General features: G+C 57.7%; 4 protein-coding genes across 5 annotated transcripts; 2 read left to right on the forward strand and 2 right to left on the reverse strand.

Moving 5' to 3' along the window:
- Positions 1-20,449: 20,449 nt before the first annotated feature.
- GLIS2 (GLIS family zinc finger 2) lies at positions 20,450-54,903 on the forward strand. The gene is made up of 7 exons (XM_073362786.2): positions 20,450-21,143; positions 45,009-45,290; positions 45,635-45,807; positions 46,374-46,550; positions 47,506-47,639; positions 48,349-48,467; positions 49,812-54,903. Exons 2-7 carry the CDS (start codon positions 45,116-45,118, stop codon positions 50,618-50,620), a joined length of 1,587 nt encoding a protein of 528 aa, XP_073218887.1. The 5' UTR covers positions 20,450-21,143; positions 45,009-45,115; the 3' UTR covers positions 50,621-54,903.
- Positions 54,904-57,557: 2,654 nt separating this feature from the next.
- PAM16 (presequence translocase associated motor 16) lies at positions 57,558-65,200 on the reverse strand. The gene is made up of 5 exons (XM_078854613.1): positions 64,748-65,200; positions 63,072-63,156; positions 62,291-62,427; positions 58,984-59,049; positions 57,558-57,715 (listed from the first exon to the last, which is right to left on the reverse strand). Exons 1-5 carry the CDS (start codon positions 65,183-65,185, stop codon positions 57,623-57,625), a joined length of 819 nt encoding a protein of 272 aa, XP_078710739.1. The 5' UTR covers positions 65,186-65,200; the 3' UTR covers positions 57,558-57,622.
- Positions 65,201-65,295: 95 nt separating this feature from the next.
- CORO7 (coronin 7) lies at positions 65,296-243,575 on the reverse strand. 2 transcript variants are annotated; one of them, XM_073362801.2, is made up of 28 exons: positions 243,428-243,575; positions 229,913-230,009; positions 228,717-228,791; positions 226,945-227,015; positions 225,984-226,167; positions 224,989-225,065; positions 211,460-211,510; positions 170,384-170,470; positions 168,454-168,536; positions 86,690-86,744; positions 86,170-86,227; positions 84,789-84,934; positions 82,248-82,343; positions 81,356-81,496; positions 80,202-80,310; positions 79,780-79,955; positions 79,040-79,148; positions 78,015-78,101; positions 77,424-77,566; positions 75,826-75,930; positions 75,425-75,510; positions 74,289-74,430; positions 73,181-73,270; positions 71,106-71,222; positions 70,803-70,938; positions 70,229-70,320; positions 68,820-68,906; positions 65,296-68,362 (listed from the first exon to the last, which is right to left on the reverse strand). In XM_073362801.2, the coding sequence occupies exons 1-28, from the start codon at positions 243,485-243,487 to the stop codon at positions 68,357-68,359; spliced, it is 2,766 nt and encodes a 921-aa protein (XP_073218902.2). In that variant the 5' UTR covers positions 243,488-243,575; the 3' UTR covers positions 65,296-68,356. The 2 variants fall into 2 exon arrangements, with proteins under 2 accessions (XP_073218902.2, XP_078710738.1); XM_078854612.1 differs by lacking the exon at positions 82,248-82,343.
- Positions 109,242-133,187, forward strand: VASN (vasorin). Its single transcript, XM_073362790.1, has 2 exons — positions 109,242-109,401; positions 130,509-133,187. The coding sequence occupies exon 2, from the start codon at positions 130,519-130,521 to the stop codon at positions 132,532-132,534; it is 2,016 nt and encodes a 671-aa protein (XP_073218891.1). The 5' UTR covers positions 109,242-109,401; positions 130,509-130,518; the 3' UTR covers positions 132,535-133,187.
- Positions 243,576-243,793: the final 218 nt, after the last annotated feature.

Raw genomic sequence — 243,793 nt, forward strand, 5'->3', positions numbered from 1 at the left:
AAGCAGAATAGAGGATCTGTATCCCCCTCCTGAGATGTGCGCCGAGCTGCAAACTCAGCTGAGGGAAGGAATCCACTTGCAGGACTCATCTCCACGGTGGATGGGAGGGGGAGAGCTTTACCATCCCACGATAGTCCGCCTGCTGTTGACGGACTTTTCCTGTTGGGTAGGACATGACACCTGCTGTTGGAGATCAGTCCCAGAGGCTCACAGTATAAGCACTCGGTAGGGGATACAGGTGTTTTGAGGGAGATTAATGCTGGCAGCGGCTCACAAGCATTCCATAAACATTAAACACACTCTCTGAATCTCATTCCCTGTTTTAACCATGCTAGCGCACCGGGGAGCCAGAGGGCTTCCAGCTCTGCATTTGTCAGTGTTCCCTTGATATGTGGGGACCTTGGCATGAGCTGGCACCTGGTCTGCCAGTGTCACAGGTGGCTGTCTAAAAGATCTGCTCTAGGAATTACTTTGGTGAAGTTGTGTGGCCTGTGTTCGACAGGAGACCAGACCGGATGAGCCCGGTTGTCCGTTCTGGCCTTGGAATCGAGGACTCCCTGGACTGTCAGTGTGAGAGGCACATGGGCGTGATTCTCTATTGCTGCACAGCTGGCCTGCAGCTTCCCAATGTGGCGCTCACACCCAGCAGCTCCCATTCTAGCCCCTTGTGGATTGATTCTGTGTCTTTGCTCTCATTCTATGTAGAGCAACAAAGAGCACTGGGGCTGCAGGCTCTGGGCACCCTGCAAAGTATGTAAAGTGACATCAAGTAGCAGCTTCCCACAGCTCACCCCTCTGAATACAAACAGCTCCCAACACCCGGGCCAATGCTACAGTCTCTGCCAGCTCCCCTTGACGAGCAGTGGAGACCGGACAGAGCCCACTAGCCCATGGCTGCTACCTGATTAAACACTGCCAGCTCCGGCAGTAAAACGCTCGGGTAAAATGCTGGCTAGCATGTCCGAAGCTGTCGTCTGGACTAGGCTCCCCTAGGCTACAATGTGGCCAGCCAGTCTAGCTTGAGACAAGTGAGCCTGCATCACCAGGGGCTCCTCAGCCAAGCTAGGCTACCTTGCCCATGCCAGTCCGAGTGAAAAATCACACCCTTTGTGCCTGTCAAGACAGGGCCTTGGACCCGACCAGCAGTTGCTCAGTGCCTAAATGGGAGCAGATGGGTACCTTGAAGTCAGTATGACCTAGTGAGTAGAGCACTGGCCTGGGACTCAGGAGACCTGGATTCTATTCCCAGCTCGTGCCTCAGTTTTCCTACCTGCATGCACAGGTGCAAACTTCTGCTCATGCCGGTGGGTGCTCGACCCCCCTCTGCCCCTCCTGGCCCTACCTCGACTCCACCCCTGCCCCACTACCATTCCAATGCCTTCCCCAAAGTCCCCGCCCCGACTCTGCCCCCTCCCTGCCCCTATTTCAACTCCTTCCCAAAATCCCTGCCCCAGCCCCGCCTCTTCCCTGCCTCCTCCCCTGAGCGTGCCACGTTCCTACTCCTCTCCCCTCCCTCCTGGAGCTTGCTATGCTACCAAACAGCTGTTTGGCACAGCAAGTGCTGGGAGGTAGGCGGAGAAGCAGGGATGCAGCGTGCTCAGGGGAGGAGGAGGTGAGGTGAGGTGGGGCGGGGCAGGGAGCTTGGCTGCCGGTGGGTGCAGAGCACCCACTAATTTTTCCCCATGGGTGCTCCAGCCCCGCAGCACCCACGGAGTCAGTGCCTATGTCTGCATGCACTTTGTAAAGTGCTTTGCAATCTCCTAATGGAAAGTGCCAGGTCTTCTTCTTCGTTTGAAAATCTGCCCTGGCTCTTTCGTCAGTCGCAGGCGACTTCCCATGTCCCGAAAGCCTGGGCTAGCACCCACCAGCCCCCACTCTCCCAAGCTGCCAGTAAATCCTGCTCTGTAACATACAGACTTGTAATGACCAAATCAGTTTCTGGAGCTACAGGGCCAATGTCTCTGATCCCGCAGGTCCATTTATGCCACTTCAGCAGCACAAACAGCTCCCAGGGGGACCCCAGGATTGGACCCATAGGATGTGGAGCCCTATGCCCAGCCCCGGCATAGGGGGAGTGGGACAGGAGGGAGGGGACTGAATGCTGCAGTGTACCAGCCCTTGTCTGCTTCCTGTGACTCATAGGGGGCCTGGGACAGCGCTCGGACCTGCTTTAACTCACCCTGAGGGACCTTGCTGGGCCTAGAGCCACCCCTCCTCTGCCCAACCGGTCCTGTGGCAAGAGCGGGAACAGCAGCCCCACAACGGGCCCTGGGGCCTAACCTGGGCTGAAGAGAGCAGGGGGGAACCACTGCAATGCAGTCCTGGCAACACCAGAGGGAGTGGCAAGGAGGCAGCGAGTGGAGAACCAAGGACACTAACGCCACTGAGGAACTGCCACAACAAGGAACCCAGCTGAACCCCACTTGTTTGCCCGGGTCAGCGGCAGGGCTTAACCTGCACCAGGGCTTGCCAGGGCTGAGCCCGGCCACCTCCGGGCCTGGCAGTTCAGAGCCCCGCCACACCTTTACCTAACTTTTTAACGCTTTACAGGTAGAGCAATTAGAGAACAGCTACTAAGTGGTATTTTATAGCTACTAGCTGGCTGGGTGTCCATAAAAGGGAGCTACTCCCCCCCCGTGCCGCTTAATTTATCACACGGCCCCCAAATCACAGATGGTGCTGGCCAGCCTGGTTCAGGTCAGGTCCACACTGGATGGGATTTCTTCCTGGAGGTTTAGGAAAACAGAGTTAATAAGACACATGCACCTTTAATTTTACTACTAATTACATGAAGAACTAAACAGTATTTTCCACATTGTAAGGACTACAATGACTTAGAATACAGGGACATTTTTACCTGGCTGATTCTGGGAAACCTTCCCGGGAGAGTGCATCAGCCACTTTGTTAGAGGCTCCTGAAACGTGTTGTATCTTAAAATCAAAGTCTTGAAGAGCTAAACTCCATTGAAGAAGTTTTTTGATAGTTTCTTTGACTGTGTGAAGCCACTTCAGTGCAGCCTGGCCAGTTTGCAGGTGGAAACGCCATCCCCAAATGTATGGGCGTAGCTTCTCCAGAGCATACACGATGGCGTAACATTCTTTTTCTGAGACTGACCAGTGGCTTTCCCTCTCAAAGTTTTTTGCTGAGAAACATGACAGGATGGAATTGTTGATCTGGTCCTTCCTGCTCCTACACCAAGCTCAGACGCATCTGTGGTTTTGACGAAAGGTTGGTCGAAATCCAGGGCCCTTAGTACAGGGTCGGACGTAAGGGCCACCTTAAGCTGGTTAAAGGTTTTCTGACACTTCTCAGTCCACTGAACTGAATTTGGCTGTTTTTTCCTGGTTAGGTCTGTCAGTGGGGTGGCAATTTGGCTGTAGTGTGGTACAAATCATCTGTAATACCTGGCCAAGCCCAAGAAGGATTAGACCTGCTTTGACTTAAGGACAGGCCAATTTTGATTACCATTTACTTTAGCCTGTAAGGGGTTGATAGTTCCTTGACTCACCTGGTGTCCAAGGTACGTTACCCTGTTTAGGCCTATTTGACATTTTTTGGCCTTAACGGTTAATCCTGCCTCCCTTATGCACTGGAAGACAACTTGGAGGTGTTCAAGGTGTTCTGCCCATGAATCTGAGAATATGGCCACATTGTCAAGGTAGGAGATTTCAAATTCCCCAAATCCAACCAGAAGGTTATCTACCAGTCTCTGGAAGGTCGCAGGTGCATTTCACAGTCTGAAAGGAAGGACATTAAATTCATACAGTCCTACATGGGTGATGAAGGCTGACCTTTCCTTGGCTGGGTCATCTAGCGGTACCTGCCAGTACCCCTTGGTTAAGTCTAAGGTGGAGATGAATTGGGCATGTCTCAGTTTTTCCAATAGCTCATCTGTGCATGGCATTGGATAGTTCTCTGGGCAAGTTACAGCCTTTAGCTTACGGTAGTCCACACAAAAGCAGATTTCCCCATCTGGTTTGGGAACCAGAACGACTGGAGAAGGCCCATACACCCATCTGTAACATGTCCTTGATCTCCCTTTCTATCGTAGTTTTGGCTTGAGGAGCCATCCAGTAGAGTTGGGCTCTAATTGGGCAAGCATCACCTGTGTCAATGGAGTGGTACGCCCGTTCTGTCTGTCCTGGGGTGGCTGAAAACATCAGCATGAAGCTGGTGCACAGCTCCTGGATTTGTTGTCACTGCTTACACCCAAGGGTCATGGAAAGGCTCACCTCTTCCATGCCACCATTGCTTTTCCCTTTGTAGTAGACACCTTCAGGCCACTCAGCATCATCTCCTCCTTGGGCTGTAAACTGACAAACCTTTTATTCCAGAGAATTAAAGGGCTTTAGAGAATTAATATGGTCTACTTCGGGTTTTTGGGTAGGGTCTGGGAATGTTATGAAGTAATTAACAGCTCCCAGGCGCTCTCGGACCATAAATGACTCCTCCCATGATGCTTCCATCGTATTGGCCTGGAGAGCCTTCAGGACCATGACTTGGTCACCTACTCTTAAGGAATGCTCTCTGGCATGTTTATCATACCAGGCCTTTTGCTCTTGTTGAGCATCTTGTAGGTTTTCTCAAGCAAGGGCTAGACAGTCTTTGAGGGTGTTTTGCAGGTTGATTACCAAGTCCAAAATGTTAGTTCCTGGAGAAGATGTAACCCCCTCCCACTGCTGCTTCACCAACTGTAATGGCCCCTTAACTTCATGGCCATAAAAAAGGGTAAAAACCCCAAACTGGGATGTGGTACAGCCCTGTAGGCAAAGAGCAACTGCTGCAACACTTGGTCCCAATCACTGGAGTGTTCATTCACGAATTTACGTATCATGGCTCCCAAAGTTCCATTAAGGCCACTAGGCCATTCGTTTGATGGTGGTAAGGGATGGCAGCCTAATGGTTTACTCCATGAGCTTTCCAAAGATGTTTCATGGTCCATGCCAGGAAGTTAGTTCCCAAATACGTAAGGATTTTGGAGGGCCAACCAACCCTGGCAAAAATGTCTGCCAATGCCTGGCTCACGCTTTTAGCCCTGGTGTTGCTTAGAGCTACTGCTTCCAGCCATTGGGTGGCAATATCCATGAAGGTCAGCTTTCCTTTGGGTGTCTTCTTAGGGAAAGGACTCGGAATATCCACAGCTACACACTGAAATGAAACCTCAATTATGGTGAGTGGCTGGAGAGGGGCCTTGACCTGGTCTTGGGGCTTTCCCACTCTCTGACACACCTCACAAGACCGGACATAGGTAGCAACGTCCTTGCCCATCCCCTCCCAGTGGAATGACTTTCCCAAACGGCCTTTTGTCCTATTCACCCCGGCATGGCCACTAGGATGATCATGGGCTAAGCTCAAGAGATTTTTCCTACACTTAGTTGGAACTACCAACTGTCTCTGAGGATGCCAGTCCTCCTTGTGCCCACCAGAAAGGGTTTCCTTGTATAAAAGTCCTCCTTCTACAACAAACCTGGACCTATTGGAAGAACTGAGAGGTGATGGGTTGCTCCATGCCGCAGTCCAAGCTCTTCTGAGGCTTTCATCCACTTCCTGCTCTACCTGGAACTGCTCCCTTGATGCTGGAGACATTCGTTCCTCGTTGGGTTGTGGACTTGGGCTTGGTCCCACTGGAACCTCTCTCTGCTTGTGCTCTAGGTTGTATTTCAGGCTCCGGTTGAGCTTTTTGCACCGGTTTAGCTGCTGCTGCAGGTGCAGGCTCTGTAGCACCCTTTGGTGCTGGCTCCCCTGACTCTGGTAGGGTTGCAAGCATGGGCTTTGGTGCTCACTGCTCTGTCCGTTCCGATCCTTGGGCTGGTTCTGGCTGGGTCCCAGGAACTGGATTTACAACCACTGTCATAGACTCTGGTCTGAGGTCTGGTTCTGCCACCTCTAGCTGGGTCCCCAGGCCTGTGGTATCAGGGGACACAGACTGGGGTCCTTGTAGGAGGCTCAGGAATGGAGTTAGGCAGTGGTGAGCTGGAGCCAGTTGTTAAATTTAGAAGCCCTTTTAGAACCAGTTGTCCCGCAAAGCCCTTTTAACAACTGACCAATAGTGGCGCCATAGGCACCAACTCCAGGGGTGCTCTGGGGCTGGAACACCCACGGGGAAAATTTGGTGGGTGCAGAGCATCCATTGGCAGCTCCCCTCCCCATCCCCAGCTCATCTCCGCTCTGCCTCCAGCCCTGAGTTACACACCGCCCCACTCTGCTTCTCCGCACACCCCTGCCGGGCTTCTCACGAATCAGCAAGCACCCCTTTCATTACAAAGTAAGCCCTGGTCAGCAGCCCACATGCGGCTCACAAGTCGCATGCTTACAACGGTTACCTGGGTCCGACATTGGATGACTGATAGAACAGGCCAAACACCTGTTTCCTCCAGAGTCCGCTTCCTCCTGTGCAATGCAGCCCTGGAGAGCTAAAAGATCATCCAGGCACTTTCACCTCTAGGGCATCGGTTCCAAGCCAGCACAGCCGGGGCTGAATGCTGTGCCAGCAGAGGCTGGGGGCAGCCCAGGTGAAGTGAGTTGGCACATCTCAGTCCAGTTTCTAGTGGACAATAGTGCACCTCTGGAAAACCCCTGCCACAGCTTGGACTAGCTTGCAGCACCAATAGAGAAGCCTCGCATTAAGTGACTGATCGTCCCGCTGAGAGAATCCCCTCAGGAAAGGGTATGAGACATGCAGTCACAGAGGGCAGGAAACCTTTTCAGGGCAGTGCCCGGTTCAGCAGATAAACAGAGGACATCACGCTCCAGCACTACCAAGCATGCACCATGCAACAGCATGACAGCCACACACAAATATTTGGGTTCGACCCCACAGGACACATGGGTCTAATTTAAATATCTGCAGGCTGGGAAACATCATTTGCATGTGTTCTCGAGATGGGCCTGACCCAAAACCCAAGATCCACCTACTCTTATACCCTTTTTCCATGTACCATGAGGGCTGCACAGTGGCGCTTAGCTATCCCTATAGTAAAACCGGTGCAGTTAGCAGTGTCTATAGTTAAGGTTGCCTCACATTTTCCATTATAAGACCCTAGTTTTTGTTGCTTATATGTTTGCCAAACTTTAACCATTTGGGCTGAAATTTCCCAGTCTCAGTGTCCACCTCAGGCTGATTTTACATTTCAGCTAAAATGGCTCAACCACTTCCAAGAACAAGATTAGGGGAAATACGTTTGTGACAACACACCCCATATTCTTCATAGAGATATTGTTAGGATATGACTATGGCATAACTAAGATATGTTTTATGCAAGATGAATCATGTGAGGTATCATTGGAAAGGTTATGATGTACTGACTATGATTATTCTATTTGTATGCATGTATCATTTTTGTATCTAAAGTTAGTAATATTGACTATTTAACAATTACAAGTGGGCTTACATCTGGGGAACGCCAACCAGACAGAATGAAATCAGTCTGGATGGCCCTTTAGGGAGAACAATAGGTCTTGGAAGATGCTAATCTCCCACCTTCCTGAGAAGCTTCCTGGGATGCTGCTTTGACGCTACAGGGTCATGTGATCATGTCACCTGATCCTGGACTCCATCTTGGTCTGCTAGTATTTTCCCACAAATAGTGGGTGGGGATCAAACTGGGAAACAAAGGATTCCTGCCATATATAAATCCTATTTAAGGCAGGGAAGTGAGTTAATTTAGGTTGGTTCTTCACTGAATCCCCGCCAAAGACGACTGCTGAAAACACCTTAGACTGATCTGGGGAAGAAAGGACTGAACCCTGGCTAGAAGTTGTCTGGCCCATGAAGGGAATATCTGGAGTTCTAAGTTGTAAGCAAGAGCAGTTTGTTTACAAGAATCTCTACAACCTGCTTAAAACAACATTTAGGGTGAGAAATTACTACTCGTAGCCAGTTTCTTTAGTGTATTAAGCTTAGTTTGCATGTTTGCTTTATTTGCTCAGTAATCTACTTTGATCTGTTTGCTATCCCTTATAATCACTTAAAATCTATCCTTTGTAGTTAATAAACTTGTTTTTGTTTTCTATAAACCAGTTTGTGCAATTCATAACTGGGGGGGGAGGGAAAGCTGTGCATATCTTCCTCCACATTGAGTGAGGGAGTAAATTTCATGAGCTTACATTGTACAGTTTTCTGTGCAGTGCAAGACAATACAAGTTTGTATTTACACTCCAGAGGGGCAATTCCTGAGCTGAGTCTTCCCACACAGAGCTGATCTCAGTGTCTGTGTCTTTCTGCAGCTAGGTGTGGCCCTAACCTGCGTGTGTGCTGGAGGAGGCTTGAGAGCTTGGCTCAGCAGGGCAGTGTAAGGGAACCCAAACTGGTAGAACTGGCAGGCTCAGTAGTACCCTAGTATATCAGGTGGCACCGGGGGGAGAATCCATCACAAGGTTGTTTTCCCATGTTAAAAAAAAACAAAAATAAACACACCCTTACAGTGGTTTTATTGAGAAACTCTAGTGCCTTCATGTTATGGAATATGGGGGGCTAGTGTTAGGGAGGTGCCTTTGGTTAAAAATTCCCCCAAATCTGGCCTTGTTATAAACAGCTGAAAAATCTCCATTCACGCATGCTGAGGTGGGACTTGTTAGAGGCCAGCAGCTACATTCCTCAATGGTTGTGGGTGCCCTGGGTATGCTCCCACCCCTCACAGCACTTAGTTCCAACATGCGCCATCTCTGCAGGGCGATTGAGCATGCCCCATCTCATGGATGCAGGGGCTGAGCAGAACTTGCCCTGCAATTGCTCCTCTTGGATGTCAGAGCTTCTCTTATGCTGGGCACTCGAGCTGAAAGCTTGGAGATTGTCTCAACTGTGCTCTCAGCACCCTCCCTGTGGCTGCTGGTGCCCAGGCAGAACGGAGAAGGAGGACTGGCCTGGCTAGAAAGCAAAGGGTTAAGGAACTGGAGACAGGCCAGGAGCAGAAGGTAGGGGACAAGAACAAGTGGGAGGCAAGGGGCAGGAGCTGAGGAGAGGACCAGGAGCAGAGGGAAGGGTTTGGGGGCAGGGGATTGGAGATAGGTGGGGGAGGATGGGTAGAAGTGTGTGTGGAGAAGTGTGGTTAGCAGCAGAGGGGACAGGAGCAGAAGAGAACAGGGAGAGGCTGGGGGATGAGGGCAACAGGGTTTGTAACCACTAGAGAACAGTCCCCTCCAGAACCTGGAATTGAACTCAACATGCCTTCTCTTCCTAGCAGAGAGCTGAGAAGCCCACTGGCAAAATGTGTGTCTCCATCGCTCTCTAGTGGCGGGCCCAAATAGTCAACTCAAGTTGTAGAGGTTGGTGCTGTAGATTTAAAGGTGACTTATGGGGCGGGATCAATATGGGTCTGCAGTTGGGGTTTTTCAATGTTTAAGGTGTTTTTTTTTTTAAATTAGGAAATTACATTGAAAACTACTTCAAATAATGTTAAGGTGGCAAAATCAGGTGCTCCAAAGATAGGAAATGCCAGAATTAAGGCTACCCATGCAACCTTAACTCTGCCCCTTTGTCCATGATACAAGTCTTTAATTACATGATCACAAAATGTCCATAATTACATGTCCATAGGACCCCCGTCTCATTCAGTGCACCCGACAGACCACTGGGGATGAGGCAGGGCTGGGCAGTGAAGAGGGCAATCCCCTGCCTCGTATTTTTTATAGAAGCTGGAAGGTGTGCAGTGAATGGTATCATGGTTTGTGCAGTTGAATGCTGCCCCAGAGAACTGGATTCCATCCCTGCCTGTGCCACAGTGTTCCTCTCTGATGCCAAGCAAAGCACTTAAGTATATTCACAGGTGACCATGGGGGTTTAATTTGCAGAAGTGCCGAATACTCACCACAGCCACTACAGTTGATGGGAGCTGGGCTTGGAACAGACCCAGGGCTATAAAATGTGAAGTGCTCTAAAAATCACACACACATCTCCAGTATCAGAGTAACAGCCGTGTTAGTCTGTATTCGCAAAAAGAAAAGGAGTACTTGTGGCACCTTAGAGACTAACCAATTTATTTGAGCATGAGCTTTCGTGAGCTACAGCTCACCAAAACTAGCTGATGCTATTGACGGTTGGCTCGAACCTCTGTGCCTCCATTCCCGCTGTGTAAAATGGGGGAAATACCGCCCCGGCTGCCCTAGGCACACAACCTCCCTGGGCAATTTAGTCCAGTGCTTAACCACCCTGACAGTTAGGAAGTTTTTCCTAATGTCCAACCTAAACCTCCCTTGCTGCAATTTAAGCCCATTGCTTCTTGTCCTAACCTCAGAGGTTAAGGAGAACCATTTTTCTCCCTCCTTCTTGTAACAACCTTTTATGTACTTGAAAACTTATGTCCCCTCTCAGTCTTCTCTTTTCCAGACTAAACAAATCCAATTTTTTCAATCTTCCCTCGTAGGTCATGTTTTCTAGACCTTTAATAATTTTTGTTTCTCTTCTCTGGGCTTTTACCAATTTGTCCGCATCTTTCCTGAAACGTGGCACCCAGAACTGGACACAACACTCCAGTTGAGGCCTAATTAGCATGGAGTAGAGCAGAAGAATTACTTCTCATGTCTTGCTTACAACACTCCTGCCAATAGATCCCAGAATGATGTTTGGTTTTTTGCAACAGTGTTACACTGTTCACTCCTATTTAGCTTGTGATCCACTATGACCCCCAGATCCCTTTCTGCAGTACTCCTGTGAGGTTGCACTCCATATGCTTTATGAAAATATGCTTGGAATGTGAATATAACTGGAATATGCTTTGTGCAAAAAGTCTCTTGTAATGTATCATTACAAAGCTTATAATCTACTGAGTGTGTTCATCCTATTTGTATGAATGTATTATTCTTGGATCTAAAGCCAGAAATATGAAGTATTACTCTGAAGTCCTATTGTAATTATGCAAAGTGTGGTCTATTAATGATGGTTTAGAATCTTGATGGCTCCCATTGACCAGGACAATTTGTTGTAAATGGCTCTGTTTACTTGTAAGCCTTCCTGTATACCTGGGTGCCAGCCAGTGAGTAATGAAGTCTCACAGGACATGTGAGCATGTCACAGGATACTTGAAACCATCTTAAAATGGTACTTTTCCATTTAGAAGGAAGGATGGAAACCCAGATCGAGATAAAAGATTTCCACCTTGTGCTAAAGATTTAAAAGGGGGTGGAACAGAACAAAGAGGGCTGCTGTCATGAGAAACCCCTAATTACCACCTAAGCTGGAACTAACAAGAACTGTACCGGGGAAAGGATTGGGCCCAGACTAAGGAATCTAATCTGTGAAAGAAGCTTATTGAAACATCTCTGAGTGTGATATTTATCTGTATTCAGTTTCTTAAATGTATTAGCTTAGACTTGTGTGTTTTGTTTTATTTTGCTTGGTAACTTACTTTGTTCTGTTATTACTTGAAACCACTTAAATCCTACTTTTTATACTGAATAAAATCAATTTTGTTTATTATTAAACCCAGAGTAAGTGATTCATATCTCAGGGAGCAACGCTTGTGAATCTCTCTCTATCAGTGTTATAGAGGGCAGCCAATTCATGAGTTTACCCTGTATAAGCTTTATACAGAGTAAAACAGATTTGGGGTTTGGATCCCATTGGTAATTGGCAAAAAGAAAAGGAGTACTTGTGTACTTCTTTTTGCGAATACAGACTAACACGGCTGTTACTCTGAAACCTGTCATTGGTAATTGGGTGTCTAGGTGCCGAAAATAAGTGACTTTCTAGCAGCTTTTGGTTAAAGTCTGCAGCTTTGGGGGTGTAGACCAGACCTGGGTCTGTGTTGCAGCAAACTAGCATGTCTGGCTCAACAAGGCAGGGTTCTGGAGTCCCCAGCTGGCAGTAGAAAACAGGCTCAAAGGTAATTCCAGTATGTCAGGTGACAGCCCCAAGAGGGCCTCTGTGACCGAACCCCTCGCAACTCCTTCCTAGGCAGTCATTACCCACTTTGTATGCGTGCCACTGATTGTTCCTTCCTAAGTGGAGTACTTTGTTTTTGTCCTTATTGAATTTCATCCTATTTACTTCAGGCCATTTCTCCAGATCATTTTGAATTTTAGTCCTGTCCTCCAAAGCACTTGTAACCCCTCCCAGCTTGGTATCGTCCACAAACTTTATAAGCATATTCTCTACACCATTATCTAAATAATTGATGAAGATATTGAACAGAACCAGACCAAGAACTGATCCCTGCAGGACCCCACTCATTATGCCCCTCCAGCTTGACTGCAAACCATTGACAACTACTCTGTGAATAGTTTTCCAACCAGTTATGCACCCACCTTATGGCAGCTCCAACTAGGTTGTATTTTGCTGGTTTGCTTATGAGGTCATGCAAGACAGTATCAAAAGTCTTACTAATGTCAAGTGTGACAGATCTCGGTCCTTGCCTCCGTGGGTCCCACATTTCCTGGCAGATTTCACTAGCCTCAGAAGCTCACTGCGACCCTCCACATAACCCTTCTTTCTCTAGGGACAAGGGCCACAGTCTACTGAGCCATTTTCATCATAAGACAGCAAGAGAGGTGAGAAGAAGTTATCCTTCCTTGCACAGTCTCGGTTGTCTCCCAGTCTCAGTGATTAATCAGGGAGCAAAGGTGGGGGGGGGGGAGCCCAGGCCCACCCTCTACTCCGGGCTCCAGCCCAGGGACCCTAATAGCATCAGCTATGGTAGCTGATCTTTTAGAAACATGACATGTACAATTCCCTGGGCTACTTCCCCCACAGCAGCCCTCACTTCCTCAAGCTCCACTTCACCCTTACCTCAGGGCCTCCTTCCTTGTGCCTGATATGGTGTGTACTACTCAGCCTTTCCAACAGTGCAACTTCCTCCCACAGCTTCTGCCACACACCCCCACCTGACTGGCTGGGAGGCTTTTAACTTGTTTCAGTCAGCCCCTGATTGGCTTCAGATGTCCCAATCAACCTAGCATTCTCCCTGTCTTCTGGAAAGTTCTTAATTAGCCCCAGGTGTCTTAATTAGAAGTGTGTGCAACAAGAGTGATGTAGTGGTGGGAGTCTGCTATAGACCACCGGACCAGGGGGATGAGGTGGATGAGGCTTTCTTCCGGCAGCTCATGGAAGCTACTAGATCGCATGCCCTGATTCTCATGGGTGACTTTAATTTTCCTGATATCTGCTGGGAGAGCAATACAGCGGTGCATAGACAATCCAGGAAGTTTTTGGAAAGCGTAGGGGACAATTTCCTGGCGCAAGTGCTAGAGGAGCCAACTAGGGGGGGTGCTTTTCTTGACCTGCTGCTCACAAACCGGGTAGAATTAGTGGGGGAAGCAAAAGTGGATGGGAATCTGGGAGGCAGTGACCATGAGTTGGTTGAGTTCAGGATCCTGACGCAGGGAAGAAAGGTAAGCAGCAGGATACGGACCCTGGACTTCAGGAAAGCAGACTTCGACTCCCTCAGGGAACGGATGGCCAGGATCCCCTGGGGGACTAACTTGAAGGGGAAAGGAGTCCAGGAGAGCTGGCTGTATTTCAAGGAATCCCTGTTGAGGTTACAGGGACAAACCATCCCAATGAGTCGAAAGAATAGTAAATATGGCAGGCGACCAGCTTGGCTTAATGGTGAAATCCTAGCGGATCTTAAACATAAAAAAGAAGCTTACAAGAAGTGGAAGGTTGGACATATGACCAGGGAAGAGTATAAAAATATTGCTCGGGCATGTAGGAATGTTATCAGGAGGGCCAAATCGCACCTGGAGCTGCAGCTAGCCAGAGATGTCAAGAGTAACAAGAAGGGTTTCTTCAGGTATGTTGGCAACAAGAAGAAAGCCAAGGAATGTGTGGGCCCCTTACTGAATGAGGGAGGCAACCTAGTGACAGAGGATGTGGAAAAAGCTAATGTACTCAATGCTTTTTTTGCCTCTGTCTTCACTAACAAGGTCAGCTCCCAGACTGCTGCGCTGGGCATCACAAAATGGGGAAGAGATGGCCAGCCCTCTGTGGAGAAAGAGGTGGTTAGGGACTATTTAGAAAAGCTGGACGTGCACAAGTCCATGGGGCCGGACGAGTTGCATCCGAGAGTGCTGAAGGAATTGGCGGCTGTGATTGCAGAGCCATTGGCCATTATCTTTGAAAACTCGTGGCGAACCGGGGAAGTCCTGGATGACTGGAAAAAGGCTAATGTAGTGCCAATCTTTAAAAAAGGAAAGAAGGAGGATCCTGGGAACTACAGGCCAGTCAGCCTCACCTCAGTCCCTGGAAAAATCATGGAGCAGGTCCTCAAAGAATCAATCCTGAAGCACTTGCATGAGAGGAAAGTGATCAGGAACAGCCAGCATGGATTCACCAAGGGAAGGTCATGCCTGACTAATCTAATCGCCTTTTATGATGAGATTACTGGTTCTGTGGATGAAGGGAAAGCAGTGGATGTATTGTATCTTGACTTTAGCAAAGCTTTTGACACGGTCTCCCACAGTATTCTTGTCAGCAAGTTAAGGAAGTATGGGCTGGATGAATGCACTATAAGGTGGGTAGAAAGCTGGCTAGATTGTCGGGCTCAACGGGTAGTGATCAATGGCTCCATATCTAGTTGGCAGCCGGTATCAAGTGGAGTACCCCAAGGGTCGGTCCTGGGGCCGGTTTTGTTCAATATCTTCATAAATGATCTGGAGGATGGTGTGGATTGCACTCTCAGCAAATTTGCGGATGATACTAAACTGGGAGGAGTGGCAGATACGCTGGAGGGGAGGGATAGGATACAGAAAGACCTAGACAAATTGGAGGATTGGGCCAAAAGAAATCTGATGAGGTTCAATAAGGATAAGTGCAGGGTCCTGCACTTAGGACGGAAGAACCCAATGCACAGCTACAGACTAGGGACCAAATGGCTAGGCAGCAGTTCTGCGAAAAAGGACCTAGGGGTGACAGTGGACGAGAAGCTGGATATGAGTCAGCAGTGTGCCCTTGTTGCCAAGAAGGCCAATGGCATTTTGGGATGTATAAGTAGGGGCATAGCGAGCAGATCGAGGGATGTGATCGTTCCCCTCTATTCGACATTGGTGAGGCCTCATCTGGAGTACTGTGTCCAGTTTTGGGCCCCACACTTCAAGAAGGATGTGGATAAATTGGAGAGAGTCCAGCGAAGGGCAACAAAAATGATTAGGGGACTGGAACACATGACTTATGAGGAGAGGCTGAGGGAGCTGGGATTGTTTAGCCTGCAGAAGAGAAGAATGAGGGGGGATTTGATAGCTGCTTTCAACTACCTGAAAGGGGGTTCCAAAGAGGATGGCTCTAGACTATTCTCAGTGGTAGCAGATGACAGAAGGAGTAATGGTCTCAAGTTGCAGTGGGGGAGGTTTAGATTGGATATTAGGAAAAACTTTTTCACTAAGAGGGTGGTGAAACACTGGAATGCGTTACCTAGGGAGGTGGTAGAATCTCCTTCCTTAGAGGTTTTTAAGGTCAGGCTTGACAAAGCCCTGGCTGGGATGATTTAACTGGGAATTGGTCCTGCTTTGAGCAGGGGGTTGGACTAGATGACCTTCTGGGGTCCCTTCCAACCCTGATATTCTATGAATTGACCTGGAGCAGCTTCCATTTCACTTAACCTGGTATCAGGGATTTGTTTAGCCTGGAGCTAATATATCTATCTCCCACTACTTTTCTATAGGCATACAGCCTTGCCCCATCACACAAGATATACCACATCTACCACTTCCCCCCCAGCCACAAGGCTTGTTACCCTGCCAAAGAAAGTTATTAGGTTGGTTTGACACAATTTGTCCTCAACAAATCCATGCTGACAGTTACTTATCTTATTATCTTCTAGGTGTTTGCAAATTGATTGCTTGATTCTTTGCTCCATTATCTTTCGTGGTACTAAAGATAAGCTGACTGTTCTGGAATTCCCCAGGTTGTCTTTATTCCTCTTTTTATAGTGGTATTTTCCAGTCCTCTGGAATCTCTCCTGTCTTCCATGAGTTTTTGAAGATGATTGTTAATGGCTCAGGTATCTGCTCAGTCAGCTCCTTGGGTATTCTAAGAGGCAGGGTTGTAGTGATATAATTAAAGGCTGTGTCATAATGCATATGGACAAGAGGGCAGAGTTAAGGTGGCACAGGCCACCTTAACTCTGGCATTTCCTAGCATTTGAGTGCTTGACTTTGCCACCTTAACTCTCTTTTTAGCATAGTGTTTGTGTAATTTTAGGCAACGTCATTGAATGTAAAAGGCTTGTGAGGGAAGGGGCTCATGAGGAAGTACTGGTGGATGGGAGCCAGGATTCCAGCCTCCGCTCCGCCACAGGCTATGCACAGGTCACTTTGCCTCTCTCTGTGCTTAATTTTCCCTAACTGTAAAATGTGGCAATCACAGTCACCTCAGAGGGCCGTGATGCTGTTTAACACACTGCTCGCATGTCCCTGCGTGGGAAGTGCAAGCTGTTTGTACAATTATGGTGGCACAATTGTGAGATACCTGACACCTTCCAGCAGATAGGAAAACATGGATGGGGATTGGAAAGAGGGGGAGATTGCTAGTGTGGGCCAATTCCATTGTTCTGGGGTGAAGCCTCCCCTGCGGGAGGCTAGCTTTCTACCCCACCTCTTCCACCCATGGCCCCACCCACACTTCCCCCCCACTCCACCACAAGCCTCCCCCCCCAGGCCCCACAATCTCCCAACTCAGCCCCCCCGCCACTGCTCGCCACATACCTGCTCACCCCCTAGCCGACCATAAGACCCTCTTCCCCTCCCCCCCCCCCAGAGACACAATGAGCCTCCGGGAGGAAGGGTGGAGTGGAGGGAGGACTCACCCGGCAGCAGCAGGGGCCCCAGGGAAGGGGCGGAGCAGGGAGGGGAAGGGGCAGGGCTACCACAGCTCAGGTATGTGGCAGCAGCTGCACCAGGGGAAGCCTCCCCTGGCCTATTACACCCACCGCCCATGGCCTGCTAGCTGTGTATTCTTGTGCAGTGTGGGCAGCCCTCCTGGGCTAGTGACGGGGGGTGGAATGACACACAGCCATTAGCTGTTCCCCAGAGTCCCAGCAGTTCTTGGGGGTTGGACTAGATGACCTTCTGGGGTCCCTTCCAACCCTGATATTCTATGATATTCTAGGATTCTTCCCTCCACCTCTGCCTCTCTGAGCACAACTCCAAATGCCCCAAGCTGATAAGGGCCAAGCTCTGCCTCTTGATCAATTTTTCCTCTTGAATATCCCCATGGTTTCTCTGCTTCAAAAAACACACAGCAAGGATGTTAACAGGCTGCTAACGCGGGCAGCATGCTCAATTCTCACCCCTTGTCCAGAGCTGCTGGGAAAACAAGGGACATTTGTGCACATGCCGTCATTGCACGGCCTCATGGGCGGAAGCCACATTTCAGCCCTCACTCAGCAGCACAGGTAACCTGTCACCAGGAGAGATGGGGCTTCAGGCCGGGTGAGGGGTTATGGATTTGAAAATGAGATTCAACTAACCCCTCGTGCAACGCCTCAGAGTCAGCCGCAGGAGTCCAGGATGGCTTGAGGCCCTGGCCGTGAGATCTTGGAATTTTTCACTCTAGCCTGGCTCCACTGACATTAACTCCTTGGTTACCTGTGGCCCATATGAAATGAGGAGCTGATCTCAGTGTATTTCCAATTCACAGATTCTAAGGGCAGAAGCACTGTGATTACCTACTCTGCCCTCCTGTAACACAGGCCAGAGACCTGCCCCCAAAATAATGAACTTGCCCCCTTCGCAGGCAGCAGCAGAGAAGGTGAGGACTGATAGAGCCACAGAAACTGAACTCCCCTGTCCCATCCGGCTGGTGAGCGGGACCAGGGCCTTTAGCAGCTTCAGCATTTTGTAAAGAACTCTGTTTTAAAGGGAGAACTTTGGAATGGGTTTTCCACAGACCCTGCTGTGCTCGCTCACCCATCCACTCTCCAAGGAAGCTTGGCTCTGGCATCCAGGGGTCAGCCAGCTTTCTGCTCCTACCCATCTTCTCCAGCACCTGCCCCACTTCCACCAATCACTGGGATAGGAGCTTGCTAACGGTCTGATCTGCTCTGCCAGGAGGTTCCTGCCCCCATTTCACAGCTGACCTCCCTTAGCCACAATCACAGGGTGTCAGGGGCTCATCTAGGACCAAAGCTCAGGGCTCGCCTGGCTCTTGCGGGTCACATGACCGCTCCCAAAGAGCCCTGTGAGCCAGGCAGTGACACAGTAACAGAGAGTGAGATGGATCTGGGGGTGCAATCCCCATGGCTTGGGACCCTCCACAGCAGCTAGGCAGGGAGAGGGGAGCAGCCCCCACTGGCCCCAGCAGAGGAAGCTGCTGATCTAAGAGGGCTTTTCCAACTCCTGTGCTTTCTGTAACACCCCCAAGCTGGGCTCAGCCCTGCTTTCTCCCCCCCCCAAGTCCCCCCCCCGGATCTTTAACCCCCAGTCTCACCCACCAGCCCCGTTCTCACGCCCCCAGGTCCGCGCTTTGAAGGGCGCGGCAGGGCAGTATTCCAGGGGGCCCCAGGGAAGCGGAGACGAGCCCCCCCCCCTCCAGGCCCGGGCAGGGAGCAGCCCGGGCGGCTGCCGCCCTTCAGGTTCCCGGCCCAGCAAGCCCGGGCTGCCCCACGGCCGCAGCGGGAAGTTTCCACTGGATCACGGCCGGGGAATCTGCCCCCGCCCTCCCCGCAGCGGGGCGGGGCGGGGCGCGCGCTCCAGCGCTCCCCCACCTCCTGCCTCCGGAAGCGGGGCGGCCCCCCTGGCTCCGGATCGCGGCCTCCGCCCGACGGAAATAGCCACAGGCCGCCCGCGGGTCACACAGCCGCCGCCGCCCTCCTGCGCGTCACGCCCGGCTGCCCTGACGTCAGGCCGCCCTGCTGACATCACACGCCGAAGGTGGCCCGGGCCGCGCTGCGCGATGGGCTCCCCGCTGTCCCTCGCCTTGCACCAGGGCAAGAGCCCCTGGCACCTGCCCCCGCTTTAAACCCCCTTGGCCGGGTCTCAGTGGCTACGCGAGGGGCCGGGGAGAATCGGGTTTATTGGCTACATTTGCTGTCTCAACCTACATCACTTCCCGTGGGGAAGGCCCGTGAAGGGGCGGCTCCCGGGAGCGAGGCCGTGCCTGGGGAGCAAAGCGGTGGCTGAATGTCGGTCTTTGGAGGTTAATGCTGATGCCTGTTTCTCTTGCGGGCACAGCTGTAACCTGAGCCCTCCCCCCTCTAACGAGGCGCCGCCACTGCTCCAGGTAGCCCCATAGTCCCTGCTTGTCCCGGCTGCCCCGGAGTGTCTGGAAATGCTCCAATCTCAAAACGTTGCGGAGCTTTCAGTTTGTAAAGAAGAAAGGGGACGAATCCTGGGTGTGCAAATCCCCCTCCTCTCTGCACGCCCCGTCTGCACTGGCTTCGGCTCTTGTTACAGCTCCTCCTGCAGCCCCTCTATGGGAGCCTTTGGCTGCCCCCTTCTGACCAGGCAGTTGGCAGAACTCCTTTCGGAATCGGGACTGGCTGCAGGGTCACTGGAGCAAGGTGAAGGGCTCCCAGCCAGCGCCCTAACGACCGTCCCCTGGTCTGCATGCACTGAAAGCCCATGCTGGCAATGGGGAGTGGGCACAGAGCCCAGGGATGCTGCCTGGCCTTGCACTACTACAGGGCACCAAGCCAACCTGTGCTCCCATAGAGTAGCCTCCCAGCTCTAGTCTGAACACACACACACCATTCACCCAGATGCTTTGGTCTCTCCTTCCTGTCTATGCCCAGGTAATTCACAGCAGCCTTATTTACTGCAAGGATTTTGTGCCCCCTCTCACGTGAGGACCTCCAACCACTTTGCAGGCCTTATTGGGATCCAGGCTGAGCCTGTCAGTTCCCCTTAAGGCACTCATTAATAGTATCAGTTTACCAATGGGAAACTGAGGCAAAGTGACCTGCCTGTGGCCACACAGCAAATCGGTGGCAGAGCTCAGAAGAGACTTCACCAGCCCTGGTGGAATCCCCAGACCTAGCCCCTTCTTCGCAGCCCCCTTAAGCCCCCCAGCAAAGAGAAACACCTTAGGGGAATGTAAAAGGGCACCAGAAATGAAAGTGCTGCTGTGGGACCTGCCTGCCCCCGCCCCCCTCCCCTGGGGCTTCCCACCCCTCTCCCTCTCTGATCCTTTCAGGCCTTGGCCGCAGGGCTGAGTGAGGGGACGGGCAAGGGATGTGTGTGAGACAGGAATGCAGGGCAGCCATCGTTTCCCAGCTGTCCCCCGCCCTGGGGTGCATTGCTCACAGCCCTGGGGCCCGGAGCAGCTCGCCTCGCCTCCCTGCAGCGGCCGGGCTGCAGCCTATGACCTTCCCTGCCCCTGGCGCGGCGGGGGAGCTGGATTCCTGCAGGGATTTCCTGGGGAATGTGGGGAGGTGGGTGGTGGCCCGGGGCTGGGACTGCATTGTGTGCGCCTCTCCCTCCCTCCCCCCCCCCCCTCCGACTGCGCTGTGTGCCTGCTTCTCCAGCCTGTCCTAGGGCTGCCCTCTAGCCAGGGGAGGAGCTGCTGGGGGGCATGCGCTCAGCTCCCAGGGTTTGGTTCAGCCTTGAAATGGAGAATTTGTCTGAAACTGATCAGCGCTGGTCAATTTCAGACAGCTCCGCAGGGCTGCAATAAATCACGCTGGGAAATAACATCCCCCTCCACACCCCCATCCATCCATCCATCCACCCACCCACCATCCCTTCCTCCCTCTCCTCTCCTCTCCTCTCTTTCCCTGAAACAGGCGATCACCTCTGAGCCGCAGCCTCTTCCTTTCAAACCACTCACTCCCGCCCCCCCCCCCAAAAAAAGCCGGAGGAGGAGAAGAGACGCTTCCACCTCCCCGCAGCCCTTGCTCGCTTTGCGCTGCAAGCCCCCTCCCCGCCTAGGAGCCTGCCGCCTGGAAGCAGAGACCAGCCCCTCCACCCTCCTTCCCCAGGTCGGAGAGACACAAATCCAGCGCTAGAAGCAGCGGCAAACATCGCTCTCCGGAGCTGCAGATGTGGCGGAGCAGGGAAAGCAGCTCTTTCTTCTTCCAGGCGAGCTCCCCATCTGCTTCGGCTCCCGGGGCCCCACGGAAACTTGTCCTCCCTGCTTCACCAATTTGCAGTCTGCTGTGAAAATCCCGGTACGATCCTCCGACACCCCCCTCCATCTCAACCCCCGCAGCAGGCAAGAGACTCACACAAAGCGGCGAGGAGCAGAGGCTTGTCCTCGCCCCCCCACCCAGTAGAAAAGGTAAGGGAATCCGCGTTACCTTCGGTGCACCGCGCTGTGATCTTTCCAACTCTTTGTCGTGCCGTTTGCTTGCTGGACAGAGAGGGGCTTGGCGGAGTCACTTTCTGTATAGGTTGCAAGAGACTGGTTGCAGATCTCCTCCGGATTTTCTGTTGGGGGGGGGGTCTCGGGGTTGATATGGCAGAGCTGATGCAGGGGGGAGCAGGTTGTCAATAACTAGTTTGTATGTTGATTCAGTAGGTGCCACTCACCTTGTGCTGTTGCGAGACCTACTATTCCCCCCCCCCGCCTTTATTTTAGATATAAAGCAGAAAACTTCAGCGTTAAAGTGTCCCCCCCGCCGACGCTGTTTGGAAACAGCCATCAGTTGCAGCAGGCTGCCTTTATCCGGGGAGGGGGGTATTCTGGATTGCAGGAGGAAGTTGTGTGTTATGGACATTCATTAAGTAGAAGTAAAGGCTTTGTACTAAAGGCAGGTTTGAAAGGAACACCCCCCCCCCACAACTACCAATAAACAAGTAACCCCCCCCCCCCTTCAATCTGGGTCTGGGTGCCCAGGGCTGCTGAGATTGGCGAGGGAGTCACCCTCCAGTGAACCTGCCCCTCTCTCTTCCTCTTGGAAGCAGAAAGGACATTTCTTTCTCTGCCTCTGCCAAGCACGTCAAGAGCCCTAGGAGAAAATGCAGGGCAGTGTGAATAAAATGGTGCTAACCAGAGGCTCCAGCCGGCCAGGGCACTTAGCTATATGACTTACATGACTCTCCAGACACCACTGGAAGGGAAAATAGCTATTGCAAAGAGAAGAGGGGCTCCCAGGTCCCTGCAGGGGCAGGCCGGGTTAGGGTGTCAAGAACTTGAGTCCTCAGCTGGACTGGTTTTGAGCCCTGCAGTTTTCTTATGTCTAAAGCGCTGCCAACGTGCGGGGTGCTGCCCAGCGAGAGTGGACCAGACCCCTGCCCCGCAGTGCTTACAGTCAAAGTAGGCCTGAATTTCACTTTGTTGGCTCCGGCAGTGAGTTTCTGGTGCCCGTGAGGGACCCTGTTCTGGAGAGGAAAATGAACGGGAAGCTGGGCTGGCACCGTCTGCCTGGCACCTGCTGGCACAGCAGGAATTCCCAGCGCACTTTGGGCTGAGGAGTGAAGGCTGCAGTGAACTGGCTCTGTCCCTCCAGCAGGTCCCTTTGGGGATGCATGCGTGTGTGAGAGCGCGGTGGCGTGGCTAACTCTGGTGGCTCGTGCTTGCCTGTTTTGCCCCCTCCAAGGAGAGATGGAATCCAAGGCTGCTGGGCTGCGAGCCCCTTGCTGTAGCACCTGCAGCTAGAGCGCAGTGCCAAAGCAGGCTGGTGGGTTTGCGCAGCCATGTGTGGTCTCTAGTGGCATGTCGAGCTCCGTGGAGCGGTTTGGGAATTCACACGCTGGCACCTCAGGAGGTGCAGGTGCCTAGATCCCATGGCCATGGATGTGTTGGAATATTGGAGCCCATCCCTGGCCGGCCAGGTGGTACACAGTGATCTCAGGCTGTGCACTTCTTTAGTCTCTCAAGCCAAGCAGGGTCTGCCCTGGCAACCATTGGGATGGGAGACATGGAAGGGAGAGAGGAGAAGAAGTGGGCTATGATGTTGCTGGTTCATTGATTAGGGGACACTCTTCCCTTTGAGCCAATATGGGCCCAATGCCCCATCTTGGTGCTAGGGGGCACTGTGTTGCCATCTGCTGGTCTTTCTGTTCCTGCTTGTTGTCAAATCCCACCTGGGGTAACTAAACCTCCCCTGGTGGTTTCATCTGGATACGATATTCTCTCCCATTCCCTGAATTAAACTGGAGTGTTGCTGTGCCCTGTTAAATGCCCCTCGAGAGGTGGTAGCATTTCAGTGGTGGGTGATGAGTGTTTGGAGTCTTAGGGAGGTAGCAGAAATGAGCGACTCCCTCTGCAAGACTCACTTGAGACTTGCCCTTCAAGCCAGGCTGAAATCCCTCTCCCAACACCTCAGTGCCGGACTGAGCACAAGGCTGCAGCACAGGACAGCTGACATTTCTGTAATGTTGCTGTGGTCAGGTCACGCTTCGATCGTGAGCCTTTGGGAAATCTCATGCTGGCACTAAAAACTCACAGTCCCCAGACCTCGAAGGTCACCCCCCAACTCCCCGCCACTGTGCCCAGCACCGCCCAGGAAAAAGATGTTGAGAATCAATGGCAACAGTTTCTAATGGGGGGGGAGGGAGGGGAGGAAAGGAGCTGGCCCGGGTATTGGGATGGCGATGAGGCAGCCGGGCTGGGGCTGGGGATGGCTGTGCAGTGGGAGCCAAGGAGGCAGCAGAGAGTCCCTTGGCTCAGCCAGTGCCCCTCCCCACACAGCCCCATACAGCTCTGCTCCTTGCCTGCCCAGCCCGGTGCCCCTCTGCACAGCCCGGATTTCTCCGCTCCAGCCCCCTACCCCATTCGGCTTCTAACATGGACGGATGTTGCCACCAGGTAACACCAATGGGATAACTTCCTATGATGAGAAATACAGATTTTTACAAAACCCTAGGGGATCCCCTCCCGCCCAGCCTTTGCTCACTGACAGCGGTGGTTGCTGAAGCAGGAGGGTGATTTAGGGACCTGGGTACTCATCCCAGCTCAGCTCTCAGCCCTTGGGCCGGTCACCTCGCCTGTGTGCCTTATTTCCCATGGTAGCTCGGTGCCTGGCCACCCAAACATAGCACGCTGCCTTCCAGCACCAACCCACACCCAGCCACAGCACGGCCAGGGCCTCGCCAGCACGCTCAACCGTACAGCCCGAACCACGGGCAGGCTCAGCGCTGTGCTTTCGTCTGTGGAGAGCGTGCATTCCTCAGGGTGGGGGTGCGATGGGGGGAGCAGGAGGCTGTACTGGGTGCTGGAGCTGAAAGAGGGTCTGTGGTGCAGCTGGTCGGGTGGGAGTGTGTTTGCCTAGCATGGCGTTTGGGTGGCCAGGCAGGAAGAGGAGGGTGACATGGGTGTTTGGGTGGCTTGGTGGGGGAGAGGAGGCTAGTGGGGGCATTTGGGTGGCCAGGTGGGGGAGGGGAGCTTGGTGGGGCCATTTGGGTGGAGGGGAGGCTGGCACAGGCGTTTGCATGGGTGGCAGGTGAATCACCAGAGGTTCCCACCCCCCCGCCTGAGGACCTGCCCCCCTTCTCCGCCAGAGCTCCCCCTCCCCGTGGCTACCAGCCCCCCCAGCCCTGGAGCACCGGGCAGGCAGTCCGCCCCCGCAAGCGCTCTAGTACAGGGCAGGCAGATGGTGCATGCCCCCCCCGCCCCCGGGCTTCCGAGCACAGGGGGGATGGGCGGTGTCCCACAGTCTCCAAGCACAGGGCGGATGGGTGGGCCGGCACATGGCCCCCCAAACAAGGGCACGCAGCCCCAGTGCCTCCAGCCCACCCCCCCAAGCCAGGGCCCCCCAGCGCAGGGCATCCCCAGCCACCCCAGGTCCTGGCCACCCTAACCCCAGCCCCAACCCGCTGCTTCCCTGAAGAGGAACAACCTGCCTGGGCTGGGGCCATTGGGGCCAAGCAGGGAAGGGCAAGCAGGGCTTTGGGGAGGAGCGTGGGTGTGGGCACAGCCTCCCCCAGCCTATGTGATGTGACACACATGGGCATTTGGGTGGCCATGTGGGGAAGGGGAGGGTGAATTGGGTGTTTGGGTGGCCGGGCCAGGGACGGGAGGTTGACATGGTCCATGAACGTTGGCTTTCCCGGGCGATGTCCTGACTCTTCCATGATTGCGTTGCCAGGAAATGCGCCCTAGCAACCTGAACTGCAGGTTCATGACACCTCGCGACGGGGAAGCCGCGTGGTGTGAGTGAGGGACCCCCTGACCGGGTTTGACTGGCATGAGGGCAGGCCAGGAGCTGTGTCAGGCCAGCCCCACTGAGTGCGGACAGGCTTGGCATGTGCTCCACGTCTGCATTGGGATTCTTGTCTCCCTCCATCAACAGGGCCCTGAGTTAGCAGGAGTCCAACTGAGCAGAGCCCAGGCAGAGAGAGAAATCAGCAGTAGGAAGTGCTTGTAACAGGGACCTGCAATCGCTTGTTTGTCCCTAGAACGATCACCCAGGTGTATTGGCCATGCAGAGCCGCAGGCAGGTGTAATTTGGAGGGTGAGGGGCGGGGGGCTCCATATCTGAGGGGGAAAAGGAGGAGACCTTTCTCTGGCAGATGGATTTGAGGAAGCTGGTGGTTCTCTGACTTGGCTCAGGAGCTTGGGGCATTAGAACAAGGGCTGGTGGAGCTGGGGCGGGTGGCAGGGGCAGGTGTGGAAGGCAGAAGGGCAGGATCTAGCGCCACAATGGGCGTGGGGTGGGGTGTCTGGGGCTGATCTCCAGGTGTTGCACGTTGAGAAATGTCAGCTAATAAATCTCCCTCCCCCAGGGGTCTGATATTCAACTTCTCCCTCCCCCTGGGGTCCACCAGCTTCAGCACCCAGAGCCTGGGAGGCGACTGAGTTGGGCCCCAGAGTTTGAACCCTGCCTGTGCTGGAATTGCTAGCGTGAGTTGCCTTTGAGAGCCCCCCTCCCCTGCAGAGCCTCTGTCAAGAGCAGGGCCCTACACTGTCTGGCTGGGGAGAAGGAGCTGCGCTATGAGTTGTTACCACTCCTAGTCCCGTGGCCTGAGGGTGCCAAGTGGCAGTTTGTCCATTGCCATGGTTCAACCCACGGCTGGTTTGCTTTGCTGCCCATGTACTGCAGCATGCTGAGCCCCTTCTCCGGTGGGTCACCTGCCTTCCCGGAGCCTGAGCCGGACCTGCCCACCTTAGAGTCCCTAACCCCTGTGCTGGGGTGAGAACAGCTCTGATCCTGCCCTCAGGCTGCCCCACTTGTGAACTGGACCCTGTCTGCAGCAGGTTCTCCCTCCTTGCGTCTTTCTACCTCCATTCCTCGCGCTCAGGGGAGCCAGAGCTCTCTGCATTTGACTCCTTTCCCAGGGGAAGAGCCACTGGGAAACAAACAGATGGAGCGGAGTGGGCTCTGTGAGCTCTCTGGCCCCATCTCTGCCCTGGGCTCCCTTCTACCCACAGCCCAAGGGAGCCCCCTTGCTCACCTACCCCAGGCGCAGGCTCTCTATCCCAAGACCCCGAGGTAGAGCCTCCCTGCACATCCTGGCTTGCTTGTATCCCCAGGTGCCTACCTTGCAAAGCCCGGGGAGACCCCAGCCTGTCCCATGACTGCGGGCCCATCCAGGGAGCCATGTGATGTGACTCAGCTGAGCGTGTGCTTTGCCACTCCTGGAACTGCCCGGAACTGTGCATTCATTCCCGGCAGGGGGGCAGTAACTGGCTGGCGGAGCCTTTCCCACACTGAAGCCTCAGCGCCGGACCTGTCCTCCGGCCCTCCCACGGTGCTTTGGGGCGGGGGAGGGGGGGAGAGGGGGCTGCCTGCAAAAGGCCTAGCCCCTGGCATTTCCCAGGGCAGGGAGCTAGCAGACAGACTGCTGCCCTCGTGAGGCCTCGGCAGACGGCCCCGGTGCCAAGGAGGCTGCGAGCTGCTAAAAGGCTCTCTTGTTTGAAAGGCTTATTTTGCAGCTCAGGCTGTGTCCTGCTCAGCAGCCAAGACGAGCCAATCTGGCTACTGCGTGCCGGGGCTGGGGCCATAGGGAGCAGCCACCCGGCCTCCCGATCAGACCGCCGGCTGCCAGCCTAGTGCCCGGCTGGCCCCCTAGGTAGGACACCCTGGTGGCTGAGGAGAGAAGGGCTCCCACTCTTCCCTCTGCGCAGGGCCTGTCTTGGGTTAGGAAGGGAAGAAGGGTCTGCAAGGCGTGTCCTGGAGGGGGAGGGGCATGAGAGGAGGTGACAGTCCCAGCGTGGGACCCATATAGCGCAGGAGTATTCACAGTAACCCACTGGATGGCAGTAGTGCCCATTGTGCCAGGCGCTTCCCAGTTAAAGACCGACCCTGCCCACCGAGCCAGTCAGACAGAGGAAGGGTTCTCACCCTACTGGCCAGGTGGGGAATTGAAGCCTGCTGAGACGAAGGGACTTGCTCAGAGTCCCCCAGGGAGCCTGTAGCACAGCTGGGAACAGGACACAGCTCTCCTGGGTTGCCGTCCAGCCATCCTCCCTCTGTACGTGCCAGGGACACTCTGCCCTTGGACTGGCCGCTGCGGGAGCCCCAGCTCCAGCCAGCCTGCAGATGCGAGGTGCACGCACTGGGAGCCAGGCCACCCCGGCGGCTGGCATCACTCTGAACAGCCCGGGGATGTGACGGGGACATTCCCCAACAGCGTTCAGATGCTTCCTTTCCCAGCACCGGCGAGATTCTCCCCAGTGTACTGGAAACACCTTGCACCTCCTGTTGCAGCCTCTCCCCTCCCCCAGCCACCCTGGAGAGGGTCTGGCCCATCCGTGGGCCAGCCAGAGCTGTTCTAACAGCATTGCAGGAGGGGTTCAGTGGGGTGGGACTCGACCGTGTCTGGCAACCCCTGATGAAACTCCTGTGGACACATGAGGAAAAGGAGGAGCAGGACGCTGTCAGGTTCAATAGCCGGCCACGCCACATTGACAGGCCCACATTTGCTTTTTCCAAGATGGTCAGGGAGGCAACCCCATGCTCTGAGTGTCCCTAAACCTTCCACTGCCAGAATCTGGGAGTGGATGACAGGGGATGGATCACGTGATAATTGCCCTGTTTTGTTCACTCCCTCAGAAGCACCTGGCACCAGCCACTGTAAGAAGAGAGGGTACTGGGCTGGATGGACCACTGGTCGGACCCCTGTATGGCCGTTCTTACCTTCTTGTGGTCAACCCTCTCCCTTGGTCGTAATTCTCCTGCTCCCCTGTCACCCAGTCTTCCCAGGAAAGCCGAGGGGATAAGGCCTGACTTTCTAATGGAAAAAACAAACAGCAACCCAACTGACCCTTTTAGGCTGCTGCTCCCCAACAGAAAGACTGGCCTGGACCCATCCCGCCTCAGGGCAGCTGCTAGAAGTACTATTTGGCTGAGCCACGCTGCCTCCTCATCTGGGCAGCGTATTCCACAGCATCCGTGTGGCCTCTTAGAGCTCTGGGTTCGGTTCCTGCCGCTGCCCTCCTGCACTGTGGGAAGGGGGTTCTAGCTCCACCAGGCCCACGCAGCCCCAGCACCTCTCTGGATGCTGATTTTGGCATCACTGGTGGGATGCACGCTGCCCCTCTCACTTCTACAGGGCCGCCCATTCAGGCCTCCAGCCCTCACCTTTCTCAGGGCAGGATCCTATGAACTCCAGACCAAGCCCGAGGCTGCAGGCCCTTGGGACGCTCCATGATCCCCTCCATAGGTCTGAGTTCAGTGCAGCACCCGCTGTCCCGTTCTGCCAGGGCAGGGCCAGCCAGTGCCCAGCCAGAGCTCCTAAGGCAAAGTACTGTTTCCTCAGAACGAAAGTGCCTAAAACACTGGAGCCCACTGAGCAGCATCTGGGCGGGCCTGGCTGGTCTCCTGCAGGGCTGTTTCTGGTCCCAGCCTCCTGCCTCTCTGTGAGTCACCCTCTCCCCAGGCCAGGCTGTTCTACTGCTCAGGGCCCTTTGTCTGCTGAACCAGGTCAAACCAGGCCGGGGGCTGTTTCCAGGGGCGGAGGAGCTGCTTCAGCTGTTACCTGCTTTGTTCCACTCCTGGGGCTTTGCATTAATTAGACCCCTCACCCCCCGACCCCCCCACACACATGGTGGTGCCTGCAGGAAGCCTCCGTTATGTGACTCATTTAGCCAGGAATACAATCTCTGCCAGCCCAGCAGTCCATGGACAGTGTTAACACAACCGGCCTTTTCCATGTGTCCATCGCGGGTGCTGGCCCTGCAGGGGTCCCTCAGCTCCTCCACCCCAACAGAGAAGCAGGGGAAAGCGCTGGGGTAAAGGGTTCCATTCCTATCCCTTTCCCCCCATCCCTTTTCCCTCCCAGAGCAGCCTGCATGTGAGAACACTGCATTCCCCGGCCACCCTCATCTTCCCCTGAACTCCCTCAGCTCCCGCCTGCGTGGGCTCCCTGGGCCAGGCTGATGTGTCGCCATGAGACAAGGGGCACAGTGCAGCCAGGCTGGGGCATGGCGAGATCATCTGGGTTACCCAGTATCCAGCTGATTTCCAGGGGTGCAACCCCCCAACCCCCCCCAACAGAGCCTGCAGGCTCTGTCCCCAGCACTGCAGGGAGGCTGGCACGTGGAGCTGGTGTATCCCATGCCTGGTGCCAGACCCTGCTTCCCATTTCTGCGTCCACCTCCCCTCCCCACTCCCGGTCTGTTCCCCATCCCAGTGCCCTATCCGGCCAGCCCAGCAGGGCTGTGCAGCAGGTGCCCGGCCACAGCTGGTATGTTCAATCCAGCCTGGAGCAGATGGGCTTGTGGCTCCAGGAGCATCTCTCAGTACCCAGGCACTAGGGGCCCAGGTCTCCTCTCTCACAGGGGTCCATGGAACGGGCATGGTTTTTATCCTCATCTCCAGAGGGGTGGTGGCTGGGCTCCCCTTGGCTGCTGCCCGGGCTACGGGCTTGACCCGAGCGTCATCCATCCATCTTCATCCACGCTGACCTTGCTGTTAGCCTGCCGCGGGCCATTGCAAGTGCTGCCAGGCAGCTGGGGCATTTCAGGGCCTATCGCTCTGCTTGCGTGTGTTTGTGTGGGCGGAGGCTGCTCTGGTGGGGCGCAGGGTCGGCTTTGGTCTGTGCCCCACTCTCTCCCCTGGATACATGGCAAAGTTGGTTCTTTTTCCAGCCAGCTGCTTTGGAGGGAGCCTTGATTCCCTCCCCACTTGCCTGACGGGGCCGCGGGGTGATTTCTTCCTGCCTCTGCCCTGGAGCATGAGGGTGGATTGGACCCTGCTAGGACTCAGAAGTGCCTGCAGAGGCTCCCTGGGAACGGCCAGCCCCTCCCGCTCCAAGCTCTGGCACGGCAGCGCGTATGAGGACAGTCCCTGTGTCTTTTGGCCCTTCCCTGTTTCTCTCCCTTGCTATTTCTGGCTGGCTTCACGACGCAGCTGCGGCTCCACAGACAGCTTGGGGCCGGCCGGCTCCCCGTTGGCAGGAGCCCAGGTGAAGCGTTCAGGATGCTGCTGGCTCGTTCTGGGGACGGGGGGGCAGGGCTGGACGTGCTGCATCTCTCTCGGGATATCTGAGAGAATCATGCCTGTGGAGCTGGCAGATGCTCTGCTGTGGGGCAGCCATGTTTGACCTTGAGCTAAGGGCATGGATGCTGCCCCCCACCGTAGGCTCCAATGGCTCCCCCCACCATGCACCCGGCCCCTGAGCCTGTGGCCAGGCACTGACTAACCTCCACCCCCACCAGGCCGTTGCCTGATGGGACCCAGCTGTGCCCTGGGTCTGCAGCAGCCCCTGGCAGCACTTCAGGGCTGGTGCCACCCCCCACCCCCCGCCAGGCAAATTATCTCCCCTGAGAGCAGACGGGTTTGGGGGCAGCTTGGCCTGCTGCTCCTACCCCCCATATGAGCGGGCAGGGGGGCTGGCTGTCCCCTGCCTGGTGCTTGCGAGCGAGTCGCCCACGAGCGAGGGGCGAGGCTGGGGAGAATGCGGCCTGGAGAGGTCCCAGTCGATGGAGCCAGCACGCAGGAGCGTGTGTGTGTGCGTGTGTGGGTGCGTGTGTGTGTGCGTGTGTGTGCGCGCGCGTGTTTGCGTGTGTGTGTGCGCACGTGTGGGCGCGTGTGTGCGTGTGTGTGCATGCGTGTGTGTGCGTGCATGTGTGTGGGCGCGTGTGGGCGCGTGCGTGTGTGTGTGTGAGTGTGCGCGTGCGCGTGTGTGCGTGTGCGTATGCATGCGCGTGTGTGCGTGCGTGCATGTGTGTGCGTGTGTGTGTGTGTGCACGGGGGGGCAGTGGAGATCCAGGCAGCTGGTAGGGAAAGTGAGGCAGGCGCACTGCTAGTGACGAGGCAGACAGGGTGAGAAGAGAGCCCACCTGAGCTTCTCTCTAACGATGCTAAGCCCCCACGGCAGGTGGGGGGCTCCCTACCACTCTGGTAGCTCGCTGGGGGCGGGAAGGCAGCACCGACCATCCCCTCACCGGGGCAGGTGGCAGCCACTCTCGCTGGCAATCCGGCAGAGACGCTGGGGCCCAGTTTGTATCACTCTGTCTTTAGCTCCTGCAAGAGATGGGCCTACGGCCTGTGCCTGCTGCAGCTGCGGGCCAGAGAGGGGGGAAGGTGCAATCGGCTAGGGTTTGTGGCAAAGCACCCTGTGATGCGCCCGCACTGGCTCTGTGGGTCAGTGGGAGCCTGCCATGAAGCTGGGGGGAGGGGGAGCTCGTAGGGGAAGCACTGGTTTTAACCCACGTGGGGCCTGCCTGCATACGATCCCTGTGGAGGAGGTGCCAGGCCGTCCCGCGAGGGGCAGGAGGGGCAGGATGGCAGGAGATGGCTGTAGCCTCCCAGGATGGTGATTGGGATCTGCCTAGCAAAGGGTCCTGCCCTATGGCCCTCTGGGTCACCACGCCCTGGCCCCTTGGGCCGCTGGACAGAAGTGAGTGGGTATGAAGGTGGCAGGGCACGGCCAGGCCCAGGAGAAGGCCAGTGGGGGTGGAACTGCTCCCCGATCCCCCTCTTTTGCACCTGCATTTCAGAGTAGGGCGCGGGGTCAGCAACTGCCTGGCTCAGTGGGCTCAGCCTGCGCTGGCTGGCATGTTCTGGTAGCTCCCGCAATGCACTTTTAGGGGTTTCCCAAGGGTCCAGGGTGACTCCCTACCACCTGCTCATGGAGCTGGGCCTACCAGGGGAACCTGCCAGCTGCTGGCACCACGGGTGCTCTGCTCCGGGTTCCACGAGCCCTGCTCTTTCCCAGGGCAGGCCAGCAACCTACACAGCCCACCCGAGTGCCCCTCCCTTGGCTCCTGGATGTGCACGCCCGCCCGCTGCACCCCACTTCTCCACTTTCCCCTCAGTTCACCATGCACCTGAGCTCGGTGGAGATGGGAGGTTGAGTTAACAGAGCCCGAGATAAAGGGTCAAATGAAAGCAAGCGCACAGACTGCGGGCCTGGTTCCAGGGTAAAGAAAAGTGTCAGCCATAACGCAGCCTGTGCTTGTTACCAGGTGACTTTCCTGGCTAAGTCAGGCCTTGCAGTGCCTGTCCAGTCCAGAGAGCCTGGATCCCCCCTTCATGCGCCCCCGCACGGGCAGAGCGGCTCCTCCCCTCCCAGATAGCAACTTGGGCGAGTTCTGCTGCCTTTACGCAGTCCCAGGCCATCGGTTTTTAGTCCCCCGCAGAGAACCCTCCGGGGTTGCTTTGTCTTTGGGGAGGCTCAGGGCTCCACCCTGTTGTTTTCAGCATTGACGGGCTCAGGGCTGCGACCTGCCTCCCCCAGGCGATGGGCTCACTATCACCATTTTGCAACACAAGATCCTCTGTGTGACATCTCCTCCGTCATTCCCTAGTCGTCAGCTGGGCAGAGACCTCCCCCTGGGCCTGCATCAGCGTATGTGGAGGCGCTGGTCGGGCACATCATTGGCCAGTGGCAGCTCTCGGAGGAAGGGTTAAGGCCTGTCCTGCATCATGGCGTGCAGTCCTGGAAGAGGCAGCATTGCCTAGAAGTCAGAGCACGGGGGATGGAGGGACCTTGATTCTAAGCCCATCTTTGGTGGTGACTTGGGCAGGTCGCTGCGTTGTCTAGGGCCAGTGTGCCCTGCCTGTCCCAGGGTCGGGGGGCTCAGCTGGACGGGGAGTGGAGATCCCTGCGCGAAAGGCACTCTGCCATGGCTACACGCTGCCCTGCCCCTGCGCTGGGTGTCAGCTGGCTCAGAGGGATGTTTGCAGATGGGTGGGGACATGCGGGAATGTGGAGGGGACTCGGGCAGCTGACTTGTGACAGGCATGTGCCCTGGTGATGGTGACCTAGCCTGGGTGTTGCCTCTTGGCTTGCTGATTGTGCAAAGGCCTGGGGGAGGGGCACTTGGAAGGGGCTGGAGGGAAGGACAGTGGGCATTGGCTCTGCAGATACAAGCTGGCAGCCCTGACATCCTGGCTGCTGGCTGGCTCGGGGTGTGTGTTGGGGGGGCTGGCTGGGAAGCCCAGGAGCCATGCACTGGAGAAGGGGGGGAAGGCAGACAGCAAGGGAGTGGCTGGGGGAGTCCCCAGGAAACTTACCACAGCTGCCCTGCCCTTGAAGGGGTTACGAGGGTCTCTCCTCCTGCACAATGCCCAGCCTCCCCAGGGCTGGCACATGGTCTCAGCTCTCTTGGCCTCCCCCACCTTTGGGAACACTCTAGACACTGCTGCCCATCCATACGTGTCAGAGCTGGTGCCCAGAGTTGGGTAGCTGGGTCCCAGGCTGTCCCTCCCCCAACAGAGCCAGCCGGCCTGGGGGAAGCTGCTGCCAGCTTCGCTTGGCTCCAATTCGGTGTTCGTGGAGTCGTAGCTGGGCCGTGTGGTGAGGTCAGGCTGGACTGCAAAGAGAGACTCTCATTCCATGGCATCTTCTGCAGCCCCCCTCTGTTCCCAGCCAGACACGCCCTGCAGAGAGGGGTGCTTGCTGCCCAGCGTGCTCCTGCCAGGGGGCATGGAGGGAACCGGCCAGCAAAGCAGTCCTCAGTGCACTAGGAACCTGGTGATAACATCTGTCTTAATGGCCCAGCAAAACCAGAACTCCTGCTCCTCTCCCATGTGCCCAAGAGCAAGCAGTGCTGTGCAGCCCTTTGACTCCCCCTGGCCCCGCAGCTTGGGCAGCAGGGGGAGGCAGTCGGCATGCTGGGGTTGTCCTCGGCCACTGGGCAAAGTGGCAGTGCTTTGTAGGACCCAGGAGCAGGCAGGACCCTGCCTTTACACCCCAGCTGTACACCATCGCCTCCTAGTGCCACATGGGGGCTTCTGCACAGCACTGGTTCCTACGGAGAGCCTGCCTGCTGGCCCTGCTGCCCTTGGGTTTGCCCTGATGAATTGTACCCCAGTACTGGGCAGTCCCGCCTGATGGGGCGATCTGATGAGCTCCCAGTCCCTGGGGGCTGGAGCACAGGGAGCCCCTCTGAGACCCAGCGTGGGCACTCCAAACCACAGGCTGCTTCTGAAAACGGTGCCCACCAGGCTAGCGATCTCTGGCCCCGATGCTCTGAGTCGTGGCCCGGAGGGACTCCTGGCTCATGTGCGTGCGATTTCTTCCTGCCCAGTCCCAGCTCAATCGCCTTTGTTTCCTGGGGCGTGGCCTGTAGCCAGTGGGGAGCTCTCATGTCAGGGGAGGCAATGGGGACCCACACAGAGCCCTGTGCTGTATGTGTGTGGGCAGGGTCCGATACTGCTCTCGGTGCCCCGTATGACACCTCTGTGTGGCTACAGCTGGCCTGCACCTAGGCCCATGTAATGGACACACCTGTCTTGGGTCAAACCTGGGCACCAAGGCGCTGCCAGCCTGGAGTGCCCAGAGAGCCACTTTTTGCAAGAGCTGGGGTGTTAGCCAGGGCATGCTGGTTCCTTAGCTTCCCTGTCACTGCCTGCCCTGGGGTGGAGAGTTGCTGTCTGCTGTTAAAACAGCTGCCCTGTCCCAGCCCAGAGGTGGCTGCATTTCAATGGGGGCTGAATTGATTTCTGTACAATCATGATTTTCCCCCAGTGCTTCGGGGAAGACCCCAAAGTGGCAGCCGAGCAGGATTTGGGTCATTGAAGGTGCTGCCAGGCTGCAGACGCTGTTGTCTGCCCTCCCCATCCTCTGTGTTGCCCTCAAAGCCTGCGATCCCCAGCCCTTGTAGACCACATTATGGGCTCACAGAGCAAAGCAGGCATGCAGCTGAGCAGTGGACTGAGCTTGCCAGGGTGCAGGCTCCTGTGGGTGGGTTTGGGTCAGGGAGGATTCAGCGGCCGAGGCTCTCGGATGGAAGTGTTGATTTCCGGGGCAGCCCTGACGAGTGACACCAACTTGCTGGGGGAGCGAGATGCCCATGTTTGGCATGGAAATGCCCGGCCCTCCTCCTCTGTAGCCACTGGTGCATTTCCCTTGAGTAGTGCTGTGATTTCCTGGGGATCACGGCAACTTCCGCATGCTCCCTTGTCTTGGGAGGACCCCTGGAGAGAATCAGTCTGTAGGGCTTCTGGAGAGCCTGCCAACCAAGGGCAGTGCTAGGCTCCATTGCCAACTGCACGGAGGCTGTTGGGTGGCCCAACTCTCCTGACCTGGATCGGAACCGGCAGCCTCAGTCCCCCAGGGCTGGGCCATCCAGCGCCCAGCATTGGCATTTCAAAGCAGCCAGACACAGGGTACAAATGGCTCAGGGGAGGGGCCAGGACACATGGGGGAAGGGACATCTCTCCCCCAGGTGAGTGAACCACTTTAGCACCTGGACTGCCCTGCCTCTGCCACCTGCCCTGTGCCCATGGGCTTGGCACGACCAGACCAGCTTGTGCCATTGCCCCATTTTTACATGCCCGGGTCCCCCTTTATTACATCTGTCTGAAGGAGGGGTGGGATCTCAGGATGCCTGGATCCAAAGCTACCTCTGAACCACAAGTAAAGTGAGTCTGGTCTCACATCACAAAACCCTGCACAATTTCCCACTTTGTTCAGGAGAGTGCCAGGCCGATGGTCACCCACAGAGCTGGGGGGCAGGACATGAACAGCTGGGCATGGTGCCGGTCTGGACTTGAGGGCAGCAGCAGAGCTGGGCGGGGAGCCCAGGGCTGGGCTAGCAGGGGGCTGCGGGTCAGGCATGGGGGGCATCGGCGGGGCTGTGGGGAGCCCAGGGCTGGGTGAGCAGGGGGCTGCGGGTCAGGCGTGGGGGGGCATCAGCAGCACCTAGCCACGCTCTGCCACATGCCGTGCTCTGGGCCCCCCAGTCTGCTCCTGCTGAGGTGGGCATAGCAGGTCGTGGTGTCTGGGGGGCAAGGCGGGGTGGCTCTTGCTGTTCCGGTTCCTCTGGATTCGAGGAAGGTTTGTTCCCAGGAATTTTGTGCTTCAGGGCCAGTTTGGTTTGGCAGCTGCTCGCTCGCTCGGGAGTAGTTTCTTCCGCGGTTCGAAGCCCTTTCCCAGCCAGCGGGCCCCACCCAGGCTGGCTCCCAGTAGCAGCCCAGGAATCTAGGATGAGGCCAGCCAGCTGGGGAGAACGGGTGGGGGAAGGCCCTCGGCTCCCCCTCCCCCTTGCCCCGCGCCTTGCCCTGGCGCGCAGGCTCTGGGCCCCCGGCCAAACCCCAGCCTTTGCTCAGGCCTCCTGTCAGCCTGCCCCTGCTGGGTGGAGCTGGGGCCCCAGTGGGATGGGGCGAGAAAGCCGCCAACGCCTGGACTGGGGGGACTGAGTGGAGCAGCTGGGTCAGGCAGGGTGGGGCTGGGACCGGCCCTGGCAGCGACCTGAGTTCTGTTTCCCCCCCTAGCCAGTTGCCCCCTGTCTACAGGAGCGGCCCCCAGGGCATGCCCTGCCCTTCTCCAGCCAGCCTGTGCTGTCAGCTGTGCCCCCTGCTGGCTCTAGGAAGCTGGGGGGGGGGGCAGGGCGGCTGCAGGGTGTTAATGCAAAGGAGACAAGGAGCAAAGGAGAGGGACGGCTGCTGGGGGAAGGGAGGGCAGGGGCAGTGGGGTGTGGGGAGGAGGACACAGGCAGCGGGGGAGGGGAAAGGAGGGCAGGGGCAGCAGGAAGGTAGGGGGTAGGAAGGCAGGGAAGCATGGGGCAGAGGACAGGGGAGAGGCAGTGGGGGTGTATGGAGGGGCAGGGCAGTGGGGGGCAGAGGCGGGTTGGAGGGGCCATGGGAGGAGGGGGAGGGGTGCAGGGCAGTGGGTGTCCAGCTCACAGCTGGGCCGTCCGGTCACTGCTGCTGCGTGCACTGAGTTCCTAGCAGCCTTTTGGGTGGCTCCCTCCCCAGGGCAACCCCAGTCCCTGGGCCGGCTGCTTCCTGTCCACAGCGGGTTCAAGCCACTTACCCTCGCTGGGATGGGCTCCAGGCTCCGACAGGCCTTGGCTGTCCCCAGCCCAGTGCCCCCAGCCCCCGCTGGTTCCAGGTTGGCACCCAGGGCTGTGCCACCAGAGGCTGATATGGCAGCACTAGGGGTGCAGCCCCTCCCCCATTTGATACCCACGAGGCATGGAGGTGCCCAGCACTGGGATTCCCTGTGCCATCATCCTGCCTGGCTGGCTTGCGGCCCTTGGGAGCCCTTCAGGTATGGGTGCTGGGGGCAGGCTGGGCATTGCCAGTCCTGCCCCCGCTGCCTCCCCAGGGCTGGCAGCAGGGTCCCGCCTGTCCATGGGACTCAAGCCAGGCTCTAAAGGCAGGCTGACATCACCCTTGCCCTGCCCTGCACTTCCCTTGCCCTGCCCTTGCTGTGCCCTGTCCTTGCCCTGTCCTTGCCCTGCGCTGCCCTCGCCCTGCCCTGTCCTCGCTGTGCCCTGCCCTACTCGCGGCACTGGGGCCTAAACCAGGAGCCTCTGAGCGTGAGGGAAATGCAGCCAGCGCCCTGGGGACCATGCCTCTTCTCTTCTCCTGCCTCCTTCAGTTCCCCCCGCCCCATCCCTGCAGTGAGGCAGAATGACAGGCGGGCAGCAGAGGGACCTCACAGAGATGCCCTCTGTGTGTGAGATGAGCGGGCAGACAGATGGACAGGCAGGTGAACGGACGGACCAGCAGGTGGGCAGATGGATAGGCTGTGACAAAATGGGAATATTTTGTAATATTTTGATGAGCCCCGGATTGTGCCTCAGTTTCCCCTATATGTGACATTGTTGCCTTGGGGGTGGCAGAAGGCTGATTGCTCTAAGCGCAGGTGAAGAGACATAACATGGGTGTCGCTTGGTTGTCTGGGTCTTGGTCCCCATATCAGTGGAGCCTCTGACAAGACAATGGCAGATCCAGTTGCCTGCACATTGATACCTGGCAAGCAGGGCCCCCGTCTCTCCACAGTGGGCCGAGCAGCATCGCCCCAGCTCGGGAACAAAGCACTGGGCAGGGCGAGGGAGCTAAGTGCTGGCTGCCTGAGGGAGTCGGGCTTCTCCACCCCCAGCATCTCCTTTGGCTCCCCGTGGGGGAGGGGTTCTGTAGTGCTCTCAGTGGGGGGTCCCCCAGTGCTCTCAGTGGAGCCCCTGGGTGCTGAGTGCTTTTGGAAGTCTGGGCCAAAGAGACTTGCTGGGGGTCCCAGAGCAGGTGGCAGGGCAGGGGCATGATCAGCTGAGCCCCCTTCCTCCCCCCCCGGACTTCACCAGGAGTCCACTCTGCCCTTGGGATACCACAGCCCCCCCTCCCTGCCATGGAGGGGCCGTGGGGAGGGCACATGTATGTGTGCTGGGAATTGGGGGAAGGGAAGGGTGTGTGTGTGGGTGCGGGGGATTGGGGGAGGGGAGGGGTGTGTGCGCAGGGGAAGGGGAGGGGTGTGTACAGTGGAGAGGGGTGGGGGTGGCTATGTTCAGTGGATGGGGAGGGTAGGGGTGTGTGCAGGGGATGGGGAGAGGGGATGGGTGTGGGCAGGGGAGGGTTTGTTCAGTGGATGGGGAGAGGAGGTGTGTGTGCAGGGGGTTGGAGAGGGTAGGGGTGTGTGTGCAAGGGAGAGGGGTGGGGGCAGGGTGTGTTCAGTGGATGGGGGAGGGGGAGGGGTGTGCGCAGGGGAGGGTTTGTTCAGTGGATGGGGAGAGGAGATGTGTGTGCAGGGGGTTGGAGAGGGTGGGGTGTGCGCAGGGGAAGGGGAGGGCTGTGTGTGCAAGGGAGAGGGGTGGATGAGGGTGTGTTCAGTGGATGGGGGAGGGGTGTGTGTGTGCAGGGGATGGGGAGAGGTGTGCACAGGGGAAGGGGAGTAGGGCAGGGGTGTGTGCAGGGGTTGGGGAGGCGAGGGAGTATGCAGGGGAGAGTGGGAGGGGTGTGCGCATGGGGAGGGTGTGTTCAATGGATGGGGGAGAGGTGTGTGTGTGCAGGGAATGGGGAGGGTGTGCACAGGGGAAGGAGAGTGGGGGAGGGAGTACGCAGGGAAGATGGGGAGGGGTGTGCATAGGGGAGAGGGGTGGGGCGAGGGTTTGTTCAGTGGATGGGGAGAGAGGAGGGGGGTGTGTGCAGGGGATGGGGAGGGGAGGTGGTGTGAGGGGACAGGAGCGTGTCTGGAGCACAGGGTGTGGGGTGCACTGGCTGGCTGGGGGGCACTGGGGCTGGCTGGTATGTGTGGCAACGAGCCCCCAGCCCAGCCCCCTGCCCTTATTCTGGCGCCTCCTGCTGGCCCGAGTGCCCAGGTCAGTGCAGCATGGCTGGCTCCCCTGCATCTCTGCGGGAGCTGGAAGGGCCTGGGAGGAGAGGCCAGGCCAGGCTCCATGGCCCTGCTCAGCCTGCCAGTGCGGGGCTAGTTGGTGCCACCAGGCTTGGCCTGCCCTGCTGACACGTCGCTCAGGAGTCCTGCCTTCCCTGTGAGTTCACCCTGCCCATTGCCAGCCCAGCCAGCTGCCCCCAGTCCTGCCCCACACCCCATGCAACAGCCCCGGCTCCCTGGGCACAGGCTCCATCACTCCGTCTGGAAGACAGGGGCCAGGGGGGAGGGGCTGCGTCTCCCCCTTGCTGCCCCTGCTCAGCTCAGCGCTCAGCCCCCTCCCCTGGCCTGTCCTCGCCCCCCACGCAGGGCTAGGAGGTGCTTTGCATTCCAGAGCGTCTGAGCTTGGCCTGGCTGGGTGCCAGCATGGGGGGGTGCCTGGGCGCGGGGGCAGGGACAGGCCTGCTCGAGCCAGGCAGAGCCAGGGAACAGGTGCCACACGGGCACGGCTGGCAGGCACTCTAGCCCAGGAAGGGGAGAAGGAGGCTGGTGGGGGGAGAGGACGTGCAGGGGGGAGCAAGGGCTGGCCCCGGCTCCGCGGAAGTGTCTGCTTCCTGCTTGCCAGCCCCGGGCTCGCTGGAGAGGAAAGAGCCCCCCATTCATGCACCAGGCGCTGGGCTGCAGCTGCAGGCAGGGTGGGGGGCTGGCGCGGGGCCTGCCGGAGGGTCAGGAGCAGAACAAAAACAAACCTGGCCCACCGCCGGGGGACACTGCAGGGAGTGCTTCCCCCCACCCCAGTGCCACGCTGGCAGGGCCTGGCACAGAGCCCAGGCCTGCCCCTGGGAGCCCCAGCCCCACCCCCAGCAACCCCCCACAGGGGGCAGTGCCCACTGAGACAGAGCCTGGCTTGAGGGAACAGCACAGGGCCGGGGGGAGGGGGGTAGGAAATTGCTTGAACCTGTAGAAAGCAGGGGACGCCCTAGGATATTTCTGCCCTTGGGGTCCCTGGGGTGCAGGATGGAACCCCCTGGGGTGCCAGTGCTGGGGCGGGGGATGGAGCCCCCCCCCACGGATGTGATGTCAGGAGTGAGGTATGGAGCCCCCCCCCCGGATGGCAGTGCTGGAGGCCTGAAGCTGGCTCTGGTCTGGTCTGGAGGGGCCTGGTGGTGGTCATGGGGGCAGTCCCCGGGAAGGGGAGTGCTCTGATGCTGGCACTGGTCCATCCCTCCAGCCCTGCAGTGGGGAGGGGGCTGCAGAGATGAAGCCTGGCACAGGATGGGGGTCTGTGGAATGTCTTGGAGCCGAGACTGGGGCCCCTGTGGTCCTGGGGGCCCCGTATGGGGGAGCAGCCAGGCCATGTGGGCCTCAGCCAGGCTGTGCTGAGCACAGGGCTGGGCTGGGAGCCGGGCACATCGCACCTGCCCCCTCCCTTCCCCCTGCTGCCTCTCTGCTGCGCCCAGCCAGTGTCCCTGCCCTGCGCTGCACCACCCCCTGCCCAGCCTGACCCCAGGCTGGCGTCATGGCCCCTTCCCCATGCCTGACTCAGGTCCTGGCAGTCCAGGCCTGGCGTGGGTCGCAGAGAGGAGGTGGCGGCAGTAGCAGGCTCCCAAGGGAGGGCGCTAGCGAGCCCTGGGCTCTAGGAGGAGCTGGCTGAGATCACAGCTGAGACAAGCGCCTTATTCTTAGCCAGCTGCAAAACAGACCCTTCGCCAAAGCCAGCATGGGCATCATGCTCTGCATGGCCGGGCAGGGGGTTGGGGGGGGAACGGACGACAGGGCTGGGTGGAGGTGCCAGGGCTGAGACAGCAGGGGCTGTGGGTTGGGATTGAGGGGCACCGACAGAGCTGGGGCGGGGGGGGTGGGGTGTAGCAGGCCTGGTGTGTACACAGCACCCTGCATTGTCCAGTCCCTGCTGGGCGGGGGTGAGCACGCTTTCTGGAGGCGGGCAATGGGGGCTGGAGGTGGGGCTGGATGGCCGTGGAGGGGCACTGCAGGGCTGGCCCAGTGGGTGCAGCAGGGATGAACTGAGGCAGCTGAAGAGGCAGCGTTGCTGCAGAGCCGGGGGAGCTGGCTGTGGGCACCAGGGGGCTGGGGCAGGGCCGGGTACGGGCATTGTGGAGCTAGGGCGGTCCGGGTGTGGGCACTGTGGGGCTGGAGCAGGGCCGGGCACGGGCACTGTGGGGCTAGGGCAGTCCGGATGTTGGCACTGTGGGGCTGGGGCAGGGCCGGGTTCGGGCACTGTGGGGCTAGGGCGGTCCGGGTGTGGGCACTGTGGGGCTGGAGCAGGGCCGGGCACGGGCACTGTGGGGCTAGGGCAGTCCGGATGTTGGGCACTGTGGGGCTGGGGCAGGGCCGGACGCGGGCACTGTGGGGCACTGTGGGGCTAGAGCAGTCTGGGCGCGGGCACTGTGGGGGCCTCTGGCACATTTCCTGCTGGCCTGCTGTAGGCAGCGCAGAGTGTGGGGCCGCTCACTCCCAGAAAGGGGTCTGCAGGGCCGAGCGCATCCCATGCAGAGGGAGGCAAAGTGGGTGGGGGCTGGGCGTCTCGCTCTCGGATCTGCTGGCGTTGGCAGACGTCGAGGCAGTGGCAGGACGAGAAGCCCCTGGGCTGGGTGATGGGCACCTGCCCGTGATGCCCCTGCTCTCACAGGTGGTGGGCACCAGATGGGTGATGTCCCTCCCTTGCCAAGGAAAAGTACCCAGCACCCTGCCTGAGCTGCCCGAGGCCTGGGCGGGGCCAGCCATGGAGCTGCCTGGGGTCTCACTGCAGCATAGGCACCTCTGGGATCAGGCTGTGTGGGGTGCTGGGGGCCCTCGGAGCACTGCCCCCTCCTCATCACTGTCCCCATGGCCAGGTGGCGAAACTGAGTCACGGGGCGGGGGTGAAGTGCGTGGGCGGGCCAGGGCAAGGTGCCCCGGCAGGAAGCAGGCAGGAAGTGAGCCAGGCCTGGTGTCCACGGAGGATCCCAGGATGGCAGCACAGGGCCTGCCTGGCCGGGTTCACAAGGAACCAGCTAGCAGACGGCTGGCGGCCCGCCAGATCCCCTCCCCTGCCCCAGGGAGAGGCCCCAGGGAGAGGCCCCCGGGCAGGGCAGGGCAGTCCAAGGAGGGAGGCCGTGAATGCAGCTGGAGCCTTCCCAGGCTCTTAACTGCGGGAGATAAATATTTACTTCCTTCCGCCCCCTTCCCTGTGCCCAGCGCAGCCAGACAGGGGGCCACAGGCTGGCTGGATGGCGCGGGGGGGAAGGGTGTCCCTGCCCACTGCAGCGGGGCGCCCCCAGCCAGGAGCAGGGAGAGCCCAGCAGCCCTTTGGGGGCTGTTGAGGATCGGGGGGGGGGGGGCTCGGTCTGCTGGCTGGGCCTGGGCTGAGCCAAAGCTGCCAAGTGGGAAGGGGCGCAGGGCCTTGGGGCACTGGCTGCCAGACCCCAGCCAGGCTCTGGGGCGCCTAGGCTCGGCACAAACCTCATGGTGCCCAGCAGGGCCAGCCTGGCCTGAGCTGAGCAGCTCTGGGCTGGCTCTGGCGTGGGCTGGGGCTGGCAGGCAGGGGGCAGAGTGGGGCTGGCTGTGGAGTGGGCGTCTCTCGTGCATGGGAACCTCGTGCTGGGGACGGTGCCCCCCAGGTCTGGGTCTGCCCATCCCCCACCCCTAACCCCCCGCAACCCTTCAACCTAGCAGTGTACCTGGCCCCATGCTGCCCACACACTCCCTAGTCCTGTGCTGCCCCCCCCTCCCACTCCCCAGCCCCATGCTGCCCCCCTACTACCTGGTCCTGTGCAGCCCTCCCCCACCCCCATTCTCTGGCCCCAGGCTGCCTCCCAGGCTGCCCAGCCCCCTGCTGCCCCCCTGCTCTCTGACCCCCTGATCCCTCCTCCCATACACTCCGCAGCCCTGTGCCCCCCATACTCCCCAGTCCCATGCTGCCCTCCCCACTATCTGGTCCTGTGCAGCCCCTCCCCCCATGCTCCCCAGCCCCAGGCTTCCTCCCACATTGCCTGGCCCCAGGCACCCTCTCCCCTCCGCTCTCTGGCCCCCTGCTGCCCCCCAAGCCTGCCTAGCTGAATCCCCTCCTGGCTCCAGCAGCTTCGGGCTGGTGGTGATGGGAAAGCGCCTGCAGTCCCCGGCTAGCCCAGCTCTGGGCTCCCCACATGGTCAGCACAGGCCTGGTTCAGACTCCCTGGCCTTCCCTGCCCAGAGCCCTAGGCTGTGGGAGTTTGTCCCCCCAGAGCAGGCTGAGCTCCACGTTTGCAGGCTCCATGGTGTGTTGTAATCTTCCCCTGGATGGCAGGAGCAGCAAGGCCAAGGGCAGGCTCCTGCCCCAGCTGTCAGAGCTTTGCCTCCTGCAGCATGGCTCCGCCGAGGATCTCAAAGCACCTGACAACCCCAGGGGGCTGCGGGTTGGGAGTGAGGGGCATCAGCAGATGCTTGCCCAGATCCCCTCCACATTGGGCCTGGCATTGCCCTGGCATCTGTGGGCACCGCATAGGCCTGAGTAACCGCACCAAGCAGAGGGGCCAGCATGTGACTGGTGTATGTGGGCCCCACCCTGGCCTGGGCCCCACCCTGCAGAGCCCTGCGACTCCTGGCACTGCCTCCTGAGCTGTGGCTGCTGCAGGCAGAGGGGAAACAGCTGCTTGTAATTCCAGACGGGTCACTGTGCTGGGGGGGCTGCAGCCCGGCTCTGGACCAGCTAAGCCAGTTCTGCCGGCTGCCTCTGGCCCTGTCCTCCCCTCCCCACCTGGCAGGCTGGGCGAACCCAGCCCCTGCCTGATGGCTCCTCACTGATCATAGGACCCGCTTCCCCCTCCCCACCCCCCTCCGGCTCAGTGGAGCGGGCATGGGGCTCCATGGAAAATGTAGGGCTGAGTTCTGAGCCAGGCCAGGGGAGGAGCAGGAGCCCGGCCTCTCCAGCGCAGCCAGGGTGGTGAGAAGCTGCCGGGACTCTGCCCACAGGGGGTGGGGGGAGCTTATGGGGGGTGGGGGGGCACTGGGCACTGTGCAGGGGAGAAAGCTGGTCAGGGTGGGTGGCAGAGGCAGTGTCTTGGCACCTATTGCACCTGCCTTTCAGCTCTGGAGGTCTGGTGAAAATGGGATTCAAGGGGCCCCAGGATTGGGCTAGCAGGGGGCTGCAGGCCGAGAGGGAGGCGCACCAGCAGAGCGGGGGGTGGGGAGGGGGCGGAGGCCTGCCTGCAGTGTCCTACTTTTGTACATAGAACTGTTCCTTCTCCAGAATCTGCCCTTTCATTTCTCAGCCCCCTGTGAAGAGCAGGCCTGGCGGCAAGTTTTGGGAGGGCTCCTGGTGGCAGGTTGGAGGGGCTCCTGGTGGCAGGATTTCTGGCTCTTGGCAGCGGGTTGGGGCAGGGTGCTGGGACAGTTTGTACAGTGGGGGTGCTGAGAGCTAATGACCCAAACTGTAAACCCTGTGTCTGATGGAAACCACTTCAAGTTGTGGGGTGCTGCAGCACCCCCAGTTCCAGCACCTATCGGTTGGGGGGTTCTTGGCAGCAGGATGGGGGAGCCTGGTGGCAGGTTTTGCAGGGGCTCCTGGCAGCAGGTTAGGGGGGGCTCCTGGCAGCAAGTTTTTGGGGGGCTCCTGGCAGTAAGTGGCGGAGGCTCCTGGTGGCAGGTTTTGGAGCTCCTCGTCCGGATCCTGTGGCCACTGGGACAGGCTTTGTGCAGGGTGGGTGCACGGGTGGCCGTGTGTGGGTCCAAGAGGGCGGCAAGACCTAATTCACCCCCCTGCCCCTCTGCTCCCCTGTAGGTTGCCTGGGCACCCTGCCCCTGCCCCTGGGCTGCAGGGGGAGCAAGCCCCCGAGGACGCCGTCTGCTCCCTGCCGGAGGACGCTGCTAGCGGCCACATCGGGCATCATGCATTCCCTGGACGAGCCCCTTGACCTCAAGATCAGCATCTCCAAGCTGCGGGCAGCACGGGAGAAGCGGACGCTGGGCAGTGCCAAGCACCGGGCCTTGCACCGCGAGCTCAAGACCCAGGATGATGGCGCCGCGGCGATGGGCCCCGGCTCGCCTGGCTCCCTGCCAGCTGGTGAGAGGGGGAGGGGCGTCCAGGGCCCCACCTGGGGGGACCGCCTTCCTGCACCCTCTGATACGGACACCAGGGGGGCGCCACCTGCATGCAGTGGTGAAAGAGTCTTGGGGCATGCTCTGCCCCCTGCTGGCCACCTGCCCCGGGGCTGGACCCACATGGCTGGGGTCCCCCAGGCTGTGCTGGGATCCCTTGGGGCAGGCCATGAGCTGTGGGTCTGGGCACAGGGAGTGAGGAAGCGGGGGGGCGCCGCATCCTGCCCCAGAGGTGGCTGCATTTGCAGTGGTGGGGAAAGGTGCTCAGGGTGGGAATCACTGCTCACCTGCTGGCTTTGTGCCCCCCAGGCCTCCTGCTGCCCTCCAAGTGCCATGACAAACGGGACGCCCGCTTCTCCTCAACACCCCTGCTCGACCTCAGCCTGTCACCCCCGTCCGACCCGGACTCCCCCGGTGGCAGCACCTCGCTGTCCCCTGAGCGGCAGGGCAGCGGGGACCTGCCCATGGCCCCCACCCCTCATGTAAGTGATGTGCTGCGGCGGGGCGGGGGCTGGGGCAGATGGGGGAGCTGCTGGGAACGGGGCTGGGGGCACCGCGGCGGCAGCTCCCTCCCCCAGCTCAGCAGGAAGAGTCTTTTCCAGATGGTTGCCCCTCTGCCCATGGCAGCCCCAGACCTACGGCCCTGGGCCCCGCTGAGCGGGGCTGGGCTGCCAGGGAAGGGAGTGGAGGGGGGAAGGGAATGGGATGGGCTGCGGTGGGAGGGGGGGCGGAAAGGGCGGCTCGCCTGGCCTGTGCCTGCCTGGGGATGGGCACCAGGCCCATGTGGGGTGCACAGGTAGCGGTGTGGCAGAGCCTGGGGGAGCTGGCCCCATCTGGGATGCAGGGGGTTGGGTGCAAGGGGGGGGGCTCCTCGCACTGCAGAGCTTTGGGATCCAGCTGTGCAACATCATTCCTGATCCCCAGGGTGGGGCACTTCCACCCCCCCGGCTCCAGCCAATGTCTCTGACCCACCCCAGCCCCCCCGCCCCCCCACGTCCCCTGCCCCAGCTGGTATCTTTGCCCCAGCACCTTTGTTCTCCCCCTGCAGGATTTCCCGTCCCTGCGCTACATCGACGGCCTCCCGAGCTCCTTCCAGTTCTTCCTGCCCCTGGGCTCGGGCGGTGCCCTGCACCTGCCGGCCTCGGCCTTCCTCACCCCGCCCAAGGAGAAGCGCCTCTCCCCGGAGCTGCCCCTGCCGCAGCAGCTGGTGTGTCGCTGGGCCAAGGTGAGGGGGGCAGCTGGGCCCCAGGGGGCTGGGTGGGGGGCTACACCCATGGTCCCAGTCCTGTTTAGGGTAAATCCCCTGACATCTGTGTTCTAGAGGAGGCTGCGAGGGGTGTGCTGTGGGGCGGAGAGGGGCAGCAAGAGGCATGCTGCGGGGCCGGGGGGGGCAGTGCAGGGTGTCCCTCGGGGCAGAGGGGGGCAGCGAGGGGCATCCGTGTGGCAGAGGGCAGCAGCGAGGGGCGTGCCGCGGAGCGGAGGGGGGCAGCGAGGGGTGTGCCACAGGGTGGAGGGGGGCAGCGAGGAGTGTGCTGCGGGGTGGAGGGGGGGCAGCGAGGGGCATCCGTGTGGCAGAGGGCAGCAGCGAGGGGCGTGCCGCGGAGTGGAGGGGGGCAGCGAGGGGTGTGCCACAGGGTGGAGGGGGGCAGCGAGGAGTGTGCTGCGGGGCGGAGGGGGGCAGCGAGGGGTGAGGTGCGGGGCAGAGGGGACTGGAGGGGATGGGGCAGAGGGGACTCAAGGGGTGTGCCGTGGGGCTGCGAGGGGCGTGCTGTGCGGTGGAGGGGGGTGGGGCAGAGTGGGTTGTGAGGGGCGTATTGTGCAGTGAAGGGGGGGTGGGGCAGAGGGGGCTGCATGGTGCGTGCCATGGGACAGGTCTTTGGGACACTGCCCCTCCTGGCCATTGGTAGATCTCTATGGGCCACCTTCCCGGACCCAGCGCCCACAGCCTCTGGGGCCGGCCACAGCTATGGTAGGTCTGGGCTAGGGAGTGACGGGGCGGGGTGGGTACATCCTGGCCAGTCCTCGGGGGGCCCGAGCCACTTCCCACTTGATCCCTCCTGCCGTGCATCAAAACACCCACCCCTCCCCCAGCCGGGCCCCCTGCAGCCACCCCTCCCCCAGCCAGACCCAGTGGGGCTCCCCCTGCAGCCGCCATCTGACCCAACCCTGCCCCCGCGCAGTGTAACCAGCTCTTCGACCTGCTCCAAGACCTGGTGGATCACGTCAACGACTTTCACGTCAAGCCAGAGAAGGATGCGGGTTACTGCTGCCATTGGGAGGGCTGCGCACGCCATGGCCGGGGCTTCAATGCCAGGTGGGGGCCGGGGACGGTGAGGCGGGGACAGCGAGCTGCGGGGAGGGAGGGAGATGCGGCGCGGGACCTCGAGACTGAGGGGCGGGAAGAGGAAGGAGAAATTCAGGCAGATTGCAGCTTCCAGCGAACCATGTGTGTCAGTTACACCAACAACTGTTAGTGACACACTGGCTGGTTACGGGGAAGGGATGGGGTGGGATTGGGGCTGAGAGGTTATGGGGCAGGAATGGGGCGGATTGGGGCTGGGTGGGTATGGGTTGGGATGGGGATCCGGGCTGTGTTGTTACAGGGCGGGGAGATCAGGGCTGGGTGGTTAAAGGGCAGAGACTGGGGGGTTGGTGCGGGGCAGTTACAGGGTTATGGGGCAGGGATGGGAGGATCTGGGTGGGGATGGTTATGGGGCAGGATGGGGATTCAGTGGGGGGGCAGGAGCAGATCTGGGCTCTGCGCCGATTGCCGGGTATGACAAGTCTGTGTCCTCTCTGAGCTGGGGACAGTTCCTGGCCCCCCCGGGGCAGCTGTGGCGATTTGTGTGTCCTGTGACGTGGGGGGGAGGAGGGCAGCTGTTCTGTCAACTCCCTGGGTTCCCATGGCAGCTGCAGCCCCACAGCATCCTGCCGGGCTGGCTCACCCCAGCCAGCTCCCCCTCTCCCTGGAGCACCGTGCTGGGCTGGCTCACCCCAGCTGGGTTCCCTTCTCCCTGGGGTAGGTACAAGATGCTGATCCACATTCGCACCCACACCAATGAGAAGCCTCATCGCTGCCCAACCTGCAACAAGAGCTTCTCCAGGCTGGAAAATCTTAAAATCCACAACCGCTCCCACACAGGTCAGTGTCGGGGATGGGGGGCTTGGGTGTCATCCCCTCGCACACAGTTCAGTGTCAAGGCAGCCCATGGCCTGGCGGCGGTGGCCCCTTGGCACACCAGGTCAGGCAGCCTCTGGCCTGGCAGCAGAGGCCTGGTGGCATGCTGGGTCAGGCAGCCTGTGGCCCAGCAGCGGAGGCCCCGTGGCATGGTGGGTTGGCCAGCCCATGGCCCAGTGGTGGAGGCCCCTTGGCACACCGGGTCAGGAAGCCTGTGGGCTGGCAGTGGAGGCCCTGTAGCATGCTGGGTCAGGCAGCCTGTGCGAGCACATGACCTGGTGGCGGAGGCCCCCTGGCATGCCACATCAGGCAGCCCATGGCCTGGTGGCAGAGGCCCCATGGCATGCCGGGTCAGGCAGCCCATGGCCTGGTGGCAGAGGCCCCGTGGCATGACGGGTCAGGCAGCCCATGACCCGGTGGCAGAGGCCCCGTGGCATGACGGGTCAGGCAGCCCATGGCCCGGTGGCAGAGGCCCCGTGGCATGCCGGGTCAGGCAGCCCATGGCCCGGTGGCAGAGGCCCCGTGGCATGCCGGGTCAGGCAGCCCATGGCCAGGTGGCAGAGGCCCCGTGGCATGCCGGGTCAGGCAGCCCATGGCCTGGTGGCAGAGGCCCCGTGGCATGCCGGGTCAGGCAGCCCATGGCCTGGTGGCAGAGGCCCCGTGGCATGCCGGGTCAGGCAGCCCATGGCCAGGTGGCAGAGGCCCCGTGGCATGCCGGGTCAGGCAGCCCATGGCCTGGTGGCAGAGGCCCCGTGGCATGCCGGGTCAGGCAGCCCATGGCCTGGTGGCAGGGGCCCCGTGGCATGCCGGGTCAGGCAGCCCATGGCCTGGTGGCAGGGGCCCCGTGGCATGCCGGGTCAGGCAGCCCATGGCCTGGTGGCAGGGGCCCCGTGGCATGCCGGGTCAGGCAGCCCATGGCCTGGTGGCAGGGGCCCCGTGGCATGCCGGGTCAGGCAGCCCATGGCCTGGTGGCAGGGGCCCCGTGGCATGCCGGGTCAGGCAGCCCATGGCCTGGTGGCAGGGGCCCCGTGGCATGCCGGGTCAGGCAGCCCATGGCCTGGTGGCAGGGGCCCCGTGGCATGACGGGTCAGGCAGCCCATGGCCTGGCAGCGGAAGTGCTGTGGCACGCTGGGTTAGAATCCTAGAATACCAGGGTTGGAAGGGACCTCAGGAGGGCATCTAGTCCAACCCCCTGCTCAAAGCAGGACCAACCCCAACTAAATCAGCCTGTGGCAGCCCGTGGCCAGGTGGCGGAGGCCCCGTGGCATGCTGGGTCAAGAAGCCTGTGGCTGTTGTGTTCCCCTGCAGGCGAGAAACCCTACATGTGCCCCTACGAGGGCTGCAGCAAGCGCTACTCCAACTCCAGCGACCGCTTCAAGCACACGCGCACCCACTACGTGGACAAGCCCTACTACTGCAAGATGCCCGGCTGCCACAAGCGCTACACGGACCCCAGCTCGCTGCGCAAGCACATCAAGGCCCATGGCCACTTCGTGTCCCACGAGCAGCAGGAGCTGCTCAAACTCCAGCAGCCTCCCAAGACGCCCGTCGCCTCGGCAGAAGTGCCTTATGTCAACGGGGCGCAGCTCATCATCCCCAATCCAGCCGCCCTCTTTGGTGGACACGCACTGCCTGGCCTGGGTGCCTCTTTGCCCATCCCCCTGGCCCCGGGGCCCCTGGACCTCAGCACCCTGGCCTGTGGCGCCGTGGGCTCTGCCGCGCTGCCGGGGCTTCCAAGCCCCCTGCTGTCCCTCAATGGGGCACCACTCAACTTGGCCAAGAACCCCTTGCTGGCATCTCCCTTTGGTGCCGGTGGGCTAGGGCTGCCAGTGGTGTCCCTGCTTGCTGGCAAGACGGACATGGAGAAGTGCCAGGTGGGTGACACCAGGGTGGCCAAAGTGGGCAAAGCTCAAGGGCTCGAGAGCCGCAAAGAGTCGTGCGACAGGACTGAGCGGGCCCGGCTCAGGCGTGCTCCGGAGAGCCTGCCGCTGCTGCCCGGCGCGGTGCTGGACCTGTCCACCGGCGTGAGCTCTATGGGCAGCCCCGAGGCCCTGCCGCCTGGCTGGGTGGTGATCCCCCCTGGCTCCGTCTTGCTGAAGCCGGCCGTGGTGAACTGAATGAACGAAGCCCAGACGCAAAACGAGGCGCCACCTTGGCATGGGTCTCGACGGGTGAATCTGCCAGTGGGGTTGGGGGGAATCTGGACCTCCCGCCCCCTTCCCCTGCGACAGCCGCTTGGGTCTCGCTTGGACCCTACACGAAAGAAGAGTTTGACTCTTCTGAGAATAGCAATAATCCCCATCCCAGCCCTGCGGCCGGCCCGCATCACCGGCCCAGTGCAGGCAGCTCCAGAGGCCTCTTCATGGGACCCCCCAGATAGCTAACTGCCCCCTCCCTGAGCCAGCCACACCCTAAAGCCTCTTGCTGGCTCTCCGAGGTGCCAACACCGGCCCAGGACACAGCAGGAGTGGGCTCATGGCTCTGGCAGGCGCCAGGCTGGGGCACCAGGGTCGATTGTGGCAGCAGAGCAAGTGCTGGAAAGGGACGACTGCGGAGGGACCAGAGCCAGGCCGTGGCCTTGGTGGCAATGGGGTCGTGGAGCTGGATCGGGGCCCTAGGGCTGGCCTGGTGTACCATCACCCCATCTCTCCCTGGGGGCTGCCTGCCTCAGGCAGCGGCAGGCGCTGTTATTTATTTATCTCACCCAACCCTCGCTCTGACCGGTCCCCGATTGGGCCCTTGTTCCTGGTGCTGACCAGGTGCCCCCTGCCTGAGGCCTGAGCCACGCAGCCACCTGCCTTGGGATCCCAACACAGTCCCATGCCCACTCCCCAGTCAGTGCCAGGTGCTCATGCCCTTGTGCCCTCTGCTGGTGGTGTGGGCGATGATGGCGTCCATGCAGCCTGGTAGCTGGGTGGGTGTGAGCGATCCCAGAGGAAGGGCCCATTGACCCCCCTGTCCAGCCTGCGGTTCCTGGGGGCCGTGTCCCCTGGCCCCTGCAGCAGAGCTGGCCCCCTGGCACTGGCCACGCTATCTGGCCATCACACGTGGCCTGGCAGGGAGGACGGTGCCAGCAGAACCCACAGACACGGGTATGATTCCCCACCCTTGAGCCCCATGACACAGGCAGCCCTGGGCACCTTCCTCTCTGGCTCGGGGTAAGCGCCCCCCTCCCCCCCCTAGGACTGGCACTGCCATGGGGCTGGGCTAGCGGGCTCCCTCCACTCCAGCTCCGGTTCCCGCGCACCGTGGGAGGCTGGCTCATTTCCAGAAACTCCCAAGCAAAGGGCTCTAGCGCCTTGCTCACCCCAACACCTGCCAGTGGGCCTCTCCCATCACCCACCTCCCTGTGCCCATGCCAGCCCGGCCTGCAGCACAGCCAGCACCCTTGGAGCCAAGCAGCGCTGACCCGGGAGCGGCCAGCCCAGCCCAGCCCAGCCACATGGGACCACCAGGAGCCGCTGGAGCGGGGTGTTCCCGTTCTCACCCCCAAGCCGATGGAGCTCCCACCCTGCCCAGTCTGACCCCCCAAGAGCAAGTCAGCCGGGCCCCGAATGCACCCAGCCGTCCCCAGGCCCGTGCGCCAGTGAGGAGGCAGTGCCACTCAGCCGCAGCTGGGCTTGCCCGGTGGAGATGCCGGCGAGACAAGACCACGATGAACTTCTGGACTGCAGCCCCATCGCCCTTCAGCCCTGGGTTGACTGGACTGAGACAGACAGACGGACCCCCAGTCCTGTGGGGAGCCCTGCCCCCGGACCCTCCTCCCCCACCCCCGACAACGCATACTGGCTGAGTATGCCGCTCACCAGCTCCCGTGCCCCTTCCCCAACCTGGGGGAGGGGGGCGGGGGCAAGATTGCCTTCAGCTCTGTTAGTACCTTAGCATGTAACGCAAGTGTGCGTGGCTGGCCGGCGGCGCAGGGCGGGAGCCCCCTTCCTGGCTGTGCACCCTGGCCTGCTGACTGGGAGGCGAGGGCCGGGTCAGTGCTTCAGTTCACACCCTGAGTGGGCAGATGCCTGTAGCCTCCCGCCCCAGCACTGCAGGGAGCCATGGGGTCACCGGCCACAGCCTGGCGCTGCACCTGCCCAGCTGCCAAGGGCTCGTGGTCAGCTGAGTCTCATCAGGCCGGGGGCTGAGCCCCGCCCGCACAAGGCCTGCTGCTGATGCTCCCCAAACTGGTTTCCCCTTTGGCCAGATCACCCTACGGAGCCATTGCCCATCTCCAAGTGACTGGCTCAGCAGCTGCAACCTGCTCCAGCCCATGCCCCTGCCAGTCCAGTCCCAGTCTGACTGCCAGGAGCCCTGGCTAGCCCTGCCCTGGCGCGCTCCACCTCCCCGAGGCGTGGCTGCCAGGCTGCCGGTGGGCACGTGGCCTGGGCAGGCTGTTGCCCTGAGAGCTCCCCTGGGCCCGTCCTTGGCCAGGGGCTGCGGCATGTGCAAGTAGGTGGGACCCCCACTAGCCCTGTCCCCCACACACAGAGTAATGCCCATGGGCTGGTGCAGCCAGCTGTCCCATGTTCTTCTCTGGCTCCCTCGATGGGCCTAGCTGTGCCCCCTGCTGTCGCTGCCCTAGGGGGGCAGGTTGGAGACACCCCAGCCAGCCCTGTGGGCAGCCTGGTGAGCAGCAGGCCCAGTGCCAGGGTGAGACCAAGCGGCTTTGGGTGACAGCCGGATGCCCCTGGGGCACCCGGTCCTGAGGAGGGGCAGCGGGAGGCAGAGCCTGGCCCATCAGAGAACTGTGGTTATGGGTGCCAGCTGCTGGGGCGCATTAGCCCCCCCCCCCCCCCAGCTGGTCTCCTGCCCCCCATGCATCCCGTTGGTTAGAAATCTAATTACACACAGCATAGGGCCACTCTCACTGCCCATGGTGCAGCCTGGTGGGGGGGCTCTGCTACCCCACAGCACTGGGGGCTGATGTGTCTGCCCCTCCCAGCCACGTGGCATCACAGCCCTTGCTCGGTGCGGGGACACAGCTGGTGAGCTGCTGGGGCCCTGCCCTGAGTGAGGGGGCAGCAAGCCAGCCTAAGTTACAGCATTAAATGTGGGGTGGCCAAGGCTGCGGCCTGAGACTACAGCTCCCAGCAGGCACTGCACCCCCCAAGCAGTGCCTACTGGGAATTGTAGTCTCCAGGAGGCACCTGCCCGTAAGGAATAGAGCCACAGCAACGTGCAGATTGGGCTCATGCCATGCGGCCTAGCGGGCTCCTCCCAGCCTGGCAAGGGCCTGGTGTGGTTGCCCCCAGCAGGCAGCAGATCTAGGCAGGGTTGGCCCCTGCATTACATGGGTCTGGAGGTTCAGCTGTGGCCAATGACGGAAGGCGGGTGGGCTGGCTGGCACCACAGAGCTGCACTGAGCCGTTGCGGGTGATGCCCGTGGGCTCAGCCCATCTCTTTAGCTGGCGCTGCCCGGAGAGACCAGCGCAGTATGTACCGTAAGCTATTCTAGACACTCCAGGACCAGCCAGGCTGGCCTACGAACATATAAGCTACATAAATTCTTTAGACTGGTTTAGCACTTTGAGTGGCTGCTCCAGAGCCAGGCTCCTCGGGCACAGCTAGGCCCGGGCATGGCATGGCTGTGCCCACAGGAGCAGGCTCAGGCACTTCTTGAGGACAGGGCATCTCCAAGCAGCCACCACTCATGCCCAGGTCTCCTGGTCTCTCCCCCTCCCCACGCTTGCCCCTCGGACGCTCCCTCCCCGCAGAGGGATTGCTCAGTGCTCGCCCCAAGGGGCCTCCCGGACTACTCCTCCCTTGCAGGAGGAGTCTTGTTGTCTTTTCTGCTGCTCCTGGTACACAAGGGGGTCCTGCGTACCTCTCCCCTGCCCTCAGCAGGACCCCTGCTCTGCTGCCACCCTCCAACCAGGAGACCCCCCCTAGCCAGGGCTCTCGACCCCCTCACTGGCCACATCCTCCACCTCAAAAGCTCCAGTGCAGCTGCTGGAGGGAGGGGCTCTCAGGGTCTGGATGTTACAGCACCCCAGCCCAAGTCTGGCAGGGAGCCAGCCCCCCCCAGAGCCAACTCTTGGGGGGACCTGGCATCATGCTTGCCAGCTCTGGGGCTGCTGAGAAGCCCCTGCCCTCTTGCCCCAGGCTGGGCGAGCAGCATGCCACTCAAAGGGTTAACAGTAGCACAGCATGTGCTTTGTGATAGACTAGGCCTGCCCGGGCCGGTATACGTTTTGTTTTTCGGTCGTCGTCGCACATTCCAGGCTCTCGGTATTTTACCCGTCTCTAAGTGCCTTTCTCTGGTAGTGTACGTTCTTTCTCCTCTCGGCTCCATTGCTGTTAGCATAGCGTTTAACTAAAGAAACAAAGCGAGACGCTCACGACTGCCCCTCTCGGCCTCCGGAGGAGAGGAAGTTTATTAAGAAAACAATAAAGTGAATTGACAAGTTTCCTTGGATGTGTCGGCCTGTGATTGCTTTTCGGTGGCTCCACCCTGCTCAGCACGGCCTAGGGACACCACCCCTGTGAGCACCTCAGCCTCCCACTGGTACCTGCACCTTTAGGTGCCAGCGACGGGCACGGCCTGGGCTGGGAACAGGCGAGGGGTTGCACAGGATCTGCTGGCGATGACAGGCAGTGGGCAGGGCAGGGCTCTGGTGTGGGGATGGGAAGAGCTGGGTTTGAGTCCAGAGCTGCTGGGAGATCTTGGACAAATGGCCATCCATTTCCCTTCTCCCTTGGTGTCTAGCTGGCCCACAAGCTCCTGCCTCCTCCCAGATCTGGCCAGCGCCCAGCGCAACAAGGCCTGCAGGTGCTACCGAAACAGAGAGGGGGAGCCAGGATGCTGCAGCCCCCAGTTTGGGAACCACTGAGCCCTCTGATATGGACATCTCCCCCCCATGTGCCAGAAGGGGCCCCACAGGAGGCAGCCAGGTCAGGCTTAGGGTTTGGGATGAACCTCAATGTTCTCAGGAGTGTCCATCTCTCTGTGCAGCCAGCTCGGGGCAATGAGGAGCGAGTGAGGGAACATCAGAGTCATGTGTGGGCCAGCTGAGTGCCCAGCACACCTGCCCCGCAGGGCCAGGGAGCCGAGAAGGGCTTATGCAAAGCAGCACAGAGGGCAGTGCTATAAAGGCTGTGCGTGTGTGTCATTGTGGTACCGACAGCCCTTAGGAAAGGGAAAATCTACTATGCCAGCTGGGCTCAGGCAGGGTTAGTCCCTCTGGTCAGTTCCCCCGGAGCAGGGCTCTCCCAGCCAGATCTCAGGACTTGGTACAGCTAAACCCACACAGGGTGGGGGCTGCCATCCCCAAGAGCTGCAGGATCGTGCCGCTTTGGGAACATGCCGCCTGCCGCCCCCCGGGTGGCCTGGTAGTTACGATGATCAGGAGTGGAAGGAGCACGGGTCTGACAGCTGTCGTGATCAGCGGCTGCCAGAGCTCACCTGGCTGGAGGGGTTTGTGGAACAATGCTGCACCCAGGAAATGCTCCACGCATCTCAGGGTGGCTGAACCCTGGAGTTTACCGGGGAGCCCCCAGAAGCCATGCAGGCTGCTGCCCTCCCCAGTCTGACGGGCCCAGGCAGGTGGTGACAGGCCAGCAGCACAGCGGTTACAGCCTCCTGGGCTCAGCCATTCCCTTTGCTCCTACACTCTAGTTTGGCAAAACCCTCTTAGAAATGGTGAGATCTGGTTCCTGAGCTCCCCGGGCTCAGTCTGGTCCCAAGAGCCCATCTGTGCCTCGCCTTCAGGGCTGCACAGGAGTGGCTGAGAACAGGCAGCTGGGGCCTTCCAAATGGCTGGGCAGAAAATGCGTCACTGCAGCCCCCAAGTGAAACCGGCAGCCTTCTTGCCCTGCTAAACTGCTGGGCTCTTTAGGCTGCCCCTCGCCCCCAGGGAAAGCTGGGCATACAGGGGTCCAGTCAGGTACGGCCAGCTCACACTGACTCTCGGGGGCTCAGCAGCGGGTCTCCTCGCACGGCAGCTTTCCCACGTCCTAGCAGATCTCCGCCCATGTTGTCTGACTCTTCCTCCCCAGCAGACACTGACCTAAGGCCACTGATGGACCTGGCCAGGGAGTGGAAGGGCAGATACATCTCTGAGATGGTGGGAGCAGTCGAAAGTGTCCACCCCCATCACACTGAGCCAGGGGCACACGGAAACCCTGTTTCTAGTGCAGGGGTGGGGAAACTTTTTGGCCCGAGGGCCACATATGATTATGGAAATTGTATGGTGGGCCATGAATGCCCATGAAATTGGGGGTTGGGGTGCAGGAGCAGGTGAGGGCTCCAGCTGGGGGTGTGGGCTCTTGGGTGGGGCCAGAAATAAGGGGTGTGGGGTGCAGGAGGGAGCTCTGGGCTGGGGCAGGGGTGCGGGCTCTGGACTGGGGCTGGGGCTGAGGAGTTTTGGGGTGCAGGAGAGTGCTCCGGCCTAGGATGGAGGGGTTCGGAGGGTGGGAGGAGGATCAGGGCTGGGGCAGGGGGTTGGGAGGAGGTCAGGGGTGCAGGCTCCAGGTGGCACTTACCTCGAGTAGCTCCCGGAAGCAACAGCATGTCCCCCCTCCGGCTCCTACGTGGAGATGCAGCGCCAGCTCTGGGTTCCCAGCCAATGAGAGCTGCAGAGCCAGTGCTTGGGGCGGGGGCATTGTGTGGAGCCCCCTGGCTGCCACTACGTGTAGGAGACGGAGGGGGGACATGCTGCTGCTTTTGGGAGCTGCACGGAGTGGAGCAAGCCCCCGACCCCACTTCCTGGCAGGAACTTGAAGGCCAAATTAAAAGGTCTGATGGGTTGGATGCAACCCGTAGTTTGCCCACCTCTGTTCTAAAGCATGGGGCTCCCAAGGAGGCAGCCAGCTGGCTGCATATAGCACCAGGCATTTCTGGCTCTGCGGCAGGTGGGGACAATTGGACGCCATGTTTCAAGGCGAATGGTCCAGGAAGGAATGGTCCTCCCCCATCTATCTCGTTGCCCAATTGTCCTAGTGCATTATGGGAAGTCCCTGGCCATCCGGTAGTGGATACAGCTGCCCGCAGAGCAATGGGCCAGGCTGTGACCCCCACCCAGCTCCCCCACGGAATCCCCTGATTCCAAACCACACAGAAGAAGCTGCAGAGAGGAGATTTATTGGCTGGCTATAATTTAGAGGGGCTGAGAAGAGGGCATGGGGAGTAGTTACGTCTTTGGCTTCTGCCCCTGTTCTCTTTCATTCTGTCTCTGGGCCTCGATTCGAAGCTCTTCATCCAGCCGCTCCTTGGCTCTCACCACCTGTGGGACAGTGTCTCCAATGAGTCTCACCTACCGCCCAGTCCGCCATACGTGGGCCACGCCTCAGGCCCAGGATAGCCAAGGGACATGGCTGCACTTCACAGGGCAGCCAGGAGGAGGCAGCAGAAACCACCTACGTGACTGGCTAAATTCCCTCTAAGCTGCGCAGCTACCTATTAAGCCCCGTGCAGGGGCTCAGGTGAGGAGAGGTGCCCCTCCCCGCTGGCCCCAGCGTGGACCTGTTGCGGCTGGGGGAGAGGAACCCCTCCCTCAGCCCGGCCCCAGCGTGGACCTGTCTTGGGCACGGGAGGAGCATCTCCCTCAGCCCGGCCCAGGCCCACCAGAGCTGCCACGGCCGGGGAGACATGCCGCTCCCCAGCCCCGAGATCCTGAGGCAAGAGAGGGCTGGGGGGAGTCATCTCTCCCCACCGCAGCCCCAGGGCAGCCTGCACCCCAAACCCATCATCCCTGGCCCCACCCCAGAGCCCCCACCCTCTGCCCCAGCCTTGAGCCCCCTCCCACACGCCAAACCCCTCCCCAGAGCCTGCACCCCCAACCAGAGCCCTCATCCCCCCATGCTGCAACCCTCTACCCCAGCCGTGAATCCCCTCCGACACTCCAAACCCCTTGGCCCCACGCCCATCACATGAGTTATGTGCACCAATATGAAGATGATGTGTCACACATCACCTCCATATTGGTGCACATACAAAAATTAATTCCGCACACGGACGTAAAAAATTAGAGGGAACACTGGTGACTGGCATGGGGGGCTGCTGATACTGGCTCCAGGCCAGGCCCCACCATGCAGCAGCAGAGGGATCTGAGAAAGATGCTGTAGCCCAGGGAAGTTTGCCCCCTCAATCCACATGCTCCAGAGAGCACAGGATGGCAAACGGACGCTGTGCCAGACCCCAGTGAACTCTGCCTTTCTCAGGGTCCAACATGCTGCCATCGGAGACACCCAGGGTCTAGCCTGTGTGACAGGGGGCCCAGAGAGGTGTGGGGGTATGTGGGCAGGGCGTGGGGATGGAGACACCAAGAGGGCACTGCCAGCAGGACGTTCACCCTGGCAAAAACCCCTGAAAAGGTCTGCTTCTGCTCAAAGGGGTAATTAGAGCGCCACAAACAGTGATGACAGTCTTTGAGCCTCCAGCCCCAAGCGCCAGCTCCTAAGAGAGCCAGCCAGCCCCTGAACCTGCGAGGCCAGCCCAATAGCCTGGCACAGAGCAGGACGGATGCCCAGACCCATCCAATGCCCCGCTTACCTTAGACTGCAGGTAAAACGATCCCCCCACTGACTTATCATTCACCTTGAATAAGTGATCGTAGTTCTGCCAAAGGAAACAAGCCAACTGTGAGCTGCCTCTCCCAGCTGCCCCTCGCTCTTCATTTCGGCGCATTGCCAGCTGGCTGTTCTCAGCCATAGTGACAGGTCCCTCCAGGTGACAGCCATGGCAGTGCCTGCGTCCTGAGGAAGAGGGAGCAGCCACCCTCGCTCACTGACACTCCGCCAGCAAGGGCGTGCAAATTTGCTGGGGGGCTGTCATGGGGGGTTGAGTCCAAGCACTTCAGCCCAGAACCTCTCTCCCCTCTGCAGCACTGGAAAGCCCTGATTACAGGGCAAGCCAAGAAGGGTCCCGGGGTAGAGGGGAAGGTGCGAGTGCCTCAGTGCACCATGAGTAACAGACCTGCTGAAGGAAGCTGCTGCACTGAGATCAGAGGTGCCCAGCCCTAACTAGCCACCCACACGCACTCCCTGGAACAAAACATGCCGCCACCCAGCCATTTCCTGCCATAAGAACGTAAGAATGGCCATATTGGATCAGACCAAAGGTCCATCCAACCCAGTATCCTATCGACAGTGGCCAATACCAGGTGTCCCCGAGGGAGTGAACCTAACAAAATATCTAGTGATCTCTCTCCTGCCATCCATCTCCACCCTCTGACAAACAGAGGCTAGGGACACCATTCCTTACCCATCCTGGCTAATAGCCATTAATGGACTTAACCTCCATGAATGTATCCAGTTCTCTTTTAAACCTTGTTATAGTCCTAGCCTTCACAATCTCCTCAGGCAAGGAGTTCCACAGGTTGACTGTGCGCTGAGTGAAGAAGAACTTCCTTTTGTTTGTTTTAAACCTGCTACCCATTAATTTCATTTGGTGGCCCCTAGTTCTTATATTATGGGATCAAGTAAATAACTTTTCCTTATTCACTTTCTCCACACCACTCATGATTTTATAGACCTCTATCATATCCCCCCTTAGTCTCCTCTTTTCCAAGCTGAAAAGTCCTAGTCTCTTTAATCTCTCCTCATATAGGACCCGATCCAAACCCCTAATCATTTTAGTTGCCCTTTTCTGAACCTTTTCTTATGTCAGTATATCTTTTTTGAGATGAGGGGACCACATCTGTATGCAGTATTCAAGATGCGGACGTACCATTATCTATATAAGGGCAATAAGAGATTCTCCATCTTATTCTCTTATCGCTTTTTTAATGATTCCTAACATCCCATTTGCTTTTTTGACCGCCGCTACACACTGCGTGGACGTCTTCAGAGAACTATCCAAGATGACTCCAAGATCTTTCTCCTAATTCGTTGTAGCTAAATTAGCCCCCATCACATTGTTATTTTTTCCAGTGTGCTTTACATTTATCCACATTAAATTTCATTTGCCATTTTGTTGCCCATTCACTTAGTTTTGTGAGATCTTTTTGAAGTTCTTCACAGTCTGCTTTGGTCTGAACTATCTTGAGCAGCTTAGTATCATCTGCAAACTTTGCCACCTCGCCGTTTACCCCTTTCTCCAGATCATTTATGAATAGGTTGAATAGGACTGGTCCTAGGACTGACCCTTGGGGAACACCACTAGTTCCCCCCACTGATCACATCAAAAGTGGTGTCTTAGGCGCTGACTCCGTGGGTGCTCCGGAGCTGGAGCACCCATGGGGAAAATTTGGTGGGTACAGAGCACCCACCGGCAGCTCCCCGTCCCACACCTGGCCCCAGCTCACCTCTGCTCCGTCTCCTCCCCTGAACGCGCTGCCCTGCTCTGCTTTTCTGCCCCCCTCCCCACCCCGGTTTCCCACGAATCAGTTGTTCAAGCGGGAAGCCGGGAAGGGCTGAAAAGGAAGTGGCGGCTTCGCACTCAGGCCCAGGGAGGCGGAGGGGAGCTGGGGTGGGGAGCGGTTCCCCTGCATGCCCCCTGGGTTACTTGCTGCAGCGCGGGTGACCCTCCTTGCACCCCCCCCCGCCCCACCTCACCTCCACTCTGCCTCCTTGGGCCTGAAGCGGAGAAGCAGAGCGGGGCAGAGAGTAACTCAGGGGTGGAGGTGGGGCGGAGGCGAGCTGGGGCTTGACGGGGAGCTGCCGGTGGGTGCTCTGCACCCACCAAATTTTCCCCGTGGGTGCTCCAGCCCTGGAATACCCATGGAGTCGGTGGCCTAGGGCACCACTTTTGGCCGGTTGTTAATTTAGAAGCCCTTTTAGAACCGGTTGTCCAAATTTAACAATCGGTTCTGGGAACCGGTTCCAGCTCACCACTGGTTACCCCTCTACATTCTGAAAATTTACCGTTTATTCCTACCCTTTGTTCCCTGTCTTTTAACCAGTTCTCAGTCCATGAAAGGATCTTCCCTCTTATCCCATGACAACTTAATTTAAATTAGAGCCTTTGGTGAGGGACCTTGTTAAAGGCTTTCTGGAAATCTAAGGACACTATGTCCACTGCATCCCCCTTGTCCACATGTTTGTTGACCCCCTCAAAGAACTCTAATAGATTAGTAAGACATGATCTCCCTTTACAGAAACTGTGTTGACTTTTGTGCAACAATTTATGTTCTTCTAGGTGTCTGACAATTTTATTCTTTACTATTGTTTCAACTAATTTGCCCGGTACTAACGTTAGACTTACCGGTCTGTAATTGCCAGGATCACCTCTAGAGCCTCTCTTAAATATTGGTGTTACATTAGGTATCTTCCAGTCACTGGGTACAGTAGCTGATTTAAAGGACAGGTTACAAACCATAGTTAATAGTTCCGCAATTTCACATTTGAGTTCTTTCAGAACTCTTGGGTGAATGCCATCTGGTCCCGGTGACTTGTTACCGTTAAGTTTCTCAGTTCCAAAACCTCCTCTAGTGTCACTTCAATCTGTGACAATTCCTCATATTTGTCACCTATAAAAGACGGCTCAGGTTTGGGAATCTCCCTAACATCTTCAGCCGTGAAGACTGAAGCAAGAATTCATTTAGTTTCTCCGCGATGACTTTATCGTCTTTAAGTGCTCCTTTTGTATCTCGATCGTCCAGAGGCCCCACTGGTTGTTTAGCAGGCTTCCTGCTTCTGATGTACTTAAAAAACATTTTGTTATTACCTTTTGAGTTTTTGGCTAGCTGTTCTTCAAACTCCTTTTTTGCTTTTCTTATTACATTTTTACATTTAATTTGGCAGTGTTTGCCAGAGCAAGAACACCAGGCTTCAGCTGGGGAAAAGGGGCTGGCCTCTCAGCAACCTGCTGCCATGCAGGCCTGCCTGCTGGACTGTCCTGCTCCAAGCCATGACTTTACCTTCTGAATTTCCTCTGGGCTGAGCTTGGAGATGTTGAGGATCTGCTGGGCCTCCTGCAGGCTGATCCCTGAGATGCTGGTGGCTGCAGCAGACTGGGGTCCAGCACGTCCCCGCGCATCGGCCGCTGCTCGGTTGGCTGTTCAGAGAGACCCCAAGCTGATCACTCCTCCAGTCACAGCCCGCTCTCCCTGGCGCACCTGGCCACAGCGTTCACAGGAGAGCTTACCTGGGGCTATTGAACATGCAAAGGGAAGTGCTACAGGACCTCTATGGACATAAGGGAACGGGGGTGGGAGCGCAGGGCGTGGCCACATGAGCCAAGGATGCCTGGGTTCAATTCCAGTCTGTCACAGGCTGTGTGTAGCAATGGGGATGATCCTGCCCTCCCTCCCAGAGGATCCCCCTGCTCTCTGTACAGCACTCAGAACTGTCCCCACCAGGGCCACCCAGTAAGCCTGGCCCAATCAGCCACCGAGCAGGGCCCCCAGGAAACACTGGAATCCCAGCCCAGGTCCCCCTCCCTGCTCCCTGCCTGGCAGCAGTTTGTGTTACGAGCCTGGGTCCGTGCAGGTAACACATTACTGAGCAGTTCTCACAAGTGAAGGTGCCAATCCAGGCTGCCTTCCCCAGCCACAGGCTGCAGGGGGAGCTCAGCAGCACAGGCCCGGTGCCCGCCAGCAGAGCCAAGGCTGGGGGTCACCCTCAAGGACAACATGAGGTTTCCATGGATATCCCCCTTGGATGCAAGAGACAAGGCTGGCGACAGTGACTGGTGCTTACCTGCAAATTCCTGCCTGAGCGCCCGAGCGAAGGCCCTGCCCACCACCTGCACCCCCACCACGATGATCTGCGCCAGGTACTTGGCCTGCAGACAAAGCACAAGCAGTCAAATGCCTCCTGCTGACAGGGGCCTACAGAAGGAGCCTTCTGAGTGCGTGTGCCCAGGTTACTCCTCGGAAGGGAATCAGGTAAATAGGGAGATCCAGCAGCTCCCCCTCCCGCGCACAACTCAGGCACTAGTCAGCTTAAAAGCACTCTCCTCCCCCAAAGCATTCACCCTGCCAAAACACCAGCAATCGGTTAGCCCAGCCAGTGACACAACATGGTCCAAAAGAGCGTGGGGCAGATCAGGGACCAATAGGGCCAGTGCCCTGGGACTAGTTAAATCGCTGGCCATGGGAGCCCAGGAAAGGCAGCCAGAGGCGACCCCAATGCTCGCTGGGCACTGGATGCAAAAGGGAAGGGAGGCCGCACAGCTGGCGATGCACAGTGCGGCTCTAGACAAACCCTGCACTGGGGGGCGGGGGGAGACTTCACCAGACCGTGCACCTGAACTCAGAGTAACCCCAGCCTTTGCGCCCAGCAGCCCGGGTGTTCCTGTTACGCAGCGAGCGCCTTCTAGCGGCCAGGCAGCGGCACGTCCCTGCTGGCTGGCTGCAGGGCAAGGCCAGCCCGGCCCTGGGCACCGGAAACGGAGGAGCAGCTAATGCCCCTGCATTAGCATGTGAACGCGACCAGACAGGCCGCTGTACACGGACGCCAGGCGCTGGGCTCACCCCTCCCAGCGGCGGTCAGGAGCCCGGGCAGAGCGGGTCGAGGGCCGCCCGGGCCCCCCTCCCCCGAGCCAGGGGAGTGTTCCCAGCCCCCAGGGCCTCGGCACACGCACGCTCTGCCCAGGGCCGCTTGCCATGGACAGAGCGTACCGGGGCGACGGACGGATGGCTCCCTGACCTCGCGCCGCCGGCACCGGGGGGGGGGGGGAGCCCGGCACCGGGGGGGGGGGGGAGCCCGGCACCGGGGGGGGGGGGGAGCCCGGCACCGGGGGGGGGGGGGAGCCCGGCACCGGGGGGGGGGGGGAGCCCGGCACCGGGGGGGGGGGGAGCCCGGCACCGGGGGGGGGGGGGGGAGCCCGGCACCGGGGGGGGGGGGGGGAGCCCGGCACCGGGGGGGGGGGGGGAGCCCGGCACCGGGGGGGGGGGGGGAGCCCGGCACCGGGGGGGGGGGGGGGAGCCCGGCACCGGGGGGGGGGGGGAGCCCGGCACCGGGGGGGGGGGGGAGCCCGGCACCGGGGGGGGGGGGGAGCCCGGCACCGGGGGGGGGGGGGGAGCCCGGCACCGGGGGGGGGGGGAGCCCGGCACCGGGGGGGGGGGAGCCCGGCACCGGGGGGGGGGGAGCCCGGCACCGGGGGGGGGAGCCCGGGGGCTGTTCTGGGCCGCCCAGGCTGCTGCCGCTCAGACGGGCCCGGCCGAGCCGCACGGAACCAGCCGCTTTCCGCGGGCCGGGGCCGCCCGGGCTCCCCCCAGCGCCGCGAGGGGCCCCGCGGGCGAGTCCGTGGACCCAACCTCCGGCGCGCGCCGGGCAGAGGGGCCCGGGGCCGGCACCCCGCGGCGGGGCCTGCGCAGGACGGAGCGCGGCTGGGGAGCCCGGCTCGGGGCAGCGACCCCGGCCCCGCTCACCATGTCCCCGGCGCTTCCGGCCTGCAGCAGGCTCCGGCTCAGGGAGCGAAGGGCAGCGGCCCCCGCGGGGGCGCCATAGAGACGGCGCTGGGCGGAGTGTCCCCGCGGCCAGCGAGCGGTAGGTGCCGAGCGCCGCGCGAGAGGGGAGCGCGCCCCCTGGCGGACGGCGGGGAGGCTGCAGCGGGGGCGGGGCTGGGTGCCCCTGTCCCGGGGGCCAGGCCGCTCATCCCCATCGTTGCCCCAGCGCCCCCCGGCCTGACCCCAAGCCACCCTCCGCGGTGCGGGGGGCAGCCGCGCCACGGCCCATCTGCAGCGCTTGGGTTGGGGCTTTGGGTCCTGGCCCGGCCCGAGATCCGCCACGCTCCGCACCCGCGGCCCCTGGGGTGTGTCCCCCCCGGCTGGGACCGGCCACGTGGGCACAGCCATGGGCACAGCCATGGGGGCCCGGCCCCATCGCCCTGGCAGGGAGGACGCGGGGGCAGCAGGGAACTGCCTGAGCTGGCATTTGGCCACGTCCCTGGCACGACCCGCCCCGGCGAGCTGAGTGCCCTGGGATCAACACTGGCTGGGGTGGCCAGGCAGGGAGGCGAGCCTGGAAACCCTGGGCAGGCGCCCCAGCTCTGGGGCAGCCCACCAAGTCAACAGAGTTGGAGACCCCAGAGCTCCCACGTTCGTGACTCCAGCCATGGCTCTGGGGCAGCTTGACAGGTGAAGGACCCCTGAGCCAGACCTCCAGTCCCTTGAATGGCCAATTTCAACATGTTTAGGTTTGGTTCCAAATCACTACAAACCCAGACTTCAAACAATCAGCCAAGGGGGGGGGGGGGCTTTCGTAGGTTGCCCTTGCTGCCTGCCTTCCACCCAGGCCCGGTGCAATAGCCGTCACGAGAACAACAGGGAGCCAACAGTTACCCTGCGGCAGTGGCAGTTCCCTTCCCCCAGGGCCTAGCATCTGAACTCAATCCTCTCCATGTTTTGGGTCACCTCCATGAGGGCACAGCCTTGCCCGCCCCCGGGCCCAGGCGTAACGCAGCTGCAACTCCCAACCCCTCCCAGGCGGTGCCCGCACCAGGGGCAGCTGTCTCCCGAGCTGCAGGGAGTCCTAGTCCTGAGCTGTGAACACAGCCCCTGCAGGCTCCAAGCGGGCCGGGCCGGAGCGTCAGTGATGTGCCTAGTGGGAGCTGAGAGTGCCCGGCCCTGAAAACTGCTGGCTGCAAGACGATGCGCTGGGCTCAGGGGCTGGGGTGTACCACTGCTGCACCCCTGTATCCCACCAAGGAAAATGGAGGGCTGGCAGAGCCCTGGGAGGCACCTTCCATTGGCCACAACTGTGGTGGTGAGCACTAAGGCTCACCCACAGGAGCACTGGGTCCGAGGGGAGAAGGCACAGTCGGCTGCAGTGGTTCAGGGACTCCCTGCCCACACTGGCTACCTGCATTGGGCTTGGCCCTCCCAGCAGCTGCAGCCCATGAGCTGGGCTGCAAAGACATCCAGATGACGGGCAAGTGCTAGTTGGCCACAGGCCAGCATCAACAGGGAGCTGCGGCACCAGCCAGCCAAGAGGCAGGTGTGAGAATCCATCCCCCACAGCCCTGGAGAAGGAGGAGGCTTTGCCTGCCATGCTGCCTTTCAGGGACTATAGATTTGCTGCCTCCGTTTGTTTGGTTTAAAATATCATTTTTTATTAAAACTCGCGGCGCCATTTCAGAAGCCCCCTCCCTCCTCTCCACTGGCTTGCTGGCATTTGTCCTCTCCCAGCAGACACCCACTGAGTCCCCACCCCCAGGCTCCCGGGCCTTACAAAGCACAGCCCCAGTCCTGCTCTGGCACTTGGGCTTGCTGGCAAGGCAATGCCCCTTGCGGTGCCAGGCCCTCCAGGAAGGGCTGGGCAGCTGTGGGTCTTGGCTCAGGGTAGCTCAGCTCTGCTCTCTCACCCCAAGAGAACATTCCCCCAGCGCCCAGGCAGGTCACATACTGGGTGACATCACGCACTCTCTGCGAGACACTGCCTAGGTGGGCTAAAGGCTCACACTGTTGGTGAAATATTGCGCAGAGCGAATGTAATGCTGGGGAAGGATGCCAGCCTGGCAGCCCTGGAGCCTGGAGGCGTCCAGACTGGGTATCCCACAAGCAGCAGGGCAAGCATCTGGAGCCCTCGGGTACCGCCCGCCCGAGCTGATGGGGGCGCTGCACTAAATGCCAGGCTCAGAGGGAAATCAGTAATAGTACCTGGAACTTGAGTCCAAGTTGTAACCAAGAGGGCACCACCCACCCGCAGCAGCAGCCTGTGCCCCAAGCCCAGCCTGGGGTAGAGGGGAGGCTCCAGAGGCGTGCCAGTGGGGTTGTAGTGGAAGCTCTGCTGCGGCTGGGCCCAGGCCTGGGCTGGCCGTGCCACACAGGCCGGGCACCCTTGGGTTCCTGAACCACAGTGCTAAGCTCCAGGCCTGTGCCATCCCTGCTCTCTGCCAAGGCTACCCACCAGCGACTCCTGCCCACCCTCCAGACAGGCAGCCCTCGAGGCCAGGGTGTGGTGCCCCTCTTGGGAAGGCTTGTGCTTTGAATGTCTGCCAGAGGGGAAACAGAACAAGTGTGACTTCGCCTTCAGATCTGAACTGAAGAACAATCCCAGGCCAGACCCCTGCACTGGATCGACAGGTGCAGCGGGGCAACAGCCGAACTCAGAGAAGACACTTGGCGTACATTGTGCCGCAGTGATTCCAGCCTCTGGCCCTTGCTCCCCGCAGCCTGAAAGACGCGTGAGGCATGTGCAAGTGCTCTGGAGTAGACTTGTGGAGGTGTTCAAGGCACCTGCAGCCCTGGGTATCAGACCCCTAAAGCCCAGTGCGTTGTGAGCTGGGCTGGCCTGAAGGAGGTGCTGCAGGCCGCGCCTTTGCTTGGGGGCCATGCTCAGTCGGGCTAAAGAGATTGTGTTGCGAGAACAGGGAGGGTTGGTGGCTATGAAAGGCCAGGCTGGGAAGCCCCCGGATCCCACGGTGGCATCCCCAGCTCCCCACGGCCCTCTCTTTCCCCAGCCTTGCAGCCCCCAGGGTGGCTCTGTCCTTGCCCGCAGTGGTTACCACCACAGTGCCATCGGCTGGGGCCCAAGCACAATGTGAACATCAGCCAACCGACGAGCAGCTCTGCTCGAGGATGGGTGATTTGAGGTGCCCAGAGGAGCCTGCTGGTCCAACGGGCAGAGGGTATAAACTGGCCGAAGCCACGGCCAGCACGGCCAGCCCTGGCCCGGCAGCACCGCGGTCAGCAGAGTGTCCATAGCCCTCCCAGACCCCACACGGAGAGGAGGGTGCAGCCTGGCGAAGCTGGCAGGATCTGGCTCACTCAGTCCATTAGCCCTTAGGTAACAAGGCAGAGCCTGGCGCAGAGCCGGCTTCCCGGGCTCTTTGGGAAAGGGCCTGGGCTGGGCCTGAGGCCCTCCAGGGAGATCGGTGCTGGATTGGGGAGCGGCGAAGCCCTGGGGTGTGGGCACAGTCCAGCAAAAAGCAAGGCCTCAGTGTGGGGGCTGTGAAGGCCAGGCAGGGAGGTGGGGAGCCAGCAGCATTGGCATGGAGGAGATTGCGGTCCCAGGAAACAGGAGTCACCCCTCCAGAGCTAGTCCTACAAAGAAAGAGATGGAGTGAGCGGGAGCCCGGGCAGGGTGCCTGGCACAGGGGTGTGATCACTGGACATGCTGCCCTCTCCAGATCCCCCCACGTCTCGGGCAGGGCACCTGGCACAGGGGTGTGATCACCAGGCATACTGTCCTCTTGGGATTCCACCCCCCGTCTCGGGCAGAGCTCCTGGCAGAGGGGTGTGATTGCTCTGTGCCTCCCCACAGAGCCCTCTGGATATGGAGGGCCATGAGGGTTTCTTCTCAGGGAACCGTCCGTAGCTCCCGCTGCCCAGCTTCCCCCGTGGGGGTGGGGAGCAGGAGGTGGGGTCCAGGCAGCACTGTGGCCCCAGCTCTCCTCCCCTCACGGCCAGTGAACTGAGTGACTGGCTCCTGCCCCCCACCCCCAGGGAAGCGTGTCGCAACACCCCCCTGTCACCCCCAGAGCAGGCCCCCTGGCCCTACCCATTCCGCTTCATCCACCCCTTCGAAGGATTCCTGCGGCAGGGGGTCGTCCCGGTTACCCAACTTGGCCACCATCGCGCTCAGCAGCTGTGGGGAGAAGGGCAGAGCATCGGTGCTGTCCCGCAATGGGACCCAGGGGGCCTTCCCAGCGCTCACTGGCCCCATGGTGTCTGCTACTGGCAGCCGGGTGGTGGAATACAGGCACTGCAGTCCCGCTCCCCTGCCCCAGGCACAGAATGGAGACTAACTGTCCAGTGGGCACTGTTGTGCCAGATACTCCCCCCTCCCCTGGGAGTTCTGGCGGGGTCAGCGCCAGGCGGGGAAGGGGCTCCAGGGGGCGGGGTCAGCGCCCGGCGGGGAAGGGGCTCCAGGGGGCTGGCGGGCGGGGTCAGCGCCCGGCGGGGAAGGGGCTCCAGGGGGCTGGCGGGCGGGGTCAGCGCCAGGCGGGGAAGGGGCTCCAGGGGGCTGGCGGGCGGGGTCAGCGCCAGGCGGGGAAGGGGCTCCAGGGGGCGGGGTCAGCGCCCGGCGGGGAAGGGGCTCCAGGGGGCGGGGTCAGCGCCCGGCGGGGAAGGGGCTCCAGGGGGCGGGGTCAGCGCCCGGCGGGGAAGGGGCTCCAGGGGGCGGGGTCAGCGCCCGGCGGGGAAGGGGCTCCAGGGGGCGGGGTCAGCGCCCGGCGGGGAAGGGGCTCCAGGGGGCGGGGTCAGCGCCCGGCGGGGAAGGGGCTCCAGGGGGCGGGGTCAGCGCCCGGCGGGGAAGGGGCTCCAGGGGGCGGGGTCAGCGCCCGGCGGGGAAGGGGCTCCAGGGGGCGGGGTCAGCGCCCGGCGGGGAAGGGGCTCCAGGGGGCGGGGTCAGCGCCCGGCGGGGAAGGGGCTCCAGGGGGCGGGGTCAGCGCCCGGCGGGGAAGGGGCTCCAGGGGGCGGGGTCAGCGCCCGGCGGGGAAGGGGCTCCAGGGGGCGGGGTCAGCGCCCGGCGGGGAAGGGGCTCCAGGGGGCGGGGTCAGCGCCCGGCGGGGAAGGGGCTCCAGGGGGCGGGGTCAGCGCCCGGCGGGGAAGGGGCTCCAGGGGGCGGGGTCAGCGCCCGGCGGGGAAGGGGCTCCAGGGGGCGGGGTCAGCGCCCGGCGGGGAAGGGGCTCCAGGGGGCTGGCGGGCGGGGTCAGCGCCCGGCGGGGAAGGGGCTCCAGGGGGCTGGCGGGCGGGGTCAGCGCCCAGCAGGGAGGGGGCTCTGTGGGGGGGGGGGTCAGTGCGTGGCATGGACAACAGGGTAGGGGGGCACCCAGTAGGGTCAGTGGTCCCCAGCACTGGGCCAGGTCCAGCCTGCAGCTGTGGGGGCAGGGGGCCTGGCTGGGCAGTGCTGGCTGGGGTGGCCAAGCTGAGGTGAGTCAAAGCACACAGATCCCCGGGGCAGCCCACCTCCTCCTTCTTCTGCTCATCAGACTTCTCCTCCAGGTAGACCGAGGCCGGGACGTACTTCCGGGACGGCACATCCTGTGGGGCTGCGCTCACTGGCACAGATGGGTCCAGAGGGAGAGAGCAGCATCAGCACCCACCTCCTCACCCTCTGCCCCCCCCCCCCCGCCCTGGTACCGGCCAGCCCCGAGCTCACCAGCCTTCACAAAGGGCCACCGAAGAACGGCTCCTGCCTGGCCTCCTCCTGTCCCAGAGAGAGACACCAGCCTGGGGTGCGGACCCTGCCTGCCCAGAGCCTGGCAAGGACCCCCAGATCCCTCCCCCTGCCCACCCTGAGCCCAGCAAGGGTTTGCCGGTCTGATCAGCCTCAGCTGGGTCTATGGGTCCTTCTCCCAGTGCCACATAGCTGGGGACACCTCCTCCCCTGAGTGCCCTCACTCCACCCCCCGACGCTGGTGCATGTGGGGAAGAGGAAGGTGCATGGGACCCACTCTGCACCACCCAGAGGCCAGCCGCCACCTGCGCTGCGCCCGGCGCTCTGGGCCCCTCCGCCTCCCATGGCCCTGCCCTCACCCACCTGGCGTCATGTCCCGGGGCTGCAGGCTGATGGTGCGGTGCTGCCCATCGGTGCCCGCGCACCAGGCCGCGGCGGAGAGGGCTGGCTCCCAGCACACTGCAGTGGCTGGGTAGATGTCGTCCTGGAAATAGTCCTTCTGCACATGGGAGGAAGGCCGGGATTAGGGGCTATGCTGGGTGAAGGGGCTCGGCCTGGCCAGCCCCCTAAGGGAGGGGGCAGGCAGCATGGCAGGGCTCGCTCCTTGGGGCTCAGACTGTCCTGGCCCAGCCCCCCGCGCAGCCCAGGGAGTCCGATGCCACCCACCTTGACTCGCGGGACCCTGAAGGTGACCGGCTCGATGGAGTTCTGCCTCAGGCGCAGAGCCCTGGCAAAGTCCACCTCCCGCACATCGCACTCCGTCTTGGGCAGGAACACAAAGCCCTGGGAAAGCAGAGAGGGAGATGTCAGAGTCCCCCAGGGCCTGGCAGCACCACCCCTTGGGGGCCTGGCCCCTGTGAATCTCACTTCCGGGGCACTGGGGATACCGCCGAGTCCTGCTTTCTTCTTCAGCGAGGGGCAGGGATGGCAACGGGGTGACGGACCCCCAGGAGGCCGTGTTCAGGCAGTGCTGCTGGCTCCCTGGCGCTGCCTACTCAGGGCACAGGATGTGTGCAGGCTCCATGGCCCTCTGCAGAGTTACAAAGCAAAGCGAGAGAGGAAAGGCCTGAACCACCAATGAGATGCAGCCATTTCTGGTGTGGAACGTGGCAGCTGATTAACAGCCCAGGAAAACAGCATGCAAATAAAGAAACCTGACAGTCATTTGACACTGCAGTGGGGCTGAATGGAGGCAGAACATCCTTACCCCAATTGGAACAGGAGCCCAGCCTGGCAACCTGACTCCTGCAAAAAGTGCCATGGGGTAGAACACAAAGGATGGTGCTGTCCCCTGGCCCCACCCTCTCCTCCTGCCTCTCCCCAGAACACTCTCTACAGCACCCTGTGCCACAGGGCTCCTGGTGCAGTCTGGGATGCCTGGGTTGTGAAGGCCAGGTGCCCAAAGCCCACGAGAAAGACCCTGCCCCCATGGGACCGGTCTGTCGGCTGCCTATGTGGGCAACGCTCACCATGCCAGCCCCTGGGGCTCAGCACGAGGAAGGGCAGTTCAGGGGTTCAGAGCCTCCTTTTCTCCCTTCCTGTGCCACGCCCCACACTATGGAAAGCCAAGCCCCCGGGCGCACCTCTAACCTGGTGCCCGCCCATGGACCCCCATGCCCAGAGGGGGATGCGGAGCTCCTGCCCACCGCCGGCCAGCATGCAGTGAGAGGGACGGCTGCAGTCTCCAGCAGCCCGGGGGGCGGCTGCCAACCTGGACTTCGAGGGCGGGGCTGGGGGCACTGCCCAGGAGGCTTCCCCTGCACACACAGGTGGGCAGCTCCACCCGTCTCTGGAGCGGGATTCCTCCTGCACTCGTAGCACTGTGTCCCTGCACTATGCCCCCTGGCACCGCGCGTCCCTCGAGCGGTGGTGGCGGGGAACTGCTGTGCTATAACGCCCCGGCACCCTGGAGATAGTGACTCCCCTGGACGGCCACTAGAGGGCGGCTTTGCACCAGCTATACCAGGGAGCGGAGTGGCGAGTTCCCGGCCGCAGGACTGGCAGGGAAAAGGAAGGGGTGAGGTGGGGATGGATCTGTCTGGGGATGTGGTCCGGTCTCCTGGGGAAGGGGTTACAGGCTGTCCCTGGGATACTGAGGCCTGGGCTGGTCAAGCCCTGGGGAACGTGTGATCGGGGACAGCCCTGCATGGGGACCCATGGGGCGCAGCGGGCTCTGCCAACACTAGGTCCCGGCTGTGCCCGCTCTGCCATGCTCCGATGCAGCGACGTGGCCTGGACCATGAGTGTGCCCCTGATGTGACAGAGCCACCCATGGCCTGGGGCCGTTCGAGCCAGGACAGCTGACACGGAGCATTCAGGTCTCCTTGCTTGGGCGGTGGATGCAGAAATCGCCCCCAACCGGCCACAGGGATATGGGCACCCCCACCCCGCTGGAGCATGCCCAGACCAGGACTGAGCCGGGGATCAGAGGCGTTGGTGTCTCTGTGCTCGTCAGCCATTGGGAGATCCGACTGTCCCAACACAGCCAGCCGGGACAGCTGCCCCATCCACCCAGCCTCGCAGAAACCTGCCGCCAGCCAAGGAGGGCAGCAGCAAAGGCAGGCGCTGCCAGGCCACCCCCAGGCCTAGCTTGGCTGGGGGAGGCCAGGGTACACACTGGGCACGCAGAGCCTGACTGGGGGAGGCAGGAGCCCTGCCTTTGTGAGCGGGCAGCTGGCCTGGCACTGCAGAGGTGACCCTGTTCCCTCTGCCCAGGGCCCTCTCCCCGCCAGCCCCGGTACCTTGTGTGGGTCGCTGGAGGTGAAGCTGTTGCACTCCAGGAAGAAGGGCGCCTCGGGGACCACCTCGTAAACAAAGACTCTTGTGTCGCCCTAAACGCCAAGGCCAAGGAGAGTCGCGTGAGGGGAGAGCTGGCGACGTACGGGGTGCGGCCAGGCCGGGCCGATGTCGGGGGCAGCTGCCGTGTCCCCCTGGTGCTGTCATGGAGGTGTGGTGTGTGGTGAGCCAGCCAGGATGCAGCAGCCCCATGGTGACATGGGGAGGGAGGCAATGGGCCGTGGGGAGGTTCCCGGGCGGGACCCAGAGGAGGAGCAGCACCCAGCCCTCCAGGGCCAGCTGCAAGGAGAGCACGGCCTGAAGCCTGGCCGCTGTGGGACAGAGCCCATGGGGCTGTCTGGGCCAACAGCCTCCCAACAGGGGACCCAGGCAGGGAGCTTCTCCCCCATGCAGGAAGACTCCACTCCATCATCCTGGGGCCCAGCCCTCTGGAGACCCCCTGCTCCAAACAGAGCATGGCCACTGATGCCCCAGCAGCCGGGCACAGGGGCACTCCCCGCTGGGCTGCCAGTCACTGCTTCTCCCAGGCTCACACCCATGTGCCAGGGCCCTATGGGACAGCCAAGCTGAGACTGTACAGCATGGCCAGCCACACAACCCAGCCATGTGACCGACCCCCCGTGTGGTCCCTCTGGGGAGGGCATGGGTGCCATGCAGCTCCAGGGACTGGCACGAAACTAGCAGGTCCACACCCATGTGCCAGGCCCTGTGGGACATGCAGAGCCCAGACGCTGCTCAGCCCTTTCTCCAAGGCCCCGGGCTCTTCGACTGCCCGTTGGCCCAGGGCTGCCCCGCTGGTACTCCTGGCACAGCCTGAGGCCTGGCAGCTCGGCCAGGATGTGCCACCCGCAGTGACAATGGAGAGAGAAGGATGGGCCCTGGCGGTCCGAGCCCTGGGAACACCCCAGTCACGCTCCTGGCTCCGCCCGGGCCTCGCTCTGCAACTCACCTCCAGGTTGGCTCCTATGCCCAGCCCCCGGCAGGGCTGGCGAGGAGCTGGCAGACGCCCTGTCCGTGCGAACTGGCTGAGCTGCCCCGCCTCCAGACACTCACCTTGCCGGTGAGGAAGGCCACGCTGGTGTCCGGGTCGTAGAAGGGGATGAGGGTGGAGGGAGCTGTGTCGATGCTCAACACCGCCAGGGGCCCGGCTGCCAGGGACGCTGCGTCAGACAGGTATAGCTGGCGCTCGCTGCGGCTGTGTGGAGAACATGGCACAGATCAGCGGGACACGTGGCCAGCTCACCACACAGCTGCCCTCGTCCTCCTCGTGAGGAGATGCTGCTCCCTTGGCGATCCCATTCCTGGGGCACTGCCATGCCGGAGGCCAAGTGGGATGGAGGCTGGCTCGGTTCAGGCTGCGGCTGCCTCCCATTCAAGATGTGCACCAGGCCCGGCAGGGGAGCCTGGACACAAGAATTCGCAGGCCAGGCAGCAGGGAGATGGCAACAGCGCCAGGGTGTTGGCCTGGTGTCTAGATAAAGGCCAGGTGCAGAGTAAGGCAGATGGAGCTGGCTTCAGGGCCCAGGCCTGGCTCCTGGCAGGGAGATCTCCTGCAGAATGGCAGGTGACCCTGCCTCCTGGGCCCCTCGCTGGGGCCACCTCTCACAAGGCTCCCACCTGGTCTCCAGGGACCCCCTGGGGCTTCCTCCACAAACTGGCCCCAGCATCCCAGGGAGTGCGTGGCCCCCTGGGGAATGCAGCCCTGTGGGGCGGCAGGGCCAGCGTGCAGCAGCGGTTTAGGACAGGAAGTGAAGCCCTGCTTTGCCCACCAGTAACCCCTGGCTCCGCAGGGCGAGTGGAGCTGGGGTCCCTAGCAGAGCAGTCATCCAAGCTGGGACTCTGCAGCACGGCCAGCCAGGAAGTGACTGCGCCCCCGGGTGGTCCCTCTGGGGAGGGCGTGGGTGCCACGCTGCTCCGGACACTGACACGAAGCTAGCATCCCTCGCTCTGGAGCCTTGCCCTGTAGAGTCAGGCGGCACAGTCTGGCTGAGGGCATAGGCCCTGCTGGGACCAGTGATCAGTGCAATTCGGAGCCACCCGGTGTTCAGCTCCACGGCCTGCATGTGGGGTCAACTGCCGTCTTTCCCCCAGAGGTGGCTGCACTCCCAGGACCATGGCAATGGACATTATCGCAGGGCCGTGACCTGCGCAGGTGACCGATGGCCCGGGGACGCAGCGCCAGCCCTTACCTGTCGAAGCCAGACACCAGCAGGTAGTGGCCACCACAGACCCAGACCAGCCGTGCACCTCGCCCGCCCTCGGGGCCAGGGCCTTCCTGTTGAGGGGAGAGAACTGTGACTCCCTGGCCTACGCCCCCAACACTTCTTGTAGATCTGCCTCGACCCTGGCCGGTGGCAAAGGGGAATGGGCTGCGCAGGGCAAATTCGGGGTGGGACTGGGAGCCAGGAGTGGGAGCACACGACTGGCTGGGCACAGCAGAGCACACTGTAGCCCACTCCTGCTGCTGCTGGCCAAACACCCCCCCAGGGACCCCTATGCCCCGCAGCCAGCTCCCTCCTGGTCCCCCCATAGCCCTGGCTCCGTCATGCCCTCCCCTTCACCCCCCAGGAGGAAGCGACCGACCCCTCACCTGCTCGGGCTCCAGGGACTGGCGGGGCGCATAGACCCGCACTCTGCCATCCTTGCTGACTGTGGCCAGCTTCCGGCCATCCGGACTCCAAGCCATGCTGAGGATCTGAAAGACACCCGCGGCCTGTATCACACATGTCCTGGCCCTGGGCACCGGCTGCGTGGTGCTCACCGAGCATGGTAAGCAGGGAAGGGCCTGGCAGGGGTGGGCAGGCTGGGGCCCCAATCCAAGCTGTGACCGTGAGGAGCTGGCTTGGGAGAGGCTGCCGGCTCAGCACTGGAAGGGTTAAAGCAGAGCGGGGCATGGATCGTGGCAGGGGAGGGACCTCTGGAGGCAAGGGGAGAATCAGCAGGGGGCCCGCTAGCTGAATCAGCCTGTGCGTGCTGGAGAAGGGGGCCCAGCCCCACGCCAGGACAGCCATGGACCTACTGTGGCTGCCTCTGCCAGGCCTCGCTCCCACGCTAAACACATGCCAGTTTAAACCAGTTCAGCTACGCCAGGCTCCCTCCTTGTGGCCCACGTCCAGTGTGTCCCGCGCAGCCTGGCACCAGCACGGGGACGTGGCTCTGGGCACGCCAGGCTGGCCTGCGCTCCTGAACCACACCAGCTGGGGACAGGAATCCCGAGGGCATGCAGGGTGGGATCCGGCCCGGCAGCCCCACAGACAGAGGGGCTCCATTAGCTCAGGTCCCAGCCCCCCTCATGCCCACAGGCAAACAGTGCCGATTCCCACCCCCTGCCAAAGCAGTCCCATCTGTCCTGAGCCCTGTCCCAAGCGCGGGGATCGGCCGTGGGCAGGGCCCTCCCAGCACCGCCGCCATGAGGCTCGGTGGTTCGGCTGAGACATTGGCTGGCATGGCTGCAAGCTGGCAAAGGCCGGTTAGGATGCAGTGCCTCTGTTCTGACCGTGCTATCCCAGGACTCAGCGCTGTGGGGGCATGGGGCACATGCATTATCAGCGCTGCTTCATAGTATGGCTCCTGGGCTTTCCGCTCACACCCTGCCTTCATCTAGATTGACCCTGGGATGGCGACTGGAGGTTACGCCCCTGCAGCCTGAGCTCTGCCTGGTGCTGCCCTGGGCACGCGCCACCAGCCGGGACGGGCAGACGCTGCAGCCCAGAGAGTCAGGCTGGTCTGGGAGCAGGCCAGTGCTGAGCTCATCTGGAAGGATCTGGCTGGAGGAAGCTACCCCGCTGCGTGCGTCTCTGGGCTGGCCCCTGGCGCACGGAGGGTTCACACGTCCCAGCTGCCAGACACAAGCTGTCCCCTGTGTTCTTGGCGCGCTCGTCTGGCTTGGCGTCCCGAGGGAGCACTCTGGGACTGACCATCTCTCAGGAGGGGTTTAGCTTTCTGAAGGTGCAACCCACAGCGGGCTGCGGGGGATTCCCATCTCCGTGGCTATGGCCGGCTGCAGATGTTTATGCATTTTAAAAAGCCCTGCGTATTTCTCCGGCAGCGACAGCCCACGTCACTGACTGCGCCCTCCCCTCCCGCGTGGGCTGCGTGGGGCTGTTGCAGTGTGGGGGAGCTGCAGGCCTCATCTGCCGGTGGTGACTCCTTTTCCTGGCCCTTGCCCTGGCCTCGCTCGCCCCCTACCTGCTCTCGGTGCCCCCTCAGGCACAGCTTCTCCCTGCCCGCCTGCAGGTCCCAGATCCGCACGCTCATGTCGTAGGAGGAGGAAGCCAGTATGTCTGCAGCCAGGGGGTGGAATTTGAGGGAGTAGATCTTCTCCGTGTGACCTCGGGGAAGAGAGAGAGGAGATCTCCGTGGCCTGGCGTGGGCAAGGGAGCCAGGGTGCGACAGGCGCTCTGTTCAGAGCCCCCGGCGTGCGAAGCCCAGAGCAAGGAGCCAGCGAGCCCCGGCTACTGAAACCAGGCCTGGTTAGAGGGACAGAGCGGTGACAGAGCCAGCGCCCTGCCAAGGGAGCCAGCCAGCTGGCAAATCCTGGGGCCCTGTTTCTTCAGCAGTGACACGCTCCCGTCCCCTCCGGATGGTTTGCTCTGAAGCCCCAGCTTAGAGATGGGCTCATCGGATTAAGGGAAAGCTTCGCTCCAGCACAGCATGACTGTGGGGTGGGCCAGTTAAACCCAGCCGGCAGGCCAGGCACTGCAGCCCGCCATGGACAGAGAGATGCACTCGGAGCCTCTCCCTGTCTGCCAGCACCACAAACGCTCCCACAGCCCTTACCTCTGAGCACGGCCTCAGGCTCCAGCAGCGTCTCCTGCAGCCCTCCTGGGGGGACTCGCCACAGTCGGATCTTGGCATCGTCGCCAGCTGAACGCCCGAGATGGCCGAACAGAGACAAAGAATGAGCCGGGTGCTAACAGCCTCTGCCCCTTGGGACGCTGGGGCCTTGGCAGGCGAAGATCAGGGATGTCAGCTGTGCTCTGGGAAGGACAAGGGGCCGGGGCAGCAGGACGTCCCGAAATGTGCCCACACCCCGAGTGGCCCCCAGCATGTTTTAAAAACTGCTGAAACTTCATTTTCAACCATTCCTAAAAAATCTCCCCCTGGCATTTCCCAGAGATTGCTTGGCCTGTTTTAATCACCCGCTGAAATCCGGCAATGGCAACCACACTTCGGAAACGTGCGCATTCTGCTGGACTCAGTGGCATCAGCCTCATTTCACAGGAACCCTGTCCTGCAGCAGTGACTGGCCCGTGGCTACCCAGCATGTCAACAGCAAAGCTGGGACTAGAACCCAACCCGCCTGACGGGTCCTGATACAACCACTAGACCACACTGCTCATGCAGCGATTACCAAAAAGATCAGGAACTCACTAGCCTATGAGAGAAGATCCAGCAGTAACGGGGAACAGGGGGACTAGATCCCAGGGCTGGGAATTAAGAGATTCTACTCCGGCCTCTGCCACCTGGCTGACCTTGGGCAAGGGATAGAAACTGTGCCTCAGTTTCCCCACCTGTAAAATGGGATTACACAGATTCCATTTGTGGCTGAGGCGGGGGAAGGTTTTGGGGGCTTACTGAAGGTCTACAAAGCGCATTGGAGATCTGTGGAGGAAGACTGCCAGAGAAGGGCAGTGAAGAAGGACTGCTGATCTTAACAGTGTGTCCTGCGGGGGGAGGGGGGGGAGAGCACCGGGCAGCCTTGGACATGGGCCTGGAATGAGGAGAGTTCTCATCACACAGCCCCACACCTGCAGCTGGCAGCGAGGAGCTGGGCGTTAGGGGAGGTTAGAGAGTTCACGCACCGACTGCGAGGCGCTGCAGGTCGAAGGGGTCCCAGCAGAAGTCTGCGACCGGCGTCCCATTCTCAATGGTGGGCACGGATGTGTCGGGGAGCCGGCCCGGCTTCGAGAGCTGCAGCAGAATCCCGCAGTCAATGCAGCGCGGCAGCTCCATTACCTTCACCCCCATCCCCAGGTATGCCGCAGTGGGGAGGATGGCACCTCGCTTCCCCTCCCCGCCGTCTCAGCACCACCCTCCCCAGGCCACGCGTGATGAGCCACAGTGGCAGCAGTGTGTGGGCGACAGTGCCCTCTAGTGGCTGGCTCGCAGAGGGGATTACAGACCCACTATTGGTACCACCTAGACGAGTGCCCCTTCAGGGCAGGCTGGCCGGGCTGGAGGTTTTGACGCCAGAGTTCTCACCCCACATGTGTGATCTCCTTGGGGACATGTGCCTGCAGCACACTGAGCTGTCAGAGTGGGGCCAGCTGTGGAGAGCCAGGCCCCACACCAGGGAGTCCAGCCCCACTGGGTCTCCTGCATGATTCCACAGCGCCAGGGGCTGGGCCAGCCAGGGAATGCAGTCTCAGCAGCACCTCCAGCTGCTCCCTTTGGGCAGCGGGCAGCAGAGCGGGCCAGGGCTCTTTCAGCCCCAGGGTGGCAGGGTGGAGGCACTCTGGCAGGGAAGCTTGCCCTCCCAGGGCCCACCCCGCACCCGTGCCGTGGCACGTCCCAGCAGCGCCCAGCCCGACCACGCACCTACCTCCAGCACGGCGATCTGCCCACCTGCTGACAGCAGCGGGACAGCGACGCGCAGCCGGTTGGCGCAGATGCCGTCGCTCTCCCCTGGCGTGGTGAGGTTCAGCCCCTTGAGGTTGGTGATGTGGGTGCCGCGGGGCAGCAGTGTCCCCAGGGTGTGACGGAACTTTGAGCTGGGCCCTGTGGGGGACGAGAGCAGGAGTGAGGGATTTGCCCCCAACCAGGGCAGGGCCTCACGGACCATCCCCAGCTCTGGCTGCCCACCTGGGCCGAGGAAGAGCCAGGCGCCAGCTGCTGCTCCTCTCCCTGCCCGTCTTCCAGGAGATGGCAGAGTGCCCTGGGCGTGGCAGCCACCTTGTGCCTGGCTCCAGGCTGCACCCGCCTAGCCAAACGCCCGCGCCCCCCTGAGTGGCCGCTCCCACTTACCCAGAATGCTCTGCAGGGACTTCTGACTAGGGCTGGCGGTGGAGAGAGATGGGGCTGAGCTGGAGGGAGAGCTCAGGGAGCTGGGGGGAGACGAGAGGCTGCTGCCCTCCTGTGGGGAAGAATGGACCCCACAGGGAGTCAGGGGGTTAAACAGCCTGGCCAAAGCCCCTGTCCTCCACCCAACGCAGCCAGGCAGGGAACCAGCCAGTGGTCAGATGCCAACCCAGGGGCGATGGGAGCTGCAGCTCCTAGGAGTCATCAGGGGATGGCAGGTAGCTGGGAGAATCTGATGCTGGGCTAGAACAGCCAGGGGCTGCTGACTGGATTGGAGGGTGTTGGCAGAGCTGGGGGGCAGAGCTGGAGGACAGGTCAGGATTGAAGGGTGTTGGCAGAGGTAGGGGCAGGGCTGGCAGAGCTGGGAGCAGGGCTGGTAGAGCTGGGGGGCAGGCTGGGATTGGAGGGTGTTGGCAGAGGTTGGGCATGGCTGGCAGAGCTGGGGCAGGCCTGGCAGAGCCGGGGCAGGCCTGGCAGAGCCACAGGTAGCACTGGCAGAGTCGGGGGCAGGTCAGGATTAGAAGGCATTGGCAGAGCTGGGGGGCAGGGCTGGCAGAGCTGGGGGGCAGGTCGGGATTGGAGGGTCTTGGCAGAGCTGGGGGGCAAGGCTGGCAGAGCTGGGGGGCAGGTCAGGATTGGAGGGTGCCGGCAGAGCTGGGGGTGGAAGGCTGGCAGAGCTGGGGGGCAGGTCGGGATTGGAAGGCATTGGCAGAGGTGGGGCGCTGCCAGTTGGGATCAAAGGGGCAGCGTGTGGAGTTATAGTGCTCAGACCCTGGCAGCGATGTGGCATCCAGACCTGTCCCCGCCCCCCACAAGCCTTTCACCCCACATGACACTAATGCTCCCCCCCAACCCCTACCGTGGCTGTTTGTCACAGTCCTGGCCCTGCAGCTGCTATGGCCATGCCCTCACTCCTGTGCTACCCTGCACAGCCCCGCCCAGGTTCTGGGGTGACTGCCCCACGTGCCCCAGGCCAGGTGTACCCCACACCCCAGTGCACGCTGGGAGTTTGGCAGTGCCCCAGGGATGTGTTAGTGTGTGGGACCCCGAGGCAGCCCCTGCCCTGTGGGCTGGCAGCTCCAGCCAGGCCTGGCACTCACGCTTCTGTCCATGTCCCCAGAGCGGGCGGCGAGATGCTGGGCAGCCGGTGGCACGGGCTCCTCACGCCGGGCAAGGGGAAACAGGCAGGAGGTGAAGGTCTCCTGGGGCCTGCGGGCGGGGTTCAGGCTCATCTTCTCCACCTGATGGACAGCAGCAGAGGGTCACTACCCAGCACTGCGGCTGCCACCCCAACCCCCCATCGCGCTCTCTGAAGCCTGCAGAGGGCAGCGCTCCCCGGAACGGTCACCCAGGGGGCCAGGACCCCCAGCCTGCTCTACATGGTGGGGGGGGTCCCAGCACTGCCACCCCCGGCTCAGTGATGGTAGGAACAGACAAGGCGCTGACTCCAAAATGCCACATCCTGGAGACCTGCCCTGGCGGTGACCAGCCTCATCAGTGAATGCCACGGTAGCACGGTTGCCTCACACCCCCGGCATCAATGTGAGGTAGCGGGGCTCACACCAATGGCACCAACGGGGGAGGCCTCACCCCAAGCACCAACAGGGAGGCCCTTGTACCCCAGTACCAATGGGGGGGACTCACATCACTGGCACCAACAGGCAGGAGCTCACACCAACAGCACCAACAAAAGAAGCCTTCACACCCTCAGCACCAATGGGGGGGCTTATATCACTAGCACCAACGGGGGGGCGGGGAGGGGGCTTATACCACTGGCACCAATGGGAGGGCCTCATGCCACCAGCACCAATGGGGGGGCTTATACCACTAGCACCAATGGGGGGGGGCAGGCTCGCACCCTTGGCACCAATGGGTGGGAGGGACTCACACCCCCGGCACCAATGGAACGGTAGCAATGGAGAGAAGCTGTAGAAGTGCCTCTCCTCGGGCACCCTGGGTCTCTGAAGGCCAAGTCAGCAGCTGGGTGGGTACCTGCTTGTTGTCCCCTGCCCACCAGCCCTGTGCTGACACCGCGGGGACGGGCCCAGTGGAGTCTGGGAACAGATCTTCGTGGAACTCCTGCAAGGACTGGAAGAGACACAGGCTGTAAGTGGCGCTGAGTGAGCATGCGCCAGGGAAGGGCTGGCATGATCTCGCCCCCTGGCAGGATGATCCCAGTGAGCATGAACCCTGTGCGGGCATCCTGGGGCCCTCTTATCTTGCTCAGTGGAACATCCCCTGAAGCTCCCTGGTGCGGGGAAGTCCTGGCCGTTGGAGGGAACTGGGCAGGACACAGCCTCTCTGCATGGAGCTCCCTAAAGCTGCCTGCTATGCCAGGGGATCTGCATCCCGACCTGGAGTCCCAAATGCAGCCTCCAGCTTTCCCCAGGAAAGGAGCAGCTGCAAAAACCAGGCAGGGGGCCACTTCTGGGGCTTTGCACCCTCTCCCCCTCAGAGAATTGAGGGTCCGCAGCTCCCCCACCCCGAGTCAGCCCCCCTGTGCCTGGGAAGCCTCCCACTGTGCTACAGCTGTTATGTCCAGTGGGCCTGCAGATGCTTCGGCGCCCCGGCAGTGACCCCCTCCTCCTCACCAATCCCTTCAGAAAGCCCCACCTCACTGTGCCAGGAGATGGCATGCTCCCTTCGCTGCGGGTGCCCAGCCATTGGCACTGGACCCCTGTGCACTCAGCACAGTGGGGGAGCTGACACAGGAGTCACAGGGGTTTCCTGTCCCTGCGGGATGCCCCGTCGGGTGCATGACTTGAGGCTGGCAGACAGGAGCTCTGGTCCCAGCCTTGCTCCAGGTTACGGGGTGACTGTGCCAGCAGACACTTCTCCAGAAGGGGGGTCCAACAGGGCAGGCCCCTGGTTGTGAGGGGCCCAGCTTACAACACCTTGGGCCTTATTTTTAGAAGTGCTGAGTGCCCAGAACTCCACCTGATGGAGCCGCTCTGAAAACCAGGCCCCAGGGTCTCCGACTGGACACTGAACACTGAGCCACTCCGAATCGGAAGCCGTGTTTGACAATGTGCACCGCCACAGCTCCATGCCTTGGTTTCCCCAATTGAAAAATGGCCCTGATACAACGTAGCTCCCTCCCCAGGGTGTTGGAAGGGGTCACTCATTAAAAGGGCCTTGAGAGAGCCAGGAGCTAGAGAAGGGGGAAGTAGGAGGGTGTGTTAGACAGCAAACAGGGGTGTGCCCTAGACAGCCTGGCACTGCAGCCCATCTCAACTAGCTAGCTGGGGTGGCAATGCGGCCCAGTGGGTGGAGACCTGGGTTCCATTCCTGGCTCTGCCACTGGATGACCTCAGCCTAGTCACTACCCCACCTCTCTGCCGCAGCTTCCCCATCTGTGAAATGCAGGTAATACTTTGCAAAGAACGTTGAGATCCAGTAAGGAAAAGTGTTTCTAATGATTATCCGTGTTTGATTACCCCTCCTCCGCAAATCAGTCAAGTTCTATCCCATCCTCTGAGCCATTTGGATGGGACCAGACCGGTGCTATGAAATAGGGCAGTCTCTGGCTAGAGACAGCTGCTGGTTCATTCAGAAGAGGAGAGTCAAAAAAAGGAGTCCTATGAACTGATGGCTCGGGGTGATAAATAGACTGCAGCCAAAAGGTGCATCGTTCTGCTTCGGGGGCCAGGAGCAGCCTGGGGCATTTGGCGGCTGGTCGGACGGAGAGCTGCTCGCAGTAGATGGGTTTAGCTGCAAACTATTTGGAAATGTTCAACTTGTTTCTGTTGTGTAGTTAGATTTGGGGTGGTGGGGGGAGTTAAAAACCTCGGTAACATTTTTGAAAGCTATTTTTCAAATTCAAGTTTTCCCACAAAACGTCTGGTTTAAAAGACGGGCCGTTCTGGGACAAAACATTTTCCCACTCAAAAAAGGCCCCAGCCAGCAATGTTCCTCTAATTTTTGACAAGCCGTGTGTGCAAAAAATTTCTTCTGTGCAAATTTTTGAAGCAGTGTTCATATTTGTGTGCCATGAGGCAAATGCGCCCAAGCGAATAAAATGCTTATACATTATCCCTTTCCCCGCCTTGCCAGCTAGTAGAATCTGGCTGTGTTGATAGATGGTGGGCAAACAATGTCAAAAGTCGCCCGTAAATGATATTTCAGCCTGGCTCCGTTCTAGTATTTCATTTTTTGTGCGCGCGGGATTTCACCATGTGCGCGGGGTGTAGGATCTGTGTGTGTGTGCCCACACACACAGCTTAGAGGGAACAGTGGCAGCCAGGGAACTCCCCCCGCCAGCTCCAGGGCTCAGCACTTGCACAGGAGGGTCACTGTGGAGGGGGGTGCATGGTAAGACTCAATCCTGCTCTTCAGTACCCAGGGCAGCTGGATGCACCTGCCCCCTGGGGGTTTGCGGGGGACAAGCTGAGCCATGTGCTCCTGGGAGCGAAGGGACAGAGCACGGCTCAGAACCAGGTCCTGAAACGGTTAACGTCATCCTTCGGACTCAGGCTGGCCTGGTGGCACAGGGCCGCCAGATATCCTGAGACCTCCCCCATGCCCAGGGCTCACCTTGCGGGGCACCGTGTAGCTGATGGGAACAATGAAGCTGTCGGTCAGCTGCAGGACTCTGAGCACCTCGCAGGACATGACGTCCAGTGCCCGCTTTGGCACCAGGGCGGCGCCCTTAGCCTTGCCCTCCATCAGATACTGGGTCACTAGCAGGAAACGGAGACACGGTGTGAGTGGGGCTGCACTGCCCATCGCCTGGAGGGCGGCTGGAGAGGCCGGGCGGCCTGCGGGACTATCAGCGGCTATTTACTGGCGTCGGAGCCATCTGGGGTAAGCACACGGACCCCAGCCCTGCCAGACCCCAGTCAGGCACAGGCCTTTCCATTACGTACTCGCTCCAGCCCCACTGAATTTGGCCCTCGGGCACTGCGGCTCGTCATGCTTTCAAACCCAGCACTGCCTCGCAGTCTTGTCGCTCACTTGACATCCATGCCCAGCGCAATTACAGACCAAGCTCCCCAATCAGCCATCCCGAGGCATGGGCGGGAGACCCTGGCACGCTGACCAGACGAAACCAGGCAGCAGCTGTGGGGGCAATCAGGGTGCCTCAGGGCCAGTCTAGCACACAGGCAGCCGGGGTGAGAACTCTTGAGTGGTCCCAGAGTTTTCCCCGTCCCAGGCTAGCCCCCGGGGCCCCTCATACTGCGGCTAGGTGATCCCCCTGCCACTGGCTGGCGTGGCTCACTGCACTGCCATAGGTGGCCCCGGACATCCGGGGACCTGCTGGCTCTTCCCCCGCCCCGGGTCCAATTCTCCTAGGACTCTGTTTCCAGGGCAGCCCCTCCAGGAACCTGCTCCCCAAGCGTGACCCTGCGTGCCCTGCAGGCTGCACGGCCGCTCCATTAGTGGGCCTCCTCCCTGGCATTCTTGGTTCCTGCCCGCCCCAAGCCGTCCCCAAGGACAGGGGGTCCACTGTGTTGCCCAGCCACTCCCAGCGCACCCCGCACAGGGGGTCCCACTGAGCAGCCCCCTGCCTGTTGCGCCCACGGTGACTGACTGAATTAATCGGCCAGGCATACCCTGGGGGTGTGGCATAGCACTGTGCCCTGTGTCAGGGACTGCCTGGGGTCTCACCCATTCCCTGTCACCAGGTTTGGGTCCGGCTCAGCCCTTAGACTATACACAGCTCACAGCATTCTAGGACGTCCCGCGGGTTATTGGAGCGCTGCTTGGGTGGACTGAGCCCACTGGATAATATCAGAGGGTCCCTTGTGGGGGCAGTCAGGAGGACCCCAATACCCAGGCCTCACCCCAAAGAAGCGGGCTGCTTCCCCTCTGCCATGTCAGCCCTTCCCACAGCCTGAGAGCAGTCCCCAAGGCACCCCAGGTCCCACGGAGCTTGGGAAGGGGAGCGCAGGGTGGCCGCTAGATGGAGACTCACCCGGCATCAGGGCTGGCAGCGAGGGGCACACTTCAAAGCAGTAGAGGAGATTTTCACCCTGAAACAGAGACAAGATGGCAGGGCCCAAACGCCCACACAGGCCCCGGTCAGGCACAACGGGCTGCCCCCGCCCGGGCTTGGCACCGCTGCAGCCACCTCTCACCTAGACACACCAGCTGCCGTGGGGCGAGGGAGCAGGAGGCTTCAGGGACAGTGAAATTCTGCTTCCTCCACCCCAGGGATGGAGCGAGACCCCTCGCCTGGGGATACCCCATAAGGGGACAGGGCAGTGACGCCCCCCACTGGAGTGGACTAGCAGTGCACCCAACCTCACCTAAGGGGGAGCAGAGGGGTTTAGAACAAGGGGGCCCTGCTCAGCTGAACCCCACCAAGGGAACTAGGGAGGAACCATACTCCTGGCCCAAATGCTTCGGAGTGAGAGCCCCAAGGCCCCCAAGGAGAGCCCCGGCCCCCCACGACAACAGCTGCAGCATGGCCCCCCTGCTCTCCCAGCACTCACCTTTCCAGCCACCACCAAAAGCCCAGTGTCAGGGTCCAAGAGAGGGATCGCCGCCCTGAAAGACAAAGGGGCCTGGTGAGGGGAACTGCTTGGAGCCAGGCCTACGGATCAGCCATGCCGCTGCTGGCACCCACGGAGGGGCCCCAGCTCCGCATGCACCCGACTATGCCAGCCAGCAGGTCGCCACGGGCAATGCCAGCAGAACCCTGGGCTTCTCAACAGGTCTGTGAGACGGCTCCCCAGTGGGGAGCGGCCCCAGTGCAGTACCCCAGGGCCCAGGGCATGTTCCCCAGCAGGGTGCAGCGCCAGTTTTTCACTTTGGTTCTGACTCCCCTGTTTTTTCCCTCAGGCCCAGGCCAGCCGAGCGACCAGCCACAGGCACAGGGGCACGGCCAGACGCTAGCTCTCCCCATAGGGGGCTTTCCCCGAGGGAGCCGGGGGCAGCCCAGGGGGTTCGGGAGCTGAGGGCTGGGCTGACAGCCTTTGCCCGAGTTGGAAATGGACAAAAATGCACTGAAGTTGAAAAGCTTTGAGTGAGCTCCTTATATGGAGATTGAGCTGCCGGACACAGCAGCCGGCTGCAGCCGGGGGCGCTGAGTGCGCCGGAGGGACGCGGGAAAGGAAAGGGAGAGGCAGATAAAGCTCTTCAAAGAACCTCAGCACTCCAGCCTGCTCAGTGACCAGCTCCCAGCGACCATCCCAGCAGGGCCCAGTCCCAGGCCGGCGCCCGGACCGTCCCCGCAAGGCTGAATCCCAGCCCGGTGCCCAGACCGTCCCAGTGGGGCCCAGTCCCAGCCCAGCGCCCGGACCATCCCCGCGAAGCTGAATCCCAGCCCGGTGCCCAGACCGTCCCAGTGGGGCCCAGTCCCAGCCCAGCGCCCGGACCATCCCCGCGAGGCTGAATCCCAGCCCGGCGCCCAGACCGTCCCAGCGGGGCCCACTCCCAGCCCGGCACCCGGACCGTCCCGTCCCTGCCAATGCCCCCAGTCCTGCCCTACAAGCCCCCGGTCCTCCAGGCTTGGGTCCAGTCCATGGCTATGCCATGGCCCCAGTCCTGCCCTGCCTCCCACCGATAATCCAGCCCCAGGTCGCACCCACATCCACAGCTGTGCCGATGCCCCCCAGGTGCCGGGGTGGCGTGCAGCAGACTGAGACCGGTGCTGCGGCGATACAGCAGCTGGTGTTAAACGTGCAGCAACCACTTTTTCCCTCGGCGGCAATATTTCTTTGGAAACGTTTCTGTGCCAGGCCAGAACCAGCCGGCCGCATTTCCCAGGGTGCTGGCATCAGTGCTGCCATGACATCGCCCCCTGCAGGGTTTGGGGGAAGGAGCTGGGTGCATGCCAGAGCCCCCATAACCAAGAATCACAGCGTGACGGACTCCATGGGCCTGAGGGGGGCCAGGCGGTGCCCTGGCTGGCTGCCCTGGCCTGCCTACGCCTGAAGCTGTGGTGAGAGGCCAACTTCCCCATCTGAGCCTCGAGCTCTGAGCAACGTACAGCACCATCCTGGGGGCACCACCCCTCCCCAGCAGTGATCAGAGGCTGCCCGGAAGGAGGCATGCTGATTGCCCCCATCTGCGCTGGCATCACCGGTCAGCCAGCCCCCCACCCCTGACACCAGCTCTCTGAGGGTGATGCTGGCGCTCGCCCTGCCAGCGTCCCCTGCAGTGTATTACCCAGGGTGCTGGCACTCCAATCCCACCACCTCACAGACTTCAACAGGCTGCACCACAGCAGCCCCCCACCCCCCCCGTCCAGCACCTCACAGGGAGCTTCCGGAGACATGCCCTGCATGTCACCCCTCGCTGCACGGCACAGCTTGGGCATCGCCCCGAGAAGTCCCTCTCCCTGCCCCAGCCTGGGTGCCCACTCTTCAGACCCCGCAGGCAGCTTCAGGCACTTCGCCCAGCCACCCGCCAGCACAGCAATGCCAGAAACAGCGTGTGGGCACCAAGGGCCCTTGGTGTCGGGTGCCAGGTGCACTCCCTGCCCCCTGGCAATGGTGGTGGGGGTATTCACCCCAGCTGGGTCAGGCTGCAGGGGAGCCACATTGGCATTTGTCTGGGCTGGAGGGATTTCAGGGTCAATCCCCTCCCGCTGTGTGATTGCTTCTCCTTGACCTGTCCACCATGCCTGCTCCGGAGTGGCCACCCCTGTACTCTAGAGCCGCTCTGCCCCCTCTCCCCCACCACAGAGCTCCAGCTGCAGGGGCTGGGCATGGTGGAGCTTTGCCAGCTCCAGAGTCCTGGAGAGCCCCAGATGGCACGATTGCTCCCCCAGGCGAGATGCTGGCTCCCAGGGAGAGCAGCCAGTCCCTGTCGGTGGGGGATGGCACAATCTCCCCTCCCGCAACCCCTGTGGTGGCAGACCTGCCTGCAGACACCCCCAGCTGAAGGAGAGCCCCATCACTCTGTGGGGGGCCAGATTGAAGATGGGGAGGGAGGGTGGCATGGCCCCACCCCTACCCTGGGCCCCATCTCCCAGGGTGATGTTATTGACATGAACTGTAACCGTATAGATCATTGTTGCAACCACTGTTATATATTTGCAGCAAATATTGTACAAAGGTTGTCGAGTGAGGTGTCTATGAGAAGATTATGATTTGCTGGTTATGATTATGCTATGTGTATGCATGTATCATTTTTATATTTGTAGTTATAAATATTGGCTAGGTGCTTGTATCTCAATGTGTTTGATTCTGAGTAGCACCAGTGAAGCATTTGGCCATCTTACTGAGAAGGGACTCTTCAGATTTGGCACCCAATCAAGAAACACTTAACTAACAATGGACTTTGGGAGACTCCAATCCACATGAGAAGTCTTCCTGGAAACGTTCAAGGTAGCATGTGAGCAATGGCAGCTCTCCCTGTAAAGAGTCATGCATGGACATGTGACTTGCCCATGTGGCTACAAACTCCATCTTATGCTCAAATAAATTGGTTAGTCTCTAAGGTGCCACAAGTACTCCTTTTCTTTTTGCATTTACAGACTAACACGGCTGCTACTCTGAAACTCCATCTTGTTTCTGTGATTTTGCATAGGAGAACAAAGGGGTTTCCACCCACAAGAGAAAGAATATAAAAGGCCCTGGAAACCCCTCTGTTTTGTCTTCAATCCTGCTTCTTACCTCTGGAGGAACTTTGCTACAAACTAAAGCTCTGAATAAAGGACTGAATGACCCATCCAAATGTGGATGTACTCTAGAGACTTGATTTGAATATGCAGTTTATTCCATCACTGCTACAAGCCTGAACCAAGAACTTTGCCATGACTATATGTAATTGATTCCCTTTAACCAGTTTTAGCTCTCGTCTATATTTCTTTCTTTTTATGAATTAACTTTTAGATTCTAAACGATTGGCAACAGCATGATTTGTGGGTAAGATCTGACTGGTACATTGACCTGGGTCTGGGGCTTGGCCCTTTGGTATCGGGAGAACCCTTTTTTCTTTTACTGGGGTATTGGTTTTCATAACCATTCACCCCCATAAGGAGCGGTGCTGGTGGTGATACTGGGCAACTGGAGTGTCTAAGGGAATTGCTTGTATGACTTCTGGTTAGCCAGTGGGGTAAAACCGAAGTCTTCTCTGTTTGGCTGATTTGGCGTACCTTAATAATAAAGGACACCCAGCCGTGGGCTGTGACTGCCCTGCTCTGAGCAATTTGTCCTGAATGGATACTCTCAGTAGTGTCCTGCCAGAGGCCGCATTGTTACAGTGGTGTAGTCGTGCTTGGATACACATTACCACAGGTTAATTGGGGTTTTGGATCAGTCAAAACTTGTCAAAATTTAATTTTGATGTTGGAGAGTTTAAGGGTTAAAAATCAGTTACCGTGAGTGATCCATGATCAAGATCCTGACAGAAAAAGCCTGGAAGAATTGTGCTTACAGAGAGGGTTGTATTTTAAGCACAAGGACCCAGAGCAGGAACTGAAAAATCTGTTAATTGCCAGTGATAAGGAAGCAGACCCAGCGAAAATGCTTGCAGTGAGAAACCAGCAGCTAGAACTTGAACAAAAGCAAAAAATAGATGATATGGAAGGAGAAGTTACTGAAAGAACACCTGTGTTTTGAACATGAACAAAAAATGGCATATATTCGATTGCAGGAACTAGAAGTTTCAGAGTAACAGCCGTGTTAGTCTGTATTCGCAAAAAGAAAAGGAGGACTTGTGGCACCTTAGAGACTAACCAATTTATTAGAGCATAAGCTTTCGTGAGCTACAGCTCACTTCCTCAGATGCATATCGTGGAAACTGCAGCAGGCTTTATATATACACAGAGAATCTAAGTCTAAAGAGGACAGACTTAAGCTCCAACTCAAGAGAATAAAGGAACAGGAACTGTATCATACTGAAAATCCAGTCCCTCTCAACAACAAAGATGGGGATAGAATCTATCCAGTTTGTAACAATGTTGGTATGTTGTTTGACTCTAAGCAGTTGTCTGTGTGTAACCATTTTTTCCCCCAACACTGCCACCTTTTATGTAAATGCTTGTACTGTAAGCTCGGGTTAAGGTAACCCCATAAATTGGGTACAGAATGTAAAAGTCAATGGTAAAAGCTGTTTAGGGCAAATTACAGATTCTAACATCACTCTTGTTAAACCAGATCATGTCAAATAGGAAGATTATTTACCAAATGAGAGTCTGAATACTGTAATCCTCTATGAGTTTACTGTAAGTGTGCCTTTAGCCAGAATCCATCTTGAATAGAACGGTGTTACACATGAAGTTATAGCTGGTGTAAGAAAATTATTACCTAAGGATCTTTTGATTGGGGATGATATTAAAGCTTTGTTCAGTCAAGTTGACATAAACCAGTCATGGGAAAGAAATAATCCTGAACCTGTGTCTATTAGGGGCAAGGATTTGCCTGTAGAGGGTTTCTCCAAATGTTTGTCTGAGGAAGATGGTTGTTTGTCTGTGCAAAGAAGCAGTGCATATGTGGAAAAAAATTCTGAGTGTCTGTCTGGTATCTCAGAAGTGAATCTGGCATTCGATAAGGCTCAGGAAGATGTTTCTCTAGAGCAAATTAAAATTTATTCCATCACTGCTACAAGCCTTAAACAAGAACTTTGTCATTACTGTATGTAATTAATTCCATTTAACCAGCTTTAGCTCTCATCTGTATTTCTTTAGATTTTAGATTCTAAAAGATTGGCAACAGCGTGATTTGTGAGTAAGATCTGACTGGTATATTGACCTGGTCTGGGGCTTGGCCCTTTGGGATCGAGAGAACCTTTTTTTCTTTTACTGGGGTATTGGTTTCCATAACCATTTATCCCCTTAACGAGTGACACTGATGGGGATACTGGGAAACTGGAGTGTTTAAGGGAATTGCTTGTGTGACTTGTGGTTAGCCAGTGGGGTAAAACCAAAGTCTTTTTTGTCCGGCTGGTTTGGTTTGCCTTGGTGTGCATAAAAACCCCAGCCTTGGGCTGTAACTGCCCTGCTTTAAGCAGTTTGTCCTAAATTGGCACTCTCAGTTGGGTCCCACCAGAACCAGCATCGTTACAATTGGGAGAAACTTTTTTCTTTTACTGGGGTATTGGTTTTCATAACCATTCACACCCTTAAGGAGCAGTGCTGATGGTGATACTAGGAAACTGGAGTGTCTAAGGGAATTGCTTGTATGACTTCTGGTTAGCCAGTGGGGTAAAACCGAAGTCTTCTCTGTTTGACTGGTTTGGCGTGCCTTAATAATAAAGGACACCCAGCCTTAGGCTGTTTTGTTCTGCTCTAAGCAATTTGTCCTGAATGGATATTCTCAGTAGTGTCCTGCCAGAGGCCACATCATTACAAGAGAGCAAGGAGATCGGGCAGCTCTCTCTGGTCCCAGCTCAGCTCTGGGCCCAGTTGTCCAGGGCAAAGCAAAAGGCCCCTGGTTCCCTGTCCACGTGCCTGGGGGACGGGGACTCCTCTGCCCCACAGCCAGCCAGCAGAGAGACCCACACAGCTAACCCTCTGCACGCCGGGACCCCAGGCTGAATGAGGCCACATCCCCAGAGCCACCGCTGGTGTCAGCCCCGGGCTGCGACAGGGCAAAGTATCGCAACACTCCGCCTGCTATGTGTGACTGGAGTGACTCCCCGTGGGATGTGTGGGAACGGCGCGGGGGTCACTCCAGGTGCAATGCAGCAGTGACTGAGCTCAGCTGGTGCCAAAGGGCAGGATGGATGCTCTGCTGGCGGCTTATTGGCTGAGCCCAAGAAACAGGCACCTCCTTGCCAGCCCCAGCTAGCTCACAAATAGCCACTGTCTGGGCGTGCCCATTCTGCTGCTAGCCGGGGTCACTGGCTGGGGCCCGGACTCTCCTGGTGCCATCATTTGCACCAGTGCAAAGACACTACCAGCCGGGAAGGGGGCATCTCACGTTCCCCTGGCACCAGTGTACCCGCCCACCCAAGGGGCAAGACAGGGAACAGCTGGTCTCCAGCTCACACGTTTCCACAGAGCTATTGTATTTGGGCATCTGACAGCACCCTCCAAACAGCTCTGTGGATAATTAAAGAGCCAGATCCGAGGGCCAGCGCAGATGGGGGCTGACCTTCCCCCTCCCGCAGCAAACCATCTCTGGGGGCAAGGCTCCTGGAGACAGCCCCTGGAGCTGCAAAGGCCACTGGCCTGATTGGTAGCCCAGACAGGCTGGAGGTGGCACACGTACCTCACTCCAACCCAGCAGGGAGATCGCTCCTCGGGCAGTCCCCACGTTAAACACAGACGCTGCCCGGCTTCACTATTGTACATCTGACAAACTGGGAAGCCGTCCCGGGAGAGATCAGGGTGAGAATCTGGCAGCTCTTCCTCTCCATTCCCCTGCTCTGAGCTTCCCTGTCTCCTGAGAAGCCTGGCATGAAGCTTGCTGGGCTAACCAGCCAGCGGAGAGATGGCCTCGTGATGCCGGGGAAGTTGGGTCCCTTGCTTAGGCATTGATGGGCCTGTGCTAACAGAGCCACTAGAAAAACCAGCAAGTGCAGGGGACCAGGGAAAGAGGTTAGATGAGATGGGGTGGTCGGGGGTCATGATCCATTCCAGATCACACGCACTGGATGTTGTCTGAAGACTGCTGGGGCAAGCCAGTTGCCAACCAGGCCTCCCGTCGCCAGGGAAATCCTGGATCCCAAACTGGGATGAAAAGTAGAAAACTTGGAATATTTCAGGGAGTGAAACATTCTGAAAAACTGTGTTTTGGCCTGATGGACCGGCCACAAGGAAAAGTTTTAATAGCTTCCCATCAAAAATTTCAACCAAACATACACTCCTGCAACCATTCCAGTTCCATCAGCTCAACGATTTCCAGAAACCCAGCAGAACGTCATGGGCCATCTCCATGGCTGGGCCAGAACCAAGGAAGATGCCGATCACAGAGCTCAGAGAGACACAGTCCCCTCCACCCCCAACCCCCCCACGCAAGTTCATATGATAGCACCTTGATGTCCAGTCGCTGTCCCCTTTCAAACAGCAGCAGGAGAGAAACCCTCTTCAGAGACAGGACCGTGTGCCTGTGACCCCACAGACGCTGGCAGGAAGGCCAGGGCAGGGCCCGCAATGATGTTTAACTCACTGTTTTGGTAACAGATTCGATTTCAAACTGAGAATGCCCCATCAAGACTAGAAATCAGATCTCCATTGAACATGGCAGTGCCCCCTGTGACAGGGATCACGATCCAAGTCAGCCAACCAGAGTCCTCCTCAGCAGCCAGCCAACCTTTCTGTGGGCCTGCAGACACACCTGTGAGATTCATCTCCAGGATGTCCTGCAGCAGTGACTCCCAGCGGTTAACTCTAGGCACGAATAAACGCCCTGATGAACTGATCTGGAAATGAGACCCACTTTCCTAATCCCTGCCAGCACCTGAGAACTAGAGACACCAACTCAGACGTTTTTTGTTTTGAAAGTTAATGTAAAAAAATCATAGAAGTCATGGCTGTGTCAACCTCAAAGCTTGGCTCCCTTGATATCCGCCGCTCCTGACCTGCGACTCCATCTCCTCACTCCACTCTGATTATCTTTCCATTCTGCTCCCTGGACCAGCAGAACGTCCCCGGTACCAACGAGCAGAGTAGATGCCTCTCCAGTGTCCCCTGCTGTGCTCCCATTCTCCCAGCACACACCGCAGGGTGATGCCGCCGTAGGCAGGCGCGCGGAGGTAGGGCTGGGACAGAGCTTTTGAAGCACTAAGGAAGTGCCAGGGTTGCAGCGTGGTGGGACTCCCTGAATGGAGTGACTGGATCAGTGCTGCTTTCACAGAGCAGAACCTGGCCCACACCACCCAGAGCGGGGCAGGTTCTGTGTCAGGATTCGTTCTCGCCGTGAGAGGTCAGCGGAGATTCCCCCACCCCTGCCTCCACACCGGGCTGTGAGAACGCTTTGCAGCACTGTCTACTTCCCCCTGATTTATGGCTTCCCATGTCATAATCCTTTAATATACAACGCCCGGCCTGACATGTTTACAGTGGCCTCTCCTGGAACCTGTCTGCTGGGAACTCACTGATGCCTGGGAACATCTGCCACCCGGGCCCTGATTTACAGGCCAGTGGGATCCGGTGGCAGCTCCCTGTTGGTCTGGGGCTCCTGCACTGAGCCACACCCAGGGCTGGGCTGCAGCAGGTTCCCGTCCCCCACTGCTGCCTGCCAGCCTCTGACTGCTTGGCACATGCTGCCTCCGCACCCAGGTACCCGCTCCAGTGAAACACTCCCATGGCCCGGAGAACACCCCGGGTGCAGCTGGGCAAGACGGCCGAGGAGCAGCCACACCCCCCGGCCCTGGTTGGAAGGTGGCCAAAAATTATTAGTGCCTGATGCTGGCATCTGGGAACTGAGAGTGGCAGGTCTCAGTCCCTGTCCCAGTCACCACCAGCCCAGCTGGCACCGCGTGACCCTCTGATAGGCAGCCTCAGCCGAGGCCCAGGAGTGAACTGGGCATGGAGAGTGGAGGAGAGAGCGACCCCGCCATTTCCCGGCTAATCTGGGCTTCCAAGGCAGGGGGATCCCAGTGAGGGTAATGGCTGTCTGCTGGCAACCCCTCCCTGCTCTCCTGGTGCAGCAGAGAGCACTGCTTCCCCCCTCTTGCTCACCAGGGACCACCTGGCCCTTAGAGCACTGGGCTTAGCTTCTGCCCACCCCGCGCAGGGCTGGCTAGCCAGATGGATGAGGCCCCAGGTGCCAGGACAGCCCCTTTTACTCCCACGCTCAAGCAGCACCAATGCCAGCATGGAGCAGTGCCCAGGGGAGGTTCATGACCGTGCCAGGATGGCGGTTTCCAAGCACCAGGCAGGGGCCAGGGTTCACTGTTTGGCGCCTCCCCACCCCTACCTGATCGAAGGCCAGACCCCATGGCCTCCCCACACCAGGGCTGCTCCTGCCTCTGCAGCTACAGACCAAGCCGCTAGGTGGAAAAGCCCAAGCAAGACGCCTGACGTGGGCAGCCAGGAGCCCTGCGGGAACAGGACCAGTGTGGGATTCCCAATGGCCTGGCCCAACAGGCCCAAGGGATCCTGTCCTGGGCACAGGGCCTGGAGCGTGCCCGGTGAGGTTTGCTTTGCCCCCGGGCCAGCAGAGCTCACAGCAGGAACCCCTGGAGCCAAAGCCATGCAGGTGCTGTGCCAGGAGCTCCAGAAGCACGTCTCGCGCCAGATGGAATGGCCCTGAAAGCCTCGATGGGCAGGAGTTCCTGGCATCGATTGCTAGCTTGCAGAACTGCTGCTAGCCCCCTCAGCTGTGCCAGGGAGAGTGGGCAGAGGGGATAAGAGGGGAAGATGGCCACGTGGGGGATGTGGGTGGAGGAGGAATGGGGAACAGGGCCTGCAGGGGGAGGAGATCAGGAAGAGTGAGGAGATCCAGTCACCTTATCCCAGGGTACTTCCCAGGCTCTGGGGGAACTGGACCCTCCTGCCTCCAGGTCTGCTCTGACCAGGTTTGCCCCCCGACCACGCCAGCCCCCCTGGAGACGCAGGTGAGTCCTGCCCTCTGGGCCCAGCATCAGGCGATCCCTGGAAAGTCATGGGGGAGGAGCTCAGCTCTATCCCGGGCCCCTCCAGCTCCCATGCTCCAGCCAGGCTCAGCCCCCAAGGGAGCAGGGCCTGGGAGCCTGCCTTGCTGGGCAGGAAGCGGTGTGGTGGTGGCTACGGGGCCGGTCCACGCTGGCTGAAAGTCCCCTGGATGCAGACCGGCTAGCTAGCCAGGCTGGGACCTAGCCATGGCCTGGCTGGGTACGTCTGCACTGAGCCGCCCAGCCCGGGCCCACAGAATCGCGCCAGTAGGGCTCATGCCAGCACACTACAGACAGCTGGGAGCCAGGGTGGGGGGCCAGCTGGAGCCTCTGCAGTACCACAACATCCACACAGGCGTTTCAGCGTCTGTGTGCCTGGGCTAGGAGGCTCGCTGCCTGCTGCAGTGTAGACATACCAACGGGGCTCCCCCATCCACTGCACGAGCTTCCCATGTGCTCCTGACAGCACCTGCCTGTGCCAAGGGCCCCTCCTGCCTCAGCAGTCCCCTAGTGTCACACCCAGCACCTGGAACTTGCCAGCGCCTCCTCGATACCAGGACCCCCGCTGTCCCACAAAGCTCACCGGCGCCTTCCCCATGCCAGGTTCCCACTCTCGGAGCTCACTGGCACCTCCTCTGTGCCAGGGCTCCTGCACACCCACGGAGCTCACTGGTGCCTTCCTCCTGAGGGCCACCCCTCCCCCCCCCACACCAGCCCTTCAGGTGGAAAGCTGCTTGCCGTGGGTTCCTCTGGGTTGGCAATACCCAGTCCCTGTCCAGCGCCAGCCATCGCTTTGGGCCACAGAGCTGGCACAGAGCTGCCCCAAGTGCCAGGGGATCTCAGAGACCTGCTGTACAGCGCTGCAGCTGGACTCACCCTGCGCCACCGTCACAGAGCCTTCGGGGGCATGATGGGACGTGGGAGCCATCGAGCCTGTGGGCATCTCAGCTGGTGCCACCCCCAGCGAGGGCCCTGACCAGACGCGGCAGGGAAAACAACGTCCAGGCGGGGTGGGGAACTGGCGGTAGTCAAGACCCTGCTCTACCATGTACCTGCTTCCCACCTTGTGCCCCGGTATGTTGCTCACTCCCCACCCTGCCACTGACTGGTTCCCCCCAGCCTGGCCCCCTGAGGCATGGGCTGGCTTGCATTGGGGGATCTCTGCCTTCAGACTAGAGGAGTTAGACCAATGCCAGTACCCATCCCCAGTCTGGCGCCCCACAGCTCTGCCCAAATCCCTCAGTCCTGACCCACGCCCGCCGATATTCCAGCCCTGAGACGCCACACACAGACCTTAGCTCGTCAGATCCTGGGGCAGGGACTGGCTGCGTGTTCAGTATGCGTGTTCCGTGTGTGTACAGCACCCAGCACATAGGGCCTGGAGTGCCTATGCACTGCCATAATACATCTAACAAACGTACAGTGCCTAGCACATGGAGGCTGGGGGGAGGGGGTAGGCATTACCATAATATACCTAATAAACATACAGCACCCAGCACATGGGGGTCTGGGGTGCCTGGGCACTACCATAATACACCTAATAAAGGTACGCCCCTTGCCAATGCTAGACCACCACAATGGGGTCCTGGGCCATGAGTGGGCACCTAGCCACTACCATAATACAAATAACAATGTCTGCCAACACTCCTCAACCCTGCCTGCAGCCCCTCCTGCTGTTCTAATCCTGGGCTCCCTACAAACAGCTCTGCCAGTGCCCTTCACTCCTGGTCACCTGGGCACTCACTGGTGCCATTCAGGAAAGGGTGGAGGTGCTGCCCAGTCTGGGTTCTTTCATGCAGAAATGCCAAGCAATGGCAGGCTCCATACCTGAGGCAGAAGGATGTCTCCTTGCTCCCGGGCTGGTGGCATTGCTCCAACAAGTTGAGCTGGACAAACACAGCACTGGACCAGGGAGGGGTTAATGGTCTGTCCTGGATTCAGTCCCACCCTACCCTACCTGCCAGGGTAGGCTGACTGCATGGGGAAGAAAAAGGGAGGAGGCAGGCTTCCAAGCTGGGCTGCTCCAGCAGAGAGCTCTGGGCTCTGAGCAGAGGACCTAGGGGTGGGCTGATCAGCCCTGTGCTGGAACCTTAGACGCTGCCAGGCCTAGGTAGGTGGCTTGCACTGGACTTTGTCATCTTACCGTCCGAGCGCCAACCCTGCTCAGAGCACCTGGGCCGTGCATTAGAGAAGCTGAGGAAAATCCCCTGCTCACAAGATGGTTCGGCACTAAGGCAGCAAACCACAGACACAGGTGGTGTTCCTCTCCAGAGTAGGCTGCATCTCGGGGGAGGGAAGGAGCCATCTCTGCTGCATGGTGAGTAGGGCACTTGGGGTCCTTGAAAATGACTTCAGCAAAGCCCCATCCAGCAGCGGCTCCTATGCCCGTGGAGGGGTAGCTCACCAGAGTGCATGCGAGAATGGCCACTGAGCGACCCCCTCAGCCCTTCCTGGATGCCTCTGGCCAGTGCGCTCAGGCAGCCAAGGCTGGAGGGCTCCTGGGGCAAGAGTTCTGTGGCTCACATGCCGGAGAACTTGGTTTCCCCAAAGCTAACTCACGGCGCAAGTGGTGCTGCCTTTTGGGCCTCGGCCACTTTCTGCTTCCCAGGCTCTGCCTTTGCTTCCCTCCACTTACTGTCACTTAATGGCTGGGGAGCTTCCTCTGTGGCAAACACTGAGCAGAGCCCCAAGGCCGGGGGAGGAGCGTGTATGAGTGTTACACACGTACAGAGCCACACACACAAACGTACCTGCTGTGCCAGAGCAGCCTCTGGTTTGCCAAGTGAGCACACAGCACAACAGCCCCGATCGTCCCCTGCCAGCCGGTGTTGAAAGCCAGCGAGGAATCAGGATTTCCCCTCGATTCCCAAGAGCACCGTGGCTCTGGCCTGGGACCTAGTCCCAGGGCAGTAACGCTCACCAGGCAGGGCCACGGGCACGTCTGGGCCAGATGCTACAATCTGGCTGCTTACAAGTGCATAGACGTTACTCGTGTCAACAACGCTCCTTGTGGACACTGAGTTCAGCTGCCCCTAGGGTGTCCCAATGCCACTGTCCCCTCGAACCATGCCCCTTGCCAATACTAGAGAGTCTGTTGTATCTTCACAGAATGGGGTCTGGTACATGTGGTGAGGGGCACCGATTTATTGTCTCTTCCCTCCCTGACACACACTCACCCGCAGGAGGCGCCAGCTCTGGGTCCACCGGCCCTGAGGGAGCAATCTCCAGGTTGAGCCATTTGGAGCCAGCAGGCCACACGGGGATGGTCAGGTTCTCGCCCTTTGACAGTTTTGCCTGCTGGCTCAGCCTGGGGTGGGTACCAATGGGGCAGGGAGAGGCGGTGCCGAGAGCTCTCTCCAGCCCCACAGGGCAGGTACCAATGGGGCAGGGAGAGGCGGTGCCGAGAGCTCTCTCCAGCCCCACGGGGCGGGTACCAATGGGGCAGGGAGTGTCGGTGCCGAGAGCTCTCTCCAGCCCCTCGGGGCAGGTACCAATGGGGCAGGGAGAGGCGGTGCCGAGACCTCTCTCCAGCCCCACGGGGCAGGTACCAATGGGGCAGGGAGAGGCAGTGCCGAGAGCTCTCTCCAGCCCTATGGGGCAGGTACCAATGGGGCAGGGAGAGGCGGTGCCGAGAGCTCTCTCCAGCCCCACGGAGCAGATACCAATGGGGCAGGGAGAGGCGGTGCCGAGAGCTCTCTCCAGCCCCACGGGGCGGGTACCAATGGGGCAGGGAGTGTCGGTGCCGAGAGCTCTCTCCAGCCCCTCGGGGCAGGTACCAATGGGGCAAGGAGAGGCGGTGCCGAGAGCTCTCTCCAGCCCCACGGGGCAGGTACCAATGGGGCAGGGAGAGGCGGTGCCGAGAGCTCTCTCCAGCCCCTCGGGGCAGGTACCAATGGGGCAGGGAGAGGCGGTGCCGAGAGCTCTCTCCAGCCCCTCGGGGCAGGTACCAATGGGGCAGGGAGAGGCGGTGCCGAGAGCTCTCTCCAGCCTCACGGGGCAGATACCAATGGGGCAGGGAGAGGCGGTGCCGAGAGCTCTCTCCAGCCCCTCGGGGCAGGTACCAATGGGGCAGGGAGAGGCGGTGCCGAGAGCTCTCTCCAGCCCCTCGGGGCAGGTACCAATGGGGCAGGGAGAGGCGGTGCCGAGAGCTCTCTCCAGCCCCTCGGGGCAGGTACCAATGGGGCAGGGAGAGGCGGTGCCGAGAGCTCTCTCCAGCCCCTCGGGGCAAGTACCAATGGGGCAGGGAGAGGCGGTGCCGAGAGCTCTCTCCAGCCCCACGGGGCAGATACCAATGGGGCAGGGAGAGGCGGTGCCGAGAGCTCTCTCCAGCCCCACGGGGCAGATACCAATGGGGCAGGGAGTGTCGGTGCCGAGAGCTCTCTCCAGCCCTACGGGGCAGGTACCAATGGGGCAGGGAGAGGCGGTGCCGAGAGCTCTCTCCAGCCCCACGGAGCAGATACCAATGGGGCAGGGAGAGGCGGTGCCGAGAGCTCTCTCCAGCCCCACGGAGCAGATACCAATGGGGCAGGGAGAGGCGGTGCCGAGAGCTCTCTCCAGCCCCACGGGGCGGGTACCAATGGGGCAGGGAGTGTCGGTGCCGAGAGCTCTCTCCAGCCCCTCGGGGCAGGTACCAATGGGGCAAGGAGAGGTGGTGCCGAGAGCTCTCTCCAGCCCCACGGGGCAGGTACCAATGGGGCAGGGAGAGGCGGTGCCGAGAGCTCTCTCCAGCCCCTCGGGGCAGGTACCAATGGGGCAGGGAGAGGCGGTGCCGAGAGCTCTCTCCAGCCCCTCGGGGCAGGTACCAATGGGGCAGGGAGAGGCGGTGCCGAGAGCTCTCTCCAGCCCCACGGGGCAGATACCAATGGGGCAGGGAGAGGCGGTGCCGAGAGCTCTCTCCAGCCCCACGGGGCGGGTACCAATGGGGCAGGGAGTGTCGGTGCCGAGAGCTCTCTCCAGCCCCTCGGGGCAGGTACCAATGGGGCAGGGAGAGGCGGTGCCGAGAGCTCTCTCCAGCCCCTCGGGGCAGGTACCAATGGGGCAGGGAGAGGCGGTGCCGAGAGCTCTCTCCAGCCCCTCGGGTCTGGTACCAATGGGGCAGGGAGAGGCGGTGCCGAGAGCTCTCTCCAGCCCCACGGGGCAGGTACCAATGGGGCAGGGAGAGGCGGTGCCGAGAGCTCTCTCCAGCCCCACGGGGCAGGTACCAATGGGGCAGGGAGAGGCGGTGCCGAGAGCTCTCTCCAGCCCCTCGGGGCAGGTACCAATGGGGCAGGGAGAGGCGGTGCCGAGAGCTCTCTCCAGCCCTACGGGGCAGGTACCAATGGGGCAGGGAGAGGCGGTGCCGAGAGCTCTCTCCAGCCCCACGGGGCGGGTACCAATGGGGCAGGAAGAGGCGGTGCCGAGAGCTCAGCAGGCGCTCAGAGCCCAGGGCTGCAGAAGTGGGCGATGGGAGTCCGGGGCTGGGCACAGGCTTGCGGGGATGGGAGGGAACTGGCCACGCTGGGGCAGGGACAGGGCCTTTGGCAGCGCTCTAGGCTGCTGGCTAGAGGGGAGCTGGTTGGCAGCCCCCCATCACCCAGGCTCTAGCTGGGATGCTCTGGCTCGTGACCGCATGCCCAGGAGATCGCCAGCCCACCCCTGTCCCGGCTTCTCAGACAGGTCTGGTTGGTCAGACGGAGCAGGGGTGTCAGGAGCTGCTCCTCCAGAGGGCCCCGTGCCTGCATGGTGCCATCTCAGCCCTGGCACAGGGCCAGGCCTAAGCACGAACCATCCAGCCATAGGACCTGGACAAATCATAAAGAGGGTGCGGAGTAAGGAGGCTGTTTCCATGGGCTGTGCCCTGCTAGCCTGGGAGGGAGAGCTGGGGGCAGGGGCAGACACACTCACCCTACCCGCAAAGCCCAGGCTGTGCTCTGGCACCAGGACGTTTCCCTGTCCCCCCCCCCTTTCCAGCCAGCCTTGGAGCTGGAGTGGGAATTCCCCACACACAGGGTGGGGGAGCCAGTGGGGTCACATGAGAATGGGGGGGACACTCTATCGTAAGCAGGAGGGAGCCTCACCTAGGGACACCCGGCTCCCCTGGCAGCGGGTCTGTCAGATACCCTGCTTCAGTAGAACGGGCAAGCCTAACAACGCCGAGCCCTGACACAGGCAAGCTGGCTGGGGGTTGGGGCATCATGGAACCCCCACCCCACCAAGCCGGGCTCCCCTCGAGAGCCGGGGCAGTGGCTGTGTCTGGAGAGACCCTGCAAGGCTGGGAGCAGGGAAAGGCAGATGTTCCCCTCGGACACAGCCCCTATGTTCACAGGGCCAGCAACACTCTCCTCACTAGATGCAGAGGGAAACCCAGCCTGCTGGGCTAGACCCTGCTGTGAAGGGCCTGAGGGCTGCTGGGCCAAAGTTCAACAGAGAAAGCTCCACACTGGGGCAAGGATGCAGCAGCTGGAGGGGAGCTGCTGCTTCCTTAGTCTAATAAAGTCCCTTGTTCAGTGTTTGAAGACAGTGGCTCTCTGAGATTTTCTACCATTGTTCCATGACACGACCCACCTCCAGGGGGCAGCACTGGGTCTTCTATATGGTTTTCCCCAGGGCTGTGTGTTTCTGTGGGGCAGGGTTTGGGACGGATGCTACGGCACAGAGCGCTCCTGCTGGTCCCTGGGGAGGGCTGTCACGGAGCAGGGTTGTGGCTGCTCCCTGGGGGGCTCGGAGCTGCCCTGACAGATGCAGAGCGGCTGAAGAGGGCAGGAACGGGGCCTGCATTTCCCAGCCAAAGTCTCTCCCAAGCTGACATTCCTAGGCTTGGGGCTGCTAACAGCCTTGGCCGTACCAGCCTGCCCACGGGCACCCGCCAAGCGCAGTCCTGCAGGCTCGGGAAGCCTTTAACCCCCAGGGCCTTTGAGCCACTTGTCTAAATGCCACTCCTGAGTCCCTGACGCCCTCCAAACTCGCTGATGCCCTATGAGGGCAAACTTCCCTCCCTATAGCCAAAGCCACCCAACGGTGCAGCCCCAGGGAGCGGGCGGGAGGAGAGGGATGACCATCCTCTGACACAGCTGCTGGCCAGCCCAATGCCCACAGGGGACATGGGAACCCTTAGAAGCCAGCTAATCCTGTGAGAGTTCGTTTAATTTTAAATTAGAGAGGACCACACTCCCCCAGCTTCCTGTCCAGACGCTCCCCAGGGTCAGTGCGGCAGACCCCTCCTGTCCTGCCCAGAATGGCTCTGGGCCCCCTCCCCCCCCCAGATCTCAGGACCTCTGAACATTCGTAGGGCAGGTTCGGGCCTGCCCTGTTGGGTCTGAGGGGGGATCCCAAGACAAGCATTCTCCCCAGTGGTCCCCTCTGGCTGGATGTGGGGCCTGGCATTCCGGGGTGCGGAGCGCCCGACTCTCCTACTGACTCCGGCTGTGTGTGCTCAGCACATGGGCCCATCAGGCCCCACTCCTGCCATAGGAACCTTCGCTGCTTTGGGGCGGGATGCTGCTCCCAGCCCTCCCGAGAGGCTGGGCTTTGGCCTCGGACCCCTCCCAGCAGCACCCGCTGAGCCCCCCTGGTACCTAGCTACCCGAGATTGTACCTGGCAACCTCCCAGACCTCCACCTGGCCCCTGCCATGGCAGGTCATTCCACATGCCGGCTGGAGGAATGCTCCTAGCCCATTCCTGCATCTCCCCCCACACGACAGGCAGAGAAACACAGCTGCTGCAGGACGGCAGCCTGGTGTATACGAAACCTCCCCCAGCAGCCTCGCAGCCTAGCTCCTTGGACTTCGCCCACCGCACTGCAGGGCCAATGGGGGCTGCTGAAATGGAGAAGGGGCCATTAGCTGGGGTGATAAAAGAACAACAAGGCTATAAACCTGGAACAGAGCACGGTTAATCAGCGTCGCTGTTTACCTAAGATAGGGGCAGGGGAGCAAACTAAACACTCAGCTTTCAAGAGAACAAAGGGACAATATATTATTTTCAGCCTGACATTTTTGTGGTTACCCAGGGTGAGGGAGGGAGATGCGTGCTGCCAATCTGCACTGGGATTTGACTGGGAAGCTGACCCAGCATTCACTTCCTGTCCCATATCGGGGCCTGCTATGGTCCAGGCCCCCAGCCCTATGCGGGGGGGGAGGGGGGCACACGAATTGTGTGGCATGGCACCCTCGAGTTGTCTCGTCCCAGAACAGTCCAGGAGCACTGGTTATTTCTTTAGTTGGATATTAGAGTCCTCCTCTGGCCCCGTCGTACCCCAATTTCTAGCTGACTCTAACTGCCCTCTGGAGGCTGTTGGTGGGAAGTCAGCTTTAAGTTTGCAGAACCTAGGAGGCATTTGGGGGTTTCTGCCATTAGGAAAGGGGGTGACTCTCTGAGCAGGGACCAAGGGCTTTCAGATTTGGGACAAGAAGAGTGAGTTGAGTTCCCCACCCAAGCAAACCTTGACAGCAATGAACAATGCGATTTCATGTCACCCCAACTCCACCCCCTGCCTGCTTCCATCAGTGGGAGAGGAGCACGGCAGAGTCAGCCGTGATAGGATTAATCACACTGGAAATGAAGGTGCATTGTTAGCTTTCTAAGGTAATATCCTCTTGTAAGGGCTGGGGCAGGCACAGTCCTCTCCAAGCAATTGTTTCAGGCTCTCTACAGACTCTGGCAGACGTTGCTACATCAGTCATACCTCGCTCACACTTTGCAGGTTACCTTCACCATCATACAGGTTAGAGACAATGAACGCTTAGACTCTGAAGCTTAATTATGTTATAAATATATAAAGGGAAGAATTCTGGTGATTCACACCACCGGTTAATCAGAGTATACACAGGGCCCAGTTTCAGTGCACCGTTCAGCTGCCTCCATGTTCCACACCAGAGGTGGCTACATTTTAGGGCTGGGTGAAGGGGGTGGATAGCTCAGTGGTTTGAGCATTGGCCTGCTAAACCCAGGGTTGTGAGTTCAATCCTTGAGGGGGCCATTTAGGGATCTGGGGCAAAAATTGGGGACTGGTCTTGCTCTGAGCAGGGGGTTGGACTAGATGACCTCCTGAGGTCCCTTCCAACCCTGATATTCTATGATTCTATGAAGTGACTCCTACACCTAGAAAAAGCACTTTGGGATCCTACAAAAAATGCAGGACAGAAAGCAAGAGACAAACCAGCTTCTGAGTCAGCAAATCCTCTGGCTCTCAAAGCTGGTTCTCAACAGCATCATTCAGCTTCTTTTGCTGAGCAAAAACACAGGGTGTTCAGGGGAACCACAGGGCACTGGTGAGGGAAGGGTTATGTGGGCATATACACTGGAGAGATGGTGGGACAGATCCCCTCAGCCTTCGCGGGGGCGCTTTTGACAAAACATAGGGACAGCCCAGGAATTGGTCCATGTCTGCAGTAGAGCAAGAGGAACCAGCCTACACTCGTATGGGTGCCTACACCATGCCTGCCGGGGGCTGCCTTTGTATTGGGCAGCTAGGGGCATGGGGCATTCCGGCGAAGGGTGCTTGAGCCAAGCCACCAGGATCAGCCAGGTAAATGCACCTGTGCTGGCAGCACCTGCTCTGCTGGTTCTGCAGGGAACAGCCCTACCTGGCTAAACCGTGACAATGTTCATTAGGTTCCTGGCCTGCTTCCAAAAGGTAGCTACCACCAATCTGAACAAGGGGCCCAGGGTTGGGGGTCACCTCCAGCTGTGGGGTCCCAGCACCTGGCGCATCCTCCCATTCTTTAACCCAGTCCCTGCAGCTTTCCCCTGCTCTCTCACTGGGGGCAATGCAGAGCTGCTGGGAGGAGGAAGGCAGGGGAAAGCTCTGCTCAAGCAGCCAAGATCCTGCTGCAGAGCGGAAATGTGCAAGCTTGCCCCCTCCATGCTGAGCAGCCCAGAGGGGGTGGCCAGAAGCCAAACAAGCGCCAGGCACACAGTTTGCTTTGTATGGGCCTAGCAGGTACATTTCAATCCGGTTTTGACAGCTATTGGCACGACCAGTTATACAAATATTGCCCACGTTAATCCGGCTGGCGTGTGTGCTGAGAGCACGGCCTGCTGGGGCCAGGGCTCGCTACCACAGACTGCCACGTATTGGCTGGTGCTGCCCAAGTGCCCAGCTCCTAGCCTCATGCACAGTGCACTGCTCCTCCTGGCTTCGCCCCGCTCACACGCTCAGATGCTGCCATCTGTACTCATAATAAAGGGGTGCTGGGCTGGCAGCCACAGGGGCGCTCCAGAAACAGGATGTCATAAATATAAAGGGAAGGGTAAACACCTTTAAATCCCTCCTGGCCAGAGGCAAAACCCTTTCACCTGTAAAGGGTTAAGAAGCTAAGATAACCTTGCTGGCACCTGACCAAAATGACCAATGAGGAGACAAGATACTTTCAAAGCTGGAGGGGGAGAAACAAAGGGTTCTCTCTGTCTGTGTGATGCTTTTGCCTGGACCAGAGCAGGAATGCAGGTCAGAACTCCTGTAAAGGGTTAATAAGCATCTAGTTAGATATGCGTTAGATTCTGTTTTGTTTAAATGGCTGATAAAATAAGTTGTGCTGAATGGAACGTATATTCTTGTTTTTGTGTCTTTTTGTAACTTAAGGTTTTGCCTAGAGGGATTCTCTATGTTTTGAATCTGATTACCCTGTAAGGTATTTACCATCCTGATCTTACAGAGGTGATTCTTTTACTTTTTCTTTAATTAAAGAAAAGAATCTGATTGCTTTTTCATTGTTCTTAAGATCCAAGGGTTTGGGTCTGTGTTCACCTGTACAAATTGGTGAGGATTTTTATCAAGCCTTCCCCAAGAAAGGGGGTGTAGTGCTTGGGGGGATATTTGGCGGAGGGGTTGGGGGAGGAGGAGACTTCCCCTGTTCTTTGTGTAACACTTTGGTGGTGGCAGTGTTTAACCTAAGCTGGTAAGAATAAGCTTAGGGGGTCTTTCATGCAGGTCCCCACATCTGTACCCTAGAGTTCAGAGTGGGGAAGGAACCTTGACACAGGGGCAGCAGCAGATGGCAGGAAAGTGCCAATAGTGTGCCAGAGGGCACTGATCCGGATGAACAGGGTCCCTGGCCCAGCCAACCATTGGCTGCCCTCTACAGCCTGCCAGTGAGCAGGCTGATAAGCACCAAGCATGACTGCCATGGGCATGGGGCATGGGACAGGCTGGAAGCTCCCTGCTCATTGAGCCCAGGGCCCCAAATGTCCCATAGCGGGGAACAAATCTGTGCACCACCAACCTGGGACAGCCCCTCAATGGTCCCTTGTTCCCCTTCACCCCAGGGGTGGGGGAAAACCTACAGTCCCCTGGCAACCCTCCCTATGGCCTCCTCTCCCACTGATCCCCCACTCCCAGCCAGCCTCTCCCACAGAATCCCACAAGTACAAAACCTCTCACACCAGGGAGACTCCTGGCCCCACTGGTGCCATCACCTCCAGTGGGGTCAAGCTTTCACCGCCAGGTGTCTAAACGAGCTCCCACACTGAGGGGCCCATGGCCCCTGTTAGCCATGCAGCACACAGCCTAGCAGGAAAGCCTCCCCCCCCCCCCAGCACTCCAGTCCCCATCTCCAATCAGTGTGATCACAGCGATACCCCTAGGAAAGGGCTTCAAAGGCAGGTGAAGGGTGTGACTGGGGGCTGAGACAACCTGGCCCGCCGCTGAGGGGCACGTACAAGCCCAAAGCCAGAGGAATCCATTGTACCTGCAACCAGCTCCCCCAGCAGCGTCAGCCCCCAAACTGTCTCCCTGCGTGACCCCTGCCCCCCAGCTGCACTAGGCTCACCCTGGATGAGGCATGGCAGCAGCATGGCCAGGATGTCAGCCCCTGATCTACTTTCCCCAGCCCATGTCTGCCCCCTGTGGATCCGCACACACCTGGGCTGGGGGCTGGTAAGGGGAGATCAGGGCTAACCCCCGAGCCTGGGGAGGATCAGGGGCTGACCCCCAGGGTGGGGAGATCAGGGCTGACACCAGGGGCTGCAGCAGGAGATGGGGGCTGACAGTGGGATCTGGGGTGAGGGTAGATCAGAGCTGACACTGGGATCTGAGGGAAGGAGAGCAGGGTTGACAGCAGGATCTGCGGGGGGAGATCAGGGCTGACAGCGGGAACTGGGGGGGATCGGGGCTGGCACAGGATCTAGGGTAGGGGGAGATCAGGGCTAACACTAGGATCAGGTGCGGGGGCAGGGAGTGAGAGATTGGGGCTAACACCAGGATGGGGGGGGCAGGGAGTGGGAGACGGGGGCTGACACCAGAATGTGTGTGGGGGGAGATGGGGGCTGACAACGGGATGTTGGGGGGGGGAGATTGGGGCTGACCCCTTGGGCTGGTAAGGACGGACGGGGGGTCACGCAGGGGTGCTGCCCCCCGGCTGGAGGAGGTTTCCATCACACACAGGGCCACAGTTGGTTCAATGGCTCGCAGTGCCCCATTCACACACTGCTCCAGCCCCCCCATCGCTTGCCCCGCCCCCCACTCTCCGCGGAGGCGCTGCCGCCAATCCAGAGGCGCTGCCCGGAGGCCCCGCCCCCGGCCCCGCCCCCTTTCCCTTAAAGGCTCCGGCGGCGCGCAGTGATTGGGGCTACAACTCGGAGCCGCGGTGCGAGAGCTGGGGCGCGAGGCGCTGCAGCCGGTGCCCGCAGCCCTGGGCCGGGCCCGCTCCGTAGCCAGCCGCGACCGGCCAACCTGGAGGCTGCATCGCCCGGAGCTCGGCCCCTGCAGCAGCCCCCAGCGGCTCGGCTCCGCGCCCGGTGAGTCCAGCCGGCCTTTGTCTCCGTTGGTACCTGGGGCGGGGAGCCCAGGCGCCGGCCGCAGCAGCTGGTCCGCTCGTTGGGGGGCCAGGCCCCTGACACGGGCCGTGCGCTGCCGGGGGGGACCGGTATTGCTGGGGCCCGGCCCGCCAGCCCCGGAGCCCACCGTGGCTAGCTGCTGAGCTGGCCCGGCCGTGCTGCCGATCCGGGCAGGTAGTGGGCACCGCTTACAGACTGCCTGTCCCGGGGGCGTCATGCGGAGCGGCCCCTTCCTAGGAGGATGAACCCCCGCCGAGCACGGGCTGTCGGGGGACCCGCGGGAAGGGCGCAGCCTGCGGCCGGGGGGACGCGGGGACCCCCCCGAACAGAGGCACGGAGGTGGTCGGGGTGGGGGGCCACTGCCATACCCCGGGGCCAGCCCCTCCCGCCGCGTTCCCCGTCTGGACCCGGAGCAGAGCAGCGCCCGTTAATGGCAAGAGGGAGCCGGGCCAGCCCCTCCCGCGCAGCGGCCGCATCTCCCGATCGGATTTACAGGGACTTGTAAAGCTTAATAGACTGCGAGCCCCGATAAGATCTGCTGGCTGCCGGCGAACAGCCCGGGCGGGCCCCTCGCGCGGGGGGAGCCGTGGCCAGCCCAATTATTAACTAGAAGGGAGAACTGGGGAGCGAATCAGCCCAGTGAAACCTCTGAGCCCGTGGCCCTGCCCTGGGTCTGTGCGCTCCCCGTAGTGCCCTGGTGAGGGGGACCGAGGAACCAGCCCCACAAGCTGTGCTGATCCTTGGCAGAGACCCCTGTGCGCTAGTTAGGACCCTTGGCAGAAGCCAGGGTGCCTTTGGGGAGGCAAGTGAGGTTGAAGCATCGGCAGGCAGACTTAGGGCTCTGGCCTAGCGGCCTCTGGACTAGGGTGTCAGTGGATTCCACAAGCCTTTCTGGGCCAAAGCCCCCATGGCAGATGGACCCCTCCATGCTCAGGCTGGTGGCTTGTTGGGGTGAGGAATGGAGCAGCCTCTAATGCAACAGTTCCCAAGCCCCGCTGGCAGCTTTGGCTTAGCCTGGCCAAGCGGTGCACTGCCCCTCCCAATAGCACATAGATACTTTAACCCCCCCGGGCGCCTGTGGGATGGAGCAGGCCAGGATGTAGGCGGATTTGAGTCCAAGTGACAAGGAGGTGGGCAGCAAGGGTGGCCAGGGGCGTAGTGCACCCGGTGACCAGGATGCACAAGACACAGTGTCTCAGCAGAAAGAAAAGCAGGGGGGCCTGTCACTCCTTTGAGCTGGAGGAGGTGGCTGTATGGGGGTGTTAGGGGGTGGTTTCCAGAGCAGTCTGTAGCAGTGATGGGCGCAGTGGTGTGATGCTGGGTCCTGTGTGACAGGGCAGGGGCAGCCCTCCCTGCCTGGCGGCGTTTATTTTCTTCTCTCTTTTGTTAGTGGGACACAGGAGGTTCTGTAAATAAAGTGTCAGACACCGGAAAGGGGTTCTGTTAATAAGCAGCCTGGCTGGACTCTCTCCAGCGGCACAGAGCTGGCGTGGCAGGAGTACACCTCCCTTGCTGCTGGCGGCCATCCTACCTCCAGCCCTGGGAGCCACCCATCAGCAAGGCCCCCTTGCCTCTGCCAGAGCGGGGCACAGAGCTGCCACTGGGGAGCATTGGGGGCAGAGTGCAATGTCAGGAACATGCCCCTGGGAGGGGGTCCAGGGCCTTGCAGTGAGTGGAGGGGCTGTCCTGGGAACATGGGGGGAGGGATGCTCAAAGGAGCCAATATATTCAGCAGCCTTGGCATTGTGATTGTGTATCACAATGCAGTGCTGTGTGAGACCCCAAAGCAGCATATCCCCTCAAAGGGTGGCACTGGGCTGGGCCCACACGGGGGAAGCCATGCTCTTGAGTGTAAGGGCTAAACACATCTGTAAAGAAACCAAAGCTCAGACTGTGCTGGACTGTGGCAGAGACGGCCTGCTGACCACATAGGCCCTTCTTGCCAGTGGCACCATGCCAGGGGCCCTGCTTTCCACAGCCGTGGGGAGCCTACGGCTGTCAGCAGGGCTGTGAGCAGCACAGTGGCAGGCCTGTCCTTGGACACAACTGGGGAAAGGAGCTGACTGCAAACCGATTCTCTCTCATCCCATCTGGGGTACAACTACTGTCAGAGGATCACCTGAAACAACCCTCCCCTCCAAAGCCCTGAGCTTGGGTAGCACTAACCCCTCAGGGAAGGGCCACCAGCTGGCTCCCAGGGACCAGGACCAGGCAGCATTTCGGCCCTGGCCCTGTGGCTTTTACTGGTCCTCAGCCCAGGTGCTTAGTAAAGTGCAGGCTTCTAGAATGGGGGATGGCTGGGCCATGCCAGCCTCAGGTGGCAAAAGGCTGTGCCCAGCAGGCAAGAGCCTCCTTCCCTTGACAGCTGGGCTGAACTTCACATAGTTGTTGAGCGTTTGGTCTGGTTGGTGCTGGGATGTACGCTGGGGCTGGCTAACACTCCCATGGGGGGAGACGCTTGGGGCAGCCTGGTCTGGAGAGGGGTCTGGGAGGGAGCAGCAAGAAGAAAGCATTAGGTCACCGTTAAGAGCAGTTCCCCAGCACCACAGGCCCCCAGCCATGCTCTTGCATAGAGCTCTGTGTGCAGAGGGCTCTTGGCTCTGAGCTAGCTTTCAGTGCCCCCTGCAGGCAGCCAGGATAGCACAGACCCATCTGCCTACACCCACAGCTGGTGCCATGTGGCACAGGAAGTGCCCCTCCATTGCCTGGCCAGTGGGCCTGGGCCTTGACCTGGAGGGGGGGGCCCTTGTGGAGCCCCATGGCCTCTCTGCTGTGAGGGCCAGTCATTGCCCAAGGTAGTGGTGGGACGTTTCTTGTGCTGAGGATGACAGCTGGTTAATTACTATTTTTATAGTCCACACAACCCTCCGTCGCCCTGTTGGGTCACCCTGGGGCCTGACGTAACTCCCAGCTCAGGCCACTCCCTAGCTGGGTTGGGGTTTCTTCCTTCTGGCTCACCTGCTGAGCACCCTTCCTTCCCCCCCAGCGCAGCCTGGAGCAAACCTGCCAGGCTCAGGCCCAGCTAAGCAGCTGGAGTCATGGGATCGGAATTCTCATTAGTGGCTGCTTGGCGAGGAGCTCTCTGGCCGGGCGTGCGCGTGTCAGACGGTGCTGAGGGCGTGGGTGGGTTTGGGTGTTGGAGCCAGGCCTCCCTTGCATTCATGGGCTTGCGTTCCTTTCAAGAAAGCAGCCCTGCTGGTTTCTGTCACTCCCAGCACCTGGGTCAGCCCTTCAGCAGGGCAGTGAGGGGGGGGGGGGGCACTAGTAAAAGGATGGGCAGTGCGCTGCTGAGACAAAATGGAAAATCCCCTTCTCTACTCTACAGCCAGGCTGGAGGAGTGGGGGATCCATGCAGGCCCTGGCCCCTGCTGCTGGCTGGAGGGAATGCAATAAACAGGCTGCACATTCCTTTGGGGCTGCCTCAGAGACTTAATTAAATGGGAAGGGGGATGTGGGGGAGGAGGTGGTTGGGATGAAGGGGAGGGGGATTAAGTGCCTAAGCCTGACCCCCTGCCTGCTCCCAGGGCACACTGAAGTGGGCTTGTCAGGGGGAATTGCTCAGCCCACAGAGAAGGCCTCAGATGTGGAGCAACAGGCAGAGCAGTGTCTGCAACCTGACATGGCCAGGCTAGGCCAGGGGCCTGAGGGGTCTGGTTGTGAGGCTTGGGGGGTGGGGAGTCCAAGGGGCCAAGAAACATGTGCACAGCAACAGGAGGGTGCCCAGCGCTGCTTTCCTACCAGGAGAGATGGTACCAAGCTCCCAGCCTGGCACAGGCAAATGGCTGAGGTGTATGATGGGTTCAGGCTTGCCAAGTGCCTGCTGTGTTGGGCCCAAAAGGGGACCTGGAACCCAGGAAAAGTATCCCTTTCAGCCACAGTCCACCCCTCTCCTCCAGCACAAAGGTGGCCTTAGCCTCCCTGTGGAGTAGAAGGCTGCTCAGGCCCAATTTTTAAACCCCACCTGGACTTAAACCAGCCTCAAGCCTGGCCAAGAGGGTTGAATTGTTTTCTGACCTGACCCAGTGCTGCCCTGCCACGCCAGCTGTTGCCCCCTGCTGGTTGTGTATGCTGCTCACTTCCCAGCATGCTCCCTCCAGAGCATGTGCTGTGCAGGGGGGTGGCAGTGGCTGGCAGAAGCAGGTGACCCCAAGGAGGAGAAGAGTCGACCCAAGCCCAAGAGAGTTAGGTTGTTTTCCAGTCCAGCCTACGCTTTCAGCCGGGTCCCGTTAAGTTGCAGGACTGTATTACAGAGATCCCTCATGACGGACAGGTGCATTCCCAGCACACTTGCTCCAGGGGCCCCATAGCTGCCATCGTGTTGGCAGTGAGCAACTGGAACGCTCCACCTCCCAGCCAATCCACCATACACTCCCCCAACCTGCAGCAACAACACCCTACTTCTGAAATAAGGTTCAGCTTAAATACTGTGGTGCCCAGACCTTGTGGTGAGGGGCATAGTGTGGCCGGAAGGCTTGGTTGGTTGAGCATGGTGGGGGGCTCTAGCTGAGACGGGCAGCAGCTTTCACTAGATGTCTAACTCAGGAGCAGGATGTCCCATGAAGGACCTGATTTGGAGATGTGCTGGCATTAGGTTTGCTCTTGTTCACGGCACCAGAGCCAGCTTCCTGCTTCAAGACCTCTGGCTTCCTGCTGCCCTCTTTCCTTGGCTCAAATGGCTGTGCTCATAATCTGAGCCCTGCCAAGCTATCTGCACCCTGTCCTGGTCAGTGTGGAGAACTACTGATCTCTGCCCTCATAACCTATTTGAAGAGAACAAATTGGGGAGAGGCTGGAACTGGCATGTGAATGTGCAAGCCCATAGGAAGGATTTTGAACTCAGGGGTCATACCCTAAGACTGGAGAACTGCAATTAGAGCATCTGAATTAGGGAAAATGATCTGGGAAACTCCAGGCCTGTTAGTTTGACCTCAATTGTATGCAAGGTCTAAGAACACCTTTTTGAAAAAGTAATTAAGGACAATAAGGTAAATAGTAATTGGGATAGAAAACAACATGGTGTCACACAGGATAGATGGTGCCAGACCAACCTGATCTTTCTTTAAGAACCAATTTTCTAGACAAAGGAAATACAGAGGAGGGCTGGAAATCATAAGGAGATTTGGGTGACCTTGAAAACTGGAGTAATAGAAATGGGATGAAATTGAATAGTGCAAAGTCATGCACTTAAGGACTAACAACAAGAACTTTTGCTATAAGCTGGGGACAAATCAGCTGGAAGCGACAGGAAGAGAAAGACCTGGGTGTGTTGCTTGCTCACAGGATAACTGAGCCGCCAAGGTGATGCAGCTGTAAAAAAGGCTAACGTGGTCCTGGGGTGCATCAGGCAAGGTATTTCCAGTAGACAGGGAAGCGTTAGTACCATTATTCAAGGCCCTGGTGGGACTCATTTGGAATACTGCGTACAGTTTTGATCTCCCATGTTTAAGAGATGAATTCAGACTGGAACAGGGCAGAGAAGAGCTACTAGGATGATCAGAGAAATGGCGAACCTGCCTTATGAGAGGAGACTTAAGGAGCTTGGCTTGCTTAGCCTAACCAAACAGACTGAGGGGAGATGTATTTATAGAACAATTGTACCAGAGGGATAAATACCAGGGAGGGAGAGGAGTTATTTAAGAGACAGTGTTGGCACAAGAACAAATGGCTATAAATTGGCCATTTAGTTTAGGTTTTAAATTAGACCAAACTTAGCCATCAGAGGAATGAAGTTCTGGAATAGCCTTCTGAGGGGAGCAGTGAGGACAAAAAACGTAACTTATTTCAAGATTGAGCTTTTTGGAGGGGAAGGCCTGGTGAAGTTGTCTACGATAGCATATGGCCCAGCTGTAATTGCATTTGCAAATATCTTCAACAGCCGCAGATGGGACACTAGCTGGGGTGGGCTCTGAGTTACTGTAGAGAATTCTTTCCCAAGTGTCTGGCTGGTGGGTTTTGCCCATATGCTCAGGGTCCAACTGACTGCCATATTTGGGGTTGGGGAAGAATTTTTCCCCTAGGTCAGATTGGCAGAGTCCCTGGGGGGAGGGGGATTTCACCTTCCTTTCCAGCATGGGTGGGCAAACTACAGCCCACAGGCCATTTTAATCCTGCCCTCAAGCTCCCACTGGAGAACAGGGTCTAGGGCTGCTCTGTATGGCTCCTGGAAGCAGCAGCATGCCCCCCCCTGCTCCTATACGTAGGGGCAGCCAGGGGGCTCTGCTCTGCACACTGCCCTTGCCCCAAGTACTGCCCCTGCAGCTACTATTGGCCAGGAAGCGCAGCCAATGGGAGCTCTGGGGGCACTACCTGCAGACAGAACAGAGCTGCCTGGCCATGCCTCCATATAGGAGCTAGAAGGGGGACATGATGCTGCTTCTGGGAGCCACCCGAGGTAAGCGCTGCCTGGGTAGCCTGCACACCTGAACAACCCCTGTGCCCTGATTCTCCCCCCCCCTTTGTCCCAGCCTGGAGCCCACACACACACACACGCTCTGAACTCATTTCTGGCCCCACCCCAGACGTGTACCCCTAGCCAGAGCCCACTCCCCTTCCCACATCCTAGCCTGGTGAGCATTCATGGCCTGCCATACAATTTCTATATCCAGATGTTGGCCTTGAGCAAAAAGTTTGCCCACCCCTGCTCTACAGCATGGGGTACAGGTCACTTGCTGGCTTGAACTACAATAGATCCCCAGTTACAAACAACCTCCATTCCTGAGGAGTTTGTAACTCTGAACAAAAAATTCTGGTGGTTCTTTCAAAAGTTTACAACTGAATATTGACTTAATACAGCTTTGAAACTTTACTATGCAGAAGAGAAAAGCTGCTTTTAACTATGTTAATTTAAATGAAACTAGGACAGAAAGTTTCCTTACCTGGTCAAATCTTTTTTTTTTTAAACATTCCCTTTGTTTTTAGTAGCTTACGTTTAACACAGGACTGCTGTATTTGCTTGTTTTTTTTTTGCTGCTGCCTGATTACGTATTTCCAGACCCAAATGAGGGGCGTGGCTGACCAGTCAGTTTGTAATGCTGAGGCTCTACTGTAGAGTTAATGGTGGATTCTCTGTAACTTGAAGTCTTTAAACCATGATGTGAGGACTTCAGTAACTCAGCCAGAGATTAGGGGCCTGTTAAAGGAGGGGCTGGGTGAGGGTCTGTGGCCTGCAATGTGCAGGAGGTCAGGATCCTGTTGTTGTCCCTTCTGGCCTTTAAAGTCTGTGTCCAGAGAAAAGCAACTATGATCAGAGGTTTGGAAAATGAGCTGAGGAAAGGCTGAAAGAACTGGGCCTGCTTATTCTTAAAAAGAAGGCTCACGGGGGACCCGAGAACAGTAAAAGGTGGTTCTCCATCTTGACTGAGGGGAGGACAAGCCAGAATTGGCTTAGTCTGCAGCAAGGGAGATTCAGGGTAGATATTAAGAAAAATTGTCCAACTCGAAGGATAGCTGAGCTGTGGAACAGGCTACCGAAGGAGGTTGTGGAATCCTCATCGCTGGAGGTTTTTTAAAAGCAGGTTGGACCAACACCTTAGACCAACCCCAAGAGGCTATGTCTACACTATGGACCTTACAGCTGTGCTGCTTTAAGGTCTCCTATGTAGCGCCACTATGCTGGCCGGGAGAGCTCTCCCACTGGGATAATTACCCCCCCTTCCCCAACAAGTGGTGGCAGTGACACAGCCCTGTGCACACCAGTGCTTTTTTCAGTGAAACTTATGTTGGGCAGCAGGGTGGGGATTTTTGTTTTTCCCCACACCCCCAAATGATAAAATGTTGCTGACAAAAGTGCTAGCATAGACCAAGCTTAAGTGTCAGGGCTGGAGCAGACCCCTCAAGGGCCCTTCCAGCCCTGCATTTGTTACTACCTTGCAGTTCATGCACTGGCCAGTGGGAGGCAGCGGGTGTTCTGCTCACCCAGTGTAAATCAGGAGTCACCCCAGTGAAGCCAATGGTGGTACACTGGTGTAGGAGGCAGCAGAATCCAGTTCCAAGGATTTAAACTGGAGACGGGCCTGAACCAACCCCCTGACATCCCAGGTGCTTAAAACGTGGTTAAAAGCACAAGGGGCTGGAGCCCTGGGCAGGATGCAGACTCCTGGGGCTCCCCAGGATAGCTGATGGAGGGGACAGGGCGGAGGAGGGATCAGTCCTTGGTGCCATCTAGGACCCTGCATGCTTCAGTCTCTCACTCCACTGGATGACGTGGCTCTCCCAGGTCCAGCAGCCCATCTCTCTCTCTCTGGCCACAGGAAGGCTGGGTGCCCACTGAGTGTCCTTCCCAATTATGGGTTGCAGCTGTGTGTACTAATTACAGCCTGCCTGCTGGGCTTCTGTGGCCAAGGGGCTGTGTACAGGGATAGGGTCAAGGGCTGCATGTGGCATCTGGCTGCCTTTGTCCTGGGGTGGCGGGAGAGGGTGGAACTGGGCCCAGCTGTGCTTTGATGTGTAGGCCCAGCAGATCCCTGCCCTAGGAGTGTTTGGAAATCCAGGCTGGCACGCTTGAGCCAGCTGCTGCCTCTCTGGGCTGAGCATGGAGTGGGAGAGACTACATTTAGCTTGGGGTAGGGATCCCAGGGGGTTCTGTCCCATCCAGCTCCCTCCGCACCAGGGCAGCAAGCCCTTGGTGCCCCTGGGCACAGGGCAACTTGCCCCACTGCTGCCCAGGGCTGCTGGCTTCCAGCATGCTGGCAGGGAAGCTGGTGCTGCTCAGAGGCAAACCCTCCATGACATGCTGGCACTCCAGGGGGCGTAAGCTCAGTCCCCTGCATCCCCCCAAAGACTGTGGGGCCTAGACACTGGGTATTGGCACTTAGGTGGCATTGGGCTGGGGTGCTGGGTGGGGAGGGCATGCACACTTTAGGAGGCTGTTCCCATTGCTAGAAGCCCTCTGCAGGAGGTTGGGGGTGGGGGGGGAGGCCACACAGGAACAGAGGGCGAGTGAAGGGGTGGAGCCAAGCTGAGATATGTTCAGAGCGGCAGTGAGCTGCTGCTCCTCTGAACACAAAGGGTTAAACCAACCAGGGAGGTGGCGTGGGAAGGGTAGAGTTGACCAGTCTGTCCTGCCAGGCTGTCTGATGCTGCCCCCTGCTCACTGCTCCACTCACAGCTGGATTCAAACAGGAGGGTAGGGAACTAATTTAAAGCCAGAGGCAGAGGGCTGGCACTGAGGAGTGAGGGCGTGGCTGTGTTTGAGGAGCTGCAGACAGTTCTTTAGGCCCTGGTGTTTGTACAGTGCCTGGCATAAGGGGGCCAAGCTTGGCTGTACCATCTAGGGGCCCTGATAACATGAGGGGTAAACCCAGCACCTGCTAGGCAGGCAGGATGCTACAGCAGGATGAAGGGACAGAATTAGCCACGCCATTCAGGGGGGCAGCACCCCTGGGGCTGAGCAGCATGCATGCCAGGGGCTCTGGATTTGCCTCCCTGCCCAGTCCCCCCTGTCCCTGCCCTCACAGTACTCCCAGAGAGCCCTCTTCTCTCTCCCCCTCGCCCCAATTGAGCTCTGTCACCTCCCAGGTGCTGTGGTGGGGCAGTCATGGGGTGGGGGCTCTGCACAGCCTGCTTTGCTCCAGCTCTTCCCTCTGGCTCACCGCAAGGCTGCATGTGCTGCTCCTACAGTGCCCCATCTCCCAGTCTGTCCCCCTGGTATTGCCCAGAGGATCTTGGGCCTGGCACAGCCCCCAGCCCTGCTCCATTTGCCCCACACAGTTCCAGAGGTACTGGCAGCTTATGGGCCCATGTGAGCAGGTAACAGCCCATCAGAGTCCATGCAGCGCCCTCAGTGTCTCAGCCAGGCTCTGAGGGTATCCAGGGCCATGGGGCCACGGCCCTCTGGGCAATCCAGGAATGGATCCCTACTAGCCAGCCCATCCCCTGCTTCAGACAGGAGTGCTGTGCTGGCTAATCCAGCCAGAGTGGTCAGCCAGTGAGCCAGACCAGGCTGTGCAGTGGCTTCCCCAGGCCCTCATGGACCTCCCCATCCTCTGCCCTGAGTGCCAGACACCCCCAAACCTGCCCTGGCTAACAGAGCGATGTGCGCACGCATGTGCTGGGTCACCAGAATTCCATGGCAGCCCTAGGGAGAGGCCGCACGCTGCGGGCAGCTGTGGTGCTGAATGACCACCGGGAAGGTGCACTGAGTGCAGTGATGAGCTGGGGGCAGACTTGTGCTGGCTGCTTTAAGGGAAATCTAAACCTCTCCCTAGCCGCTCTGGGCTGGGCACCCAGCACCCTCGTGCGGGCACCCTAGGGAGCCCTCTGCCACCCTAGGTCAGGCTGAGCCCAAGGCACCGGAAGGCTGCTCTGTGCCCAGGGGAGAGGGCACAGCAATGCTCCCCTGGGGAAAGCAGCAAATGCAGGACCAATTCCAGGCAACAGGGGGTTGCTCTGTTCTACATGTGTGGGCATGGTGCCAGGCTGCCTGGGCAACAGGACTGGAGGGAACAGGTGAACCTTTAGGGCCAGATTCAGCCCTGCTTTACCCCAATCTGTAAACCCAGGCAAAGGGACCACCCATGGCAGGAGGGCTGGTGGGGGCTGCAGTTGCCTGAGAGCTTCAGGCCCTGGGGGCGTACAGATGGCCCCGTGACTGTGCTGGCCAGGAAGGGGAGCAGGCCCAGAGAATTCAGCCTCCGTTCAGGAGGGCTGCTAGGAAGCCCTCAGGGAAGATTAAAGCTGCCCCCAACTGTCCAAGTGCCCAAGAGAGGGCAGCCCTAGGAACAGTCTGCTGCTCTGGGGGGATGGGGAGACCTGCATGGGGTTGGCTGGGAGGGTGTGCCACTCCCTGGGCTGCCTAGAGAGAAAATCTGAGTGCCACAGAACACTAAGACAGCAACCCCTTCCTGACCCCAGTGGCAGTCAATTTATAGCTGGAAGCATGAGGATGGGGAGGCCTGGGGGTTTATCCAAGCTGACATCACTGCCTACCCCACTTGCATATGTATCCACAAATAACAGCCTGCAGCAAGGAGTTCCCCAGGTTCACCCTTTGATCTTTTTTTTAACGCCCCCCTCCATTTTCTGCCTTTTACTGTCCCCCAGTGCCTCCTTGTGCCTGCACTGTGGGGCAAGGCTTCTCTCTAGCGTCCCTTAGTGCTGGCTGGGGCACACAGGAGCTGCAGGGAGGGGATCTGGAGGCTGGTCCCACCTCACTCAGTTGCCGGGGCTGTTGCTCTGAGACTGTGGGCAGTGGAGGAGTACAGCAGGCAGGGCCAGTGGAGGCAGGGAGCTGGGCTCTGTCTCCAAGGCAAGTGAATTCAGTACAGCCCTCCTGGTCAGCCCCATCACCAAGTAAACACCCCCACACAGGCAGGCTGGCAGGGAACTGGGCTGCCTGGGCTCAGCTCAGCACGCAGCTGGAAAATATGAACGATCCAGCAAGTCTCTGTGCTGTAGGCCCACGGGATGGGAGTGTGGCCAGTAGAGCAGAGGTTGGGCTGGATTTAGTGCTCCGGCAACGTTCACTCGGGGCTGTGGCAAAGCAAGCGTGCTGCCAGCATTAGCAGCTTAGTGCCTCCCAGAGAAGCGGGGCTTTGTCTCCATCCTGTTTGGCTCCTGGCTGGGCCCCCCTTTTCCTGTCTCCCCTGTTTATTAGGTGTAAGCCTGTCTGAGCAGTGCTAAGCCGGCAAGCTTTCTCTGGGATATGGTTAACCCCTCAGGGTCCGGCATCTCCACTTAGCGAGCACTGTGTGATGGAGTACCGCTGAGCCATGCCCAGGACCCCTGGCTGTCTAGTTCTCTCAGCCATGCCCCTGTGAAGGGGAGCGCAGGCTGGGCCCTGCTGCTAGCAGCAGCCCACAGCCAGCACCATGCACCTGGTCAGCTGTTCAGTGCTAGAGCTGGGCTGGAGGGGAGAGGAGACAGCTGAGGGGGATGCAGGAGGCTGAGGGGGAACAGATGACCCCATTCAGGTGACCACATAAAGGAGGGAGGGGCCCTGGTGCTAGCCACTGGCTTAGCCTTTGCCAGGTTGCATCTGAAGGGCAGAGTGAGGCATGGACTCGTCACACGGAAGTGCAGTTAGGAATCTGGCCCTGCCTGGCCCTCAGGATGTAGGCGGGCTCGTGGCAGGGAGCTTCAGTCCACAATTAAGCATGGGTGGAGCAAAGCCACCCAGCAGCCTGGTCCTGACCTGGCAGTGTGGGGAAGAAATGCCCACACAATTAAAGGGACAGCAGTTTAGTCAGCAGCTTGGCTGCAGTGCCAGACACGTCAGCGAAACCTGACCCTGGCATTTCAAAACTGACTCCCACCCCAGCGCTGGCAGCAGGCCCACTCTGGTGCCCTGCCAGGCCCCTATGTGCTCAAGAGTACTCGACTGCCTGCAGCCCTCACTGGGCAAGCGAGCGTTCCTGGGAGCACCCTTGGGCTGAACCAGTGCCGCTCAGAGCCAGGGCTACCCCCTGCCACTCTCATTTCCCCTCCACCCCCCCACTTCCCCGGGGCAGCCCCAGGGCTGGGTATATTGCAGCATCCCTACAGAGAGCCAGAGCCACACTGAGCTGCCCCTCTCCTGGCAGCCACACTGAGCTGCCCCTCTCCTGGCAGCAGGACCAGGGGGTACATGCTGGGGGAGAGCCCTGGACAGACCCTGACTGTGTGAAGGGGCCCTGAGCCCCAAGGGCTCCTCAGTCTGGACTAGCACCCACAGCTGCTAGGGAGGAAAGTCCCCCAAGCCTTGTCCACCCTGGCCTCTCTGCTGCAGGTACAGACCCGGTTCTCTGTGCTCGCCCTAGCTGTGCTGCAGGTTTGTGTCTGAGCTTCATTCGGCTGGGCTGGCTCACTGCCCAGTGCTCCACCCTTCTTCAGTGCCAGCTGCCCAGGGATCTCCAAGCACTTGACAAGCATTACTGTGCTAGGCAGGAAAGCCACATTCTCCCTGTTTTACAGAGGGGGGGAATGGAGGCCCCAAGAAGGCACAGGAACCGGGAGGGCTCCTGATCCCTGCTGCTAGGCCGTCCCCACAGGCCCAGCCCAAAGCGAGCAGTGTCCCAGCGAGAGCCGCAGGCAGGACTATGTCAGTGCTGCTGGCAGCTCAGAGGCGGGTTGTGCTGTGTGACACAGAGGGCTTTGCCCTGGGGTGGATATGCACCTTGTCACTCATTATCCTGGGTTAAACACTGACCTACTGGTCAGGTCACTGGGTGGGACAGCGCCCTCCTCTGAGCATGGTGCTTCCTGGCCAGCCATCCCCGCAGCCAGCCCTGGTGCACCACAGGGCAAGCTCATCCACCTCAATGCTGCCTGGGTGACAGGTTATGCCCTGTGGTGCAGTGCCCAGACCAGCTGTGCCATGTGAGCAAGTGTCAGAGGGCAGCAGAGCGGGACGGTCCTGTCCCTGAAGCCGCAACCTTGCCTGGTGCCGAGGGGATAAGATTTCCTTTAATAGGAGCCATGCTTTGGGGGCACTCCCTATCTCACGGGGGGACCCAGGTGCTGGGGCTCAGTGCTCTACGCAGGCTGGCTTTAGCTGAAGCAGGAGGGAAGTGCTGGATTCCTCTTTGGTTCAAGTCCCCACATCTTGGGAACAGATGCCACCTGTGGCCACAACAGAGTGGTTTAAAATTCCAGCCCAGTGCCAGGAGGGAGCCTTTGCCCGGCACAGCGGGCTGCCTGTCCAGGGCCTAAAGCCTGCAGCTGTGAATTGGGCCAGTCACAGCCATGCCATGGGCTACACAGCCCTTAGCTGCCTTCCCTGCCTGTCAGGAGCTGCCCCTGTAGGGAGTGCAGAGTACAGCTGGGGAGCAGGACATGGAGATTGGGGGGCAGTTCAGACAGCCTTTCCCACCCCTTACAGCCCCCCACCCTGCCCCTTTCTGCAGGGGCTACTTCACAGCCCCTTCCACCCTGAGGCCCCTCACTTTTATCCTGCCAGTGCCTGTCTGCCCCATACGACAATCTTGCTCCCTTCCCTGCCCGTGGGCACTAAGGGCCTGCTCCTGCCCAGAGCGCTGCACAAAGCAAATCCCTAGTGCCTGCAACAGAAAGGCGACTGTTTGAAGAGGCAGTGGGGACCGTCTTTATCAGCTCTCAGTAACCCCCAGCCAGAGCAGTGCCACTCGTGCTCTGCCAGTGGTTTGTTTCCATACCAAGGCCACAGACTCCCCCAGGATTTGAGACTGTGGCCCTGGTGAAGCTGTAGGCTGGGTGTGCTCTGCTGCAGCTGGTAGTGGCCACTTGTGTGCTGCTGGGTCAGGCCGAGAGCAGGTGCCAGGCGTAAGGAGGAGCTGTGCTCACAGCTGTGGGTCAGAGGAGCCCTGCACTTTGGCTGGCTGGGGGGAGGTAGGGCTGGTCTCTTGGGGGGGTGGGGGGGCAGGAAGTGGCAGCAGGGGTCAGTCCCATGTCTGGCAGGGCCCCCCGGCTCTGTAACAGGCTGTTGAGGGAAGGCCAAGCGCTGATCTGCTGAATTCCAGGGAGGAAGGGACACCAAGGCAGACCCACTCCTCTCCCCTGCCACTGATAATGCAACACGACCCTCCACTTCTAACCTGGTCTGGCAGCGCCTCCTTTGGCCACAGCTGGCTCCCATTACCCACAGGCTCCAGGCCATGGGAGGCCTCAGCAGGTAAAAGAGCATGGGGAAGTGGGAGGGCAGAGGCAGGCCAGAGAGTCCCTGGTGCTATCCCTCGGGGCCTGGCCAAAGCAACAGCTCAGGCCCCCCAGCCTCCCTGGAGCTTTTCCTGCTAGCTGCCTCCTTTCCTTATCTGTGGGATGCAGAGGTGAGTTTGATCTCCCCTCTCTGTGCAGCAGTGCTTTCCCTGCAACCTGCCTCTTGCCATGAGCAACTCTGGCCCTGGCCTGGTGCCCTGTAGCCCTCTGCTAGCCCCTCCTAAGCTCTTTGGGCTGTCTGGACTGCAAACCACAGCCCCCTCCCCCAGCCCAGCTGCACATTCCACAATTTATTACCTGGCTGGAGCCTGTCTGGCCCATGCCAGCTCTGCTGATATTTACAAAGATCCCTCACCCCCACCACCCTGTTGGTAATTACTCCTCTTATTAAAAGGATTGACAGACAGGCTGAGAACCAAGCAGCCCCTGTGAGCCCAGTGGCCCTTTGTGCTTTGGTGCATGCTGGCTCCCTGGGGGGGCTGTACCCTCCCTCCAGGCTGCTGGCCATGCCCTGGGCCAGGATGGCTAAAGAGGGGCAGTTCAGTGTTCCTCCCCCGCCATGGGCTCCCCCCAGGGAACAGTTGGCAGGGGGGTCTGATTGCTCCGGAGCTGTCCCCTCAAAAGCCAAACCATGTGCTTGGAGCCGGTCACCATTCCTCCACCAGTCTGCGTTTCCTCCCTGGGGGCCATAGGCAGAATGGAACATCTGCCTCAAGGGCAGGGAACGGGCAGCTGTGCCCATGAGGTGGGAAGCCGTGCCACACACAGCGAGATGGGACCATGCCTGCCCTTACGAAGAGTAGGAGGCCAGGGAGGCCAATCACAGCAACCAGTTACAAAGACTCACTCCCCTCGACCCCCCCAGCTCACACCCCCATGAGAAGAATCTGAATTTGCAGGCTGGCCAGGAAGGGTCCCCAGAGGGTCTGGAAGTGCAGCTCCTGCGGAGGCTGCTTGTGTTCTTGAAAATAAATCTCATTGCAATAATAACCGACCGATGACAGCTTGGCAAATGCCTCCAGCCTTCCTGAGCTGTTCAGCTTAGAGCCACGGGCCATGGTCCTAACCCCCAGCTGATGGGAGCTGAGAGGAACAACCTGAATGTTGTGGGGCAGAGGGACTGGGGGGTGCCCGATGCTTAGTATAGGGTGGGTGCTACTGGAGTGTAAATAGCAGGTAACGGCAGATACCTCGCAGCGTTCTCAGCCACGCCATCAGCCTCCCTAAACACTCTGGCGCAAGCCTCCGTGTATGCATAGCGCTCGTCTCTAGCTAGCGTTTAGCTCACCCCCAAGTCGCCGCAGTGTTCCTTGCTCCTCAGTCTAGTGCTGCCCACTGGACAAACGCAAGAGACTCGCCAAGGAGTTGCTTTCCCGCCTCTCCAGCTTGGCAATCTGCTGCTGTTACCACAGAGAGTCAGCTGCTGTAACATGCGGCTCCGTACAGAGCTGGTGCCCAGTGTAATGTGCAGGGCTCAGCCCATTCTCCAAGGGGTGAGAAGAGCCCCTTCCAGGACTCATATGGTTAAATCCAGCAGAGACTCTGTGCTCCATCTTAAAGCCCAGGGATGTTCCCTGCATCCCAACTGCCTTTGGATGCTCCCACCCAAAGCAATGACTTAAGGCATGGCTGGATTTCAGAGCTGCCTTGCCAGGATTCTGGGTGGAAGGAATCCAGCAATGAACGGTGCCTCCAGCAGTTGTTCCAAGGCTGGGCTGAAAATGGCGCCAAGAGGTGTGGGGGGTGAGGTCAAGTCACAAGGTCTTGCTGGCCCCTGCCCAGCATAAGGCAGGAGCATGGAGCAAGAGGGAGTGCTGGGATGCTCGGGGTAGGCCGACCATGGGGCTCTTGGTGAGCCATGGGCAGGACAGGACTCTCTCAGGCCAGGGGGGGAGGCGGAGGAAGGGGGCAAATGAACCGTGTGAGATCAGCCAAGCCCCCTGGCCCTCAAAGCAACCAGTGGGGGTGCCACTGCATTGCTTGCTGGAGAGTGCCCCACCGTGTTCTCCCCCATAACAACATCCAAGGAGCCCAAGTAGAGGAATTGGGGCGAAGGGCTGAGCGGGATGACGAGGTATGGAGGAGTTCGGTACCATCAGCCGACTGCCACTTCACCGTAGTCGGGTCACAAGGCGAGAGTCCAGTGCTTTCTCATCACAGCCCCAAGGGGGAACACGCTTAGTTCAGGCCCCCATCGCATGGTCCCTGGCTCCACAGTCAGTGGCAGAGCTGTGTGGGTGGGGCCCTGGACAGTGGCTGTCTGCACGATGCCTGACCCTAGCTGGGGCAATCACTTTAGAAGCAATACATTTGCCTAGGGGACAAGGAGGCACTCCTTTGAGTGTGGGCACGGCACAGGTGTCGTGGCGAGTGCCCTCCCAGCTGCAAGAGAGAGCTGTGGCTGGAGAGAGCCAAGCTCGAAGGCACTGGTACAGAACATAAGGAACGCCTGGCTCCCCTGCGGCTAAACATGGGTGCATTGCACACACACAGGGATGGCACCTGGTCGAGTGTTCCCAGCAGGAAGAGCTCTTGGCATCCCTTAATGTGATGCCATTCGGTGGGCCCAGAAATAATTTTGGAAACAGTAAAAAAAATCAGTCAGAAATGCCCCAGTGAGTTGGGGGGGGGGGGCGTGAGGGGGAATGGATCCTGCAGCTACCACTTCCCCTGTAACATCTCTAAATCCCTGTAACACTTCTGCTGCCCCCTGGTTCCACAGCAGCCAACCCAGTCACTAGGCCAGAGGCTATGTCGAGGTCTGTGGTGCTCCCCCGATCTACGCTGGACGTCTGACAGCAGCTTCCCCCAGTTCAGGGCAGATCCAGGAGGAGGGGGAAATGGGTCAGCTCTCCAGGCTGTCCCAAGCACTTGGGCTCTTGCATGGGCATCACTCTCTTTCCAAGGGAGTTGTGTGACCAGCTCCGCTCCGTGTCGGAGAGGGAGGGAAGAAAAGGTGGACATTCAGAAAGCAGCTGCCAGGGCGCCGGGGGACAGCCAGCAGGTGATTAAAGCGTTTTCAGAAGCAATGAGGCAGGGGGAGCCGCTCCCTTCCTGAGCGCAGACTGTGCCCTGCTCCTGGGAAGTGGCTGCCCTGCCCAGCAGTAGTGCTTGGGCCGCTCTCCTCTGGGGTGATCTCTTGGCTGGAGTGACGGGCGTTCAGGGACAGGGCTCAAAGCAGCTGCTTTTTGGGTGACTTGCCTTCCGGCAGCCAGGGGAGGCGTGAGGGGGCAGCTCCTGGCCCCGCAGCCCCATCTCAGAGGATCCAGGGGACTAGATGGTCTGTGGTGACTCTTGCTGATATGCAAAGGGCTGGAATTTCCTTCTCCCAACCCATGCATGTAGGCAGGGAGCTTGGGGGCTTCCCCTTTCCCCGGTGGGCTAGGCTGGGTGTGTCAGAGTCAAGATGGCATGACCTGCACATTGAATTTCAGACAGCTGTGGAGGGGTCCTGGCCACTGGTGGCCCTTGACCCTTCCAGTGCTTGTCCATGCGAGTGCCAGGCTGTGCCCAGCATAGTGTCCAAGGGACAGGCAGAGCCTTTGCTGGCTATTCCAAGGGGATCTGTTTGCAGGGCAAAGGCAGCAGACTCCAGGCGATGGCAGCAAAGGGGAAAGCAGGAGACCATGAAGCCAGGGGCAAGTGCTCTGGAGCTTCTGTCCCCCATTGGCATGTTCCAGCAGCGACCAGAGCTGGTGTGCCAGGGGGCCAGCAATGGCTGGCACTTGTGGGCATTGCCCATGGGAGGATTTGACATGTGCCAGGCTGGGAGATGAAGCCCAGAGCTCCAGTCGCTCCACTGTCTAAAGCAGGGCCTTTGCTGTGGTCTCCAGTGCCCGGAGCTCGGCCTGCTGAGCAGAACCCCAGGCAGCCAGGGAAGAGAGCGCTGGAGGATGTGAGTCACTGGGATGAAATGTTCCCTCTCCCACAGCTGCCCTGCGAGGGAGCCCAAGCTTTGAGTAACACCGAGATGGGCCAGCCAAGTACCACCAGGAGCCAGGCCCTGTCCGACCCATGGTGGGATGGATGACGCTGCTAGGAAGCTGCCAAAATAAGGGGTGTGCCGTTAGCAGCAAGAGGGAGCTGAGGAGAGGCTGCCAGGGATTGGAAGGGAGCAGGGCCAGGGACGGTGACTATTCAGGTGACACACAGGGAGTATGGGGGGAACATATGAGGAGCAGTGACCCTTCCCCGCCCTGGACGATGTCGCTGCCCTGTGGTACGGAAATGTATCCTAGGTTGTTTCAGGCAGGGATACTTAAGGCGGTTCAGACTGCCCAGGCTGAGCGCCCACTCCGTGGGTGAGGCTCATGTTGGCTGCTGGTGAGTAGGAGAACGGTACCGTGCACACATGGTATCAGGCAGGACTCTCCCCCGCTGATCTTGCAGGTGGGGCTGTAGTGAAATGCACGTGGGGAGGAGAGACTGTCCTGCCTTGTCTTCACAGGCGCTTTGCAAATCAAGCCCCCAGGCCTCAGTACGAACAGCCAAGAAATCCACCCCACTGTACTGAGCTGCTGGGCCAGTGACCCAGCTCCCAATGTCTGCCCCCCCCCACACACACACAGACTGCCTGGAAGCTCCTTGGGATGCATGGACATTGCACATTGCGGGAAGCCGAGGCAGGGCAGCTGGGTGTGAGGACGGAAGGGGGCCTTGTCCCCCCATGCAGTGCGTGTTCCCATCCACCAGCGGGAGCAGAGCGCTGCCGTCAGGCTGGAACCTCTCAGCTGTGCAGGGGTCAAAGGACACAGTCCCAGAAGCCCCAGGGATGGATGGGGGGCTGGTCGTGTGTGCTGGCACATGGCAGACACGCTCCAGCACAGGCTGGCCAGACCCTACGCAGCTCCGCACTGCAGGCTGTTAGGGGAGCTTCCTCATCCTGCCGAGGTCTCCAAGGGGCAGAACGAGGATCTGTCCCCAGCCAGCCGGCACTGCTCCAGGCAGCTGGTTTCAAACACTGCGCGCTGGGAGCATGTCACCCCTGGCCTGGTTTTGAGAGCCCAATGCTGGATCCCTGCGTGCTAGCCGGAGCCGGGGAGGGAAGGGACATTAGACGGCGGGTGCTGGTGGCCAGAGCAAGCTGATGAGTATAGTCCAGAGAGCGGGGTTGCTAAGCGAATTCAGGGACCAGGAAGGGATGAGTAATAGCTTGGGAAAAGCGATACAGCACAGCAGGGGTCCCGGTATGGGAGCTGTGGTCAGACACGCAAAGCCCCTGCTCAGCTGGGAGCTGCCGATGGCACTGAACGGCTCCCATGCTCCCTGCTGTACCAGGCCTGCGCACCATTGGGACCCTTTGATCCTGCAAGGCTGCGCGACGCTTCACCTGCAGTGGGCTTGTCACAGGGATCCCCAGCAGGGCAGCTTCCCTGCCATGGGCCACGGAGCCCACATGAGAAAGGAGGGGGATGGTCTAAGTGCCTGGGCACCCTCCACCTGGCAGAAGTCCCAGCAGTACCGATGGCCTGGTCTAGATGTAGCTGCAGCGGTGCATGATCCCCTGCTAACAGCAGGCTGGCTCTCTCTGGCCTGAGCGCAGAGGCGAGGAACTGGTAAACCAGCTGGAATCACAGGAATCCGGCCTCGTCTGACGGCCAGTAAACGCAGCAGCTCAAGGCATGGAAACCGGAGCAAGTTGCTGTAAGAACAGAGCCTGGGTCTCTGTAGGGAACAGCTCCCTAGCTGCCCATCTTCCTCACATTTGTATGCCCCCATCCCTCTGCAAGTCGGGCTTCATCAGAATCATCCTCACTGGACTAAAGGAAAAGGGAGTGCAGGGAGGAAGGGAAGCCCAGCACTGCCCCCTTAACACCCCAGAGCCAGCGGCCCTGGAGGCTGCCCGGCTCATCCTGGCTTCACCAGCGTCAGTCCAAAACAGGTTGCTTATCAGCAACGGGAAACCCAACCAAAGCCTTTCTGCATGAGCCCTTTGCAGTAACTGATCCGTGGGGTGGAAATCCAGCATGTCATGCTGGCTGCGGCGGGAGAGGTTGCTGCAGGAGCGTTTCCTCCTGCAGCCTGGGCTCCCCAGAAGAACCTGCTTCCCCAACAGGGCTCAAGCTGCTGCCCATGGGGCACTGGAATGATGCTACAAGGACCCTGACGTTTGAGGGTGTTTGGGTCCACGAATTGGGGTGGGGATGGGTGGGCTTGAAATCCATATCCAAGTTCTCTGGCTTTACTCTCTAAACCCATCAGTGATATGACTAGCCCCCCCCCCCCACAAGATTTCTCAGGGGTTTGCTATTGCATGGCACACTGTCTGCAGGCATGACCCCGTGAGTAGCTCTCTGCCCCACCTTTCCCAGCCTAGCCCCTGCCCAAATAACCCCCTGGGGTACGGAGACTGGCTGTAACTTTACAGACATGTCAGAAGAAATGCGATGGGGTCAGACACTTGATTCCCAACCCCCAATGTCATCTGACAGGTAACATTTCTCTGGTTTTTCCCTCTACAGAGAGTCCAGCATGGACCACCTGATCCTGTGGACGCTGCTGCTTCTGCCTCCCGCAGCCCAGGTTCAGGGCTGTCCCTCAGGCTGCCAGTGCAACCAGCCACAGGTTGTGTTCTGCACGGCCCGGAGGAGCCACGCTGTCCCGAGCGGCCTGCCACCGGACACGGCCTACCTATACGCCTTCGAGAACGGCATCACCTCGCTCCATGACGACAGCTTCCGGGGCCTCCCGGCACTGCAGCAGCTGGACCTCTCCCAGAACAAGATTTCCAGCCTCCAAAGGAATGTCTTCCAGCCCCTCACCAACCTTGTCAACTTGGATCTGTCCTCCAACCAGCTGCGCGAGATCACCAACGAAACCTTCCACGGGCTGCGCCTGCTGGAGCGCCTCTACCTGGACCGGAACCGAATCCAGCACATCCACCCAGCCGCCTTGGACACGCTGGAGAACCTGCTGGAGCTGAAGCTCCAGAACAACCAGCTGCATTTGGTTCCTCCGCTGAACCTTCCCAAGCTCCTGCTGCTGGACATAAGCCGCAACAGCATTGCCACCATCGAAGCTGGTGCCTTTCACATGGTGAACATAGAGTCTCTCAAGATCGCGGGGCTGGGGCTGAGCAGCTTGGATGAGGAGCTTTTTCAGAACTTGAACAACCTCCACGAGCTGGACGTCTCAGACAACGCGCTGGGCAGAGTCCCGGAGGTGCTCCGGCGGCTCCGGGGCCTCACCAGGCTCAGCCTGGCTGGGAATGCCCAAATTGCTCAGCTGCAGGCAGAGGATTTTGGGGAGCTGCCCAACCTCCAAGAGCTGGACATCAGCAACCTCAACCTCAACACCATCCCCCAGGACTTCTTCAGTGTCTTCCCCAGGCTCCGGGCCATCACCGCGGCCGAGAATCCATTCAACTGCCTCTGCCAGCTGAGCTGGTTTGGGCGCTGGCTGCAGACCAGCCATGTCATGCTCAGGAGGTCCGAGGAGACAAGGTGCCACTTCCCCCCCAAGAACGCTGCTAAGCTCCTCCAGCACCTGGAATACTCAGACTTCGGCTGTCCTGCCACCCCCACCCCTACCCCCACCCTGAGAACTACCTCCCCGCAGCCGGCCGTGCTCCTCACCAGCAGCGGGCACTCTGCGCTGGAGCCCAGCCGCGCTGCTCCCACTCGGGAGCCCACGCCCCGGCAGGACAGCTCTACTCAGGCGCCACACACAGCTGCGCAGGGGCCGACTAGCCCCGAGATGCAGATCTGCCCTCCCCGGACATGCTTACACGGGGGCACCTGCCAGCTAGACGCGCACAACCACCTGGAGTGCCACTGCCCCGATGGCTTCTCGGGCTTGTACTGCGAGGCCGAGATCCAGAGAACAACCCTGCCCCCCATCACCCAGGCGCCCACGCAGAGCAAGCAGATCAGCGTTAAGCAGGTCAGCAGCACCTCACTGACAGTGGACTTGAAAAATTATCAACAGGCCAAAGACCAGCTGAAGGGCATCCGCCTGACCTACCGCAACCTGTCTGGGCCCGACAAGCGGCCGGTCACGCTCAGCCTGCCGACGTCACTCTCCGAATACACCGTGCGCGCCCTGAGACCGAACTCCACCTACCGCCTCTGCACCGGGCCGCTGGGGGAAAAGCCCTCTGAAGGGGAGTTCTGCATCGAGGCCCACACTGCTGTGCAGGGGACTCACCAGCAGCACCTGCCTGTCACCCAGAGCAAAGACAGCAACCTGACGCTCATGATCGTGCCCGCCCTGGCTGCTGTGCTGCTCCTGGTGATTGCTGTGACAGCAGTCACGTACTATCTCCGGCACCGACGGGCTAAGGCACATGCCGATGCCGGGGTGGATTCCAGCCCCCTGGAGCTGGAAGGGGTGAAAACGTGTCTGGAAAACAGAGACTTAGCGACCCACAGTCAAAAGCTGCCAGAGAACGTGGCGATGCCAAACGGCTTAGAATGTGAGGTCCCCCTGATGCACCAACGCTACCCCAGTAACAACAACACCGCACCGGTCAAGCCGTCCTATTTCTAGACCAAAAGAGAGATCGTGAGAGAGTCGCCATTCACAAGTTCCAGAGCCTGGATGGATGGGATACGGGCTGACCATTGTTAGTACCCAGAGCACGTTCCTCATGGGACAAGGGACATTGAAGGGTTAACTTAAATTAAGACAAAACCCCACATAATGTGCAATTTTCCTAGAGGCTTATACACTTAGGAAGTAGACACTGTAATTTATCTGCTCAGCACACGACTAAGTGCCTGCATTTCCCTGGCTGCCCTGCTATGTGTGTAGAGAGAAGGTTTTTTTAGCCACTGCTACAGAGAAAGGTATGTGACTTAGTTAAGAGGCCTCAGTGTGCTGGTAACAAAAGCTCCTTTAACTAAGTGCTTCCCAGGATAACAGACTCATTAGTAGTTCTACCTGAAAAGCAATAAAGGAAGAAAAAAACCCAACACACACAGACAGAGGTGCAGGGACTCTCGCACTTACTCCCCCAGTGCGTTGAAGGAAAAAACCACCCGGGAATTAAAGCTTTAAGAACTTTTAGAGAATATTTATACATGGTTATTTCCCATTTCTTCTGGGAAAGCTCTTTTCTAACGCAGATCTGTGTCCTTTTGTTTTGTAAAATAGATGAAGGAGGATGCTTTTTGTACAAAAATAAAATCTTTTGTACAGCATTCGCTGTGTCCAGCTTGTGAGGGATGCTAAGGACATAGGCACAGACCAACATATCAGCGTCTCCCTATCCCATTGAGAAGTGGGAATGCCGAGTTACCAGTCCAGCTTTGAGGAGGGGTCCAGTGTCCTTGGGAGGAATTACAGCTTCCCATCCACCCATGGGAGATGATTAGCAGGAGTCCAGTTATCATGAGGAGAGCAGTGGTGATGGCTGGGGGGGCCATGGGTTGAGTTTTCACTGTGCAAAAAATTGGTTTTCACAGTGTAATTGGAAGGAAAAAATTAAGCTCTTGGAGAACTCCAGCTGTCAGCGTTTTTTATTCCTTTTCTTTAATTCCTCGAGCCCTATCCCCATAGCACCTACAGTGAGACTCTGATTTTAACACCACTGCAGCTTTCCATTTATGTTCAAATTGGGTGCACCAATTTAACTCTGGCAAAAAGCATGGGCCAGCACGCCCCGGACACGGGAACCCTCTCTATCTCTGGGGCAGGGAGAGCACTCATCGGGCCGCTGCAGCTTCCCCAGCAACAGCTTCTGCCCACACAAGGGACCCCCTTCCTGGCAAAGCGGGGTGCTCCGTCTGCAGGCCCCAAGAGACACTGGTCGCACCAACTGTGCGGGTGGCTTCCCTGATGTGGATCCTGAGGTGGAACTGTGACCAAACTTAGTTGCCACGGGGTGGTAGATCCCTCCTGAGCTGGAGGGAATGTGGACAGGCCAGCTAGTGGCAAAAGACCCTCTAACCCAAGACAACCTGCCCTCTCTGTAGCATATGTAACCAGACCACCATTTCAATTAGCAGTACTGGTGGCAGATCTGCACCATCTAGGGTGGGAGCATGGTCCAAGGGTCAGGGCACCAAGTGGAGAATCCAGGATGCCTGGCTTTTATTCCCAACTGTGCCACTTCCCACTGTGCAGCTTTGGGCAAGTAGCTCTGCCTCAGTTTCCCATTCGATGATGCTCATCCAGGTTGGTAAAATGCTTTGAGATTACATCGGGGGAGCATTCTAACTGCTCGGTATAGTTATGTGTATTGAAGCAGAGCCTATGAGCCCCAGTTATGGACCAGGCCCCCATTGTGCTAGGCGCTGAACAAACACAGAACACAAAGGTCCTGCCTCAAAACGCTGACAAGAGATGGAGACAGGCACTATCTGTGCAGGATGGAGAACGGAGCTCGGTTCTGGCCAGTACATGAGTCAGACGATGCTCTGACAAGATTTCTTTCTGTTAAAAAGACCAGAAGCCTCATCTAAATCTCCTCTGCTGGAGGATGGGGAGTGAGGAGTAATGGGGGAGCTGTCAGTGGCTGCTCAGGCCTGTTTCCGCAGGCCGACCTGATAAGGTGAATTCCTTTCCCTGGATGAACCTCGCGCCCAAGTGTCTGTCGGGAAGAGAGTCCTGGTGCAATACAAACACACAAGCACCATATGCTTCGCCAGGCTCTGAGCCAAAATTAGGATTTTGATATCGCTAGTTGCTGTTCTCCCAGGCTCCTCCCTCCTCTCAACACCAGATGCCAGTTGTTAGCAGGGTTTATTAGCTTATGAAACGGGAACAGTTTTCACTGCTAGACGCAGGAGGGAAGCCCTGGGAAATCCAGCTGGCTGCCCCACTGTGCCCAAGCCTTTCCTGCCCCCAGGGCGCCAATGGTCATTTCACCTTTTTGAGGAGTCCAGCAAATTCCCTCCCCTCTCCATGTCATGGGAGCGGCCATTTCTGCAGAGGTTGGCTCTGCCTAGCCCAAGGCTTATCTCGGGGGAGGCTGGGACATGGAGGTTTGTGCAGCCCAGTGGATCAGCGAGTCAGTTGGAGACTGAGCGGCTCACCCCGCTGGCGTTTCAGCAGCCCCCTGTCCAAGAGAAACACACAGAACAACTCCCACCAAGGGCCCACTCTGGCAGCTCGTGGAGTGGCCACTGTAAATGTTGCTCAAGGCACTGCTGGGCGTAGGGTCATGTCTGCGCTACTGATTCCCATTGGCTTTAGCACCACTGCATCATGCTAGGCCCTTGGGGCGCAGGGGGTTGTGTGTACTTCCTCAGTGCAGGCAAGGCCTCTGAGGTTCCCAGGTTAACAGCCCATTAAGCCCCAAGGGGCTGGGGTGGGGTGGGGTGTGGCAGCTCCCTTTTCTCTTGGGCTGACCCACAGCCTGTCTGCAGACACCCATATGTCAGTTACCCTGGGAAAGGTTTTTGGAGCTGTGGGGGACAGAAACTTCCTTGTTTCCTCCCTTTTAAAGGTGACTTGCAAAGGAAATACACTGGCTATAGGTCCCTCTTGGCTTCGGTTCTGGATTGAGGAGGGCGACTGTGCGTTTGGGTTTGTTTTGTGTCTTTAACCTTTGAACTAGCAGGAACAACAGATCTGAGCTTCCTGTTTTGGTGGAGGACTCAGATGTGGATTGGGTCTTTTCTCAGTCCTTTGCTGCTAGCGAGATATTTCCTTCCCCCCCATGTTGAATAGATGCTGACAAGAAAACAACCAGGGTTTTAAACAACCTGAATAAAACTCATTGCGCTTCCAGGCATCAGGTTTTATTTCCTTAGTATCTCAGGTACCAAAAAGCTACCAGTTCCCCAGTCAGCCATAGACCTTCCAGGGTAGGCAGAACATACATTTCTAATGTGAAAAACGTAAACCCCAAATAAACGTAAACCCAATCCCCTTTCAACACTGTGAAGGCCTGTACGGTACTCCTGTGCAGCTCACCTTTGAATGAGACCTGACATTCATAGGAAACAGTCAGGGAACTCCTAGAAGTCGAGCGGGTGGATTTTCTACATGCTCACCCTCCGTGGGGATGGTGGAGGTGCCAGGAACTGGTCCCGCTAGCTTAGTTCTGCTCTGCCCACTGCCCAGCTCCAGGGAGAACTGCTGCAGCAAGGGGTTTGGCTGAGGTCGGAGGGTGACGAATACATCCCTCTCCAGCCGCCCCCGCTTCCAACAGCAGGTCAGATCACAGGCTGGTCAGTCGCCAGGCAAAGAATGGCGAGTTCTCCCTCCCAGCAGCTAGGCTGCAGGTTCCACCTGGCTGATTAACAACCAGTTGAACAAAGCTCCTCAGAGTTAAGGGAGGGCTGGGCTGCCAGCCCAGCACTGAGCCCCAACCCCACAGGAACACCCAGCTGGAGCATGACACACAACATTACAGCTCTGGGAATGGCAGTGCAAAAGACCCTGGCCCTTATGCCCAGGAAATGCAGGGCAGGCTGCTTCCAAGGCGCTCCAGGGAGGAGACCACTCCCCGCTCGCTGCGAAAACAGCAGCCCCATGCTCAGTGTCTAACACGTCAGCATGCAGGCTCCCACAGGGCTGCCAGACATCACCCACCACTGAAATGCAGCCACCTCTGAGGGGCAGAAAGCAGCAGTGGCTAATTAAACCATAGCAACATTACCCAACAGCTTAGGCCTGGAAGTGAAGAAGAAACCACCATATCCCATGGAATGGCAAGGAAACAGACCATAACCACTGGAGTGGAATTTGGCCAAGATGCCGGGGTGAGAGCCTGCTTGGGATCAATGGAACCTCCACTGGCAGAGTCCTCCTGGCACAGTGTTGGGACGCTGGGTTAGGGCAGGCGTAAGGTAGAGACAGCCACCTACGGAATCGCCAACACCCCTTCCTGCAGTGCAGGGGGTCAGATGGGCGCTCAGTCTCAGGGGGTACGGCTGCAGGTGGAACTATCGCGCAGGGTAGAGCTGAAGCACAGGGATAGGATCAGCCTGGAGGAGCTCCTGAAAATGGCTTTCCCAGCCAGGCACGCCAGCCCGCTGCAGGGTCCCTCTCGCTCCAGCCTCCGTCCGATCCCATCACTGTCCAACCACTCCGAAACCAGCAGCGATGGGACGTGTCCTGCCTACAAGCCAAGCCGGGTGGTCAGCAGAGATCTCGTGCTCCGCTCCACCTTTGCAGGCACATCAGAGGGCAGAGGGGATGTTCAGCCACAGGACAAAAAGCTAGCACCATCAGGGTCCTCCGCCCAGCTCCAGCCTGGGCAGGCACCGGGGGCTGGGTCACTGTACTCAAGCCAGCCCATTGTGCCTCAGCCCAGGGGATGAATGAAAGACAAGCTGCCCCACAGCGCGTGCTGTACTGGGTACACGGGGGCAGGGGGCAGTTTCCCTAGTGGTCTGCGTGCCTGCAGGAGGGTTGGCTGGCTTCAGGCAGCCCCAGTGTGTTTACATGGAGACTTGGGAGTCCGAGAATTTAGAATTCAGTTGGTTTCACTTTTCCTTAGCCGAATTCCATCAATATTTACACAGCTGCCTCTCATTTCTTCATCCACCCGCCGTGCCTCCCCCTCCATAGCCCCCCTCCCCCAGCACTCGCTGACGGACCCGCCTGGCTCTGATTAATGGAGCATTACAGAACTCGGATTACACATGGAGCAGAGTGTGGCCTGCAGCCCCTAGCCCCGCTCCCCTCTGAAGTGCAGGGGCAGGCAGGGCTCTCAGAGAGCAGAGGGCTGAGATAGTCAGGCCCCCCGGCACTGCTTTTCCCTGGCTCCCTTTCCCTCTCCATTGCAGCAGCCTGAGTTTCCCAGCGCAGGGCCTCTGCTGAGCAGGTGTTGCCAACCAGACAAGTTTGGCTGTGAGAGAACAGCAGAGATTTGAGTCAGGCCCAGTGCAAGCAGCCCCCGCCTCTGAGCATGCCCCCCTAAGATCTGAACTGTACCAGCTACTGAGCACCTGCACCCCCAGAGCTGGGCCAATACCCCACCCTCACCAACCTGCGCTGCTGCTATTTCAGTCCTGGGCCTGCCCCCCCAGTTCTGCCCAGACCCCTTGCTCCTGACCCCCCCGGCCTGGCTTTTTCTGTCCTCAATCACATGGACAAAAGCTTTCCTGCCTGCCACATGTGGTGGTGCGGACATACAATAATGCCTCCTGGAGAAGTGAGCGCCCAGGGCCAAGCCCTGGCCCCTGAGTGGCCCGGTTCTGCTGGGCGAGCCACGGGTGCAGGGGAATTGTGCAGCCTGGCTGGGTGTGGCTGCCAGAGGTGTGAGACATCCTAGGGACCGTATGGGAGAGGCTGGCATCTGGTCAGTGCAGTTAGCTCCTTGGCTCCCTGGGCTGGAGGCTTTCCCTTCCGAGGTGCTAACGTACCGTGAATCTGTACTTGGCAGAGTGCTAACCGCTGCACCAATGATGCCAGCCTGAGCATGCAAAGCTCACCCCATGCAGCAGGGGTCAGGTCTAACGATCTCCTTAACGCTAGTGACATGGACCCCACTGTGAGAACTGCACTGAGCGCCAGCCAACATCCCGCTGCCCTGCCTCCTGCCGGATGGAGCTGCAGCCTATGGGCCACCCCACTGGTGCAATAGCCTTCCCTGGGGAGCAAGGGGCACCGGCAAGGGTGACAGACCTGGGCCCTCAGCCAAGGTGAGGCTGCGCCATTATAAACACACAGGTCAAAGGCCATTTCTCCCCACTGCTCAGGCGGCTGTTCCCTGTCCCTCCGTGCACACTGTCTATGCCCCTTCTTCCAGAGCTGAGGTGTGGGGCTCCCCGTGTTCTCCCGAGTCCTCCAAGTGTCGCCATTAACCCCCAGTTCCCCCAGCAGTTCACACAAGGAACCAGCCCTGCCACGGCTGCTGCAGAGCCCGAACCGTTGCGCGTAATGCCGAGGCCTCAGGCCCGTTCACATGTCCCTAGTGCGGTGACTTGGGGGAGGGCTGGGGAGCCGAGTGCTGTCAGGAGTGTGCTATGGGGGGGAAGGATGGGTGGCTAAGCACAGCCCCGAGGCAGGAGAGCTCCCTGTGTGCCACAACTTCCCTGCCAGGATACTGGGCCAGGATACTGACGCACCGCACTGGCATGCTGGGCAGCTCATTGCGATCGCTGCTGGGCAGTGTCACAGGACTGTTAAGGGCCCAGCCACACGCATGTACACAGGAGACTGCTGGCCTCGGTGCAGCTTGCATGTGTCTCACAGGGCAGAACATGTTCACTTGGCCCGTGCTTGCTTGACAGCTCCTGTGGGCCAGCACTATCCAGCCCCTTGGGACTTCTTTAGCAGCCTTGATTATAAGTGAGCACACACCCACACGCACGCACACCTCGCACATGCATGCACACACACTTCACACTCACACACACCCAGTGGATGCGAGCAGGGGGACTAGGTAAAGCTGCCCAGTGGTTTCCATTGTAGCCTCCTCTTTTCACTCGCTCAGTTTCTGACTCGTTCCCCTTTCGGGCTGGAGTTTGGAGACCTGTCTCTGCCCAGTGTGCAGCTTCATCTGGAACATCTGAGCAGACACAGGTCAGCCGTTCTGCTTGCCAGGAGAGTGACTCAGACACCCATCTCCTCAGACAGAGGTTTGTTGGCTCCTAGCAGCCACGGAACTGACAGGGTTCCCCCATTTGAAAGGGGGAATGTGACCTGGAGATCAGGTTCCCCGAGGAGCAGCAGGGAGCCTTGGAGCAGGCCAGTTAGTGAGCATGTGGAGGGATTCTCTCGCACACCTGACCATGGCACAGGGCTGGATCATCTTCCCAGTCACCTGCCTCCACTCCTGGAGCACTGACGCCAGCAGGAGAACTGGGTCTAGGGGAGGGCTACGGGATACTGCCTCAGCCCCTGCACCTGCCTTGGGAGCATTTAACGCCACAATCTCCACATTCCCTTCACATACTGCCTCTTATCGCATGGCTAGACAGCACCTAGCACAATGGGGCCCTGCTCAGTGCTTGGGGCCGCTAGGCCCTGCGATAATCTATCATAAATAACATCTACCGTCGCTACGTCCCTCGCCACCAACGCCAGAGCAGGTGGGCGCCTCACAGCCTTTTCTGTATTCATCCCTGAGGAGCAGGGCAGGGCTATTGGACGGATGGGACAAAGTGACTTGACCAAGGTCCCAGAGGGTGTCTGTGGCAGAGCAGGGACCTGGATACAGATCTCCTGAATCTCAGAGGCTAGCACCCTAACCACTGGCCATCCTGACTCCTTTACGGGGAGCTAGAGAGGTTATACTCCCTGTCTATGGAATCGTGGTCTGGGGCTGGTCATGAGAAATGGAGCCTTTGCCCCTCGTTAGCCAGTGTGAACATGACCCAGACTGGTACAGCCCCAGAGCTATTACTTCAGTTTAATGGGGCCCAAGCAAGCTTGGATGCTGATCTCAGGCCAGTTCTTAGTGGTCACATCATAAAAACCAGCCTCGTCTACTGGAACTAGCCAGCCCCTTTGTTGGCAGAGGAAGCCAAGGACTGGGGTGGGCAAGGGGTGAGGTGGAGATTGCAAGACCGTAGCTATTACATGGGTAGAGTTTGGCTGCCTCCATTCTCTCTCCCAGGAGCACTTGCCCTATGCCTAAAGCTCTAACCACCAGTTGGATTTTAGCTCCCTCGCACAGGTCGTAAGTTGAACTCCCTCACCCAGCCCCAAAGCTCAGCCTCAAATCCCGTGTCTGAGCAGAGCTGAAGCTGGCCCAGGGCAGAGGAGCCAGCAGGACCCTTGGAGTTCTACTGTGAGCTGCAGCCTGGCAGCTCCAGGTACCAAGGGCTGATGCCCGCAGATGGCCTGGCGCGAGAAGTTGCCCAGTGCCCGGAGGATTCTGGTCTGGACAGCAGATCATCTAGCAGAGGCACATCTGGACCAAGCTGGATTTTTCTGAGTCACTCCTCAGGTGAACTTCCTGGAGGGCTGCTTTCTATTAGAGGAGGGGCTGTCTCTCTGGGAGCTGGCACTCAGATCTCTGCAGCCAGGCACGAGGGACGCCCTCTCCCTTTCAAAGGGTCCATTGTAGTCCCCTCCCAGCAGATTTTTTAAATTAACATCCCAAATTCCTCTGAAAATTGCTGCTGACTAAATATCTTTGTGGGGAGCTTTGTATATTTTCCATCCCCACAACGAAGAGATGAAAAATCCTCACTCAAGTCCAAGTTTTCTGTTAACCAGTGGAAGGTGGGTGGACAGCTAGGAGGGGGCAGCCAGACCGCCAGGATGACTGTTAACTGTTGCTTTGCAGCATTCTCGGCCATCCTCGCCCCCTTCAAACCCGACAGCAGCCGTCCAGGCACTGGCTCCTGACCTGCTGGGTAAATAGACTTGTACAGGGAAGCAGCTGATCGCAGCCAGACTGCGCTCCCTGGATCTTCCAATGCGAGACAACAAATGAGGCATTATACAGCTTTGCACTGTAGTCATTGTGAGATGCGCGCAGAACAGGAGCCGTGGAGAGCTGCCGCTGCACGACACCCGCTCCTGTACGCACAAGAGGGGAAAGCGAGAGCCCTGTGCTGTGTTTCCTGGTCCGCTCGGGAAAGAAAGGGCAGACTGGCTGTTGTGCATGGGAATGGCAAGGAGGAGGCAGGTCTGGCCTTGGTCAGGTGAAATGCCTCGCCATGGAACCTCGCTTGTCAGTTGGCCAGGCAACAATGCCACTCAGACAGCGGGTCAGCGCAGAGCGAGGAGGCTCAGCTCCTCAACCTGATTCTCCAGAGAGGGTCCAACTCCCCGGCCCCAGCTCATCCGCCAGGGCTGTCAGCACAAGGGGCACCGGATGCTGCCTACTGCATGGCCTAACAGGTATGTCAATTGGCTGTTATTGAACATATAGATGGAGACAGCTGCTGGCAGCCCTGATGACACGTTACAAACCAGCTGGGTAGGCAACCCAGCACCCTGGGAGGTAAGAAAGAGATCTAGGTGGTTCACCCAGGTTAAATGCAGCCACTTCTAGGGTGGATCACAGCAACTATGGAACAGCACACAGCAACACTCCACTTCATCTCCTGCCACAGGCTGCTGTGTCTAACGGAAATGGCAGGGGTACATTAGGCAGCAAGCATATCACTCACAGTTAGAATTCAGCAGGACACTGGCATTAGAGACCCCCAGAAGGGCGTGATTGTCACAGCACAGGTGCTGGGAGGAGAGGGAGGGCAGTCCACGACTGGACTGTCACCCTTCCCACTAGATCAGGGACAGGCATGGCCCAGAAGGCCAGTCCATTGACTGGAGGCAGAGATGACCTGAACTGCTGGCAAACAACACTGCAAAGAGTTGAGAGGACGCAGCGCCAGCCACAGGAAGCCCAGGTAAGGGCAGCTTACAGGGCCCCAGATGCACAGACGACTTCCCCAGGAAGTGATCCCTTGCGAGCCTGGTGCTGGTGAAAGCTGCTGGGTCCACAGCCCTGGAGACCAAAGTCCTCCTACTTCCGTAGCGATCAAGGCCAGAAGGGACCATTAGATCCTCCTGCCTATCACAGCCCAAATGCCCCAGCGCTGAGCCCCACTTCACTTACACCAAAGCAAGGTCGTGCTTAGGGCCTGACCTGGAAGCCCCAGGCAGAGAACAGGAGGCTGTAAGGTGGCGGGAGATCCTCTACCACAGCCACAGATCACTGTGCCCGTAATCTGCAGACACTCAACCCACAGGGTCCCTGGGAAGTCACAGCCATTTCGGAACCATCGCCCAGCAGCTGGCATCCAAGGGCAGCCCGGCGCAAACCTTCCATCAGAGACCAAAGCTACCACGCAGCTTCCTGACACCAATAGTGCCCCACTGCCAGCAGCAGTGCAGGCGGAGTGTGCCAGCAGCAGATTAGAGGAGGCCCATTGTGCAGCGGCTGCTAATTCCTGGGTGCTGAATCAGCACCGAGGAAGGATTGCAAAACCCCTGCAATTAAACCCCAAATCCCTCTTACTATTAAATCCAGCCCTTGCTGGTAACTGAGAGCTTGAGCAGGAAGCCACTGCCAGGGCCTTGGAGCTTTGCGTGAGGCACACATCCCACACCAGACCCACACTCGACAAGGCTGCCATTTGCTAATCTCAGTGGGGTTTCTCTCCTTCCGGTGCTGCGTGCCAAGCACACTCTGACAGATGCTCTAATCACAGAGGATAGCAATGGCTAGGCTGGAGCAGACCCAGGATCCTGTCTCTGACACTGGCCACAGCCGCTCCAGATGAAGGTGTGAGAGCCCTGCAGTTCTGGGCTGCCTGGCCACGAGGGAAGTTCCTTCCTGACCCAAGCAATTAGAAGCTGGCTCGTGCCCTGGAACAGGAGGGTTTATAGCTCCTCCCAAATTCTTTATTTAATCCTTATTATTGTAATTCTGAATGTTCTCATCATCCACAGAAATAGCCAAGCAAACCCCTCTCAGCTCCTGGCCTCACTGACCTCTTGTGGCAATGAGTTCCGCAGGCTCTGTGTGTGTGTGTGTGGAAAGAGCATGTCTTTTAGTCAGTTTTAAAGTGTCCTTTTCAGTTTGATGAGCTGTCCCCTTGGTCTCATGTGGGAAAGGGGACTAGACTATCCTGATCTCCCTTCTCTGAGCCAGATCCCATTGTTTGACTCCTCTCTAAACCTAGCAGCCCCAATCTTTTCCATCTCTGCAAAGCTTCCCTGCCCCGAGGCTAAACAGGGCTAGAGCTTGCTGGCCATGAGAATCCAGCACAGGTTTCTCTCTGCCATCCAACATTGTGCCCAGCATCCATGCAAGGTTTTCCACCTTTACTCCAGCCCAGGAGAGGTTCCTTGCCTGAGGAGGGCTTGTTGGCCACCAGTATCCATTTGCAGTGACTGTGGGTAAATCCAGCCCCATTCAATGGACTCTAGCAGACCTTCCTCACTGCCCTTGGCCCAGGGAAGTATAGATGGTCACTGACAGTATACAGATGACTCCGACTGGACACAGAAAGACCAAGGCCAGCTGGGCAAGGTGGTCTGCAGGGCTTTGGCCAGCCTCCTCTTCAGTCACTCAAGCAGCAGGGACCTCTCCTCTTCCTGCTACACCTTCTGTGCTTTCTGCAGCTCCCTTCCCCTCACCACCAGCCCCATGGCAACTGCAGAGGGCTTTGGGAGCTGGAGTACCAAGGGTGCTGGTTAATTGTGTGCCACCCTATTGGCCACACCCTATTGGCCGAGGAGATGTGGCAGCAAGGCTGGACAGCTGGGATGCTCTGATGGAGGGAGATTTAAAGAGAAAACACCAGGGCACAATCCTCCCTATGTAAAAATCTGCTCCAACCATGTCCAAAGCAAGCGGGACGGGGCAGCCAGCAGTGGGGTTTCAGGGGCACTCCCCGGGAGGGTACTTCACCCCTGTGCTAGCACTGCACTCCCAGCATCATGATCCAACCTGCTCCCTCTGCTAGCTTAGAGCTCAGCGCTCTGGCACAGCTCCAGCTCGCCCAGTGACATGCACCCATGCATCCCAGCACCCAGGGCAGGGCACGAGGGTGTATCTATATCTTGCCTCCCATTTAGAGCCCGTGTGCAAGGGAGAGCAATTGCCTGCTTCCCAGTAAGCTGCAGAGCCATATGTGCGGGCAGGCGGGCGTATGCCAGAACCACAGCTGGGACGAGGGCACCGGCCCATCTGGGAGTCATTTCAGCAATTGCACTGCTAGCCGCCTTCCATCAGCCAGCTGGCCCCTCACCCCGCATGCAGCTATTTTTACAGGGAGCAATTACCAGGTCAGCCCTGTCCTGCAGCAACCCAGCTCACCAAGCACTATTAACCCTTTCAGGGGGAAGAAGCAGAGAAAATGGCAGGCTTTGGCCGGGGTACCCTGCATGGTGCCAGGGCACCCACATGGCAGCTCCCACTTCTCTCCAGGAGTTCCTCCTGTGCAGCCCTTCTCCCCATAGGAAGGGCATCGCGCTGGTCTCTGGCACAGCATGCAATGGTACCCTCACCAATGAAACGCCGGCTAGCACCTTCAGATGACCTCGGGAGCCGCTTCTTCAAGCGACGTCCAAGCAAAGCGATGCGTCTTGCAGCACCAGTCCCAAGCCCTGCCAGGCCTGTGTCTCAAGGAACGGCAATCAAGGTTACGCACCATCCCACGGGTGCTAATGCACCGGGGGAGGCGGGAGCCCTGGGCCAGGCAGGGGTTCATGAGAGTGCTGTATCATGCAGTGCCAGAGCAGAATCTGCCCCCGCCTTTGAATTTCTTCGCCTTGTGTCTCAATCTGGATGAGCTAGCGGCATGCGGGGCGACGGGGAGAGGGACACTGGCACAAGGTGCGGAGGGAATCTGCACACACAGCACAGAGCTGTGTCATTGCTGAATATGACAACAAACTGCTGACAGCAAACATTCGGCAAGGCTGGTTTTTCCCTGCTGGTGAAAGGGGCCAGGCTGACCATTTTAGAGACAAGCCACAGCCCAGCTGCAGCATCCAGGCAGCGCCAGGACAAGATTCCCCTGGGCTGCTCCCCCCCCCACAACGTGCCTCAGTCCTGACCTTGGCATCCATGGCTCCGTTCAGTCTTCAGAGATGGCCAGCCAAGCGGGTGGTTTGTGTGATGTGGTCTCCCTTACTACACCCCTCAGCACTTACCCAGGCCCTGCCTTCCCCCCCCATCCCGTCACCAGAATTACTTTGTCCAGTCATGGAAAAACAGCCCCACTTCTTGCTTCAGCAAGAACTCTTCCCCGCTCCAGCCAGGCCTCTCCCTCCGCTCGCTCGCCACCTCCCTGAATCACCCGGCCCCAGGGGAGGTTTGGCATCTGCCCCCAGGCTTCATGCAGCTGCCTCTTCCAGGCCAGCCCCAGGTTAACCAGGGGGTGTGCTATGTTATAACCCTCACCCTGGGGAGCCATTTCAAAGGCTTCGATCTTGGTGGTAAACGGGGATCTCCCCGGGCAGCCTTCGCTGCGGCCCAGACGCAGCAGGGGGCCACGCTGGGTGCCAGGGCTGGGGTCTCGCTACCCGTTGAGTTCCATGTAGAACTCTGGGCCTGGCATGTCAGCGCCGAGGTCCCAACCCTCCCTGAGCTCGACGCGGTCATCACCAACTTCTGTCTGTTTCAGGTATGTGGGGGCGACAAGAGGAAATGAGATTCAAGAGACCTCAAATCGTTTCAATGCTGGGAGCACAGCTGCAGGCTTCAGCTGGCGGGGCATGCCCAGAGCCAGGGCCTCACTGGCCCCCAACGAGACCTGGGAACCTGCGTGTCCAATGGATCAGCACTCACCACCTGCAAGCAGCAGTGCCTGCAGCCATGCTCACCGGTCCATTCCCTCCAAGACCTCAGCTCACCCTCCAGCTGAGTGGGAGGGAAGATCAAAGGGCCTGGAGACTTTCTCAAGGGACAGCTGCGGCTAATTGCCTTCACTGCTTTGGGACCCTCCGAACATTGGAGCCCTGGCCCCTGGGACCAGAAGAATGCCAGCTTCTCTAGGCAAGGCTTAGGAAGCAGCTGCCCTATGGGATTGCCAACACCTGGCTCGCTCCCCGCCTGGCTCTGACTGCACTAGCAGAGCGGGCCTGGTTCTGATGGTGGGGGATCAGCCGCCAGGAATAGTTCATCCTAGGGGAAAAAGGGCAAGATTTGAAAGGGGAGCCCGGCGGGTTTGGGATTGGCTGGAGCGGCTCTGCAGGGCAGCCGGGGAGGCTGGGAACACCCACAGAGTGACAGCCGAGCCCCCAGTTTATAACCCCCAGGCAGCCAGGACGTGGGGAACAGAATCGCCAGAACTGTTAGTGATCAATTACGTGCCTCGGCTCCCATCAGCTTTCTGAGCCCCTTGTTCGCTCTTTGCAGCCCCTCCCTCCCCAGTGAAGACAAAGGAAGGAGGAAAGCCCCCTTCCCACTGTCAGCAGCCATCTCCAGCCCAAAGTCTTGATGGGAGGGGGAGTGGTGGAGGCCACTGACTCAGGGCTGGATCTGAAAGAAAGTGGCTTGCAAACAAAGGGAAGTCAGGAATTCCCTCCTCTCCTCAGCCATCGAGACCCAAGTGGGGGGTCGCCCATTGCTGCCGACATCGCCCCAGCCAGACCTCACTCCAAGCAGTGGCTGGGCCTATCCAGAGCCATGCAGGCTGCCAGCCTGGCTCCCCCGCCGCTGCAGGGGAAATGGCCTCTGAGCTCGGGTCAAAGGCAACTTCCCCTCCCCCTTGCCCAGGAGCACACAGCTGCAGAGCATGTGGCAGGGAGAGCCGGCCAGGGAAGGGTTAAACGTGGCCTTGTCCTGGATCCTTGTGCTACACCCCCAGGAGAGCTGGGACTAGAACTCCCAACTCCACCACTTGAGCTAGGGGAGCTCTGCAATGCCAGAGCAGAAGCAGCTCCAGTGGGGTGCTACCACTCACTCTTACGGGATCTCTCAGAGCCAAGGCTGGGGGCTAAGCATTAGAGTCACATTGTTCTTTCTGTGGGGTGGGAACCAAAGTTTCCCTGCACGGCAAGAAGGCAGCCAGCCTGCCAAGGATGTTGCCAGCTGGTGTTCCCAGTACTGGCGAGTGCCTCTGATCTCCACAGCTAACAAAGCCCCATGCCCCTCTGGCGCACAGGACACGAGTCACTGTTAAAGAAGCAGGCTGGGCCATGAAGACGGGCACATGGGAGAAGGGGTAGCAGGGGGGTTTAGCACTGCTCGGGGACAAGAGGTAGAGCAGCAGGGGCAGCGAGGCGGGAGCAGCAGAGAGAAAGCTCCCTAGGCCAGGTTTTCAAAGATATTCACATGCCGAAATACCTCAGAAAATCTGCCCCCTGCTCTTCCAGCATCTCTGCCTAGCATCTCTGGTAGCTCACTGCCACACTATCCACATCACCTGTCCGAAAGCAGAGTCCCCAGAACCGGGCGTGGAACTGAGGGCTCTGCGCAGACCCTGACTGGCTGGATGGGCCTAGCAGGGGCCCTGGGATGCAGATATCTTGGAGACTTGCACCCTGACTCCAGTGAGTCCTAGGAAGAGACTGGCAGGCAAGAAAGCCCATTTCTACTCATTCCTACTGGCAGTGCGAAAGACTTGGTGCCTGAGTGCTGTCCTGTCTGAGACCCTAGCTACATGTGCGGGGGGCAGCAGCAGGAGAAACAGCCAGATATGGCCCGTACCTCCCAGGCTGTGCCATCTCCCGGCTCCTCACTGCCCCAGGAAGCCATTAAGGCTGAGAACGGACCAAGCTTATCCAGAGCGATTGCTCAGGGCCTGAGCCAAGCTCTACCCACTATGTCTCCCCGAGCTCTCTGTGGGAGCCAGATTATGCCGCCGGGGCTATTGTGGGTCTGACACCTGCCTCTGAACCATCTAGTTCTGGCCCCTGTTTGCAATGGCATCCTGGACTAGCTGGCCCATTGGTCTGATCCCAGGAGGCCATTCCTGCGCTCCCACGGCCAAAGGCACCAGCAATGGGACGGCCAAAGCAGAGCGAACTGGCCATGCCGCTAAGGGCACGGATCTGTTAGAGTGTCACTGGAAGAAGGTGACCGGGTGGCAGCAGCACAGCAGGTGCAAGGGGCAGCGGGATGGGAGGGGTTAAGCTAAAGCTCCCAGCCCTTCACTGAGAAAGTGACATGAGCAGGGTTGTGCTGGTCAGGGGTCCCTGGGGCCATCTCAAGCCTTTCCCTGGCAGAGCTCATTGGATTGACCATGGCTCGGCTGTTCCACGCGGCTTGCTCTGGAGAGGGTTTTAAATGCTGTGGCTAATTGATTAAACCGCCTCGGATTTGGATTATTAATGGGGCTCCATCCAGCACTTCCGTCTTCAACTCAAGAGCCAGTGGATAACTTCTCCCATTCGTAAGGCCCTCTGATAGCACTGCAAAGGGAATGGTATAAAACCGTAGACGCCTCTCTTACATGGCACCATGCTTGCAATTGCCGTGTTCTGCCTTCAGCTTGCCAGCTGAGAGAGTGCAGTGCACATATCAGGGTTTGCCCTGAGTTATGCTGGGTTTCCAGAACCTGTTTCTGCACAACAGCAGCATCAGCAGAAATGGGAAAACCCTTGTCCCACCTCCGGAGCTCTTACAGGGGCAGCACCTCCAGGTGCCTTTGCCACAGGGGGTGGCCAGGTCTCTGAGCAGAGATGGAAACAGAGCAGAGGAGAGTGCTGTGTGTGTGTCTGGGGGAGAGGGACAGAGGCAGAGATGATCTAGCATTCCAATCCAGCTCCCCGGGATCAGGTCCCCTGCCTGATGGAGCACTCCCCAGGAGGCCCCATATATACATGCCAGGACCGTGGCAGACAGGAACGATGGCCTAGGGGTTAGAGAGCTAGCCTGGGACTCCAGAGACCTGGGTCCAGTTCCCTGCTGTGCCACAGCTTCCTTTGTGACCCTGGTCAAGTCCCTTAGGCTCACTGTGGCTCAGTGCCCACGTAGGACAGCTCACAGATAAAACGGAGGACTGAGGTGCCCACAGAGTGCAGTTTTGGGGGCCACTGAAGCACCAGACAGAGCTACAACTTCTTGCTGTTGTGTTAGACCAGAGCTAGCCAGGGAGCTCAGCCCCTGGACAAGAACTAGGTGGCAGGCACATGGCCAGCAGAGTCAAAGGAAACCAGTTTCCTATTTTATCAGCTGATGGGTGCTGGCTAGTGCATTTGTCTCTTGCATCTCTCATGGCTCTGCCTGGCCTAGGATCTCTAGGCATGGTGCTCCAGCCAGTTAGCAGCGTGGACTTTAACAGAGGTGATGGTGGCCAGGTAAAAGCAAGGGGGACCCTCCCATTTGAGCACATGGTAGATAACGCCTAACTGTTCCACAGCTCTTTTCATCCTGAGATCACCAAGCACTCTACAGCGGCGGTCAGTTATCGTTGTCCCCATTCCACAGGTGGGCAAATTGACGCACAGAGAGGCACCGCAATTTGTCCAAGGTCACCCAGCTGGCCTAGGGTAAAGTTGGGAACAGAACCAGGGGTCTGAAGTCCCAGTCTAGTGCTCTATCAGTCTAGGTCACCTCCTCTCCATTAGACCTTTAGAAGCTGTTTGATTAGGTAACACTCTTCCAAGTCCTAGCCCAGCCCACACCCAGAAGCGGGGAGGATCTGACTGGAGACACAACCCCCCTCCACACACCAAGCTACAGCCCCAGGTTCAGAGTCATGCAGCCCTGGGATGCCCCAAAAGAAATCAGAGCTGCTTGCACCAGCCTAGCGCTGCTGAAGGGGCTCCTGAGCGCGTATTCTGACTGTTCCGAGTACAACGACCCTGTCAAAAGCTGCTGTCCGAAGGAGGTTTAATGCCAGGGAAGGTCTGTGGTGGCTCTGGAAGGCCCTGGTGCAGAAAGTGCCCGGGACACACAGACCGCAGCAGCGCTCAGTCCCCCTCACTCTTCATACAGCTGCCCTGATTTTTGCAGGTTAAAGCAAGGGGAACCTTGCAGCTGAGTGAATGATTAGTACAGGGGCTTGAGGCAATCGTCTGTGCGGGGAGGGAAGAGACAGTTCCCTCCTGCCCCCGAAATGAGACAGTAGCGCCGCTCCACCTGGCTTTAATTGCCACTGGCTGGGGTTCAGTCGCAGAGCTGCCATGCCTGGGCCAGCTGTCAAAGCAGCACTCATGGGGCTCGGGAAACACACTACAAAAGCCATCGTAAAACCTCCATTAAAGCTGATAAAAGGGATGAGATGGAGCTCCTGCGGCTGGGAAGGTGGAGATGCATACCTCAGAGCGCAAAGGGGGAGCAGCCTCTCGCCAAGCCAGGAGAACACACTCACATCTTCTGTTTCTAAGGGACAGCTCTTGATAAGACTATCCATTGCAGCAGGGAAAGGTTTAACGGAGCATCAATCTGGAGCCCTTCCTCCTCTCCTCTCTGCTTCCCCCCAGCACCAGGCCAGGAGAGAATGTTTCCACGGAACCCACATCTGCCCCCCATCCCCGAAGAGGGGAAAGAGCCAAACACTCCATGAAGTCCCCTAGCGACCTGGCTATTACTACCACTTCTCCATGGAAGGCGCCCTGATACCACAGTGATTGGCGGCAGGATAAACCAGACAGACCCCCCCCAAGCATCCCAGAATTCTTAGCACTGGCTGCCGGACAACAGCAGCTGGGCATGTTCCCTCCAACCCAAGCGCCAGAGACGGTGTCCCAGCCCGCCCACAGGGTAACGCAGCAAGCGGGGGGCAGTGTGGAGGTCGCTGGCTGTCCCTCCGCTCAGAAAGCTGTGTCCGTTCCAAGCCACAGGAGCTCTGCATTTGTCTAGTGAGTGTTCCTGGGAGCTTGTAAATCTGGTGAAACCCTGGAACAGCTGCTCCCATATCACCAGTTTTACAGGGCTTCCCATCAAATGGGATCACAGCCACTTCCAACAGCGGTTCTCCCTGCCCCCAAAGCTGAGGGCCCCCCCGCTTGGAACCCATGTGCTGTCTCCTAGGCCCTAAAGCTTTGATCTCCAGAGCAGACACAGCTCCCACTGACTTCAGTGGGGACTTGGGCAGAGCAATGCCTCTGAAAGCCAGGCCAGAAGTAGATGCAAATTATTATTATTTCTATTATGGTAGCACTGGGGAGCCCAGTCCTGGGCCAGGACCCCAGTGTGCTAGGCGCTGTACAAACACAGAACAGAAAGACATGTTCCCTGTGTAGTGCAGGGAGCAATCCTGGGGCCAGGGGCTGGATAATTCAAGAGCTCACATACATCAGCCAAGGTCTAGGTTTCAGATGTGTGGGTACCATTCCAATACCAGCATCGTCTCTGGCTCCCAAAGCTGAGGGACTACACAGAGGTTGATTTATTTCCACCCCCCGCCTCCCCCCACACTCCCGCCCATCTTCCTAGGAGTTGGGAATCATCATGCAACCTCCTGTCAGACCAGGCAAGCCTGGCTGTGTGTGAATTCTCTTGCCTGGCAACCGAAAGTTACAGCGATCCCAGCGCTCAGAAAGACTGGCTGGGTGGAGGGGGAGCTGTGCTGGGCTATGCTATGCTGTCCCAGAAATGAGAGCTTGATAAGGTCCCGAGCTCAGAGACAATCCACCCCCAAGGGCCAGTCCGAGATTTGGCCCATTGCACTTTCTCCAGTGGTTTGGCTAGTCTAGCTTTCAGTGAGGCAAATGCTGAAAGCTTCCTCCATTTCTCTCAGGAGGAGGCGCCATAGCTCCGGCCATCCCACTGGCAGGATGATTCCCTGAAGGTCAGCCTGAAGTATCCCTCTCTCCATTTCACCTGATTACCCCTCATTTATAGCCCCTCTGCCAGCCTAAATAACTCCTCCCTTCTGAGGGGTTATCCCTTCCCCTCTGTTCCCGCACTCACGGCAGAGGACAAACCAGGCTATTTCAGCAAGAGGCACAAGAGGGATGTAGAAAGAGGACACGGTAACCAAGGGTCCCTCAAGTGCAAATGGGTTCCCCAGATGGATGCTTGGCCTGGCTTCCGGTGCTCTGCTCTGTCCCCCACCCCAGCTCTCCTTCCAGCAGGTGTTCTGGTAACCAGCTGACTTATGAGCCCAGCTGTACGAAGGGAGTGAAAGTTTATAAAGTGTCACAATAGCCGACACCAATAACTGCAGCTGAGAAAAGGTGCGGAAGTGAGATGGATGCTGAATTAGTCCTATCAACCCGGCCTATTGAGAGAACTCATGGGCTGGGTGACAATCGTGCCCGTAGACAAGAGAAGTGTGGGACTGGAAATCAATGGCTCAAAATTAATGTGTCAGAAATTGGGCCTAAATGGTGGACCAAATAATGAGGAGATGGGCTGTTCCATCCCCCTTCCCTTTTGGGGCTCTTAACAAGAGGCTCTTGTGGGGTGGGGGAAGCTGGCTACTGTGGGGGTGAGGGGGCTGACTGAAAGACCAAAGAAGGAGAAGGAGTGCACGTCAGCATCCTGGCTGCCATCTCTTGGGACGTTCTCCATCCTCCTTCTGAGCGATGTCCTGAGCAGACCAGACCAGAGAGAAGGACCCAGCCGACATCTCCACCTCCCTTGCTCCAGCTAACTCCCAAACTCTGCCTGGGGTGTGAGATGGTGTCACCCCCTCCCGTGTGTCTTTTTCCTTCCCCACCTTACATCCTCCTGTCCCTACCCCTCTCCTTTTGCCTTCTGTCTGGTAAGAGCTGTCTTCGCTGGCCAACGCAATGAGCCTGGGACCAGGAGGGAGTCAAAGCAATGCCCTCAAGAGCCCAATGATGCTCCCAATATGCCAGCTCTCCGAGTGGCTGGGCCTGTGTTTCTCCAGTGCTGAGGCTGCAAACATGAATCAACCCCCCCAGCCAGAAGTTGCACTGTCTGTCTTTGGTAGTCTTTTCTGTCCCCTTCTTGTCTTGTTTTCTCTTCTCAAGAAACAGGACCGGACCTTAACAGCAGCACCAACAGCTCCAGCTCATCACAGCCAACTTCCCCGCCAAGGACCAGATAGCACTATCTTTAACACCTCTGAGTTCTCTAACCCCTCCCTCCAGCCAAGGGAAAGGGCACAAGGGATGCTGTTCAAACAAAAGCCTGACTAATACTTGACATTTGAAACATTTTCTCTGGTTTTCCTGCTTTTCTGTGTGTTCAGTCAAAGGTTCAAAGGCTGTTCGGTGGTGCATGGTACCAAGCTGGCGGAGGTCTCTCTGTATCACCCCCTGACCTTGCTGAACACTGGTTAATGTCGGACAGTGACAGGGTTGTGTTCCACCTAAATCAACACAATGGCCCTGCCTCCTGCTCTGGCCTGCTGGCAGCTGGTCATGCTGGCAAGACTTCTGTCAGCGAAAGACTGCTCCTCAGGAACAGCAGCCCCCGCACTGGACCCCAGCATCCTTCTCCTCAGCCCCCTGAGAAGCGCCAAGGGCAAGGCAGCTGCGGCCGGCCGGAGCCTCAGAGGAAACACAATCAGGTGACAGCGTGAGGATGAAAGCAGACCTGGCCCAGTCCTCAGCCCTCCAGGCTTTTCAGTGCCCGGCTCTACCTCACACCACACACAGCGGAATGGGAGGCTGGGCTGGCTACTAGAGAGGAGGGGCGCTGGCTTTAAGGCTGCTCCCCAGAAGCCAGGATGGAGGCCAAGGCTGAGCTATGCACAGACCCCCCAGGACAAGGCCCCCACCCCTGAGGCCCCAGAGGCTGCCCTTTCCAGCCCACCTGTGCCAGCTCAGTGTCGTTACGCTCGCCACTCCTCCGGTGCTCCCGAGCCATAGATCTCCAAGCTGAGCAAGCTGCACAGAGAGGAACGAAGCCCTGGCGGTTGCCCATGGTGACGCCCTGAGGCACGGTAGAACCGGGAGAGCCCGCAACGGTGCCCTGCCCCATGAGCCAGGCTGCCCTGCACATCCACACAGCCCCATGTGTGAGTCCTGCGCCTCGCTCACCCTCCCAGCTCCCCGACTCACTGGAGGCCGGTTCCAGGGCTCTGTCTCTCCCTTCGCTGCTGCACCAGCCTGTGCACAGGCTGCCAAGAGAGCCTACGGTTCTGGGCTGAGCGCCGTGGGTGACAGCTCCCCTCCCCAGCCCTGGTCAGGCTGTGTCTTCACCCCGCCAGCCCGAGGAGGTGGGCATTATCTGTGTGCGCCTACTTCTCCACCCCAGGGGACCCCATCCACAACGGGGCCACTTGTCACAGCCAGAATACACTATCATTAGTAATAAAGGCCTGCACAGCCGTTTTGCTTGGCACCCGGTTTGGGTACTGGGCCAGGGCAGAGCTGGAGAGAACACTGCCAGTTATTCCCCTCCGCCCCAGATCTGCCCTCCTGGCCACATGAACTGGGGGGTGGGGGTGGGGGTGGAGTGGGGAAGGGGGCAGGCCAGCTTGCTGGCTGGGGGCTGCTCCTACACTCAGCTCTCTAACCCTGCCTGAAACCCAGATGCCCAGAGGGTGCCAGCTGTGCGGCCACAGGGTGGAATGCATGCTGTGCCCGGTGTAGACCCTGTGAAGGAGCACAGGCTCCCCACCCCAGCCCAACAGGAGTGTCTGTACAGACTGGAGACCCGTCCAACTCGGTGTAGCTATGGCTGCCTGCCCCAGTTTGACTGACTTCCCCTTGGGGACCCATCTTTCGAAGGGAAGTATCTGGACTAGCCCCAGCCCATGGATTGCTGCACCCCACGCACACTACCTCCACTCGGCCTAGCCTGCCCCCCGGCGACACGTGCCAGGGCTGCCCTCTCAGCCGGGGATGCAGGGGGTGGGACACCTCCAAACCGCACGCCCAGTGCTGCAGGGAGCAGTGCTGATTCTCCGCCCTCTAACAAATACCGCACTGATGTGTTGGGAGCGCTGTCTTTCAGATGAGATGGAACCTCGGTGTAGTTACTACACCTCGCTGAGAGACAACCTTGCTGGGTTGAGCTAATTTTTTAGTGTAGCCCAGGCCCAAGGTCCTGACCTCCTGTGATCTTTCAACATCCCAGGCACTCTGCACAAGAACCGGTCTGGTGGCATTCTCGGGCTGACTGAATACCAGCTGGGGTAATTATACTCTGTCTACATGAAACCATCCCACAGTTTCCCCTGGACATGGAATTGTTTACTTCCGGTCCCAGCGTGGAGTAGGGTAGTGCCATGCAATGGCAGCTGCTGTACTCCTCCCCAGAGGTGGCTGCGTGTCACCGCTGCGCAAAGCAACCCCTGTCTTAGGAGCTCTCCAGCAGAAAGGTGCTGCATGAACGTACGAGCTTATTGGTGCTTATGGGCCGATCTGGTAACTGGGTCCCAGTTGGCACCTGGGATGCATGGCAGCACCTCCGAATTTGGGCTGAGACGGCAGGGGCTTCCAGCAGCATGTGGGAGACGAGTGTACGGAAAGCTAGAACCCCGGCAAACCCAGCAAGGCTCACCTGAGCCCGCAGAGAGCTAGCAGAGGTGGAAACGTGGGTCAGGTGCATCTCTAAGTACGGTGGGGAGGTGGTGTCACCGCTCAGAGTTGGTTCGCTGGCAATAGGGGGTGCATTCCCCTCCCCCACCCCACAGCATTCCCACACTGCAGAACGCAAGCTGGGGAGGGGGCTGCTCGGCGGGGCAGCCTGGGGCACCTATCCTTCTGCTGCCAGAGCACTGGGCTCACGCTGCGGAACGCTGCTGGCCGGGGAGGGCTGAGCTGGTCCAGAGAACTAGCCCCAGCCCTTTGGGGGAGCAGAAACACTGAGGTGCCAGCCCCAGAAGGCCCAAGCTGGCTTGCTCTGGGGGGACAGGACAGCCGGGACGGCAGGATCTGTGCACCCGACACAGGCCAGGCCCAGCTGCCGGCCACGCGCTTGAGCTGCTGGCGTGCAGCACGGGTGGCGGCGCTCTGCCCTGGGCGTGTCGGCCAGAGCAGCCGGCTCAGCACGGCTCCCTTCCCGCTGGGCCGGCTGCACTAATGACTGGGCTGAGTTTCCTGGCCGCCCCTGGATTACTTCCTCCAGGAGCTAAACAAGCTGCTTGCTTGACTCATCCAGCCGCCCTCGCACAGCAGCTCCTCCCATGCAAGGCGAGGGGGCAGCACCCTCGCCAGTCTGCCCCGGCAGTCACCGGGCTGCACCCTGGAGAGGCACAGCCGGGGCCCCGGGGGAACCTGGCTCCCAGCAGTGACAATACAACATTTCAGGGCAGCAGGAACAAGCAAGGCAGCTCACACGGGCTGAGCCAGAGGCAAAGCAGGGGGCTCACTCCCCACGAGAGATCCTGAGCAGAGCAGGATGCCTGACATGAGGATCAACCGGACCTCTGCGGGGAGGACTAATGCCGGGCCAATGTTTCGAAAGAGCAGAGACAGCCCAGTCCCACTCCCCGCAGGCCAACACCTACCAGAGGGACAAGCTCTGGCACTGCTGCCCTGCAGCCCCCTGCTCTGCCAGTCCTGCCCCCTGCTCTGCCAGGCCCCTCAGTCCTGCTCTGCAGCTCCCTGCTCTGCCAGTCCTGCCCCCTGCTCTGCCAGTGCCCCTCAGTCCTGCCCTGCACCCTCCTGCTCTGCCAATCCTGCCCCCTGCTCTGCCAGTGCCCCTCAGTCCTGCCCTGCACCCCCCTGCTCTGCCAGTCCTTCCCCCACCTCTGCCAGTGCCCCTCAGTCCTGCTCTGCAGCCCCCTGCTCTGCCAGTCCTGCCCCCTGCTCTGCCAGTGCCCCTCAGTCCTGCCCTGCACCCCCCTGCTCTGCCAGTCCTGCCCCCTGCTCTGCCAGGCCCCTCAGTCCTGCTCTGCAGCTCCCTGCTCTACCAGTGCTCACTAAAGATTAATGTCACTTTGGCTCATGCTAATTTGTGTCCAGTTGCAAGAGACTCAGACCCGTCTGAGGGCCACAGCTCCCCCAATTACATGCCAAGACACAAGCTCTCCCCCTCTCCCTCGCTGGGCGTTTTATCCTGGGGTGCGGGTGCTTCGCAAGCCCCCGGTGAGCAAGCGCGAGCTGCGTCCCTGCCTTTGTAAAAGGGTCGAGCCCCCCCTCCCAGCTCAAGAAGTGCCCCAGACCCACTCTCATTCACTCCCCTGACTGCGAGGACCGAGGGGCACGGAAAGCAGTGGGCTGCAAGGAGCTGCTGTCCTAGGGCAGGGCTGACACCTCTCGCTTTGTACCCTCCTCACTTCAACACATGCATTGTCGGGCCCGCTCAGGCAGGAGGCTCCCGCGCGGCTGGGGCTATGCAGGGGAAGCTGTGAAGTGAGTTGCTGAGCGGAAAGGGCCACTTCTAAGAGCTCACTCAGGCTGCCCCAGCGGCTGCTGTGCTACGCGGGGGAGCCGGCTGGAGCCAGACAAAGGAGCATGGACCGGAAAGGAGCACAGAGCGCAGCTCCACTCGGGAGGCGGCTCCGACAGCTCTGCTGACCTGCGGCACCCGCTGGTGCCCGTGAAAGGCCCATTCTTCGCTGTCTGTCCTTGGACAGTCCTGCCATTCACACCCCTTCCCCAGCTCCTGCCTTGACTTGTGTTTCAGCTGGGATTCTCTGCTCCAAGGGACAGAGACAGGGTGAGGCAAGGGCCACTGGGCAAAGCCAGGGAGGGAGACAAGGTGTCACGTCCATAAGGGATTTAGAAACCCTCGATTGCAGATGCCACCACCCTGGCAGGAAGGGGGCGCCAGGCTCCACGGGGGTTGAACATCTGCAGCCCCAGGACAGCAAGAAGTGTTGTCAGAAGAAAGCCACCGGGGCAGCTGGCTTGTCCAAAGCTGGAGGATTGTCTGCCAGCAGTGGAAGCAGCTCTCTTTAGGCCCAGCAAGCCGTGAGCCCTTTGCGACCCTCCCACCCTGCCACTCACAGAACTGCCCTGGGCAGGCCCCGCCAGCATAGGCTGGTCCCCTCAGACTGGAAAGCCAAAGGCAGCCAGCAGGCTAGGGGAGTCGGGCACTGAGGAGGGAGAGATGGGTGAAGATGAATCAGCTCCCACACTGCCCCTAAGTGCCAGGCAGAACAGGAACTAGCTCAGTGGGGACCCGCGCTTAGTTCACTGAACACCAAAGCGCTTTGCTGCAGCACCTAGCACACTGGGGCAGTGGAGACAGTGGGCAGTGGTCCCCAGGCTGATGCCCTAACCCAGCGCGCTGCTCTCTACTCCGGTTTGGTAACACCCAGGCAAGGGAACTGTGTAGCTGAGACACGAGTCCTGCCAACGCGGCCTTTACAGCAGCTGATGAACGGCAGACCCTGGCTGGGCATCTCACTTCCTATCTGCTGCACCTCCCAGACCTGGGCGAGTCCTGGAACTGCACCCTCTGCCAGGCAGAAAGCAGGCTCCCTCACCCCGTTTTCTGAGTGTACGATTTTCTTTAACTTGCTGCTCCTAATGCCGTTTCTGAGCTGCCCTGATTGTTTCCAGGGGCCCTGGGGGGCTCCCAGCGAGTGGCAGGTGCCAAACTGGAATGCAGGGATATTGGCTTCAGGTAGGTTTGGTGCTGGGCCACACTGACTGCTTTCACTCAGCAAGCCATCTGCAACTCAGCTGGTGCCAGACCAGGCAGAGAGCGGGGCTCTAGCCACAAGAAGGGGCTGCTGTGTTTCACAGCCCCCTGAGTTACCGGGGCGGGGGGGAGAGACAAGGAGCTGCTCTCCCCTAGGGGGCTGCTGATGTCACGTTACGCACAGGCCCTGCATTTTCACAGCTGCCCATACACCCCGCATTGCCACGCAAGAGGAAATGCCTAGCAGCGGCAGCGCACAGGCAGGCCGGAGAGCAGGGAGTCCTGGGTCAGCAGAAGGCGGGACAGACCTGCACTGAGAATAGGACCCATGGATCTGCGGGGTGAGGCCGCCCTCCCGCACCTGGAGCCTCCCACCAGCCAGGACTGTCATGGCAACCCCCCCCTCCCTCCCCAGTTCCTGCCAGTGGTGCCACAGTGCTGGGGTGCTCTGCTCCCAGCTCTACACCACGCTGGTCCTTACCCTGCTGGGGGCAAACCCTCCTCCCCACGCAAGTACCCAGTGGCTGGCTCCCAGAAGAGGATTTAACAGGCTAGGTATTCAGTGTTGCAGAGAGGGCTGTGGCTGACTCCCTGCCCTGAGCAGATGGGGGAGGGGGCAGTACCACAGTTATGAAACCAAGGGCCCAGCCACACACTGCCATTAAAATGCCCCACAGTCTTCCCCCAGGAATAGGGACATTAACTCCAGGGACCTGGACAAAGACCCTCTCCCTAAACTCCCCCGGCTACCGTCTCTTCCCTCATTTCCTGGGCTAAGCTGAACGCTGTGCTGCATTCCACCCCAGAGATGGCTGCATGACAGTGGGGAGCAGCCCCTCTTATCCTGACAGATCCCAGCGCAACGGAGGCCATTTGACTTCCAGCAGGGAACAGGCCGCGTGTGCCAGTGCAGGCAGACCTGGCCACTCTGCCAAACTAACTGCTAATCCCGGCCACATTTTATGGAGCCCTTTGTACCAGAGCAGGCCGGCCAACACTAACCTTGGGTGAGGCAGCGCCAGGGCCAAGGGGAGAGCAGGAAGTTGGGCTGTGGCGGGTCAGGCAGCGGTTAAGACACTACACTTGCATCAGGGCAGAAGCTGGTTTGTTGCATCAGCTGCCTTGGAGTGAAGGGAGGAGAAGAAAACCTGAGCCACGCCAAGTCAGCCGGCGCTCCAGGCCCTGCAGTGCCCGCCTGCTCCCTCTCCCAGGGTTAATCCCAATCTCTGCCTGCAGAGCCACCAGGGCCTGGGCTCCATTCCAGAGCAGGGGGCTGTGCTACCATGCCCAGTGCTGCCACCAATAGGGGGTGCTGCGATGCTGGTGCGAGGGAGGCTGGCTTTACAATGGGAAAGGAACTCTCTAGGCTGGGGGGCAGGGGAGGGGCCGGAGCATCCCCTAACACAAGAACGTCCCAGCTACTGGGCCTGGCCTGTGACAGCGCTTCCCTGTTCCTCCAGGTCGGGGCCAGTGAGCTCGGAGGCAGGAAGGTAACAGGCTCCATTCCCAGCATCTAGGGTCAGCAGGCCCTGAATCTAGCAGAGCTTTTCTCACCCGGAGCAGGAGGCTCACAGAGCTTCCCGAGGGCGAAGGCAGACACCACAGCGCATGAGTCAATTTGTTAGGACAAAGTACCGGAAAACAGAGCGCAGGGAGGACTCCTGCCCTGCCCCCGGGAGACAGGCTAGGTCGGAGCCAGCAGGGCTCTGGCGGCGCTAGCTACAGCATGTGAGCTCCAGCACGACTCAGGGGCCAGAGGCTGAGCCATCCAAGGCCTCGCGCATGCTGGAGGGAGGATGTTTATAGCAGCAGCCGGCCAGTCACTTCCTTCCAGCTGTGACGGGCCCTGGGTCCTGCCCTGTTCATGGATTCACCTCGAGCAGAGCTACATCTGCTCCCAGCATGCCCCTGTGCTCCAACATGAGAGCCAAGGAATGGCAGCTGGGGGAGCAAGCAGGTGGGCTCAGGGACCAGGGGCACAAGACACCCAGCTGGAACCCAGAGCCATGGGGCACCCAGCTTCATGTAGGGCTTCCCCGAGCCCCATTATGGCAGGGCTAAGTTTAGCAGTGACACACCTGGGTCCCAGGCCTGGCAGAGCTCCTGCACAGTGAAACCCAGCCCTGTTCTCCAGGCCCTGCCGAGGCCTCTTAACACTTCCCTCAAAAGCAAATAAGAGCTTCCCAGCACCCCCCATGCCCACGCCAACTTCTCCCCTCCAAGCCGCTTCCCTAGCAGAACAGACACACCCAACGCCAATGCTGCTCGACACTAGGTTAGTGAGTGCTCCCTTGCCTGCTGGGCCCCGCTCTACCAGCCAGCACCTACCAGCTTCCTGGGGACCGGTGCACAGAGAAGAGCGGTCGTATGCAGAGCAGGCTGCAGCGCATAACTCATCGGCCCCCTCTGGCCATTGCCCCGAGGAGGGTTTCTGGGCTGCCCTCAGGCCATGCCCAGCCTGGAACCCCACAGAACAGGACCAAGTCCTAGAGGGAGCCAGCTGCGCTTAATGTTAGCCCCCTCGCTTCTTCCTCAAACTCTCTGGCCGGTGCGAGGAACCAGAGAGGGCTGGCAGTGCTAGGCAGTGGTTTCCTGGTTCCCTAAAGGAGGTGTCAGTCACTTCTTCCTGGCCTCACATGCTCCCCTCTGCCCAAGAGGAGCACACAGACAGTGCCCAGGGGACTAAATGGGCCACTCCCTGGGCACCAAGAGCTTTGGCCTACTTCACACAGGGGCAAGGCTGGCCCCCTCCTGTTTCCTCCACCCAGAGTGACTGCCCCAAACTCCCAGTGACTAGCCCTGAAGTGAAGCCAGACAGTGTGGACAGATGGGGTCTCTTCACTTGGTGGCTTCTGAAGATGAACTGACCTTTCAACTGTGGTTTCCCCTGTCCCTGTGGCCTCCTGGTTAACAGTAGCCAAAGGCACTTCATAAACCAGGGCCATACCTGAGGCATCCTGGGCCCTGTGGTTGGGAAAGGGCTGTGGGGCACTTTCCTTGTTGTGCCTTGCAGAGGCAGGGCAATTCCAGCTGATTTTCCTCAGCTAGCAATAATTGAACCAAGGAGAGCACAGGGAGAGAGCAGGGACCCACCCAGAACGCACCTGCCCCCACCTGGATCTTCACTTGGGAGGAAGAGACTCCAGCAAATTTCACAAGAGAACCAATTGCCCTGAGGGAAAGAGGCTGGCAGGACACAGTGGCTGTCCTGTTGCTCACCTGATGAGTGATCTAAAGAACTCAAAGCCACCTCACAGCGATTTTACAATTACAGGTGAGTAAGCCTAACTACAGTACCAGGCACGTTGGTTGGAACTACAGTAAAGAACAGAATTGTCAGATGCATAGATGAACATGATTTGTTGGGTAAGAGTCAACATGTTTTTTGTAAAGGGAAATCCTGCTTCACCAATCTACTAGAATTCTTTGAGGGGGTCAACAAGCATGTGGACAAGGGTGAGCCAGTGAACATAGTGTACTTGGATTTTCAGAAAGCCTTTGACAAGGCCCCTCACCAAAGGCTCTTAAGCAAAGTAAGAAGTCATGGGATAAGAGGGAAGGTCTTCTCATAGATTGGTAACTAGTTAAAAGATAGGAAACAAAGGGTAGGAATAAAAGGTGAAGTTTCAGAATGGAGAGATAAATAGCGGGGTTCCCCAGGGATGTGTACTGGGACCAGTGCTGTTCAACATATTCATAAATGATCTGGAAAAAGGGGTAAACAGTGAGGTGGCAAAGTTTGCAGAGGATACAAAATTGCTCAAGATAGTTAAGTCCAAAGCAGACTGTGAAGAGTTACAAAACTGGGCAACAAAACGGCAGATGAAATTCAATGTTGATAAATGCAAAGTAACGCCCACTGGAAAACATAATTCTGACTGTACATGCAAAATGATGGGGTCTAAATTCACTGTTATGACTCTACAAAGATATTGGAGTAGTGGATACTTCTCTGAAAACATCTGCTGAACGTGCAGTGGCAGTCAAACAAGCTAACAAAATGTTAGGAACCATTAGGAAAGGGATAGACAATATGACAGTGAATATCACAATGCTATTACTACATCAATCCATGGAACACTCACACCCTGGATACTGCATGCTAGTCATAGAGTCCCCACACAGCTCTGCCGATGCCCCTCAATCCCAACCTGCAGCCCCCCGCCCCACTCCCCACTATCCCAGCCCGGGGCTCCCCACACAGCTCTGCTGGTGCCCCTCAATCCCAACCCGCAGCCCCTTGCTAGCCCAGCCCTGGGCTCTCCACACAGCTCTGCCAGTGCCCCTCAACCCCGACCCGCAGCCCTTGCTAGCCCAGCCCTGGCCACTCTTGAGCAGAGACGCTGGACAGGTCACAGCGTGAGGTAGTGGTGTGACGTGGACAAGCCAGCGCTACGCTGAGACACCAAATCCCATTTCACGGGCAACCCAGGCAGGCCAAGAAGCTGGCTCCCTGAAGGCACAAAGTGGGTGCAGCTGTGTGAGCCCCCCCCACTTCAGTCCATCACAGGCCACCTACGCGGAGGCCCCTCCAGTCCAGTCACTGACTGCAGCTAGCACCTTGTCTGCTCAGCCCTCGGCACCGCGGACCCAGCACCAGCCCAAGGAGGGGTCTTAAGCTGGGGGTTTTCAGCAGAAGAAAAACAGCATTTGCTTATCACATTTGCAAGTAACAAGCCAAAACCCTGCACTGGTTTGTCATTTCAAAGAGTTTTAGAGGGAGAGGGGGAGGGAGGAATGGAATCTCACCTTCCTATTTCAGCTCAACTGCACTGCTTTCTAAAAAAACCCGTCCCACCCTCAGTTCTGCAGTGTGCATCCCGGGGGGACAGAGCCCCTGGTTTACCCCTCTTTAATCAGTTCGCCTCCTGACCTCTCAACTGCTCCCTCCCTCCAGTTCTTTTTATCACCTCTGATTTCGATACTGCTGTGCCCCTATGAACCCCTGAAGTGACACACAGATAAGAGCCGTGCACACAGCCTACCAGTCACATTCCTCCAGTGCAGATAAAGCCCAGCAGCCAAAATAATCCCAGCCTGCAAAAACATAGCCATGGAGCTGGAAGGCACTTCTGGATCCAATTTAGAAGCTGAATTCCAACCCGCCCCTCAGCTGCCTTCCTTAGCAATCCACGTGTGCACACTAGCAGGGGCTGGGGGAGGCCTCGCCCTTTGTGCACTGGGCTTGCTGGATTCTAAGTACAGATATTAGATCCATTCTGCACAGCAGCAGCAGGTCTGGATTGAGGATTACTAGGGCTCATAAATCCAGAGTGGTTCTAAAGGGCCTTGAAACAAGGATCGGTTTAGGTGCAGAGGCAGATTTCTGGGGTCAGCAGCCAAAGGAACATTCAGAGATCTTTACTAATGCAAATTTCTTGTACTAAGACGAGCTCCTTAGCCAGATCTGCAATTGACACAAACAAGCGATCCTTTACTGGGATGTGAGTTCTCAACGGGGTGTTATAGAATAAGGACTGAGCAATAGAATACACAAAAGACAGCAGTGCCCAGCACCCTTGTGCGTGCGGGTATGTGACACCCCTGGGTGCCCGCAGGAAGCACCCCAGGGTGTGCAAGGAGGATGCCAGGCAGCCAGCTGAGCAACAGTAGCAATAGCAGGGTGCCCAGTTATGCTGGGCATGGGGAGCAGAGGTTCCAGCCACCCCAGCAGCACAGAAAAGCCTGCAAGGGAAGCGGTGCTTTCCAGGAGGTAACTGGGGAGAGGCCTCGCTAACAGCATCTTCCAGCCGCTGGCTGAGCTGTGAGGTGGCTGAGCCAGCAGCTCCTGACATTTCTGGCCCCGTGTGCCAGGACCCAGCTTCCTGCTGGGCTGTGCAGACACCTGGCAAATTATGGGCTTCAGTGTGATTTTGGAGGGCATTTCCTTCCCTCCCTCCTGCTGGAGCCAGGAGGCCCCTCGGAGCAGGAGCCTCGGTGCCATACTCTCTCGCCAAGCTATTTCCTCTGGCCACTCCAAGGGGCGGGAGACGCCAGCATGGGGGTGACAGGAAATCTCCAGGCAGCAGGCGAGATCAACCTGAGTGGTGCCCGTTCCTATAGCCTGGCACCTACAGTCAGCACCCTCCCAGCGCCCCCTTGTGTTCCTGCAGGGAGCGGCGGAGCTGGCTCTGACAATGACAGGGATCCTCACTCAATTAGCCAAAATCCAAACGTTTCCACCCGTTCTAAGTCGCACAGAATGATTCTCCACTTCCAGACGCCATTCCTCGCACGCCAAGGGAGGCTGTCTAGAAAGAGGGCCCACCAGACCCATAGAGCACAAAACAGCTATTCTGATTGTTTCAAGCATTAGTGGATGTTTTGGATCTAACCTTCCTCCACCTTTGGGCGCCCCAACCCAAAGCCTTGTGCTCCTCAATGAGACCCACAACACCGAACGCACCCAGCTAATTTAAAGATGAATGTTAACTCTGAAGTGTAATGATGACCTTTTATGTGTCAGCTATTTCACTGCTGATCAAAGCACACAAGAAAGGAGAGACCATCTTTGGTTTGCTGTGAGGGGCAGCTTGAGTTCTCGAGTGCCCTGGCTTGTGGGTGGAGCCTGGGCAAGCAACCCCCATACTTCTGACCCCTGAATTCAGGGAAGGAATGATTTGCTGTGCAGCCTCTCCCGTCATCCCCTTTAAGCACCTGCAGTGAGATCTGCCTAGAACAGACACTAGGGATGTAGTGCGGGGGAGTTAGAATGATGGGAAGTGAAAGAGATGAATGGGAGAGAGCGAGATCACCTGAGACCAGTGTCCAGCCTGAGACAGAGCCCCCAGGAACGGTCACTGGGTTGACACAGCAAACAGCCCAAGTCCTACTACCCTGCACCCACCTTTTCCCTCCTGCACGGTGGGGCAGGGGAGAGCTCAGCCCAAGGGCCCATTCTTCCTGAAGAGCAACGGGGGCAGCTCCCAAGGTGACCCATGCCAAGTGATGACTGATGGATGCACCCCAAACGCCTGTCAACAGGAGGGAGAGTCCAGCCATGCCTTCCTCACAACTCCCAATCCCCACAGATGCCTCATTCAAGGCACCTGCTAATCATTGTGCTCCCAGGGCTGCCTCCCATCCTGGCCAAGGCAGCAATGCTGTGCCCAGGAGATGCAGGGAGGGAGCAGGGAGAGCCACTGCTAGGGGACGAAGTAGGATGATCCTATGCCGCTTGTGTCAGGAGCTTCCTGACAGATGGCAGCCCTTGCCGCTGTGCTGTGCTGGCGGAAAGCTGCCAGCATGGGGGAGGAGAGGGGGCTGAGCTAGCCGCCCTCCCTTGCAATGCCAATTCACCACCCCACCCCCGGTGCCAGAGCCGAGTCTGCCCTGGCTCCCCCCACGCACGACAGGCGCATCTGACCTCTCCTGGAATGGGCACTGTGCCAGGCAGTGATCAGCTGTATGTACACTGGGGGCTGCCCAGGGACACACTACCTTTCCCCTCTGCTGCAGCCAGCCCCAGTCATTGCTATCCCAGATGCGGGGCGGGTACTGACCAGCATCCAGACGCAGCCCCACGCTGGCCATCCTCCAGCCACTGAAGATGGCAGAGTCTAGCACACTCAGGCCCAAGCTCCATCCTAAGCATGGGGAGCGGAGGGAGGGGGAGATACTGTATCCATGCCAAGATTCCAAGGCCAGACAGGATCAATCTGACCTCCTGTAGGACCCGGGCTGTTCACCTTTGGACTATGGTCCCTGCAGGGGCTGAGATTGGTGAGGCATGGTGCCAGATGCCTCGGCCTGCCTAGCACCCATGACCTAGCTCCCCAGCAGCCTGGTGTAGAGGAGCACCCAGCATGGCCTGGGAGGCCTGGCTCGGAGTGAGCAAGCGATAGAGAAATAAACTCAGACGTGTACCCAGGGGAACCCCCCACGCTCCTGCCTGACTCTCCGTCTCCAACTTCAAACAGGGGAACAAATCCTGGATCTACAGGCAAGGAGCTACAGGGTGCCCATCTGACAGCCCAGCCAGAAGGACAGGGAGGAAGCCATTACCACGGCCTGCTGGTGATGGAGCAATGGGAGCAGAGCAGATCAGCAGCCCTTGCAAGGCTAGATGGTCACCCAGGAAAGCGGAGATGTTCCTGAAACCCATGGGACCCAGCCCCATGCCCATGTATGGCCCTGCGCACCAGCAGGACAGAGCAGCAGGGTAGCAAGGAGATTGCATGGGAGGCAGGGTCTGCTCAATGGACCCAGTGTTAACTCAGAAATTGCAACTTCTCATTAGCACAGAGAGCCCAAGCGTGCAACTGACAAGCAAAGGGAAACCGACCAGCCCTGCTACAATCCCTCATTTGGGGGCAGGGCAAGAGCTCCCTAGCCCCTCCCTTCAGGGTGGATTTTTCTCCCCCGCAGATGAACTTCCTTCTCTAATTGCTGCTCTCTGTAAGGCCATAAATCCAACCTAGCGTGGGAGAGGTCACGCCAGGCTGAAGGGAGCACAGTCACCTCTGCGGTCCCGATGGCATAGCCGTCTTCACAGCTTTTTTGGGGAGCGCTGACCCACCCAGGCCATGAACATGCCTTTCCCAAACAGCCCACAAAAGCAGGGGTTGAGCAAACACCATGTGTGCCCCAAATCAATGCGTGTGCAGCGTTAGCGTCACGCCCAGAGTGCCGGCCCCAGAAACAGAGTGGGACACAAGTCACCGCGCGCGTCTCTGGGTGACAGGCAGACACAGTCCCACACAGAGAGCAGAGCAGGGAGCTAGCGGTTTGGTTCACTCGCCCCATGGAATCTCCTTTTCTCCAAACATCCAACTCCCTGCATTTCCCAGACACCAGCACCTTCCCCCGGCTGAGTGCCCCCACTGGTGCCACTCAAGTGCAAGGGTCACCAGTGACTCGAGCAGGGGCTCCCCGACCCTGCCCAGCATTCCCAACAGAGGGGGCAAGGGGTGGGCATCATCCCTGGGCACGTCCTCCAGCACTTCCAGTCGGACTGAACCTCGTGGTCCTACATAAGCCACTCCCGGGGCGAAGGGGAGAGAAGCCAGGTAGCTGGCTCCAGGGAATGGAGGACAATCTGACTGCAAACCACTCTTCACCCCACACAGCCGGGCGTTGCCAGGAGAGGGGAAGCGATCGCACATCTGGAGCACTAGGGGTGGGTCAGCGAAGGGGGCTGGGAGTACTGGGGCTTTCCCAGAGAGCGGCCAGCATCCGCTCATGCCCAGTGCCAGCAACGCCAAGTTTACAAGCTACCGCACGCATTTTCACTGCCTCTCGCAGCAGGGGGCTCTAGACACAGGGGTGGGCTGTTGGCCTGGCTAACACCATGCCCAGAGTCTGCTCAGGTCCCTTCATGGGTTGCACCAACCATCTTCTGTGCCCCCCCAACTCCAACGGTTCAACACCAACCCAACACTCCTTCCCCTTCCTGCTCCGGCAGCTCATCCCAGCTCCAGAGCCTGCCACAGGGCCCAGCCTGCTTCCTGCAGCTCCCCCAACCTTTGTCAGTCCATCAGGCAATCGCCTGCCCCTTTCCAGCTGGGGCTGATCATCCCCCACCCAGGCCCAAGCTTCCGGGCTTGGAGGGACTCTGACCCCAGGCCTGGAAAGGGGCTGGCTGCCTTGTTACATCGGGCACGTCTCACTGGGAACACCCCTCCTGGCTCGGCCAGATGCAAACCAAACCCCACACGGCACAGACCGAGCTCAGAGCCCCCCACCCCAGTAACCATCAGCAGCACGTCCCCTCACGCCACCCCCAACGCCGGGACCGGGGGCCGCGCTCCTACCCTGGGGAGGTGTCCAGCGTGACGGAGACAAGCGAGCTGCTGAATCGCCGTGTGTCCCACAGCTTTACCTCACGCTCCCTCATCTGCAAGAGCAGAAAGACACACGCTTACTGGTTGTGTACATACAGACACTCACAGACGCACACACACGTGTGCCCATACAGACACACGTGGCCAGGTGCTGGGCTGCTTTGGAGGCTTTGCACCGGCGGCTGCTGCAGCCAGACGTGGCAATGAGGCGGCCCTAGAGGCACAGGCAGTCCAGCAGGGGACCCTGGGGGCGGCCCAGTGAGATCAAACCAGACCTCTTCCCGGCTGGGGAGCGGCTCCCCCTGCCGCAGGCCCGCACACAGGCATGAGCAGCTGCCATGGAAGCTGCAGGCCAAATGGCAGCTGGCTTCGAGGAGCAGGGACTAGGGCCGGGGGGCTGCGGGGCTAGGGTTTTCATGCTGAACCCCCAGCAAGGGGACACAAGCGGGAGCCTTTTCTTGGGGTCAGACACCAGGGAACCACCCCCCGCATGGGGCTCAAAAGCAGAGAGGTCTGGACAAAAGTGAACATGGGCGACCCCAGTGCATCCTGGACGGGCACAGGGGAGCCCTTGGCTATGCTGTGGGGGGAGCAGGCAGCAAAAGCATGCAATCCTCTTTCCCTTTCTAAAAGGGACAGGCAGCCTGGGCAGGCAGTCATGCACCCCCTTCCCCCCTGAGGAGAGGGGACCCCGATAAGGTGCATTGCATCTGTACTGCATTCAGGGGAACATGCTCCCTAGACAGCGAGGGCTTTGCCTGGACCCCACCCTGCATCTGATCGGCCTTCACAGTCTTCCGCGGCACATGGCAGGCTCGGCCCGCCCAGCAGGCACTGTTCCGAGAGGAATCCATCCCCATGGATTGCACTGGTAGAGAGGCATATACCCAGGGGTGAAGCCATCTTCAATGCAGCACTCAGTGGTGCCGAGGATGGGCAGTGGGGTCAGGGGGGCTGGGGGAGCTGAGAGGTGATGGAGGCCGACTCCAAGCCGTCTCTCTCGAGCCTGCCCCGGCTGCTGCTCCAGTGGGCAATGGTGAGCCTGCTCCCCTGGGCTCACTGCTCGCTTGCATGCCACAGGTCGGGGTTAACTTCTATTCCCATTGGACTTTGTCACTTTCCCTAGCTCCATCCTGCTAGCCCAGGGGTTGCAAATATGGGCATGGTGATGGGTAAGCAGCTGTTGCTCTGTGCACAGGCTGGCGGGAGCGCTCAGATCCCAGCATGCAGGCTGCACCCAGAGTAACCGCCTGATACATGGCTCTGCAAGCAAACGGCTGAGCTCACAGGCTTTTGCTTGCACTTGGCCACTGGGGACAGAGCTCAGCACTAGCTCCCCGTTCAGCACACCCTGCTCCAACGCAGCATGGGCTCGGCCACGCTAGCCCTTCCCACAAGTCTCCTCCTGGTGTGCTCCGAGCAGCGCAGCTCCACACTGTGGCATATGGCAGAAGCAGGCAGCGCAGGGGAGCTGGGCATGGTGTTGTCTAGTCCTGCTCAGAGCCCTAGTCCCCCTCAGATCTGCAGGTTCAAATCCCGGCAGGGTCACTTTGTCTCCTCATTATTCCCTGGTGGTGAGAGCTCCAGGCAGCCCCTCAGAGGGGAAATGACAAAGTGTCGGCCTGGCTGTTCTACTTTGCCGCTACTGCTGCCAGGGAACTTGTAAAGCCCAGGAGGTGGGCGCAGCGCGTTGCCAATATTGTGCTTGCTCTCGCTCCATGCAAGATGTGGTAGGCAAGCTGGCCTCCCCTATAGAACCAGCTTCCCCTCAAAAGATGTATAGCGTGACCGGCAGGACCCACGGCACCATCTGCACAAGCTCTGCAGGAACAAGGCGGCGGAAAGCCCCAGTGAAGGAACAATCCTAGCTAAGGGCACCGGGGCGAGCAGGGGGCCATACCTGGCTGAATCCTACTGAGAGGACGTAATCGCTGGTGTTCATCCAGAGCAGCCTGGAATCCTTGTTGTTTGCGTGACCCTGGATGCTCTGAAAAACACAAAGGAGACCTAATGATCACTATTTGCACAGCACCAGGGGTGTGCAGAGCTGTGCTGTACAGTGACTGAAAAGGGCACCCCTGGGTCTTTCCGGGACTCAATTTACACCCAAATTTGATCTGCCAGCCCTGCATAATCAGGTTCGGAACCAAGAGCCGGGCCGGGTTCCTCATGTCTCGCTGAGCCCCACTAATGAAGTCTCTCCTGTGACCCTCACTGGGTTTGCACACACATCGCTGAGCTCCCCACGCAATGCTCCTGCTGCTGCATGAAGAGGACCAAGCCTCAGCTCCTTCCCCCGAGCCGGGCTGGCCGCGCGGGCCCACGGGAGACTAACGGCACAGCTGTGGGCCGGTTTCACAGTCACTTTTCCGAGCAGCAAGTCGTTGGTCAGTCTAACTCGGGAGGATGTCCTATTCCCAGTGACAGGAGCACAGCTGGGCGCAGCGGGGCTGGGAAGCACTACAGCCCCCACTCTGCACCCTGTCATCTCTGGTCGTGGTGCAGGAGATGGGGCGAGGGGAGGGGAGCACTGGCAGGAGGTTATGCCACACTGGCAGTGCAGCCCCTGCCCAGGGACATCTCCAGCCAGAGCAGTGCCGGCCAAGGTAGTGCAGCGAGGTGGGGAACAAAGGAGCTCGTTTCATCCTAGGACTCTGAAGATGGTATCTTAGCCCAAGCCCAATGCAAAGGCCTTTTCTACTCAGCCAGCCCCAACACACACTGCGCCCCAGGCATGGCCAGAAGCTACAAAACCCTCTAGGTGGGGGAGCGGGGGGATCTGAGCAAAGGCCAGGGAGTTAGGAACCCCTGCATCTCAGTCCTGACTTGCTGTGGCTTTGAGCAAAGCACAACCTCCGTGCCCCAGTTTCCCCAGTCAAATACTATTCCCCTAGCTCGCAGGACCGGCGAGGGATAATGTTTGTGTAGTGCTTTCGAGATGAAAAGCCCGAGTTAAAAAGCCTGTTTCTGCTCTGAGAAGTGACTATGTGAAACGGCCCCTCCCTGCTCGCTTGTGCACACACCAGCCCACCTGCCCATCAATGCAACTGAAAACAGCTCTGTCTGCTTTGTCCCCTGTTGGCTCTGTAGGGCCAGCCTGGCTCTGGGGGTGGGGGGTAGGAGGGGCTGGAGTCTATAGGGATGGCAGAGACAAAGCCAGCTCAGTTGGTGCATGTGGAAGGGCAGCTAGAGTGTTCCAGAGCTCTCTCCTGCCTTCCAGCCAGTACAACCTGTGCAAACCAGGGGCATGGCCTGGGCTCACAGATCTCAGGGAAGGCTTCCTGGGGTTCCCAGGCCACGAGGAGGGCCTCTCCACGCCCTGGCAGAGACCGTTTTTGTTTATTGCCAGTTGAACCCACTCGATCCAGAAGCAGTCAGACGTGGACACCCTCCCTCGCCGCTGCTGCTGTTTCCAAAAAGTCCCTTTCCAGAGGAAGGGCAGAGGATTAGCTCTTGTTAACCAGCTCTGGCTGGCTGCCACTCGGCAGACGGACCCCAGCTGGGCCCTGCGGTTATCCGCATTCCAGCGGGACGGATCAGCTGGTGCCCACCCCCATTACGCACCAGACGCTGGTTTCCTAGATGCTTATTGAGAAATTTCCAGTTGTAAAAAAACCCAAACCACTAATGTTTTAAGCGCATCAGGGAAAAGCAAAGGCCCCTGCCATGGCTAAGATGGGAATGCAACTTCAGGATGCTCCAGACACCAGAAGAGCTCATTCTCTCCCCCAGAGAGCTCCCAGGCCTGAACTAGCAATTAAGTAAGAGGCCAGCACAGCTCCATGTCATTACACCAACCGGCAGCGAGCAGACGCCATTCAAATCCACCAGCCCCGCTTAGGCTGGGGCCATCATCTCTGCCAAGCTCCCCTGGCCTGGGCGTGGTCCACGGATTTGTGCAAATGCCAGTGTGGCAGGAAGTGGGGTTGGCACTCTTCCACCTGAACTAGCTCCCGGACATGGTGTCCCGGGGCTGTGCTGCAGTGGGCCATGGTTTACTCAGATGCAAGGTAGAGGTTGCGAGTGCCGGTGCTCAGAGGAGATCCCGGGGCCGACTCTGTCTACAAGCCGCCCAGGGAATCCCAACTCAAGAAGTCCATTTGGCCTCCCTGCGCTTTCAGCTGGACACAGAGCTGCCCTGGCATTAGCTCTGCTGAGAAACGGAGTGCAGCTAACGCCAGCTCCGGTAGGGTTTGCAGTGCTAGGGGCACCAGCACAGAGCTGGAAATCTAGCATGATCGTCTATCCCTGCCCAGCGCAGGGCTGATAGACATGGTGTTAGAAACCTAAGTGGCACCAGCAGTTCCCTTTGCTTGGGCTCCTGATGCCACTAGCACCGGCGTTGGCAAATGCACATGCGCCCTCTGCCTAGACACTGCAGGACGGCAAGTTAGCCCCTGGGTCGAGCACAGAGCTGGCAGCAGGAGAGCTGTGCCCTGGAACCCAAGCCCCATGAGCAGCTGCTGCTGGCCCTGCTGGCAGGAAACCAGGGAGCGGCTGGGCTCTGGGGGAAGGAGCTGCTCTCAGCTCATTCTGTTTGCAATGGAGGGGGCTGATCGCACCTTCAGTGACGCGCAGAACTAGACATAGAATCATAGAATATCAGGGTTGGAAGGGACCCCTGAAGGTCATCTAGTCCAACCCCCTGCTTGAAGCAGGACCAATTCCCAGTTAAATCATCCCAGCCAGGGCTTTGTCAAGCCTGACCTTAAAAACCTCTAAGGAAGGAGATTCTACCACCTCCCTAGGTAACGCATTCCAGTGTTTCACCACCCTCTTAGTGAAAGAGTTTTTCCTAATATCCAACCTAAACCTCCCCCACTGCAACTTGAGACCATTACTCCTCGTTCTGTCATCTGCTACCATTGAGAACAGTCTAGAGCCATCCCCTCTTTGGAACCCCCTTTCAGGTAGTTGAAAGCAGCTATCAAATCCCCCCTCATTCTTCTCTTCTGCAGGCTAAACAATCCCAGCTCCCTCAGCCTCTCCTCATAACTCATGTGTTCTAGACCCCTAATCATTCTTGTTGCCCTTCGCTGGACTCTCTCCAATTTATCCACATCCTTCTTGTAGTGTGGGGCCCAAAACTGGACACAGTACTCCAGATGAGGCCTCACCAATGTCGAATAGAGGGGAACGATCACGTCCCTCGATCTGCTCGCTATGCCCCTACTTATACATCCCAAAATGCCATTGGCCTTCTTGGCAACAAGGGCACACTGCTGACTCATATCCAGCTTCTCGTCCACTGTCACCCCTAGGTCCTTTTCCGCAGAACTGCTGCCTAGCCATTCGGTCCCTAGTCTGTAGCGGTGCATTGGATTTTTCCATCCTAAGTGCAGGACCCTGCACTTATCCTTATTGAACCTCATCAGATTTCTTTTGGCTCAATCCTCCAATTTGTCTAGGTCCTTCTGTATCCTATCCCTCCCCTCCAGCGTATCTACCACTCCTCTCAGTTTAGTATCATCCGAAAATTTGCTGAGAGTGCAATCCACACCATCCTCCAGATCATTTATGAAGATATTGAACAAAACCGGCCCCAGGACCGACCCCCGTGGCACTCCACTTGATACCGGCTGCCAACTAGACATGGAGCCATTGATCACTACCCGTTGAGCCCGATAATCTAGCCAGCTTTCTACCCACCTTATAGTGCATTCATCCAGCCCATACTTCCTTAACTTGCTGACAAGACACTTCCTTGGCTTCCCCTGCCACTGCCCCAGTCACCTGCAGCAGCCCATGGATTAGGTCAGGGGCTCAGTATTAGCCTGCTGGTGCATGAGGCACCTGCCAGTTTTGGAAGCCTGGTAATTGGGCCACTCATGCCCATGCGGGCACAGAAGCATCCTGCATGGCACCATGTGCCAATGCTATGGCATCGCAAGGGAAGGAAGCAGGCTAGTGACCCTCTCTGAGAGGGGATCCCATACAGGTCCTTAGATCCACTGGCACAAACAGAACAGAGATCCCACCTCTTCCCCACCCCAGAGACCACATGCAAAGCCAGTGAGCCACTCCACTCTGCGTGGCTGTACAAGGTTGGAGTGCCTGGACCAGGCGCGCACCATGGGGCAGCACGGCCAGCCAGCAAGCGTAGGGACCATGGGACTCCAGGGCTCCCTGGGGTCGGGGTGTCCTAAAGACTTACAGGCTAACACACAGCAGAGATTTTATTTCCCAAGAGAACAGCTTCTGCCTGCAAAGGCCTTCCCAACTTGGCCACTGTCCCCGGGTCTCAGGGAGACCCTGGCAGCCATCACCCCATGGAGCCGCGAGCACCAGTAAGCTCATGCTGCCAACCCCTGCGCTGCCCCATGCTGGACACAGCGATCTGTCCCAGTGAGCGTGGTTGTGTCCTGGTCTCCCTCGGGTCCCACACGCAGCCCTGCAATGTGCCAGGGTGTGGTGGAAGCAGACCATGCATGTGCTGGTTTGCTCCATGGCAGTGGCCCCCGGGCCCCACGCCAAGGGAGAGCACAGCTCGTCCCACTGGGTTTGCTCCAGTGGATGCTCGGTATGGCCCTGCAGCTCCTTGCCCCGTGGGCTCTATCCAGCTCTGAGCGCTGCCCCCTCAGGCGGCTGGCATGCAGCCAACTTTAATGCTTGCCCTTTGTTCTGCAGCTGCCCCCATGGCTTCTCCCTCTCTCCTGCTGGCCCAGAGAGGCAGAGATGGGAGCAGGCCAGGACTGCAGACAGCACAGGCCTGCGGGCCCTTCCCCACGCCCAGCCAGCTCCACCTAGCCTGGCTCCCACATAGCAAGCTGGAGCCTCAGGAAGCAGGTTCTGGGGAAGGAGGAGGAGGAAGCTTGGATTGAGGGCAGGAGGGGGAAGGGGACAGGGTAGCCTGCTGCGTACCCAACCAAGGCATGGGCCATAGTGCCCGGGAGCACCCACACTCTGCCATGGTGACCGCAAAGCATGCAGCTCACTGCTGCCTGGGACGCTCAGCGGAAGCCTGCGCCCAGCCCTCACAACAGGGCCGAAGCCAGAAAGCCCGAGGGGAGGGCAGAAGGGAGCGCTGGGCTCCTGCAGAACCCAGTGCAGAGAACCTGGGCAGCCTCACAACACCCCTCCGAAGCCCGCTCCCCTGTCCACCCCACATGGGATCTCCACAGACCCAACAGACAGGCTTCCAGCCCTGGTAATGCAGCAATACCTTGCCCCCCGGAGCGCCTTCCCTCAAGCACTCTGCAAAGGGGGCTCGACCTTTCATACTCGGGAACACTGAGGCATGGAATGGGTGCACACTGCATGCAATGCAAAGGGATGAACCCGCCGGCACTGGTGGGCTAGCAGATGGGAAAGGGGCAAGCCAGGGAGGGAGCTGTTCACTCCAGCAGAAAGCGGTTTTTGGAAGGAGAGAGGCCCCTTGTGTTACTAAACCAGGACAGGGCCTACAAGGGGAAACAGACAAGCAGGAACTTCCATGTCCATGGCCTAAGGAGTAAGAGGGTGATTAAAGGGGCAGGGCTGGCCCCTTGGGAGGCCCCCTCCCGCTCCATTAGACACAGACCCTCCAGGTGGGGGCACATGGGCAGATCAGTTAGGCCCAATGGTGACTTTATTTAATTAGAAAAGAACAACACATCCAGACTAATCCGAAGGGAAGGCGGTTTCTGCTCAACAGCAGCAATGATGGTTTGGGGTTCTTTCCCCTCAGGGAGGAAACCTGGAACCAGGGAATTTCCCTCCCACCCCACCCCACCCCCTGTGGTTAACTAGTTACCGTCAACTCACAGTGTTGCCAATTTAATTGTTTTCCAGTTAGATCAAGCTGTTTTAATTTTCTAGTTGGAAAACAATTCCATTTAGTTGGTGGTTGGAAATCTGAACAGAAATGGAAACATTACTACACAATTTAGAAGCAGATATATGATCAAATACTTGTACCTGAAGAAGAATAATAGGTTTGAAAAGTCTGAGCAAAGACGAGCTTCCTCACTCGGCTGCGTTTGTTCGGACAATGTCGGCACGTTCGTTTCAGCGATGTTTGCCGACCTAATCGTTTCAAATGATGATTTATCAACAACAATAAATCATCAGACATTCAAATGCTGGTGTTTATTGGTGTTTTATGATGTTTACAATGTGGGGCCGAGAGGTAGCGCCGAATCACCTTGCCAAGGAAAACGAACGAAGCTGGCCACAGGGAGCTTAGCTCCTCTTTTGTTAGTGAAATTCCTTGACAGTTTATGCACATACAGAAGGAGTTATCATAATTTCTTGTTCTTGGGACAACTAGATTAGTATGTTTTAGGGACTTGGCTCCAGAATGCTAGATTTGTGACTGGGAAACTTATATCAATATACGTTTCCTAGGAGGCCAAGGTTTTTAAAATGCATTATTTGCCATGGTCATTATCTTGCAGTGGTGCTATCTCAAGAGGTCGTTAGCTCAGGGAGTTTCTGTCCTAAACATTTTTATTATACTATAATTACTTTTTCATAAGTCGATTCAAATTCAATACATTTTAAACATTTTTTGTTTTAGAAATCAAAAATTGTCATATTTTCAAGTTACTGTTTTGTTGTCATACAGCCCGCCCCTATCTTTGCCCTCCTGGTCTCACACCCTGGCCTGCACCCCCCTGTAAATTCAAACACCCCCTCTCCCATCAATCCAGCACCCGGGGATCAGAACAATACACTGGCTGTGAACGGGCAGGGACACTCTCCAGTGCCATTCTGGCCAAGGCCCTGCAGTGACCAGCACAGATGCAGCTGGCGAGAGGTAAAGGAGACAGTTGGCCTCCTAGCAGTGCCCCTTCTCTACACCAAAGGTCTCTAAAGCACGCTCAGGGTCTCAGAGGTGGGACCTGCATACTGCACGGAGATGGCGCCCTGGGGAACTGGACGGAAAGTGAAAGGAGATTCCTTTCCATCCAGATTTTCCCTAGTGAGCATTTCACATTTGGGGAAGGGTGGGGTGGAGAATCAACCCCCCAACCTCCATCAATTGGACAATGCTGGCACAGGGCCTCCTGTTTCCGCCTACACTCTGGGCCAGACTCCCTGGTCAGCCTACGTCTGCGAGGATGCCCCAGGATCACCACTGCTGCAGGCCACAGCGGTTGCACAGGCGAGGAGCATCACGTGGCTGGCTGGGGCCCTCGGCTCAGAGAAGGGAAGCAGGAGGCACCACAGCAGCATTTCAGAATTCAGCGCTCTCCATTTCAGAGTGGTCAGTTTGTCCCTGAATAAAGGTAAGCTTTCCACAGACACTTTTCACAAAAATGTTTTATTCAAAACCCGGTCGAGATGGAAAGTCTTCGGCTAGGCCTAGCGGCGGGCAGCTCTCCTGGGACAGACGTCCTTGTCTGATCCCAGTAAAGGGCCAGTGCGGCTCAGAGCGTGTGAGCTGGATTGTGCAGAACTGCCCAGGCCGTTCCCACTGCAGAGATGTTGCCCAGGCCAATCCAATCCACCCTTTCAGCCTGCAGGGTGGCCAGCACAGGCCCGGTCAAAAGGACCCCTCACTGCCAAGTCAATTCTACCACACTTCAGACACAGGGTCTCATTTTACCAGTGGAGTCTCTTTAACCCGGCCTCAGTGCTCCCCCACATTCGAGACTCGCTCCTCGGTTCAGGCCAGAGCAGTCTAATCCCCGCCACACACCCCGCTCTGCTGGGACTGCCGGACGGCTTTACGGAGCCTCTGGCATGTGGAGAGGAGAGTGGGGTTAGCACCTCTGCATGGACCCAGAGGGAAGGCCGTTAACACCCTGCAGTGTCTGACTCCATAAAGAACAGGTGTGTGGAGCGTGCGGAATGGCTGGGAAAGTGATTTCAAGGAAACGGCTCTTCTGAAGCTGAGAATTGCTTCACGGGACTGGCGCAGGAGCAGGGACAGAGGGATAGCTCAGCCAGCAGCTCCCGACTGTCCTGCCACCTGCTCAGCACCCCGGCAAGAGGGGAAGCAAAAGAATAAGGGGCTTTAATCTGGTTTGAGCATGTGGCGATGCACCCACCCCCCCAGGTGCCCCTGGCTCAGCGAGGATCCTGTGAGGATTGCGATGGGAGCAGATCAGGAAGAGGGAAGGGAACCATTCTTACTAAAGAGCAAACTGCCTTTGCGGGAGTGGGGTCAGAGATCCAGGGCTCGGGGAGAAAAGCCCAGAGCCGGGCTAGGAAGAAGTGCCCCCCAGCCTTGGGGAAGCAGGGTTATCCCACAAGGCACAGTCCTTCACATGCAGGCTGGCCACCATTTAAGACCACAGCAGCACAGACTTTACTGAGGCACTGCAATGAGCTGGGTAGAGGAACGCCCATCTGCTCCCACCTCAGCCGGGGGAGAGGTAGACAGCTGCCAAAAGCCAGGCTGAGCCAGCCACAGTCCCATCCCACCCAGGGCTGACGGCTGTGCTGGATCATTCCTCAGCGCCATCTCCTCTGCATCCATCTGTCACGGAGTCCCTGGGCGATGCTCTGGAACTGCTCCCCATGAAGCCACTCAGGACTCTGGGGAAGTCTCCTTTCTGTGAGCGGCCTGTCTTCAGGACACAAAGCTCATACAGCTTCCACCTTCCTGCAGAGGTGGAGCATTCAGCATCCTCTGCCCCTCCGTGCGCTTCCCACAGCAAGTCCGCTCAAGCGGGGCTCCTGGGGAAGCCAGAGGGTCCTGCACCCCAACTCCGCATTCAGACGTGACTCTCAGCCAGCCAGTAATACAGAGGTTTATTAGATGACAGGAACATGGTCTAAAACAGAGCTTGTAGGTGCAGAGAACCGGACCCCTCAGCAGGGTCCATTTTGGGGGGCAGTGAGCCAGACAACCACATCTGCCCTTCACTCCATGTGTCCAGCCAGCCCCAAACTGAAACTCCCTCCAGCCCCTCCTCCCCTGGGCTTTGTTCCTTTCCTGGGCCAGGAGGTCACCTGATTCCTTTGTTCTCCAACCCTTTAGCTCTCACCTTGCAGGGGGGAAGGGCCCAGGCCATCAGTTGCCAGGAAACAGGGTGTCGGCCACCCTCTGTGTCCAGATCCCTGCACACACCTGCCCTCTAGGGCTCTGCAACGATCATACATCCTTACCCCACCTCCTAGATACTTAAGAACTGCCTAGGGGAAACTGAGGCACCTCCACAATATTCAGAGGAAACATTAAGAACAGTCCCACTTCATCACACCATCTCAAGCAGCACCTGGCTGGGGCACAGGAGTACGTGAGCTGCTGCTTCTTCTGTAGAGGAGGGCTGGCAGGAACTGTGCCCTGCCTCCATGCCTGGTAGGGGAGACGGAGCTGCTCCTGGGAGCCCCAGCTGTCTAATGAAATGCTCTAGATTGCAGGAACCCTGTCTCCACACAGCCATGATCCTGGGAGCATGCAACTTAGCACCAGCAGCTCAAAGGACCTCATTCCCCTCCCACAACTGGCCACATAAACCTATGCCCCTGAGCTGGGAATCTGTACCCCTCCCATAGCTCACCCCCCAGAAACGGCCAACAGAGTTTACTACTGAGATTAACACAACTTCTTCCTGTCCCAATGGTACATCCTCCTGCACCCCACTAGAGAACCCCTCCCCGGGAGTTTGGGGGGCACTTCCTGACTACAGGGATGAACTGTGTCACTACCCAGCCCTGTGGACCCCACAGAGACGTGCCCAGAGCAGACACACCAGACTCCGGTGGGAGGCATTCAGGGCGGTCCCCCAGTATCGGGCAGAAACAAGGGGCTGCCAGCCCGCTCCCACGGTGGCAAAGAGGAGGTGATGGAGCAGACACACCAGCGCCCATGGGTCTGAGAAGGAAGGGTGACTGCTGCTGGGGTGGCCGAGACGCCAGGCGGTGCAGATGTCACAAGCAAGAGGTGAATGTGCAGGGGGGTGAGTGTGCAGGGATGTGTGTGTGCGACTGGAGTGTGCCATAGGATTCTCTACAGCCAGGTCCTGGTGGGCAGCAGACTGCATGGCAAACCTCTCAGCAGCCCAGCCACCGGCATGAGCAGCCAGGGCAAGACAAAGCAATTATCAAGTAGGTTCCCCAGTAGCATCTGCCCCCTCCAGGTTCCCCAAGGACTCGGCTGCACTGGCAGGACCCGAACCCCGGACAATGGAGCAGCCTACTCGAGGGGGATACAGAGCAAGTCCTGCCCTTGTGCCCGCAGGAGTGGGACAAGGGCTCCCCCGGCCTCGGCGGGAAGCAAATGCAGATGGTGTCTGCTGTGCCTGATAGTCAGGGCGCCAACAGCTGGAGAGGTGGTGGTGGTGAGCTCCATTCTGTGTGTGTATGCAGCCCTGAGTGCCCAGGATGCTCCCAGCTCAGGTTCTTATACATACTAATAAAGGCCCAGAAATCCAGGGGGGAGAATCCTGGACCCCCCCTAGTGTCACCCCAACCATGAGCCATGGCAGGCTTGTCCCTTCTTCGCTAGTGCCTGGGCTGGCTAATTTGGAGCAGCCCCAGAGGTGGAGTTTCTGCCCCTTTTGGCAGACTGACCCACAGCCTGGAGGGCTCTTCCCTGGCGGGAAGTTTTGCCAGGGTTTTCCTTCTGTTAATCTCAGCCCACTTCTCTCTGCTCCAGCCCTGAACTGGCCCTCGGTGGCACTGACAGCCTCCATGCACCTTGGTGGGCCCCCCGCCAAGCTATCCAGAGTGATGCTCCAGGGCTAAGAGCGGAGTCCCAGAGCCCTGAAATACACAGTGATACACAGTGGGAGCCCGTGGATGCTCCAGCCCAATGCAAATCGTTTCTGGCACCCAGGGAGCCTGCTGCGGGGAGGCAGCCCCTGGCTAACACAGGCCTCCAGCCATCAGCCACGCGGCTGCAGGGTCCTGGGCTGCAGCAGGCTAAAGAGCGGGGGGGCCCCCGGGGAGGGCAGGAAGAGACGGCGCTGTGAAGGGGGCGTAGATGCTGCATGTCAGTTGCAGCTGTTGACCGCTGAATGGGTGATGGGTCAGTGAACTGGTAACAGCTGGCTGCAGTGAGACAGCGACCACTGCTGCCTAGGAGCGCAGGGAACAAAGGAAAGTCACCAGCTCCCCCACGCAGCCTCCGCTCCCATGGCCAAAGCAATAGCTGGCGGGGAGAATATTGACTTTCCACCTGACAACAGACAAGGGAGGATGGCTGGGACCCCTCAGCCACACGGAGGCTGTTGGGAGCGGGCCCGGCCCTTCCCTGTGGGAGGGCCAGAGGCCAGGCAGCCGTAGCTAGGACGCAGCCTGAATGCTACACAGCTCTCACCCCCCGGGCCTGGGGCACTGCGGGTTCTATTTACCCACGCTGGGAGCCGAGGGCAGCAGCCGGCTCACTGGGAAAGAGAAAAACGTCAAATCAGCTCCAAAGTTTACAAAAAAAGAGAAGAATCCCACACATCCTCGCCAACTTCCTATCCCATCAGCTGGCTCCCCGCCCCCGCCCTGTTGAAGCTGCTTTCCCCGTGGTCGCAGGGAAACTTCAAAGCCAGGAGATCAGCACAGTCATGCCAAAAATCCCTCCCCCTCGCTCGTTTCCCCTGCCTGCTCCTGCTCTGCCAGGGCTGAGGGAGGGGGAGCAGCTACTCTCCTCTGCATGGAGCACCCAGCCTGCTCCGGCCACTGCAGCAGGGAGCTGTGAGTGAAGCCCACAGACCCAACTCACTGCAGGAGCCAGTCACGCACTTGACCCCTCTGGGCGTCAGGTTTTCCCTCTTACATGGGATGGCTGCTACAGCCACAGAAATCACCTCATCCACTAGCTGCAGTTGAACACACTGGAGTCTCAGTGAGCCAAACCTGCACTGGGCACCGGGAACAGAATGAGCTCAGCACAAGCTCTGCTTGTGCCCTCGCGGCTTTTGCACCTCAATCCCTACAATCGGTGGCTGGGTTACCCATCTCCACCTGTGTAACTAACGTGTTATTGGCACAGGTAGGCACAGGATACTGCATGTACATTCTTCCCGGGGACAAGCCATTGTAAAAATAGCACCTTCTTATTTCTTTTGCTTATCAGGTGTGATGCTCACCACGCCACCTCGGCAGAGCCCTCTGATGAGCATCAGATCTGGGCAGAGAGCAGATGGCAGCAATGGGAGACAGCATCTGTCTTTGCCCACAGGGGTGAAGGTTGGCCGCAAACGGACCCTGACACGTTCAGGAGTAGCGTGGCAAAGCAAAACCAGGCACATGCATAATCGGAAGATTGGTCTGCAGCTGGTATCAGAAACTTTCTTCACTCCACGTTGATGTCACGGAGAAATCTGGGCAGGGCGAGTGGGCCCACACCAGGCGCCTTGCCGACAAGCGTGCTCTTGGGTGGTCAAAGAGGCCTGCGTACTGTGGTAGGCTTGTGTTGGCTCTTCGCAGCTATTCCAGCTGCAGCATCCTCATGCCGGCCGTGTGGAGGAGCCACGCTGCTTAGCATGGGAGCCGCAGTGCTAACATGGGTCGAATGGTCCCAGTGACGACGCACATGGTTGAATATTAGTTGTGTGTCCCCAGCTTGCCGTAAGATGAATGGAGGTCGATGGAACACAGTATTCTGCTGAAGAAAACCTTCTTATTTCGCAGACCTGTCCCCGATGCTTCCTGCCAGCAAATGGCCAGCAGCCATTGCAACCCTGGAGACTCAAACGGCACATCTATTCAGCCTAGACCAGCCTGAGAAAAAGGCACGTGGGTGGCTGTCACGGGAAGAGATTGCTAGCTTCTCTGTGCGGGGCTGCACAGCCCGGACAGGCCTCAATTGTTCTTCAGAGTCTCCATCTCCATCCATCTCTAGCTGTTACAGCTGCAAAGAAAAATTCTCCAAGTGTAACCTGAATGAGATCCAATGTGCAGCAATTTCTGCCTGAGTTTGTAGAGAGCCTGAAACAATAGTTCTGAGGCATGAGCTGTCCCACTGGTTTCAGCAGGATGCCAATGATGACCGCAGAGTAGACACTGACTATTTCATTGTTCAGGGCATGTAAGGAAGGAGAAGAAATACACTGTGAAGAACTACACAGCCCCCTGCCAGTGCTCCTTTTGAGTAGGCCAGACTACTGCAGCAGGGCATGACTGAGCTGAAGGAGATGCTGCTGTTCAGACTTGAGGAGATGCTGCTTTAGGTGGTCAGGCCCCAGCCCTGGTGAGGAGCATGGTACAAACATCCCCATTCGATAAGCCGGGAATCTGGTGTGAGCAGGCCTCACCTGCCCCATTGCCCTGGGCTGGAGCAAGGCTGTGAAGGCAGGGCGAGCCAGCCAGGGCCGAGGGAAGGAAAACCTTAACCAAGAACTCCCGCATGAGCCTTCAGGGGAGGGGTGGGGGTCCTGATCTCCGAAGACCCTCTGCCCAGTACAGGGAAAGACCAGCTACCATCTAAAGAAAATGAGGGTGTGGATTTAACACCAGCTGGGGCCGACACTGGGCCTGAGACCATAAAGAGCCAGCCATGCTAGAAATACCTATGAGAGAGAGATGGGGAGAGCAGCACAGCGTAAGCCATTCCCACTGCACCTGCCCAGCCGAAGCCTGGCACAGCGGGCCCAGCTGGAGTCTGATCCAGTACCCAACCCTCAGTTCCAGCCTGGGCTTTTTTCCAGGCCCCTCCTCAGCATGCAGCAGGCCCAGGAGGGAGCTAGGATGGTTGCTCATTGCCCTCCCTACCAGGCAGCCGGCCTCCCCTCTCACTCCTCCAGCTTCCCTCAGGGCTCCCAAGGGATGGAGCGCATGCACTGCAAGGAACCCGTGCCAAGGCCTCTCCACAAATGGGATGCTTCCTCCCCTCCCCGAGTCCCTGGGGTAGGAGAGGGCACAGACAACGCACAAGCCCACTGGGCAAATGGGTGGATGAGGGTCAGGACTGCCACGTGTGGACAACAAAGCCCTGTACATGCACACAGCACAGCACGGGCAGCATAGCAAGCTACATGCCCACAGCCCCTCCTCTTCCACCCTCACGCCTGCCCGTTCCCCTTGAACGGGGCCCCGCCTGCCCCAGAGGGACCGCCTCCAGCAGGGAGGGCAGCCTGGTGGCCCTTAGCTTCTCCTGAGGCTGCCAGCTGGTGAGGGCTTCGCCCTGAGGCCAGGGACTCATTTCAACAGCTCCACTGGCAGGGGTTTCAAGCTGCGGCATAGAGGCAGAAGGTTGCACATCCCCGTTAACAGGCCCCTTGGGACAGACAGTCACCTCAACACGAGAGCAGAGCAATCTGGGTGCAACCTGGCGAAGCGCTGTCCCCATTCTAGCTGAGTGGGGACAACGATCCCGGACACCCGCAGAAGTGGGTTTGCCATAGACACCAGCCCCAGAGGAGCCGCCTCACCCCAGATGTTCACAGGTCTGGCCTTTGGCCAGCACCGGAAAAGGCGGCATCCCGGGACGTTTCAGTGCTCAGTGGGATGCAGTCCCCCAGCCCCACCGGGACAGATTCCAACAGAGCAGCAAGTGGAGAGCGCATCCTGCCATGACTCTGCTGGCTGGTGCTCGGCCAGAAGGAATCCTGCCTTCCCCACCATCACAGATCTCCCCTGGTGGCCCCTGCCTACAAACCAGAAGCGGTTCATGTCCCTGTCAAGGGTGGGACAGGCCAGCACATGGGGGAAGCTGCTGCTCTCCAAGCCAGCACTCCATTCAGAGGAAACAGCACAAGGGCCCTGCCTGGTCCCAGTGGTGGAAGGCTCCTGCCACACGATACCCGAATCATAGAATAGAATCAAAGAATATTAGGGTTCGAAGGGACCTCAGGAGGTCATCTAGTCCAACCCCCTGCTCTAAGCAGGACCAATCCCCAACTAAATCATCCCAGCAAGGGCTTTCTCAAGCCTGACCTTAAAAATATCTAAGGAAGGAGATTCCACCACCTCCCTAGGTAACGCATTCCAGTGTTTCACCACCCTCCTAGTGAAAAAGTTTTTCCTAATATCCAACCTAAACCTCCCCCACTGCAACTTGAGACCATTACTCCTTGTTCTGTCCTCAGCTACCACTGAGAACAGTCTAGATCCATCCTCTTTGGAACCCCCTTTCAGGTTGTTCAAAGCAGCTATCAAATCCCCCCTCATCTCTTTCGCAGACTAAACAATCCCAGTTCCCTCAGCCTCTCCTCATAAATCATGTGTTCCAGTCCCCTAATAATTTTTGTTGCCCTCCGCTGGACTCTTTCCAATTTTTCTACATCCTTCTTGTAGTGTGGGGTGCAAAACTGGACACAGTACTCCAGATGAGGCCTCACCAATGTCTAATAGAGGGGAACGATCATGTCCCTCGATCTGCTGGCAATGCCCCTACATATACATCCCAAAATGCCATTGGCCTTCCTGGCAACAAGGGCACACTGTTGACTCATATCCAGTTTCTCGTCCACTGTAACCCCTAGGTCATTTTCTGCAGAACTGCTGCCGAGCCATTCGGTCCCTAGTCTGTAGCGGTGCATGGGATTCTTCCGTCCTAAGTGCAGGACTCTGCACTTGTCCTTGTTGAACCTCATCAGATTTCTTTTGGCCCAATCCTCTAATTTGTCTAGGGCCCTCTGTATCCTATCCCTACCCTCCAGTGTATCTACCTCTCCTCCCAGTTTAGTGTCATCTGCAAACTTGCTGGGGGTGCAATCCACATCTTCCAGATCATTTACGAAGATATTGAACAAAACCGGCCCCAGGACCGACCCTTGGGGCACTTCACTTGATACCGGCTGTCAACTAGACATGGAGCCATTGATCACTACCCGTTGAGCCTGACAATCTAGCCAACTTTCTATCCACCTTATAGTCCATTCATCCAGCCCATACTTCTTTAACTTGCTGGCAAGAATACTGTGGGAGACCGTGTCAAAAGCTTTGCTAAAGTCAAGGAACAACACGTCCACTGCTTTCCCCTCATCCACAGAGCCAGTTAGCTCATCATAGAAGGCGATTAGATTAGTCAGGCATGACTTGCCCTTGGTGAATCCATGCTGACTGTTCCTGATCACCTTCTTCTCCTCCAAGTGCTTCAAGACTGATTCCTTGAGGACCTGCTCCATGATTTTTCCAGGGACTGAGGTGAGGCTGACTGGCCTGTAGTTCTCCCGATCCTCCTCCTTCCCTTTTTTAAAGATGGGCGCTACGTTAGCCTTTTTCCAGTCATCTGGGACCTCGCCCCATTGCCATGAGTTTTCAAAGATAATGGCCAATGGCTCTGCAATCACATTCGCCAACTCCTTTAGCACTCTCGAATGCAGCGCATCCGGCCCCATGGACTTGTGCTCCTCCAGCTTTTCTAAGTAGTCCCGAACTACTTCTTTCTCCACAAAGGGCTAGTCACCTCCTCCCCATGCTGTGTTGCCCAGTGCAGTAGTCTGGGAGCTGACCTTGTTCATGAAGACAGAGGCAAAAAAAGCACTGAGTACATTAGCTTTTTCCACATCCTCTGTCACTAGGTTGCCTCCCACTTTCCCTGACCACCTTCTTGTTGCTAACATACCTGTAGAAACCCTTCTTGTTACTCTTAACATCCCTTGCTAGCTGCAACTCCAAGTGTGATTTGGCCTTCCTGATTTCACTCCTGCATGCCTGAGCATTATTTGTATACTCCTCCCTGGTCATTTGTCCAATCTTCCACTTCTTGTAAGCTTCTTTTTTGTGTTTAAGATCAGCAAGGATTTCACTGTTAAGCCAAGCTGGTCGCCTGCCATATTTACTACTCTTTCTACACATCGGGATGGTTTGTCCCTGTAACCTCAATAAGGATTCTTTAAAATACAGCCAGCTCTCCTGGACTCCTTTCCCCCTCATGTTATTCTCCTAGGGGATCCTGCCCATCAGTTCCCTGAGGGAGTCAAAGTCTGCTTTTCTGAAGTCCAGGGTCCATATTCTGCTGCTCTCCTTTCTTCCCTGTGTCAGGATCCTGAACTCGACCATCTCATGGTCACTGCCTCCCAGGTTCCCATCCACTTTTGCTTCCCCTACTAATTCTTCCGGTTTGCGGTTTGTGAGCAGCAGGTCAAGGAGAGCTCTGCCCCTAGTTGGTTCCTGCAGCACTTGCACCAGGAAATTGTCCCCTACACTTTCCAAAAACTTCCTGTCTGTGCACCGCTGTATTGCTCTCCCAGCAGATATCAGGGTGATTGAAGTCTCCCATAAGAACCAGGGCCTGCGATCTAGTAACTTCTGTGAGTTGCCAGAAGAAAGCCTCGTTCACCTCATCCCCCGGGTCCGGTGGTCTATAGCAGACTCCCACCACGACATCACCCTTGTTGCTCACACTTCTAAACTTAATCCAGAGACACTCAGGTTTTTCTGCAGTTTCATACTTGAGCTCTGAGCAATCAAACATCACTGTGTCCTCTTGATTCCTCCTCCGCTTCCACATCTTTGCAATACCAAGCAACATTCTTGTGAAGGACGGATGAGGGGGAGAAGAGAAGAGGAAATATAAACAGTCTTGTGCAGTTACACTAGGGAACAGAAGCTTGAGAGCCTGTAGTATGTGTTACTATAAATAGACAGCCCATAGCTAGGCCAACTTTTTCAGAGCTTCCCACGGCCTCCTTGGGAATGTGGGATACAGGGGACTACTCTCCAAGCATGAAGGAAGTTTGGCTACCGAGGGTGGGAGTCAGGTACCCCCTGGGTGACCTCTGCATGGAATATTACGTCGGCCGGGAGGTGAGAGGAGAGAAAATTAAACCTCTGTGCGCTGCCGAGTCTTTTCTCACCAGCCCCCCTTCCTGAAGCAATCCCCAGCCAGCTGAGATCTGACATCACGGCGAGCACAGGACACTCCCTGAGATCAGATGTGACAGGAGACTTTGCAGAGCCGGATGGGCTCTCGTGCAGCGGGGATTCCTGGGCGGATCCAGAGGGTTGCGGAAGGATCTCCCGAGCAGAGGGCTGAATTCCCATGATCTGAGGTGTTATTTCTTTGACTCTCAAGTTGTTTTACCACATGGGTTGTGGGGGCAGCGGCCATGCTGACAGGCCACGACAGACTCAGCTCACAGCTCCAAGACAGGCATTTACAGTGGTCTGCCGCTTAGCGGCATGAGCAAAGGAATGGCTGCAGCATCCATTAGATGCTGCAGAAGAGGAGCAAAGCCCAAATGAGACGTCAAAAACAGAGATGTTTGAGAGCAGAGACTGGGGAAAAGAAACCTCACAAGGAATGAACGATGTCAGTTAGGGGTGGCACATTCTCAGCAGCCAGGACTCCTGGGTTGTTTCCAACCTGGTTAGCAATGAGCGTCATCTCACACCTTGACCCAAATCGGAAGCAACCCTGACTGAAGCAATAAGACATTTCTCCCTCTTCCCTCTCACAACATCCCAAAGCATTTTGTGCACTATTCAGGAACCTCATCACCCATCGGTGAAACGCAGATGCATCTGGGGCAGAACACGGCCACTGCCGAACACAGGAAGAGAAGAATATGGTTACCCACTCAGAAGTGGAGGGGCAATTTAGGTGGACAGAGGGTAATTGTCTCCTGTGAAGTTTGCTAGGCACAAGTCAGGGTGCCAGCTTCTCAGAAATGCTCACCTGCGGGCAGGACCTCGTGTTCACATTCATGGGCAAAAGGGCACCTCCTGCAGCACGTTGGCGGCCGGTTCAGTACCCACCTGGGGGAAGGGCACCACCGACTGGCTCACCAGCAGCATTTCCCGGGCTCTCTGGGAAATCTGCCACCCCAGTTGTGAACAGTTCAAGCCCGTGCCCCACAGAGCAGCACTGGATCTCCTCACGGCATTCTCCGGTCTACTGGAGCTTCTCCCACTGCCCTTGGGGGAGCTATCCCTGTCCCCGACAGATCGGCCCATCGGGAACGGGGTTCCACCCACCCCCCTCATTCTGCGGCTCAGCTGGTGGCAGCAACACAAGTATCCATTTCAGAGAAACCACCCAATTCTGGTCCCCTTTCCAATCGATCTACAAGCAGAAGGATCACAGCTGGGTACAGCCTAACCTTGACAGTCTCACGTACACAGATACAGCTCCTCCAGGCCCTGCAGAGAGAGACCCCCCCAGCCCACCCCCCAGCCATCAGAGCAAGGCAGCCAGCACAGGACCTGGCACTCAGTACCCCAGCAAATCCACTGCAACCTGCTTCGCAGCAGCACTTCCTGCAGCTAGCAGCTCCAGCTCTAACAGCAGTGTAGGGGGAAGAGACACCCGCCCCGGGCAGGCCTCCAGTCCCAAACCCAGGGGGTACAGTGCATGGGGGCAGGCTGCTGGAGTTGCTGCGAGGGAGCAGCAGAGCCAGCAAGGGGCCGCTGGAGTCACTGCTCACATCACTGCTGCCTGGGCATTGACGGGAGTGAGTGGAGAACCCCCCTCAGCCCAGCTGCCTTTGCCAGGAGGCTCGAGTCCGTTTACTGACAGTCCCTTAGAAACATCAGCTCAGTGCTGTGCACAGCAGGCCCTCTGCCCTGGGGAGCCACTCCCCCGAATCTGCCTGCTTCCCAGGGCAGTCAGGGGTGCCAGCTTCAAAGCAGAGGGCCGCCAAAGCCCCCCACTCCAGAGGGAGCAGCCCCCGTGCTGAGAGCTGCTCCCTGAACTCCTCAGGCTCCCCTGCGAGGGGGGACGGAGGCACTTGCCTGCCTTCGAAACACATGTTTGGGACATGCGCTAGGCGATGCAGGTGTCGTATCAAATGGGGCGCACACTAGTACTAGAGACTCACCCCCAACCCTTAGGGAGACCCCAGAGTGAAGACAAACAGGCCAACTTACCATGCAGGGATTGACAAACCCCCTCCAGGCCACTCTGTGCAGTTGGGAGTCCCTGTGCCCAGACATCTGGGAATGGCTGATGGAGTTGAAGATGAGTGGAAGACCCCCCTTCTCCCCACTAACTCCCTCGGGCAGCCAGGCACTGCGGGGAGAGGGGGACATGTGCTCCCCAGACCCTGCAGCGTGGAGTCACATCAGTACTGCTGCAGGATGGTCCTCAGCAGCCACCAAGGAGACCAGATTTGCCCCCACAGGGGGCGTGAATTGCCTCCATGCCGCTCCCTGGAAGGCTTCAGCCATTCCCTCCTCCACCCCCCGTAGCCACCGTGGTGTCCCAGGAGCAAGCACGGTGAGTGTCCTGGGCCTGCCTTTCCCACCCCACCTGCAGCAGGAGGCTCCAGGGTCCCCGGCCCGCTCTTGCTCTCAGCCACCAGCATTTCATTTCCCAATTGCCACCTTCTCCTGGGCTGGGCTTACCAGCTACCTTGGGGGCTGCACAGAGCTCTAGTGGGGGAGCAAACGGGAGAGCTGGCTGGAGGCAGCACAACTCCGTAGCCCTGTAACCAGGAAGGAGTGGCTGGGGGCGGGGGGGAGAGACATTAGGGGTCTTTGCTCCCTGTGATGGGGTGCACTCATCACTAGTAGCGCCTCCTGTTGGCCGTTCTGGAGATTAGCTCCAACCAGGCACTGCGCCCTCCCTGGCAGTCTCTACTCCCATCGACCTCTCCCCCGCTCCATCTTCGTGACTGAGCCCTCTGGCAAAGCCAGGTCACCATGTGTGTTTCCCCTTTTGGGCCGGGGAGTGGGGATGGTCAAAGTCCCTCCATACATGATGGCAGCCTTCCCTTTACTGCTCTGACCATGGGGCTCCTCCAGTGGTTGGTAGGGGACCTGGGGCCACCCTCTACTCCACAGCCCAGCTCAGGGGCCCTCGGGTCAGCAGCCCAGGGCTGGACTGTCCTACCTTGCTGCTATTCCCTGGAGCAATCTCATATCTTCCTGGCTCCCTCCTCTCTGGGTTCATCAACCTCCCAACTCCCTTCTCCCAAGCAGTGACCATGGCCTTCCCTCTGTAGTCCTTAGCACACCTCTACCCTCTCAGGGAGTGACGGGAGTCTGCCTTCCTGCAGCCCCTTCTGTTCCCAGCATCCTGGCTTATACAGGCTCCACCTGTCCCTGCCCTGCTGAGCCTGGTGTCTAAATCCCTGCTTGTCTCCTCCTCCAGGTGCCACCAGGGCAGTTAACTGGCTCCCTTAGCCATCTTCACCCCCCACCACACTCCCCCAGCACCAGCACTCTCCTTCCCCCCCACCCCTGGTACACCCACATTACTGCAGCAGAGAGCCTGCCACAAGTGTTACAAGGAGAGAAGATCCAGCCGGTTCCGGGGACACATGGAGAGCTTGGAAAGGGCATTTCCAGGCCTGGCGTGTGTTCTCAACTTCCTTGTCTGCCCTGGTGCAGTGCGGCCCCCGCCCCTAGCAGAGAGGGAAGGTTACCACCTCCTACCACGCTGTGTCTCCACCTTTCCTGTTCCCTGGGGAACATCTTACACCTGGGCACAAGGGCAAAGAAAGGGCTTGCACTCCAGCACCCTGCCGCCCGCCCGTGCCTCAATGTATCTCTGTACCAGGCCCCTGGGACCAGCGATTCACATCCAGGTCATAACAGAGGGAAGTGGAGCTGGCTCGGAGGCTCACTCTCACCTGGTAGCCCCCAGCCCTGACCCCTACCTCCCTGGCTGGGCTCTAGAGCCAGCACACAGAGCTGGGGGGAGGAAAGGTTCACAATGCTGAACAGCCCCCAGGGCTGGCAGCGCCATGGCACGGCTCTGGAGGAGGCAGCCCCAGCTGCCCGCGGCCATAAGGAGCACTGCTGGGCTTTGGTGCTTGGGGAGGGGAGAGGCGGCTGCGGGGGAAGCTGGGAAAGGATGGAGGGGATCGATAGACACTGGGTGTTTGCTCCTAGGACTTGCCACGTGCACCTCCCCTCGCCCCCACTCCCAGCACCGCCCCCAGCCGAGCCGCCCAGGGGAAGTTTCTCATGAGAAGACGCTGCACTCTTGCGTATCCCAGACGGGCCACGCTCGCTGGCTTCCCAGCGAGGCTCATTAACACAGCCTCTTCCCGGCTCTCTAATCGAAGCCAGGTGCCGGCCAGATGCACAGCTGGGGCTGCTCAGTGCTTGGGCAGCCCATGAGTGAGTGGGTGAAGGGGAACAGGGCTGCGTTCCTTTACCACACCCCCGCTCAGCTCAAAGCAGTTTCCCCAGCAAGCCTCCCTCCCTCACCAGCCAGGGGACTGGGGTAGGGGGCAGGACTGGGTTTGCACCAGGAGAGCCCTCTGTGATGAAGTGGGACTGTTCTTAATGTTTCCTCTGAATAGTGTGGGGGTGCCTCAGTTTCCCCTAGCCAGTTCTTAAGTGTCTAGGTGGTGGGGTAAGGGTGTATGATCATTGCAGAGCCCTAGAGGGTAGGTGTGTACAGGGGTCTGGACACAGAGGATGGCCGACACCCTGTTTCCTGGCAACTGATGGCCTGGGCCATTCCCCCCTGCAAGGTGAGAGCTAAAGGAATCAGGTGACCTCCTGGCCCTGGAAAGGAACAAAGCCCAGGGGAGGAGGGGCTGGAGGGAGTTTCAGTTTGGGGCTGGCTGGACACATGGAGTGAACGGCAGACGTGGCCCCCAAAATGGACCCAGCTGAGGGGTCCGGTTCTCTGCACCTACAAGCTCTGTTTTAGACCATGTTCCTGTCGTCTAATAAACCTCTGTTTTACTGGCTGGCTGAGAGTCACGTCTGACTGTGGAGTTGGGGTGCAGGACCCTCTGGCTTCCCCAGGAGCCTCACCTGAGCAGACTCGCTGTGGGAAGCGCACGGAGGGGCAGAGGATGCTGAATGCTCCGAGGTCAGACCCAGGAAGGTGGAAGCTGTGTGAGCTTTGTGTCCTGAAGACAGGCCGCTTACAGGAAGGTGACTGCCCAGAGTCCTGACTGGCTTCATGGGGAGCAGTTCCAGAGCATCGCCCAGGGACTCCGTGACAACTGGTGGCAGTGGTGGGATCTACTGCACCCCATGGACGGCACTTCCTGCAGTAAGTGACGGGGGAGCAGTAAAACGAAGGGGGAATGATGAGGACTAGGCATGCTGAAGGCTCAGAGAGGAGCAGCTTGGGGGGTCAGTTAACCCCTGGGAGTGTGTGACCAGCAAGAAGGACTGTGCAATAATGGGGTCCCCCTGGGGATTGCAGCGAGCGGTCCAAGGGGCGGAGGAGTCTGCAGCTCGACCCTGGCAAAGAGGTGGTGACTTCAAGTAGGGCTGGCACACTAGGGGTTCTCCCTGGAAACCATGGGGAGCTGAGAGCACACAGGCCTGTGAGTCCACAACAACTTGGGAAGAGCAGAGTGATGGCTTGTCACTGTCTCCTTAAGAAGGACATTGTAACCCTGTGCAGAAAGGAAGGGTTGAGCATTGGAAAATTCACCAAAGCACAGTTAATCGTGCAGCTGGAGGAGGATGACCACTCTAAGGAACAGATTCCTGACCCCAAATAGAGCTATAGCAGGATCTGGCAGCAGCTGGAGTGGGAGCCAGGCATCGCCAAAACTCCTGTCCCTGACCAGACGAGGGTCTTCACGATCAGGTTCCCCATCGGGGGATCGGAGACTGACGGGATTGGAGCTGAGTCCGAGAGAGCAAGAGGACTGTGAGAGACAGTGAGAGTCCAAGAAAGAGCTGCAGAAGCAGCAGCAGCATGAACTGGCGGTGGTGGGGCGGAAAGGCCTAGGGGACCTCCCTGGGGTGAGTGGGGATAGACCCCAGGGTGCCAGTTCCGCAGGGAACCTCGAAACTAAATTGCTGCCCCTGGTTAAGGACGGGGGGGGGGATGTGGATGCCCACCTCACTGCCTTTGAGCAGGCTGGAGATTTGAACCAGGGGGACCCTGAGGAAAAGCCCCGGTGTCTAGCTCCTTGCTGGCTCCCAAGGCCATAGACTCCGTCAGCCAGATGGGTGGGGAGGTGGACAGGCTCCCACTCCTGACCCCAACCTACATGTCTGTGTGGAGTTTCCTGGGGCCAGGCCCCTCAGATCTCCAGTGGGAGCGGAAGGTGATGGTCAATGGGGAGACATTCCTGGGGTGGCGAGATCCTGGGACAGAGAGAACTGTTGTCAGGCCCTGAGTGGTGCAGCCTCAGATGCTGAGGGGCTGTGTGAGCTGGGTGAGGGTCCCAGGGACGAAGCCCCTCGCCCTGCCTATGGCCCAGATCCCTGTGCAGACACAGGAGGGGTCGGGCTGGCTGGTCGTTGTGATTCTCCAGGACACCAGCTGCGAGACCCTGTTGTGGGATGACTGTGTCTCTTTGGGACAGGATCCAGGCCCTGCTCCGGTAACTGCCAAGGGTTTGAATTTGAATCCAGGGAACCAATCAGTGGAGAGGGAAATGGTCAGTGAAAATGCAGATGACCTGGCTGGCAGTGGAGGAGGAGCTGCTAGGCTCAGGCTACCTGCCTGTAACCAGATCCCTGGGGCTGGGTGGGACAGAGAGATGCTCCCCGCCCCTTGCGCACTGGAGAGGGGGCTCCCACTGGCTCTGATGCATTGAGGAAAGCAGCAAACTTGCTGCCTACCCCCACTGGGACAGCAAGGGCAGTGCTGAGCACAGTGGGAGCTGAGAGCCCAGCTGAGTGGGAGGAGACATAGGCAGGGCAGGGTACCTGTTGGGAGTGGCAAGGTGCTTGGTAAGGAAAGTCTGGATGAGCCTAGGCAGCCTTGTGAGCTGATGGCTTTGTCTAGTCAGCAGGGTGGGAAGGCGAGGAGAGGAGAGTGGAAGAGGAGTGTCCCTGGACCTTACCTGTTACCTGGGTGGAGAATTGGGACAGTGAAGGAAATGTGTCTGTGTCTGTTACGGGTATTGACTTGCCTATGGAGGGAGCTACCCTAATCTCCAAGCAGTTGTCTGTGACCAGCCTTGTGTGCTGGGACAAGGGGAATGAGATCCCAAGCTGGGTGTCTGGTAAAGGAGAAAGTGTGTCCAGCTCTTCTTTGTCTGTGGAGCAGACAGAAGGGGCCTTTCAGCCTGTGATGGTTGAGGGTAGTGCAGTTGTCTCAGAGTTGGTTCTGGATTCAGTTAAAGCCCAGGAAGGGAATGGTCCTAAGTTTGTGTCTGCTCAGGAGAATGGCACTGTAACTAGGTCGCATCCAGTTAGTGTCTATGTAAAATCCCAGAGACCAGACAATTCTGGTGCTTGTATTTTGCCTGTTGCTAGTGTGTTGTTGGGAAAGGGTGTAGCAACTCTGTCTAATCAGGGTGAGATCCTAGCCAGGGCACAAGTAGAGCATGAAGATGATGTGATTCTGTTACCTACTGAGGGTGTGGAAACCTGTAGCAAGAAGGAAAAAGATTCCTGAACTTGTGTGTGGCAAAGGGAAGGAGAATGCTTCTGACCTTTGATCTAGGAAGTCTGTAAGTTTGCCTGAAAGAGGATTGTGTAGGAATCCGCCGGATGGGCCAGAGGTAATTCTGGATGTAAGGGAGACCCAGAAAGAGTCTGTTGTTGCTCAGGAAAGTGTTCCTCTAGAGCAAGCCCTAGGTAAAGAGGATAAGAGCAGAATTTCTGTTAGGGGTGAATTGTTGCATAGAAAAGCCCTAGGGAAAGGAGTCTTTGCAAGCAGTTTACTGCAACTGAAGGGTGCAAAAGTGATTTAATCAAGAAAGTTTCAGTTCCTAACAGCCAGAAATTTTCTGTTGTGAATGGATCCACTGACTTTCCTGTTGAAAGATCCAATGTGGATAGCTCTAAGAAGGTCTCAGATGAAATGAAAGCTGTTAAGAATGTTAAACAGTCCTATAACCAAGTGGCTGTGTTCGGCCAGCTTGTTGGGGAGAAGACCCAATCCCAGTTTGACCTCCTGTGGTTTTGGGGTGGCCAAAGGGCACAGGCCGCATAAACCTTCCCACATGCGGCCTGCAAGTGCTATCGACCACCCCCAACCTAAGAGAGGGCATGAAACTGGAAGGGCCTGGTGTAACCCCTACCAAGGAATGGGAGAGATTCTGGGGCATCCATGGGAATGTTGGTGGCTTAGAACTTCCCCAGGTCACCGGCTAAAGTGACCCCACTCAGTTCGATCTCGAAGGGGGGAGAGATGTGGCGAAGTGGGACTGTTCTTAATGTTTCCTCTGAATAGTGTGGGGGTGCCTCAGTTTCCCCTAAGCAGTTCTTAAGTATCTAGGGGGTGGGGTAAGGGTGTATGATCATTGCAGAGCCCTAGAGGGCAGGTGTGTGCAGGGGTCTGGACACAGAGGATGGCCGACACCCTGTTTCCTGGCAACTGATGGCCTGGGCCCTTCCCCCCTGCAAGGTGAGAGCTAAAGGGTTGGAGAACAAAGGAATCAGGTGACCTCCTGGCCCAGGAAAGGAACAAAGTCCAGGGGAGGAGGGGCTGGAGGGAGTTTCAGTTTGGGGCTGGCTGGACACATGGAGTGAAGGGCAGACGTGGTTGTCTGGCTCACTGCCCCCCAAAATGGACCCAGCTGAGGAGTCCGGTTCTCTGCACCTACAAGCTCTGTTTTAGACCATGTTCCTGTCATCTAATAAACCTCTGTTTTACTGGCTGGCTGAGAGTCACGTCTGACTGTGGAGTTGGGGTGCAGGACTCTCTGGCTTCCCCAGGAGCCCCGGCTGAGCGGACTTGCTGGGGGAAGTGCACGGAGGGGCAGAGGATGCTGAATGCTCCGAGGTCAGACCCAGGAAGGTGGAAGTTGTGTGAGCTTTGTGTCCTGAAGACAGGCTGGTCACAGGAGGCAACTGCCCCAGAGTCCTGAGTGGCTTCATGGGGAGCAGTTCCAGAGCATCGCCCAGGGACACCGGGACACCCTCTGCAGAGTCATTTCAAGGGAGCGCACAAGCCCGTCCATTCGCTGAGCCAGGCAGAAACATCACTAGCTCTCAGAGCAGCACTTGGCCCGACGTCATGCCTACGGCAAAGCAGGCCCCCTGCCTTCCAGTGAGAAATTGCAGCCCCAGAGCAGGGCCACCCACTTCCTGGGGCATCTTCCAGTGTCTCCCTGCCCCCTCCCTGCTCCCCACTCAGATCTAAGTGTCCCTCTTCTACCAACAAGGGGGAGGCCCAAGGCCTGGGGATAGCAGACATCGGGGGGGGGGGGGGCGGTGGCGGCGGCGGCGTGACGGAGAGAATGGCCCTGAAGAGGCACCTTCCAGAGCCCCAGGACAGCTGAACTCTCTCTCCTGGCTGCTTTGCTGTGGCTCCCAGCCCCTTCCTCCCCAGCGGCATGGTGCTGGGAGCCAGAGTCCACCCAAGCAGGAGCTGTTCCTCACAGCTAGCCAGGTGCCTGGCTCTAGTGGCCATGCCCTCACAGCCACCCAGGGCTGGCTTCCAAGCTCCCGGGGCACTCCAGCCCCTCCCCCACTGTCAGGCTAGCACCAGCATAAGCACTAGTGGAGGCAGGGCACCACGTCATGCATACCCCTGTCCCCGCTTACACTAGCTCTTGCACTGCAGGGGGCAAGGTCAGCGCTGGAGACTCCCAGGGTTGAGCGCCCCCCCCGCCCCACTGGTTACATTAGAGCAGCCCATGGTACAGGGGCTGCATTTGAATGTCCTTCCCAGTGCAGCCATACAACCCGCCTCTAGGCCTGCAGGTGCCTCAGCACTGGCCTGGGCTCCACAGCGGGGTGCACCCTCGCATGCAAGCCAGCTAGGATCCCCCTCGGAACAGCCCTCCCTCAGCCCAGCTCCCCCTGCAGACACACCTAGCAGGCACAGTCGTGCTGCTGTGCAAAGGGGGCACAGCCTCCGAGCCCCTGCCAGCTCAGAGCACGGCGCCTTTCCAAGGACACCGCCCCCCTGCCCCCACTTCATCCAGCCCCATGGCCTGCCCTGGCAGCAATCCATACCCAAGGCTTCAGGGCAGGAGCCCCCGCCACACAGCCACACCATGCGCTGGCACTGGGGAGCTCCAGGGCCTCCTCTCAGACCGCGCCCCTTCATCCAACCCCTGCCAGCCAGCGCTACCGCAGCATCTGACGGGAGGCGTCACTTACTGCACCGCATGCTGTGCCCCTGGGAGAGGAATATTCGTGTGCTGGGCCGAGAGGGACCCCGGGCACCCTGCCCCTATTCACTAGGATTAGGATTCTGCTGCTGCAGGGTTGATCAGCCCACAGCGAGTGCCAGGGTTCTGCCCCACAGAGAATTGCTGCGGTACCCAGTGCTAACCAGAGGAGAAGGGGGGGAGCGCTGCATGGGCAATGAGAGGGGCATTAGTGAGCGTTTGAGGACACACCCCCATCCCTGCACCTTCAACTCCCAGGCTCGGGCCAGGAGATGCTATTTCTCTGCATGGACCTTCCTTAACCAATACAGAAATTATGGAATTTCCAGTAGGCCGCCTGCCCCCCAAACACAGCTCTCCCCAACCCAGCCCAACGGGCAGGAGCCAGCCTTGGCCCGGTCCTGCCAGTGCCATGGACCAGGCCAGACTAATTCACTTCAAAACATGCCAGAGGCACGCAAGCTGGAGCAGAATGGAAGGGTTAAAGCAGAGAGGCAGGGCCTCAGTGGCAGCATACTCGGAGCACTGTACAAAGGGAGAGAGGGGAGCAAGGGAAGCGGGGAGAGGAATGAGAGGAGCAGAGCAAGGCTAGAGGCAGGAAGGAAGGCGGGGGGGGTCCACAGCAAGTGCTGACAGCCAAGCAGTCATGGCAGGATGGTTGGTGAGGACTGGGCCCCAGCGAGGGGATGGGTAACAGGGTGGTGTGGAAAGAGAGCACAGATGGCAGAGGCTGCCCCTAGAGCAGAGATGCGAGCGATGGAGGCACAAGCCAGAGAGCCAGGAGCAGCAGGGTCAGAGAAAGGAGAGACAGCAACAGGCACTTTGTGACATAGGCATGCAAGGGAGGCAGGGAAGATGGGGTGTCCGGCTGTGCAGGGAAAGAGAGGGGCTGAAGCAGAGTGCGGGACATAAGACCTTCCCCCGCAGGCAGATCTGGGTCCTTGGAGCACTCCAGGGATGGAAGCTGGGGCAGGAGCAGGAGCTGACTAAGTCAGGCCAAGGAGACAGTAGGGCTGCAGGGACTGGTACTAGCAGGTGTCATCAATATGGAGAGGCTGGCTCAGATTAGCAAGGAGAAAGCCCAGAGAGAAACACAGTGAGGATGCAGGTTTAAGGCATTAATGAATGGCTCTTTATTGGCCAGCAATTTCCCAGCACAGCCTCCTTAACCTGACCAGAGCCTGCAGGGAGCCCAGCTGGCAGGAGCAGATGCAGTCCCACCCCATGGCCCCTAGTTACCATAGCAGCCTGCACTCTGCTATTTCTAACTTGATTTCCAGACCATCAGACTACCAACAACCCTGCCCAACCTCTGGCTACAGCCAGGCAGTGCAGAGGAGGGACACTGTCCCAAGGACCACGCAGAGCAAACACTGGCCACAGAGGACTTGGTGCTTCACCGTCCTGTTATCAGCCTCCCGCTACTCAGCTCTCTCCTTCCAAGCACATTCTGGAGCCAGAACCCAAACAGTGTAGGGGTAGCTCTTCCCTGCTGATGGCTCAGCAGACAGCTACACGGCTAGCGTGCTAGGGATCCTCAAAACAACGATCTGGGGGTGGGACGTCCATCCCCATCCAGTGGCCATCTCGCCGACACCTCGCCAGTGAGCTCAGCTTGGTATTTCCCCAGAGCACTGCTGGTCCAGCAGGGCTGCAACTGTTCCTGTTCTCACCACTCTATTGATTAGCTCAAGAATTGGTGAGCAGCATTCAGGGTAGATCCCCCCAAACAGGGAAGAAGGGGTGCAGTGACTGTGGTTCTTTGAAATGTGTCCCTCTGGGTGCTCCACTTCAGGGGTATGTGCGCCTCTCAAGCCCTGGGTCCGAGATTTTCAGTATCTGTTCAACCTGCAGATGTGGCCTGTGCCTTCCCATGCTGGACACCGAGGCTACATCAGGGTGTAGGGGCAAATCCTCAGTTCCTTCTTCACCCAAACGTTGTCCAAAAGCAGAGAGGAAGGAGGCTGGGTTGTGGAGCACCCATAGGGAGATATCTTGAGGAACCACAGTTATGGCACAAAGCGAGTAACCCTTTGAGCAGTGTCCCTGTGGGTGCTCCCCTGCAGCTGCCTCCTGAGCAGTACCCCAGATGGAGGAGGGTGCTTTGGAACTGAGTCCAGAACTGAAGACTGAGCTGCAGAACCAAGTGCCACATCGGACCTGACAGCATGGATCAGAGAGGAAGGTTTCGAAGCCCATGGAGCAGCCCCACAGATCTCATATACTGATGCATTGTTCAGTGACGCCATAGGTGTTGCCGGTGAGCTGGTTGAATGTGCTGTCGCCCTTTGCAGGGGCGGGGTGAATCCCTGCAGCTCATAACACGTGATAATACACCCAGGTATCCTTCTCAATAGTCTCAGAGCAGAGATCAAGGATCCTGTGGAGCTAACCATGAAGGAAATGAAAGGCCTATGTGGCTTCCTAAGTTGCTTGGTCCTATCTAAGGATAATGCCAATGCCCTTCTAACATCCAGGGTATGGAGACAGGATTCCTGCTGAGAAGTATGGGCTTTAGGGAAAACACAGGTAGGTGAATGGATTGCCTAAGGTGGAACTCTCCCAGAACCTTAGGCAAGAATTTAGGCTCTGGATGTAAAGAGACCTTGTCCTTAAAGAACACCATGAAGTGGGGGGGATCTGCCAACAAGGGTCCAACCTCCCCGATCCTACAGGCCAACATGATGGCTACTAAAAAGGCCGTCTTCATAGATAAATGCAACAGAGAACAGGTTGCCAAATGTTCAAATGGAAGTCTCAAAGGTAACTGAGTACAAGGCTGAGGTCCCAGGTCGTGGTAGGATCTCTAATCTATAGGGAGAGATGCTCCAAACCCTTAATAAAGCTAGACAGTACTCGGTGAGCAAAACTGGAGAGCAAGAGGGAGTCTAATCCTATGAACGCTTGAGGAGCCACACTCTGAGGTGAAGAACTGCTATATTGGGATGATGCGCATGACCCTCATCCTGTGACAGGAGATGAGGGACAGTTGGACACACCAGTGAAGCAGGTGAGGGTACCAAGTTTGTCTCGACTAGGTTAGCATTAAGGAAAATTCTGGCTCTGTCCTGCCTGATCTTGTTCATCACCTTCAGTATCAGCGGTGTTAAAGGAAACTCACAGAACGGACCCTTCTTCCAAGGGTGAAAAAAGGCCTCTCTCAAGGAGTGGTGACTCGGACTCCCCTTCAGCAGAAAAGAGGGCATTTCCTGTTGCTGAAGGTGGCCAAGAGACCCACCTCTGCCAGTTCCCTTCTTTGGAATATGCTGTGGAGAACTTGGGTGTCTAGCTCCCATTCATAGTCCTATGAGAAGTGTCTGCTGAGGACATTGGCTGTGGTGTTCTAAATATCTGGGAGGCAGACCGCTGAAATTTGGATCATCATTTCCATAGTTTTGTGGCTTTGGCCACAGGATGGGGGATCTTGCTCCTCACTCTTTGTTGATATAGAACATGTGAGATACATTGCCTGTCATGACCCTGATTGATTTCCCCCGAAGAGGGGCTGGAAACAAAGGCAAGTGTTCCTGACAGCCCTGAACTCCAACAGATAGTTGTAGAGACGGGTTTTCTGAATTGTCCATCTGCCCTGAGCAGTGAGGGGGATTGAGGTAGTCTCCCCATCCCAACAGGGATGCGGCTGTTGTTAAAGTCACTAATGGGGCTGGGCCCCAGAAAGGAACGAATGCACACATGCGGAGTTGATCCTTCCACTAGTCTAGAGAATTCCTCCCTCTGTCATCTGTCTGTCCAAGGCATATGCCAGGAGAACAGGTAGTTCTGAGCCAGCCCTGAAATCAGGGGAGGTTTAGCCACACGTGATCAGTCACAAAGTTGTAAGCTGCCACATGCCCAAGCAGCTGAAGACTGATCTGCTTTGGTCCGAGGGATCCTCTGAATTGCCTGTACTAGACCTGACAAGGTTACAAATTTGTCTAAAGGATAGTAGGCTCTGATAGTCAATGAGCCCAAATACACCCTATAAACTGTATCTTCTGTACAGGGATTAACTTGGACTTTTTTACATTCAGGTGCAGACCCAACTCCTGGGACAGAGCGAGGGCCAACTGGATGGAAGACAGCACTGCTTTGGAAGAGAAACCCCTGCATAGGTGCCAGCTCTGTGGGTGCTCCAGGGCTGGAGCACCCACAGGGAAAAAATGGTGGGTTCTGAGCACCCACCAGCATCCCCCCTATCAGCTCCCCCGCACCAGCAGGCCCTGCAGATCAGTGCCTCCTCCTCCCTCCCTGTGCCTCCCACCCGCTGCAAATGCAGCACGAAGGCAGGAGGCTGGGAGGAAAAGGGGAGGAGCAAGGACTCTGCACGCTTGGGGGAGGGGGCAGAACTGGGCAGGAAAAGGTGGGGCGCGTGGGTGAAGCAGGGGCAGGAAGAGGTGGGGCATGGGTGGAGTCTTGGGGGAAGGGGTGGAGTGGGGCAGTGCATGGGGTGTAGCTGGGGGGGGGGGTCAAGCACTTCCCAGCACTTTGAAAAGTTGGCACCTCTGAGCCCTTGAGTAGCAAGTCATCGAGGTATGGGAAGACTAGGAGGGCTTCTTGTCGGAGGGAAGCCACCACTACTGCCAGGACCTTTAAGAACACCCTTGGGGCCAAGGAAAGGCTGAAGGGAAGCACTTGGCATTGGAAATGATCCTGGCCTATAGTGAAGCAGAGGAATTTCTTGTACAATGGGTGTAGTGTTATATGGAAACAGGCAACTTGTAAGTGGAGGGCTGAAAACCAATCCCCCTTCTCCAGTGAACGAATTATAGCTGCCGGAATTATAGCTCACCATCCTGAAGTTTTGAGACTTTACAACTGTTTAAAAGTCTTAGATCTACAATCAGTCTCCGCCCTCCCTCCTTCTTTGGCACAAGGAGACACTTCAAGTAAAATCCCTTGTCCTTGTGAGGAGGAGGAGAGACAGGTTCTACTGCTCCTAATCAAAGGAAAGAGTTCACTTCTTGTCTCAGTAAAAGCTTGCAAGAGACATCCCTGAAGAGGGATGGGGAAGGAACAGAAGGGGGAGAGTGATGTAATATGGATGGTATAGCCCAATGTTATGGCCTCTGTGACCCACTTGTCTGAAGTAATCCACCTCCAAGCATGTTGGAAAGAGGCAAGGTGGTCTCCAAAGGGGGGAGGTGGGCTAATGGACACAGCTGCAAATCCAGAGATGTGAGGGGATTCGAACCCTCAACCAACCCATCGAAACTACTCCTTCGAAGATGGCTGGGTGGTTGTGGAGGGCAGTTGGGTGACCCTCTTTCCCTGAGCTTGATGTCTTTTTTCTTTGGGGGGGGGGGAAATCGGTGGATCTATGGAACCCAGAAAACTGAACAGGATGTGATCTCCGGGTGGTCTGTGACCTACTGAATAGTTTCTTATTTGTAGGCGTAGCTGTGCCCAGGAATCATAAAGTAGCCCGAGAGTCCATTAGAGCGTGCAAGGACTCATCCTCTGAACACTGGGGCCTGGGGCAGACTCACAGCCACAGCCCCAAACAGTAAACCAAGCCCCTCGGTAGTTAGATGCACTGGCTCCTACCCTTGACTGTTCCCATCTACACCCCCAGTGGGAAGATCGGCAAATCCAAACCAAACTCTAAGCTTGGAATCCCAACACTTAGGGTGCTCATGTCTGGTCTTCCTGCATTTGAAACCGAGCTGGTAAGACGTGGCTGCTCCAGAAGCTTGCTGGGAGAAGGCTGGCATTTGGTGGAATGAGGATAATCTGTAGGATATAGTAATATCAGGGTACCAAATACCCAGGAATGACAGAGTAGGTCATGCTAATGGGGGGGAGTGGCACTACGGGTTTAGAAAAAGCACAGTCAAATAAGGAGAAAATCTTAAATGAATCAGACAGCCCCATAGAATCTCTGTGGATAGAAATGCCATGCTTTGAATAATAAGAGAATCCTAGCAGAAATACCACTGACCACCTCACCAGGAAGGTGACGGTGACTCTGAAATGCTAAGGGAGAGGCTACAAACCCAGAAAACACAATAATAATGGGCAAGGTTAAGATTTTGTCACAGTTATTTTTAGTAAAAACCACATACAGGTTGCAGCAAGAACCAAAAATTCACAGAAGCCCGTGACCGGTCTGTGACTTTTACTAAAAATAATGGGGGGAGGGGGCTGTTGGGGGAGATGACTGAAGCCTGAGCCCTGCAGGTTTTGGCGGCGGGGGCGGGGGGGGGAATTAGCCCGAGCTCTGCTGGAGTGGGGGTGCATACCAGCACCTGCGCCCCAGTGGTTGACAGCTCCATGGTGCCTGGGGGCTCTGGGGCTGGTGGCTCGGCGCATCGGGTCCCTGTTCCTGCTGCCCAGGGGGGCTCTGGGGCTGGTGGTGCCAGCACCCCTGAAGCCCATGGTGGCTCAGAGCTCCAGGGCCCCTGCTGGCTGACAGCTCTGGCCTCCCACTCCAGGGCTGAAACGGATGTACATTGGCCAAACCGGACAGTCTCTATGCAAAAGAATAAATAGACAAATCTGACATCAAGAATTAGAACATTCAAAAACCAGTAGAAGCGTACTTCAATCTCCCTGGACACTCAATAACAGACTTAAAAGTGGCAATTCTTCAACAAAAAACTTCAAAAACACACTCCAATGAGAAACTGCAGAACTAGAATTAATTTGTAAACTGGACACCATCAAATTAGGCCTGAATAAAGACTGGGAGTGGATGGGTCACTACAAAAACTAGTTTCCCCCTGCTTTCCCCCCCACTTTCTTATCAGCTCTTTGAAATGGGCCACCTTGATCACATTGACCTCATTAGCACTACAAAAGTGATTTCCACCCCTTCTTGTCAACTGTTGAGAATAGCCCACTTCCACCTTAATTGAATTGGCTCGTTAGCACTGATCCCCCATTTGGTAAGGCAACTCCCATCTTTTCATATGCTGTGTATTTATACCTCTCTACTGTATGTTCCACTCCATGCATCTGATGAGGTGGGTTTTAGCCCATGAAAGCTTATGCCCAAATAGATGCGTTAGTCTCTAAGGTGCCACAAGGACTCCTCGTTGTTTTTGCTGATACGGACTAACACGGCTACCACTCTAAAACCATGGAGGTCTCTGAAAGTCACAGAATCCATGACCTCCATGACAATCTTATCCTTAATAAGGGGGATTTCAACTTTTCCCATATTGACTGGGAACATATCACCTCAAGATACGATGCAGAGACAAAGTTTCTAGACACCATTAATGAATGCTTCTTGGAGCAGCTAGTCCTGGAACCCACAAGGGGAGAGGCACTTCTGGATTTAGTGCTAAGTGGCGCACAGGATCTGGTCCAAGAGGTAACTGTAGCTGAACCACTCGGTAATAGTGACCTTAATGTAATTAAATGCAACATGCTTGGGGGGGAGAGAAGAGAATACCAAAAAAAAAGCCACCCCAGTAACATTTAACTTTAAAAGGGGGGACTATACAAGACCGAGAACACTAATTAGATGGAAATTAAAAAGCACAGTCACAAGGGCACAGTGACTGGAACCTACTTAAATACACCATAAGTGAAGCTCAGACTAAACATATAACCCAAATCAAAAATGACAGGAGGACCAAAAGAGTACCACCATGGCCGAATAGCAGAGTAATGGAGGCCATTAGAGGCAAAGAGGCATCCTTTAAAATTTGGAAGTCAAATCCTACTGAGGAAAATAGGAAGGGACGCAAACTCTGGCAAGTAAAATGTAAAAATATAAGTATGAATTTGAGAAGCAACTTGCTAATGATGCACAAACTAACAGTAATTTGTTTGTTTGTTTTAAGTTCATCAGGAGCAGTTCACCAAATGGGCAGCTAGGCCACTAGATGACATAGGAGTTAAAGAAGCGCTCAAGGGAGACAAGGCCGTTGCAGAGAAGTTGAACAAATTCTTTGCATCAGTCTTCATTGCAGAGAAGGTGAGGGAGATACCAACATCATATCCATTCTTTTTGGGCAACAAATCTGAAGTACTGTCCCAAATTGATGTGTCAATAGAAGAGGTTTTAGAACAAATTGATTAACAGTAATAAGTCACCAGGTCCAGATGGTATCACCCAAGAGTTCTGAAGGAACTCAAATATGAAAATGCAGAACTACAAACTGTGGTATGGAAGTTACCACTGAAATCAGCCTCTGTACCAGGTGACTGGAAGGTAATTAATGTGATGCCGATTTTTAAAAAGGGCTTTAGAGGCGATCCTGGCAATTACAGGCTAGTAAGCCTAACTTCAGTACAGAGCAAATTTATAGAAAACAACAGAATTATCAGGTACAGATAAACCTGATTTGTTGGGGAAGTGTCAGCATGGCTTTTGTAAAGGGAGATCATGCCACACCAATCTATTAGAATTCTGTGAGGGGATCAAAAACATGTGGATAAGGGTGATCCAATCAATTTATTGTGTACTCGGATTTACAGAAAGCCTTTAAGGAGGTCCCTCACCAAAGGCTCTTAAGGAAACTAAGAAGCCATGGGATAAGAGGGAAGGTCCTCTTGTGGATCAGAAGCTGGCTGAAAGACAGGAAACAAAGGCTTGAAATAAATGGTCAGTTTTCACAATGGAGAGAGGTGAACAGCTGCGTCCCCCAGGGATCTGTGCTTGCACTGGTGCTGTTCAATGTATTCATTGTCCATCTCCTTTTCCAGATCATTAATGAAGAAGCAAAGTTGGCAGAAAATACAAAGTTATTCAAGATAGTTAAGTCCAAAGCAGACTGCGAGGAGTTACAGAGGGAACCTCACACAACTGGGCAACAAAATGGCAGATGAAATTCAATGTAGATGATGCACATTAAAAAAAATAATCCCAACTATGCATATAAAATGATGGGGTCTAATTTAGCAGTTACTACAAAGATGATCAAGGCTTCCATATGAGGGGAGATTAAAAACATCAGGACTGTTCAGCTTAGAAAAGAGACTACTAATGGGGGAGATGATGGGGTCTACAAAAATCAGGAATGCTGTGGAGGAAGTGAATACAGAAGCATTATTCACTCTTTTACACAATACAAATACCAGGTGTCACCCGATGAAGTTAACAGGCAGCAGGTTTAATACAAACAAGAGGAAGTATTTTTTCCCCACACAATGCACAGTCAACCTGTGGAACTCATTACCAGGGGATGTTGTGAAGGCCAAAAGTCTAACTGGGTTGAAAAACAGCACTGGATAAGTTCATGGAGGCTAGGTCCATCAATGGATATTAGCCAAGATGGTCAGAGATGTAACCCAACGCTTGGGTGACCCTAAGCCTCAGACTGCCACAAGCAGAGTGTGGAAAACTGGTGGATTGCTCCATAATTGCTCTGTTCTCTCCACTCCCCCTGAAGCTCTGGGACAGACCACTGTCAGACAGGATACTGGGCAAGATGGACCATGGTCTGACCCAGCATCCCAGCTCTTATGTTCTCATGCTTTTAATTTCAGCCTTTTATAGTTCCCCTCCCACTGCCCTCTAGTGCTCAGGGGACAGACACGCATAGCAGAAATCCACCACCACAGCTGGCACCAGGGCAGTGGCAGCCTCAGCAGAACAATCAAGGCTTGAATGGCTCAAAGACAGAACTCCTACCCCACCCCAAGAGCGGACCTGAAGGTCAACAGAGAGGCACCTTGTTGAGGGAAGTTCACATGGCCCTAGCCCATAATATCTCTGTTCTACGGAAAGACAGAGGACTCCCGGCCACAGAGCTGCCAGTCAGGCTCCAACATTCCATGTGGTCACAGCTCCAATCCCTGGTTTCTTGTTTGCAATGGTCAGATTGTTTTTAAATTAAAGAAGGAGCAGTCAGTTTAGTGAGACAGTCCTGAGTAACTCCAGTACCCAGGCTCTAAGAGGAAAGGCTGTGACGGTTCTATGCCATGAAGGATCAGAGCATACCTATGGTGTCAGAGGTCCGGAGCCTCCGGACATTAGCATCACAAGTTTTGCTTCAGATTTTGTTACATCCTGCCCCTATTTCTGTCACATCAGTGGTTCCAGCTGACCTGGAAAACTCATTGTACTGGTGCCTCAGTAGCTGCTATGCAAACTGGGTCCACGTTAAAGGACAGAGCGCAGCAACCCACTGCTTTCCACGGCAGCCCTGAGACGACACAATTTCATAGCAGCTCTGGCCCACAGGAAGAGAAGCCCTTCCAAGTAACCCAGCCGCTTCAGCAACAGGAAAATCAGATTTTATTCCTCTTGGCTAACTAAATCCTGTGCAAACTCTCAGGATTTATGGCATTTTAAAGGTTCTCCCTTCAGCACAATGTAATATGTGGCATTTCTAGAAGACTAAACATCTTCATTAATTACAAGCGAGACTGGATTATGGCTGCAATTCAGCATTTCTTGGTAACTGCCAAGAAGGTGCATGTTTCTCTTGGCAACCCCAGACACAGATGAGGGGCTCGCACTGGACACAAACATCGATGGATCAGACGGCAGAGGAGGCAAACTGCCTATTTTCAACAGCAACCATCATTCACACAATATTTTTAATAGCTCAGCTAGACGGGGTCCACCCTCTCTGGGAGACTCAGCTGGAACCCGCCGAGCTCACCCCTTGCTGACGTGCCATTATACAACCAGACAGGGGCTCGCAGGGAATAAATAGGGGGACCTCTGGAGTAGCACGGGGTTACACGCCAGCAGGAAGAGATTCAACACTTTGCAGCCATGTCGGGCATGCACCTGGAGCAGTGGGAGGCAAAGATGCAGTTCAAAAGGCGAGCATTTGCCATTCCAGCTTGTGTTAGCTGCTCCACTTCCCCACGACAGGTCTGTGCATATAGCCACCCCAGGGGAGAGAGGGGCTGTGTACAAGCCAGGCCTACACAAGATGCTTTGATTGGCACCCAAGCAACGTGTGGTAAGAGGCGGTCAGGGCTTAAAACACAACAGCGGCACAGCTGTAGCTCTGCGGCGTAAACATGGCGACAGGATGCATTCTGCTGTCGGCATAGGTTAATCCACCTCCCTGAGAGGTGTCTACATCAGGGGTCAGGTCGGTATAGCATCGTCCCTCAGGGAGGGAGATCTTTCCCACCCCCCAAGAGACGTGGCTATAGCGATGTAAATTCAGAATGTCGCTGAAAATCTTATTCCCTGCGTGCCCTTCATCCTGGTAGGCCCCCCCATCCCTTGCTGCTGAGCGTAGCCACCTCAGTGTTGGAACACAGCACTTTCTGCACTGCTGCAGAGGGAAGGCAGGCTAGTACAATCAGTGGAAAGAGAAGTCAGGCCAGGACCTTGGAGCTAACACCTCCGACATGCAGGAAGGATGCTGTGGGACGGACGATAGCCCCTGGTGGTCAGAATTAAGGCTCTTTCAGCAGCGGGGAATCCCCGAGCACCATGCTGGCGCACCAGTTCAACAGCACCACCTGCTGAATCAGACACACCATTTCCTGCAGCAGCCTGGGTTTTCTGTCAGTGTCACCCATCCAAATCCTGACCGGGCCCGACCCTGCTTAGCCTATGCTGTCTGATGAGAGCACCCCAAGTGGGGTATGGCTCGATGAACCAACTGGTTCAGATAGCGCTAGGAGCCAGCCAGCAAGGGCTAGGAACCTGGCAGAAACTCATCACACTCAGCCCCGCACCCCTCGACAGTCAGCCCTCTGGCTAGTTCCAGAGAGAAGACTGCAGGCTTGTGTGTGAGCGGCATCTCCACCGCCTCCCATGGAAGGGTCTGAGCAGCTGGAGTAATTTGCTGGGACAGGCCAAAGGATGGGGTGAGGGCGACCAGCTCAGCACTGAGATCCAGGCCAGCCCATACTGCCCCAGCTAGCCAACACCCAGGTGCCCCAGGCTCACCTCTCCTCAGACCCGTGAGCATGGGCTACTGGCAAGCACTCGGAATAGCCAGCAGCCCTTTAACCACAAAGAGCGGGTGGCACGGCTCTCCAACTCTGCTGCGAGAGGCTGCACTTCACTGCACTCTGGCCAATAACGCATCCCCATTCCCGCACCGGGGGGGGGGGGGGGGAGAAGGTTATGGGGGACAGAGTTCTGCCCACTGCCAGCACCTAGACAGACAGACACGCAGCAGAGCAGACTGTCAGCTCCTGGCATGCAGGCCTCTAGTGCTGGTGCTGAAGAGGAATCTCCACAGGCTGCGAGCAGTATTAGTGCAGCGAGTTCTCGACAGGCCACAGCCATGAGGATGGTGGAAAGGCCTAACAGGCACAACCGCCCATCCGTCTGACACCATGTGTGACTGGGGAGACCACACCAGCCTGTGTCTTACACACACACACCCCCGCAACAAAAAGTGAGGCCTAACATACAATGGAAGGGCTGCAGCATGAGCAGTTGGAGGGCGCAGACACTGGAAGTCCTGGAAGGAAACACAGGCTGGGTGCACAGGGGAAGCCACTAGTTCTTCCCACTCCTCCATGCTTCCTATAACTCAAGCCAGCCCAGAGGGGAGAGGGACCTCTGCTTCCAGAAGCCACAGGAAACCTCTAATGGGGGCTGTTTAAACGCCATGCTGAATGCAGCTCCGACCCCACTATTTACTTTCTAATCACTGCGTTTAGTGAGCCGGTCTGAGCCGGTAGGTCAGACCTCAATGACACTGAAGCTATTTCGGTCAGCTGCTGGAAAAACCTGGAGGCAAACAACCCATGTGGGAGCCACCTCCCTCCCCGCAGGAGCTGGGGCCGCTGACTGCAGATGGGCCCCGACCAGTCGCTTTGAATTCATGGAATACCAGGATCAGGATGAAAGGGGACTGCAGATTGGAAGCAGGTGTCCTGCACTGAAGTCTTCATGGCCTAAAAGCTTCCCCGTGCTCTATGCAGATAGCCTCAGGGAAGCCAAGAAAGGACCCTAGGCCTGAGGAGGAGGCAGCAACAGGCAGAACTTCACTAGGCAAAAGACAGCCAGAGCCCGCGGCAGCCAGCAGCCACTCCAGTCACCCAAAGATTCAGTGGTTTGGGCATATGAACACCCAGAGGTTGGTACAGTTCTTCAACCCATGCTGAACAGTCTCCATGGAGCTGCCCGGAGCACACCCCACCGCAAGGAGCTCAGTCTGTAACGATATCCTTCCTAACCCTGGTACCTCTCCCGAATATCAGATCCCAGCAGTGAAGATCCCATACAGACAGACCCCGGACTATCTACACCTTGTAGCTCTTGGGTCGATTCAGCTCATTCTACTGGGCTCATCACCATGGTATCTGACCACCGACCTCGAATTCGCTTTGCTCCACCCAGGCTGTCCATCCATCCGTCCGTTCCCCCCCGCCCCGCCCCCGGCAGACCAAGGAAGTACCTGGGCTGCAGCTGGCTTGGTCCTTGGGTCAAAGATCCGCAGCTTCTTATCCTGTGGAGAGACAAGGAGAACAGTTGGAGGTGAGCGCCATGGAGAACACAGGACAGTTAACGCACATTGGACTGAACGCATGGTTGTGGGGAGGGGGGGGACCACCAGCCACAGAACAGCACTAGCCTGTGACCTCCACCCTCCTTGGGGCTGCTGGCTCCCGTTCCCCTATGGCTCACCCCATCCCTTCCCAAAATGCCCCCTAGAGGGGAACCCTGATGCAGTCTGCTTTAAGTGAACTGTGTGTTGGGGGGACATGTGGGGAGCCAGACTTTGCCCAAGGAGCCAGTCTCAGGGGGGCCTGCTCTGCAATTTGTTGGAGCGGGGACAACGGCCAGAGCTTCCAGCCCCCAGCGCCTGCAGCAGAGAGAACCTGCCCCAGTAGAGACCTGAGTCAATACCTGGATCCATAGCCACACTTGCCCTCATTCAAGCTGCTTTCTCCTGGCAGGGGCGGAGATGGGTCCCTGCGACTTCCCAAGGGTCCCCCGGCCCATTTTCTTTACTGACTCCTCTCCGCCTGCCAGTCAGAGCTGGCACTGTTCCAGCCAAGAGGCTCCCCCCTGGACTCTATCAGAGATTCTTCTCCATTGATTAATAGCTGGCAAGTCCTGCCTGCTGGGGGGGGGGGGGCGCGGGGGGCAGGAAGAGGAGCGGGTCTGCCAGAGCCAGGGCATACTTATATACCCCAAAATGCTGTTAGCCTTCTTGGCAACAAGGGCACACTGTTGACTCATATCCAGCTTCTAGTCCACCATATCCCTTAGGTCCTTTTCTGCAGAACTGCTGCCTAGTCACTCGGTCCCTAGTCTGTAGCGGTGCATGGGTGCATGCTTCCTTTCTAAGTGCAGGACTCTGCACTCGTCCTTGTTGAACCTCATCAGATTTCTTTTGGCCCATTCCTCTAATTTGTCTAGGGCCCTCTGTTATCCTATCCCTACCCTTCAGCGTATCTACCACTCCTCCCAGTTTAGTGTCATCTGCAAACTTGCCGAGGGTGCAATCCATGCCATCCTCCAGATCATTAGTGAAGATATTGAACAAAACCGGCCCCAGGACCGACCCTTGGGGCACTTCACTTGATACCGGCTGCCAACTAGACATGGAGCCATTGATCACTACCCGTTGAGCCCGACAATCTAGCCAGCTTTCTATCCACCTTATAGACCATACATCCACCCCATACTTCTTTAACTTGCTGGCAAGAATACCGTGGGAGACTATCAAAAGCTTTGCTAAAGTCAAGGAATAACACATCTACTGTTTCCCCCTCATCCACAGAGCCAGTTATCTCATCATTAAAGGCAATTAGGTTAGTCAGGCATGACTTGCCCTTGGTGAATCCATGCTGACTGTTCCTGATCACCTTCCTCTCCAAATGCTTCAAGACGGATTCCTTGAGGACCTGCTCCATGATTTTTCTAGGGACTGAGGTGAGGCTGACTGGCCTGTAGTTCCCCCGATCCTCCTCCTCCCCTTTTTTAAAGAAGGGCACTACATTAGCCTTTTTCCAGTCATCCGGGACCTCACCCCATTGCCATGAGTTTTCAAAGATAATGGCCCATGGCTCTGCAATCACATCCGTCAACTCCTTTAGCACTCTCGGATGCAGCACATCCGGCCCCATGGACTTGTGCTCCTCCAGCTTTTCTAAATAGTCCTGAACCACTTCTTTCTCCACAGAGGGCTGGTCATCTCCTCCCCATACTGTGCTGCCCAGTCTGGGAGCGGACCTTGTTTGTGAAAACAGAGGTGAAAAAAGCATTGAGTACATTAGCTTTTTCCACATCCTCTGTCACTAGGTTGCCTCCCCGGGGCCCACACTTTCCCTGACCACCTTCTTGTTGCTAACATACCTGTAGAAACCCTTCTTGTTACTCTTAACATCCCTTGCTAGCTGCAACTCCAAGTGTGATTTGGGGCCTTCCTGATTTCACTCCTGCATGCCTGAGCAATATTTGTATACTCCTCCCTGGTCATTTGTCCAATCTTCCACTTCTTGTAAGCTTCTTTTTTGTGTTTAAGATCAGCAAGGATTTCACTGTTAAGCCAAGCTGGTCGCCTGCCATATTTACTACTCTTTCTACACACCAGGATGGTTTGTTCCTGCAACCTCAATGAGGATTCTTTAGAATACAGCCAGCTCTCCTGGACTCCTTTCCCCCTCAATTGTTCTCATCCATCCCCCTGCCTCCCAATCAGCCCCGCTAAGGGTGTCTTCAAGGTGTGACTGCAGCTCACAGACACACTGGAGCTAGCTGTCATCTAGCAAGGTCAGCTACCAGAACCACAAAGCCGCCTGTGGCACCTTGGCCACACCCCCCTGGGGAATCACTCACAGGGCTAGGCTAAGCTGCTGCAGTGTCCCTGCTCCAGCCTCCGGTACCTGAGCTGGCTGGGTTAAAGCTGGCTTGGGGACGTCAACCCGAGCTGTGATCGTGCCACAGGACTGCAGTGCGGATAGGCTCCGAGTCCCTGAGGCCTATAGGTCTGCCTTGTTACCAAGCCACTTCACTGTCCCCGAAGGAAAGAAAGGGAACCCCAGCGGCCTAGGAAATGCTGTCAAAGTGCACTTACAGGCAAAATAAAGTGACTGAGAAACAACCTTAGAGACTAACAAATTTATCTGAGCATAAGCTTTCGTGGGCTAAAACCCACTTCCTTGGATGCATGCAGCGGAAAATACAGTAGGAAGATGTATACATACAGAGACCATAAAACAATGGGTGTTATCATACACACTACAACGAGACACTCTTCCTACTGTATTTTCCGCTGCATGCATCCAAGGAAGTGGGTTTTAGCCCACGAAAGCTTATGCTCAAATAATGTGTTAGTCTAAGGTGCCACAAGTACTCCTTTTCTTTTTGCAGATACCTACTATCACGGCTGCTACTCTGAAACCCTTCGTATGCCACTCCTCTGCTCTGGCTCTGGCCTGCCGGCTTCTGCCATATGCGGCAAGACCTGCGGCTCCGACTAGCGGAGAGGGAGGCTGGCGTGAGGGTGTGCAGACCCCAGGGGCGCTGACAGTGCTGGTGCTTGGAAAGCTGCTGTCTGTGCTCACCCACACGCACGCTGGCTCTGGGGGGACAGAGTTCCCCTCACGCCAGAGTGACTGGCTCTCCCATGGAGCTAGCATGGTGCTCGTCCCAATCCAATCCCCCTTCTCGGGCAGGCAGGCTTGGGGCTTTGATCAGTTTGGGGCCTACCTATTCCCTCTTCCCACCATCAGATGGAAACCCATTCCCTCACTCACAGATTTGAGGCCGGCACTCGAGCCATCAGGTCGGGGTGAGGGGAGGAGAGCTGAACGAGGGGGAAGCCACGCCTGCCCCCAAAGCTGCTAGGGAAGGAATTGCAGGCTCCCTCGCCTCCAGCTCTTGAGAGCCTGGCTGTGGAGCTCCCTGTGGCAGCAGCTCAGCGGGCCGGCAGGAGGACAGAGGGGCCCAGCACCCTCTGCAGAGGAAGGATGCACCTTTGGCTTGACTGTTAGTGTAATGACCAAACCCTTGGTCTGGGCATTATGCTGGAGAGCCCTGCCATATGCACGGGGGAGTGTGGTGACGGCAATCGGCAGGCTCAGCTTGACATCCCACATGTCCCTAGAGCTCCATGCGTGTTGGGGAACATTCCCATGGGTCACACTGGCCCCAATCGGCTCCACCACCCCCGTAACACCCCCAAGCACTGATCGCCCTACAAACTCCTCATGCAGGCCTGGGCCCCAGGGATCAAGCCCCTTATCAACGTTGCGCTGACAACAGCCCAGGATGATCAAGGACACTGCTGCAGACAAGGGTAGTGGCAGTGATTCCTGCTCCATCTCCGCCCTAGAAACCCTGTGTCTCCAGGCTGCTTTCTCTTCTCCCGTGCCCTTGGGGCTTTCTCTTATCTTGTTCCGGGAGAGGACGGGGTCTGTTTTGTCTGCCCATGTGCCCTGGCCTATGTCCAGGGGAACATGAGTCAAGGGAGGGAGCCGTGGTGAAGGCCAACAGGTGGGGCGGCGGGGGGGAGAGAAAGAAAAGAGCCCTCAGTGGAATCAATAATAGTTCCAAGCACACCACAAGGGCGTTAGAGGTGCCAACTGGCTCAGCTTCTCCTGGCAGAGAGGCTCCCAGAGGAGGAGCGACTAGAAATGTCTGGACCAAGGGAAACTGCAGCAGGGCCTGGTTCTAAGGAGGCGGGACTAAGAGCTGACCTCATTGCTGTCACCTCCCCCACCACCCTGCTTCCCCTGCCTCTCAGGCATCCTGCTGGCACGGCACCTTGCAGATGATCCATGTTCCTAAATCACTTTGGGAGGGAGGGAAGAGAGCCCTGCTGCTCAGCTCATCTCCCTGCCAGGGGCCAGGACTGACTGCTCTCCACGGCTTATTGATTATGCATATCACCCTAGCAGGCCCAGGACACTGCAGGACCCCATGGCACTGTACAAACCCAGGACAAATCTAGGCTTCTTTTGTCAGTGTTTAATTTGGGTGTCCCAGGAAAAGGGGCTGCCAAGCCCTTCCCTGGGGAGACTATTCCCTAGCTCAAGAGCCTGGCTCTCATAGCGTGCTCAGAGCAGCAGGCAGCTACTCCGTACTGCGAGCCAGCCACGATGAAATGGTGGATTCCCCAGCACTCCGGGCTGGCAGGGCTAGATTGGCTCAAGGGGCAGTACAAAGGGACATTCTGGCCCACTCCCTGCTGAGGGCTTGCGGGATTCAGCAGGCCCAAAGTTCACTCCCTTCTCTGGGCCCAGCCCCATGCTAGCCCTAGTGCCTGCAGGACAGCTTTTGCCTTGCAGCAGATTACAGCCTTCGACTCAGCCCAGCCACCCAACCATAGGATCAGGGAGAAGAGGCAGCACAAGGGGACCAAACACACACCACATATCACCGCTATGCCCCAGACCGAAGACGCCTGTCTGTGCATTCTGACTGAGCCCAGGGAATTCTTCCTCTCAGCTCTTGCCCTAGCCACATTCCTGTGGGACAGCAGCACCAGCAGGAAGAGGATCAATTGCCCCACAGCAACAGCACAGCACTGCTACCCAGCGGCCAGCAAAGTCCTACCAAGACTTAAGACTGTCCAGACTGGATTGGACCCAAGGTCCATTTAGTCCAAAAACCTGGCTCTGACAGCAGCCAGTACTTCAGGGAAGGTGCATGGAGCCTGGTTTCACATGAAGAGCAGACAGATCCTGTCAGTGCTTGGACTGGGATCCTCTGTGCCAAAGTGCTGCAAGTGAGCAGGTGATGTCACACCAAAGGCGCTCTTCTCGGTTAATGCCAACCCAGACTGGGCTACAGGCACAAAGGAGGGCAGATGGAGGGTCTGCCCCCTCCTGACCAGGCAGAGTGTACTGTGCCGGAGAAGAGATGCAAGGTGTGCAATCGGGCCAGATTCCAGCTGGGTCATTAAGTAACAGGGGAACTGGACTGCAATGTCGCTGCAATGTTCTTCAATTCCTGGCCCGAACAGTTGGTTACTGCTGCTGGGCTCTGCTCAGTCACCACCTCCCACCTTCTCCAGCCAAACCCTCGTCACAGGACAATCCCAAGGACACTCAGTACAGTAATTCCACCAGCCTGGTATTTGGTTTGGGAAGCGCTCTCTACCATGAGGTTTGTCATTATCACCACCAGGGGGCAGAGGAAGCTGGTCCAATGGGAAAGCACTACCCGGGTGGCCACATCTGTTCCTACCAGATCTATGGATCCCAAAGGCTGTTCAGACCTCAGCACACTGGCAGGTGCAAATGAAGCTTTCTGATGGCAGCCCAGTGCCACGGGACCTCTGCTGAGCTGGCAGCAAGGCAGCCAATAGCCCATGGTGCAACCTGCCCCCGCTCAGCTCTCAGGAGTGGGAACTCTTAAGGCATGCTTTAGAAAAGGGGCCTGAAAGCACAGTTGCCAACTTTCACGCAGTAAATAAGAACCCTGACTTTCACAATAAGCCAAAAAAAAATCAAGCTAATCCCATTTCAAAATAAGGCCAAAACAAGCCAATCCCTAAGAACCCCAATGCTCTATGTGACTAGATCCCCCTGGCATGCAGTCTGGGACTGTGGTGGGCCCACTGTGCACCCCTGACTCTCTTCCCCACCTTGCCCCTGCTTGCCAGGGCCTGATGAAAAAAAATATAAAATTTAAAAAAAAAGCAACAAGCTACAAGCCAAACAAGCCAATTAAACCAAAAACAAGCCCAATTTCTGCATTTTTTTTTCATGGGTTTGGCATGCCTGCCTGAAAAGTGTCTTCCCCCAACCCTCCATCAGGCAGAGCCCCCCAGGCAGCCAAGGGCTGCCTGAGCGGGGAATTAGCAAGGTTGCGACCCTACAAGGAAGCAGCCCCCAGTGGAGAGAAATTATTACGAATCAAGCTGTTCAAACCTTCAGAGCCTTTCTCCCAGCTGCTGAGGGCGCCATGCCCCAGCCTTCCCACGAGGGCACGGGAGGATGGGGGTGCGAGGACAGAGCCCCAGAGCCCTGGTCTGGAGAGACCCCTCGGGGAGCTCCAGTGATGGGGAGTTCCAGTAGTAGTGGGACATTAGAAGGGACAGGGCTGCATTAACACATCCCCCAGACTGGCTCTGAGCGAGAGGTACAGTGCCAGGACCCGAGCAGCGCCAGCCGGCCCACCCCGGCTCTGCTAGAGAGTCGAGCACAGACAAGGCTGGGGTGCCCTGAAGGTTGGAGGCCTGCCCTTGCAGAATTCAGAGACCTGCCCTGAGCTGGGTGCTCAAGCCAGGCAGGGAAAGTGCCGCACAGGGAAAGTGCCGCACAGCCGGCCCTTCTGGAGCAGTATGTGAGTCACAAGCACCATCTAGTGCTCACTCGCCACAGTCCCACACCACCACCTTTTCCCTCTCTCAACCAGGATGAAGAGGTCTGCTCCCCCCGTTCACTGCAATGCCCCATACAAACCCAGCCAGCTCTGAGACACCTAGACCCCGATTCATCATTTCTACAGTGCCCAGAACGTGCCTGGTGACTTTCCAACACAGCTAGGGTTGCCAGGCACCTGGTTTTCGACCAGAACACCCAGTTGAAAAGGAAACCTGGCAACTCCAGTCGGCACCACTGTTAAAAGTCTGGTTGGCAACTCAACAGGGGCCCAGGGCTAAGGCAGGCTCCTTACTTGCCCAGGCTCCATGCTGCCCCCGGAAGTGGCTGCCAGGTCCCTGCAGCCCCTAGGCCTTCCCAGCACCAGTTCTGCAGCTCCCATTGGCCGGGAACTGCAACCAATGGGAGCTGCGGGGGGCAGCACCTGTGGGCATAAAGGCAGTGTGCACAGCTGCCTATGTGCCTAGAGGCTTCAGGGACCTGGCGGCCACTTCCTCAGAGGGCCCCATACTCCATCCTTCTGCCCCAGCCCCCAGTCCCCTCCTGCACTCTAAACCCCTTACCCCCCTGAACCCCAACCCCCTGACCCAGCCTAGAGCCCGCTCCTCCCCAGCCCAGAGCCCTCACCCCTCCCCAACCCCCGTCCCAGTCCAATGAAAGTGAGTGAGGGTGGGGAAGAGTGAGCAACAAAGGGAGGGGGAATAAAGCAAGTAGGAGGCAGGGCCTCAGAGAAAGGGTGGGGCAGGGGCGTTTGGTTTTGTGTGATTAGAAAATTGGCGACCCTAACACATGTGGGGCTCAGCCAAGGCTGAGCCCCGCTCTCCCCGCCTCAGCATGGGACAAAGTTTGCTTCTGCCGTCCCTAGCAACAACAGCCAGGAGTAAGCAGTGCGTTTCTTTAGGATGAAGTCTCAATCTCTTCAGTGAATTGAGCTGGGCTAGAAGTCATGGGCTCTTGTTATTATGGTAGTGATGGGAAGCGCATTGTGCTAGGTGCTGTATAAATGGGAGAGGTGCTGCCCGGAATGCAGGATTGCTAGGTTCTGGTCATGGCTTTGTTACTGGCTCTTCCTCTGGGGCCTCACCCCGAGCAGTACACTGGGAGTAAGTATGTGTCCAGTCCACGTGCTGCTAGAGATCCTTGGGGGATGATGCTACAGATGGGCAATGTGTTACTCTGTCCTCTCTCATAAGAATGGCCACACTGGGTCAGACCAAAGGTCCATCTAACCCAGTATCCTGTCATCCACCAGTGGCCAATGCCAGGCACCCAAGAGGGAATGAACAGAACAGGTAATCCTCAAGTGATCCATCCCGTCACCCATTTCCTCTCAATCACTCTTTGCTCCATGCCCACAGGCACAGCTCTCCATTGCATTGCTCGGATCAGCCATCTCAGACTGGGTCTGCTATGAAGATGAGACTGCAGGCTGGGAGTCCTTCCCATGCTCCAGCTCTGCTGGGGGTGTGTTTGTAGTCAGACATGCTGATGGGGAGTTTGTGGCACACTTGCTCCTGTGGGCCCTGCGGAGCCCGCCTGGCTCTGGGGGAGGAAGCTGGCATCTGCAGGGCTGGCACAGACAAAGACAGCCTAGCCCGGGTAGTGGGGAAGGTCAGCTGCAGCATATTCCTTCGCAGGCATCCACTAAATTCTCAACAGATGTCTACCCCTCCTGAAGGCAGAGGCCTGCCCAGGTGTCAGGGGGACACAAACAGGTCCTTTAACGCTGGTGAGAATGGAAAGTATCCACAAGGACACCCAGGGCCCTAATGGAGCTAGGGCTCCCTCCCTCAACACCTCTGCTGGTAAGACGAGCAGGTACAATCCTGCCCCAGACTGGCTGAGTATCGCCCGTTCCCTTCCGCACAGCTGACTGGCCAGAGCAGCGCATCAGCCCACTGCACAGGCACCTCGCAGCACGGGCCTGTCCCTCACTCCCACCCAATTCAAGGAAACCCAGAACAGTGGAACCAGCCGAGGACCTAGCCAGTTCTCCCCTTCATCTTCCAATGAGCAGCAGAAGCACTGGGGTAATTGGATTTCAGCAGGGGCAGCACAATGTGGAAACCAGGCCGGGCAGGGCCAGCCATCCCATGGGGGGAGACTGACCCAGTTACCCCTCCCACACTGTCCTCACAGGGCACCAGCCCCCAATGACCCCACCCCTCACCACAACCCCTTGGGGAAGAGAACAGGCTGGGAGGAGCCACTCACAAGCACAGGAGTGGGCAGGATCAGCCACAGCAGGAACCTTTGGGCGCCGAGATCACCAGCATCCGATGCTTTGACTGGGCCTTCTCTGTCCTCTGCTGCGGGTGCCAATGTCCTCCCCCATCTCCCCACCTGCCCTGTGCACGCCCCCTTCCCATCCTCCAGCTGGTTAGCTAATCACTTCCCAGAAAAACCCAGCTCAGGCTGGTGGCACTGCCGTACCATGGGTTGAGCATGTCAGGGTTTGTTCTTACAGCCTCCTTCCGCTCAGACACCGTTGGTCTAGTCATTTTAATGGCAGTGTCATCAGGGCAGGGACTGCCTCTCATTGTGTTTGCATAGCTCCTAGCACAACAGGCCTTAAGCCTGGCCAAGGTGCCTGGGCACTGCTGGAATATGGTTAAGGATCTACCCCAGAGAGCAAGAGCGCAGGACGGGGGCAGGACTGTTTGGAGGAGCCAGGCAGAGTGAGATGTGAGGAGAGTTTGAGTGACACACAACGCTGGACTCTCCCCCACAGCTTGGCGAGGAGAGGAAGCGTGCGCTTGCCACCCAGGACAGTGGTCAGCAAAGACCCAACAGCTTTGGAGGAGTCTGATGGTTCCAGTCACATGCACTGGCAGTGACAAAGCTCAGTCTTCAGGGACCTGAGGGATTAAAGGCATACAGGGCCAGAGATCCGGGGTGAAATCCTGGCCTATTTAAACTAATGGCAGAACTTCCCTTGACAGCAGTGGGCCAGGATTTCCCCTTGCTGCTGAAGTGTCGTATTTGCTTCCAGCATCACCTACTAAAGCAAGGAGCCTGTAATCCCCCACACCAGGTCAACTGCTTCCAGCATCACCTACTAAAGCAAGGAGCCTGTAATCCCCCACACCAGGTCAACTCTGCCACAGCAAGAGGTGGCATCAGCCCTTCCAGGCTGGCCAATGGAAGCCCTGCACTCAGAGCTCAAAGGCAGTCAGATGCCTGCATTGACCAGTACGAGTCACGAGAACGCCAGCAACTTGAAAAATCACTGGATTGCTTTCACCGCACTTCAGCCATGCTGTCTGCAATCCTGTGGGCAAACAGAAGGGATGGGACAAAGAGCGAGTCGCCCGCCAGAGCAGCCAGGCAAGGAAGAAACAGCCCTGGGAACAGCCAATCAATGGCATGTGATTACCTGGGCTGCTATCAGCAAGCTGTCACAAATGTCTGACTTTGCCTTCCCCAGTCAGCAGCTAGAGCTAGAAGTCATTAGCCCAGCTGCAGACAGATTTGCCAGTATCAACAGGAATATTACTGCCTCACTTCTTCTAGAGGCACAAAAATGCAGTATGCCTGCAGTATCCAGGTAGCCAGGGAGAGCCAGCACCAGCCATGTCAAGGATAGCGCATACACTCAGAGACCATGGGGTACAGAAACTGGAGGAATGACTGGACAATCAGAGAGGGGGACAAGTTGCAGAAATATACTTTGAATCCAGTTGGTTCTGATTTTGGATCAAGAAATTCTACTTTTAGACCATGAGAGTTTTGTTCATCAGGATCTCAAACACTTTTGTACACACCTAGTAACTAAGTTCCCTCTAAGCTGTGGGGCCACACGGATATCAAGGGCACACAGGCAGAGGCGCCTCTCCCCTGGCCTTGGGCTGCTGTGGCGAGAGAGGGCCGAGGGGAGTCCTCTCACCCTACCAGAGCCCTGGGGCAGCCTGCATCCCAAACCCCTCATCCCCAGCCGCACCCCAGAGCCCACTCCCACCACCAGCCCTGAGCCCCCTACACTCCAAATCCCTCAGCCCCACCACCACCACATATCACCTCCATATTGGTACACATAATAAGATTAATTCTGCACATGGATGTAAAAAATTAGAGGGAACACTGCATGAATTCTGCTGTTGGAAGCCAGGCAAATCAAGAACCATGGAAAATCCTGGGTGACCCCTGCTGACCATTCTGTAGCACTGCCTGACAGACTATTTATGACTAAGGCCCTTTTTGAATTGCAGAATGATTGTCAAAAAATTGCAGCCAAGTTGTGGACAAGCCATGGAAAATTGCAGAAAAGTAATAATGGATCTTATTGTTTGTGGTAATAAAATACATTATTACTTTCCCTGAGATTTTTTGCTGTCAGCCACCTGGGAGGGCATGGCAGGGCTCACGCTGTCAAAACTGTGGTGGAAGCCTAATATTGAAGAATCTGCAATTTCCACAATATTGCAAGTTAAGTAGGGCCCTATTTATGACTGTTATGATGACATTAATACTGATTAAGTCTGATGTTAAGTGACAGTGTCTTGACAATATCTGGTAAATAAAATATTTAAACTCTTATTCAGCCAGATGAAGAGAACTACAATCTGCAATAGCACCATCTAGTGACTCCAGGAATATTACATTCCTACTTTACAGAACAAAGAATCAAGTTTACTAGCACCATAGACTTGAAAGAAACTTGGAGAAATGCTTACTGTGCACTGTGGTGCAGTTCTCTATACATGCTGAGCATATCCCCAGGAAAGCTTGTTTCTGCCCTATGATTGCAGTTCTTATGCATAGACCTGCTGCCTGAAGGTTATATTGGTACCCATGCAACCAAGCCAGCTGTTACATAGCATTAGAACATTGCACAGAGTACTCCACCTCCGCAGCACACACTGCTCAGGGAGCAACACCAAATCCAGGGTCACTCTCTGGTCTCACATTCGCCACCCGCCCATACGTTTGACTAGTCATTGCTGGCAACATATAGTACTACAGAATGCGTCATGCCCTCCCCTCCATTCAACCTCTTCTGTCCTCTGCAGGGATGTTGGCAGGCTTTCTGCTGAAGATTAGCCAGAATGCAGGTCCCACTCAAAGAGAGCCATTACTCCTCTAGCAGATGGTCCCTGCATCAAGCATTGCTCTGCAGAGTGGTACTCCCCCGCTACACTTTTCCCTCCAGACACCCTTATTAGGGAAGAGCCAAATTGTTCGTTAGGAACGGGTGTGTTCAGATACTGAGCAGGCCTCTGGAGTGCAGGCCAGCCTCTTGTATTCCCACTCCATGACTAGTGGATTTACATAACTCTAAGAAAACAGCATCCTGTGTTAATGCAGGATCCCAGAGAGCTTACCCACCTCACAGGAATCTCTTAATGCAGCTGCCTCTAGGGTGGAACAGAATAGCACACAGCAACACTACATAACAGCCAAGGATAGGAAGTGACTATTGTACCCAGTTGAAACTGTAGGAGGAATTTAGGGAGGCAGAACCCAGCTGGTGATGTTATTTGAACAGGGAACCAGGATTAACAGCCCATTTGTGGCAAGGAATGCCATAGGAACTGCAGCCTCTTTTCTGTTAAGTGATTTCACATGATGAGCTAAGAGGAAGGATAACAGCAAAGGCTGTCAAGGGGAGGAGAGCGGTGGGGACGGGGAAGATGATGGGTTAGCTGCTTTTGCTGTATGTTTGCAGGGAGACAGCACAATTGTTCATAACACATCAAGTGTTTTCAACCCAAGTCTGGAGGAGGGAAGCAGAAATGCTGATGACAGATCTTGGCAATACCACGTGAAGCAGAAGGTGGCACACTGATGGTGCTAGCCTCGTGGCTCTAGGAAAGGGGTTTTGCAGGGGTCAGAGCACGTATGGCAAGAGGCATTTGCTGGTTTCCCTGCTGCCTTTCTAAGCGAGTGACTCTCTAGACAAAGGCTCTGCCATTTCCCTAGTACTGGGGTGGACGTCATCACTGGAAAGCAGCAAGCTGTGCATTTGGAGCACACAAGCCAGGACAATCAGCCACCACGTATTTTATTTGCTCCTTCCCCTTGCAACAGGCCCTGGACTCACCTTTGTCAGACCCCTTTCGCTGGTAAAAGCTGAACTCCTTTCCCCTAGCACACAGGGTGAGAGGGGTTTGGGTCAGTTCAAAGGAGAACTGAGGTCAGACCTTTCCAGCCCGCGCCTGCTGGCTCAGTAGGGACAAGACCAAGGACGGCACATACAGGAGCGCTTTGCATTTTGCCATTTCCCCTCTCCTCTGCCAGGCTCAGCCCCTCCAGCAGCTGTCCAGTCCCATCCCCCACTGCACCGCTGTCATGGGCTCCCTAGCAGACGGGAGCTAGTCCAGGCTTAGCTCTGCTGTGGGGGAGGCTAGAGAGCCCTGGGCATCTAGTGCACAAGCAGCTCGACACTCACGCCTCGGTTCTACAAGCCTGTCCCGAGGTGCTGCGGCGGGCAGCCCTGGGCTGCTTGAAAGAAGAGGCAGCCGGCCTGGCTCCAGCAGCAGCACTCCTAGCACAGCTGAGGGAGGAGAATGATCTTTAGATGCTCCCATCACACCGTGGCTTGATCGTACCCCAGTGTGCCCCCCCCGAACACCGCACACCAGATCTGCTCAGGAAATAGCACTCGGGGTTCCCAGCCCACCTGACCTGGTGCACCCGCTGTGCTCACCTTAGAGGAGGTGCCGAGGAGGGCACCATCTTGTTTCCAGGCCACACTCTGGATCAGGTCGCCGTGAGGTTCCAGTGCTGGGGAGGTGAGTGAGAGTTGGAGTCAATCCCTGCTGGGCACAAGCTGCCGGCGGGCACAGCTGTCAGTCACCACTAGGGGAGGGCAAAAGGGGGGTGATTCCTCCCCTCCCCCACAAACATACAGTCTCGTCACAGGTCAGACACTTAACACACAGCAGCACTTTAGAAGAGTGGGGGCAGTTTGCACCACTGCAGGCATTAGTCTCTTCTCCAGCCAAACCCTTCCATTTTGAACATTTCAAATACTGGATTTTTTGCTTGAAAGTAACAAACAGGTGACCGAATTTCGGTTCATTTTCACGTGAAGGGCCATGCCCCAGCCCCAAGGGCTTCCGGTCCAATTCAGATGCAGGCAGTGCCAGGAGAAGTGAGCCGCTCGAGGTACTGGCAGTGGCATAGGCCTCCTTCATATAGGGCCCTGGCTCAAACCCAGCTGAGGCCAGGGTGCTCAAGCGCCATCCCAACGCAGGGGCTGTTCAGTGGCCAGCGTGACATGTGCTGGTCTCACACACACCCCAGAGTGAGGGGAGCAGGTGCCCACACCACCACTCACCACATGCTCTGGACGGGTGTCTCAGCAGGGAGGCCAAGGAATAACTGGGCCATGGTGCCTGAACTCCCTGCAGGGTGGCCCTTTCGAGACTGGGTTAAGACCCTGATGGGTGTCTAGGACAGTCACTACCTGTGCCCTGCAGCACTGCTCAGGTGGCAGCTTTCACCAGCACTGAGGTCATTCAGAAAAACACCACACCCACAAAGGGGACACAGAGTCGGCCAAGGGACTAGCCCCAGTCAGGTAGCAGGAGTTCCCAGAGTAAATGCAGCTGAGCAGAGACTTGCTCCAGCATTCACTCAGGAAAGGCTGCACCTGGGCCAAGGGCACATGCTCTGCAGGACTGTGACGGCCATGCCTACCTGTCAGGGGTTTCTGCTGGGCCACATCCCAGACCTTTGCCGTTCTCCCAGCTCCGCTCACCAGGACGCCGTCTGCTGTTGGGTGGAACTGGAGTGTCTCCACCTGGCATCCCGCTGGCCCCAGGGTCATTCCAGGGCAGGAGGGCAGGTCCTGGCCACTCTCAGACAGGCGCCACACCTTCACCTACAGCCCGAGACACTAGGGTGAACCCCAGCAAGACCCCTTGAAGGCCCCTCCCCCCATGCCCAAATCCCCCAGGAAGATGCCACACACTCAGAAGGCTCCATTTGCCACAGCGCCCATGTGCGGAGGTGGGGTTTGAACTAGGCTCCCTTACTCTAGAAAGCTGGCAGCAAGTGCTCAGCCATTCACCTCCTTGGCTTTGTCCCCCCTAGGCAGGGTGACTGGAGCCTCTGTGGGGTTCCCAGTCCTACCCAACTGGGCATACAGCCTGGGTGCCACGTGGGGTTATAGAGCCAAGCCAATCACAGCCCTTTCCCCTTCCCTCCCCAGCACGGACAGAGGAGACACACAGCCCACCTGCCTCACAAATGTGGCTGCCCCTGAGCCTTGCCCTCCGCCCCAGAGGTGGCTACTATGAACATCTTGGCTTGCTGCCAGCAGAGCACAGTTCCCATAGCCCGTCACTGCCCCAGACCCCGAGGGGGGCACTGAGCCCGCATCTCACTGATCTCCTTGGGCTCTCAGCAGCTGCCTCTCCCCCGACAACTGGGAAGGCGTTTTCATACTTCTCGTAGCCTGAAGGCCAAGCACAACAGCTCCGTTTTACATCCCCATCCCTCTGTGGCTGCCCCTCAGCCCCACTCCTTAGTTCTCCAAGAAAAGTCCTGTACAAGCCACAGCCCAGAGATGACCCCAGGGCCATAGGACCGCCCCGCTCCCCTGCTCAAGTGGGTTTGCCGCATGCACCCCCCTCGGCCCGTTTCGATTTACACTCACGGTTTCATCAGCAGAGCCTGTTGCCAGCAGGAGCGCGTCGAATGGAGAAAAGTCAAAGTCCGTCACCACATCTGATGGGGAGAGGGGAGAGCAGAGGTTCACTCCAATGGCACACCAGCTCTCGGCTCCAAGGCTGCAGCATGTCCGCTGCAGCCATGGCCCACTTGCTCCCTGCCCTACGACAGCCTTGCTACATGATTCTCCCAGAGCCCACAGCTCCCAGCAGGCAGCAATGGACAAACCTCCGCTGGCTTAGCAGCTCCTTTCTCATGAGCAGCTGGAAGATCAGATTATCATTGAAGCCCCACTGCTGAGCTAGGAATCTGGGGAGAGCAGAGTGGCTCTATTTCAGCCCTTGCTAACCCGCTGTAGGATGCCTTCCTTTCCCTTCTGCTGCCACAAGCTAACTAGCCTGTCCCAGGCATTCTGCCAAGGGATGGGGAGAACTAGCTCGCTGCCCTTTCTGCTTTGTTAGGGACAGATCAAAAAGGCCTTGTGGCGATTGGTTCCATGTAAGAAATTCCAGTTTTCTTGGACGACTGTTGAAAACCCCTGAAGGAGGGAGGAGGGGAGACAGCTACTCAACTCAAATGTATGGAACAGCTGGGAGGAAAGCACTTTGTGTGCAAGATCCAGCCATCCCACCTGAAGGCCAGAAGAGCTCCCATCATACCCCAGGAGAGCGAGGACTCAGCTTTCTGAGTTTGATTTGTACACCTGTAATGGGAGAAAACCTGCTCTTTAAACACCCACAGTCAGGCCTTCTGTACCCATCAAAGGGCTTGGGCCCAAGTGGATTTTCCATTGCTGGCCCCCTACGAAGAGAGGCAGTGGAATGCCTTGCTAACTTAAGGGTGCAATTGGTGTCAGCATCTGCAGGAGCCTCACAACGTCAGCCAGACAGCGTCCAGCCCAGATAGCACCACAGCCAGCACACAGATGCACAGCTCTGTCAGGATGCACTACTGCGGCGTGAGGCCCTGCTTCTGCAAGCAACGCCGCTGGTAACAAAACACCCCTTTGTGATTCCCTGGTTTGGCATGCAGGCCACTGAAAGGCGCTCCTTGTAACTCCATCTGCAGGGACCTGGGGGAGGGAGGCGGACACAGTAATTAACAGCCCCTCTGCTGCATCTGGCACGCTCAAGAAAGTAGGTCACTGCGTACTTTTCCGTTTGTAAAAAATGACGAGATACAGGCCCATAAAGCCTTTAAAAAAAAAAAAGGAACACCCACACTCCTCCGGCTCTGATTATCTGCTGCATATGCCCTGAAAAATCCTCCGGTTGGAGCAGGCAGCCTGTGCTGAGACAGGCCAACAGACTGTCCAGGCGCTGCTCTGCAATCCCACTAAGCGGTCAAGTACTCTCGTGCGCTCTGTCCTAGCATGTGAGTCACAGGGATAATGGGCGACAAGTGACAGCTCCTTTCCAAAGGGCCACTGACCCAGTCAGAGATCCATGCCCTGCTTGGCTGTAAGAACCTCATGCAATGGCTGGGAGGAGGCTCATGGATTAGCAGTAGGCAAGGGAGACTCTCACCGCTACGTCACAGGTTCAAATCCGCACCAGGTCACTAATCACAAACTCCTTGCCTTCCAGTGGCTGGCCAGTGAAATGCATCTGGTGGCTCTCGGTCCTGTTCTCAGCATATAGAAACGTGCCTCACAAACCTGCCCCCTCCTGGCAGCGTCAGAGAGGCCTTTGAGACTGCTTGGCTCCCACCCACTAGTGCTGGTCCCTCATTCGATATGTTTTGGTCTGGTGAGCTCACCTGAATGGCAGCACAGCTGGGACACAGTCATCTTCCCTCCATCCTGGCTCTCCAGTGGCACGATGCCCAACACGCCTGAAAGACAACATAAGTCCTAAGCTGTCCACCAGTCCATCATGGCTGCCCCTTGCTGAGTACCATACTGCTTGCCAGGAGTGCCACACACCATGCACGCCTAGCATCCAAAAGCAAGCCAGGGGCAGACATGCCTCTGATGCCAGCTCAGCTGGGAGCTCCCATCTCCTGCAGGTGTTGGGTTCCATCCCCGCAGCATGTTCACAGGGAGACTCAGGTTTGCAGTGAAACAGACAACGTATCACATAGTCACAGATGACACCCCAAGGGCTGAGGGCATGCACATGCTATCTCCCCCCAGCCACTGCCGGAGAGTGCCTGGACCAGTCATTAGCAGAGAGTGCCAACAAGGGAGTTTGCCGGCTTCGTACCAGTCCGGTCTGAAGCACAGAGCGCTACTGGGGGGAGACAACAGTCACCAGGGTCCACATAGCCCACTCCAGTTTCAGTCCATTATTGGTGAGTAATGACTGAGCTGACGGTCACCCCCTGTTCACTTCCAGACACCTCAGTGGATCCCAGGAACCAAGCAAAGCCAGGCCAGTACCCGAATGGGGCAGCCGCCAACCACAGACACAGACTTTGGGATGTGGTACTGCCATGCTTCCCAGAGACATTCTGCCCCGCAGGGCACAATGTCTCGCAGGGCACATGGGGCACTGTGCTGCAAGAGCCATCTTTCCCACGAGGCAGGTGCCCAACACCGAGGTTCGTTATATTCATGTCTTTAATGAAGATAAGTAATCACATGGTCTTGTAACCCAGCCTCCCTGCCTCTGCTTTCACCTATTGTGCTCCCTACTGTTGGTTGTTCTAACTTACATCATCCTATTATTATTAGTCTGGAGCCTCCTAGAAGGTTGAGACACCCAGGTTCTAGTCCCTGCATGTCACTGCCCCTCCGTTCCTCAGTTTCCCCACCTATCCAATGGGGATAATGTTTCCTTTCTCCCTTTGTCTAATTAGAAAGTAAACTCTTCAGGGCAGGGTGCATTTGCACAGCACCTAGCACAATGGGGCCCCAATGACTATAGGGTTAATGGGCACATTAGCTGTGTTCCACACACATCTGAATCACCCTTCTCTGCCAAGGCTCCACTTCGGCCCACCCAGCGCCTTACCTGCAGAGTCAGCATTAAACGCTATCAAGCAGCAGCTGGACTTGATGTGGTTCCCAAAGGAGGTGGTGGAGCCGGCTCGGATATCCCTGATCCAGGCCTGGAATCCAGAGGAGAAATCGGGATTAGGAGAGCCCTGCCCTGAGTGGGCTGGGGAGAAGGAAGAGGGGAAGGAGTAGAGAAGCAGCCATGGAGCTGGATCTCCCATGCATCCAAGGGAGAGACGCAGCACTTCATCCTCCCACCACCACACAGCTGTGCCCCATCTCCCCAAGCCATTGCTTGCCCCAGGGGGTTCCTTGCAGCATCCCTCTCCCTTGCTCCATTTCTAGCAGTGCTGGGCTCTCTCTGGGACTGCAGCTAGTTCTGTGGAGTAGCTGCTCCCGTCCCGGCTGGCCCAAGGGTGCTCTCAGCAGGCTTGCCCAGGCACACCCCGGGGCACAGACAAGGCAAGCAGTGCAGAGCACATGATTCTCAGACTGTCACTTGGGGGTGCAGATGGCAAACAGCCCCCCTGAACAAGGCTTCCCCAGTCAGGGCAAGAAGATATCAGTGGGGTTCCCCACGCTTCAGTACTCCACAGCTCAATCCCCATCTCCCCTCCACCCCTGTCCCCACAAGCCCAGAGTTATAGACAGGCATCCCAGGGCTGGTTCCCAAGGAATCCTGTCCAGTGGTTATTTGCCACCCCCAGGCCCTTCCCCTCTTGCTCAGATTGGGGAGTGCCAGCCTGGCAATCCAGCCCTGCTCTGGGCCTACCTGCACGAAGTTACCCCAGAGGAAGTCAGCCCTTGAATCCTGTCCGGATGGCTCATGCAGAACAGCTCCTATCCAGGGCTCTAGGAGCAGAGCCACAATCACACTGTCTGGACAGAAATGAGCATCTCCTCCTCCCTCCACACCCCCATGGTAGAGGAGTCTCGCAGAGCGCCCTGATGGGCCCCAGCTCAAGCACTATCTGACAAGGGGGTGCATGTGGTGGGTAGACACGTCTGAGTTCACAGCCAAGGATGCCTCACTGAGAACTCCCTGCTACTGACCAGGGGACAGAAACCTTCAGCTGACTACACCAGTCCTGGCATCACAGGAGTTGCTCCCCAGCAGCCAGGATGCACTGAAGACTTGCAGCTTTGTACAGGCAAATCTAAAACCTGACATGTCACCTGGTAGGTGACTGCACCCAGGCTCTGGGATCTGCCCTGCCAAGGGCTCTGCCTAAACTGCAAACAAGAGGTGTGTCCTTAGCTCAGGTTAGCTTACCTGGGTTACAACAGCAACAAGGACACTGCTCTGAGGCTGTTAATTGGGTTAGGAGCTGGCGTAAAAGCCTGGAAGGGAGCCTGAGGTGGAATCCAAGCGCGGAGTTGCCATGTCTTCGCTGCTATTTTACCCAGCATTAGGAACACACCTTTTGTTTGCAGAACAGACATAGCCTATGAAACATGCTCTGCACCCGCCGGGCTTCCTGGGTGCCCTGAAAGCACGGCCCACAGCTGGAATCTAACTTCAGTACAGCCCAGGTCTGGGTCACTGGGACAAGGTCTTTTTGACGTGTGTCTCCGTGCTCAACAATCACTCCTAGCTGGGGCAGCGTGAAGAAGCTGAGAGCCAAAGCAGCTTTCCAGGTGCTGACCCTCATTACCAGGCAACGGGCAAAGTCCCGCAGACAAGAGAGTCCCGCTTTATCCATTGCTTCCTCCAGGCTAGAAAGACTCAGTCTTCTTGGGACTGAGCGCCCGCCTCTGAGCCCGGCTGAATCACTGCAGCACAGAGCAGCATCTGCACCCATGCTCTGAACAATCCCCGTCACCCCACAGCCTCCACACCCCCCCATGCATCGCCACTGGAAGCAGCACCTCAGTCCACCCCCAGCCTCCTCAAAGACCAGCTTTAGGACCCAGACTCTTTTGGCCCTTGCCTTGATTTTCAAGCATGTGCCCGAGAAAATTTTAGCAGAAATTGAGAAGCGTTTTCACCACCTACAACAGCACCATGAGAGACTCAGCCAGACTCAGCTTTCTCTGGGGCAGGAGGCCTTGGCAGAGACAAGCATGGAGAGGTTAACTGTGACCAGCAAGAAGTTACATGGTGAGCATTTAGCAGGGACACCAACGCGTGAGAAATGGGCAGTACCATTCGGACCATCTTCCTCTTTAATCCCCAGGCCAACGCCAGGACGTAGCCCCTTTCCAAGCGCGGCAAATTAACAGCTAATTCTGTGCAAGAAACAGGGCCCAGAGCAGCTCCATGCGTAGCACCACTTTGTTTTCGAGCACTAGCCCCTGGAGACAGCTGCCACCCACTAACCCCGGGCAGAACCGAACAGGGACAGAGAGGGACAATGGGAATTGGAAAGCCCTGCTGTGAGTCTGTTCTCATGAACTACCAGGGCTACAAATCATGTGTCGAACGCCACTGAAAAGATAAGGAGTACTTGTGGCACCTTAGACTAACCAATTTATTTGCGCATGAGCTTTCGTGAGCTACAGCTCACTTCATCGGCTGCATACCGTGGAAACTGCAGAAGACATTATATACACACAGAGACCATGAAACAATACCTCCTCACACCCCACTATCCTGCTGGTAATAGCTTATCTAAAGTGATCATCAAGTTGGGCCATTTCCAGCACAACTGCAGGTTCTCACCCTCCGCCCCCCCACACACAAACTCACTCTCCTGCTGGTAATAGCCCATCCAATGTCACTTTGGATGGGCTATTACCAGCAGGAGAGTGAGTTTGTGTGTGGGGGGGCGGAGGGTGAGAAAATCTGGATTTGTGCTGGAAATGGCCCAACTTGATGATCACTTTAGATAAGCTATTACCAGCAGGATAGTGGGGTGTGAGGAGGTATTGTTTCATGGTCTCTGTGTGTATATAATGTCTTCTGCAGTTTCCACGGTATGCAGCCGATGAAGTGAGCTGTAGCTCACGAAAGCTCATGCGCAAATAAATTGGTTAGTCTAAGGTGCCACAAGTACTCCTTTTCTTTTTGCGAATACAGACTAACACGGCTGTTACTCTGAACACTGAAAAGATGTGATCTCCAATGGCACACAGCCTTGATTTGTAGCCCTGGCAGGTCAACTTTCACTGGACCTTTGGACTAGCAGTGCTTTCGTGACGCTGGTCCAAGGCCTAATATAGCCAGTCTGGAATTGTGGCTCAATGTAATTTCCAGTCCTCGAACTCCCAAATTGTTAACAGTTCAAGGCAGCTCGATCAACCCTTTGGAGTTTTGTGCTCAGCAACAAAATATTGTTGTGTTGGTTTTGAACTGATGTCAGCAGATTGCTTCTGTTCAGCACACTTCCTGTCTGAGACAGGTCGGAGGAAAGGGACTTAATTGAAATCATCCTAAAACACTTAGCAGTTATTTTTGTTGCCGGACAGTTTAACTTGGTAGAGCACTTCCACGTTCTGTTTCAGCTGGAAATTAATGCTCCGGATGAGGCAGACAGACATGCTTTTAAGTAACCATTAGGATGAGAAGCTGGAAATATCAGCATTCTAAGGGCTAAGTCCAACTCTAGAATAGAGGTGACTAACCATTTATGACTGCCTATGCAAGGGATTTCTATCCACTCAGCAGCTACTGGCAGCTTCCTAATAAACTTAGCTTGCGCATACCCAGAGTTACTGAGACAATATCCTTCGCAAGCTACAAGGTTAGCTTTTCTCTCGGATTGATCCACAATTGCCATCGCTTTAGACCACTGTAGCCCCCGCCCATTTTACAGACAATTTGTTAACACAACCCTGCAATCTACGAGTTCAACAAAATATAAGCGGCAAATATATGTGGCAGACCTTGGAACAGAGCCCAGAATTCTGACTCCCAGTCACCCGCGCTAATGACTGTTCCTACCGTCACTGGAGCTACTAGGGAAAACGGAGAACAATGCACAGAAATCAATGTCAACATTTTACTTTGCAAATCCCTAAGCTTCAGTGGCAAAGATGGTCACTGCCACCGAAAGGCCTGATGCTCATGCGACCCTAGGGTCTGGAGAAGGTTCACAGTAAAAACCCATCTTAAAATACTTCTGGTCATATTAGATTGTATCAATCCCTTTTCATTCAAACTGAGAGGTTTTGGTTTGGGCCCTAGCTACTTTACTGCTGTTATAGCTAGCGCTGTCAGCAGGGCACTAGATTAGGAGGCTGCTGGCTAGCAGAGGAAGGGGAACAGATACTGAGGGAAGGAAGGAATTTAACAAATAAAGGCACTTGCCAGATCTGCATCATGCTGTCCTAGGCATGATTTTAGTCATCTGCACTTAAAAGGCCAGCTACATTTAAATGCTAATCCTCACCTTTGAGTGACAAGATGAAGGAATGTTCCTACCTGGGATCTGATCCCATTTTGGCTAAGAGGGACAAAGATTATGATTTGGGAATATTATTCTCAACATGAAAAATACCGTTGGAGCTGGAAAAGGGAGTGAACAGTGAGGTAGCAATATTTGCAGGATGACAATGATTTAGATTAGCCAGGACTAGAGGAGATTGTGAGGAATTTCAGGAGACACTCAAGTGAATAAATCACACAATAGTAGAAGAAACCCGTTGTTAACCCTCTTCACTGCATTCTAAACTAACCGTAACCACCCCGCGGTCTGTACCTGACACTTTGATAGAGACATCGTAGAAAAATATAGACAGAGACAAAAGTGCCCATCCCTCTTAATGCCAAGGGAAAAGTTGGATTTATGCTGGAGGTCAAGGGAAGCCCTTACAGTTTGCGGTGAGTCCAATTCCCTACGGACAGGTGCCTTGTCTCCTAACCACCTCCCTAGATGGAATCAATTGCCTCCTTACCAGCAGCCTCAGCAGAGATGTCAAGGACTAAATGGACCATGGAGACCAATCGATCCCCTCCCTGCCCTCTAGATAGTCTCTATACAAGGCAGTGCAAGAAGCTGCCCCTGCTCTATCTATTCAGTGGAGAAAGCCTTGGCCTCCAGGATTAAGCTGGCATCTTTCAGCAGGAAAACAAGAGGTGGCTTTGAGGTTTGTTTAGGCAGAGGAGATAGCTGAGTGGAATAAGCATCAGACCTAGATCTCCCGGAAGCATGTTCAAATCCTGCACAAATGGCTGTGCTGGATTCCACGCAGTCTGTTGTGCCTTGTGAATGAGACCGTAAATAACTGTCCCACCTTACATGAAAGGGACCCTCCTTTTAAGAGTCACTTGGGCCTCCAGTGTATTTAGCCTGCTACTGTTACAAGGAACACACAAAGTTACTGTAAAAGTTTAGAGAAGAGGTTCCCCCCTCCACGATTTTTTCTGAGTCTAGTCAGTTTCCTTATGTCCCCTCTACAGCCACTTTCACCTCCTGAGGGCCTGTAACACAGCAAAATCATAACAAATAGGAAAGCATTTGCAAGGCCACAAAAACTGCCAGGAGGATTCAGGCCGATGAAGGCCCTGGAACAACTTTTAGCTCCTTTTGGAAAAGGACTAAAACAGATTACATTGACAGTGTCTTGAAAAATATATTTATTTCTCAGCACTTCTCCTGTGAGTAGCTGTTCACCCTGGCCGCCTTGTCCAAACTTTCTATCCTCCTAACTGGTATTCACCTTGCTGCCTGTAAGTTCACCATGGAGCTTCACTCCAGAGGTGTCTGCATTTCAGTAACGTGGCACAGAGTTTGCTAAATTTGCAGGGATGGAAGGTGAAGCAAGTGGGCCTTGTTCAGTGTTGCCCTGGGATGCTTAGCACCAGCTTGCCCGGCAAAAAGGGGAGCATAGCAGAGGCCTAACCCCGCCCCTTCCACGCAGCCTGCACTGAGGGCTGCCCTGACGCCTGCAGCTACCAGATAGGGGGTGTACACACGCTTCTCTCTGCCCCAGCCAGCACGAGGACAGAGATGAACCTGGCTCATTGTTTTCTCTGATGAGCAGTTTGCCGAGGTGCAGCCTCCCATTCTGACCTTGGATAGGAAGGTCTAGTGGCACAAACTCTACCAATGGGGAACTAAATCAGCACAGATCATACTGGGACTCCGGGAGCTCTTGGGCCCAACTGGCCAAGGGCACAGAGGTGCATAAGGGTTGCAGGGAGTCTGGTCTCTATATAATAGTTCGCCAAAGGATCATGTGAGGTCTTTGAATATTAGGTGCCCATTGTGCAGTATACATGTACACTCTGGGCCAAATGCTAACCAAGTGACTGCAAAGTCTTCAGCGGAGATCCTAGATAGGAAAACACAAGCAGCCATGGCTATCCAATTGGCAAGTGAAGCCAATGGATTTTTGAACTATATCTGTACAGAAATCCTGCATCTTTCCACTGTGGAGGCAAGACAACACTGTGACTTGTCCCACAAACAGAAGGTCCCAGCCAAGCCTGGCTGTAATACACTGGAAGGATTTTGCTCTCTCTCTAAACCAACAATGCCTTGGGAGTTAAGTTTAGGCTATAGTATGCGAGTTATGATTTTATTTTATATGTAACCCTTGGTAGCCAATATTTCTGCTTGCTGTCACTTGAATCTCTGTATTTGTTAAGTAAACTTATACCTGCTTTTTAAGTGCCAGGTGGTAAGAGGAGCTGTGTTTGACGGCATCACTCAAAGTTGGGGTGTACCTCTCCTTCGAGAATAGAGGACCTGAAAACTCAGTGTCCAGTGGACCAGGGGCAGGGGAACACCAAGGAGATGTTTGGCAGCCATGGGGGATGGCAGTGCTTGTGTTGCCAGAGGCTGATAGAGTTGGGGAGCTGACCCTGGCAGGCATAAACAAGGCTTTCTCACACTAAGGCCCATGGTAGTGAGGTGCCTCCCAAACCGGAGTAGCATAACACACCTCACAGGAGGTTTAAGCAGCCACTATTCAATATCAGGGAGTCACTGAGGCTACTCCAGAAGGCCTTCATGGGGCCGTTGTGGAATCCTAGGCCAGACTAGTCCATTTCACTTAGAGGGTGACCCACCCAGCTGAGAGCACTGAGATGGAAAGCTCCTTTTGTGTTTAGAATTTACACTGGCCTGGTAAAGCCCATGGGTTCTGCATGTACCTCCATGGGGTTACAATCCACAGGCAAGTACACAAGCTGGTATTTGGCCACTCAGAGAGGGGACAGAACAGACCAGTCCTAGTCATGGCTACCCTGGAGGTAGGTGTTCCATACTAGCAGATGGGCCATCTGCTGTTGTATTTTGATGCTCATGATGATTGCATGTAGCTTCTTGGCTGCACTCCAGAGCATGCTGGTGGCAGCCAGTAGAAGCACAAGGTAGCACCCTGGCTTGGGGCACTCCTTCAAGCAAACCATGTCCTTGGAAGGAGAGTTTCCCCTCTCAGAGAGGAGAGTTTGGGCAGGTGGCATATCACAGCTAAGAGACTTCGTCAAATCTGCCGTAAAGGGTTACAATCTACACCCATAATCCTCTGCACGTACCTAGCACTTGCTCATCTGTAGATCCTGAGTGGCGTACAAAGGTAAAGGCACGCAATAGCTCAGATGGCAGAACTAAAGGATCTGAAACCGTTTTCTGAGAGATACTGTGGTCTATTAAACAGCACATGGGTCGAGGAGATTATAAGTGTCTATTTGTCCCCCTACTGCCCATCCTAGGGCTCTGGCCCTTTGGTCAGGAAGACTTAACTAGCAGCAGGTGGCATTTCCAGTAGGACCTATTTTACTGTGCACTCCGAGTATCATTTCCTCGTCTCACCGCTGCACGCTGGCAGACATCCACACTTCATTCATGCCAAGGGGAAGGCTTCCTCGCAGCAGACAACAGCTCCGCCAAACACAGGTGCATTCCCCCAACACCTGAGGCACCTCTAAGGAGCTACCGCAGCCTGGCTAGGCTGACAGACACTCATCTCTCCTTATTTCTCTGAGCCCAATTAGCTACAGTAGCTGCCTGGTTCCCAGACCTCAAGCTCTCATTTGTGGGACAGAATGCGAGCCTCGCTCTCAGGTGCCTTCCAAACAGCGAGGCAGAGCAACTTTTGTCCCCCAGGGCATGGACAGGGCAGAGGCTGAATGGTGCAGGGCTGGAGACCAGGGATCGCTGTGGCGCCTTCACTTCTCAGTTACCCATTCAAAGCCGAGGCCAGGACAGTGGTGAGGCTGCCATTATTCCCTGAAGGCAGAGGCGATGCGTGGTGCTCATCTCCCTCCAGGTCCCAGGGGATGAGCAGCCTCAAACACTCACCAGAAACCGGCCCCTCCCATTCAGGGCCACAGCCAGGCGTTATGGAGTCTGGGACAAGACGTTAGGCTCTGCCCCCATCTCTCGGCACCCCAGTCAAACCTGGTCTCACCTCACAGGAGTGGCAGGGGAAGTGCTGGAGCAGGAGCTGACCGCTCCCTGCTCCTGGGGCTCTCTCAGGCTAGAGAGGGATGCTGGTTTAACCAGCAGCTCCAGCTGCACTCTGGGCCATGTCAAGGAAAGCAGCAAGGCATGCTGGGAGCGAGAGACATGGAGCACAGCTGATGCTGCAGGCTTGAGTCTCCCTGGCACCCCCATGAGTGTTGCCAAGCTGCTGCCCAGGAGCCCTGGGGCTTGGACAACACTCCCAGCAGGCCCTCCTGACTGGCAGCCCTTGTTCCTTCGTGGGCAGGTTCAGCAGAGAAGCCGACAAGTGGCCTATGGAGACCCACCTGCCCCAATTCCTGGATCTGGCTCCTCTGGGTGGGAGTGGGGGGAGCAAACACTGCCACTCTCCATGCTGCTGCCCTGCTCTGCAGGCAGAGAAGTTCGCTCTCCACAGCTGTCAGCCCAGCACTTCCACAAAGCATGGGATTCTATTCTAAACTAAGCCACGAGCATCCTGCAAGAAGCTGGGCCTCGCTGGCTACCAATATCCGTAACTAGCCCAGCAAAAACCTGGGCCTGCTGCCAGCGCGACTCCCACAGCCTTCAGCATGAGCAGCGACATCCATAAGGCCTGCCAGTCGGAGTGTATTTTTATACCCACTGCTGTTTAGCAAGCAGCTCAGCTCCTGTTAGGCCTTCGAAATTTAGCAGTTTGTTAATCTGAATACAGAGAATCAACTCTTTGAAGAAAACTTAGCCACAGCCAGTCAAGATTCCAGTCACTCGACAGAAGCATCAATGGGCCAGGTGGGTTCTTGGCTCTGCACACCTGACTGCGGGTGTGCAAAGAACCTATCGGGAGGTGCAGGCAGCTGCTGTAACTAGGCCATTGCTTCCGCTTTTACCTGCGGAATTAATTTGACCTGCACAATTTTGTCAGACACACACAAGAACTGCCGGCAGACAACTGCTCATTGCACAGGGCCTGGGTTATGAGAACTCTTATGGTTTGCAATTAAAAATATGGAAGGCGAAAAAAAAAAAAACAGTCTCCATGTTAAGGAATCAGAATTTGGGTCACACACACCAGATCTCATGGAGAGCAGACAGTGCTCTGTAGAGGGGCAGCAAGGTCAAGTGGTCTCACTCGCAGCTATAAGCCAGTAATAAACCCTAACCCTGGTCTGGCCGCGCCTTGCCACATGGCATCAGGGAACAGGTCACTCACCTGAGCCTGCTGAAAGAGGAAAGCTGCACACACAATACTCAAGGCTCATTATTGCTGCACTGTCACTGCCTCACCTCCCCTGCCTCCCACTGACTTTTCCTCCCGAATTGCTTGGACTTTAATCTCCAACGCCAGGCAGCCCTGTAGCCTCCCTCAGAGAGCTGAGCTTCATCACTCTGCAGCCTGGCCCCCCACCATGGCACCAGCCTCACCCCCTAACACTTGCCTTCCCTCTCTTTCCTGGGTTCTTGAAAGGTATTTGTGGAATTCCTCATTCGCTTTTATCAGCAGGGCCTGAGCCGCCTTGCCTTCAGACAGAGCAGGTCTGATCTAGGAAGAGATTCAGGTTTCAAACTGGCAACAGATTCAAGGTCTGCACTTTAGTACCACTTGAGCATAGTGTTCCTGCACCCAGGGAAGAAGAAGGGCCATAATTCAAGGCAATGTATTTAAGTCAGGAAAGGGAATAATGCACCATACCCCTGACTAGCTGGGTAACCAAAATGACTACACCCCATGGAATAAGACTGGTAGCTGAAAAACTCAGTATCATCTCCACCTGCAGTTACCCAACTCACTCACCTCTTCCCTACCTGGATATTGTGCATGCCTCTTTTCTCAGACAAACTCCCCAATCCCAGTCAGTTCTGCCATCCTCCTCTCATACTATCCCTTGTTTCTCCTCCCTCACTTTGCTAGCTCTTTACTCAAGGGGGGCTTTGCTACAAGCCCCTAGTCCCCTGCCCTTTATTTATTCATCCCTGACCCATAAAGGCCACCGAACCCAGAAGGGCTAATCTAGAGCCCTTATGGCTCTCATAACAGGGTGTCAAAAAGCCTCCCATGCCCAGAAACAGCAGGTCAGGATGGGGTCACTAGAGTAGTATGAGGAAATACTTCCTCCCTTGGTCCTGTCCCCTAGTCCTAGCCATCTGCTGGTCTGAATACAGACAGACAAAATTTGGTCTCCCAGTGGGCGATCCAACAGCAATGCACCCCAGGGCATTTCCTACTCCTGTTCCTTTCCCAGTTTCTTTTCTAGCAGTTCCTTTTCTTTTCAGGCTCCCTCCTGTTCCAGCTCCCTCCCTTCCCCCAGGATCAGCCCTGTGCTCCTGAACAGAGTTTGCAGAAGAGATGCAATCTTGGTCAGTTTCACGCTGCCACTGGGAAGCACTGTGTGCCAGAGACAGGCAGACAAGGAGCTATGCCCTGAGCCTAGACCTGAATAGCACAGGGATTGCAGGCCAGGTCAGAGGTACATCAGGGCCAAGTGGTGTCCAGCAGCAGAACAGCAGATTTAGGTGAGTGAAGTTTGCACAACACTGGCCCACAAGATGACTGGCTCAAACAGTTCTAATGGACATTAAATCAACTGTTTGAGAGGGGGGATAGTTAAAAGCTTAAAGCTAAACTTTGCTGCCCAATAAACAAAAACCAACCGCTCTTCCGTTTAGTGAGTCAGATACTCTAACAGTTAGCCAGTGTGCTCTGTGATCGCTTTCTGCTGAACTGTGAGCACCTGGAAGCATTGAACATTGTCCAATGTGAGTGTAAAGTGCCATGTGCAATTACACTGCTCTATACAAAAACAACCCTGACAAGCTATATAGCACCTCTCATTTCTGAGCACTCAGAAGTATCACTTCCCTTCTCTTACCAACCCATGAAAAGGAAGCCACCTCTGGGGTGAGTGAACTGAGCTGGGGCAAATGGTCTGTGCAGCACTCCAAGATCCCCACCAATCAGCTGCTATAGAAGTGCAGGGCTGTGACGAACACGGCAGAGAGTCACAGAACTTTAGACTCTTTAGGGAGATCGTTACTACACAGGCACAAAATATTTTCATCATTTTTAATGTAGTAGTTCAGAGCTTCTCACATGTGCATGCACTGTTCACTCACTATACAGCACTGCAGCAAGCTATCCAAAAGTCTGCACCCTCACTTTCTTATCTACAGAATCATGGGACTGCACAGTTCCACTCTGCACCACTCAGGGGCACAGAATTGACTTGGGCAGTCCCCTGGTATCACAGGAGCAGGTTCAATCTTCCGTTTATGTAAAGAAAGTAGTTGGGTATTAATATATTTCTTTTGCCTTTAATGGCCGCCAATTTACACTTGCAAGAGTGAGGAAATGTGAAAGTCATGCTGAACATACTTAACTCCCAATGCAGTCCCTGCATAATGCACTTACTAGTTAGGCTTATATAACTGAGGTGTAGAACCCAAGCTGTGTGCCTCCAAATTAAGAGGCTGATCCCCTAGCCTCAGTTTTGCATGAGTGGGCTAACAGAAGCCAATGAGGCCACTCACCACATGTAAACAGGCTGCAGGATGAGGCTCTTGTTAGACCACCCTCACTCTTCTGCTTCCTAATGCTTAAGTTTGTAGCTTATTGCACTCAGAGCGTCCGACACCCAAGATTCCCAGTTTGTACTGAGAGAAGTCGTCCGTAGAGTTGCATTTGTGGATCGCGGTCATGCAGTGTCCTTACCTCCTGCTCTAATTCACTGGTAGCATAGATGCACACTGCCAGTCTCTGCCACATTAGCATAAAGGGCATGTTGAAACATTTTCATTTCCTAGCAGGTTAAGCTAGAAATTTGCTCTGTAAAGAAAAGCTCTACATCATAGGGAAGAGGTTACTCAACCTCTGAGAGGAAGAGAGGGCGGAAATGCTGAGAACATCTTGTGATACAAAAACCTAAACTGAAAACAGTTGCAAACAACTCTTTGAGAAGTCCATTGGAACAGCACACTGTGGTAAACTTAGCATTTCAAAGCCACATGGCACCAGAATATCTAGCAGAGCAGTGTCATTAGGAAAAAGTTTCCAGGGAGAACACTTACAATAAGGCAGACAACCCTAGGTAAAAAATGCCAAGATCCAACACAGAAAGACAACGGTATTTGTGTTTTACAGACAGGGTGCCAACCAGGCAGCCTAGATAGCAACTAAGTCACTGAAAACTCATTTCGAGTCAGCTGGATCTTGTTTTCCAGTTAGATTTTTTCATACCAGCAATAAAACCGGCATGTGTGTTCAGGGACTGGCTGATGGGATGAGAGTTGTTCTCTGATTTCTGACAGTTAAAAAATGATGCAGAAGAAAGCAGCCTGGAGATGGCCTGAGAGCAAACAAAGCCCAGGAAATGCAATGCCATTCAGAGCTCTGGATGTGAACAGCGGAAGCGCTGATACATCCAAACTGAATAGCCCATATCAACTCACAGCCAGGACAGGCACCTGGAGATCACCAGCTATCAGGGAAGAGCCCCCCACTCCAGGACCTAGGCACCAGACCTCCACCATCCTGCACCACACATGGCCATTGACACCAGAGCAAGCTGGGAGCAGAGGGGTTTACTTCCACTGGATCCCAGTGCAGTAACTGGGAGCGAGGGAGCAGACAGACTCAGACCCCAGAGCTCATTCTAGCCACAGGCTGCCTGGGACCACCTGTGACTGGGGAACCTCCAGAAGAGACGTCATCCCCCGTCACCCCAGGTTGCATGGTCAGGGAGGGAGATAGAGGGGAGGAGACAAGGCACTTTGGGGGCCACCCAGCCAACCCAGGGTCATGGGAGGTCAGAGCCCCTCAAACTGCATCACCCAGCTCTGCCTGGCACCTGCACCCGGGAGCACCGGGAAAGGAGCTCCAAGGGGGGAGCCATGTGCCCTCTACCCCACAAAACCTGTGGGGGAGGGGATGGAAACGGACCACCAGGGGCCAGGGCAGGGTGGGAGACATGGGGTGGGGGCCAGGGAGCCTCCGGGGCTGGCCCCCCCAGAGCAAGGCACGGGAAGCAGGGGTGGTCCCTTAGCGTGGGGTGGGGGAAGCAGGGGAGAGGGGCTCGGGGAACCAGAGAGGCGGGGGGGAGGTCGTGGGGTCCCGGGGGCCGGGCTGGGAAACCGCGGGTCCCCAGGGCCCCCCCGAGCCGAGGCGGCAGGCGAGGCGGGGCGCACACTGCGCGGCTGCGGGGGCGGCCCTGCCCCACCGGACTCACCTCCTTGCGGGCCGGCTTGGCCGCCGCATGCCGGAACCGGGACGCCTTGAAGCGGTTCATGGTGCCGGCTCGAGCCTCTCGGCGCCGCTTCCTCCCGCGGGCGCAGGCGGCCACCGCCGCGCCCTCCCCTAGCCGGCAGCCCCGCCCCCGCGCCAGGCCCCGCCCCTACTCCGCCCCGGCCCCGCCCCTGTGCCTGGCGGCGCCCCTTCTTCCAACGGACCCCGCCCCTGCACGTGGCCACACCCCTCCTTCCCACGGGCCCCGCCCCGGCCAGGCCCCGTCCCCACTCACAATAGGCCCCGCCCCTGGCTGTGGCACAGGGGGTTGTGTGATGCTCAGGGTGCAGCTCCCCTGCCCTGCCCCTTG

The sequence above is a fragment of the Lepidochelys kempii genome, chromosome 10, assembly GCF_965140285.1.
Source record: "Lepidochelys kempii isolate rLepKem1 chromosome 10, rLepKem1.hap1, whole genome shotgun sequence".
In the NCBI taxonomy this organism is placed as follows: Eukaryota; Metazoa; Chordata; order Testudines; family Cheloniidae; genus Lepidochelys; species Lepidochelys kempii.

Excerpts from the sequence above, each read along its gene's own strand:
- CORO7 (XM_073362801.2), bottom strand. The coding sequence starts at position 243,487 with ATGAACCGCTTCAAGGCGTCCCGGTTCCGGCATGCGGCGGCCAAGCCG. Across the intron at positions 227,016-228,716 it reads CCAGCTGTGCTGCCATTCAG|ATGTGGTGACGGACTTTGAC; the intron begins GTGAGCTCACCA and ends TCTCCCCATCAG. Across the intron at positions 170,471-211,459 it reads CCAAGCCAGCTGCAGCCCAG|AGCATCCAGGGTCACGCAAA; the intron begins GTACTTCCTTGG and ends TGTGTTTTTCAG.
- PAM16 (XM_078854613.1), bottom strand. The coding sequence starts at position 65,185 with ATGGCTGTGCCCATGGCTGTGCCCACGTGGCCGGTCCCAGCCGGGGGG. Across the intron at positions 62,428-63,071 it reads GCTCAGGCAGGAATTTGCAG|CCAACCGAGCAGCGGCCGAT; the intron begins GTAAGCACCAGT and ends CTCTCTGAACAG. Across the intron at positions 57,716-58,983 it reads CGTTTTACCTGCAGTCTAAG|GTGGTGAGAGCCAAGGAGCG; the intron begins GTAAGCGGGGCA and ends ACTGTCCCACAG.
- VASN (XM_073362790.1), top strand. The coding sequence starts at position 130,519 with ATGGACCACCTGATCCTGTGGACGCTGCTGCTTCTGCCTCCCGCAGCC.
- GLIS2 (XM_073362786.2), top strand. The coding sequence starts at position 45,116 with ATGCATTCCCTGGACGAGCCCCTTGACCTCAAGATCAGCATCTCCAAG. Across the intron at positions 45,291-45,634 it reads GCCTGGCTCCCTGCCAGCTG|GCCTCCTGCTGCCCTCCAAG; the intron begins GTGAGAGGGGGA and ends TGTGCCCCCCAG. Across the intron at positions 45,808-46,373 it reads CCATGGCCCCCACCCCTCAT|GATTTCCCGTCCCTGCGCTA; the intron begins GTAAGTGATGTG and ends CTCCCCCTGCAG.